This window comes from Psittacula echo (genome assembly GCF_963264785.1).
Source record: "Psittacula echo genome assembly, chromosome: 2".
In the NCBI taxonomy this organism is placed as follows: domain Eukaryota; kingdom Metazoa; phylum Chordata; class Aves; order Psittaciformes; family Psittacidae; genus Psittacula; species Psittacula echo.
Genome location: NC_137737.1, coordinates 142,668,292 through 142,956,649, shown reverse-complemented (window position 1 = coordinate 142,956,649; position 288,358 = coordinate 142,668,292). Strand labels below are relative to the sequence as shown.

Below are 288,358 nucleotides of genomic sequence, written 5' to 3'. Positions count from 1 at the left end.
GGGGAGGCCAAGCCATGGCTCACCCTGCCCATGGCAGCTGCTTTTCAGCTGAGGCTTTAATGCCTCAGCTACAGCCCCCATCGCACCATGGCCCCCATCACACTATGGCTCTGCCTTGCCCTAGCTGGGACCACCCCAGGGAGGTGCCTGACACCCACATCTGAAGCTGCCCAGTGCGCCTGGCTGCCCTGCTCTGGAGAGTACAAGCACCTTTCCAGGAAGGAGAGATGAGCTGCAGGGAGCTGCCATGGCCTACTACACCCACACCACTCACAGCAGTGTGTGAGTGTGAGTGTGAGTGTGAGTGTGTGTGTGAGTGTGTGAGTGTGAGTGTGTGAGTGTGTGTGTGAGTGTGAGTGTGAGTGTGTGTGAGAGTGTGTGTGTGTGTGTGTGTGTGTGTTAAAGCTCTGGGCCCTCTAACAAGGCCACTCCAGGTGATGAGCAGGGGTTTAAAAGCTGCTCTATTTGATTTTCACTTGCAATTCAGTGAGCCTGTGCCCAGGAGAGCTGCCAGACTGCTGCTGTTAGCTTCTTGCTAAGGCACTGTGTATTATTTCACACATACGCATTTTACATTGCACAGTGACATTAAATCTACATGGAGCCCCTATCTCCTCTCAAATTAAACAATGAAAAGAAGCACTTGTAACTAATCATGCATCTGCAACCACCAGCTGGAAAACTGATTTGCCAATTTCTTCCAAGACTTTTAGTGAGTGCCACAGCAGCGACGTTGCTCCGGGAACATGCTCTCAGTGTGCTCAGAGCTGAACAAAATAAAGCTCCAGCTCTGGTAGGGGCATTATCTGCCTCAAACAGTTCAGTGTGCTGGAGCAGGGGAAGATTTCTCAAAATTCTGGCTACCTAAAAGGAAGAGATGGTTATTTAGATTAAAATGAATAAAAGGAAATATCCTATGATAAGCTACATACTGCCTCAGGAAAGGGACTGCATCCTGACAAGTACCTTTAGTTGAGGTAATAATAAACAAAATTGAAAAATACAAAAAACAGAAAAAAAATCATTTGCTGTAATTATGCTCTTACTTGAGTGTCTACAATTCATACCTACAAATGTAGTTCTTTCAAAGATCAGCGTTATAAAAGCCAGAATGCTACTTTGAATCTTGACGTCATTAGACTGAGGTGTTTTAATGCTATTCTTTCAGTGCCAGCTGTCTTTCGAGTGTCATCTTCTTCCATTCGACATCAATGAAAAAATGTCCTTGTTTGCCATGGAGATCACATTGTGGCCACAAGGCAAATGAATCACTGTCTGAAACTATTGTTTGGCTCAAAGGTGAGGAAAATCTACTGGTCTATTAAATCCCTTCCCTGTAGTTTTGTGTTGTTCCTATCTGCCATCTTGTGGTAGTAAAAATTTAACTCACCTCTAGCTAAAACCATCATTCCATTCTGAGATGCAGAGAAGCACTAAGTCATTGTCCATCCCGCAGTTACCAGCTTACTCCCTCGCGATGTTTCTAGCACAGCATGTCATGTTAGGCAGACACATGATAACAGCAGCTCCTTCCTTTTCCAGAACTTGGGGACAAGTCTGAAACAAAATATTCCCATCAACAGATTGGAAGACATTCTGAGTGAGAAGGGCAGATGAGCTTTGATTAGAAATACATTAAATGGACAATTCACTGAACTAGAAATTAAGTCTTTCCCAGAATAGCTGAAAGCTTTTTTGTTTTGTCTACTGTAATTATTTGTAGAGTGAAGGATGTAACGGTGTAGGAAGGACAATACCTGGTAAGGAGGCACCAGAAGCAGCCACAGGCAAACTTTGGAACTCTGAACAAGAGTTATCAGTGGTAGAAAAGAGGGACATGGTGCAAGAAGTGAGCAGAGCCTACCCAAGACTTCATAGCAAGTAATAAAAAATTGGATTTGTTGCTCCAGATATGAGGAACAAGCCACAGTTGTCATGGGGAGCGAAGAGGGAGAAGGAAAGGGCTGAAGCAGCAACAAAGAGCTTTGTCTCAGTTTCAGAGGAGAGTCTTCAAAGTTTCACCAGACATTACTGTTGTGGCTGGAACTGTACAGTTACATCCTCAGCCATGCAGACAGGCTGCTGCTTCTCCAAGCACATCACAGCTACCATGCCATCAGTTGGCTTCTGCTCAGCCACAACAAGTATTGGGCATCAGCAGAAGCCATGGCTCTACAGACAGTTTATCACCTCCCTCAGTATGCTATCCTACCCACCAGTCTGCTTTATCCCAGCTAGAGACGTTTCAGGTGCCTGGAGAGACTTTGTCTTGCTTGTCACCGGTGTGAGCTTGCACTGTTCACATAGTTGAGTGTCAGCAAAGGTTACTGGAGAAATTCCTTTCCTTGGCAGGGCAGGCAGAGACTAAAAAGACTGTAGGACTAAAGGACTAAAGCAGCTGTAGGACTAAAGCCCCTACAGCTCATGACTGTAGGGGCTGGGTTCATGCAGACAGAGCACTGAGACCAAAAACCTCCAAGTCAAATGCTGTTACAATGAACAGTCTGGTGAGAAAAGGCAGGGAAGAGGAAATCCCTTAAGGTCTTTGCAGTGAATTTAATAGCTCCAACATTTACACACATCCTACGTGACAGCAGTTCTCTCAGAACAAAATATTGCTAATAGTATAAAATGAGGCACTTGGAAGTTAGGAAATGCTAACACTGAAGCATTATGACATAGTCATTAAGAACACGATTACACTTTCACTTCTGAGTGATACCCATGGCACCATCATTCAGGCCTTTTATGATAACAGGAAGATAAAGCTGTTGCTTTAGTTCAGTCTTCCCTTGCTTTTTCTGTAAGGCAAGGACTGTTCAATATTTTAGGAAAATCTCTGCAGACCAACAAACTCACAGAGCTTTAATTTATAAACATCTAAACTTCAGGCAAAGCAAAGAATGGTCATCAGATATTGTATTTTTACCCTTTTTTCTGTGGACAAATGTATTTTTTAAATGAATTCTCTTCATGGACTATGATCCAGTATTTTCTCATATTTTACAGCTTCACAAGCTTATTGAATTTCAGGTTAAAAGGTAGTTGTCTAGATTATTCTTGCCTTATGTTACAGAATAAGATAAAATTATGTGATGGCTTAAGTAGCTGAGTGTCTTCCTTTATCTTTGTCCCAAACTGGTGCTGAGCTAATCAATTAAATTAAGCTTTCCGCAAGTAGTCCCTACTCACATTCTCTTCATATCTTATAATATTGCTGCGTGAATTCCCTGATTACGCAGTCTCAGAATCACAGAGCATTTCAGGCTGGAAGTGACATCAGGAAGTCTCTAGTCTGATCTCTTGCTCAGAGCAGGCTCAGCTGTGAGAGAGGGAACATTGCTTGGGCCCATGTCCAGTCAAGTTTTGAATAACCCCAGGGACAAAGATTCCACAGCCTTGGTGGCCTTGATTTGAGGTGGAATGGGAAAATGTTTCATGTATAAGAAGGAGCATAGAAGCTGCAGCTGCTGCCTGTTAACATTTGTCATCTCCAAGAAATACAGACCTCTCAAGGATCCATGCCACCCTATTTAAAATAGATCCCTTCTAGTTTTGCTTCTTTTGTGCCTTTTTTTTCTTTTTTATTTGTTCTTTTATGCTAATATTTGCCTGTATCACAGGTATAAATAGGTAAACAGATTCCTTAGAAGCCATTCTTGAAGTTCCTTTTGTTATGCATTCAGTGTTCATATTTGCATGAGCCACTGTAAAGTATTACATTATCCTGCCTCTGGATGTCAGCATTTGCTCTCATTTGGAAACATTTATAAATTGTCCTTAGAATCACTTGTCTCTAACACAACATGAAGCCATGTAGATTTTAGTAGATTCCAGCTTTCATTCGGAAACATTCTGAGCAATTTGGTCTGGCTTATGAGCATAGAATAACCATTCTGAGTCAGAAAATTATATTCTCTGTGCAATTAAGAAGGGATTTTTTTTTTCCTTCAAAATTGTAGGGAGAAGGAAGTTAAATCATGGAGTCACCATTTTTCCAAACTTTTGGACTGAAAACCAAGAGCAAGAAACAAGAAATGGGAATAGGACAGATTCAAGCACCTGCTACACTAACTGATTGATGATATACTTTCAGACGAGCGAAAGCTATACACAGCTTTTTCTTCCAAGCTAAAGCTTACCTCTGAGGCAAGAGCTGTATGAGGCTGCATCTTTCCAGCTTGGCATGATGGTGGTGGCAAAGCTATAGAGAGGCAATCTTGTTCTTCATGAATGTTGTCAGAGTGATAAGCCATAATGTGGAGAGAGAGCAGGAGTGTAAAAAGAGAAGAGTGATTATTTAACTGAAGGACCATAATGCCTATCTAATCGAGCCTGCCTGCAGTCTTTCTTCTGGTGCACACTAGTAAGCTCCCAATTGCTCTTTGACTCTTGCAGGCTCTGTCATAGAGAGTTTTCCATAACACTCAAATCTCATTTTGAAGGAACTCTTAATTTCAAGGAACATGGCACTTCCTTGGACTGATTCTCTGCTTTTCTGTAGCTCCTAATATGTCAGCTCAAAGTTACTGCAAATAAATTTTTCTAGATCTCTGTAGCTGGGTATCAATCATGTCCTGTGGAAATATATCTGCCTAGAAGTCTTTGCTTCTTATTTTGACTCATAGAGTCATAGAAAATCTCAAGTTGGAAGGGAACCATAAGAATTATCAAGTTCAACATCCTGCTCCTTGCAGGACTACCTAAAATTAAACCATACGATGAAGAGCATTTCCCAGATGCTTCTTGAACTCTGACAGGCTTGGTGCTGTGAGCACTTCCCTGGGGAGCCTGTTCCAGTGACTGACTATGCTCTCAGTAGATGATGTCCAATCTGAACTTCCCCCAACACAGCTTCCTTCCATTTCCTCATGTCCTTTTGCTGGTCACCAGAGACAGGAGATCAGCACTTCCCTCTCTGCTAACCTCCTTCAGGAAGCTGTAGACTACAATGAGGTCACCCCTCAGCCTTCTCCTCTCCAAGCTAAACAGAGCAAGTGACCTCAGCTGCTCCTCATAAATCTTGCCCTTGAGGCCTTTCACCATCTTGGTTGCCCTCCTCTGCACACACTAATAGTTTGATGTCCTTCTTATATTGAGGCACCCAAAACTGCACTTGAGATGGGGCTGTACCAGTGCAGTATAGAGTGGGACAATCCTCTCCTTCAACCAGCTAGCAGTGCTATGCTTGAATCCAACAATAGTAAGATTGAATTTCTTGAGAAAATAGAAATGACAATTCATGGAGGCAAACCAGAACATTTTGTCCCATGTGGATTTATATTCATACCTTCATACATTAACAAGTTCAGCCTGACAAACACACTGTGTTGTCAGAATGCTGCCCGCTGAAGCATGACCTCTGGTTCTATGCTGGAATTCGTATAGCTTTCTTTTGTTTTTATTCATTGCACTGGGATGTGAGCTAAGACAAGAAATGACTGAGAAGCAGGGAACATTCAAGAGTCGCGATCATCTTCTGTACTGAAAGAGACTTGTTTTCTGATTGGATTTAATGCAGGTGAAATCCCCAATGACTGAAAAAAAAGGCTAATGTTGCACCCATCTTCACATGGCAAGAAAAAACAATGGGGAGCCAGTTCAGTTAGTATCTGTCCACATGAAAAGTAAAAGGCAATTCTTCCTGGAGGCACGTGAAGTATAACAATCTGACTGGGAGCAGGCAGCACAGATATACCAAGGATGCATCATGCCTGATAAGTCTGGTGGCTTTCTGTGCTAAGATGACTGGGTCATTGAATAGCTGGAGACCTGTAGATGCGGCTTTAGCAAGGCATAAATAGCCCATAATGCCCTCACAGCAAAACCAAAGAGGCAGACTGGAAGGGCCAAGGTTGCTCTGAATAGCTCTCAGAATCTGCCTGTATTCATGAGTTTATTCTATTTTTGGTTCAGTAGCAAAGAAGCATAAGTGCTTATTTCCAAAAAGCAGATCAAAGTGAATTACTACTATTACTTGATCAGTTCTGACACTTCTTGGTGCAGCAAAATGCATGAAAACACAACCTCTGCTGAAAAACAACCCCCATGACAAGCTCAAGGAAAACCAGAGACACTCTGAAAAATGGAAGGTGATCTAGTGATTGTGATCTTTGCTTACTTCACTGTCAGTTACCTCTTCTGCCTTTCATTGAGACTTCATGGATTATGGGGGGGGAGTTTTATAGATATATTTGTGGTCTGATAACTGCTATCTTATTTGTATCCTATTATTATCCTATAAACTTTGCATGTAAGAGCAGAAGTACTCAACAATGAATTTAGACAAACCTAATATCAAGGATGGCCACCACATTACCATTTAAAAAAAAGGCATATGATTTTTTTTTTTTTAAATATGATTTACTCTGAATGCAAAATATCTGGGAGTTACAATTCTGCAACGAGTCATAGAATCATAGAAAATACAATTGCAGATAATATACAGAGCTGGTAGTATGCTTAAGATTGCAAATGAAAGTGCTGCAGAAACAAGATGGCTATTGTTTCAACAAAAACAGCTCAGAAGAATCAGTAAGAGGACTATGTGAGTCAAGTTTGGATCTCTTTAGGTCAACTCATACAGCAAAACCCACATCAGGAGCTATCAGCATCACAGATCTCTTTGTTAAACAGCACCCAAACAAAAGGGATTAACATGGAGAATGTAGAGACGTTGTCCACATGCCTAATATTTTGTGATTCTTCAGTAATGATTACAATGGAGATTGCTTGAGGGTGGATCCAGAGTTCCTCAGCACAAAGCATAGACATTTTGTAGCATAATAAAAAGATTAAAAGTTTGAAGGGCTTCTGCTTCCTGTCACCAGAGAAGGGATGATGAAATCTTATGCAAACCCTGGAAAAGCCAAGAGGAAAATTCTATGCACTTTGTTTCCACTGTGGTGTTAGAAATGGTTTTGATTACTGAGATGAACTACAGTTTCTGTACAGAAATAACACCTGTATTCTAAAATGCAGTGGCTGACAGGTAGAAAGTCTGATCAGTTTTCAGTTTCCCTCGCCCTTTTCTCTCTCTTTTCTGATTCTTTGAAGTTAAATAAAATGAAGTTCAGCATGCTATTGCCATCACTTCTCATTAAAAGCCCAGGAATCTAGACTAGCAATGACAAATTATGCAAAATAAGCAATGGTTTCTCTCAAAGAGACTATAATTTGGGGTGAGGCGTATCTTTCCACCTGGCTGGAAAAAAAAGGTGTTTTTCTTCTGTTTTGTATTTTTCTTACTCATAAAATAGGAATGAAAATTTCTTTCCTCACTATACTCATGGAGTATCAGTAGGACTTCACAACTATATTTGGCATCAAAGGAAAACATGTACCACATTTCCCTTGATACTAAAGGGACTGGGAAAACATAAGGTTAAGTAAACATATTTATCTGAAGAAAAGAGATTTTTTTTCCACCACCTTTACACCTTTTTTCCACCTCTTACCTTTACGGAAAATACTTGCCTTCTTTGTATACCTGCACCTTTATTTAATTCATACAATATTGTCACATGGCCACTTTATCATTTGAGCTTTACAATCATTTACAACCTTTTATGTTTCCGTTTATCACATTTACAAGGTATGGTTACAGAAACACCAAAACACAGGTTGACTGATTCATAGAAGTGCACAACTCCAATATTTGATAACAAGAAGATTCTCAGGTTTCTCAACAGGCAAGTGACTGAAGTCCCCAGAAAATTAGTTTTTCTTTTTTTCTATAATGTGTGAACAGTATAATGCACTCTAATGCTGGAACTGACAGCTGGAAACTTCCTACCACCAACATCCAAGACACAACTCCAGTGTTTCTCAAATTCTCCAGATGATGGGCTTGTCAGGAGTGTCAGGGAAGGTTATGGAGCAGATCATCTTGAGTGCCATCAGTGGCACCTACAGGACAACCAGGTGATTTGGGCCAGTCAGCAGGGGTTTATGAAAGGCAGGTTCCGCTTGACTAACCTGATCTCCTTCTTATGACGGGGTGACCTGCTTAATGGATAAGGGAAAGGCTGTGGGTGTCTTCTCCCTAGAATTTAGTAAAGTACTTGACAGTATTTCCCATAGCACTCCCCAGGAGAAACTGGCTGCTCAGGGCTTGGCTGGGTGAACTCTTTACTGGGTAAAAACTGGCTGGATGACCAAACCTGAAGAGTGGTGGTGAATGGAGTTAAATCTAGTTGGCAGTTGGTCACAGTGGGTGCTCCCCAGAGCTCATCACTGGGGACAGTTCTGTTTATCAATGGTCTGGAAGAGGGGATCAAGTGCTCTCTCAGCAAGTTTGCAGACAACACCAAGTTGGATGGGAATGTTGATCTGCTGGAGGGTAGGAAGGCTTTGCAGGGGGATATGGACAGTGTGGATCAATGGGCTGTGGCCAGTGGTGTAAGATTCAACAAGGCAAAGTGCCAGGTCCTGCACTTGGGTCACAACAACCTCATGCAATGCTACAAGCTTAAGGAAGAGTGTCTAGAAAGCTGCTCAGTGGAAAAGGACCTGGGGGTGCTGATTGATGGCCACCAAATATAAGCCAGCTTGTGCTCAGGTGGCCAAGAAGGCCAATGGCATCCTGGCCTCTATCAGCAATAGTGTGGCCAGCAGGGCCAAGGAAGCAACTGTACCCTGTACTGGAGAGGCTGCACTTTAATACCATGTTTAGTTCTGGGCCCCTCACTGAAGAAAGAACATTGAGTTTCAGGAGTGCATCCAAAGAAAGGCAAAGAAGCCGTAAAGGGTCTAGAGCACAAGTCTTATGAGGAGCAGCTGAGGGAACTGGGGTTGTTTAGCCTGGAGAAAAGGAGGCTCAGGGGAGACCTTCTCAGTTTCTACATCTACCTGAAAGGAGGTTGTAGCGAGGTGGGTGTCAGGGTCTTCTCCCACGTAACAAGTTATAGAACAAGAGGAAATGGTCTCAAGTTGTTCTTGGGGAGGTTTAGGTTGGATATTAGCAAAAATTTCTTCACTGAAAGGGTTGTCAAGCATTGGAACAGACTGCCAAGGAAAGTGGTGGACTCACCACCCCTGGAGGTATTTAACAGATGTGCAGATGTGGCACTTCTGGACATGGTTTAGTGGTGGAATGGCAGGGCTTGGTTGATGGTTGAATTCAATGATTTTAAAGGTATTTCCAACCTAAACAATACTATGTCAAATGAAATGAGCTCACAGAGCAGAAGATAATTCAAAGATCTTACTCCATGGCAAGAATTTAAGCTGGGATCTGAGTCAAATTGGCACACGAGAGCTTTGCAGCGCTAATACCATCAAACGGGTATCAGATGCATGCCAGTGGATCTGAGACATTGTAATACATATCAGACTGACAGCTCTGGTTACTGAAATCCTCGATCTACAACTGAAATATAGAATAAGTCACAACCAAGCAAACTTCTCACAAGCGTGGTTCACTTATCATCACAAGCAAGTGGCTTTGGTGACAAGTGGCAGTTGTTTATATTATCATTTTATAATCACCTCTGATATTATTAGCAAGGGTGTCTTTGTTTTATCCTCTTTCCCTCTGCTGTAATACAAGGGCTTCTGGTACTGTATTAAGCATAGTTGATTAACTTGTGTCATTTACATGTTCCTTATCTTCTAGAAAGCTAAACGACCTTTTAGGCTCCTTGAACTCAAGTCTTTTAGAACTTTAAAAGCAAGAGACAAAGTTTTTGAAGTTGATCTATATTCTGTGGGAAGCCAGCACTGAGTTGAAATTGTTTTGATGTGTTTGCAGCAGCCATTGACATTGCAGCTGCCACTAATACTGTGATGGTATGTAACCACTGGAGCTTCCCAAGTTCCGGGGGCTTCAGATCCATAAATGGTCATGTAAAGCCAGCAGAAAAATGTGAAAAACCGAAGTCAGGTGGAAATGGTTGACACTTAATGCCAGTGAGGAATCCAGCACTGATCTCCATTAGGGGGCTGGATTAGGCAGTCATAGGTACACTGCTTCTAACAAAAAAGACAGCACCAAGACTGTCCAGAATTGCTCAGTTTCTACCTGTTCTTCATCCACTGGCAGACCGTATGGTAACACTTGCAATTTTTCTAACAGTCCACTTTCTCTGCCTCAAGTAGCTAGGGAGATAGGGCATGGCGACTGTAGTCAGGTCATAACTGATAACTTTGTCTCTGCTGCTCCTTCATCCTCATGCTCTTCCACTGCTCTAGTGGGGTGCGTCCCACAGGATACAGTTCTTCACAACCTCCTCCAATGTGGGTCCTTCCCACAGAGTGCAGTCCATTGGGAACAAACTGTTCCAGTGTGGGTCTTCCACAGCTCCTGCCAGAAAACCATCTCCTGCACGGGTCCTGTCCATAGGCCCCAGCTCCTGCCAGGAGCCTGGTCCAGTACAGGCTCTCCATGGGCTGCAGATTCCCTCAGGGCAATATTCCCTTTCTCCAGTCTAGGATCATAGAATCATAGGATCATAGAATCATAGAATCATAGAATAGTTAGGGTTGGAAAGGACCTTAAGATCATCTAGTTCCAACCCCCCTGCCATGGTCAGGGACACCTCACACTAAACCATGCCACCCAAGGCCTTGTCCAACCTGGCCTTGAACACTGCCAGGGATGGAGCATTCACAGCTTCCTTGGGCAACCCATTCCAGTGCCTCACCACCCTCACAGTAAAGAACTTCTTCCTTACATCTAATCTAAACTTCTCCTGTTTAAGTTTGAACCCGTTATCCCCTATGGGCTGCAGGAGCACAGCCTGCCTCACCATGGGCTGCACCACGGGCTGCAGGGGAATCTCTGCTCTGGCACCTAAAGCACCTCCTGCCCTCCTTCTGCACTGACCTCTGTGTCTGCAGAGCTGTTGCTCTCATATTTTCCCACTGATCTCTCACAGCCGCTGTGCAGTATTTTTTACTTTTTCCTAAGTATGCTACTACAGGCACTACCAACAAAGCTTAAGGGACTCAGTTTTGGCCAGTGGCAGGCACATTTTGGAGCTGGCTTGAACTGGCTTTCTCTAACATGGGGGCAGCTTATGGTGTCTTCTCACATAAGCCACCCCTGCAGCCTCCCTGTTACCAAAACCTTGCCATATAAGCCAATACACATACTAATGTTAATAATATCTGGGTTAGGGATTCATTCTCAAATGTCTTACTCATTGAATTCTCAGGGAAAATGGCTGCATATCTGTCCTGGCTAGACTCCAGCACAATGCTTTGAATAGTAGTAGTATTTCCCTTACAAGCTAAAGAAAAAAACAGCCCCCTTATTGTTATTTTTTACTGTTCCTTTAAAGTCATCAGAAGATGTGTTTGCTTCAGTGAGTGCTGTGATCTGTCTACATTTTGTATTTTATAAAAATAGCCTGCCCTCTTTTCCCGTTGCTGCACGGAGGCTGCTTGGAGATGAGACTGGCATAATAAGGTCAGTGCTGCTGGGTAGCGTAACAAACTTGTCAGTAAATGTTAATATCAAAAACAGCCTCTCAGAAACATTTTCTTTATTTTCTCACTTGCTTAAAACACACAGTTTCGTGTCTCACCACTTGCTTTTGCCACTAAAAAAGTGTGCATAGATTAAAAAAAGAAATGCAATTTAAAAATTTCACATAAAGCCAAGAAAATATTCAGAATTTAGTTATTAGAAGGCAGCTAAACATACTTGATTTCCCAGACATACTAGCAATAATGTCTTTTGGGGTGAATTTCTGACATGTTTACCATCATCGTATCTAGGAATCATGGGTTAAATCCTTCACCATGTATAATCTGCTTTTCAATGCTTCGGTGGAAGGGTCACCATTACAGGAAAAAGCTATGCAAATCAGATTGCACTTTACTGCCTTAGTGATTCCAGTCCTTCTGCCCGCTGACCATGCCAACATTCTCTATACAGACACAGTACAAAATACCAAAGAAAGAAGCAGTAAAAATAATAAACCAATTGAAATCTTGCAGTACAGGGAGAGAGAGAGGAGGTGAATTTTCTGGGAAAAGATATGAGAAAGGTGTCAATAGAAGACAAAATCTGGTTAAAAAAGAAAAGGGGGGGGGGGAGGAGAAAAACTAGTCACACTTTCCTATTTCCTGAATTTATAAGAGAAGAAAAAGGTCATGGTGCCAGCTGTAGGTCTTTGCATCACGTTCTACCCTTGGTGTATGCAAACCTGAATCTCAAGCATGTGTTAGATAACATGTGGTGCCTGCACCCAATCTACTGCCAAGGAACAGAATACATGAAAGTCTTTGTGGTATGTCAGCATGGCTGTCAGTGGTAGCACTGAGCTCTCCCTGCTTCTATCCCAGAAGCTGTGGTGTGCATGACAGTTAGTCTGTGCTGATAAGTATTGATAAGAGTTGTACAGTAGTATATCTTTACACTAATATAGTAATCTGGGTACCGGTTAGCTTGGAGGGAAGTGGAGAAATCGGGTATGTGGGTATAGCAGGCTCAGATCTACTGGCAAAGACCAACACAGATGTATCCACCAGTAACCAGGTTCCAAACTATTGAAGGCTTTTAGATATTGATTAGAAAATACCCTTTCTCCATTGATATTTTCAGGTAATTTAATTTTAATCCATTTTTGTTTTCCTATTTGGTGAAGAAATACAACATATTTGTCAAAGTGATTCACAGAGGTGGTTGTGGGTAACATACAGTCTAATCCACCTCCTTTCACTAAGCTGAGCTCCCTGAGTGGGGATGGAGCAGATGGAATCTAAATCATGTAATCTCAAGCATGTAATATCACTTAACTCTTTTTTCAATAAGTGTAGGATTTACTCCACAATTTCTTCAGCAATATGTTTATAGCTTTTACATTTGTGATGGCTGAACATTCTGACATAAAACTTTCCATTGCTTATTCAGGCTTTTCCAGCAGTACAGGATTGCTCTCCAATCTCTGTATTTTCAGATGTTTTAAGGTGAAAAGAAGGGTCTATGTGGAGACTGCACGTAAAAAATCCTGAGGCAAGAGGTTGCATAGCAATGGGAAGAGTGCATGTTTTGTACTGAATCATCAGCCTTGCCTTTCTGTTACTATGGAGATGGCATGGCTGTTTCACAGCATACTCTGCCACCTCCACAGCTGCAACAAGAGTTTTGGTAGGGTACCTGTGATGTCTTTGCTCCTCATACCTTCTCCATCCTTCACAAACACAACAGAAGAAACAGTATTTTTCAGTCTGTGCTTAGAACTGAGCTTGTTGAAATGCCACATCATTGCTGTGTTTAAGAATATCAGTGTCAGTGCATCCTGGGATTGTTTGAAGCTCAAGGGGTTGAGACTGATCCTTTAAACACACATATCTCTTAAAGTAGTATTGTGAATTATCACTTTTCTATCTAAAAGTCTATATATAGGATCATTTTTTTGAGAACTTCAGATATATATATTCAATTTAATATTGGAATGGGAAAATCGTTATAATTAATGTACAAGCACAATGTACATTTATCAAGTGTTTTGTATTCCAGGGCTACAGTGAGGGAGAAAGTGAGGGGAGCTGAGCAGCTGATGGCTTCAGGTATGAGAGAGACGCATATGGCAAGGACCCATCTTTCTCTAGTTGTTGTGCCAAAAACATTTTAGCTAACACATTGAACAGAGAAGCAGGTCATATGATGATTTCTTTTTATGAACAGCACTTGGCAGGCTGCACTAGTGCAGAAGTACATCTGATTATTTGAAAAGCATTTGTTCTTTCAAAATTAGAGAAGCAGCTACAACCCTATGTATTAAAGCCTATTTAACATGGATGTCAATACTACAATAATAAACCCAAATAGTTACATTAATTCTGTCAATTCAAGACCATTTCTTCATAACCATGCCTACCATATATTCAGATATATTTACACTTAAAAATCATGTATCGTAGTGTCGTGGTTTAAGCCCAGGCCGTAAATCAGAACCACGAAGTCCACTTCCCTCCCTCACCTTTCTTCCCTCCGCTTCTGGAGGGACGGGGAGGAGAATCAAAAGAATGCAGCTCCCACGGGTTGAGATAAGAACAGTTTAATAACTAAGGTATAACACAAATCACTACTGCTACCACTAATAGTAATAATGATAAAGGAAATAACAAGGAAGAGAATACAACCGCTCACCAACCGGTACCTCACCCCCACCCCGCAGCATTCTAGCCCTTCCGGGAACTCTCAGTTCTACATCCTGGGCATGACGTGCTGTGGTATGGAATACCTCTTTGGCTAGTTTGGGTCAGGTGTCCTGTCCCCGCTTCCTCCCGGCTTCTCCTCCTCCCTGGCAGAGCATGAGACTCACAAAGTCCTTGGTCAGTCTAAACATCTGTGTTATCAGCTCCGTTCCCAGGACGAAAGTCAAAAACACAGTGCTGCAGCAGCTACTAAGAAGAAGAAAAAATGACTGCTGCTGCTGAACCCAGGACATGTAGAATCATAGAATGGTTAGGGTTGGAAAGGACCTTAAACCCATCTAGTTCTAAGACCCCTGCCATAGTCAGGGACACCTTCCACTAGACGAGGTTGCTCAAAGCCGCATCCAACCGGGCCTTGAACCTTTTCCATTGAGCTGTCTTGCCCACATGCATTTTGAAGAACTGCCTTGTTGTTTGAACTTTTGCTGTATAATACTTTATTAGTGGTGGAAGGGCTCACACTGCTCTGCAAGTGCAGTATGACAGCGATGAATATGCGAGTTCAGATCTTCCATCAACAATCAAAATCTAGCAAGCAGGGAAATCATGAGATCTCCTCATGGGCATGCTCCATGACCAGAGGTATATTTGCAACAACAGCAAAGCTTTTGAGAAAACATCAGTCTTTTAACCCATCCACTAAGCAACAGAGCAGCACTGGAACCATCCAAGAAGATTCAAAAAGGTTGTCTGGTTTCATTAACTTGGTTGAATTGTGTTACTTATCATCAGAACAGTTGTCATTTGACTGACATAAGATGTAAATAATGTTTTATTTATATGTTTTCATTTTCTCAATTCATACCATCTACCTTTGAGCATAAGTTTTATGAAGCTAGCACACTCTGGCTCACCTAAGTGAAACATTCAGGTTATGCTGTAGATCAGATTTATCTAATGCAACGCTGAGTGGACAAATACCTCAGTATATTGTGCTAGTCTTCTACTGTTTCAACGCCTTCAGTCAAAGAGGTGCAAATGGCTCTCAGTTCTTCTATTTGGTATGTCTACCCGCGAGTCCATTTCCCATTAGCATCAATCATGCTCCTTCCATAAGCACAATTCCTGTAAGACTGGAGTCGGGTTTGCATCCCATTAAGACTAATGGCCGTTGCATGCATACATCATCCGCACTTCAGAGACGCAATGGATTTAATGAAGGCCGCTGGGCGTTGCCCGCCTCGGGTGAACTGCCTGCGCTCCCGCGGCCCTGCAGAGGGGCGCAGGTATCTGGGTGCTCGGGCCAGCGCCGCCGCCGAGCGCTGTCCGCGGTGCTGCAGCCGAAGCGGCAAGGCCACTGCTGCTACCACCACCAAAGCCGCGGTTCCCTGCAGGCAGCGCGGCAGAAGTGAGAGGGTTTTGGCGCAGCAAAAGCTAGAAGCTGCACTAACTGCATGAATGCAGGCAGATAAAAACAAAGCAAAGCAGTCTCACCTGCACTGACCAAGAAAATAACCCTAAGTCATTACTCTGTGAGTACATTGACAGGCTATGAAAGTTGGGGCTGCATAGCCTAGAGGCTGCGTGGAGACCTCATAGCAGCCTTCCAGTATATGAAGGGGGCCTATCAGGGTGCTAAAGAGGGACTCTTCATTAAGGACTGTAGTGATAGGACACGGGGTAATGGGTTCAGAATTAAATAGGGAGATCAGGTTAGATACAAGGAGGAAGTTCTTTACTGTGAGGGTGGTGAGGCACTGGAATGGTTTGCCCAAGGAATCTGTGAATGCTCCATCTCTGGCAGTGTTTATGGTCAGGTTGGACAAGGCTTCGAGCAACCTAGTGTAGTGATACATGTACCTGCCCATGGCAGGGGGGGAGTGTGGAATTAGATGGTTCTTTCCAACCCTAAACATTCTATCATTCTAACATTAATTCCTACAGAAGCATCTTTATATAATGTCAACTTCCATGGCAAGAGGGGTGGACTAGATGCACTTTTAAGGTCCTTTCCAAACCAAACCATTCTTCATTCTATGAATATTTAAGCAAATTAAAAAAGTGTTAATCCCTTTTCCTAACAGACATATTTTGATACTGATGTCACTAGAATAAACCATCTTTTTCCTATAGAAATGCAGCTATTCTTCTGCCATGATTTTTCACAGTGATTGCTTGAGAATCTGCTGTAGGTTTAAAACAAATAATTATATTTAAGTTATGGTTGGGTTCTTGTGATCAAGCATTAGTTAGCAGTTACCTGGTTTTAACAGTGCACTTTGAGAGATTCCACATTCTTTCTTGATAACAGGAGAACACTTATTCTGAATTTAAGAAGAAATCTGGATTTGGGGTGATATTATTTTCCTGCCAGAATTAATGAAATAGTTCAAAGACATAATGGGAGGACAAGTTCAAACGAATGAGTCAAGAATGCACTGAAGACAATAGCTACTTCCACAGGGGCCTAGTGAGATCTTCATACAGGGGCCCTAGGAGTTTTGAGAAGGAGGCTTATTAGGAAGATAAATGGGACATGGGAAGCTATTGTCTTGCTGGCGAGTAGCCAGAGAAAAGGACATGAATGAGAAGCATATAAACAAAGGTAATAAAGCAGTCAAACTCATAAGCAGTGCAGAAAAGCACTCCTGAGACAAAGAAAACAAGATGGAAACACCACAAAAGGGCTGTCTAGCTTGTAGGCATGGAAAATCCATGGGGGTCCTTTAGAAGTGTCTCTAGTGGGTAAGATAACAATTAACTTCATTGCTATCTTATGATTTGATTACTGCTACTTTTCACTCTTCGTTGTTTTGGGGTTTTTTTTCCCTTACTGGAAGTTCGTGAATGTTTATTAAATAGTGAAAAAAAGGGTCAAAATTAATTGATTTTAATGTCCAGGTAACCAATTTTCTTTCAACTTACAGTATTCAAAGCATGTGAGTAGATTCATTAAAAAGACGGATTTTTTCACAGTCCCAGCTGTGACACTTGCTGTGGAACAGATGGCACTGTCCAAACCAGATTCCACTGATTTATGCCACGTAGAATTAAATTACTCAAATCTTACCATGGACTTCATGGCAAGAAAGTGTTCTTAATTTTCCACTGTGTTTTCCTTGGCTACAGTCCATCCCCTTGCTCCTGTTTATGCATCTTTTTAATTTTAAACAATATACATCCTTCACAGAGGGTGTATAGTACCCCAGAACAGTACTGACATGTCTGATTCACACTGTCTTTGAAACAGGCTCACTGTAACTGATATGAGCATGTTAAGAAAGGGGTGGAATTAGTCAACACTCAGATTTTATTTTCCTTGCTTGAATATGCTTTGTACAAGAATTTCTTAGAAGGGCCACAAACGCTGCCATGGCCAAGGCTTTTACATCCTTCAGCTTCATTTATTCATGTCCTTAACTGTTGCTGGTTTTTGTCCACATTTGCTCTGAAACAGTGTAGCACAGCGGATCTGATTTTATTAATAGGATTTGGCTAGAAGCTCTTTGTCAGATCAAATTGTTGCTCAACAAAGTAACAGGAGCTGCGTGAAGTAGCAGGTTTTCCACTAGCATTCTGCCTAGAACAAAGGTGCAGTTCTGCAACTAAGGACTCGGTGCATGTCTCTTTGTTTTCTGGTTTGGAAAGGGCGCAACAACCGCATGCTAAGTGCATTTAAACCACTTTGTTCTTTGGATCTAGATCAAAAAGGAAGATATCTTTCACCAGTGTGTCCAAGACAGGGTTGTCTAAGAATAACACAGCTGTTGCTGTGTTATCTCATCTCTTCTACTCAAAAGGCAAGTCTTTTCTTGTTTGAAGTGTGAAGATTTATCATTCCTACTGTACTGACATTGCTGGCTTAAGCCCTGCCTGCCTTCCTGAATCAAATCAACAGGATATGTTCCACGAATCGGTATTAAAAAGATTAAGAAAATAATGTTTGTGGGAGGGAAATAATTTTGGAAATCCTTCATAGCTTCAAAATAATTCAGCAATCAAGAAATCAGTATGTTTCATTTCAGACAGTAACATAGAAACCTTAATCTTTGACTGCTACAATAACCTTTAAAATACTATTTTGAATACCTTTTGGCCTTTTAGAGAGCATTTCATATTAACTGATTTTAATAGTCTTGCTCAGTATAGGCAGCATTTCAATGTGAGTCAAGAACAGCCCAGATCTGCTCTACAATCCAGCTAGACAGTCTCTGATAGACAAACAGTAGTTATGAATCTGATTGCACTTCCCATATATATTTTTTAAGGATTATTATTTGGCTTATAACTTTGCAGGAAGATAAAACTTTACTGGAAAGGTCTGGCATATAAAAGTTTATCTTTTTAAATTTTGCTGATTTTTGAAGTGTATAAAGGAAACATTTCTTTACTGAGAAGGTGGTCAAATACTGGAACAGGCTTCGTACAAAGATGGTCGATGCCCCAAGGCTGTCAGTGTTTAAGAGGCATTTGGACAATACCCTTTAAAACATGCTTTAACTTTTGGTCAGCCCTGAACTGGTCAGACCAGTTGGACTAGATGATCACTCTAGGTTGCTTCCAACTCAACTAGTCTAGTCTAGTCTAGTCTAGCCTAGTCTGCTCTAGCTTATATACTTATTTGACATAAAATATTTTTACCCTTTTCTTTTATAAAATCTCAGTATTTAACATTAGTGTTGAAGTCAGAGTACCTTGAGAGATCAAAACGTGTAAATGGGAAAATTAAGTTTGTTTAACTTGTAACATTGCCTAATTGCCAAGGCAACATGTTTTTCTTTGGAGATGTGAGCTCACAAGCAGTGGCAAATCTTTTAAGTTTTGATTCAGAGGTCTTCATGGTGCTTAGTGTGCAGTTTAGAAGAGCAGTATGTGGTATATGCAGTTCTTCTAGCTGGAGGTCTGTGACTAGTGGAGTCCCTCAGCGGTCGGTGCTGGGACCAGTGCTGTTTAATATTTTCATCAACGACCTGGATGAGGGAACTGAATGTACCCTCAGCAAGTTTGCTGATGACACTAAACTGGGAGGAGTGGCTGACACACCAGAAGGCTGTGTTGCCATTCAGCAAGACCTGGATAGACTGGAGAGTTGGGCAGGGAGAAACTGGGCCCCTCAGTTCAAGAAAGACAGGGAATTGCTTGAAAGAGTCCAGCGCAGAGCCACAAAGATGCTTAAGGGAGTGGAACATCTCCCTGAGGAGAGGCTGAGGGAGCTGAGTCTCTTTAGCTTGGAGAAGAGGAGACTGAGGGGTGACCTCATCAATGTTTACAAATATGTAAAGGGTGAGTGTCAGGATGATGGAGCTAGGCTTTTCTCAGTGATGTCCAGTGATAGGACAAGGGGTAATGGGTGTAAACTGGAGCATAAGAGGTTCCATGTGAACATCAGGAAAAACTTCTTTACTGTGAGAGTGACAGAGCACTGGAACAGGTTGCCCAGGGGGGTTGTGGAGTCTCCTACGTTGGAGATATTCAACGCCCAGCTGGACAAGTTCCTGTGTGATGTACTCTAGGTTACCCTGCTCTTGCAGGGAGGTTGGACTAGATGATCCTTTGAGGTCCCTTCCAACCCTCGGGATTCTGTGATTCTGTGATTCTTTCTGACTTGATATGTTGTGAGTATATATTGACGTTCATTGCTCTTTCTTTCTTGATGTTAAGTGGTAAATACGCTACAGGGAGGAAAGGAAAAGCAGTGAATTTTTATGGGGAGAGCTTATGATTTTGAATAAAGTGTAGGAAACATCACAGACAGGTGCCCTAGTTTTTGCTGTCATAAGTTCACAATCAGAAATAACTGGTTTCCTTTTCTGTGCTATCTTCACAGGAAAATAAAAGCTGAAACTCTCATTTACATATTAAGTCCACTATACCAAGGATGCCCATGGCCATATGCATCCCTGAGCAACACTCAAATTCTGCTTTACTCCACAGTTAGCCCTGCTGAAGTCAGCATAAATAAAGGAAGTACATGACCTTGAATGAGAGCTTTTACTCTTGCATAGACACACACAGTCTCATTTGACATTTATTGGAATTAGCTGGCTCAAATAAACAGTTCATGTGGAATTTCTGTATGAACAGGTTTTTGGTTCTGTATTCATAAAGAATGGATAACAATGTACGTAGTGTCTGTGAAATCTGTGTCTCAAATATTCTCTCAGTTCTTCATTGTTTTCAACTTTGTTGCGAAACCACACATAATATCTTAGTTGTACAAAAGACTTAAGAAAAGTTTCTCTGTAGGTTCTCTTACCTACATTGAGATTATATGAAATAAGGTTTTTTCATCTTTATTTGATGAAACTTGTGATTTTCAGAATCCCTCAATAAAAAATACTTTTATCAATAATTAGGGATTAGGAAGGAAAAGGTGCTCAATTTGATCTGCCATGCTTACGTGCCTTATGTTCCCCTAATAATATACAGTAGTTTCCTCTTTTCCAGTCACTAATCCTCAGGGAAGTCTGTGATACTGCTCAGCTCTTCCATCAATTTCACACATGGAGTTTCAGTGCACAGAATATGTTACCACACATCATTTTTTCCACAATAATTGTCCATATGCCCTCTTATCCCCTAAAAAGTGTGAGGCAATTGGAGATAGTTTACCCTTTATAGATAGAAAAGCAATTCCTCATTCATTTGAGAGAAGAAAATTATTCCAAAGCCAATTGCTACAAAGCTGCTGATGTACAGTTGCTTGCTGATGTGTTAGTTCACCTTGGAACCATCTTCTGCGTGAGAAGACTCATGATCAGCTGTCAATCTGGTATACACTGAAACACTGGTCATGTTCTAGCAAATTTTATAAAGCTCATAATTTTGTGCCATCTTTATACACTCAAGATCATTATTAGATTTTAAATCTCTGCAGACATTAAGTAAATAAAGTATCTGTGTATAAGCATAAATTACCCTCACTCTTCAGAAAGGTTAAATTTAATACAGGACTTCTAAAGTACTTTGATTTATTCAAGGGAAATGCAAACAAAATACTCCATGCAAAAAGGCAACTGCCATCTATGGACTGAAACAAGTGATCAAATTTATCAGCTGAATTAGAGGCTGAACTTTCCTAGTCTGTCACAAGGGTGATGTAATTCAAGTCATTTTAGCCTGTATTGAAAAACAGTTAAATTAATACAAGGGACCACACGCTTCATAAAAATAAGCAGGTAGTTCATCAGTATAGCTTAATTAACTCAACGTAACTTACTGCATTATAGAAACTTTGTGCTTGAGTCCTTTCTTCTATTAGGATCATTTAAGGATCAATTTTAATGTACAGACAATTTGCTTCATTACCTGTGAAGAAGGAACATGGCAATAACTTTGTACAGCTATCAGCTGTGCAAACAGTTTTGACAGTAAGATGTTATTCCCTTGTTTCTCAGCCTATGCCGACTATGGAAATCAAAAAGATGTCAGGTTGAGAAATTGAAACTTTCCGTTGCACCTGGCACAGACTTAAAAATGTGTCTAGAACAGAACCATAGTGACTTCCATGGAGTGAGTCTTTTGTGCTTTTACAAGTAAATATAGCATTAGGATTGAGGTTTATGGAGTTTTTCAGAAATTCACTAGTTTGTGATCTGTCCACAAGGAGAGAAATTAACTTGCAATAGAAACAAATTATAAGTGATGTAAATAACTGTGAAGTATCTCATACTGAGAGACATAATTTCATTGATTTTATTAAAGTTTTTATATTGCAAAAAAATAAATTCACTTTATTTGTCATGTAAACTGTGTAAACTAACAGAGGAGAAATTTACCATAAACTTAATTAAATTGCTATGCATAATGTCAAAATCACTGGCAACATAATATATCCTTTTGGACCAAAGGTGTTTAAAAAGATAATTCACTGATGATAATGGGCTTTGAGATTATAAATGCTGGTTATTTACTTCAGAGCTAGCTATTTCTCATGGAATTATCATACTGAAGATACCTCTTTTATGAAAGAATTAATTATAATTGCTTTTCTCTAAGATGTGCTGAATACATATAAAGCTGAGCAATTAATAAATACCATGTGTCATTTGTGCATGCCATGGATTCAGAAAATGGCAAAAGAAATTATTTTCCTTCTATTTGTGTCTATGAAGATTTTGAGTATTCTCAATGAATGCAGCAAAATTGCTTCAATAAACATTAGCGTGGAAAATTGACTCAAACTGTTCCAACTACCCATCAGCAGACCCTAAGTGCCTTTGTGAAAAGTTGTTAGACTATGCGACAAATTTCTTCAGTTCTGTGATCAAGGAAAGAATCTGACCCTTAATTTTTCATCTTCTTCAAGAAAATAAATAGTTTGGAAAATAATATTGGAAATTAAAGTCTATTTCTTCAGACAGGCATGTTTTTCCCAGCTCTAATTAATACTTTGTAACTGATTGAATGGTTTTAGCAAATGGGCTTGGGAGACCTCCAGCTGAGAATTACCAAAGCCCTCAAGTGTTGTTCTTTCCGTGGCTGTGGGACAGTCCCTCAGCTGAGGTAATGAGGAGGTACCGATGCATCCTAGCCCATGTGCTCAATCATCTGAGCCATCAGCTCTATGTGAGGAGACAGGGGGAGGACACATTTTAGCAAGTCTGTCCTCAGTGCCAGTGATCTTTGCAACATGGGTTGCAAAACTGTCCTAGACATTGATTATCTGCATGCTATGAACTATCAGATGGCTGTGCACATGCCAGCCAAGAGAAATGAAGGATTTTTCTTATTGAAAGGATGCTTTCTTACAGAAAATTTAAGAAAATCTGGGAGAGAGATCATGTAGTTGAGTATCTGAGGAACTAGATTTTGGGCATCTCTCCTAAACACACAATCATTTATATAAGGTCAATTGCTGAGGTGAGTAGCTCAAGAGAGGACGCCTTCAACACCGCAGCAGGGAGGAGATCAGCGTCCAGGAGCGTTCAGAGCGGCCATGAGGGAGTTCAGAGCCACCGAGGGAGCCTCAGGTCCTCGGCAGGACTTGCCCAGGAGCCGGCAGCTCAGCTGACGCGAGCAGCTGACTCACAGGGGGCGGAGCCACGAGGAGCGGCACCAGCCCTGACTGGTTACAAACCTGCCCCAGGGAGCGCAGCAAACAGGGCAGGTGGAGGCAGTTTGTGCAGGCAGGCAAGCAGGATGGTGAATACTCGCCGTATGACCAGGGCCTGGTCTGGGAGCTCTGCTCTGGCTGTTCTGGCAGTGGCCAGAGTGGAGGGAAGAAAGGTGGGGGGGAAGTGGACTTCGTGGTTCTGATTTATGGCCTGGGCTTAAACCACGACACAGGTCTACTGGGGGCTGGTGCAGCTGGTCTGACAAAGAAGAGGAAGAGTGGTTTTGGTAGGAGGCTTGCCAGGCTGGTCAAGGTTTCTTTAAACTAGATGTGTTGGGGGAGGGGGGCATCATTCCATCCCAACACACCCAGTCAGTTGCCAGCACCTACAATAAATGCTCGGAGCAATGCAGAGATATTCCAGCTGCTCCAGCCAATGAGCCGGCTTCATTTGGGGCTCGGCTCAGATGCCTCTATACAAACGCCTGTAGCATGGGAAACAAACAAGAGGAATTAGAGATGTGTGCACGACTACGGGGGTATGATATAGTAGGCATCACAGAAACATGGTGGGATGGCTCCTATGGCTGGAGTGTTGGAATGAAAGGTTACAGGCTCCATAGAAAAGACAGGCCTGGCAGGCGGGGAGGGGGAGTTGCTATTTATGTCAGGGATAGGCTGGAGAGTATGGAACTCTGTCTGGGGATGGGTGAGCAGTCGACAGAGAGTTTGTGGGTCAGGGTTAAAGGGAGAGCAGCGATGGGGGACATTACTGTGGGGATCTGTTACAGACCGCCTGATCAAGAGGAATCTGTGGATGAAGTGCTCTATAGGCAGATAGGAACAGCCTCACACTCGCAGGCCCTTGTTCTCATGGGAGACTTCAACCACCCTGACATCTGTTGGAGTGAAGGTACAGCCTGGCACAAGCAATCCAGGAGGTTCCTCGATTGTGTGGAAGACAACTTCCTTCTGCAAGTAATATTGGAGCCGACAAGGAGAGGTGCCCTGCTTGACCTCGTGCTCACCAACAGGGAAGGGCTGGTTGGAAATGTGACGCTCCAGGGCAGCCTTGGTTGCAGTGACCACGAGATGGTTGAATTCGAGATCCTCGGGACAGTGAGAAAAGCGTGCAGCAAGCTCACTGCCCTGAACTTCAAGAGAGCAGACTTTGGCCTCTTCAGGAGCCTGCTTAGTAAGGTTCCATGGGATATAGCCCTAGAGGGCAGGCGGGCCCAAGACTCTTGGTTGTTATTCAAGGATCACCTGCTCCAAGCTCAGGAGTGTTGCATCCCAACTAGAAGGAAGTGCAGAAAGAGGGCCAGGAGACCTCCTTGGATGGATAAGGAGCTGCTCAGGAAAATTCAAAGGAAAAAAGAGGCTTATAGAAGGTGGAAGCAGGGACAGGCGGTCTGGGAAGAATACAGGGATGTTGTCCGGGAAGCTAGGGACCAGGTGAGGAAAGCTAAGGCCCAGTTAGAATTGAACTTGGCTATGGATGTTAAGGATAACAGGAAGGTATTCTATAGGTACGTAGCGAGTAAAAGACAGACTAGGGACAACGTAGGCCCCCTTCGGAAGCTATTGGGAGAACTGGCTACCCCGGATTTGGAGAAGGCTGAGGTTTTTAATGACTTCTTTGCCTCGGTCTTCACTGGCAAAGGCTCTGACCGCACCACCCAAGTCTTGGAAGGCGGAACCAGAGACTGTGAGAATGAAGACCCTAGGCCCACTGTAGGAGAGGATCTGGTTCGAAACCATCTTAAAAACCTAAATGTACACAAGTCCATGGGACCTGACAACATCCATCCAGGGGTCCTGAAGGAGCTGGCGAATGAAGTTGCTAAGCCACTGGCCATCATATTTGAAAAATCATGGCAGTCAGGTGAAGTTCCCGATGACTGGAAAAAGGGAAATATAACCCCCATTTTCAAGAAGGGGAAAATGGATGACTCGGGGAATTACAGACCACTCAGTCTCACCTCTGTGCCTGGCAAAATCTTGGAGCAGATTCTCCTGGAAGAAATGCTGAGGCACATGAAAAACAACGTGGTGGTTGGTGACAGCCAGCATGACTTCACTAAGGGGAAATCCTGCCTGACCAATTTGGTGGCCTTCTATGATGGGGATAGGAAACTGATGGACAGGGGTAGAGCAGTTGACGTCATCTACCTGGATTTGTGCAAAGCGTTCGACACTGTCCCACACGACATCCTTCTCTCTAAATTGGAGGGACATCAATTTGATGGGTGGACCACCCGGTGGATAAAGAACTGGCTGGATGGCTGCACGCAAAGAGTTGTGGTCAATGGCTCGATGTCCGGCTGGAGACCGGTAATGAGTGGTGTCCCTCAGGGATCGGTGTTGGGACCTGTCTTGTTCAACATCTTTGTTGGTGACATGGACAGTGGGATTGAGTGCGCCCTCAGCAAGTTTGCCGATGACACCGAGCTGTGTGGTTCGGTTGATACGCCGGAGGGAAGGGATGCCATCCAGTGGGACCTCGACACGCTTGTGAGGTGGGCTGATGCCAACCTTATGAAGTTTAACCCTGCCAAGTGCAAGGTCCTACACCTGGGTCGGAGCAATCCCAGGCACAGCTACAGGTTGGGCAGAGAAGAGATTCAGAGCAGCCCTGCAGAGAAGGACTTGGGGGTGTTGGTCAATGAGAAAATGAACATGAGCTGGCAGTGCGCGCTCGCAGCCCAGAAAGCCAACCGTATCCTGGGCTGCATCAAAAGGAGTGTGAGCAGCAGGTTGAAGGAGGTGATCCTGCCCCTCTACTCTGCTCTTGTGAGACCTCACTTGGAGTATTGTGTGCAGTTCTGGTGTCCTCAACATAAAAAGGACATGGAACTGTTGGAACAAGTCCAGAGGAGGGCCACGAGGATGATCAGGGGAGTGGAGCACCTCCCGTATGAAGAGAGGCTGAGAAAGTTGGGGCTGTTCAGCCTGGAGAAGAGAAGGCTGTGTGGAGACCTCATAGCAGCCTTCCAGTATCTGAAGGGGGCCTACGAGGGTGCTGGGGTGGGACTATTCATCAGGGACTGTAGTGACAGGACAAGGGGTAATGGGTTCAAACTTAAACAGGGGAAGTTTAGATTGGATCTAAGGAAGAAGTTCTTTACTGAGAGGGTGGTGAGGCACTGGAATGGGTTGCCCAGGGAGGTTGTGAATGCTCCATCCCTGGCGGTGTTCAAGGCCAGGTTGGATGAGGCCTCGGGTGTCATGGTTTAGTGTGGTGTGTCCCTGCCCATGGCAGGGGGGTTGGAACTAGATGATCTTACGGTCCTTTCCAACCCGTGATTCTATGATTCTATAAGGTGCTGTCATGATCGACATTATTCTCAGACTAAAGCCAAAACACAGCACTGTACTAGTTGCTAGTAGGAAAATTAACTCTATCCTAGCTGTAACCAGGACAGGTGCTCTCCATAACGGTGTAAGGAATACAGTTGTGTGAGAGAATTTTAATGTGAAGTATAGACAAAGAAGCAGGAGGACAAGGGGTAACGGTTTCAAACTTAAACAGGGGAGAATCAGGTTAGACATAAGGAGGAAGTTCTTTACTGTGATGGTGGTGAGGCATTGGCACAGGCTGCCCAAGGAAGCTGTGAATGTTCCATCCCTGGCAGTGTTCAAGGCCAGGTTGGACAGGGCTTCAAGCAACCTGGTAAGGGAGAACATGTCCCTGCGCATGGTAAGGGGGTTGGAATTAGATGATTTCAAGCTCCTTTCCAACTCAGACCATTCTATGAATCTATGACTATTTTCTACATCCATATGTCATTTTCTGTATTTCCACTGTCCCTTCCCCATTCATACACACAAGTCAAAAGGGTAGCCTATATGTCACACTAGGTACTGAAGAAGCATTCATTCAGACACATGGGTGGGTTTGAAATATCACTTACCAGATTTCCTCTTCCTAAATTAAATAATTTCATACATTTTGGATCAGGATCTCTCTTGGATTTTTTTTTATAAATACTACTTACGATTACAAACAATGTCCAAATCTAACCCACTATTGATTGTAAGCAGAGCAATGTTCCAAGTACATATTCACCAAAAAATTGTATGCTGTGCTTTACGCAGAAAGCAGTAAATTCCTCTGTATGCATTTCAAAGGTTTTTTGCCTCATGTTGCCTTCTTCTTTGCCTACAAGCAGAGCAGCTGATTTTAAATCCTTTAAAAATGATCTACGAAGTTAGAAAAAATTTGCGTTAATACAAGTAAGTTCTGTAGAATACTAAGATTTGGAAGATCATTTATCATTACATAAGAATAGAGCTGACAATGTTATTAATGAGATTAACTTCAAACCTAAATAATAATATTTAATTCAAGTTGTGTGTGCTATGGTGACTGGGTCACTCAAATAGTGCTACTTCAGTGAATTTCTTTCAAAACTGATAACCTGGAAACTCCTATAATGCCATTAATTTCTGTAAGATTGAGAGCAGTGCTGCATTTTTTTCTGACCTACATTTCTGCAGTATTCTGAAAGGCATTAGTGCAATTGGTATGAATACAGATGTGGGATTTAGAATCAAGGTGTAGCAGATCTGATTATTATTTTAAAAACCCTAAAACTTAAAATAAAACTTGATATCTAATGCTTTATATTAATGCAATGAAATCACTACAATTTTTGTATAAGTGTCTAATAGAATGGAAGTAATTACCCTCTTATCTCAGTACTGAAGCCTTTGGCAAAAAAATGTTAACTACTGCAGGAATTTTTGCAGCACTCCAGATTATCAGTTTAATTGCCACTAACAATACACTTTTCTTCATGTAGATGTAATTATTGCATTTATTCTGATCAGCAAAAATTTCTAGCACAATGCATAGGAAACATCAGAGACTATTGAAAGAATGAGCAGTGGGCTTGCCCACCAAGAATCATCAGCTCAGACAGGTCAGGATCACTGATGAAGCCCACAAAGACAGGTATGTTGGGCATCTCTGGTCAGAGCAAGGTTCATCCTGTTCTCCAAGCTATCCAGTTTATGAAACTGTCATGCTTCTTATAAAGCAGTTGTTACTACCAGCTTGGTCCCTTGAGACTGTTCTGTAATCAAAGCATTGGACATGCTAACATGTGAGTAAGTGAATCTTTAAGGGATTTTCTTTTCCCCAGCACAATTACAACAAAATGTGATTTTTCTAAAACCCTAAAAATACCTGACAAACTGAAAGACAGTTGATAAGTGAGTTACAAGGAAATTTTAGTCCTATTCACATAGTAACAGCTTCTCTAACTGTTGAAATAGATGTGCATTAGGAAAAAACTCTTATTTCCCATTGTTAATACAGCACAAGGGGCGTGATTTTGTGTCACATTAATGTGTATGGGGACATTGGTGTGTGACTATAATTACTCTGAATGGAGGACTGATTTAATGATTCTGAAAAAAGTTCATTTTCTTACACCAGCTTGAATTATCTTTGTATTTGATATGCATATAGAGAGGTTTACCTATAGGCATGAGTAAGAACATACGTGCTTACAAGACTTACTATTGATATTAAGATCTGACAAGTTACGCAGATCATTTCAGTTTCAATATTTCATGTTCAGCAGTTGCAACCAAAGCTACCACACCTGTTTCAAGACAAAATGATTGCAATACTGCCAAATAAAATGATAAAACTGCAATTACAGTTTACACACTGCTCATTAAAAAAAACAATTGTTTCTCAGAAACATAGGCCATCTGCTTTGCCCCTCTTCTCCCATAGCATCTAACGTACAAAGTTGTCCTGGGTTCAGCAGTGGCAGTCAGTTTTTCTCCTTCTTAGTAGCTGTTGCAGCACTGTGTTTTTGACTTTTGGCTTGGGAACAAAAAACTGATAACACTGATGTTTAGACTGACCAAGGACTTTGTGAGTCTCATGCTCTGCCAGGGAGGAGGAGGGGCCGGGAGGAAGCGGGGACAGGACACCTGACCCAGACTGGCCAAGGAGGTGTTCCATACCACAGCACGTCATGCCAGGGGATGTAACTGGGAGCTACCCGGAAGGGCACGTCCCTTTTTCGGCCGGGCTGTCTTTTCTGGCGGGCGGTATCGTGTTCTCTTCCCTTGTTATTTCTCTTGTCGTTGTTATTGTTGGTGGCGGCAGTGGTGATTTGTGTTATACCTTAGTTATTAAACTGTTCTTATCTCAACCCGTGGGAGCTGCATTCTTTTGATTCTCCTCCCCGTCCCTCCAGAAGCGGAGGGAAGAAAGGTGGCGGGGGGGAGGCAGTAGACTTCGTGGTTCTGATTTACAGCTTGGGCTTAAACCACGACAGTTCTATTTTGGCGCCCAACGTGGGGCTCGAAGGGTTGAGATAACGACAGATCTGACCGGAGTGTGTCTAATCATATTTGTGATAAGCATTCAGTGTTTTGGATTGATAGTCACTTGTCACAATGCTGATTTATTGGCTCTCAAAGTTGTTGTTTTTGATCTCACAGTCTCAATATGCCGTAGGTTACTTAGAGCCAGTATTTGCTGTGTTAGTGTTTTTCAAGTGTGGGGCTTGGGCTAAGGTTATTGTCTCATTGTATTTTATGGTAATGACTTGTAATACAATAGAAAAATTGATCATGAAACTGGTCTGGCTTATGTTCCCAGTGTGGTCACCACCTTTATACTTTGGGAGGTATATAATACAAATGCTTAGCAACTATACATCTTTTTTCTCCTTCCTGGGTGGTCAACCTATGAAGGAGACATTCTTTTACCCTCCCAGTGCCCCTTCCAGACCGTTTACAGCATCGTTTGAGAGTTTTGAAGTTTTTGAGTGGCCTTTTAATATTGTTGAGACCTGTTTGCTGATTGTGATGGGGGTCACCATGTTGGCACGCATACAGAGTGTGTTTTGTCCACAACCATTACGTCTGATCTCAAGAGTTAAGCAGAGTCGGGTTTGGGCCTTGTCTGGGGTTAGACGACAAAATAGGGGGACCGAGAGATTTTCCCCGAGGCTGGACAGCCATGAGTGGCAGGGTGTGTGGGATAGTATGGGCAAGTATCTAGGTCAGTGGGCCCCTCCAGTGTTTTGGAACTTCACCACCGAACAAGTGCAAAATCCAGAAGAATTAGTAAAACACTTAAATGAGGTGTGCTGTCATCCTGGTCATACCAGAGAGGGACAAATCATGTCAACGTGCTGGGGCTTGGCCTATGCTTACCGGGCCTTGTTCAACGCTATCCAGCACCTTCAAAAGGAAAGAAATGTCCCTGGATCTGAGGGCGAAGCAACAGACAGCGCAGCTACTCCAGCTCCGAGCACAGCAGCTGCACCAGCCCCAGCGACAAGTACAGCCACTACTCAAACTTCGACTGCAACAGACAGTGCAGCTACCCCAGCGACAAGTACAGCCACTACTCAAACTTCAACTGCAACAGACAGCGAAGCTACCCCAGCTCCAACCACAGCAGCTACACCACCCCCAGCGACAAGTACAGCCGCTACTCAAACTTCAACTGCAACAGATAGCGAAGCTACCCCAGCCCCAACCACAGCAGCTACACCACCCCCCCGCGACAAGTACTGTTGCTACTCAAAGCACAGTGATAATGACTGCAGCTAAACCAGAGGACCAATTCGTACCAATATCGATTGCCCCCATACGCAAGAGAAAAAGCAAAAAAGAGGCAAGAAGTGTGAAGCAAGATGAAGAAACAATGTATTCACCACCCGGGCCACCATCTGATCAGGAGTCATCATCCCATGACGAAGAAGAAGAAGAAGAGGTGACTTCTCGACCTCGGACCTCAACCGAGCTACGGAATATGCGAAAAGATTTTACCCGTCAACCAGGGGAGCACATCATCACCTGGTTGCTACGATGCTGGGACAATGGGGCCGATGGTCACGAACTAGGAGGTATGGAAGCCAAGCAGCTGGGATCACTTGCTAGAGAAGGGGGAATTGACAAAGCAATTGAAGAGAGAAAAAGTCCCTCAGTCTTTGGAGGCGGCTCTTGGCAGCTGTGAAAGAAAGGTTTCCATACAAGGATGATGTTACGAGTCGTTCGGCCAAGGGGACTACTTTAGACAAAGGCATCCAGTCTCTGAGGGAATCAGCCATCGTAGAGATGATCTATCACACCAAACCGAATAACGGAGATATACCCATAGACCCAGATGAAGTCGAATGTACACGACCCATGTGGCGAAAATTTACACGGAATGCACCGTCATCATATGCCCATTCATTGGCAACAGTAACCTGGGATGACGTAGTAACACCAACAGTGGATGAAATGATTCACAAACTCCGAGAGTTCGAAGACAATCTCACCCCTTCCATCATCTCAGCTGTGGACAAACTGTCCCAGGATGTCAAACAATTGAGGGACGATCTATCTGATTTATCCAGCTCCTCACGTGTACCAACACACGTCTCAGCTGTTAACAAAAGACGTCCTGTTGTTCAAGACAGAAGATATAGAAGGCAAACACCACGGGCCACCCTATGGTTTTACCTGCGGGATCATGGAGAAGACATGACGAAGTGGGATGGAAAACCTACTTCAGCTTTGGAGGAACGGGTGCATGAATTGAAAATAGGAACAAGGGTCAAGACTAATCATCCCATGAGAGCTGCGGCTTCAGTCTCTGGTGAGCAGGTTCCCAGATGGAGCAGAAGAGCTGATTTTACTCCAGCTCCTGTGATAACGAAGAATAATCCCTTTCAACACGACTTAGGTGTCCAACGTTGTGATGACTGTTAGAGGGACCCTGCCTCCAGCCAGGTGGAGGTAGGGGACAATCGGATTTACTGGACTGTGTGGGTCAGATGCCCTGGCACATCAGTCCCGCAGAAGTATAAAGCTCTCGTAGATACCGGTGCACAGTGTACCCTGATGCCGTCAAACTGTCAAGGGGTGGAACCCATCTATATCTCTGGAGTGACAGGAGGATCCCAAGAGTTGACTGTACTGGAGGCTGAGATCAGCGTGACTGGAAGGAAATGGCAAAAGCACCCCATTGTGACTGGTCCAGAGGCTCCATGCATCCTGGGCATAGATTACCTCAGGAGAGGGTACTTCAAAGACCCAAAAGGGTACCGATGGGCTTTTGGTATTGCTGCTTTGGAGACTGAGGAAAATGAACAGCTGTCCACCTTGCCTGGTCTCTCAGAGGATCCCTCTGTTGTGGGGTTGCTGAAGGTCGAAGAACAACAAGTGCCAATCGCAACCACAACAGTGCACCGGCGGCAGTATTGCACCAACCGAGACTCCCTGATTCCCATCCATAAACTGATCCGTAGTCTGGAGAGTCAGGGAGTGATCAGCAGGACCCGCTCACCCTTTAATAGCCCCATATGGCCAGTGCGAAAGTCTAATGGAGAGTGGAGACTAACAGTAGACTATCGTGGCCTGAATGAAGTCACACCACCATTGAGTGCTGCCGTACCGGACATGCTAGAACTTCAGTATGAACTGGAGTCAAAGGCAGCCAAGTGGTATGCCACGATTGATATTGCCAATGCACTCTTCTCAATTCCTTTGGCAGCAGAGTGCAGGCCACAGTTTGCTTTTACTTGGAGGGGCATCCAGTACACTTGGAACCGACTGCCCCAGGGGTGGAAACACAGCCCTACCATCTGCCATGGACTGATCCAGAATGCACTGGAACAGGAGCAAGCTCCAGAACACCTGCAGTACATTGATGACATTATTGTGTGGGGTGATACAGCGGAAGAAGTCTTTGAGAAAGGGAGGAAAATAATCCAAATCCTGCTGAAAGCTGGTTTTGCCATAAAACGGAGTAAGGTCAAGGGACCTGCACAGGAGATTCAATTTTTGGGAATAAAATGGCAAGATGGACGTCGCCAGATCCCTACAGATGTGATCAACAAAATAATAGCAATGTCTCCACCAACTAATAAGAAAGAAACACAAGCTTTCTTGGGTGCTGTGGGGTTCTGGAGAATGCACATCCCAAATTACAGTTCGATTGTAAGCCCTCTCTATCATGTGACCCGGAAGAAGAACGATTTTAAATGGGGCCCTGAGCAACAACAAGCCTTTGAGCAAATTAAACGTGAGATAGTTCATGCAGTAGCCCTTGGACCAGTCCGGACTGGGCCAGATGTAAAAAATGTACTGTACACCGCAGCTGGGGAGAATGGTCCTACCTGGAGCCTCTGGCAGAAAGCTCCAGGGGAGACTCGAGGTCGACCCCTTGGCTTTTGGAGTCGGGGATACAAAGGATCTGAGGCCAGCTATACCCCAACTGAGAAAGAGATACTGGCAGCCTATGAAGGGGTTCGAGCTGCTTCGGAGGTGATTGGCACTGAAGCACAGCTCCTCCTGGCACCCCGGTTGCCCGTGCTGGGCTGGATGTTCAAAGGCAGGGTCTCCTCTACACATCATGCAACCGATGCGACATGGAGTAAATGGGCTGCACTAATTACACAACAAGCTCGAATAGGAAATCCCAGTCGTCCAGGCATTCTAGAAGTCATCATGGACTGGCCAGAGGGCAAAGATTTTGGAATGTCACCAGAGGAGGAGGTGATGCGTGCTGAAGAGGCCCCACCATATAATAAACTATCAGAAAGTGAAAAGCAGTATGCCTTGTTTACTGATGGGTCCTGCCATATTGTGGGAAAACATCGGAGATGGAAGGCAGCCGTATGGAGTCCTCAACGACAAGTTGCAGAAACTGCTGAAGGAGAGGGTGAATCGAGTCAGTTTGCCGAGGTGAAAGCCATCCAGCTGGCCCTGGACATTGCTGAACGAGAAAAGTGGCCAGTACTTTATCTCTATACTGACTCATGGATGGTGGCAAATGCCCTGTGGGGGTGGTTGCAGCAATGGAAGCAGAGCAACTGGCAACACAGAGGTAAACCCATCTGGGCTGCTGCACTGTGGCAAGAGATCGCTGCCCGGGTGCAGAACCTGGTGGTGAAGGTACGCCATGTAGACGCCCATGTACCCAAGAGTCGGGCCACTGAGGAACACCAGAACAACCAACAAGTGGACAAAGCTGCTAAGATTGAAGTGGCTCAGATGGACTTAGATTGGCAACATAAAGGTGAATTATTTTTGGCTCGGTGGGCCCATGACACTTCAGGCCATCAGGGCAGAGATGCAACATATAGATGGGCCCGTGATCGAGGGGTGGACTTAACAATGGACACTATTGCCGGGGTTATTCATGAGTGTGAAACGTGCTGCAATTAAACAAGCCAAACGGTTAAAGCCTCTTTGTTATGGAGGACGATGGCTGAAGTATAAATATGGGGAGGCCTGGCAGATTGATTATATCACACTCCCACCAACCCGCCACGGCAAGCGCCATGTGCTTACCATGGTGGAAGCAACCACCGGATGGCTGGAAACATACGCTGTGCCCCATGCCACTGCCCGGAACACTATCCTGGGCCTTGAGAACCAGATTTTGTGGCGACATGGCACCCCAGAAAGAATTGAATCAGACAATGGGACTCATTTCCGGAATAACCTTATAGACACTTGGGCCAAAGAGCATGGCATTGAGTGGGTATATCACATCCCCTACCATGCACCAGCCTCTGGGAAAATCAAACGGTATAATGGGCTGTTAAAAACTACACTGAGAGCAATGGGTGGGGGAACTTTCAAGCATTGGGATACACACTTACCAAAGGCCACCTGGTTGGTCAACACCAGAGGATCTGCCAACAGGGCTGGCCCAGCACAGTCAGAACTTTTACATATTGTAGAGGGGGACAAAGTTCCTGTGGTGCACATGAAGAATTTGCTGGGGAAGACAGTCTGGGTTATTCCTGCTTCAGGTAAAGGCAAACCCACTCGTGGGATTGCTTTTGCTCAGGGACCTGGATATACTTGGTGGGTAATGCGGGAAGATGGGGAAGTCCGATGCGTACCTCAAGGGGATTTGATTTTAGGGGAAAACAGACAATGAACTCAATTGTACGCTGTTGCCTGCTATAGCCCATCAACTAGAAGTCTGCAGGGCACCAGCGACTGGCCCTGACTTCCCTCCGACCATCATCCCAACAGAGAATGAACTTTGATAGAACCGGATGAGTTCTACAGTAAAGGAATGATCAGCATCAGCAGGCAACGATCCAACACTGCACACAGCTTCTCCTGCCCTGAAAGACTGTTACAAGAGATGGAGCCCAACATCATGAACCGAATGGACTCAGTAGCTTTATAGGAATTGGTCCGTGCACTAAGATAACAGTGCACTGAGATGAGAGTGAGGGTATATGGAAAATGTGGGATCTGAGCATGACGTGAATGGTATGGAATAAGGGGTGGATACTGTCCTGGGTTCAGCAGCAGCAGTCAGTTTTTCTCCTTCTTAGTAGCTGTTGCAGCACTGTGTTTTTGACTTTCGGCCTGGGAACAAAAAACTGATAACACTGATGTTTAGACTGACCAAGGACTTTGTGAGTCTCATGCTCTGCCAGGGAGGAGGAGGGGCCGGGAGGAAGCGGGGACAGGACACCTGACCCAGACTGGCCAAGGAGGTGTTCCATACCACAGCACGTCATGCCAGGGGATGTAACTGGGAGCTACCCAGAAGGGCACGTCCCTTTTTCGGCCGGGCTGTCTTTTCTGGCGGGCGGTATCGTGTTCTCTTCCCTTGTTATTTCTCTTGTCGTTGTTATTGTTGGTGGCGGCAGTGGTGATTTGTGTTATACCTTAGTTATTAAACTGTTCTTATCTCAACCCGTGGGAGCTGCATTCTTTTGATTCTCCTCCCCGTCCCTCCAGAAGCGGAGGGAAGAAAGGTGGGGGGGGGAGGCAGTAGACTGCGTGGTTCTGATTTACAGCTTGGGCTTAAACCACGACAAAAGTAAAATCTATGTATCAGGAGCCATGTAAAGAACTGAGTTATATTTGTAAAAGAGTCACTTAAATTAATTTTCAATGTTGGTAGCTTGGAGCCAGGAGAAGATAGAGGAGAAGCTATACGTACAACCACAGCAGCCCGTCACCTGCTCTGATGATCACTGAGGGGCCTTTCCACTCAGATGATGACATGAAGCCCATTACCCTTGTTACTATTACATTCTTCCTGAAGCCGAGCAGAACTGAATTGACACCGGGCATTTTTCTTTTCCAAGCATCAATGGTACTTCACTGGAAATACCTCCCTGGCATTGGAGTGTGATTCTTCCTGGTGCAGCCATTCCCATGCCTGTAGCCTGGTTGTAGTCAGCAGGGCTGTGGAACAAATATAAGCATCATCATATGGAGTCAGCTGGGAAAGGTGTGACCTGCAATATCTGGCTGAAATTACCAGGTGTCATTTCAGTAACCAGAATGGTTGAATTTTTATGTGTTATTATTCAGACCAATATTCTAAGAATGCTACATACTCTCTTATCAAAGACAGCAAATTTCTTATAAACTAATGCCTTACCTTTTGCCTATTCCCACTTGTATGAGAAAATGGCTGTCAAAAGCCTTGAAAATCTCACTTCTTCATATTCATTTAAACCTTTTATTTCTTTTACGTACAATCTTTTACATATGGATTTAATTACATATTTAATATATATAAGATTAATCTTATGTATTACATACATCTTTAAGTATAAACATCCCTACAAAATACCTTCAAGTCATTAAAAACATTAAACTTTTATTTCTCTGATACATTTTTACAATGTAGAATTTGTCAACATTTTCTTAGAACAGCCTGATCTTAAGAGCTTTGCCTTTTATTTCATGACATCTTAGCATTCATATGCATCAAATGACATGGAAGACTAATACAGTTACTGCACTTTAGGAGTATACATGCAACTGAAGTCAGTAGTCACCTGTATAGAAAGTGTTCTTTCTCTCTCTGGTGTGCATACTTCAACATCAGTAGATGTAGAAATTATTCATGTAAGGAAAGAAACCACTTTTTGGCAGTACATGGGTTTTGTTTTACCATTTCCCTACTTCCACAATTACAGCTAAAAGCCCTGTGCTGTGTCCCCTGGGAAACATCGTGGTTAGTGACTGGAAGCCACAGCTTCACTGCTGGGGAAGGCACAGGGAGATGGACTCATCTGCACCCTCCAGATTGCTTTTTCCTTTGCAGCATCAGCACTGAGGCTTCACAGTATACTGCAGGTGGCTATTCTGGGCCTGTTTCCGAGCACATGATAATGCAATTGTATGATTCCATTTCCCGCATGGCCTTATCAACTGGCCATGAATAATAATTTATGACAATATTGACCCCTCTTGAATCCTGTAGGTGGGCTTAGGGTTTCTAGGAAAGAGGCAAATGATTTTGTTTCTCTCATCCATTTCATTCCCACTTTGCCTTTCCATTAAAAATGTAGTTGTAGCCCATCACCTTCGTCTTCCCCAAAAGGGGACACTTTTCAAGGCTGTAATGCCACTCTTGAGCCAGCCAGGAGAGGGTGCTGGAGAACACAGTCTGCCAGACAGCTCCTTGGGTACTTTCGTGTTACTCAAAATGCAAACCGAAGTCCATTAAAGTTATTCTGCTTTTCTGTTATCCCATCTCTTTACTTCATTCCCTTACTAATTCAGACTTCTTGCTGCCCACTGTATCCCTTTAAAACGGTGTATTACAAGTAAATAATATACCCAGGTAGATCTCTTCAGAGCTGGAATTTTGTTGAGGTTGATTCATCTGTTACTTGGAAAAGATTTCACATGCTCTCATCTTAAGCATGAATTTGTGTATCTGCCTCACCCATGTACCCTGCTTAAAGGTTCTGTAAAAAATCACAAAACCATAGAATGGTTTGGACTGAAAGGGTCCTTAAAGCTCCTCCAGTTCCAACCCCCTAACACAGGCAGGAACACCTTCCAGTACACCAGTTTGCTCCATGCCCCATCCAGTCTGGCCTTGAACGCTGCCGCAGATGGGGCATCAGCAAATTCTCAGGGCAACCTGGTCAAGTGTCTCACCACCCTCATCATAAAAAGTTCCTTTCTTATGTCAAACCTAAACCTCCCCTGTTTCAGTTCAAGTATCAGCTGCACCACTTATCTTTGTGTCACCCACAAACTTCCTGAGGGTGCACTCAATCCTGAATATATATATGTCATTAATAAAGATACTGAAGAGTACCAGTCCCAGTGTGGACCCTTAAGGGACAGCACTTGTCACTGAGCTCCATTTAGACATTGAGCCATTGACCACAACACTTTGGATGTGACCATCCAGCCAATTCCTTATCCGTCAAATAATCCATTCAAGTTCCAAACAACAAATTTACTGGTTTTCTTAGCCTGCAGCCTAGAATTTGGAAACAGAAGTTTTCTGAAAAAGGACATATTTCAATAAAGGAATTAACCATCTCACCTTTTAAATTAGAACATTTATATTTTTAGATGCACGAAAAGAAAAATGCTAGTACATTAGTATGTTGTTGCTACTTTTATAAATGCTGCTATGATCCTCTGACCTCAGAAAGTGAAAACCAGCAGTAATAATTAAATATAAAACCAGGAAAGATGGCATTTGCATTCAGGCATACAAAATATCCAGGCTAATAAGTATTTATGAAAACATACAGTGTATAACTCAGTGTTTATGAGCTCCCTTCTCCCATGCTTTCATTATTTCCAGGAGTTTCCACATGTACGTTCACCTGTGTTCTCCAATCTTAACAGCAGAAATACCTTCCTGTGACGATTCAAAGCAAATAAGGGAGGTCTTTGCCACACTGTTAAAATGAACTGGATAATGATTTGCGGTTTTTTTCACACATAATTAATTTATTCTATCACTTTTGGAAAACATTTTTCCCAAGTTGACTGGATTTATTTTCTTCATTGCTTAATTATTTTTAAATACATGTGAGTTTTCAAATGGAGGAACTTGACTCATCTGGTCTGTGCCAAGTTGCCAGAGCAAACTTTTAACTGGAGGCAATGTGTATAATTTATCAGGTCAACCACCTGAGGATGGAACAAGACAGCTGTTACTCAGCTCTGGGAATGGAATATCAGATACAACCTTCCTAGGGTTCCTTTTCCACCCATCATGCCTTGAGTCTGTAGGACATGCAGACATCCTTCCCCCAGGCTGCCCTGGCTGGAAGTGCTACAGCTGGCTTCGGTGGAGCAGCCAGGGAACATGCCAACAACATCTAATTTCCCATCTTTTCTGTGCTAGAGGTATGGGGGAAGCAGTAGGTAAGGGAAGGAAGGTATTAAGGATGGGAGAGTAGCCTCTTCCACCCCAAACGGATTTGTGCAATTGAGGAATGAGCAGCTGGTCACAGGTAAAAGCACAGGAAAAAAAGACCAGCAAGGAAAAATGCAATGAAAAGTGGTGATGTGCCCCTACATCTAATCAGCAATGGAATGCTGTTCTGCAGAAGGCGGAAGGTGGCGACTTTCAGAATCTAGAGATGGCTGCAGAAACCAACAGGGCCAATGAATGAATCAAACCTTCATCTCTGCTGTGGAAAGCCCTTGATCTACAGATTGCCACAGGCTGAGAGAATATTTGTAAACATATCACTGCATGCATAACCCTGCCCTTGTTTTCTTTCTCATGCGTGCAGTGCTTGCCAGTGGCAGGTGGGACACTGCCACACAGCCCTCGAGCCTCGGCTCCAGTGGCCTTCCTGAGGTTGTCATTAGCTTAAGTGTTCGCATTATAACAAACGTGAATTTGAAAAAGGAAAAAAATTTATTTACTCCCAAAATTTCCAAGTAAACATTGACAGTACAGCACCGCCTTTATACCTGTTTAATTCTGAAGGCCTTTTTCCAGTATGATATTTTAGCTTATAACTTTTTCCCTTATATTAAAGAAATGTATTCAGCTTTAGCATTATTTACTCCATTTCTCATGTAGGATGAGGATCTGCCAGAAGACATTCCTTCTAAAGACAGTATATTTCCTGGTTTTGATACAGAGGAAGGATTTCTATATAATTCCATAGAAAATTCTGTTTATATGGAGTAATATTAGTGGACATAATTTATATTACTATGCAGGAGACCACAGTTACAAATTATTTTGTCTTTTCAAATACTGCTATATATTTACCACCTAACACCAAAAACTAATTTTCTTTCTTTTAAGGGGTAAAATCAATTCTATAATTAGATAGCTTAATGAAATCAGTTTTGATTAATTTATTATTTAAAAAGAACACATACACATTTTATTGATAGATAAATACATTTATTATATAGAAATATACACATAGTATATATATAGGTTTATGGTATTTGTTCTCATCTTCAAGATGTCCACTTTCCGAAAAAAGTAATAGATCAGGCAGTATGTTTTAATATGTAGTGACATGAATATACATATTAAGCTGTCAAAAGTTTTAGTGAATATAAACACTTCAGCCAACACTTCAGTGGAAATTTGCTCTAAAAGGGCTACCAGAAGACAGATTTTAATTGCAAACTTATTACTTTAATACAAGTGAAAGCAAAAAAAAGTGACGCAACTAGCAAGGGACATTTGGAGTACTTCAATAATAAGAGAAAACCCAACTGTTACTCTGCCATTCAGTAGAATGAACAAATGATGATGCCAAGTTTCATTTCACTAAAAAGTTCCCTTGCCAATCAAGTGGTTACCACTGGTGACAACTGTGAAAGATCTCAGCCTTGAAAAGGGATGCAAGAGGTTAAGAAGACTGAAGCTGCCAACCAAAGAGTTGATGGAACATGCCAGGAATCAGTACCTGGCACAAGGGCTGACTGGCACAGATACAGCCTTGTTACTAACCTCTTAGGCAGCAATGGTCTCTGCTGTAGTCTGAAGGGTAACTGGGGTGTAGAGCCTACAGAGATAGATTTTATTCTGATAATATCCACCAACATTCATCTGGGAGCCAGCCACAGTGCTGGTCTCATCCCTATTTCTTCACAGTCCTAATCAAAACAATCATTTTTGTACATACTATCTGTAAGTATCTGGAGGAACAGGAGATGGCTAAAAGCCAATATGGATTACTTAAGAATAAATTATGCCAAGCCAATATAAATTCCTTTGTGATGGGATGACAGGCTTGTTGGTAAGACAGAAACAGCTGAAGTCATATATTTTGATTTTAGTACTCCTTCTGACACTGCACTGACACTGCATTCTCAAAGCAAGCTAGAACACATAATAGAGGTGAAAATATCACTGACTGGGTGCAAAACCAGTTACAAAATCACATTAGGAGGACAGTTATCAATGGTTCATTGTGAAAATGGAAGCATGTATTTCAATAGGGTCCTCAGGGATTAGCCCTGGGTCTGGCAAGCAGTTCCATTAAGGGCCTGCATGATGAAATAAGGAATACATTATTAATGTGCAGACAACTCCAAGCTGAATGGGACTGTCAGTGCCTTGAACAAATTATATTATCTTAGTATAATAGGTTGATTTTCTAAAAAGGATAAATGAAAATTAATGGAGAAATAATGAGATACACAGAATGAGGAAGAACTCGATAGGCAGCAGTTGTGCAGTAAAGGAGCAGGACTGCTCTGAAACACAAGCTAACTTCACCATCCTATGACCATTAAAAAACACAGAGCTGTTTATAGGTGTGATGGGACTATAAGTCAAGACCTTCAAACAAAAGCTTGCATAAAATACAAGCAGAGGGCACTATTCAAGTGCATAAAAAGTTGACACAAAGACAAAGAGGGACCTTTGTCCTTCATGGCTACAGCGGACATGGCTACGGTGACAGGGCAATGAGTTCAACACTTTTAGCACAGAAAGGTCACACCAAACACCTAGTAAAGATAATTAAGAGTGGAAGAATGATTTAGTTGGGGAGATTATGGAAAACATTGCTGGAGACTTCTAAGAGCAAGTTAGACATGTATCCTATGACAGAAACAAGACAGGTGTAGTCGAAGCACTCAGTACTGTCAGCAAGTTTGCTGATGACACTAAGCTGGGAGGAGTGGCTGACACGCCAGAAGGCTGTGCTGCCATCCAGCGAGACCTGGACAGGCTGGAGAGTTGGGCAGGGAGAAACTTGATGAAATATAACAAGGGAAAGTGTAGAGTCCTGCATCTGGGCAGGAACAACCCCAGGTTCCAATATAGGTTGGGGAACGACCTGTTAGAGAGCAGTGTAGGGGAGAGGGACCTGGGGGTCCTAGTGGATGGCAGGATGACCATGAGCCAACACTGTGCCCTTGTGGCCAAGAAGGCCAATGGCATCCTGGGGTGTATTAGAAGGGGGGTGGTCAGTAGGTCGAGAGAGGTCCTCCTTCCCCTCTACTCTGCCCTGGTGAGACCGCATCTGGAATATTGTGTCCAGTTCTGGGCCCCTCAGTTCAAGAAGGACAGGGACCTGCTGGAGAGAGTCCAGCGCAGGGCAACTAAGATGATTAAGGGAGTGGAGCATCTCCCTTATGAGGAAAGGCTGAGGGAGCTGGGTCTCTATAGTTTGGAGAAGAGGAGACTGCGGGGGGACCTTATTAGTGTATATAAATATATAAAGGGGGAGTGTCATGAGGATGGAGCCAGGCTCTTCTCAATGGCAAACAACGATAGGACAAGGGGTAATGGGTACAAACTGGAACACAAGAGGTTCCACTTAAACTTGAGAAGAAACTTCTTCTCAGTGAGGGTGACAGAACATTGGAACAGGCTGCCCAGGGAGGTTGTGGAGTCTCCTTCTCTGGAGACATTCAAAACCCGCCTGGACACATTCCTGTGTAACCTTATCTAGGTGTTCCTGCTCTGGCAGGGGGATTGGACTAGATGATCTTTTGAGGTCCCTTCCAATCTCTAACATACTGTGATACTGTGATACTAGAAAAAAATGTATTACTATTTACAAAGAACAGTATTATTTGCTATATTGACAAAGGAGAAAACCAACACAGACACACTGACTTTAGGAAGGAACCTGGTTTATTGTGTGCAGGGACAGAAAGTCTGAGTGTCTCCAGATAGGCATATGGCTTTACACAGCTGCAGGTTATGCACATGCACATCACTGCCTCCAGAATCAAGGCTTCTGACACACTGCTCCAATGTTCCTGTTAGAAGCAAAAGAATCTGTGCCACTTAGAACATTTCAAATGCATTTATGATTATTACAACGATATTTGCTAAGATCCAGAACCTGCAGGAAGATAATAAAAAGTCCTATTATTAGAGACATTACATCACCTCCTATGCAATCTTCCTGACTGCTCTACAGAAAAAGCTACCACTTAATTTCTTCATTCCCTAGAAAAAAGTGAGTTCAGATTTATCTAATATTGCCACTATTTTAAATATTAAATTAGGTCAGACTCTTTAACCTAAAAGCATTTTTTGAATGGGAAAAATTCCAAGTATGATTTTGTATTGTTCACATATTTTTTCTAGTCTTATCGGGAAGTGAATAGTGACTTCTAACAAGGAGCTGGAGAAAGCTCACAAGGGCTTCAATAAAAGCTGAAATAAATTATCATTTAGAAAAGCTAGAAATGGCGTCTCTAAGAACTGGGGAAAACACAGAGAGCATGAACAGCATTTGTGACACATTGCAATATGAATCCAGGAAGAGATGTAATTACTTTTGCTATGTCTACAGAACGTGACAGATTCTAACTGGAGAAGTAAGAAATAACGCCTCTGCTAATGCCGTTAGCTGCCTATCATTGAAAGTGGACCCTTGTCTACCCTATGAAGCACAAAAAACCTACTTACTTCTAAAATCCCTAAATGTTCTTACCTTAGATTAAAACAGACTTCAGATTTCTGAACTAATGTTTCTTACACACTGAAGTAGACAAGAGATGAGAAATTGTACAGTACTTGGGAGAAGATAAATGAGTGAATCCTGAAATGTAATGAATGATTTGCTATGTAAGGCAAAAATAAAAGCCACATTCAGTAACTTTTGGTGGGATTAGACTCTGGGATTAGTGACATATGGATATTTCTGACTCATCATAGACTGAAAAGTTTAGTGAGGTTCAGTGGAAAGATGCATTCCAATACATGATATTTGAGGCAACACATAAACCAATTTGCAAACTTTTGAAATACATATCTCTATAAAACCCTAGAGATATTTGTGCTCCTGATGAAGCATTGCTCAAACTGAGTATTTGTGAAGATTCCCAACTGGCAAAAACAAATGGTTCCTTACAGAAAAAGTTGAACTCAGCTCTGAAATCAAAACTGTTGGCACTGTGTTCTGACAAACTCCAAAGATAAATCCCCCTCGTGTTCAAGCTCTGTATTCTCCACTCAAGCCTAGTTTCATCCGCTGTGGTGGAGAAGGGAGTTTCTCTGGAGGCTGAGGTCAGGTTAGGGAAACAGTGTTTGAAAAAGCACTGGATCTGATAAGAAATTGCATCCAGGGCCCTGAGCCAGGAGAATGTCATCTCAGGCCAGCTGACAGCCTATTTTTTCTTAGACAAGCATACAAAACTTAGTATCTTTTGGCAAGACCACCTCAGAAATAGTAGGTTTTGACACATGTATCCCTCACCTGATGTTTTAAGTGTGTATAACCTCACCACTTCAGCAGTGTCCACAGAAATCCATTTATAGAGTTAAAAATATTACGATGTACTAGGCATGAACTAAACACTAATCCCTTTTTTACTGCTTTGTTGCAAATAGCAGATGCATTACACCACAGTGTTTCTAAATCAAAAGTAGAAAAAGAGTCTGTATGCATACAGGATCAGAGTAACCACCCAGTGTTTAAAATGTCATGAAAATGAAATTCTGAAATAACAACAGGGTTTATAAATATTCCTAAACAATATTAGGAAGCAAATGTGATATTCAGATCCATTTTTCCTTGTAAGAGAAACCAAGTCCCTAAAACTTCTGTCTGCATTGGATACTTGTACAGATTATGGTTTAATGACTTTTTAGCCAGATGCCTGCTTCTTCATGGAGGTACCATTTAAAAACAACGATGACAGAATATGCAAATCCTTTCTATTCAGTGTTATGTTTACAGTGAAACTAATATAATTGTTTGGCACAGATTGTGGTATTTGCTTACAGTAGGTTTCAGCAGGCTATCCTTCATTCTGTCACAAGCTCTCTCTGGAGCCTAGGCTACAAATAGGTTTCTTTTAACTCTACTGATGCCATTAAAATGAACACTGGATATTACCTGAGTATTGTTTATGCAGACTTTATCTTTCAGTTATCTTCCAGCAGTGATATAATTTTAATGCTGTATTGAGTCCAGAGCCTGCAGACTCGTCAATGCAGAGCTGCTGATGAACTGAATGGAAAGCCTTGCATCAGGCTCGTGCGTTTCTGGGATCACATGCTGATGTGGGTTAAACCTGCATTCCACGAAGATTTAATACCAATGCTTCACATGGGTTGAGTGGGTGCTCTTGACTACTATAAACTCAATTCAAGCCCACAGTAAACAGTAATGGTAGTTTCTCATACTTACAAAATATCTATACTATATATATCCAATAAAATGCCAAAAAATTAAGAGGCATATGGAATAAGAAAGGGACTCTACCATTTATTATAATTAAATGTACTTTTACAAAGGAAATTAACAATTTTGAACCTAAGAGGTTGAATCTGCATTGGTTACCTCCCACATCAGTTAAAAGGCCCACTGATCTTCCGATGTTTCAATTAATAAGCAACATATAAAGGAAGTCAGGAGAGCAAATGTGTAAAAAGCTATTTTTTAATAACAGATGTTTTTACTGATGAGGGGTTTGAGTCTTCTGAAGTTCCTATCACCAGTGTTTGCACAACACTTGTATCCATTTAAGTCACTCTTAGTATCCAGAAGAATTCCTCAGTAAATGATTTTCAAAGCTTAGCATTTACTTCAGGTAGGAACCGCAGGGCAGGATGCAACCTTTCAGCTATGCTGGTAGTTATGGATATAGAAGGACTATGGGATTAAATCATATTTCAAAAATATTTGATCCAATCCTATAGTCTTTCCTCAACTGAAGCTTGGCCAGTACCTGCTCTGTGCTGCAGCAGGGAATGCTGACATCCAACTGTGTCAGGTGGCACTGGACCCAGGTCACCTCCTGCAGGGAATGGGACATGGAATCAGTTCTGACAGGTTTCTTCTCCATCCCCTGACTTACACTGATCCCTACCCTGTCTGTGGGTTACAGTCTTACAATGGAGCTTTCTTTTTTGCAGTTCCCACTGCTAGTTTATTATGGGGTGGCTGGGGGGAAATGCCAGGGGATTCTGCCCTGCTGTGCCTCTGCTCCCCCTGCATTCTGGGAGGCACTTGGTGCAATTAGTGGTTAAATTGAGGCAGGGGACTGGGTGTCAGACGTGCAGCTGGGGACTGCTGGCTGAGTGCCTCCAGCAAGCTTGGAATAACACAGCATGAGCCAGCACACACCTCAGCAGGAGTTGTGCATCATGCCAGGCTACAGCTGAAGGGCCTTGTCCAGAAAGAAAGCAATGTCTGTGAAACACAGCTGAGTCTGAACAGAAAGGTAAGGTGAGGCATTGGAACTGGCTGCCCACGAAGTTGTGAATGCTTCATTCCTGGCGGTGTTCAAGGCTAGGTTGGATGAGGCCTTGGGTGGCATGGTTTAGTGCGAGGTGTCCCTGCCCATGACTGGGTGGTTGGAACTAGATGATCTTAAGGTCCTTTCCAACCCTAACTATTCTATGATTCTATGATTCTATGTAGTCTTTAACTGTTACTCATAATGTAAATCCATGGCTCAAACTGGACCCACTTCTTTCAGCTAAATAGCCGGACTATATAAATCAACAGCATATTTGACATGGTCGACAATTCAGTATCAGTAGAAAATATTTTCTTGTTTATCTTGTCTGCCTTTAGAGAAAAATAAAATAAATTACGAACTTAGGATATAAATAAAATTTTATGCTAATAAAATGTAAGTAATTTTATTTACATTCAGATATAAAATGAAGATTAAAAATCTCATTTTCTCTTGACATTTCTAAGCAAGTTTATCCAGCAGCCCTACAAACACACAGCTTCTGTGGAAGTGGAGCACTTCTGCCCTTTGCATATTCAGTGTTCTCAACTTCACAAGCCTTTATATCAAACCAGTATCAGTGTTATTTACTGACAGTTGTGGAAAATATGACACTACCATTGTCTGAAAGTAGATGCCTAGATAAAAAAGTGTCATTTGCCTTTTAATTGCCCCAGATAGCTCAACTATCTTATTGAGAGGGAATGAGAGGATGGTAACAACAGAAATAATTCATGTGGGGGATGTTATCAAGCAGAAATGTACCTGTGTTGTGGTTTAAGCCCCGGCTGTAAATTAGAACCACACAGTCTACTTTCCCCCCCCCCACTCCCCAGAGGGATGGGGAGGAGAATCGAAAGAATGTAACTCCCACAGGTTGAGATAAAAACAGTCCAGTAACTAAGGTATAACACAAATCACTACTGCTGCCACCACCAACAACAAGGATAAGAGAAATAACAAGGGAAGAGAATATGATACCGCTCGCCAGAAAAGAGAGCCCGATCGAAAAGAGAACGTGCCCTTCCGGGTAGCTCCCAGTTACATCCCCGGGCATGACGTGCTGTGGTATGGAATACCTCTTTGGCTAGTTTGGGTCAGGTGTCCTGTCCCTGCTTCCTCCCGGCCCCTCCTCCTCCCTGGCAGAGCATGAGACTCACAGAGTCCTTGGTCAGTCTAAACATCAGTGTTATCAGCTCTGTTCCCAGGCCGAAAGTCAAAAACACAGTGCTGCAACAGCTACTAAGAAGGAGAAAAACTGACTGCTGCTGCTGAACCCAGGACAGTATCCACCCCTTATTCCATACCATTCACGTCATGCTCAGATCCCACATTTTCCATATACCCTCACTCTCATCTCAGTGCACTGTTATCTTAGTGCACGGACCAATTCCTATAAAGCTACTGAGTCCATTCGGTTCATGATGTTGGGCTCCATCTCTTGTAACAGTCTTTCAGGGCAGGAGAAGCTGTGTGCAGTGTTGGATCGTTGCCTGCTGATGCTGATCATTCCTTTACTGTAGAACTCATCCGGTTCTATCAAAGTTCATTCTCTGTTGGGATGATGGTCGGAGGGAAGTCAGGGCCAGTCGCTGGTGCCCTGCAGACTTCTAGTTGATGGGCTATAGCAGGCAACAGCGTACAATTGAGTTCATTGTCTGTTTTCCCCTAAAATCAAATCCCCTTGAGGTACGCATCGGACTTCCCCATCTTCCCGCATTACCCACCAAGTATATCCAGGTCCCTGAGCAAAAGCAATCCCACGAGTGGGTTTGCCTTTACCTGAAGCAGGAATAACCCAGACTGTCTTCCCCAGCAAATTCTTCATGTGCACCACAGGAACTTTGTCCCCCTCTACAATATGTAAAAGTTCTGACTGTGCTGGGCCAGCCCTGTTGGCAGATCCTCTGGTGTTGACCAACCAGGTGGCCTTTGGTAAGTGTGTATCCCAATGCTTGAAAGTTCCCCCACCCATTGCTCTCAGTGTAGTTTTTAACAGCCCATTATACCGTTTGATTTTCCCAGAGGCTGGTGCATGGTAGGGGATGTGATATACCCACTCAATGCCATGCTCTTTGGCCCAAGTGTCTATAAGGTTATTCCGGAAATGAGTCCCATTGTCTGATTCAATTCTTTCTGGGGTGCCATGTCGCCACAAAATCTGGTTCTCAAGGCCCAGGATAGTGTTCCGGGCAGTGGCATGGGGCACAGCGTATGTTTCCAGCCATCCGGTGGTTGCTTCCACCATGGTAAGCACATGGCGCTTGCCGTGGCGGGTTGGTGGGAGTGTGATATAATCAATCTGCCAGGCCTCCCCATATTTATACTTCAGCCATCGTCCTCCATACCAAAGAGGCTTTAACCGTTTGGCTTGTTTAATTGCAGCACATGTTTCACACTCATGAATAACCCCGGCAATAGTGTCCATTGTTAAGTCCACCCCTCGATCACGGGCCCATCTATATGTTGCATCTCTGCCCTGATGGCCTGAAGTGTCATGGGCCCACCGAGCCAAAAATAATTCACCTTTATGTTGCCAATCTAAGTCCATCTGAGCCACTTCAATCTTAGCAGCTTTGTCCACTTGTTGGTTGTTCTGGTGTTCCTCAGTGGCCCGACTCTTGGGTACATGGGCGTCTACATGGCGTACCTTCACCACCAGGTTCTGCACCCGGGCAGCGATCTCTTGCCACAGTGCAGCAGCCCAGATGGGTTTACCTCTGTGTTGCCAGTTGCTCTGCTTCCATTGCTGCAACCACCCCCACAGGGCATTTGCCACCATCCATGAGTCAGTATAGAGATAAAGTACTGGCCACTTTTCTCGTTCAGCAATGTCCAGGGCCAGCTGGATGGCTTTCACCTCGGCAAACTGACTCGATTCACCCTCTCCTTCAGCAGTTTCTGCAACTTGTCGTTGAGGACTCCATACGGCTGCCTTCCATCTCCGATGTTTTCCCACAATATGGCAGGACCCATCAGTAAACAAGGCATACTGCTTTTCACTTTCTGATAGTTTATTATATGGTGGGGCCTCTTCAGCACGCATCACCTCCTCCTCTGGTGACATTCCAAAATCTTTGCCCTCTGGCCAGTCCATGATGACTTCTAGAATGCCTGGACGACTGGGATTTCCTATTCGAGCTTGTTGTGTAATTAGTGCAGCCCATTTACTCCATGTCGCATCGGTTGCATGATGTGTAGAGGAGACCCTGCCTTTGAACATCCAGCCCAGAACGGGCAACCGGGGTGCCAGGAGGAGCTGTGCTTCAGTGCCAATCACCTCCAAAGCAGCTCGAACCCCTTCATAGGCTGCCAGTATCTCTTTCTCAGTTGGGGTATAGCTGGCCTCAGATCCTTTGTATCCCCGACTCCAAAAGCCGAGGGGTCGACCTCGAGTCTCCCCTGGAGCTTTCTGCCAGAGGCTCCAGGTAGGACCATTCTCCCCAGCTGCGGTGTACAGTACATTTTTTACATCTGGCCCAGTCCGGACTGGTCCAAGGGCTACTGCATGAACTATCTCACGTTTAATTTGCTCAAAGGCTTGTTGTTGCTCAGGGCCCCATTTAAAATCGTTCTTCTTCCGGGTCACATGATAGAGAGGGCTTACAATCGAACTGTAATTTGGGATGTGCATTCTCCAGAACCCCACAGCACCCAAGAAAGCTTGTGTTTCTTTCTTATTAGTTGGTGGAGACATTGCTATTATTTTGTTGATCACATCTGTAGGGATCTGGCGACGTCCATCTTGCCATTTTATTCCCAAAAATTGAATCTCCTGTGCAGGTCCCTTGACCTTACTCCGTTTTATGGCAAAACCAGCTTTCAGCAGGATTTGGATTATTTCCCTCCCTTTCTCAAAGACTTCTTCCGCTGTATCACCCCACACAATAATGTCATCAATGTACTGCAGGTGTTCTGGAGCTTGCTCCTGTTCCAGTGCATTCTGGATCAGTCCATGGCAGATGGTAGGGCTGTGTTTCCACCCCTGGGGCAGTCGGTTCCAAGTGTACTGGATGCCCCTCCAAGTAAAAGCAAACTGTGGCCTGCACTCTGCTGCCAAAGGAATTGAGAAGAGTGCATTGGCAATATCAATCGTGGCATACCACTTGGCTGCCTTTGACTCCAGTTCATACTGAAGTTCTAGCATGTCCGGTACGGCAGCACTCAATGGTGGTGTGACTTCATTCAGGCCACGATAGTCTACTGTTAGTCTCCACTCTCCATTAGACTTTCGCACTGGCCATATGGGGCTATTAAAGGGTGAGCGGGTCCTGCTGATCACTCCCTGACTCTCCAGACTACGGATCAGTTTATGGATGGGAATCAGGGAGTCTCGGTTGGTGCAATACTGCCGCCGGTGCACTGTTGTGGTTGCGATTGGCACTTGTTGTTCTTCGACCTTCAGCAACCCCACAACAGAGGGATCCTCTGAGAGACCAGGCAAGGTGGACAGCTGTTCATTTTCCTCAGTCTCCAAAGCAGCAATACCAAAAGCCCATCGGTACCCTTTTGGGTCTTTGAAGTACCCTCTCCTGAGGTAATCTATGCCCAGGATGCATGGAGCCTCTGGACCAGTCACAATGGGGTGCTTTTGCCATTTCCTTCCAGTCACGCTGATCTCAGCCTCCAGTACAGTCAACTCTTGGGATCCTCCTGTCACTCCAGAGATATAGATGGGTTCCACCCCTTGACAGTTTGACGGCATCAGGGTACACTGTGCACCGGTATCTACGAGAGCTTTATACTTCTGTGGGACTGATGTGCCAGGGCATCTGACCCACACAGTCCAGTAAATCCGATTGTCCCCTACCTCCACCTGGCTGGAGGCAGGGTCCCTCTAACAGTCATCACAACGTTGGACACCTAAGTCGTGTTGAAAGGGATTATTCTTCGTTATCACAGGAGCTGGAGTAAAATCAGCTCTTCTGCTCCATCTGGGAACCTGCTCACCAGAGACTGAAGCCGCAGCTCTCATGGGATGATTAGTCTTGACCCTTGTTCCTATTTTCAATTCATGCACCCGTTCCTCCAAAGCTGAAGTAGGTTTTCCATCCCACTTCGTCATGTCTTCTCCATGATCCCGCAGGTAAAACCACAGGGTGGCCCGTGGTGTTTGCCTTCTATATCTTCTGTCTTGAACAACAGGACGTCTTTTGTTAACAGCTGAGACGTGTGTTGGTACACGTGAGGAGCTGGATAAATCAGATAGATCGTCCCTCAATTGTTTGACATCCTGGGACAGTTTGTCCACAGCTGAGATGATGGAAGGGGTGAGATTGTCTTCGAACTCTCGGAGTTTGTGAATCATTTCATCCACTGTTGGTGTTACTACGTCATCCCAGGTTACTGTTGCCAATGAATGGGCATATGATGACGGTGCATTCCGTGTAAATTTTCGCCACATGGGTCGTGTACATTCGACTTCATCTGGGTCTATGGGTATATCTCCGTTATTCGGTTTGGTGTGATAGATCATCTCTACGATGGCTGATTCCCTCAGAGACTGGATGCCTTTGTCTAAAGTAGTCCCCTTGGCCGAACGACTCGTAACATCATCCTTGTATGGAAACCTTTCTTTCACAGCTGCCAAGAGCCGCCTCCAAAGACTGAGGGACTTTTTCTCTCTTCAATTGCTTTGTCAATTCCCCCTTCTCTAGCAAGTGATCCCAGCTGCTTGGCTTCCATACCTCCTAGTTCGTGACCATCGGCCCCATTGTCCCAGCATCGTAGCAACCAGGTGATGATGTGCTCCCCTGGTTGACGGGTAAAATCTTTTCGCATATTCCGTAGCTCGGTTGAGGTCCGAGGTCGAGAAGTCACCTCTTCTTCTTCTTCTTCGTCATGGGATGATGACTCCTGATCAGATGGTGGCCCGGGTGGTGAATACATTGTTTCTTCATCTTGCTTCACACTTCTTGCCTCTTTTTTGCTTTTTCTCTTGCGTATGGGGGCAATCGATATTGGTACGAATTGGTCCTCTGGTTTAGCTGCAGTCATTATCACTGTGCTTTGAGTAGCAACAGTACTTGTCGCGGGGGGGTGGTGTAGCTGCTGTGGTTGGGGCTGGGGTAGCTTCGCTATCTGTTGCAGTTGAAGTTTGAGTAGCGGCTGTACTTGTCGCTGGGGGTGGTGTAGCTGCTGTGGTTGGAGCTGGGGTAGCTTCGCTGTCTGTTGCAGTTGAAGTTTGAGTAGTGGCTGTACTTGTCGCTGGGGTAGCTGCACTGTCTGTTGCAGTCGAAGTTTGAGTAGTGGCTGTACTTGTCGCTGGGGCTGGTGCAGCTGCTGTGCTCGGAGCTGGAGTAGCTGCGCTGTCTGTTGCTTCGCCCTCAGATCCAGGGACATTTCTTTCCTTTTGAAGGTGCTGGATAGCGTTGAACAAGGCCCGGTAAGCATAGGCCAAGCCCCAGCACGTTGACATGATTTGTCCCTCTCTGGTATGACCAGGATGACAGCACACCTCATTTAAGTGTTTTACTAATTCTTCTGGATTTTGCACTTGTTCGGTGGTGAAGTTCCAAAACACTGGAGGGGCCCACTGACCTAGATACTTGCCCATACTATCCCACACACCCTGCCACTCATGGCTGTCCAGCCTCGGGGAAAATCTCTCGGTCCCCCTATTTTGTCGTCTAACCCCAGACAAGGCCCAAACCCGACTCTGCTTAACTCTTGAGATCAGACGTAATGGTTGTGGACAAAACACACTCTGTATGCGTGCCAACATGGTGACCCCCATCACAATCAGCAAACAGGTCTCAACAATATTAAAAGGCCACTCAAAAACTTCAAAACTCTCAAACGATGCTGTAAACGGTCTGGAAGGGGCACTGGGAGGGTAAAAGAATGTCTCCTTCATAGGTTGACCACCCAGGAAGGAGAAAAAAGATGTATAGTTGCTAAGCATTTGTATTATATACCTCCCAAAGTATAAAGGTGGTGACCACACTGGGAACATAAGCCAGACCAGTTTCATGATCAATTTTTCTATTGTATTACAAGTCATTACCATAAAATACAATGAGACAATAACCTTAGCCCAAGCCCCACACTTGAAAAACACTAACACAGCAAATACCGGCTCTAAGTAACCTACGGCATATTGAGACTGTGAGATCAAAAACAACAACTTTGAGAGCCAATAAATCAGCATTGTGACAAGTGACTATTAATCTAAAACACTGAATGCTTATCACAAATACAATTAGACACACTCCGGTCAGATCTGTCGTTATCTCAACCCTTCGAGCCCCACGTTGGGCACCAAAAGAACTGTCGTGGTTTAAGCCCAGGCCGTAAATCAGAACCACGAAGTCCATTCCCCCCACACACACACCTTTCTTCCCTCCGCTTCTGGAGGGACGGGGAGGAGAATCAAAAGAATGCAGCTCCCACGGGTTGAGATAAGAACAGTTTAATAACTAAGGTATAACACAAATCACCACTGCCGCCACCAACAATAACAACGACAAGAGAAATAACAAGGGAAGAGAACACGATACCGCCCGCCAGAAAAGACAGCCCGGCCGAAAAAAAAAAACGTGCCCTTCTGGGTAGCTCCCAGTTACATCCCCTGGCATGACGTGCTGTGGTATGGAATACCTCCTTGGCCAGTCTGGGTCAGGTGTCCTGTCCCTGCTTCCTCCCGGCCCCTCCTCCTCCCTGGCAGAGCATGAGACTCACAAAGTCCTTGGTCAGTCTAAACATCAGTGTTATCAGTTTTTTTTGTTCCCAGGCCAAAAGTCAAAAACACAGTGCTGCAACAGCTACTAAGAAGGAGAAAAAAAACTGACTGCCACTGCTGAACCCAGGACACCAGTCCATGATGACTTCTAGAATGCCTGAATGACTGGGATTTCCTATTCGAGCTCGTTGTGTAATTAGTGCAGCCCATTTACTCCATGTCGCATCAGTTGCATGATGTGTAGAGGAGACCCTGCCTTTGAACATCCAGCCCAGAACGGGCAACCGGGGTGCCAGGAGGAGCTGTGCTTCAGTGCCAATCACCTCCGAAGCAGCTCGAACCCCTTCATAGGCTGCCAGTATCTCTTTCTCAGTTGGGGTATAGCTGGCCTCAGATCCTTTGTATCCCCGGCTCCAAAAGCCAAGGGGTCGACCTCGAGTCTCCCCTGGAGCTTTCTGCCAGAGGCTCCAGGTAGGACCATTCTCCCCAGCTGCGGTGTACAGTACATTTTTTACATCTGGCCCAGTCCGGACTGGTCCAAGGGCTACTGCATGAACTATCTCACGTTTAATTTGCTCAAAGGCTTGTTGTTGCTCAGGGCCCCATTTAAAATCGTTCTTCTTCCGGGTCACATGATAGAGAGGGCTTACAACCTGACAACCTGTCAGGAACCACACACATGAACCAAGTACACACTTCTCCAAAATCCTTATACCAGTGATTTAAAAGTCATCAAGGACTACACAATCTGTTGATTACTTGAAGATTTTATAGCTCAGCTGGCACCCTGACAATCTTTCTGATGTTGAAGGCATTAAGCTTTAGAATTTACTCCTACTATCATCTATTGTTCATATGGAGCAGCATTTCAAGGCTCTGTTCAAAACCACATTGCAATAGATACTGAAACAAAAACAGACCAAAAGGCCTTGTCCCTGCTTATGGTTCAGGCTCTGAATGTTCCCAGAGAAAGTCTATGTGGAGGGCACTGCTGCCTACATGTGTAGCCAAGAACATCAATAAAGCAGAAAGGAGAAAGGACAGGAGGATGACAGTAACTATGATGTGATCCTTGGCGTATATATATTAATACTGTGAACCTGACAGAAGAAAGACCAGTCTTGGAAGGACAAGACCAAAATATAAACACTGTATCATCTACTGAATAAATAAAAACCATGTTTCTGTTCCTCTTTGGTGCTATTCATATTTTCATGAACTGATTTATATATGAATACCCATATACAAATTTCTACTTACTCAACACAGAACCTCAGTACTGAATAAATCTATGCATATCCCAAATTTATTATTAAAGCAAGCCCAGAAGGACTGATACAGTACTTAATAAGTTGATTAAGATAAAAGACTTTTTAAGATTCTTTTGAAGTCTACTTTTGGGAGGGAATATTGTTCATATTTTTGTCCTTTAAAACGACACAAGGTAAAAACCCTCTGTGTTGACCATTCTTCATTGCTGTTACTTGTGAAATGCAGTTAAAATTGAATTCAGTTATCCTGAATTCAAATTATAATGCTCTGCTAACACAGTTTCTGCTCTCCCCTTGAGTTGAATAGCTACTGACACTGGCAATTGTATACCATTTATGCTGGTTTTCTTATTTCAGTGACAGTTCAGATGGATTCATGCTTCATATAGTGAGCATGGGAAATCATATTATTTTGGCCAGCAGTGTCTTGGATCACATCTGCACCCTAGATAACCTTTCCCCATTACCTTGTGTCTGCCTCCAGGGATCAGCAAATCTCAAAATATCAAATATCAAAAGGATATCAAATCTCACTTGGCTACAGCACACGCTATGCTCTCAGGCTCATACAACAGAGTCTGTACAGTCATTCTAGACATCATCTCCTTCTGCACCATGACAGTCTCTTATTCTGCCTTTTTCTCCTGTGCAAGTGTTCCCATAAATTGGTTAAATTTGTCCTCGTTCCAATCATTACATTTTGCCAGAAGCATGTGTGAATTGGCAATGCATCACTTTGATTCAAAGGGGAATGTTCATAAGAACCGTGTTAGATTCCAGGTCAGTGAGAGCTTATCCTCTTAACCATATTAAAGGTCATCAACCAATTTGAAGCTCACCTAAAGGCCTCTGCAAGAGTGTGCTTCAGTTCCTGGGAAACTTTCTGATACACAGGTGTCACTGCATCCTTTTTCTTTCCCACACTGAAGAGCATTTGAAATCAGACTCCTCTCTACCTGGTAAGAACAGAATAAAAGTACCTCAGAAATAAATCTTCTACTCCTCAGGAGGGACCCAACTAGGTACGCAAGATAAATGGGAAGACACTTCTCAGACACCCATTTTGGGGTCATAAAACTCCCTTCACAAGTGCTGTATTCATCAATAGTCACTTGTCTCCAGAAAAAGCTAAAAATGTCAGCTATCCCTCTCTGAGTGGCAGTTCAGTCCAGATTCCCAATAGAATGTTTTTTCTCCCTGCTCTGTGCTGCAAGCGCTATGTACCATGTAAACATGCACAAGGTACTGAGAAAAATAAGGAGAAAAAAAGATTATTTTCTTGAAAACCCAGGAGATGCAGCATTCAGAAATAGTTAACCACTGAATACCTCTGCTACTTTCTCACTCATTCTCATTTAATATGAAAAATCAAGTCTCTGTCAAATCCACCATATCTGTATCCTCCAATTTAAATGGTGGTTGGCTGATGGCCACTGAGCCAAGATAAAAGTGGAGAACACTTGCTCCAAAGGAAAGAATCTTTCAAAACTAGGTAGGAGTCATTAGGTATGAGCCCATATCTGAATAATCTGTCTTCCTTGAGTATTCATGTTTTGGCAATGTCACACTAAACCCTAAAGCAATCAGAGTTACAGACTACACCAGAGCTCAGCTAGGAGAAATAGCTGCATGCCATCAACTTTTTCAGGACCTCACCACAGCCACTTCCCAAGCCCTACTGCACATAGAGTTTACATTATGTAAAAAAAGCCACATGGTACAGTAAGCTACAGTTACTCAATTCAGATGGTTGAATTCCAGGACCCATAACAAGGCTGCTCCTAAACTTTTGCACTGGATCAAGTTAGAATCATAGAATCATAGAATAGTTAGAGTTGGAAAGGACCTTAAGTTCATCTAGTTCCAACCCCCCTGCCATGGGCAGGAACACCTTCCACTAGACCATGTCGCCTAAGGCTCTGTCCAACCTGGCCTTGAACACTGCCAGGGATGGAGCATTTACCACCTCTTTGGGCAGTCTTCTCAGAGATTACCAAAATATGTGTCCTGTTATATACAACCATTTTATGAATTTGATAAATTTGATCTATATAGGAATATCAGGTTTTGTTCTACTGGAGCTCAGGCATAGCTATAGTCTAAAACTCACAGGGTATATCTGTGCCACTCAGACTGCCCACTTACAAAACACTGGCCTTTGATGGGAGCACCTGTGATGGTCAGGGAGTTGAGTAATTGTTTAGGTAGATTTCTTTAATGTGTTTACACTGTGTTTTAAAAGCAGATCCAAGCTGCACTTAAACCCACATTTCCTACATTTCGCAAATTGGTTGGTTGCAGAGCTGGGTCATGGGTTTTGACAGAGCTCTGAGACCCCTCGGTGAGGAAAGCATAAATCCAGGCACAGGTCCTTCCTCACATCTCCATCTCCAGCAGAGGCACAGTCATGGATGTGCCTGCTTGCCATTACTCTGCCTCTGTATATCTCATAATTCCATGCAGTAACTTCAGATACCTGAAGTCAGTCTAGTCCTTTCTAAGCACATAGGCTGCTACACAAACATCTGAGGGTGTGCAGTGCTTCAGGTTGCTTTCTGGCTTGCATTTCACTGAGTAGTACTGACAGGGGTCTGTCCAGTACAAACCGATCACACAATTCTTATCAGAAGTCAGATTAAATAAATGCTTTGATGAAAATAACATCTCCCTTGAACTCTCCCCCAGTAGAACTGAACACACTGTTCCAGCAGACATCTTACACTGTGTACACAGGCAAGATCACTCCCCTATTTCAGCTAAACTTTCCACTTCTTCAGCATCAGTTCTCTTAACCACAGTCGTGGTTTAAGAACTCACATTGAAACATTCACTACTATGGGTCCTAAGTATTTTTTCTCATAACTGCTTTCCAAAACAGTTTCCCATCCTATTGGCAGAGCTTTATTATTTGTCCCAGATGTTTTTCTTTGAATTTGGCTGTATTTTTTTAATGTTACTGTTCGTTCAACCTAATGAGTCTTTCTCATAAGATATTCTTCCTATAAAGACAGCCTGATAGCTATTGGTTTTATTTTTAACCTCTGATTTGTGTTGCCAGAATCTCAAATTAATCATTCCCCTTTTTTGCCCAAGACCAACATGAAGCAATGCTTCCCTTTTGCTCTTTTATATATGTAATAATGATATTCATAGTCTTCTCATCTTTCTCTTGTTTTCCAGTATTTCATAAATATGGTATGAGAATTTTTCAGGTAATTCTCTGAAGACCTCTAATGTAAACTATTGCTATGAAAATGCTTAGCTCCAGCTGGTCTTCTTTTTAGCATTTGTGAAATGTTTCAGTGAGATCTGCTGATATGTTATACAACCCATCTGAATAGAAAAACAGGATCAACACATTTGACAAGCAAACTAGAGGGTGTTATTCTGTTTGGGGAATTAGAACTCATTTGAACTAAGGCCAGTCAGAATAATTGAATCAGAGATCATTGAATCATAGAACAGTTGGAAGGGACATTAAAGATCATCCAGTTCCAACCCCCTGTCATGGACAGGAACACCTTCTGCTAGAGCAGGTTGCTCCAAGCCCATCCAACCTGGCCTTGAACACTGCTAGGGATAGGGCAGCCACAGCTCTGGGCACCCTATGCCAGCGCCTCAGCACCCTCACAGGGATAAAGAGATCTGCATAAGATCTCATTTCAATCTCCCCTCTATCAGTTTAAAGCCATTCCCCCTTGTCCTGTCACTACAGGCCCTTGTAAAAAGCCCCTCTTCAGATTTCTTGTAGCCCCCTTTAGGTACTGGAATCTGCTCTAAGGTCTCCTCAGAGCCTTCTCTTCTCTAGGCTGAACAGCCCCAGCTCTCTCGGCCAGTCTCCAGAGCCGAGCTGCCCTGAGCATCTTCCTGGACTCCTCTGGACTCGTTCCAACAGTTCCACATCCCTCTTGTGTTGAGGGCATCAGAGCTGAACGCAGCGCTGCAGGTGGGGTCTCACAAAAGCAGAGTAGAGGGGCAGAATCACCTCCCATGACCTGCTGGCCACATTCCTTTTGATGCAGCCCAGAATATGGTTGGCTTTCTGGGCAACAAGTGCACAATGCCAGCTCTGGTCCAGTTTTTAATCCACCAATATTCTCAAGTCATTTGCAGGGCTTCTCTCAATCCATTCATCCCCCAGCATGTATTAATATTGGGGACTGACCCATGTGCAGGTCTGTATTTGCATTTGGATTTTAATGCTCCTGCACACCTGGTTTCTAAAGCAGAAAAATGTTAATTTTCCACCACCAATGAAAAATAAAAAACATACAAGTAGCACTCTTAAGTATAAAATCTAAGTATATGATATTCAATGAATATCTGTTTCATCTTTTTATTTTCTCTGATTTATGCTGATTTTTCATCTATAATCTTTATGCAAAAGCCTTTTGAGTCTGACATTTTAAATGTAGACTTGTAATCTTCTAATTCTCCACGTTCTATTTTTTTCCACCATTTCTATCTGTCCTATCCCTACTAATATACCGATACACACAATTGCAAATGAATGTATACTTGGCAACACTTTTCATTGTGCTCGCTCACCTACATATTAATCACTTGGTTACAAAGCAGATGTTTAAAGAAGATCTCCAAGTCAGTTTTTGTTAATATTGACAATTTGCAATGTTTCCTTCATTTTCCCCAGCTTAACATGCTTTCACAATCTTCCCAACATTTCCCCATCTCCAAACTCTGAAAACCTGATTCTCATGTTTTGGGTAGGAAAAAAAGGTCAAGGCATCGTGGGCCTCAGCTGGCAAAGTAGAGATGCTCTCTAGGTCACAGACAGAAGCATTATCAGCTATGTGCCTGCGTTAATGAGATCACACAGCATCAGGATTACAGGGCCCAGCTCTGCACTCTGCCCCTTTCAGCATTCCTGTGACCTCAGAGGGGGACACAATTCAAAACCCAAACCTGGCCTGGAGTCCTGAAGCAGTATAAGGCATTGTCTGCAAATTGTTAACCTGTGAAAACCCAGTGCCAAACCTAAAAGGAAAAATTCAGCCACCTGAAATTGAACTTAGACAGATGCAGGCACCAAAACTCTCCAAACCAAAATAACTTTGAAAGAAAGCCACCCAACCCTAACTGAACATAAGGTCACAAAACACCTCTTGGGTTTTCATCCCAGATGTCCACAAGTGCTTTCCGTGTTATAAAAACGTGAAAGCGTCCTGGTCTGTGCAACAAGCAGCCTGGTTTTGGACCAGGTGATAAACTGAGTGCAGAAGCACCCCACTGCCCACAAAGCCAAATTTTGCAAGTATACACAACACTACCAGATGATCACAGCATAAAGACAGGCGAGGTGCACGAGGTGGCTGTTTAGTAGGAATTTGCATTAGGCAGGAGTCGTTGTTCAGCCTTTTAGTTATTACACCAAGGGAAAAAGGAAACAAAAAGTACAGGTTGCACTACTTTTGCCACCTGGGGAGACTGCAGCCTCTGACTTCATAGAAGTGCTGCGTTCATCCATTGCCAGGAACTGGTCTAAAGTAAAGTGAGTAAGGACAGGAAGCGTTCCCGCTGAAGTGGAACTACTGCACAGAAAAGATGGAAAATTCAGAAAGGCCTTATATAAGGCTGTACCACGGAGAAGGTCGCAACTGAAACTTGGTCTCTTCTGTGCTGAAGGGTGCAAAGGTACCTCAGTATATACTACTGAGCTCTAAGCCATTCTCCTGGGTACAGTATTGGTTTTGTTTGTTCTTCTGAAGTGCCAATTCTGACCAGAGGTATTTGGGTACTTAACTGCAGTGCTGAGACGTTTACTGGACTGTTCCACTCTTGTTATTCTGACAGCTCATGAGCAAAAATACTAGACTGCAAGAAAGCAAACTGGAAAACAGCATTAGCAGGTGTCTAGAAACAACGTACCATCAGATGGAGCAAATCAACTTATGAAAACAAATTTCACAGAAAGCTTTGCAAAAACATCAGGTGAAGCTTTTCCTTTGGTAGGTCAGTTGCAGTAGGAAGCAACAATGCACTGAGTTCCTTGTGTCTCTGCTAAAGGACACCGCTAACTGCTGGCTAGCAACACTCTGTGAATGAGAACCCCATTCTGCCTCACACTGAGAAGGTTCAGAAGCAAAAGCAAAACAGGAGCAGAGGCAACAGCAAAATGTGCTCAATGACCAGCTGTAATTCACCCTGTCCCCCCTCCTTGCAACTGCTTCTGGAAAAGCGCTCCATCTGAGTGAGGACCAGAGTAGCAAAGCCTGGAATAAGAACTGCTTCACGTACCTTGCTCCCTGTTCAGGAAAGCAAAAGGTCTAACCCAAGGGCCTGGCCCAGAGCCCAGCTTTCCCTGGCAGCTCCCAGAGTCCAGCGCTTGTGCTGAATCTGCATCCTGCTGTGGCTTCCTGGAGAGCTGCTATTTGCGAGGAGGGAGCAGAGCAAGAAAAGCTTAGGAAGATACTGTGTTCTGTAGGTTTTCTGAGGCCCTTATCGATGTACAACATTTTTCCTTTCCACAGCAAACATAGGCATGGTCAGAGTTACAAACTGGTTATGAAAGTCAGCTTTATAGGTAATGCAGCAACAGTGCTGGTTTGTAAAAGGCATCAGCAGGAGTATCAGGAGCAGGATCATGGGATCATGTCAAGTATGTGTTCCTCCCTATACTGATGATTAACCAGGGCACAGTAAAAATATTTTAATAAGCTGAAAAGTAACTTAATTCCTCAATATTTATTTGATATACATGGACTGTAGGGAGGGAAAATGTTTGCCTGAAAGTTAATGATTGTTTCATGATTTATGATAAGGCTATAAATCTCTATGCAAAGAGGAGATCAAAGGGAATCACATCCCATTATGAATCCTGAGGCAGCCTGAAGCCTTCACTTTTCATATCTTGCCTCTGAACAAGGCAAAAATTTGAGCTTGAAATGGAAAAAAGATAAAGCAGGCTCCAGCAACTGAATCATCACCATCCGCTCCGGAGTGGAGTTACTATGGCAATAGCAGTGCTGCTGCACAGCTTGTCCTTACCCATTCTACAGGTATGACAGCAAACATACGTGAGAAATGTCCATCTCACACGTGCGGCTCGCAGGAGAGGCTCATGGGCTCCAGTGCCCAGTCCCTGCAGAGAGGAAGAGCAAATTCCTGTGATTAAAGTATGTGATTTGCAGTTTTCCATGGAAACAGCCTTGGAGCAGGACCCAGGATTCTTCCTGCTGTTCGGTGCCTCAGCAAGGTGTATTCCAGTGCTTAGAGGGTGTCTTATGAGCACAGAGAATCTTTAATGCAGGGATTCTATGCTATTTTTTTTCAGCTGTAACTACCTCACTTCTCTGAATTATAGATGTCTTGACACCACCAGGGAGGATGGTATCATCTTTTTGGCAGAGCATAGCTTGGAGCTCTACATAAGTAATGGACCTAGTCCTGATGCCAGCTTAATAAATTAGTAATTATATCTCTTTGTATGTGCAACAATCAGTGTGTCAGTACTCACCAGTGTCCTCTTTCTTCTTCAAGGACCAGATGAATGCATCACCTTTCCTATTACCGATGGTATGTTCTCTGTACTGCACATAAAGGACACATTTGCTCTTAATTATTTGTGAGACAGTATTTAATATTTACTCTCTAATAGCAAACAGAAGTTCCCCACAGGAATTGGGGCCCTTTGTAGGAAGCATACATGCAAAGGAAATCTCTGCCCCAAAATATTATCGCTGAAAGTACAGTTTCTGCAAGCTCATTAAGTCCTACAAGCAGACATTTATGTGGAACCTCAAATGAGCTTCATATTCAGAATTTCTTCATCATTTTTGTGGAAAAGAAGTCCTTTTCACCTATTGTGTGAATATGCACACAGCTCAGATCGCAGCCCTGATAATAAATGCATGCCTTTTAAGTAGAGCCACTCTGGGGAGCAGATGAAGGTGGTTAACACATGCGCATTAATCAATGGGAGGGTCAACAACAATTATCACAGTGAGAGGTAAAAGAGATGCTACAATAATTAAATACACTATGCCACGCACTGAGAAGCAAGTACAGTTTTACATCTCTACATTTTCCATCAAAAGGTGGTGTTGAATAATAAGGCGCAGAGAACATCTGACACATTTTGCTACGTATACAGCTATGCATCCATCATATTTGTACCGGTAACATTTACCCCGTTATGTGTCTGCTTCATGCCTCACCCTGAAACCTCCATCACAGCACTTCCCTGTGAACATGTTCATGCTCCCCACGCCCTCCTGCACCCAGGGCAGCGTCCCCCCCCGGCTCTGCCCGCTCTGGGAGGCTCCGAAGCGATGCTGCTGCCCACTGGGATACCCGCGGCTCCGCTCCCGCACCCCGGGGCGGGCGGCAGCGGCAGCACCACGTGTCGGGGCGGGGAGCGGTGGGGCCGGGCAGGGCTCCACCACCCGTCAGCGACGCAACGGCAGCGGCCCCGGCTGAGCGCATCCCTTCTCGCCCATGCCAGGTGCCCCTTCCCGGCTGCGACGTGACTGAGGAGCGATGGGGCCTCTGCGGGAGAGCAGCAAGGTGAGGAGACGGGGATGGCTGCGGGAACCGGGCGGCTGCGGGGACGGGCGAGCGGCAGGGGCAGGCAAACCCCGGCCCCCCCGCTCGTCCGGAGCCTGCCTGGATGGTGGAAGGAGGAGGGTGCATCCCAGAGTATCCCTTCCCAAGCAGGAGCAGAAGACGCAGCTGGAGAAGGAGGTGTCCCGCAGCCGCATCCCCCGCCTGGTCCTCCGCCCGCAGCAGAAGACATCCCCCGCTTCCGAGTCGCCCTTTTCGGAAGAGGAAAGCCGGGAATTCAACCCGCCCAGTTCCTCCGGGGGTTCTCGCAGGACCGTCAGCAGCAACAGCTTCTGCTCAGGTACCGCAGAGGGATCCTCCCCTACCCTCCCGGCCTCAGTGCCCACCCAGCACCCTGGCCCCCGAGGGTTGCTGTCACCCCTGGATGCAGCACCTGTGTGTCAGGCTTGTCCTGAGCCCCGATGAGCATCCTGCTCTGCAGATGTAGAAGGGCAACCATTGATTTTTCCAGTATCTGTTCTTTTAATACATGCCCATAAGCGACACCAGATGTTTCCATTTCGAGTTCTGCTATCTACTGCTAAAAAGTTGGCGGCTTTACTGCAGTAAAATAGTTGCTTTAAAGAGAAAGATTTGCCTTAAAAACTGCAGCATGGGGCTAAGGCATCTGAAAAGGCCCTAAGTCACTGTGTAAAATAGGGGAGTTGCTAATACAGGTGTCAGATATAGGTCAACTACTGTAATTCCTTTTTGTTTTGTGATAGTGATTGTGCATGAATCGGAACTAAATATGTAGGTGAAGTTTTCACTGTCAAAGTGAATTGCGTTTTGTTTATTTGAGCATTCAGGCTTCTCCTGGCAAGCCTGTCACCAGAGCTGGGCATGTCTTCTCTACAGAGAGGGAAATGTCTGGGTGATACATCAGAAGTAAATTACTATTTTCCAATTGTAGACCACAAAAGAGTCATTCTCTCTTCAACATAAGTATAACCCTTTATGTCAGGGACAGCTTGAAACCAGATATTTTATGTTACATATTTGTCCTGTGTAGAGTTCAGTACAATTCAAATGCCTTGACTAGCAGTGAATGACTCAGATTCCTACTAGTGGCGAGCAATCTTTTAACTGTTCACCATGTAGGACATTATGCATGTGGATAACAGCATGGAAGGTCACAGCATGAGCACCTTGGGTTCGATATGCATGTGGTAACTTTAAACATATTTTGGAGACTAAACATTTTGTTTTAATAGGTTTTTTTGGAGAGCCTAATATTTTCAGTCTAACTTAAAATCTGAATCAAAATTCTTAAGTATTTTTGTAATAGTTAATATCAGAGCAAGTTCCAAAACTTCCTTTTTTGCTTATTTGTAAGGTATTTCAGGTGTCAAAGGCTTTCCTGAGAACAGCCATAAACACTCGTATTTATCTTTGTCTTCACTACAGTGGATCAGATTATTGGTTTCAATTCCTTTAATGAAAAGCAGTGTATTTAACACTGTGTACAAGAACAGTCAGTTTTCCTAGATGAGAAACACACTATCCATGTTAGAGTCTAGCTTGGGCAGATTTTGCAATTCAGACTCAGTGGAATGATCTATTTGGTTATTGTTTAATGAACAATGCAAAATGTTAAGCAAACAACACAGTACTGTAGGACCAGTGAAGTCTTTTTCCCATGCCTTTGGAATCCCTCCACCTTACCTTGCAAGAGTTTGCTGTTACAAAGAAGTAAAATCTTTTGAGGCTTTCTAGAAATGCATTATTTTTATGATCTGTCCCAAATGACTGCTTCTTATCCTGACTTTCTTCCCCTGTGTGTTGACAAGCCTTTCATCCTGGTTACTGACATTCTTTTTCATGTCTTTTGGGTCTCTGTTGTGTTCTTCAGATCTCTTCAGCACAGAGCTGCCCAGGGGTACCCTTGCTGTCCCACTGCACTATGCATGTTGTCTGGGGGCCCAGGAGAGCTTTGTATTTGCTCTGGGTGTGGCTGATCTCATGGCTGGACAGTTTTAAGGCACCTTTCACAGAGGTTTCAGGAGTGCAGTGCTATTGCAAATGCCCCTGTTTATATTTCCTGTATTCATCTTCTATTCTTCCATGTATACATTGATACAGTTTGCTTTTCTTTCCCATGCTGAGTGCTCTGCTGCTTGCAGCACCCATACTACCCAGTTTGACTGCTGAGTCTTCAAACCTTTCACAGCCAAGGATCAGCCAAGGCCCTGTGCTCCATCCTAGTACATGGGGTCTTGTTGATCGATGGGTTTGATGGATTTTTCACTATAGTGTAGGTATGATGACAAAAGTCACTGACTTGGTCTCCTCTGTCTCTGATGTCCCTTCCCTATCTTCCTTATGAAAGTACTTCTTTATCATAATATGTATAGTTCAGATAGATTGAAATTCCCAGCAGCAGCAGGTGGCTGCTCGTTCCTGTTTCTGGGGAGGGGATGGCAAAATGCTGCATGGGGAGGGGAGTAAAGCAGCCTCTCACCTGCCTCTTGGTTCTTCATCTTAATGGAGAAGTGGCATGCGCAGCAAGTGTATTTAAAATTAGCAAGTAATACATTTGGAAGAGGGGAGCTGATGGATAATATGAATGACAGTGTGATGGCAGTATGAAAAAGCTCATGAGCATTTGGATAAATCTCTTTTTTGTAAGTTCTTTGGAGCATTAAACTTCAAAAGGTTCTTGAAAAGATTGTATGACTTGACACCTAGAAAAATTCCTTTTCTCTTTACCCTTCCCTTGACAAGTTGCTCTCTGCCTTTCTTCCTTTATCATTGACACTAAGTGGTTATGATCAGTAGATTTCTTTTTCCCCTCCTCCATTTAAACATGTATTTCCTGCTTGATTCTCTAGGGCTTACGAGGTTGTCCATTTTCCCTGTGTGCTTACATTGGTCACAATGCGTAAGTGAAGGCTTGGAGTTCTTTTTTTTTTTTTCTCTAAGTGAGAGCAGCAGGGCCTTCTAGGTATCATTAATGTTGGTTTACATAGAGGGAGCCTTTGGGAACTGTGGCAATGCAAAAATTATCACTTGGCAACAGACAAGAGACACTTGGGTTTAGTTCTTAGTTTCTTTTGAAGAAGTTAGTTCTGGCTGAAGTAATTCATGTGATCAGCTTTGTCTTGGGTGACTGGGTCAGAGGCTCACTTGACCCTGTCAGTCAGTTATTTGCAACTGATTGTGTCAGTTTTGCTTTGTAAGTCTGTATGAAACATGATGAGGCTGTTAATCTTACCTGATATTCTTGACAAAACGTGTTTTTAATATCCCTTTTTTCTGCCAAGTGAACATGGATGCGCTCTGGATGTTGTGTAGGCAAGCTGAGCCTTTGTATCAGTATTCACCATTTGCAATCCTTCCATAAAAGCCTAGTGCATCTGGGGTCCTGTTTGTCATTTGATATGGGAGCACTTCTCTTCCTGCAGCCACTGCCCTCCTTTGGCTTGGATGTCGGCCACAGAGCTTGTGTGATGTCAAACCATGAACAAACATTCTCAGCAGCTTCTGGCACGGCTGCTACTGAGCACTTGCCCGTGTCACGTGTGTTTTCCTCATCAGTTGCACTTGGCTCCAAGCAGCTCCGTGCACTTACCTACCTTCTCAGCTGGGTGGAGAGCACAATTTAAGCATCGAGAGCAAACCATCCGCTTGTGGGCCCGTGGCAGAGTGGCTCCTGGGCTGCCTTTGTCAAGTCCAGCTGCAGTATTTGACTCATAAGAAATAAGATACTTAGGGCAGGGCGTTATCCTTGATTTCTGTGTACACGTCCTTTTGATACCAAGCCAGCTGTGTATTGGATCAGAGGCAGCCTGGACATGCCAAGCTCAGGAACAGCCTGTTTAGCTTTTCATTGTAAAAGGAAGTTAGTTTGGGATCTGCTTTTTTCCTAGTTTCTGCTGCTGAATAGCTCAGCTTTTAAATTTCTCCTTATCAAGAAGACTTGTTACAAGCTACCTCCATAACGATGCCCAGGGTTTCCTCCAGCTTTTCTTCAGAAGCCAGCTGCCTGAATTTCTGTAGGTAATGCAGCAGTGCTTTGTGAACTGAGATGCAGCTTTGCAGGAAGCAGCTCTGCATTTAATAATCGTTTCAGCAAAAGACTTTGAGAACAAGGAAACCTGTTTTATACCCACAGCAAACGGTTCGTCTTACCTGCAAATCACCTCTTTAACTGGACTGCATAGTACTACAGGCTATTGAAAACCAGTAGTGTCTGTGCACATGGATGATTGTGACTCAGTACAGCAGTTTTCCAAAATAGGAGTTGAAGGTTCCGTTTTGCTTTTCCTTTCAAATTTCAAGATCTAGGTTCAGTGCTTATTGCATATCTTGTTCTTTTCTGGTGCAATGACTTTTTAAAAATCTTGTTCTTCTATGTGGCACAGTAACTGTGCTCCTGTACCAAGGCTGCACTGTAAGCCTTGGGGTGCAGGCACTGCAACAGGAAACTCAGCATTACCATTCCCTGATCCTGTGCACAGTCCCCTTGAACTCAGAGACTATTTGCCCGTTGGCCCAGCTGGTGATGGATGCTGGGGCTGAGTTCACACTCCCTATGTCAAAAAAAGCATGTGGGCTTTCGGCAGGTTTACTGAAGTCCATGTGAATGCATGACTCATATTCGTAGTCACAGACAAGAAGAGAAGGGTTGTATGGGTGTTAATGGACAAAAAGCTGTATATTCTGGAACTGTGGTAAATAATTTCTTTGCTAAAGCATTGAAGCAGGTTGCACTGTAACCATCTAGCCTTGGAGGCTACACTATTAAAGTGTGTGTACTTAAACATGTATTTCTGAATAGAAAAACAGAGAGGAAAACAAATTTTCAGTATTTCATCAAGTCAACAGAATGAGGCCAGAGAGTTAGTATAGATTACTGAAAATAATTAGTCCTATTACTTGTGTGTATTTATAAGTATGTATAATGTATGTATTACTATACAGAAACCATGGGTTCTCCCATTCTTGTTGCTTGTTATAAGAAAAAATATTTCATTTAAATAGCTCCTTTGGGGTTTATTTGTTGCTCTTTTTCGGTCTGAGTTACTGAATCAGAGATAGGCTTAAAAGTGCTCAAGTATGTGATACTGAAAGTTAGCTTCTCTTTCCTGCAGTCCTTTATGCTGTGCTTTTATGAGGTATTTTTGCCATTATTTCAAAGGTACGAAGTGGAGGTGTTCTCCAGCACATCTGCTTGCAGCACTCTGTTTAATGCAGCTCAGGATCACCGCGATACTAATTTACAAAAGCATTGAAACAAAATCTGCTTGCAAAAATGCACGGATGGCCTTTGCATAGGGGCCACACTGTGACATGCTTCCTTTTCTCACTGCTGCTTCCCTGGAGAATTTCCTGCTGGGCTGGTGTAAATGCAGTAATTTATTATTGCTTCATATTGTTAACCACTAGTTCTGTTTCTGTGGCTCAAGATTGGTTCCAAAATGGAAATGAGCAAAGTGCCTAGGTACTAGAGAGCGAAGCCTGCTGGTTACTACGCTTTTGGCCTTTCCCTGCTTCCTTTTCAACTTCACTATTTATTCCCTCTTACTAAGTAACAGTCTTTTTGTTTCTGTGCCACACAACAACATCTGGAAGCCAAAATATTTGACCTTTTGAATGCTTGTTGTCACCTTTTTATTTATCTGTCAGCACAGTGAACCTTTAAAGCCTGACCTGAGCCTCTGGAGCCAGTAGAAGAGTTCTGTTCTCTCTGGCACATTTTGGGTGTTGTCCTGAGAACACTCAGTACCTCACCCTTTCTACCCTCTTTGTCACAGCTTGCTGTGTGATGCGGCCTGAATTCTAAACTGCAATGTGTATTTTCTTTGCCACCAATGTGTAATCTAATGGTTTTGTTATAAAGTGCTTTTCATACAGTTTTCTATTCTCATGCATGTTGAAGAACATCACAACTTGTAGCAGGACTGAAACTTCAATTACAAGTCTTTGGTTTATTTTGTACTAAAAGAGAATCTTGATGCTTTAAAAGAAATTCTACATGATGTTTTAACCCTACACTTACAGGGTTAATATATGTCCTTGAAATTCTGGAACAGTGTTTTGATGTGTACATACCACCAGATACAGTGGCTGGGTTCTGTGTGTGTTAATGCTGAGTGCCAGTCTGGGCCTGGGGGAAGTTAACAAAAACAGAAAATAGGAGTACAACAGCAATGGCTAGAATATATGTGGTTTCCTTCCATTAAAAGGTAAACAGTGCAACATGGTGATTTCGAAGCTGTGAAAGTCACAGTCATGCTGCCAGCCATGGAGGCAGAGCTGTGTGAGAGCAAGGGGCTGTAATATGTTGTACCATTTGAGGAACAGGTACAAATTTCTATGTGGTCTTCTGAAGATTTTTATTTCCAAAAATGCTGCCTTTAAAATTGGATAATGTATAATTTCTTCCTTTAATGCATAATGGAATTAAACGTATAAAAACACACACGTAGAAATCCATCTGTATATACACATGTATTTCACATAGAGTTAATATTAAATGGGTAATCTTTCTTAGACTGGATGCAGTCAAGGCTTTCCCACCAGAGGCAGCAGCAGTGGTTCCACTTCCAGCTACTGTCCTCAGAAAAGGTTAGTGAGGTCTACTAAAGTGCTTAAAAAACCCTATCAAACATCCAAGACTCTTCTTTGTCTCTTTTTCAGACCCTTTCCTGTCCTCACCTTTAGTTAAAAATTTTCTTTATAATTTTCAAATAGATTTTCAGCCCTCTGTCATCTTAAAACCCTTGTCCAAATGTTACCTGTGATGTGATGTGATATCAAAGCTCTAGGAGCTGTTTTATTGGTGACCACAGCTCTCTCCTAGTAACAGTACTATTTTTATTGATGTTTTTACTAGTAAGCCTTTATGCTTTTGTTCTGTAATACTTCTACTATTAGTGGTGCTATAAATGTAATGACAAGGCCAGTAAGCCACAATACAGTCATTTTTTCAGATGCTTTCTCAGAACTCACATCAGTTCTGCCTGTTAGTGAAATGTGAAAATAGAGGGAAGATTAGTAGATTTACTGCCAAAGTCCATTAAAATTTGCTGCTTCAGTGTAACTTATCTGTTGTATAGTCAAGATGTCAAGAGCAGATACCTTTAAGGACATGTTTATGGGAAATAAGGAACAAGGAATAAGACATTTTCCCAAGGAAGTGGTGAATGCCCCATCCCTGGCAGCATTCAAGGTCAGGCTGGATAGGGCTTGGAGGAACCTGGTCTACTGGAAGGTGTCTCTGACCATGGGGTTAGAACTAGATGATCTCAAGGTCCTTTCCAACTCAAACCATTCTATGATTCTGTGATTAACTACTTGCCCAAGCTGTAGGAGCAGGTCAGTCCATCTTCTCTCACCTTCCTCTCCCCTCTTATACATAATTCGAGCCTGTCACCATTTATGCCATGCTGTGAGTGATCAGTGAGCAGTTTCCATGCTAAATTTTCAGTAGTGACCATTAGTGTTCAGCCTGTGGGTGTTACGGAAGCAAGGTCAAAGTGGCTGGTGAAGGAACAGGTGTAAAAGTTACCCGTATATTAATGATAGGAGCCACAGCAACAGTCAAAAGGAGTTGAAGATGTTTAATTTTACCTGCTTCTGTTATCCCACTGCTCACTTTGGAAATAGATCCCTTATTTCGGCCCATTTCTGGGCAAGTGAAGAGGTCTTCACCTCCTCCCATCAGAGTTGTCAGCAGGGTTTTGGAGGAGCCTGCAGGTCTGTGGGAAATACTTATGTCATTACTGGGTTAGATTTTATAACTAGAACATTAAAATCAATAGTTCCAGCTTGAACAGGGAAAACCAGAGTGGTTCCCAGCTGTGGAGTATCTAAAAAATGTCAAGGAAAAGAATGATCCTATGCATGGAGGTTGTACAGGATCCCTGGAGATCACTTCATCCAGCCACCTTTGCACAGGACTGTCTCCAGTACTACATCATATCAGCCTATCATATCTTTGTCTATCCGAGTCTAGAAAACCTTCAAGGACAAGAGTTGGCAAAGCCTCTCAAGGTGACTTCAAGAAGCGATGGAGCTGCTAGCCTGCCTTCTTTCTTAGGCAAAATGGAGCATACTTAATTCAAGTTCTGTCTGCAGAGACACAGAGATTAAATGTGGAATTAATTTGCTTAGCAGAATTTCATGTAAGTAAGCCTCCTCTATTCTTCCTGTCAGGGCTATAGTTTTGGTGGCTTTCCTACTCTGCTTTAATGTGCTTGACTTTTGGTAAGACACGTGCCTCACAACCACATGATATTCTGATGAATTTTATTAAATACTAACACCAACAGTTTCTTAAAAATAGCTGTAAAATGAGTTTAGAATTGATCAGATGGACCAAAACCAGTAGCATTTTAGGGCTCTGCTTTTAGTGAAGTCGTTAACTATTTTTTGTCAACAGCCTGTGTGACCTTGCAGGTTTGCAGCTGACAGATTTTTAGTAGCAAATGACTAATTTTGTAGTTATTTGTAGGTGGCAAAATGATGTGGGCAAGTGAGGGTGCCTCTAGAGAACCATTCCATATTGTGATGAGATAGGTGTTAGACTCCTACCTGTTGAGAGCCTCATGGTGTCGATCTGAATATGCTCCACCTCTGTCTTTCTGTATGTACTATTCATTTTATACTACTGTGTTTTATCCTGCTGCTTTTACTGTGTTGTCCAGGTGTTTCAGAATGAGGCTCTGAGTCTCCTCTTAGCACTGTTTTCTGACTGGATGGTGAGCCTTTACACCAACACTGGTTCAGCTGCCAGTCAGAGGAGTGGTTGCACTAGTCAATGGAGAGAGATGAGATCCTCCAGACAGTGATTCAGGGTAGTGGGATGAGTAAGCCTGAATTAGACTCTCCTCCTCCAGAGGAGCCTCTTTCTCTCCAGTTAATACAGAATGAACTTTACAGGTGGAAGCTAGGTGATACATTCCCTTTGGTGTCTGTTAGGAATCACAGAATCCCGAGGGTTGGAAGGGACCTCAAAAGATCATCTAGTCCAAACTCCCTGCAGGAACAGGGTAACCTAGAGGAACTCTCATTAATGCATAAAACACTCCTGTGCTAAAAGACAAAAGAAGAGCAAAGCATGTAGGGTGTCAAAAAATGTGGAGCAGACAAACGGATTGGGAGATTAACCTAAAAAATTCTGAAATACCCTTAGTGGTACCCTCACCATCAACAGCCAGCTCACAGTGTGACATGCTTGCAGAGCCGTGGTTACCCAGACTAACAGATCTGGGGATGAATTGGAGTCAGGTAGAAGTCAGAAGACTATTTTTGCCCAGGTACACTGAGTATTTACTTACTCTTGGGCCTTCATTAGAGGCCCATGTTTAATTCTAGAATCCACATTTCTTAGTGGAAATTCAAAATACGTACAGCCTGAACACTGGTCAAGGGAACCTTAAGAGGAGATGAAAGTGGGACAGTGAAGTGAAGATAAATAGGGGATGGACAGTTCAGACTCATAGAAGTGCATAACTAGATCTGGCAGTTAGGAGTGAAAGTAGAAATAAGTCAGTGGCTCCTCAGAGAGAGCATCATTAATTATTTGGTGCATTACATAAGGTGGTTATATATACAATATCCCTTGAAACCTTTAGGAAAAGGCAGCGTTTTTCCAAAGAAGGTTCTAAGACATATTCCAGTGAAATTTCTTAACTCCTAAAGTGCCCAAAAAAACAGAGAAAATCACGTCACAATGTATGGCCTCAAAGTCTAGAACACTATTTTTGTCAGTTGTTAGAGTATTATTATCTTTAATTAATATCTAATTTAATATCTTTATTATACTTTGATTTTACTATTTGAAAGTTAGTGCATGCAAATGTCAGAGTACTCTGAGCAACCTCGCTGATTGTTTGTTAGAGAAGACACTATATCCCATGCTTGGCTTTGAAACTTGTCAGGCATGCCTGATCTGGGAGAAGGGTTGGACATGGAGTTTCAGTGATGAAATCCAGCTGATGTTCAAAGGGAAAGTACTACCAGAGCACTCTGAGGAGGCCACTGTGAAAAAAGATAGTATGAATATTGCTAAAGTAAACAATGAAAGTCTTATGTTATAAATTTGGTTTTTCCCTCTTGTGCAACTAAATAATATAGGCAATATCAGAAGTGATCTTGTGCTGTGAAATACTTTCACAGCAGTATTTGCCAGCTTTCTCTCTTCTGTCTTCCTTATGCTCATGTGCCTGAGAAGGTAAATCAGGTTTCTCTGTATTCCTGAGGAGTCTAGACCTGAAATCCTTACTGGGGCAAAAGTCTTGCCAAGTAATAGGACTCAATCCATAACTGACCTTGCTGAAAACTACATTGCTATCATGTCTCTATATATTCATATCAGCAGAAAGTGAATACCATTGTGGGCTTATCTGCTCCTATTACCTTCCTCCTTTGGAGATAGATCCATTATCTCTGCCCATTTCTGGGCAGGTGGAGATCCTCACCTCCTTCCATCAGAGTTGTCAGTAGGGGTTTTGGAGGAGCCTGCAGGTCTGTGGGTAATACTGAAACCACACTGCACTCTTCCTCTTGTGGATGAGTAGCAGAGGTGTTCACTGCAGCAGTGAGCGGAATGTATGGTCAGGCTGTCTGCAGGGCAGAGGGAGCATCAGTTTGGTATGCGGTTAGGGTCCATAAGGAAGTTTGTTGCTCTCCTGTGGGGAGTTCACCTACAGTGTTAAATACAATTAAATAGCCTGTTAACGCTTTGGTAGCAGGGAAGAATGAAGGTAAGTGCATGCAATTTGGCTCTCACTGAGCTGCTGGATACCACCTCAGGACTTTTTCTTGTGCTAGAATGGTGGGTTGCAGGTCAGATGGGAGGTGGATCCCCTAGACTATAGCAGAACTTTGCTTGCCTTTGGTGAGGAGCACCAGCACTTATATGCAGCTGTTCCTGTCTGTGGTTGTGAACACTCTGACACAGAAAACTGTCCCTCTGCACCTTGGCCTAGATTTGAACAGTTCTAATTTTGTTTACGTTTCTGGCTAATACTAGGTCGAAGGAGTAGAAGTTACACATTACACAGAAAATATAACAAACTATCAGAGGAGAGGGAGTACAATAAAATCACCAATTTACTTCATTTGGAGAGGGAATGCTCACCTGCTTATTTGTGTATTTAAAGATCACAAGGGGTATAAGTAAAGAGCTATTCTTCTTTGTGCAAGGCTCATTTCTTCCTTTAATAAATGCCCCATTGCAATGAAAGCTGATGTCCTTAAGGGTAAAATGAGAATGTGTAGACATAATATATGTGATCATAGTGTCAACAGGGTGATATCAGAGGTAATGGTGGCAGTATGGTAATTAGAATATTTAAATTTTAATGCTTTCTTTAGCTACCTCGTTTCCTTAGTGCAGTCAGCTTTAAGTATTTGAGTTTTTTACTGCCCTAATTCTTAACACTGAAGTTTAGTTCTTTCGTTATTTAAAGGTTTTATCAGCTCCTGATGCTCCTCTGGTAGCATATCTAGCTTTGGGTGTTATTTTTATATAAAGCGTCCCATATAAAACACGTCTATAAGGGCTGCAGAACCTGTGCAGGTGTTGCAGTGGTTTTACTGGTGTAAAGATGAAGTAAACAGTTTTGGGTTGTTTTTTTTTAATGCAAAGTTTTGAAAATAATGTCATATAGAGAAAGAACTAAATGGAATGGTCACAATTAAAAATAAACTGCATGAAGCTTCACTTTTCAGAATATATTTATAATTATAAATGTGTGCTTCTGAAGAGCAGATGAGTTGGACAAAGCTAAAGGAGCTGCTTAAATGCAGTTCAGAAGCTCACTCAGCATGCTGATCCATTGCCCTGTAGGTGGCATTCATTCAGCCTGCAGAAGAGACTGAAACCTTGAAAAAAGGAAATGGATGCTGATCTGGGAGGAAACTGCTGCCTTCTCTTTTCTTTGTATTCATTTATACAGTGATGTTGATGGGAATGGAAAGGATAAAAAGTAAAATAAAATCATGTGGACAGCAATCCTGCTTTAGTCAGGAAGAATGTGGGGATAGGCTGAAAACCTTATTAGCCATCTTCACTTTCATTTTCCTGGAGACCAATTCTGAAGGCAGCAGCAATATGGCAAAAGGAGATGCTTGTAGGTTTAATTGAGCTGATGTGAAGGAATGAAATACAATGAAGTTGTATTAGGTGCTTTACGCCATTACTGCCCTTTGTGCTTGGGAGATAATCCTGGCAGTAGGCAGGGCTGCCCCACAGCTTGGCATCATGGCTGGCACTTTGCAGGGGCCTGAACAGCAACACCTTGGGCTGCTGTCTGCTGATACATGCTAAGGCATAGAACATGAATTGAGCGGTCAGCACCTACAGGTACCTTGCTCAATATTGGAGGCAGAATGCGGAGAAATAAGAAGCAGAACATCAGAGCAAATAGCTGGCCAGGAAAACTGGTTCCCATAAAAGGATGCGGTTGTTTTACTGTACTGAGGAACCAGTACTTAACAGCTGCTTTTCCCTGAGAAGGAGAGGTGGGCGGGGAGGGAGTTAGGTAGTTACAGGGTGTCCCTTTTGTCTCATAAATGCACAGTCATATACTGGCTTTTTGAGCAATCTGTCCATGCAAAGCTCATTGCAAGATCAGGCTTGACCTGAATTATGAACAGGGTGGAAGTGAGAAGTGCAATATGGTCATGCAAATCTTTTGGCTCAGTTGCTGGTACTTCTTTGAGTTTCATGTTAGGTAAAGAGACTGCACTAAGAGCAAGCAGGGTGCAGTTGCATAATTAAGATGGCAGGTTTCATTTTGTATTGGGAAAGATCAATCAATTACGGTTCTCCAGGGGAGTAAATATTCAAGGCTTCCTTGTGTCAGAGTAGCCTGTTTTTGTCGTGTATCTCTAAAACCACCATGACTTTTAGGGGAGCTGTGATTACAGGAGATGTGATTAGATGAAGGGGGTGTTTGATATGTGGATTTCGTCTGGACTCAGACTTCTTACTTTGCATTTTATTGTTAAGAGCTGGAGTGTTTGTATTCCTGGAGGTCAGGAACGTGAGTCTGTTCTTGAGGTGGCTGCTGATGCTACAGACAGCTGGTATGCCCACAGAGAAATTTGGTCTTAAACAAAAGCAGTCTGTGTATAACACAACCTCTTCAGAACTAGGTGCCTCACAGCCACTTGTCAAGAAGGAAGAGCTCTGTGATCACAATAGCTTTAAGAGGAAAAACAATTTTCAGAAACATTTATTAATTCCAGTTAAATTAAAATCCTGACTTTGTGCATATGGACTCTAGGTTGTTCTCTTGCTCACACAGGAACAGATTTTGAAGGACAGTCTATGGCCTCCATGGGCCGTGTTAGCTCTTCATCCAGTGGATACTACACAAGCCATTCTCGTGTCTTATGTGCATTTCCTCATTTCATAATACTCCCTAACCTAGCTATGTCAACAGAATTTATCTTAGATCTGAGGTTTTATTATGTAGCCCCTGATTTTGTATTTTGTCAGACTTTCTGCCATAAGGTGTTCAAGACTTCTTCACAAAATGGGAGAAATTAATAGCTCCTCACCAGTTTTCAGAAACAAGGTTGTACATATCAGGTAAATGGCTGCAAACAGTTGTAGCGCAAACACTTTTTTTGTTTGTTTCATTTTCTGCTAACATTCACATACTTACTAGTTAGAAATGTTGATGTTTTCCCTTTTCCCTTCAGATGACACTGGCTGTCCCAGTAGCCAGTCAGTATCTCCAGTGAAGACTCCTTCTGATGCTGGGAACAGTCCTATCAGTTTTTGCACTGGTAGTGATGGAGACTTCTGCAAGAAGAAATTCAGTCCAGGGACAACAAGCGAAGGGAACCCACAGCTGAGTCGGTCTAAGAAGGAGACAAAGACAAGCCTTGTAAAGCCTGGTGAGTACAATATAGTGCCTTTCATTTCTTTAATTACACTTTCTACTTTCCTAGTACATCTGCAGGTGTCTGCATACATGGTGTTGTGCTGCCTGTGATACCACTAATGCTGATAGTAAATAAAAAAAAAAAGTTGGGTTCTTTCCATGGAGCCACCTGCAAGGTTTGGAAACAGTGTTGGTATTAGCTTTTTCATGAAAATATAATTAATTGACATCTTTACTTTCTTTTATGAGGCTCAATGGTGATGCCAAGTAACTGAAATGGAGTTTATCCTGTTTCATGGTAATTGCACACATACTTCACTGGCCAAAGATAAATGACTCTTACCATCAAAGCAAAGATTTACAGTCTTCTGATGTTGTTAGATTTATTGTTGGATCCTGCCTAAAGCTTATGCTGCCAGGCTGTGATAGCTCTGGGAATACAACATGTCAGACCAAGGCAAGACTAAGTGAATATGGACGTAGCTTAGCAAAATGTGGATTATGGATTTTGAAAGTTTTTTTTATACTGAAGACTCCTATACACATGGAAAAGTTATGCACATTTCAATAAATTATTTGGTTTAATTATTACACTTAAATTGACCTATAATATCAAGTTATTAGCCTTTTGCAGTAATAGTCAGAAAGTTGTCTTCATTTAGTTGACAGTATTATTTCAAGTCTTTGAATGGACCTAGTTTAGGTATTTAGGTATTCTTCTAAGTGGGCCGTCCAGTAACTGTTGGTACCTCTACATCGATTGACCTTTAAGGTTGGAAAAACTGTTTCTTGATTTCAAGCCTATTGCTCTTGAGATCCATCAAAACTCTCAGAGCAGGAACCAGATCTAATTTACAGAGTACTTCTAAGTTCCTCCTGCTAAATATCTCATAACGTTTTTAGTGGAAAGTTGTCAAAAACTGCATCATAGTGTAAGCACCGACACGTGTAAGGGACATTCCTGAAATGGGAAGCATGCCAGGGGACAGCCGGGGTTCATTTTCCTCACTGTTGGCCACAGTGTAACTCCCATTGCCATCTCTTGGCTTCAGGTGGATCCAGTGTCTTCCCCATGACCTACATGCACATGAATTTCAGGTGACTCAGTCAGGAATATCTAGCCTTGTGAAAAGAGGAGGCAGCGTCATGTGGCAAAACACACAGGGGAGCAGTAGAAGGGAAGTGGGACATGGGAGGAGAGTAGCAGCAACGTGTCCTTGTATATAACCTAGTTCTGCATATAACTGGATACTTCAAACTCTAGCACAAAAGGGGTGGTGCATAGTATCTTTATACCAAAAGCCCTTACTGATTTATGGAGATAATCTCTACTTCATATTTATCTGAAACAACTTCTTATAATGACTACATGGCAGGAGTATATGATATGATATGAGATATGAGAGACAGAAATGCAGCTGTCTTTTACAGACCATGTCCTGCACTGCATTTTTGCAAGCAAGTACATCAATCAGCGTACACCTTCAAAACGCTTGCCATTTTGCTGAAATAAATTTATCTCTTTCCAGGATTGTTTTCCTGGAACAATCTGAATCTCAGAAGTAACACTCACACAAATATTTAGATAATTCAGGAAATGTCAAAGGGGGATAGCACTGGGAATGAACCCTAGGACATTTTTGGGCTGTTTACAAGTTCCAGTACTTTTCTGCTACTTATGCAAGATCACTTCATCTTTCTTTTCTATACTTCAAAATATGAAATCCAGCATAGCTCTTTTTTTCTCTAACTGTTGCGGTTTAAGCCCACAGTAACTCAGAACCACGCAGCCGCTTGCTCACTCCTGTGCTTCTTTCATGCTTAGGTACATGAGCGTCTACATGGCATACTTTAACCACCAGGTTCTGCACTAGGCCAGCAATATCTTGCCACAGTGCAGCAGCTCAGATGGGTTTACCTCTGTGTTGCCAGTTGCTCTGCTTCCATTGCTGCAACCACCCCCACAGGGCATTTGCCACCATCCATGAGTCAGTATAGAGATAAAGTACTGGCCACTTTTCTCGTTCAGCAATGTCCAAGGCCAGCTGGATGGCTTTCACCTCGGCAAACTGACTCGATTCACCCTCTCCTTCAGCAGTTTCTGCAGCTTGTCATCAGGGATTCCATACAGCTGCCTTCCATCTCTCATGCCTTCCCACAATACGACAGGACCCATTAGTAAACAAGGCATATTGCTTTTCACTTTCTGACAGTTTATTATATGGTGGGGCCTCTTCAGCAAGCATCACCTCCTCCTCTGGTGGCATTCCATTCTTTGCCCTCTGGCCAGTCCATGATGACTTCTAGAATGCCTGAATGACTGGGATTTCCTATTCGAGCTCGTTGTGTAATTAGTGCAGCCCACTTACTCCATGTAGCATCAGTTGCATGATGTGTAGAGGAGACCCTGCCTTTGAACATCCAGCCCAACATGGGCAACCGGGGTGCCAGGAGGAGCTGTGCTTCAGTGCCAGTCACTTCTGAAGCAGCTTGAACCCCTTCATAGGCTGCCAGTATCTCTTTCTCAGTTGGGGTATAGCTGGCCTCAGATCCTCTGTACCCCGACTCCAAAAGCTGAGGGTTTGACCTCGAGTCTCCCCTGGAGCTTTCTGCCAGAGGCTCCAGGTAGGACCATTCTCCCTCACTGCGGTGTAAAGCACATTTTTCACATCAAGGGCTACTGCATGAACTCGAGGGGCCCACTGGCCTAGGTAGTTGCCCATACTGTCCCACACACCCTGCCACTCATGACTGTCCAGCCTCAGGAAAAATCTCTTGGTGGTCTTCTTAGATCATTTTTTAACCCTAGACAAGACCCGAGCACGACCCTGCTTAACTTATGATATGAGACAAAATCGGGCGTTCTCAAGGTGGTATGGCTGGGGGTAAAACACATGCAGTATTTGCGGCAACATGCTGATCCCCAGCAAAAGCAGCAGGCAGGTTTCAAGGGTTGCCAAAGGCCATGCAAAACCTTTAGAATTCTCAAATGCTGCTGTAAATAGCCTGGTGGGGGAGCGGAGGGTATGAGGAAATGTCTCCTTCATAGGTTCACCCTCCGAGGAGGAAAAAAAAGATCTATAATTGCTAAAAATGCCCGTTATATGCCTCCCAAAGTATAGAGGTGATGAAAACGCTGAGAACGTATGCCAGACCAATTTCATGATCAATGATTCTATGGTATAACAAGTCATTACCATGAAATACAGTGAAACAAGAACCTTAGCCCAGGCCCCACAGCTGATCAACACTAAAACAGCAAATATTGGCTGCAAGTAATGTATGACATGCTGAAACTCTGAGACCAAGTGCAACAACTCTGAGAGCAAATATATCAGCTTTGTGACGAGTGACTGTTAATCAGAAACAATGAATGCTTATCACAAATACGATTAGACACACTTTGGTCAGATCTGTTGTTATCTCAACCCTTCGTGCCCCATGTTGGGCGCCACAAAGAACTGTTGTGGTTTAAGCCCAGCTAGTAACTCAGAACCACACAGCCACTTGCTCACTCCCCCCCTTATTCCCCCCACTACCAGAGGGGTGGGAGGAGAATTGAAAGAATGTAATTGAGGGGGTTGAGATAAGAACAGTCCAGTAACTAAGGTATAACACAAAACCACTACTGCTACCATCACTAATAATAATAAGGGAAATAACAAGGGAAGAGAATATAGCTGCTCACCACCCGCCAACTGATACCCAGCCCAACCTGAGCAGCAGTCTGGGCCTTCTGGGTGACTCTCCCCAGTTTATATACTGGGCATGATGTGCTGTGGTATGGAATACCCATTTGGCTAGTTTGGGTAAGGTGTCCTGTCTCTGCTTCCTCCAAGTTTCCCATGCCCCCCCTCACTGGCAAAGCATGAGACTGAAAAGTCCTTGATCAGAGTAAACATTATTTAGCAACAACTAAAAACACCGGTGTTATCAGTGTTGTTGTCAGATTAAAGCCAAAACATAGCACTGCACCAGCTACTAAGGAAAAGAAAAATAACTGTTACAGCTGAACACAGGACACTAACAGCCTTAGGCATTGCTTTATGGATCTAAGTATTAACAAACTAGATTTGGGTATCACTAATAATTTATGTTGTCTGCTTAACGAACCATACTTAATCCTGGAATGAATTATCACTGCATCTTGCTAAGCTTCTGAAAGATTTAACCATGAAGAAATTATTCATTTGGGACAGTTGGTAATGGCTTTTATTGTGCATTAAGTCTGAATCACAGCAGTGTTATAGGTGAATTTGGCTTAAAATCTGTGCCTGCTTTCCCATGAAGGGATGGAGAGGACAGGAACATTAAGGAAGATCTGTAACATCCTCTCCAGAAGAAAGTTACAAGCCTTTTAAATTCAGGGCTGTAGAAGTTGTTCCTTCTTTGGATGTGATTCATTCATGCAATATTAAAAGCAATTGAAAATGTGTTGCAGAAAATGCCCACGCAAAAAGGCACAGACAGCTTTGTTAAAACTAGTCTTACTGAATTCTAGTTTCTGTAATTGAATAAACAGGAGCATAAACGCTTCTACATGTTCATATTCTTAGTGTACTCCTCCTGCAAAGATCCATCCTGAATTTCTGCAGCTCATGACCACATCTTGTTGAGAATAGTGGGAACTGCTTTCTTTGACAGTCTTTGTCATCTCATTATTTTTTAGACTTCCTTTAGAATGCTTAGCACTAGAATTCAAAATCTGGATCTGCAAGCTAAAAAGTACTGATAAACTTCCAAAGACATGTGGTTAAAGAAGGGAATCTTGGGCAAGAGTTATGTCAGTAACTTTTAAAAGGCTTGCATGTTTAAAGTAACGCAGAGATGTATTTAAATGTCTGTGAGCATCATTTGAGAAGGCCACCTGATCAGCTGACTGTGTTCAGCATTTCTGGCAGAAGTTCTAATCTTTGCTTTCTTGCTTTTGGTGTCATGGGCATACATGGAACAGTTGAGGTTGCTGTCAAACTGCCTCTTAGAGCCTGTGGAATTGCTGAAGTTCCACATGAAATTGTTAAGACTTAAGGTAAAACATTAAGACTGTCCCAGACTTGTCCCTTTTGCACCTTCAGAAGGCTGCAGAGTAGAGGTGTAAGCACCACTGCATTAAAGGAGACCTAGGTGAGCCATAATTAGGGTCAACTCCCAAGCCTTGTCTAGACTGACTGGCTGTCATTCACAGCTCAGTTCAGGAATAACCATTCCAGATAGGAGCAGACACTGGCACAGGTTGTCTGGAGAAGTTGTGGAGTTACTATCCATGGAGACATTCAAAACTCACCTGGGCATGGTCCTGGACAGCCCGCATCAGCTAGACTTGCTTGAGCTGGGAGTTGAACCAGGTGATCTCAAGAGGTCCCTTCCACCCCCAGCAGTTCTGTGATTGTGTTGTTGGACTTTTTTTACTTTAAATAGTGCATCACCCAGATCTGTAGTTAAGTAGCTGTAAGGTAAAATTTGTGCTTTTTCTGCCCTATCTTTCATGTCCATGTACTGACATTTCACTTAGAATAAGGTTATCAAAATAGAAGTATAAAAAAAGAGTAGCTTTTAACAATCACCATTCAATTTAAAATGTCATCTAACTTTAAGCCATAGTAACATTGTACTCAGCATATGTGGCCAGTATGATCTTTTCTACTTCTTCCTGGTGAATTTGTTAAGTCACAAGCAAGTAACCCTCAGGGTAGGATGGCCAAGTCTGCACAGATTAATCATAGAATCATAGAATCGTAGAATAGTTAGGGTTGGAAAGGACCGTAAGATCATCTAGTTCCAACCCCCCTGCCATGGGCAGGGACACCGCACAATAAACCATGTCACCCAAGGCTTCATCCAACCTGGCCTTGAACACCGCCAAGGATGGAGCATTCACAACCTCCCTGGGCAACCCATTCCAGTGCCTCACCACCCTCTCAGTAAAGAATTTCTTCCTTAGATCCAATCTAAACTTCCCCTGTTTAAGTTTGAACCCGTTACCCCTTGTCCTGTCACTACAGTCCCTGATGAATAGTACCTCCCCAGCATCCTTGTAGATCTTGAAATCTTGGAAAGTTTTAAGATTATCAGGAGTTTTAGGAGAGACAGGTGGGGCAGACTGTAATTGGCCTTAAATTGCTTATGAGTACTCAATAGATGCTGGTGTTTTTGTAATCAGTGTTGGAACTAATGATAATGAACAAAAATGAGGCAAGGGAAATAACCCTGGGTAATTGGGAATATTACAGTTAGAGCTAAATAAGCAAACTGATCAGAGAAGAAATACAAGCATTAGCTGCAAATTATGTCTAGCTGTTAAAACATAATGCTATTCCTGCTTTTTTGTGCTGTCCACTGTGTAAGGATTAGATTCGCAGGATACGAGATATCCAGGAACTTATTCTTGGGGTCACCCTGTGCAAACAAGAGTAGTGGCTACTTGATCCGTTAGTATAAAATTAGCAGGTAAGTTTATCCATATTGCTGCCTTCCTTCCATATGCGCCTGTATGCTAAAGGCAGGCACTTTGGTTATTTTAAATGAAAGCTCTGATTTAGGTTGTCTTACTGACATCTGGCTTTATGATTTTATAGCTCTTCTGTCAGCTCGCTCCCTTTCTTTAGTATGACACTGTGGAAATAATAGTGTCTGACTCTGAAATGTATGTGTATATGTATGTGTTTCACTTGAAAAGCAGATGAATCTGTGTGCAAATAGTGAGAGAGGATTGTCTTAGAGGTAATTCTGGAAGTATACTTCGCCTTTCTGAATGCAGAAAGATGCAATGATTGGACTTGTTTTATCTTGGGAAGTCTGGTAAAATATTGGAAAGACATGTTTTACTGGTAGATTTATCCAAGAAGATTGTATCTTGTATTTGCATGGCTTATGTTCATTCTTTGCACCAACTTTCTGCAAGCAGTGGGGAAAAATAATAGAACTGTTGTCCCCATTGTTCAGGAACAATGGTACAGGGTACAAAAACCAAGTTACAAAATGTACTAATTTGAATAGATCCTATGGTATGCAAAGGTTCATTGTTTTGTGTAACTACTCATTAGTACTTCTACCTCTTACGCTGAAATACGTTTTAAAATGCTGCTGGTGTACTTTGTATACTAACACATAGTCACACTGTTGGATTGTTTTGAAGAAAGACAACAGAAAACCTGTATTTAGACATAGCAATCTGACTTGACTGATCCCTAAAATAAATGAGTGTGCGTCAGTTTAAAAGCAGAAATCACACAAAGGTGAGAGTGATGAGAAGACTGGTGACCTCAGTGCAATGTGTCTGTCTTTCTGATGTCCCTTATTTAGCAGTACTTTGTAACCCACATTCCAAGACTGCACCTTCTCTGGGGGAGGGGTAATTAAGAACAAGGGTATGTCAAAGAACATTTAACCTGGTGTCACAGAACCAATAAATTGAGGCCTCTTGCCTGCAAAGTTAAAAGAGAGCACAGCCTCGGTGAGTCTTAATGCTCGCTGTGGATCATTAGTTCTCAATTATTTTACTGATCTTGTCATTGCACACTTAATAAAACATCTCATAGTATAAACTTTGGAATGTGAAGACAACAGTCATCTATCAACTCTTTCAGAATTCCACATACACCCTTTCTTTAGAGTTGAGGCTTCCTGCCACACCTCCCACTGGCTTCCTGGGGTGCAGTCCCACCACTTGTTGGCACAGACTGTCCTTGAAAATGACCAATTCCACCCCGTGTTACTGTGAGGAAGGGTGTAAAAAGGTGAAATTACACCTTGTATACCATACTAAGCTGGCTTTCACATATCTGATGACCGGGTCCTGGTGGTTGTTGCAGGCCAGTACTCCTGTTGCATCAGGTTGATCCACATCTTCATGTCCTCCTCTGTAAGGAAACAAAACTAGGCCTTCGACCTTTGAGACTGGGCTTTAGGGTTAAAGTCAGAGATTATCCATCAGGCAGTAATTTAGAGGGTCTTCCAGCTCCTGTCCAGGGCTTGCCAGGCATATATAGGCCTCTGGGTTTTGCCGGGGTCATGGGCACAATGCCAATACAGGGCAATTTCACCATGACTAGTTGTCCCACATGGGTTCCCAATGGGAATTGACTCCTCTGATCATCAGGTATGGGGGTGTCACCCATCAATGTCCCAGGAGGACGAAACACTTGAGGTTTTGGGTTCCTGTAATTTCTGCAGCAGTTACTGACAATGAAGACTGCTTGCAGCAGTCATACATCCCAAATCACTTCAAGAGGTGGCCTGTTTGGCAGTAGATACTGAGACACAGGTTGTTCTGTGGTAGGGCAGGGGCAGTCTGCAGGAGCCTCACTTAGAGGGGTTCTGGCGCTCTGCATCCAGGACTCAACACTCTGCCATTGGGCAGACCATTACCTGCCTGCCAATATGTCAAACCCTCGTGTTTTCCTTGTGAGGACTTAGAGCCACTTCGGCAGGAGCAGGTGCCCCAAGCTCCAAAGGTGCGGGTCTGTTCCAGATCCCAGCGGGATGGCCAGGCCGGGGTCTATGACAGACCGGCCGGATTGTCCTGCGCCCGCCCGCCCGCCCCGCCCTCCGGATCAGCCCAGCCCATCTCTCGCCTCGGGGGTAATAATATCGTGTCACGTCTCCGCTCGAACTAAAACGCGCAGGGAGGTGGTGGGGATGCTGCCGGCTGTGCGCCATGTCGCCGGGATTCTCCCCACAAGAGACTGAACCAACACTTTCAGGGCGTCCTGTGACCCTCTGAGGAGCGGTCTGAGGTGGTTGGGGTCTCCCGGAGCGGCCATCGGTGCTCCCTGCAGCCCTCTCTTACACTGCTTAGATGAAAGCAGCCGTTTGTCCCCCCTCCGGTAGCTGGAACAGGCCCTTCACTTCCACAGCGACCAGCTCCCCTCGCTCCTGGCCTCCACCACCCAGCCCAAGAAGCCACTCGATCCTCTGCTCAAAAACGCTCCTGGATGCCAAAACCTGCTATTCCGTGCCTCTGTAACAAGCCCTGTATGGACGTCCTGCTGAGTACACCAATTTAAATGCCACAGAAGCAATAAATTGAGGCTAAATGAACGTTACTGTTCAAGGTCAGTCAAAGTTCCACCACCATCAGCTATGACAGCTTCGGGATGTCACACGGATTTGTCACTACAGTGCTGATTCTTAAAGTTCATGACAAACAATCCAAAATGTGCAGTCACTCACCTAAAAGGGAGGGCTCTCAACCTCGAAGAGTTACTTCTTTCTACTCAAAGGCAGACCTGCTGCTCTGAGAGAGACTGACAGAGAGTGGCTGCCCAGGGTCTCCATTGCTGCCCTGGTCCGAGCTGCGTCAGACATGGTCACGCAGCCCTCATGGGCTCAGGACCCTCCTTCCTGCCTCTGCACCTGCCACCATGTGAAAGTTTGGTAAATATGATTAGCATAGCACTGGGGTTTTTTTTATCTTGAATTTATATGTATTTTAGATTTAAACTTCCAATTTAAACAAATATGCTTAAATTGATGTGGAAAACGTGTTCGAATCACCAAATATTTCTTTTGAACAAGAATAAGCAAAATAGCTACAAAGAATATTTCAGCTTTGAAGTGTTTCATATATTATTAAAACCAAATCTACAAGTTCCTATTAAAGTGACCTGGAAATACAGTCTTTTAATTCTGTGTCACTAAATTTATAATACATGCCCTTCTAAAGATTATTTTAGATGTTGCTTAGAAGAGCTGTAAGCAATTAGTAGTTGGGCTGTGGCCTCTTGAGACACATACCACTTTTTGTTCCAAAGATTTCAGGCTGCAGCAAGCACCCAGATATCACAGGAAAAATGGAGCATCCAAAACTGAAGCCAGGAAGTTGCAAAGGAGGGACTGGCAAATAAAAGGCAAAAGCCTGAGTCGTACCTGTCCTGGATAATGACCTCTCCAGGTGTGTGTTGGTGGCACAGGCTACCTGCAGTTCAGGGCCTTGGGCACAAATCTCGTGCAGTTAGGTACTTATTTCCTTAGGAAATTAATAAAAATATACAGTAAAAGGAGATCCCTGTTACTTAGTTCAGTAAAGGAAAAATAAATCAGATCTGATTGTGCCTCTTTTGGAGGATGGACTTGAGCATAAAGGAGAAGAGTGCCCTAATCCAGGTCTGGGCAGGCTGAGGGGATGCAGAGAGTCTGCTCCCAGAGGAGCTGTTCCACTTTGGTTAATTTAGTAACTGCTTTATTGGGGGTTGAAGCAGAGTTCCCAGCAGGCACACCATTAACTCCTTTCTCTCTCTCTCTGGCCTGTTAATTGTCCCAATACCGCTCCAGATGTGCAGAAAGTGGGAAACTCATCAAAAAAGTGAGATTCATGCTTGATAACAGCAACACGCCAGCAACCTCAAGTGTAGAGTTGTACTCATTCGTGACAGAGCCACAGCTCTAACTGCAATTCAGAGTCAGTAGTGGATACGGATATGGGACTTTGGCAGGGAGTGCCCGGGCCGCTGGACAGGGGGAGACCTGTGCCAGCCAATTCATCTTTTAGCTCCAAATGCCTCTGAATAGAGAGGAAGATCTGCTGGGGATTGTGGGGATGTGCTCCTGCATCTGGAAGAGATGGCTGAGTGCCTGGCCTAAGAAGGGAACTGGGGTTTAGAAGTCAGAGTTGAGGTAGGTATGGAAGATGGCAATAGCTGTAATCATTAGTTAAAAGTAAAATTGTATGCCCCATCCCTGACAGAGTTCAAGGCCAGGTTGGATGGGGCTTTGAGCAACCTGGGCTAGTGGAAGGTGTCCCTGCCATGACAGGGCAGTTGGAACTTTAAGGCCCCTTCCAACCCAAACATTCTATGGTTCTATGATTTAAGTTGGTTTTTTCTGTCCTCTGTTAATCCAGAGTGGAATGAGAGCCAAAATGAGAAACAGGCGCTATACACACTGAACACTTAAATATTTGTTTTAAAACGTGTGTGAGGTCAAGCTAGAACATGCTTTGCAATTTGTGTTTTACTGCAGCTATTTTTCCGCTCCTTCTGGCTGTTTTCTGTGGGTTTCAGCTCACTTCACCTCCACAGAAAGAAATACTGTGCATACGAAAGAGGCCATTATGAATCTTCCCTTAGGAGATTTTGTGTGTGTGTGTGCTCTGCTTTTAAATTACAATCTGATTATTTATGCCAATGTTTAAAATAGCTTTCTGATTCCCTGATTAAAGTATTCTGAACCTACTCCAGCTACATTTTACTACGCAGAACTCCCACCAACCATCAGTTTTTATTTCAAGTCATTTTTCATAAAATAACATGAATCACAGCTAGAATCCTGTGTTGCTGTTACGTGATTTTCTTTACAGTTTTCCAGCTGTATTCCTCCTCTCCATGATAAACAATGTTGCCAGTATTCATTTTTATCTTAGAATACACAAATTGCATTCCCTTAATCTGCCTTCATAAACAGTGCCCTGTAATCCTGTTATCATTATTGTTGACCTTTTTTGGAATTCCTCCGGGTTATTAATGTCTTTTTAATGAGAATCTTGGGATTTAAACTGTTTTCTGAGCAATGTTTACTGAAGAATTGATAGATTATTTCTTTTTCTATTTTCCTTTACATCCCTTATTTCTTTCTTCCCTGACATCTCGCAATGTTCAAAGTGGAGCTATGCAAATAACTGATTTGGGGGTTTGCTGCCAAATCAAAACATTAAAGAAAACCTTTGTTCCAGACTGAACAAAGACAATATTGAATCTAAAATATTTAGAATGTCTGGGGAGGTTTTTTTGGTGGGTTTACCTTTTTTTTGAAAGAAGAAAGAAATTTGTCAGTTTTCAAAATTATAGCATCATTACAAACAGAAAGCAGACAATTTTCTGTTTGACTTTAATCATAAATAGCTTCAGTATTCTCTGAACTTGGTTTTTCTGGTGACCAAATTACTACCTAAAAGTTTTTGTTACCCTCAGAGTGAGTACTTTAAATACTTTTTGATCAGTATTGAGCAGGTATGTCTATATGTTCCTTGTCTTTATATATCTGTATTTATATTTAAGCATAGAAAGCTAAGGGAATGTACTTTAGTCATGCAAATCTCAGTCATCTCATTTCACAGTGCTATAAAGACATCAGGTATGTTGATGGTTCCTGGGCTCAGAAATGAAAGCTCAAGCATAAACAACTAAGCAGGCCTTTACAGGTAGTGGTGACATTTTGAACATTTGGCCTATTTAAGTAATGGTATGTTACTTGCTTTTATGTACCTAGATATCGAAATCCTGATGAAGCTGTGTTTGAGATGCCTTCACTTTGTTTTGGTTCCCACTTGAGTTTACAATTCTGAGCTCAGAAAGACCATAGGAGAAATGCACATCCAGTCCCTGTTCCAATAAGGAAACCACAATTAAAAATCATAAAATAAACCCTAGCATCTGGAAGAGCAACTAGATAGAGGTTGCCCAACTTGTCCCAAAACTTCAGATTGTAGAGCTTAGTTTTCTCAGGTGTATTGGGTGCTGGAATTGGATAGAGTCTCCTGATAGAGGTGGGAGCTGTGGGAAATGCAGCAGGAGGTAATGAAGACAGGCATCCCAGGTGTCGTGGTTTAAGCCCCGGCTGTAAATTAGAACCACGCAGTCTACTTCCCCCCCCCCACTCCCCAGAGGGATGGGGAGGAGAATCGAAAGAATGTAACTCCCACGGGTTGAGATAAGAACAGTCCAGTAACTCAGGTATAACACAAATCACTACTGCCGCCACCAATAACAACAATGATAAGAGAAATAACAAGGGAAGAAAATATGATACCGCTCGCCGGAAAAGAGCCCGACCGAAAAGAGGACGTGCCCTTCCGGGTAGCTCCCAGTTACATCCCCGGGCATGACGTGCTGTGGTATGGAATACCTCTTTGGCTAGTTTGGGTCAGGCGTCCTGTCCCTGCTTCCTCCCGGCCCCTCCTCCTCCCTGGCAGAGCATGAGACTCACAAAGTCTTTGGTCAGTCTAAACATCACTGTTATCAGCTTTGTTCCGAGGCTGAAAGTCAAAAACACAGTGCTGCAACAGCTACTAAAAAGGAGAAAAACTGACTGCTACTGCTGAACCCAGGACAGTATCCACCCCTTATTCCATACCATTCACGTCATGCTCAGATCCCACATTTTCCATATACCCTCACTCTCATTTCAGTGCAGTGTTATCTTAGTGCACGGACCAATTCCTATAAAGCTACTGAGTCCGTTCGGTTCATGATGTTGGGCTCCATCTCTTGTAACAGTCTTTCAGGGCAGGAGAGGCTGTGTGCAGTGTTGGATCGTTGTCTGCTGATGCTGATCGTTCCTTCACTGTAGAACTCATCCGGTTCTATCAAAGTTCATTCTCTGTTGGGATGATGGTCGGAGGGAAGTCAGGGCCAGTCGCTGGTGCCCTGCAGACTTCTAGTTGATGGCTATAGCAGGCAACAGCGTACAATTGAGTTCATTGTCTGTTTTCCCCTAAAATCAAATCCCCTTGAGGTACGCATCGGACTTCCCCATCTTCCTGCATTACCCACCAAGTATATCCAGGTCCCTGAGCAAAAGCAATCCCACGAGTGGGTTTGCCTTTACCTGAAGCAGGAATAACCCAGACTGTCTTCCCCAGCAAATTCTTCATGTGCACCACAGGAACTTTGTCCCCCTCTACAATATGTAAAAGTTCCGACTGGGCTGGGCCAGCCCTGTTGGCAGATCCTCTGGTGTTGACCAACCAGGTGGCCTTTGGTAAGTGTGTATCCCAATGCTTGAAAGTTCCCCCACCCATTGCTCTCAGTGTAGTTTTTAACAGCCCATTTTACCGTTCGATTTTCCCAGAGGCTGGTGCATGGTAGGGGATGTGATATACCCACTCAATGCCATGCTCTTTGGCCCAAGTGTCTATAAGGTTATTCCGGAAATGAGTCCCATTGTCTGATTCAATTCTTTCTGGGGTGCCATGTCGCCACAAAATCTGGTTCTCAAGGCCCAGGATAGTGTTCCGGGCAGTGGCATGGGGCACAGCGTATGTTTCCAGCCATCCGGTGGTTGCTTCCACCATGGTAAGCACATGGCGCTTGCCGTGGCGGGTTGGTGGGAGTGTGATATAATCAATCTGCCAGGCCTCCCCATATTTGTACTTCAGCCATCGTCCTCCATACCAAAGAGGCTTTAACCGTTTGGCTTGTTTAATTGCAGCACATGTTTCACACTCATGAATAACCTGGGCAATAGTGTCCATTGTTAAGTCCACCCCTCGATCACGGGCCCATCTGTATGTTGCATCTCTGCCCTGATGGCCTGAAGTGTCATGGGCCCACCGAGCCAAAAATAATTCACCTTTATGTTGCCAATCTAAGTCCATCTGAGCCACTTCAATCTTAGCAGCTTTGTCCACTTGTTGGTTGTTCTGGTGTTCCTCAGTGGCCCGACTCTTGGGTACATGGGCGTCTACATGGCGTACCTTCACCACCAGGTTCTGCACCCGGGCAGCGATATCTTGCCACAGTGCAGCAGCCCAGATGGGTTTACCTCTGCGTTGCCAGTTGCTCTGCTTCCATTGCTGCAACCACCCCCACAGGGCATTTGCCACCATCCATGAGTCAGTATAGAGATAAAGTACTGGCCACTTTTCTCGTTCAGCAATGTCCAAGGCCAGCTGGATGGCTTTCACCTCGGCAAACTGACTCGATTCACCCTTCCCTTCAGCAGTTTCTGCAACTTGTCTTTGAGGACTCCATACAGCTGCCTTCCATCTCCGATGTTTTCCCACAATACGGCAGGACCCATCAGTAAACAAGGCATACTGCTTTTCACTTTCTGACAGTTTATTATATGGTGGGGCCTCTTCAGCACGCATCACCTCCTCCTCTGGTGACATTCCAAAATCTTTGCCCTCTGGCCAGTCCATGATGACTTCTAGAATGCCTGGACGACTGGGATTTCCTATTCGAGCTCGTTGTGTAATTAGTGCAGCCCATTTACTCCATGTCGCATCGGTTGCATGATGTGTAGAGGAGACCCTGCCTTTGAACATCCAGCCCAGAACGGGCAACCGAGGTGCCAGGAGGAGCTGTGCTTCAGTGCCAATCACCTCCGAAGCAGCTCGAACCCCTTCATAGGCTGCCAGTATCTCTTTCTCAGTTGGGGTATAGCTGGCCTCAGATCCTTTGTATCCCCGACTCCAAAAGCCGAGGGGTCGACCTCGAGTCTCCCCTGGAGCTTTCTGCCAGAGGCTCCAGGTAGGACCATTCTCCCCAGCTGCGGTGTACAGTACATTTTTTACATCTGGCCCGTTCCGGACTGGTCCAAGGGCTACTGCATGAACTATCTCACGTTTAATTTGCTCAAAGGCTTGTTGTTGCTCAGGGCCCCATTTAAAATCGTTCTTCTTCCGGGTCACATGATAGAGAGGGCTTACAATCGAACTGTAATTTGGGATGTGCATTCTCCAGAACCCCACAGCACCCAAGAAAGCTTGTGTTTCTTTCTTATTAGTTGGTGGAGACATTGCTGTTATTTTGTTGATCACATCTGTAGGGATCTGGCGACGTCCATCTTGCCATTTTATTCCCAAAAACTGAATCTCCTGTGCAGGTCCCTTGACCTTACTCCGTTTTATGGCAAAACCAGCTTTCAGCAGGATTTGGATTATTTCCCTCCCTTTCTCAAAGACTTCTTCCGCTGTATCACCCCACACAATAATGTCATCAATGTATTGCAAGTGTTCTGGAGCTTGCCCCTGTTCCAGTGCATTCTGGATCAGTCCATGGCAAATGGTAGGGCTGTGTTTCCACCCCTGGGGCAGTCGGTTCCAAGTGTACTGGACGCCCCTCCAAGTAAAAGCAAACTGTGGCCTACACTCTGCTGCCAAAGGAATTGAGAAGAATGCATTGGCAATATCAATCGTGGCATACCACTTGGCTGCCTTTGACTCCAGTTCATACTGAAGTTCTAGCATGTCCGGTACGGCAGCACTCAATGGTGGTGTGACTTCATTCAGGCCACGATAGTCTACTGTTAGTCTCCACTCTCCGTTAGACTTTCGCACTGGCCATATGGGGCTATTAAAGGGTGAGCGGGTCCTGCTGATCACTCCCTGACTCTCCAGACTACGGATCAGTTTATGGATGGGAATCAGGGAGTCTCGGTTGGTGCGATACTGCCGTCGGTGCACTGTTGCGGTCGCGATTGGCACTTGTTGTTCTTCGACCTTCAGCAACCCCACAACAGAAGGATCCTCTGAGAGACCAGGCAAGGTGGACAGCTGCTCATTTTCCTCAGTCTCCAAAGCAGCAATACCAAAAGCCCATCGGTACCCTTTTGGGTCTATGGGTATATCTCCGTTATTCGGTTTGATGTGATAAATCATCTCTACGATGGCTGATTCCCTCAGAGACTGGATGCCTTTGTCTAAAGTAGTCCACTTGGCCGAACGACTCGTAACATCATCCTTGTATGGAAACCTTTCTTTCACAGCTGCCAAGAGCCGCCTCCAAAGACTGAGGGACTTTTTCTCTCTTGCAATTGCTTTGTCAATTCCCCCTTCTCTAGCAAGTGATCCCAGCTGCTTGGCTTCCGTACCTCCTAGTTCGTGACCATCGGCCCCATTGTCCCAGCATCGCAGCAACCAGGTGATGATGTGCTCCCCTGGTTGACGGGTAAAATCTTTTCGCATATTCCGTAGCTCGGTTGAGGTCCGAGGTCGAGAAGTCACCTCTTCTTCTTCTTCGTCATGTGATGATGACTCCTGACCAGATGCTGTCCTGAGTGGTGAATACATTGTTTCTTCATCTCGCTTCACCCTTCTTGCCTCTTTTTTGCTTTTTCTCTTGCGTAGAGGGGCAATCGATATTGGTACGAATTGGTCCTCTGGTTTAGCTGCAGTCATCACTGTGGTTTGAGTAGCAACAGTACTTGTTGCTGGGGGTGGTGTAGCTGCTGTGGTTGGAGCTGGGGTAGCTTCGCTGTCTGTTGCAGTTGAAGTTTGAGTAGTGGCTGTACTTGTCGCTGGCGGTGGTGTAGCTGCTGTGCTCGGAGCTGGAGTAGCTGCGCTGTCTGTTGCTTCGCCCTCAGATCCAGGGACATTTTTTCCCTTTTGAAGGTGCTGGATAGCGTTGAACAAGGCCCGGTAGGCATAGGCCAAGCCCCAGCACGTTGACATGATTTGTCCCTCTCTGGTATGACCAGGATGACAGCACACCTCATTTAAGTGTTTTACTAATTCTTCTGGATTTTGCAGTTGTTCGGTGGTGAAATTCCAAAACACTGGAGGGGCCCACTGACCTAGGTACTTGCCCATACTATCCCACACACCTTGCCACTCATGGCTGTCCAGCCTCGGGGAAAATCTCTCGGTCCCCCTATTTTGTCGTCTAACCCCAGACAAGACCCAAACCCGACTCTGCTTAACTCTTGAGATCAGACGTAATGGTTGTGAACAAAACACACTCTGTATGCGTGCCAACATGGTGACCCCCATCACAATCAGCAAACAGGTCTCAACAATATTAAAAGGCCACTCAAAAATTTCAAAACTCTCAAACGATGCTGTAAACGGTCTGGAAGGGGCACTGGGAGGGTAAAAGAATGTCTCCTTCAGAGGTTGACCACCCAGGAAGGAGAAAAAAGATGTATAGTTGCTAAGCATTTGTATTATATACCTCCCAAAGTATAAAGGTGGTGACCACACTGGGAACACAAGCCAGATCAGTTTCATGATCAATCCTTCTATTGTATTACAAGTCATTGCTACAAAATACAACGAGACAACAACCTTAGCCCAAGCCCCACACTTGAAAAACACCAACACAGCAAATACCGGCTCTAAGTAACCTACGGCATATTGAGACTGTGAGATCAAAAACAACAACTTTGAGAGCCAATAAATCAGCATTGTGACGAGTGACTATTAATCTAAAACACTGAATGCTTATCACAAATACGATTAGACACACTCCGGTCAGATCTGTCGTTATCTCAACCCTTCGTGCCCCACGTTGGGCGCCAAAAAGAACTGTCGTGGTTTAAGCCCCGGCTGTAAATTAGAACCACGCAGTCTACTTCCCCCCCCCCACTCCCCAGAGGGATGGGGAGGAGAATCGAAAGAATGTAACTCCCACGGGTTGAGATAAGAACAGTCCAGTAACTCAGGTATAACACAAATCACTACTGCCACCACCAATAACAACAATGATAAGAGAAATAACAAGGGAAGAAAATATGATACCGCTCGCCGGAAAAGAGCCCGACCGAAAAGAGGACGTGCCCTTCCGGGTAGCTCCCAGTTACATCCCCGGGCATGACGTGCTGTGGTATGGAATACCTCTTTGGCTAGTTTGGGTCAGGCGTCCTGTCCCTGCTTCCTCCCGGCCCCTCCTCCTCCCTGGCAGAGCATGAGACTCACAAAGTCTTTGGTCAGTCTAAACATCACTGTTATCAGCTTTGTTCCGAGGCTGAAAGTCAAAAACACAGTGCTGCAACAGCTACTAAAAAGGAGAAAAACTGACTGCTACTGCTGAACCCAGGACACCAGGCTAGGTGGATTTATAGAGAAACTGGAGAGAGGCATGATAAGCTGAGAGTATGGGAACCCCGTCTCTTCACCCATTTCTTACTGCTGGATGTGGTGCATGTTGGTGTGATGGGGAAATCTTGTGCAGCCTCTTCCCTGTTCAAAGCTAAGTCTGGCCCTGTGGATTCTTTCTTTTCCCAGTAAAGCAGTTAGGAGAAGAGAGCTTTCTTTGGGCTGCTTTTGTGTAGATCCTGGTGTATTTAGCGTAGTGTGAAACACTCACCCTGGTCTTTAGACAGCAGCCAAGCACTGCACTGTTCACCACTTTTAAAGCTGACCTGCTCCTAGGCATGCCCAGAAACAAGAGTGTCACACAGATGAGAAGCTTTGCTGATTGAGGCTGATGGGAGGTACTTCCTCAGTGAGGTGGCAGATGAGGAGATGGCCACTTCCAAAATCCCTCCCCCATCCTGACCTGAATGTGGGGGACCTGGCATCCTTTCATAAATCCAGCCTCCAGGGTGACATTACTTCCCTAAGGAGCTTAAAATGTACTGCCTTTAGTGTGACATAGCAAAAGAGTAAACCTGCTTTATAATAGTGTATCTTATATGTACCATTACATAAGGAAATGAAAATTCTGCCGAGTTTGTTTTATTAGTGTTACAAGCCTTGTCTTGCTTCCACACTGAGGCACTTTATTACAGGTCTGTCTTCCCCCTTCTGAAATTCTGTAACTAATAGGAAGCTGTTGACTTTCCAAATCCAGGCAGGCTGTGACTGTTTGCTGGAGCTGGCAGAATACAGTGTGACCACAAACCTGCAAGGATTAATAAACTGAAAAAGCACAGGCTTCTCATCTGTCATTTGTGCTTCTTAATGAGAAGAGTGCTATTGAGAAAAAGAAGGAGCAAATGACAGCAATCACGACCTGAAATGACACTTGAACTCTTCCTGCATTTTGTAATCATTTCAAGGTGTATGATACAGTAAATGTTTTCTTAGCTTATGACAAATTTTGCTTCTTACCTGGGTCTGCTGGGTTGTTTAGTTAGTTGCCTCCCAGATATGCTGCTTCTTCCAGTGTTTCCTCTTGCCTGCTGAAAACATTTCAAGCTGATTTAAAATTTTATGCGCATTATAATGAAAACCATATGTCTTAGATTAAGGGTGACTGTGCACAAGCTTTCAGCTGAATCAGGTTTAGCGTGTGATTTCACGCATTTGCATATATGGTGTGAACGTTTCCCTGCACAGTTAGTTGCGGTGCCCAGTTAGTTGTGTTCCGTGTATATGGGAACCAGATTTAGATGTGTTGGAGAGGCTTCTGAAAGCCCTTTGTTAAACTTCTGCCACCAACGTGACAGGAGGGCTGGGATGTTTTCCCAGTCTCTGATGGAGTTTGCTCCTTTTTTTGTGTACTGCTAAGTCATCCTTGCCAAAGATGACATTTTGCAGCTCCTAAAAATACTTCTGACCAGCCTATCCATTTCCCTTCAAACAGACCAAATAGCACTGCCAGGTACTTTTAAAAATCTCCTGAGGTGACCCTACATGCTTCATTATAAAAGGTACTTGTCCATAGGTGGACTTACATTTGCATTTACTGTCAAATGCAAATTGAGTATCATGTTATACAACTTTCAGTGTATTATTTGAACCTCCCTGAGGTTGGTGTAGCAAAGCAGCATCCTTCCACCTCTGCTCCAAAGAGCCTTTTTGTTTGAACAGGAAGGTAAGTTCCCCAGACTGCCTCCTTCTGCTCCATGAACATATGTTCCCCCTGATAAAGGTCATTTCAGGCTGAGAAAAGAAAATTCATGAGAGCCATTTCTAAGGTGTCAGAACAACCCAAACTGTGTGCAGAAGCACAAAAAATAATTAGTTCAAGCTGATTTCTGTATGAAGAATCTTCTTAAAATACTTAAAGCAAAAAAACCCCAACTTGCAGTGCTCATTGTTCCAACAGCCACTTGTGGCTGTGCTACAAATCCATGAATTAAAATGTAAAGAAAAACACAGGCCCAGATCATAGTGATATGCAGAATATACATGATTGCTCTCAGCCAATAGCAGTAATTAGTTTGTAGTGACTGTGATCTTAGAGAAGAGCTGGATTGATTGTGGTTTCACAGCATACACAGGTCACATTCAGTATTCATTTTGAGATCTGCAGTGCTTATAATTTGCATTAATGGAGTTCATATTACTACCAAAACTACAGTACTTAGATGAGCTTAGAAGACTGCTTAATGAGATAAATTTTAATTATTTGATAACAACTCTTCTTCCGAAGTAAGAAGAGTAAGCAAGCAAAATCCAAGACAAATAATGAGGTTAGATCACAAAGCCAGCACTCTGAATTGAGGAGATCATTTGTAAAATCAAATTTAGGTCCAAATGTGGGGAAGCTGGATCTGTGTTGCCATTCTCCCCCAAAGTCTTCTGTCTGGTTTTGAGCTGGAGGTCTCCTCACCCAGCAGGTTTGAACAGTTTATGAAGGGTCACACTCCACATCCCCTTGGACTGCAGCTTTGACAGCCGCCCAGGTTACCAGTTATTCCTGAATCATAGAGTCATAGAATAGTTAGGATTGGAAAGGACCTTAACATCACCTAGTTCCAACCCCCCTGCCATGGCCAGGGACACCTCACACTAAACCATGTCACCCAAGGCTCTGTCCAACCTGGCCTTGAACACCGAAAGGGGTGGAGCATTCACAGCTTCCTTGGGCAACCCATTCCAGCTCCTCACCACCTTCACAGTAAAGAACTTCCTCCTTACATCCAATCTAAACTTCTCCTGTTTAAGTTTGAACCCATTACCCCTTGTCCTATCACTACAGTTCCTAGTGGAGAGTCCCTCCCCAGCATCCTTATAGACCCCCTTCAGATACTGGAAGGCTGCTATGAGGTCTCCATGCAGCCCTCTCTTCTCCAGGCTGAAATATGATTAACAGACCTGTCTGATGAGGAAGCACTGGCAAGCAGTCGGGTGGATGTGCACTGAAGAGTGGGGAGTGATGGCTTCAGCAGCCAGTGCAATGGGATAGGGGAGGGATGCCTGTTGGTAGCCTTAGGATTGACCATGCCAGGCATTGCTGTGCCCAGCTCCTCACAATCGTTCTGGGAGCACAACTCACAAATCTGAGCTCAGTGACTAAGCTGTGTATAAAATCAAAGGGGATGGTCAGGTACTAAAATCCAAGATTCACAGCAGAGCATGACAGGCAGGAGCACACCTCCACCAGTACACGGAAGTCAGAGAGAATGCCTGTCAGAGAGAGAGACAGACTTGGTCACCTACTTGTTGTCCTGAGTGTGCCCACATGCATTACTTAGATTCACTCTGAACCTCCATGCTGGAGCTAGACCAACTCTGTGAGGGCAGGCAGCCCGCTCATTTCATTCCTTTTGAAACAGGGCAGTGCTACTGCTACCTCTGTGTTCTGGGTCACAGCTGAGGAGTTAGAGCTTGAGGAAAAGATCAGTTCAGTGCCCTCCTTAGACCAAAGGACTTCAAATCCACACTTCTCATCAGAGTTCCTGAGCCACTGCGACCTACTGGGCATCCTCAGCTTCAGGAGAGGCTGAACCATGGGCAGAGAAAGTGGGAGCAGCTTGTGTCATTCAAATATTAGAGCTGTCCACATGGAGGAGATCTCTGTGTCCTTTTCCTTTGTTCCAGGATTATGTCTTCTTTTATGCAGTTACTGTTTGTTGTGAATAGAATAGTAAGTCCAAGATAAGTAATAGTAAATCAAATAATAAGTCAAAGGACAGAGACTGGAACCAAAACCTGCTGTCAGCTATAGCTTGAATCTGTGAATTGAGTACATTTCCCACTAGGAGACTTTACCCTTGAAATGGATAATTTTTAAGGGTGTTACCTGAAGAAAGGCCTGAAATGCTAAAGAGAGCTAAGCTCCTTTGCAGCTTCTTTTTCTTAATTTTTTCAGTGCATGTGAGCAGTGTGGTTTTCTTTCCTAGATTGCTTGTGCTGTACAAAAACAACCTTGCAGGAGCAACCTCATATTAAGTAGAAAAGAAGCCACATTAGTGTTTCCTGGAAATACACTGCTTATGCTGTTAAAGATTGGAGCAATAGATGTAGCTGTGAGTTAAAGGTTTCAAAAGAAATGAAACCAAATCTCTTTAAAATACAGGCCCTTTCAATAGTGGGTATTGCAACTGAATTCTTTCTACTTTTCTAACTGCTTCTAATGGCTTTGTTAGATTTTTTTACACAGTTAGGCCCTGTCTTTTCCCCTGGGGTCTCTAAATTAAACTATCTACAGAGACAGTGTGCCCCTTACTCCTCTAGTTGCTGCCTCCAAGTGGTGAACATGTATGCGTATAGTGGGCTTTCCTGTGGAACAGGATACTTTTCAAGGTGAGGAAGCTCAGCAAACATAAGTGCTTTACATTTGAGAACAAGTTGTATCTGTCAGCCTGTTTTATTTACAACTCTATTTCACTGGTTGACAATATGCAAAACTTAGCATCAAAACTGATATATAGAAAGAGGTCATGTTATGGAGTCAGAAGATAAAATAAGCTCTGTGGTTTATATGCTTTGGCAGCTATGAAACAGTGGTGAAGTTACAAATAGGAAACACTTACAGAGAAAGACTAAACATTGATAAGCTTGTATGCATCCTGAGTTTTGGGAATCCAGTTATGCTGCTCAGTTGTCAGTGTTTCTGTCACAGGTATTACTTGATTTTTTTTTTTTTATCTCCATACTTTAGCCTTACTATTTAGATAGCAAATGGATAATAAAATGCACACAGGAAAGTTGGAGCTTTCTTCTTATAGAAGATTAAATGCTAGATTTTAGTATTGAGGCCAGAAGACCTTGTCTGTAATAGCTACGAATAGCAGACTGGAATGCCATACTCCAGGCATTTGTGTGGCATTATTGTGTGACTCTATGTAAGCAATGTTTTTACTGCCCCTATATGCATACATACATAGGTATATATCCATGGTGTGGTATTTCTGTGCTTGTATACTGCCCTGGTAGGGCTAATATACTGACTTTTTTCTACTTGTAAAAGTTGTGAATGCAGCCTGTGGTCTGGTGTCGTGGTTTAAACCCAGCCACACAGCTCGTTCACTCACTCCCCTCCCCCTTCTTCCCTCCCCCCCTGTTCCCGGAGGGATGGGGAGGAGAATCGGAAGAATGTAACTCCCACTGGTTGAGATAAGAACAGTCCAGTAACTAAGGTATAACACAAATCACTACTGCTACCACCAATAATAATAATGATGAGGGAAACAACAAGGGAGGAGAATACAATACCACCTGCCGACCGATAATATCGAGCCTGACCAAGCAGTGAGTCAGCCCTTCCGAGTAACTCCCAGTTACCTCCTGGGCATGATGTGCTGTGGTATGGAATACCTCTTTGGCTAGTTTGGGTCAGGTGTCCTGTCTCTGCGTCCTCCCGGCTTCCCCTCTTCCCTGGCAGAGCATGAGACTCACAAAGTCCTTGGTCAGACTAAACATTTGATCAGCAACTAAAAACATCGGTGTTATCAGCACTGTTCCCAGGCCAAAAGTCAAAAACACAGCACTGCACCAGCTACTAAGAAGGAGAAAAAATGACTGCTACTGCTGAACCCAGGACATCTGGTCACCATACTGTGTCATTACCCTTGTGCTATAACTGAAGCCGTGCAAACAGCGGAGTTAAAGGTGGGGCTTCTCTGCACCCAGAATGTAGGCGTGATGGCTGTGCTGCCCAAGTGCAGTAAACACACATCAGTGCCAGCTGTCCTTGCACAGGCAGCTCCCTCAATCCCACCTTGAAATTCAGTGGCATCACATGCAGGATGGGAAATGTGAGTCATCAGCAGGAGGAGGTTCCCCATCTGACTCCCATGCTGCAGCAGGACGGCGTTAGCACCCTGAGCTGTGCTCCCTGACCCCGGGCTCAGGTGAGCACACATCTGCCAGAGCCTCACTGTCCCCCCTGCCTCTGCCTGGTTTGTTCCCGCCCGTGCTGCCTGCAGCCCTTGTCACGGAGTAGCACAGCTCCCTTCTCCTCCCCTCTGTGTCAACTGCAGCTGACTGTCTGTCTGTCGCAGTGCTGTCAAGAGCAGCAAGCAGAGTAAAAGGCAGCACAGAGCGTGATGCTGTCTGCAGCAAGCTCTTAGCTTGGAGCAGTTGTCCATCAAGCAGTAAAGTGCAGAGACAGCACCAGATGCTACATGTTTTCACTCCTGCTTCTCAGATACCAATTCCAGGCAAGGAGCAGTTCTGGAAAATGTTACAGTACTTTGTTGGCTGTTCTCGACTTGTGCCTCCCATTGCACACAGCAGTGCACAGCTCCACTCCAGGGGGTGAGGGCATGCTGCTGTACTGATCCCACTGTGAGATGGGAGGCCAGGTCAACCAGCTTCCCGAGGCCGAATACCTTATATGCAGGACAAGCATCTCCATCACAGCATATGCCTAGGTCAGGTCACCCTGGCAGGCTGTTGGTGCTGTGACACTGAGTGCCTGGAGCATGGAAGAATATGAATGAATGAATTTCAAATCAGATACTGCTGAATCCAGTGGCTCAACATGTAGCATCATGGGCAGGAAAGGGTGGGTAAGACAGTCATGTTAACAGGAGAGTCTGAGATCAGAGCTGAGCAAGTGTCACGGCCAGTTAGGACAAACTAACGGCTTTGAGAAATGTCAACCTCCTTCATGGTTAACACAGAATATGGTTAAAATAACATATAAGCCCAGCACAGGCTCTGCTGGACTTACATGTGTGAGCTTTTGAAATCACATTGTCACAGCAACAAAAACAGCCTACAGGCGTCCTTGGGGCACCATCAGCCTGGAGAATGGCATTAGGAGAGATGAGAGGCTCCTGCCTGCACTGCTGCTAGGCAAAGAGTTCCACCTCTTTGTTAAGACAGAAGTCCCAGTTACCCAGGAGGATGTGTTTCATCATGTGATATTTTATGGATACATGCCACGTTCCTTTGCTTAGAGAGTCTGCCAAATGGGAGGAAGCATTTTAAAAGTCTCCTGGTAACACTGCTGTTGAGCTCCACCACATGCAAAGCTGGCTTGAACATCACAAACACACTTGGAACCATTGCTAGCAGTGACCCCTTTAATTCAAAAGATGTTCTCGAAGAGCCTATAAATAGCCTCACACCTAATTTTAAACATAAGTAATCTCCTGTGCTCAGTGTGAAGTTTGTGTGTCGCTGTTATCAGAGCCATGGCCAGAAAGTGAGTTGGTGCTGGGCAGGCGCGTTTCCTGTCTCAAACGCAGCTCACGTTCAGGAAGCTTGGTGATGGAGGTGGCTGTTTCCAGGCTCTGCTGACCCAGACAGCAGTGCCAGCTCTGCAGCTCGCCCCGACAATGTGCTGTGATGCAGGCAGGTCAGCGAGAGGTGACTGCTAAGCCTCGCTTCCTTGAATGCTTCCGGCAGCCAGGGCTGATTATGGTGTGGTCTGTCTACCCAGAGATAAGCCTCAGCAAGTGCTCCTGCTGTCTGTGCTGCAGGCAGGACCTGGCTCTGGAAAGCTTCTGGCATCTTGCATGGGCAGGAATGTTGAGAGGTCTGAACACCAGAGGTATGACATCTGTGTAACGAGTTTGCCTGTTCGGGTCTTGCTTGGAAAAGTAGGTTTGGGAGTAGCGTGGTACCGAGACGGTATTCAGAATGTGTTTCAGTCTTGTAGATCAGAATGTTCTGTTTACCAGGAAAATTCTGTTGCAGTTTTGAACACTATGTCCATGGTCATTTTGCTTCCCTAAGGAGAGGGTCACTGACATCTACATCTGTAGACATGACATAAATACTCTGTGACACAAAGTGGCTTTGCTGCTTTCCCTCCCTCCCCTTGCAGACTTGCGTGTGTTTTTGATCTCGTTACAGTTCTGTGCCTTGTGTCTGATTATCAGGGGTGTTTTCCTGAGTACAGAGTTTGTTAAGAGATGATAAAGCCAGGTCCCTGGGATACCTTTCCCTTTTGAAGCGCTAAGCTTTGCATTTGTGCACTTTGAAATTGGGCTAAGGAATATTCTGGGCTGGGCTGAACCAGAGGTACAGAGAAATGGGGCTGGTCTCAGACCTGGTGAGATTGGGAAAATGCTGAGTTAAATCCAAACACGTCTGACCCTATGACCAGTTGCTAAGAGTTACCAGATAGTAAGGATAGTTGCTGGATGTCTCATCCTCTTTAAGGCTGTGAAGATGGTGCACTTTGAGGTTTATCTGTCTTGGACGGGATGACGATATCTGCAGCTGTATCTCCCCCTCGTGGAAAAAAGAGCGAAACTGAGATTTGTGGTAAGTCTGCAGCGCTGGTCAGGGGTGTGTGTGCATGGGACAGCTCCCAGAAATACCCAGGTCAGAGATGCTCCCTCTGACCTGCTGTGTGAAGGAGGTTGGAGAGGTGTTTCCATCCCCTCAAATAAAGTCACCATCCGTTATTGTGGCTCTGCAGCAGGAGCCCTGGATAAGGCTTGAGGCATATGCCATTTGAGTGACAGACTGAAAAAACTCCTAACCTTATGGTGGGTTTTGTCCAGGGGACAAGACTTTCTTAGTACATCTATTTAGTACTGACCTTAGCAAAATGAGAGCATTTTTCCTTGTATATGCCAGAGCTTGGGAAATAAAATCTGTGATCCATAGAAAGTCAGTAATCAGATAGATGACTTAGCACCGAGGAAGCACTTGAGAGCCACACATGATTACTGGATTATTTCAAGCCTATTGGTACTACATTACTATGCTTCTGTGACACATGAAAACCTGCACAGGTGTGCGTACATATGTACATGTACCCTATTAGTCTCTATACGTATATACATATATAAATGTGTGTGTACATCATCTCAGAAACAGAACAGAAGCAGCTTTCCTCACAACAAGTAGTATTTGCATATGATTTAAAGCAAGAGAAATCTGCAGTTAGAATTGTGTGCTCCTAATGACTGTGCTCCCAAAGGAGCCACGTGAGTGGCCTCATTCACCTCTTGATGGCTGCGAGAAAGCGAACAGGTTGTCACAACAAGTGTTCCTAGCCAAAGTCCTGAAATGGCTTCTGTAGCATGAGGGGCACATATCCAAAAGTTTTTTCAGCTCTTGTGGAAGTGACAGTTCTGAGGAAATGATGAAAATCTGGAACAAATCCAGTGCTTGCCCTCAGGGATGTTTGGAAATCCAGGCAACTTCTGAAATTCACCTGGGACGGACGAAGGAAGGATGCTTGTGCTTCACTGTTGCTTTGAAAACAGTCTTTGAGTTATAATTTCCATCATGTTTTCACTCTTCCCCTTTCCTTTCCAGGCAGTGAAGCTGATTTTAGCTCTTCAGGCAGCACGGGCAGTATTTCAGCGCCTGAAGTCCATCTGTCTGCTGCTGGAAGCAAGAAATCTTCTTTCTCTCGCAAGTAAGTAAAGCAGTTTTTCCTGAACATTGCAAGGGTGCATTAGAAAGGGTGTGGTTAGTAGGTCAAGAGAGGTTCTCCTCCCCCTCTACTCTGCCTTGGTGAGGCCGCATCTGGAATATTGTGTCCAGTTCTGGGCCCCTCAGTTCAAGAAGGACAGGGAATTGCTTGAAAGAGTCCAGCGCAGAGCCACAAAGATGATTAAAGGAGTGGAACATCTCCCTGAGGAGAGGCTGAGGGAGCTGAGTCTCTTTAGCTTGGAGAAGAGGAGACTGAGGGGTGACCTCATCAATGTTTACAAATATGTAAAGGGTGAGTGTCAGGATGATGGAGCTAGGCTTTTCTCAGTGATGTCCAGTGATAGGGCAAGGGGTAATGGATGTAAACTGGAGCATAAGAGGTTCCATGTGAACGTCAGGAAAAACTTCTTTACTGTGAGAGTGACAGAGCACTGGAACAGGTTGCCCAGGGAGGTTGTGGAGTCTCCTATGTTGGAGATATTCAAGGCCCGGCTGGACAAGTTCCTGTGTGATGTACTCTAGGTTACCCTGCTCTTGCAGGGGGGTTGGACTAGATGATCTTTTGAGGTCCCTTCCAACCCTTGGGATTCTGTGATTCTGTGATTCTGTGAAGTGCTGCTTGTGCAAAGATAGACTGCTGTGTAAGGTCTTGCAGTTAATGCATACAATACCTGTGTTGTGAGATTTAAAACAATTTGGGTAACACTGTGTCCTCGGGCAGCACCCACACTCATGAGAACTGTGATATGAGAAAGAAAAAATGATGCTGTATTTCGAGCACACAAATTGCCAGCATGTCAGATCAGCCAAATGGTATTTATGTATGTTGTTTATTCATGAGAGGTATGGAGAGATAATCAGGTAAGGCATAAAAGGCATTGGCTGGAGTGGAGGTGGAAACAACTGGGTGTATGTCAGTTAACAGCAGTTAACCTTTTGGTTTTATTACTTTATTTCTTCTTTGTAATAAATTGTCAGCTCGACTTCTACCTTTCCAGATCATGATCTTATTTCTGTAGGAAATAAGTAGACAATATTGCCTTTGATGCTTTTTTCTTAAACACCCTGGAACCTTTACATAACTCAAACTAAATGCAAGCTTTAAAACATATCATGCTCATCTGTCTGACCGAATCTTTCATAAAGATTTTGGTGGGGTTTCTCCCCATCATGTGTAGAGTGCAAATTCAGGCAGCTTGTGAATGGGGGGTGGTGGGATTGGGGTGTGCACAGTGCACTCTGCCCACATGATCCCTGTTGGACACTGGTTTTGGAGTAGGTGGAAAGAGCTCAGGTTGACAGAGCTGGTTTCCTGCCCTCCGTGGCAGAGCTGGCAGGCAGGGACCGGCAGCAGGGTACCTGTATGTTTGAGTTACACAGAAGACTACAGGGTCGCAGTGTGCCCCAGTGTACAGGCATCAGCTGAATGATGCTTTGTGAGTGGTTTCTTATCTGCGTTGTGAGACTGTTAGAAAAATAAGCTTACTTAAACTCTCGCTAGATTAAATTTAACAAGTAAAGTTACTGGCTGTGGGAAGAAACAGTACTAAGCATAATACAAAGCCCTAAGATCACCTTACTTCCAGTAAGATTATGTAAAATTTCATATATTATTGCGCATTTAAATACAACTTTAAATTAGAGCATACTGACCTACTGGACAGAAGTCATCTGTCATAAGACTCCTTCAAATGTATTGCTGTGTTATGCACAGTCCATACAAGTTCTGCCTCACGCCAGGGTTGATGCTGTACTGTACAAAGTGGAAGGAGATGTCTCCTTTGCAATAGGTTCTTTTTTAACTGTTTGCCTTAACTCACTACAAAACATTCCAGTGTTTCACAAACCACTGCCCTGTGCTTCATTGTAAAATAACTGTAAAATCGCCCAAACCGCAGCAGTGTCACAAAGGTTTGCAGCAGCCACTCAACCATCTGTTCCTTATAAGCTATTACACTTTCAGAGAAGGGAGAAAACCAAATCAAACAATTTTAAGAAGAGACTTTGCTTCATAATTCTGTGGTATTTAAATTCTTATGTCCCAGCTTTCTCTTTTGCTGTCTGGATTTACCTTTTTCCAATCTTGTTATAAACCTGCCCTTTCATTAAAGTTTAGAACAACCTCCATGGGAGAAAGAAGGCAGCAGCATAGCAGTGCAGGAAGGCAAAGCAAGTAGGCTGTCCTCAGGGTTCCCCAGCCCTTCTGCAGCTGTTGGGCAGTGCAGATACCCATTGCTTTCAAGCACACACAGTTGACAGTCAGAATAGTAATAAAGAGTGAGAAAAGAAAGGTAGGTGTGTATGAGGGAAACTGGAAGGAAGGAAGAAAGGAAGGAAGAAAGGAAGGAAGAAAGGAAGAAAAGGCTGTGCTTTCCTTTGTCTATTTTAATACTATTCCAGCCTACTTCCAGTGGGGTTTAACTATATCTAAGCAAATGAATAGCTGACAATGACAGCTGAAACACCCAGGATGCCAAAGGCAGAAAAGAACAGTGGCTCAAACAAAACCTGTTTTCACTGCACGCTGTGATCCCTCAGGCTGCTTGCTGAGGAGCATGAAAGCAGCCTTACAGCAAACCTCCACATACAGGCATCTCTCTGCAGGCCTGGCAAGGGAAATCTGCAGCTTGGTTCTTGTGGTACTAATCCAGGCTGCAGGCCTCTCATTACTTAATGGAGCCGGAAGTTCAGGGAATGTGGATGATGGAGTCACTGGGAACTGTGCTATCCACAGACAAATGTGAAGGTGGCCGAGGTTTCCCTAGATCACGTGGTTCAGACTGAGGGCCTTGCAGTCAGGGAAAGGACATGCAGTGGCTGATGGCTTCAGGACTTTCTTCTCAGCCAGTCACAGTTACCTGTCTGGTTTAGTGGTTAGACAACTTCATGTGTAAAATAAGGGTTGTGTGGTGAGGATAATCCAACATACTTGTCCTGGTTTTTGCTGGGATAGAGTTAATTCTCTCTCTAGTAGCTGGTACAATGCTGTGTTTTGGCTTCAGCCTGAAAACAATGCTGATAACAGACTGATGTGTCAGTTGTTGCTCAGTAGCACTTACTCTGAACAAGGACTTTTCAGTCTCTCATGTTCTGCTAGTGAGGAGGGGCACAAGAAGCTGTAAGGAAGCAGAGCCAGGACACCTGACCCAAACTAGCCAAAGGGGTATTCCATACCACAGCACGTCATGCCCAGTATGTAAACGGGGGGGGAGTCACCTGGAAGGGACTGATCGTTGCTCAGGTTGGGCTGGGTATCGGTCAGCAGGTGCTGAGCAACTGTATTGAGCATCACTTGTGTTTATTGGTTTTTATTCAGCTGTCTCTTTTTGTCTCCATTTTCATTAGAATTGGTGTTATCATTGTTATGATATTTTACTTCATTTTATTTCAGTTATTAGACTGTTCCTATCTCAACCCATGGGTTTCACGTTTTTGTCTGGTTCTCCTCTCCATCCCTCCAGGGGCGGGGGGAGCGGGCAGCTTTGTGAAACTTAGTTTCTGGCTGGGGTTAAACCACGATAATCCTCTGACTATTTGGTTCCCCTCCAGTCGTGGCCCTTATGGTCGGAATAATGGATCCTTATCCTACAAGCCTGGAGCCAGCCCACTTGCTTCCCGTGAAAAGGACCCTTTGCCAACACTGTGCAAAAACCAGCTGAGTCCTCCTAATATCCATCAGAGTTACAGGGCTTCTTCAGTCAGCAGCAGCAACTCAGGCTCATACAAAGGAAGCGACAGCAGCCCAGTGATGAGGCAAGTGTTTATTTCAGCATCCCGGTGTTCAGTGCATGACTTATCTTCTCTGCCCTGTAACGTGGGATCAGCTGTACCAGTTGCAGAACAGGTCACCTTGCTCCTCAGCATAGGTGTGACTCCTCATGATGGTGGCTTGACAGTCAACAGGGTGCTCCATCCCTTGTTAAAGCTTTATTGTTTCAGCACTGTAAAATTCAAGGTTACTTTTAGTCAAAGCCCTTTGGAGTTTGTTTTCACTCCAAGGCAGGCTCCTTCATGGGGTTTCATGCCTTCAGTTCTCGTGGTTCTTTTGTTGAAGGGTCCTTTCACTTTGGATACAACTGGATAGGGTAGTATAGAAAATATTATGCACTTGAGTGAAAATTCACACTGCCCAGCCTTGGGCACCCTCCTGAGGATTGCAGTTTCCTGTACAGGAAGGAAAACAGATGTCTGCCAGAGAATGCAGCACATAGTGCAGAGAAGAAATTGCCACCACACTGCTGCTGTTTCCCTCCCTCTCCCTCTCTCAGGCAATTCAACAGCCAAGCATGTCAGACACACACCTAAAGCTAAATAGGATGAGTCGAAGTTTCAGCGTGCTGGGCTTCATAACTCCCATGTGGAGCTGAACTCAGCAGCTTTGCCTGTTCGTGTCCACAGCTGGGGACCCTTGCCAGGTCCCGGCTGCCTGCTTCTGGGCACACCATCCATTTTGGGTGAGGGCATGGCTGGGTGGTTTAGCCTTAAATGTCTCATTTGATGTCATGGCACTGAAACCAAGTACGATAAATAGCAGATTTTGCACATAGCCACAAATCAGCTGTTCCCTCAAGTACTCTGATTTGCCAGAGAGAGTCACTTGTGTGGACACTGAGGAGCCCCAGAGTAGTCAAATGTTGTATCAGTCAATGGGATGCTTTTCTTTTGGCCGGGATGGAAGAACTGTAGGAATGATGTTATGTGATGGTTTGTGTGTTTTCTTTGCAGGCGGTCAGGAAGGTACAATTCTTGTGACAATCACAACATTAAGCCACAAAGTCCAGAGCAGTATTTGACACCTCTGCAGCAGAAAGAAGTCACAGTACGGCATTTGAAAACCAAGCTGAAGGAATCTGAGAGCAAACTCAAAGAAAGGTAAATTTCACTCTTCAGAGCAAGAAAGATTTATTCAGGAACATTTAGGGGTGGGAATCCCAAATGCTTTTACTCATTTCTTGACCGCATAAAGTTTGCATTAAGAAATTTGAAACCTGATCAGTCTGATGAGGTTGTTTTCAGGTATTTCAGGTCTCATAGTGTTCTCAGGGAATACGTACCACGCAGTTTAATATGAATATAGCTGTCTCTTTCCCCTTTTTTGACCTTTCACTATAGAATATTTTTTAAAGGACTATATTTTACCAGTCTGATTTAGCATTGAGAGGCCTTTATACATAAGGCAGTTTTTCCCTGCCAGCATGGGACCTTCGTCTCTTGTTCTGCCTCTCCCAGTGAAATACGACTACAAATGTCCCCCTGCTCCCCTAATGAAAGAAAAGCTCTTACACAAACCAGTGTGCCCACCTGTGGTTACTGGCTGTGTGGTGAGGTTGGTGACTCTGGCTGGCAGCTGGCTGCATCTCTGCCAGCTCTCTCAGGGATGGCAGCAAATGGGGCATGGAGGAGTTTGCTTCCTTGTTGGAGCATCTCTGCAGCAGAGCCATTCCAGCATGGGGGAGACTCATGTTGATTCGTTAACTGGCCAATCAGCAGTAGTGTCACAACACTTTTATTCTGCTACAGGGAAAAAGAAATAGAAGAGCTCAAAGCTCAGCTGGGACGGATGAGGGAAGACTGGATTGAAGAAGAGTGTAATCGTGTGGAGGCAGAGCTGGCCTTAAAGGAAGCAAAAAGTGAAATTAAACAACTTAAGGTTGTTATTGAAACCATGAAAAACAGCATGGCTGAGAAAGACAAAAAAATGCAGAAATATTTCCTAGACATAAACATTCAAAACAAGAAACTGGAATCTTTGCTGCAGAGCATGGAGGTGGCTCAGCACAGCTTTGTGCAGGATGAGCAGTGCCTGGAGTACACGTCTGACTTGGAAGGGAAGCCATTAGCCATGATACCAGACAGCCTCATCACTGAGGGGCAAGCTCTGGAGGAGGTGGCAGATAGTGGACTGCTTCTTAATGAGGCCACAGCTAATGAGACTGATTCATGTGAAGAGAATTTAAGCACCAGAACCTCTGCACTGAGTGATCCAATTCCCTCCAATCCTGCTGTGAATAAAGAGATGCTTGAAAATGCTCTGGATGAAAAACTAGCTTCCCTCCAGGAAGAGGAGAAAAGCATCAGTGTGATGGTGGAAAAGGCCATCCAGACTGACGTGGTGCCATATAGCCTGGATGTGGAGCAGTTCTTCCAAAGCATCTTCAGTGCTCAAGATACCTATCCTCTAAGCCCACCTTCTTCACTGAAGGAGCTGGATGAGTTTTCTCTTGGAAGCTTCACCGATTCTGCTATCGCAGTGGACTTAACTCCGAGTGATCCAAACTCTGTCATCCTTTTGTCTCCCATGGAGTCTCCATGCCGATTGGTGCAGTGCGGAGTTAATGAAAACCGTTTCATGAACGAACTTGATTTCATAGACCCTCCTGATGATGAAGCCTTTAGGTATGCCCATACTTCCTCTCAGATAGACGCCAAGAGGAGCTACTGGAGCAGCAGTCTCCTCACAGATGTTCTGGCTCTAGCAGTCCCTGTTATACCAACTGTCATGTGGGCTTTCAGTACCCATAGAGGAGGCACAGAACCCATTTACAATATTGGCACTTTGCTTCGTGGCTGCTGCCTGGTGGCCCTGTGCTCTTTACGCCGTACACCCTTCAGTACCAAAATTAAAAGTCCACTCTGTCCCTGGTGCTAAGACAGAGACAGAGGGGAATAGGGACAAGATAGGTCCTTAAAGTATCGTAGATTCTTTAAGAGTTCATAAGTTTGCTTTTCACTATTTGATTTGCACTATAAATTGTTTCAGAAACATGTTCCTTGTTCAAAAAAACAAAATAGCCGAATCCTGTACTTCCACAAGATATCTTTTAACTGGTGTTTTTAACAGTGCTGCTGCCTACAGAGATGGTCCTCTTGCTCCCAGGCACTGTGTCCTTCCCCTGTGCTGGTGTCTTTCTGGTGTCAGTGCATCTGCACAGTGAACATGACCAGGGAAATCAAGGAGACTTACAGCTCATGTCTGTGTTTGTCTGCTGAGCTAGCCTTGAGCTCGATCACTTCCCTCATTGGTTCACTGAGCAGACTCACTGGCTCAAGGGTAGCACGAGACACACACAGAGAAAGGAAGGGTATTTCTTAAAGCAGCACTCACCTCAAATGGTTGTGAAACTACGGTGTTAAGTAAGTTACATAGAGACTTGAGCTCAACAAGGGTATCACCCATGTGCTCCAGAAAGCATGCTAGCGCTTTCCGTCTGTTGTCCAGTGTCAATTCAGTTTAGAGGTTAACACACATATTCCACGGGCAGCTTCCTCCCAGCACATCCTTCATCCCTGTCTTGTGTAGTGCTATTCTCAATGGTGCAGTTGCTCGAGCATTTCACTGGTCCTCTGCGTATACTTGGACTGTAACCAAAAATGTACATTGTTGGGAGTCTTGAAATTTGTTATAAGTTTAGAATCATAGAATCATAGAATAGTTAGGGTTGGAAAGGACCTTAAGATCATCTAGTTCCAACCCCCCTGCCATGGGCAGGGACACCCAACACTAAACCATGCCACCCAAGGCTCTGTCCAACCTGGCCTTGAACACCGCCAAGGATGGAGCATTCACAACCTCCCTGGGCAACCCATTCCAGTGCCTCACCACCCTCACAGTAAAGAATTTCTTCCTTATATCCAATCTAAACTTCCCCTGTTTAAATTTGATCCCGTTACCCCTTGTCCTGTCACTACAGTCCCTGATGAACAGTCCCTCCCCAGCATCCTCGTAGGCCCCCTTCAGATACTGGAAGGCTGCTATGAGGTCTCCATGCAGCCTTCTCTTCTCCAGGCTGAACAGCCCCAACTTTCTCAGCCTCTCTTCATACGGGAGGTGCTCCAGTCTCCTGATCATCCTCGTGGCCCTCCTCTGGACTTTTTCCAACAGTTCCATGTCCTTTTATGTTGAGGACACCAGAACTGCACACAATGCTCCAAGTGAGGTCTCACAAGAGCAGAGTAGAGGGGCAGGATCACCTCCTTCGACCTGCTGGTCACACTCCTTTTGATGCAGCCCAGGATACGGTTGGCTTTCTGGGCTGCGAGCGCACACTGAAGCCGGCTCATGTTCATTTTTTCATCGACCAACACCCCCAAGTCCTTCTCTGGCCAACCTGCTCTGAATCTCTTCTCTGGCCAACCTGTAGCTGTGCCTGGGATTGCTCCGACCCAGGTGTAGGACCTTGCACTTGGCATGGTTAAACTTCATCAGGTTGGCATCTGCCCACCTCACAAGCGTGTTGAGGTCCCTCTGGATGGCATCCCTTCCCTCCAGCGTATCAACCGAACCACACAGCTTGGTGTCATCGGCAAACTTGCTGAGGGCGCACTCAATCCCACTGTCCATGTCACCGACAAAGATGTTGAACAAGACCGGTCCCAACACCGATCCCTGAGGGACACCACTCGTTACTGGTCTCCAGCTGGACACAGATAGATGCACTTTGAATCTTAATTTTGGTTTTTTAAGTCTTAGTGTATTGGAACAGTCTTCCAAGCCCTTTAAAATACTATGGATAAATGTATTGTGTTTTAACTTATTGTTTATTTATTTGTTTTCGTGTAAGTTACCTTATTATCACAAGTTCAATAAAGCATGTTGGAAATGTCAAATGTGTGTTTTATTGTAGAAAACCTATAAAAACCACCCCATTTTAGCTGAGCTCTCTGGCACAGGCCGAGCAGGAGGAGGCACAGTGATAGGGCATAAGGTTGGTTGTGAGATCAAGAGCAACAACTTTGAGAGCCAATAAATCAGCATTGTGACAAGTGACTATTAATCCAAAACAATGAATGCTTAATTGCAGCACGTTTCACAGTCGTGAATAACCTGGGCAATAGTGTCCATTGTTAAGTCCACCCCTCGATCACGGGCCCATCTGTATGTTGCATCTCTGCCCTGATGACCTGAAGTGTCATGGGCCCACTGGGCCAAAAATAATTCACCTTTATGTTGCCAATCTAAGTCCATCTGAGCCACTTCAATCTTAGCAGCTTTATCCACTTGTTGGTTGTTCTGGTGTTCCTCAGTGGCCTGACTCTTGGGTACATGGGCACCTACATGGCGTACCTTCACCACCAGGTTCTGCACCCGGGCAGCGATCTCTTGCCACAGTGCAGCAGCCCAGATGGGTTTACCTCTGTGTTGCCAGTTGCTCTGCTTCCGTTGCTGCAACCACCCCCACAGGGCATTTGCCACCATCCATGAGTCAGTATAGAGATAAAGTACTGGCCACTTTTCTCGTTCAGCAATGTGGTTACAGGACACAGAGCACAGAGTTAGACTGAGGAAACTGAAGTACAGCTCCAAGCACAAGTACTCAGCCAGAGGAAAAGGCAGCAGTGGGTCTGTGGCCACGGGCGCCCGCTCTGCTGCAGACACACTGCATCACAGACATACCCGACCTGCTCTGAGACCCAGTGCAGCCCTCTGGAACCTTGCAACTTCCCATTTTTGTGCTCTCAGAAGAGTATCAGTTTCCTGACACCCGACAGAGGTCCAGGAGGCCCAGCTGAACTCAGCCAACAGTCTCTGTGGGCACACTGAGATGCAGCTGTGACCATCAAACCATGTCCAAACCATGAGATCTGTGCATAGATCAGAGGAGGGCAACATCACCCAACAGATGAACAGTGGGGCTTGTCTGGCTCCACCCCAGCTTCCAGCAACACCTCTGGTCATTTAAACCTCACCAGCCTCCTGTTTTCCAATTTGCGGAGTGAGTGGAGCGTTTCTCTGTGCAGCTCAGGGCAGAGGAGGCCTGGTGAAGCCTGACAATGCCATGCGTTGCTCAGCAGCTTTGGGAGGAAGCGAACTGTTAGTAAGCCAGAGGGAGGAAGAGGAATTGGCCAGCGTGTGGGAGCATTTGCAACACTCAAGGGTGATGCGCACTGGTGCTTGCAGAGGCAACTCGGGGTCCCTTCACATCCCTGTGATGCCTGGGTTCTGCATTACTTGTGTTTGCAACAAAGATTCAAGAGGGTTTTGATTCAAGCATTATTTCAAGGAAAAGAATTAACAGTTCAATGCGACACAGTCCCCTGGAGCTCACAAAGATGCTATGGGAGCATCCTGCTTTCTTTGCCAAGTCACTTGCTCTCCAATGCTCTCCCAGCTCCCTGGGCTCCCGCAGGCCTGGCATGCCCTGAGAAGCTGCTGCAGTACACATTGCTCAGAGGTTGCTTTCAGAAGCTTTGTCATTACATGGGCACCAGGGCCAGTGTGTGGGGTTAATGCACATGTTACAGGTGCAATTTCATTATTTATAGGTGTCCTCTCTTGGGACTAGAAGACATGTCAGAAAATGCTGTGTTCCTGCTTCAGAGCATGTCTGCTCAAGGCCAAGAGAGCAGTATTTTATACCATAAGATGTTACCAACTTGATTACAATTTCAGATTTCTCTACTGCAGCAAGAGGCAGCAAAGAACAAAACCCACCCTTGGGTTTAAAATTACAGTAGGACAAACACATTTTATAGAATCACAGACTGGTTTGGGTTGGAGGGGACCATAAAGCTTATCCAGTTCCACCCCCCTGTCGCGAGCAGAGACACTTTACATTAGACCAGGTTGCTCCAAGCCCCTGTGTCCAACCTGGCCTTGAACACTGCCAAGGATGAGGCAGCCACAGCTTCTCTGGGCAACCTGTGCCAGTGCTTCAGCACCCTCACAGGGAAGAACTCTTTCCCAATATCTAATCTCAGTCTCCCCTTTGTCAAGTTAACGCCATTCCCCCTTGCCCTATCACATGCGCTTGTAAAAAGTCCCCCTCCAGATTTCCAGGCACAGAACTTGCTGTTTTCACTCATCTGTCCCAGGTAAGAAATCCAGACAACCCCCAAACGCAGGGATAACAGCATCCACACAACAGAAGATGAAGGCGGCATTCACTGTATCTGTGAGCTAGGTCTGAGAGCCATACTGACTCCCCTCCAACTGTACACTTTCCCTTCCAGCAGCTGTGAAACTTCCCTTCAGCACAGCTGTTTTTTACTGTGTATCTACCCCACACACTTTACTAGAGGAATTCCAGTAGAAATACATACAGTAAGTAAAAATGTAATTTGAGAAGTGCTGTGAACTGAGAATTTTCACACTAGCTTTATTAACAGGACACAATTTTTGTTCAATTATACTACCTATGCAAAAACTATAAGGTGTGAGGGTTTTTTTTCATAACTGTAGGAAGAATTTCTGCTCTAAATACAAATTTACCACTACATGTAAGTGATGAAATGGCTCCCCTGTGTTCACGTCTGCCTGCATAAGAAAGCAGGAGCATGCACGGCTGTTGTGTGGTGATGCCACTGCAGTGTTACGTGTAAATGGGCAAGGCAGCACAGGAAGCTGCAAGTGACAAAGAGACAATAGTGCCACTTCAGTGTTCAGCTTTGACTTGTGCTGTACCATAGCATAACCTACCAGGAGTACATTTAGAGTCGCAGATCATCTATAACAAGCACTTCTCTTCTGCACATGTCAAAATATGATCACCCATGGAAAATGCTGAAGTATTTATAAATACCTTTATAAAAAGGCAAAAGCAGACATTCTTTACCAGGCAGCAAGAAAAGGGTTCTTTAAAACTGTTTAATTACATGTTTCAGGTAAGCACAGACAATACAATAGATTTCCCACCACTGAGTATTTACATTCTTTTCTGTAGGCTTCAGCTGTTCATTAAGAGTGTCTTTCAATCAACATCCCTGCTCAATCACTTCTGCTGCAACGAACGGTGCTGGAATAGAACAATTGCAGGAATCATGATTCCATCAAGGCATGATTTTCTCTGGGCTTTTTCTCCTTTAAGAGAACCAACTAGTAGTTCAAGGTATTTTTGGAGAATCCTGGATTCCAAGATGACCTGAAGAATGCACTGAAACCAAGCAGCATGTTGAAGTCCTAGAAATACTTAAAATCAATACCAGTATGTATGTTGCAGAGCTGAAATTCTCTTCTTCACTGGCACTACCATTGATGCCTGGTTTCTGTTAGGACAGTTTTACACCAATTTTTGTTTGTTCCTTTTTCATTAGCCTCTGGGCCTCTTTCTCCATTTTCTTCCGCTGCTGCTCTGCTGCTCTTTTTTCCCTTTCTGCTATCTTCTGTTGTCTGTAATTAAAGAAAAAGTGAATTGCTAAATAACAGGAAACCAATTTTTAGCATAGTCATACCTTAATCATTAACTGATGTCATTACATCAATAAATAGGTTGTTACACCTAATCAAACAGAGCTGCAGTTCACTGTATCTAGGTTCAAAACAGTTATTCTTTTATTGTGCTAAAGTCCTGTTTTTTTCCAGACTAATCTAGTCTTGGGCAGTAATAATTGTTCTATTATTTTACAATCTAAAAGCCACTTAATTCTCAAAGACTGAGATTAAGAGAATCAGTGAGAGTGTATGGCTATTATATGGCTATTGTAAGGCCTAAAGCTATTTAGAGAAAGAATAAATAACTATCTAATGCTTTGACTATTAAGATTACCTGTTTCTTCAAATTCAGACCAAAACAGTTTGACTTGTCTAGAACACCAACTTATGTCTCCCTTTCCCTCAGCAGAAGCATCAGTAGTTATCTTCTTGGTAATGTAAGTACTACAAACTTGCCCCCATGATCAGATGAGATGATGACTTCTAACACTCCCTTTCCCATGCTCAGGATCTATGTTGTACTCTTGTGTTCAGTACAAGCATAAGCATTAGTCTTTAAGAAAATGAAGTAGGAGTCTTCAGCTGTGCATCCTTTTGGCATTATTTCTCATCATTGCTATAAAGCCTTGGACATCACTATTAGCTAGCTCAAAGAATTTGTCTACAGAAAAAGGTTTCCAATTTCCACAAATACAGAGCTGACTAGAGCAAAGGGCAAAACCAACACAAAGTTCCACTCCTTTTGTTCCCCGCTACAGCTACAACACATCACCAAGTGGCGCAGGCTCAACAACTGGATCCATACCCTGAGTGGCACATTGTAGCTCTCTCCCCTGTATTGCATTAGTAGTATTAGAATGGAATAAGGAAGTTACGTTTTGGATTCAGTTTATCAGATATTTAAACTTTACTAAGTAGCCTGCAAGAGGACTGTAAAAACAAACATGAAGCTTCATTAACTTGAAAAGGTGAAATTCAACACAGGTTCAGTAAGGATAAAGACTTGCTTATTAAAAAAGAATAAATGTAATTGACAGGGCAGTAAAGCATTAACTTTCAACGTATCTAAATTACCTGTGCATATCCACTTAATGATGCAGAAGGGGAAAAGCTGTATGTACACCAGCCAGCATGTTAAAGAATTCCAAAAGCTACATGAGGTGCTAAGCAATGCTATTCATTTGCCATTCTGAAGTGACGGAAGTCGTACCTGGTGATGTTTCTTCTCCCTACTAAAAACTGCATACTGCTGAACTCCTCTGAACAGAGAAGTGGTTTCCATGCCCTCTACTGGCTAAGTAGTTTTACTGGACTTCAGTTACACCCAAATGAGAGAGACCTTCACATCACCTCAAACAGAGCAACTAAAGTAATCAAATAAACATAAACAAGCAGCTTGCTGCAAAGTGATTTCCTTTTCACTGCTCTTTTACCTGGTCAACATTCAAAATATTGAGCCCTATTCCAAACTTCCTTTCTTAGTGGAAGAAAAGCACAAGACAAACCGCAGCCATATGAGACTCACTTTTTCTGAGTTCCAAAGCAAGGACTTCAGCAGGCTTTGGATGGAATAATACAAGTTGTTTAAACCAGGAAAGTATTCATGCCTTCCGTTTGGTCTTTTACTTCAACACAACTAAAAATGCACCAGCACTTAGCTTAACTGTTCCCAATGGGAAAAAACAACTTCATTGGTATTAGAAAGTCTAAAGGTACAGAAAGGCATCTACAACTTGCAGAAGAAACCAAGTTCTAGCTAACTTCAGTTAACTGAATATCCAGTTTATCATCTTCTACACTGATTCAAGACTGACTGGAAAATTTCAGTGTATCCCAGCCCAGAACGTGCTGGGAAGTGAGGAGAATGCCCCAAAAGCAGACTACAAGACCAAGATGCAGTCTTCTAGTATTAAGAAGAAACTCCAGATCACTTCCTTACTACAGTCTGTTGGAAGCAGAGCCAGTCCTGTCAAGTACTATACGTAAGTGTTATGTTAAATGTCAGATGTTAATTACACCACAGATGTCTACTGCAAGAGAAACTATAAGTCCTGAAGGTATCTCCTATCAATCTTGCTAGAAATCAGCCAGCACTTTCCTCAATGACAAAAAAACATTGTAATTTAGTGTGTCATGAACAAAATAAAATTTTACTTCACATAGCTGGGATACAGCTTACGCAAGGATCGGTTGTATCGAGGCTGCCATTCATAGCTGGCCAAGCACTACGTAATACAGACAGTTACAGTTCTCACCATGTTTGTTCCATGAATTTGAAGTATTTGGACACATACACATCTCTTCTGAAACTAGTAAAGTTTGATATTTTTAGTGGGGCCACAAAAGAATTCTATGAAAATTAACCATTTGAGCTGAAAACTCTTAATAGTAAAGATGGCAGGCTGGAATTGTTAGGACAGCTTGAATCAAAAAGGATGACACTTGGAAAAATGGAGCTTGTGAGAAAACTACTTTCTACTCTATGTAAGACAAGTCCCTGCTTTGGAAAGTTTGAATACTTCTTTTCAGTCCTGAAAATGTCTGTAATTGAATGTGGCAAGGGTTAAGCAAAGTACAACACAGCTTCTGCAGTCAGCAAAAGTAGCTGGTTTGTTTCTCAGTTTAAGATAAAAAAAAAAAAAAAAAAAAAAATCAAAACAAACAGCATTTTTCACTCTTTCATTTTCTTTGTCTGATGCACCATAGATTAAGTCTCAACAGATTGCACTTCAGAGATTAAAGCTCTTACTGAGTCTGCTGGTACTCTTTATGGGAAAAGGTATTATCTTTAGAACAAAACCAGCCCCAAGCCACATCATTCACATCGCAAAGCTCGTACTCCTGTGATCCATTAGTAAAATACAAGAGGTGGAAGAGCTTTGGCACTGAAGTTCAAAAAAGAAATCAAACCCAAGCTGTTGACCAGAGTGTCCACCTACAGGTATCTGATTAAGTTCACAAAAATATCTGCCCGATATCAAAAATATTAAGTTCACAAAAATATCTGAAAATATTCTCACATGTGAAGCTGCTGCAGAGGAAGACTGACGCTATTAGAATTGCTTGAATTTATTGTCTATCAATGCATCAAAAGGGTGCTGGTGACTTCCCCCTTATTCTACTTGTTGAGAAAAGTAAACTTTCCCAATTGTTACAATAACTAGTCGACCAGAACGCTTTTTTCCAATTTCCCCTGCTATCTCATCTACTAAATTAATTAGATCCAAAATGCATTCTGCCCAGTACCGGTTACACAGAGCTCAGATGCATAAAAATCATTTGTATTAAGAACTGATTAACAATTCTTAGCCCTTATCAGAAAGGTTACAACAAACCAACCTCCATTTGATTCTTTCACATCTGATTATGACACCGCTGACAGAGAACCAAGAAAGCACACTTGAAAATGTAAATACGTTGTTATGACGCCTTGTGAACTGTACAGGATGAAGTTGTTTGTGTGATGGTTTTTATTAAAAGGATAAAATTCCCACTTTTATTTGGTATGGGAGTTGGCTTAGTTCATTGTGAGGGTAGTGAGGCACTGGAACAGGTTGCCCAAAGAAGTGGTAAATGCTCCATCCCTGGCAGTGTTGAAGGCCAGGCTGGACAGAGATGAGGCATCCCTGCCCATGGCAGGGGGGTTGGAATTAGATGATCTTAAGGTCCTTTCCAACCCTAACTATTCTATGATTCTATGTGAAAAGTTTACATGGTTTCAGTTACCTAAGAACTTCTTCCGCCTGCCAGGCAGCATCTTCCTCTTCTTCCCAGGCATTAGTATTTTCTTGCCAAGTATCCAAGTCTCCCAGTTCAGGCTGAAACAAAAGAAAACATGAAAAAAATGAGATAAAACACTTATTTTTACCTTTGATGCCTCAGACTTCCAGAAATATTTGAGATATGATGATACTTCTCAGCTAATAAGTTGAGCAACTGAAATGACTAGAAAGTAGATTTCTGGAAGCTGCATGGACAAACCAACATGTATATTCACGTGTTGGTGTGTCCACTGTCGCCTGAGTGCTGCTTTTCTTCACTAGAATCCCTTTCCTGAATTATTTGCATTATAGACTGTCTAAGGCTCTAAGCTTCTGTACTGCTTTCTGACGAGACCCTTCTGTGCACTACGTTAAATAAAGCAGAAGCACCATTAAAGAAGGCAGAGGGGAAGGGAGGGAGAGCATCTTCCTCTAAATAGCCAGGCTGTTGGGTAACCAGTCTATTTTGAAAAAGGCTGAAGAACAAAAAAATCAGGAGACTGTTAGAATACAATCTCTACAGAAAGGAAGGGATTTCCCTACAGAAAGTTAAAAATGGGTCCAAGGTAACCCAGAGGCTTTCAAAAAGAAAAAGAAACAGAAAAGCTTTCTACCTTTCTGTTAGGAACTTACTGTGTAGAATCAAGAAAACCCCAAATGTATAGTCCATTGCTTTAGAAGATTATACAAGTGTTTGGAAGCTTCTTACCTTTTCATCACTGATCTGTTAAGTTTCACAGTAGAATACACTAGTTAAAATTAGATTAACTACTTCATTGCTTTGAACCAAATACTCAATTTTAAAACAATTTACATTATTCCACAATTATTCCTCTTGCTTCCCACAACGTAGACCTTAGGCAGACTATTCATTCTCCTACACACAGTCATTTAACTGTCAAGTATAAGATCAATACTTAGAACATACTTACAGACTGGTGAATAAAAGGAATATCCTGTGTAGCTGCTAATCTGCTAGAGAATCCCGTGTTTCCCTCTGGTATCCCAAAATTTAGGGGCTCTCGTTTTTTAATAACTATCTGAAAATATTGAAAAAAGAAAAAAAAAATTAATGGAAAAGTGGTGAGTCAAAGCACTGCACAGGTTCCTTGGTTATCATCTAACTCTGTGCCTGTAAGGATACAGATCTACAACACCACACAGTGCCTCAAACTTGTTCAGGATCTGGGAGCTGTAAAGCCAAAGGAACTGGTGAGAGAAGCTAAATGCAAAAGACACAAATACTCCCTCCTTCCCCCACCAGCTTTTACTTGATGACTTAATGTGACTCAATCTGTGATTACAGACCTAACAGACACATCTCTCAGTACACATTACATGACATATCGCTTGGATAAACGCTGTTTCCATGAAGGGTCCTTGTGTAATACTGCTCTTGAGGACAGTGCTGTCTGCACAGCTATACTGCTTTGGAACATATAGCTCTCTTAGCTACTTCAGTAGCATACCTGTGCAGAAGTTTCAATACCTGCAATGCAATTCACTATCACATTAACTGGTAAAGCTCTGTACTGATTTGGCTCAAAAACACGCACTAATGCTTCCCCAAAAAGGCTTATTAGCAAATTCAAGACAGTGGCTAAAATCACATATCCCTTTCGTGTCTGGAACTCAAGATATGAACTTATTTACTTCATTCAGCCTAGTTTATGCCTCTGCCAATTCCAAAAGAGGCAGATTCCCAGATCCACTGACTGTACAAATGCTAATACTAATGCAAGAAAGGAAACAGACTAAACCATCTTATTTAGCAATGAGAGACGTTATTTGACTGAGGTTCCATTTTCATACATTGTAGACAGGAGTGGTACCACCAGTAGATTCCACCTCCGATCCTGGGGTTTATTTTGAGCTCAGATTTGATGGAAACAAACACCAATTCCTATCTGAGGGTGGCAACAAGGTGAAGCTAGCAGGAATGTTTTTTACAGTGCTTGCAGTCACCCCTAAAGGTACATTTAAACTAAAGCCAGTATATAGTACTCAAGCAGCGTGAACTCTTCCTGAGGAGAAATCCATCTCTGCAGAGGTAGCTCTGCCCCCAGATTTTGAGAATCAAAATCCTTAGCAGAATTTGTTCCACAGAATGCAGCAGATCCTGAATGCACAGAAAATTGACCCTAGTATCATCTCCAGTACATAGGACCACAGGAAGATTCAGGTTGAAAAGAGCCTCAGGAGGTCTGAAATACAACTTCCACCTCAAAGCACTGTCAGTTCAGAGGCTGATGAAGGTACTCAGGACTAATCCACCTGGATCTTGAAAACTTCCAGAGATGGGAGCCTGCACAGCCTCTCTGGTAATCTGTTTCAGTATTTGACTGCCTTTGTTGCGAAAAAGGTTTTCCAGTTGGCTCAAAGTGCTGTAAGTACCCAGCTGGAAGACTTCCACATACAAACAAATCTTGCAATTACCAGAAGCTTATTCAGTATTTATTTACAGTGTCCAAGCTCTTGTGGATATGCCCCTCTGTCGTCTCCATAATAAAAATGGATATCTGAAGAGCAAGCTATTCTGAAATATCAGCTTCCTAATTCCAGCCCCTCCCCAATATAACTTGGTGAATTGTTTCCTGAAACAGCAGTGCTGCTACCTCAGACTTCATTCAGTACAGTAGGACATGGAATGTCTCTGTTCAAATAACGGAAGAGAATAAGCACAAGTACCTTAGTGCAGTAGTTCCATTTTCAGAACTTGACTTGAGAGTTCTCACATTATATTTCCCAGAGCCCTCAGACTATGAATCATGTTTTCTATAACACTAAAGGTGTAAATGTGAACTAGCATCACATTCACCACGATCTCAGAGTCAGTATTTTTAATTAGACATGTTAGACTACATATCAGCACATGATCTCACTTCAATAAGACACCTTAATTTTGCCAGCAGCACCTTGTCTATGTTTCCAATTTATTTACAGCCTAATTTAAAGGAAGGTAAACCGTCAGTAAGCACAGTTGAAAGTGCAATACTTACTTTTTGAGTTTTTCTTATAGTTGGCGTCATATCTTTGAAATAATCAGGTTCCATTTGTTCCAAAGGATTCTGCTGAGCAGCCACATTACCATTACCACCTTCGATCTTCACACTGGTAGGTGCATCTTCATCCCATGATGACCAGTCTTCTACTTCAGGCTGAAGAGGAAGTATATGGTACAAGTTAATATTATCTGCGAGTAAAAACTTGTCTTTATCTTGCTAAGATATATTCTTCATATAATATAGCATATATAATAAAAATATAATAATAGCATATCTAATATATAACAGCATGTATAATAATAATATTATAAGCATATATAATAATAATATAATAAGATATATACTGATCACATTCTAGGACTGGTATAAACACTGTGTTAGGTGATTACTTATAAAGTGATCTACCGCTTAAGCAATTACCTGTTTAGGAACAGATGAATAATCCACTGTGGTTGGTAAAGTTATTTGGTCTCCACTTAACTTTCGCCCTCTTCCAGACCTGAAAGAAAAATGTAGGATTCCTCCAAGCTCTGAAAACATGAGCACTAAGTTTAAAAAGAACAAAAAGGAAGTCTGAGAACAGCACTACTGAAAACAGTCATGGCTAAAACATTCAGTCCTTAAGCTACTTTAGTATTAACTACTGCCAGTAAAAGTTTGCTAAACAAAGGAATTTCATCATGAATTGGAAGTGGTGTTTACAAGAATTTCCAATTTACTTTTCAAACTGCAGTGGAAATGGAGGAGAAGCAATTTTAAACTATGAAAATGGATAAATGAATTCCATTACTTGAATATAGACAGTTCCCATTTTTAGATTGTCAGTGCTTATAAAGCAAGCACTGTTGATCTACACCTGTTTAATGATAACCATTTCTATTGTAAACTGAGAAGCATTTCTACTTGTCTTAGATGCTGTGTCTAGCAAACCACTTTCTATGCTGCTTGATTTGAAATCCCCTCTAAAGCACTTCCCTTCAAAGTCTAAACAGAGGTATTATGAGATTATGCGAGTCAACAGCTTCTGTTCAATACATGCTGCTACTTACTTAAACAACAGTTTTAATTAAAGCATGTCAGCAGCTGCATCAAATAATTTTCACTGAACACTAATGCAAATAAAGCACCTAGATGTTTACTTAATGACACCATTCAAAGATCAATAATAATTAAAGTATTCTTAGCTGACATTCACTGTATTTTAAAACCTTACAACACAAGAGAATGAAATTCAAGGTCACACCCATTTTTTACCCCAAGTTATGCAATTTCCTATAGCAAGGCAGTCATGTAACTGACTTTATACAGCTTAGAAAACTTAACTTTTTATTACTACTGATGAGAATAAAACTGGGAAATTACAATTTTGAGTTCACATCCATTATTTTTACTATTATAGAACATTCTACCATTAACTCAGAATTGCCAAATTGCTTGTAATACCACCTCTGCCCCATGCTGGTGAGTGATTATAGATATATTTTCTTACTTTAAGCCCAACAGATTCTTCCTTAAGATCAGGTGCTATCATCAAATATTCAAGTTTTATATAAGTAACTCTAGCCCCCTTAAAAATTGTTCCTTTAAAGCGAAAAGCAAGTCTAGGGGTAAAGTGAAAATGCTGTTTCTTCAGACACATTAGAGACTTCTGGTTCTGGCTGACTAGATTTAGTTGACGTCTCTAAAGGAAACCCAAGCTTGGAAACATCCTTCAGACCTGTACAACATAGGTATCTTTAATACTATGCTAAGCCATCACTTCTGCAATTATTTCACTATGTATTTCCCTATTTATAAGATGTAGAAGACTCCAGCAAATGGTTTATAGCAAACATTCATCTAGCCAAAATGATTACACTGACAACAGCTTCTGTCATACATGGGAAACATAGGAGAGAACGTGCTACACAGGGCAGCACTGAGGAAGGCTATGTATCTCCACTTCTTTTTCTATAATGGGAATAAGATGCTGCTCTTGGGTTTTGTTTCTCTTTACTAATTAGCAGTATCCAGTATTAGCAGATTTCTCAGCAGGAGAAGCTACCTAGAGATTTTAAACAGAATAAAGTTTCATTTCTTTTTATATCTTTTATTTCCTGGAAACAGTGGATTCAGGCAGGCTTTTATTAAAAGTTTTAACAAAGAGATGACTAGTACCACATGTAGGCTTTATGGTACCAGAAAGATACATGATCTCTACAGGCACTTGTTTAAAAGAAAACCTAATGTAAACTAAATAATCTAAATAAGCACAAATTCATAACCGCTGAATCAAAATGCATGTTTAATTAAATTATGTTTGCTGGTTATTGGGCACACTCATATGCAGGGGAGCATTACAGGAAAAAAATGTCCAAGTTATGCTTTGCAGCTAACATTAAACAGGAGAAACATCTGTAGTCAACGGACTGAACTAATTTCATCCACCGACTTGCTTATGTGAAATATTTTAAATTTTCATTCTCTCAACTAACTGCTATTCACAGAAGAAAAGTTCCTTTTACTCTTAAACAGTTCTCTGGCTGTTAATTTCAAGGATTTGTTTCATTCAGAAGTTGAAAAACTGAGGAAAATACTGTCATTACACCTACTAAACAATTATCTGCTTATAAAAACTATCTTAATGCTTAGAGAGATGAAGGGTCTACATAACACAGAAGCTATCATCAGCTCGGTGTTTTGATTTCTTTTAGAACTTATACAACAAGTATTCTTAATTTAATTTGGAATTGAAATCACAGAACTAAGGCTGACATCTATACAGTTGTATGCAGCATTAAAATATATCTTTTTAAAGTTTCACTATATCTGTAGGGAACCAACCAGTTGAGAGCTGCCTCTTATTCTTGGGATAAGTAAGGTGAACAGAAAATAAACATTTAATTTGTGTCTACCACATATTCTGCATATGATTTAACCTCACTGGCAAAGTAGTAGCCATCATACACAAAACAATACATTTCTCTAAACAGCTATTTGTTTATGTAAAACAACATTCTGCAAGAGTGGCAAGAAGCAGCAGTACTTCCTACAACAGCAGTGCTGAGAGGTACCTCAGGTAATCTGCTCCTCTTCTATTGAACTCTACTAATACACAACCATAATTCTTGCGAGATTTTTGAATGCTTCCAGGTACTACACCACTATGTTCATGGGTCTACAACTCAAAAGAACACTATGTATGACTTACAAGAGTAAACAAAAAATAAGTTCTGTTCATTAAAAAACAAAGAAAAAAGTTTCCATGAACTTTAGTCACTCTCCTCCAAACTTCTGAAAGAACCTTCAACAGGCAGAAGAATCTGAAGTCTCAGGCAACTGTTTCTTGAAAAAGCAGGATTAGAATCACACATTTATAATGAAAGCTTACTAACTGATGACTTGATGGGTGCTGCCGTTAATCAAGTCTCTTAAAAAACAAATTATCACTTGTCAAGTACTTATAAAAAATGCAAAGAACAATTTTGCTTTGACACGGGATATTTTTAAAAGACATTTTTAAAACCCTGTCATAGTTGTTTAGAAAACACTCATTAGAGCTATCATACCACAAAGTACACTCACAACTGCACAACATAAACTTTTGAATTCTGAAGGAATATGAAGATTAAAGCATGAATGTTGACTTAGTTTTTATCTGTCTTGTTTTGCAATTAGTAAAATCAGAACTGGGAAAAGTGGTAGGTGGGTGTTGGGAGAAGGAAAGAAGTGCAAGAACCTGTAATTAAAAAAGACAAGGTAACCAAATTAAATCACACTTGTTTACCTGCATATTAACTTTTTAATGAAAGAAAGCACTGCTGCCAGGCAAGTACAGATTTTAAAGAGTCGAAACTGTGTTATGGCCATGGTGAGAAACCCTCCCTGCAAAAGAAAAGAAGTTAGATATAGAGGATTATATGTATTTACATGGTTCTTAAAGTCAACTTCTTAGCTGCTGATAAGCAATGAGCATTCTATGAAACTATATTAATGCAAGAAGAGAGAGGAGGTACCTGGAGCACAGACACTACCTACCTACTATCAGGACATTTCAGTGATGTAAATAATGCAAGTACTGTATATATACAGCCTTTACTTATGATTATGTGCTGTTTCTTTAAAGTCACAGTTAGAGATACTTTAAAAGGGGAAGTACGGGCAATCAAATGCAGTGACTGTACAGCTGCTGGTTTATGCACTAACAATGGCACTGAACACTAGGAATGCAAGAATAACAGAATAATCATCAGAAAGAAGCTCACATTTGCATGAGCAAGTCTTGCACATACAAATTATAAATTTAGTCATTAAATCAAAACCAAAAATTGGCTGTTTAAGTCTAGCTTCCATTTTGATGGAAATGTATGGCAAGAACAAACATTGTTTATTTTAGAACCAGCATCACTGAAAAATCATCAGCAAAGAAAGACTCTGTTCAACCTGGGTGCACTATCGCAGCAGTTAACCTCTGGATCTATTGGTATTCCTGTTCAAGACTGGATCATGCTGTCAAACCCAGCCAAGAAAAAATAATCATCTTTGGCTGAAGCCATTTAGGCTTGTTTCAGTGTCACTTTGATAATCTAGAGAATTCATACTCAGTATTTCACACTATTCCAACAGATTCCCTTATACAGGTCCAGACTGAATCAGAATAATCTGCTGTAATTCAAGGATCATTCTCTCTTCTAGAGGTGAACATTTCAGAATAAAGAATAAGAGGTCAGGTTTCACAAATAGCTTTTCATTATATACATCTACACGTGTAACAACATTTTCTGTTGCAAGTTTAACATACCTCCTGGTGAGAAGAGAAGGCAGCCCTGTGACATTTTCCTCAGGCCATGAGTACTCCACGGAAGGACAGCTTGATTTCAAATATGCTATGGCATTTAAATCACTTTCTATATTCCAGGCTTTAAGTTAGGAAGAGTCAGGAAGGTGGATCATTAGGTAGGCTGCTCCAATACTGCCCTGAGGATTTTATTAAAAAGTACATAATGGGATTTGTGAGCTTCATGGAGCTTTTTTTTTTTTTTTTTTTTTTTAATCAGTGCTCATTTGTTAGCTAATGTAACTAGTATTAAACACTATATAAATATAGTCCTGGAAATATTGCTTCACATACAGACTAGATCCAGAATTTCTACTGAGAAATCATTATTAAACAAACAGGCTCTTTTACTGCAAAAGGGAAGGCTTAAGTCAACGAGTAAACACCAAAATACAGACCACACTCCCAAGCTCTAGCGCAAGAGAAAGGCCTCATAGGACACATTTCACCTCTACTTCAACACTAGTATTGTCTTAGTCTCCTTTCATGGAAGACTTAAAAAATTTAGAGAACCTTATACAAGAGTGGGCATTAAATGGGCTCTTGATCTAACAGGAAACAGTCAAACTTCCCACAAAGAAGCAAGAACAGCAGACACTGTACAACACATTTAGGTTTTAGTTTTAAAAGTAAGACTAGCATTTCGCATTGTGCTCAAGCACTTCCTTACCTTTTGGAATAAGCAATTTTGACAATATCTAGGTGACAGGAGAATGCGTTAGCCAAGAGTTTGGAATTGAGAGGACTGGGAAGTTTACTATCTAAGTGCAAAACTAAAACCAAACCAATACTCATTTATTAGTTACATATATTGTAAATCAGTTTATATATAACCTCAGTTTTTCAATTCATCCTCATTTTTTATATACCAAATTGTATACTTTATTGGCTCAATATAAACAACGACAAAAAAGCCCCAAGAGAATCCACAAGAAGTCTGTTTTGCAAGCTTGCGAAGTCCACTGCTGACAAAAGTTAGCCACCAGAACTTAATCCTTTTGTCCCACGTCATTCCTATACATGAGTGACTACTCTTCCAGTATCACCTGTATGCCTGTTTGGCAAGGTTAAATAGCTATTAGGCAACTTATCCCTTTTCACTTTCTATGTGTCACACAAAAGTTTCTGAGATCAGACACGCAATCACATCATGTATTTGTGTTAGAGCTGCATTTCACTTCAACTCGGGCAGCACTAGGCCCTTTAAGACAGTAAGTACTGTCTGGCCTGCCTCTTCACTGCAGTTTTCCCAATTAAGTTAAGCTCTGGACATTACAGATAGTAAGTATGATGCACAACCAGAGTTTTGGCAACAATATGCAGTCAGCTAGCCATAGTAGTACTAGCAATCATCTACCTTTAAAGAGTACTTCCTTCAGTGTAACCAGTTTTTATACTGCTAATTAAGACATGAAGCAGTATATATGCATTAATTTTTGCAATATGCTAAAAGTTGTTTAAAAAAGGATTGTGAATAAATTATTGGCTCAATATTAAGACAAGTCAAGCATTCTCCCCAGTGTCTGAAGTAGCACTTGAAGCACTGTTGCTCTAAGGACAGCACTACCCAAAAAGAAAAGTTAAAGGTTAGCTAAAGGTTTTGAGGGGTTTTTTTGTGCCTTTGGGGTTATGTTTGGTTAGTTTGGGTTTGTGGCTTTGGTTTGGCTTTGTTTTGGTTTTAAATTCAATTAATTTTCTCAAAGGTAAATAATTTTATATTCTGAAGCACTAACATAAATAAATATGCACACATTCAACCTTAGTATTTCTTGAGTTTACTGCAAACTTAATTCCCCTGATACCATTACACTAAACTTGTGTAATGGTAAACAACTGCATAAACTTTAAGTGAAACAAAGTGTTCATCCTCCTCTTGTCCATCTTTCTCAAACACTGTCAAGAAGCACAGCCATGTGCTCCTTATCTCATGAATGGGAAATAATACCAGACAGCATAATGCTTAATGGCAGGACCACATCCTTCTTTCCTTTCTTCTCTTAAGCCTTTCCTTGATAATCAATCCCAAAAGGAACTACAATAACATCAGAAGCCAACTATGATACAGGCTGGCACAGAAACATATACAGTCCCATAACATTTCTTAACAGAAGGCAAAGGTGAAACACTAGACTAGAATTCAGGAAATCTGTTAAGATTGTCTGTCAGCCTGATATGCTGTTGTGCATAAAACGCCTCATGCCTCATCTTCTCATTTGTAAAATGAGATGGAACTTTCCTTCTCCCATTATTGAGATTGCTTCTAATGTATTACATTTATCAGACTTCCTGTCAACTGAACTTTTAAGTTCCATTACAACAGAAAGCAAATAAATCAGGACAGGTATCCTAATTAATTTGATTCTATCAGTCAAGGCAACAGTTTTGTAACAGACACTAAATTTAGCTGGAGTTTGACTCGTGCAGCTCATACTGCTTTTATTGGTAAAAAAATCACAGCAGCAGCTTACATGGAAAATGAGCACAGAAAGGATTAAAGCACAGCAGCAGTAAGATGTGAAACACATTAGACCCAGATCAGAAAAATGAGGCAACTCATCCCTGAAAACATTTTATAGATCCATAAAAGAAATACAGTGAAGAGAGGGAAAGTTCAGAAGTTTACTGAACTGAAGCATTTTTCAATTGCTTTCAGCTTGCAGCAGTGGCCTCATTAGAACTTTGGCACCTCTGACTTCACTGATACAAAACCCTCAAATCACCCATGGCACACGTAGTCCATCTGAGCCAGTTAACTGTGGTTCAATAAGCAAGACTCGTACTGACCATCACTGTACAATGAGCATGTTGTCATGTGGGGAAGCACTTCCTCTTTCATACCTAACTGCACATACCTAAATGTGTCACTTAAAACACTATTTCATGAGACCGAGCCAATTCTAAAATAAAGTCACTTTGTGACACTAAAATTGCTTTAGAGGCTTGTTCCTTCTTACAGAGCTCAGCTCCTACTGTCAGTGAAAAAGATGCTAAAACACTCACAGAGCACCTATCCTTCTCTCCTCTGTTCCTCTACAATGAGGACTGATTGTTACTGCATAGTTTTCTTTAGGGGTCACCATCTTCAAAATTCTGCCTTAAATTACCAGTGCTTTCTGAATTGATTACATTCTTTAACATCAGCTCATCTGTAACTCTGCAATGAATACATGAAGACACCTTGGTAACAGTGACTTTAACCTGCACTAAACACAGCTAGCTAAATAGCCAAACGATGGCGTCTAAACTGAGACTAAAAATAATGTGTCTGAAACTGAAAGGTTCCCTGTCAACTACATATTTACATAAGTAGCCACAGAAAAAGCCTCACCCTTCTAAAGCAAAATGAGAATTTCACTTCCTAGTACAAAAGACTAACATAGCCTTAAGTGCTTACATATGTCAACACCAAAACTCCACAAAAGCACAGCTGAACCAGTGTGTTTTCACTGGCAAGTACCACAAGACTAGTCCAAAGTTTCACTGGTAAGGACAGGATTTCTAGGAAGTTCATTTTGTATGAAATTTTACAAAAGTAGAGTGGCCACATCTATCTGCAAATGCCCAACTAGGTTTATAGGGAGATGGAATTCTAAGAAGGTTACTAGACAGAGCTAAAAAACCTATTTATTTTTAAGCACACAAATCCTCGTCCAAATCATGTACATGACAGGATGTAGAAAGACTTTCTGTATTTTAAAAAGGTCAACATAATGATTCAGGAACAGCATTCAGTCAGGTACTGAAAGACACAATCAGCACCTACTGCATTTCAAGGTGAGTAACCATGAGTCTTGTAGCCTAATGAGAAGGTTCCATTCCCTTCTTCCTGACTGATTTCTGTGTTTGTTTGGGGTTTTGTTTGCTTGTTTGTTTATCCCTTTATATGGAGACATAATATTTAGAACACAAAGGCAGAAGGAAAGAACTTGTCAATGTCTCCAACACCTAGTTGATAAACAGGTTAAATGGCAACATGACTGAACCCTGAAGCCATGCTACTGTGGTATGAGACAAAGGAGAAGAATCCAAAGGAAAGATTAGGAGGCACCTCCTGTCTACCTGCAAGTAGGTAGTTGGTGGATGTCCGTAATATATACTGTAGTTCCAACACTAATGCTCCAGGTAGCTGGGAAAAGACTACTCTACCTGTGAACTGAGTGATCCAAGGTGCTCAGATCCAGCAAGAGATTTCAAAACTATCAGGAGCTGCAGAAGATCTCAAAAGTCAAGACGGAATGTGTGCTTCTTTAATTAAAGGCAGTAAAAACTGGTGCATGCTGGTGATTACCAAGTTATTCCTGGACACTCAACACTCCATCACACGAAATAGGGAGTTTCAACTTCTAAAGCGTGCTACTCCCAAACCCACAAAACTTCTATAGTAATACCACCTCATCTCACCCCTTCCTCTGCAAGAAATTGAACAGAGTTCCAATCTTGTTCACATGAACTCATGAAGCTCTCTGTTCTGAGTAAGAAATTCTAACTTCTATTTTTACAAGGTAATGTTAGTTAAAATAAAAAGTCTATGTCCACTGACTTATCACAGACATTCTTTGACAATCCTTATCTACATAAACCACGGCCTTCTGAAAACCAGCATACAGAACACAAGGATTGACATCATGCAATCCCATGACACTCACTTCAGCTTTGTTCACATTTGCAAAGAATCTTTGATATAATGCACTAAATCACAACACTGAGAAGTTCTCAGGCACAGAACCACAGTTCACAAGACCCCAGTTCTGTTCCACTCATTATTAGTCATCCCGGACTTTAGTTATCTGCAGCTACATGGAAAGCCAGAGATGAAAAATTAACACAACCTCATTGTCAGCACCATAAAATCATCTTGCAACATCAGCTGTCTCGACAAGCACCTGCTATTTACAATCAAGATACACTACAAGACATGCTGTGCAAGAGGGCTTAAAGAAATCTCTACAAAGCATGTCAGTACTTCCAGAAGGACTACAAAGCAGCAAGCTATGCTGTTTACATTACATGTGCAACGCAGACACATTGAGAATTCATGACCATTAAATAGCGCCCCACCATTCTACAGAACAGCCCGGGCTCAAGTGTTTTATCACAGGCAGCACCGAGGCCAGACGGCAGCACCTAAGTTTTCTGTGACCTGTTAGAGATTCTTAAGTCTTTAAAACCGTACTAAGCAACTTTCACGTTAACTTTCACGCCATCTGTCAGCAGAAACAAAGGAAAACCTCACACCAGGTAACCCCAAGAAGCGCGGTCCCGCAGAGCCCCGAGAAACACCAGAAATGCTTAAATCCACCAGCTCCGACAGGACGTGCTCCCATCCCCTTTCCCCAGCGGGTGCCAAGCCCTCCGGTCCCCAAACGCTGCCGATCTACTCGTTAGTCGCTTTGCCCAGCCCGTGAGGTGCCCCCGCCCCGCCATGCCGCGCACCGAGCAGACACGGGTTGGCCGCGGGCTCCGTGCTCCCGGGCAGGCCTGCCGGCGGGCGAGGCCCGCTGGGTGCAGGTGAGCCGGCTGCCACGCGGCGTCCTGAGCACGGAGGGGAACAGGGTGGAGCGCTTCTGGGAAAGAACAACGACCTAACGCCTGCCTCATAACAGGCCTGCCCTAAGGCGGGAAAGGGCCGAGACCGTGCCCCCTGCCCAGCCGCGCCGCAGAAAGGCGAAGCGAGGCGGAAGCGGGCACCTGCAGGAGAACGACGGGGGCCGCCACTCACCTGCCCGTCGCGGAAGGGCGCGGAGCGCCAAAGGCCGCTCCCGCAGCCTGCGCCCTGGCCGGCCGCCCCTCATTCAAAGCCGGGTGCGCGCCACCACCTCTCGCGCCGCCATGTCGGCCTCCGGTCACCCGGGAGATGAGCCCGCCTCTTCCGGCCGCGCCCCTTCCCAGCGCGCCACTGAGCCGCTCTCCCTCTCACGCCCATGTCTTCCGCAGTGAAGTTGCTACGCCTACAGTGGCTGAGCGGGAGGCTGCTGAGGAGGCGGCGAAGCCTCTGCAAAGGGACGGACCCAACGGCAGCCTGCGCCCTCTGCGCCAGCCCCCTCGCTCCGCAGGAGTTCGAGAGGAGTCTTTGTCACCTCTGGGAGCTGTAATGAAAAGCATTGGTCTTTAATAAATCAGGGTGCTACATCAGTGGTTGTAAAGGTAATAGCCCTGTTGTGGTTGGCTAGATGCTGAGCTGTACATTTGGAAACTGCTAAAAAGTACTGTCTGAAGTAGCTTCTGACAGGGTGTAGCCTCAGCTGGCAGCGGGTCCTAGGGCCTTGCCAGTGTCTCCATTTGTTCATGCAGACGCCTCAAGAAGGGCTTGTGTGTGTGTGAACTGGCTGGCCTCCAGGCACAGTTATTCATTCCCTGACGATGTGCAGAAAAGAGAAGGAGGGAGATGTTCAGTAATGTGTGATTTTTCCAGAGCTCTGTGCGTGCCTCCAGCCGTGTCGCATTTGGCAGTCCAATCCCTGCTCACTGGGAGGCCTAGTCAACTTGCAAGGCAGCTCTGATACAAAGCCCTTTCAAATCATACCGCCCAATTCTTTCTCTGCTCAGTTCTGCTCTCCTTAGGTGCCTTCCCCTACAGACTTCCTGCTGTGTAGCTAACCTAACTGCTGTCTCCTGTACTGTTGGCTCAGGCAGTGAGGAGATGGGTGCTCGGAGAGTGGTTCTTCCTGGGAGGATGGAACAGGATTCCTTTGTTTCCCTCTTCTCATGTCCCAGCAGCCACTGTAACTGCATTCTGCAACTCTTCATCCGGAAGCAGAGGCCAGAGAGACAAGGAGCCAAGCATGACATGGCTGGTGGCAGGGCAGGGGCCTCTCCAGCCAGGATCTCAGCAAGGCAGGCTGGCTGCAGCTCAGGATCCAGACCAACAGGCAGTGTTCTGGTGATAAGGCAGGTCTGAGGACAAGCCAGGGAGTCAATCTTCTGGTCCAGGATCAATAGAGTCCATAGCAGTCAGGGCACAGCAGTGGCTGAGCTGAAGGGCAGCTCTCCTGCAGTGTTGCTCAGGTGGGACTGATGTACTTGTGCCTGCAAAACCTGCATTCAGTAAGAGAAACTCAATATATGCAATGCTGGTTTTAATTTTAAGCATCGTTTCAAAGCCATTTGTGTAATAAAGAGTTAAACCTTTCAGGACAGCTGTCTAAAGCAAAAACTGGAAAATAATCTTCATCTGCATTCACACAAAAAAGTGTGGCACAGTGGGAGAGGTCAGATTATGAAGATAACCAGAGACATTTCCTTTAAGAACACACTCGCTTTGGCATTACGGTCTATATACTCAATAGGGAATATGCCACAGTGAGAATGAAATGTTTTAAAATATGTATATAAACACCCACACTTAATACAAAACCTGCCAGAGTGGCTCCCCTGCCCTATCGCCCTAACTGCACAGCAGACCTGTGTGTGTCTGATGCATTAATGGGAAAAAACCCTGAAAATTGGCAGATCACAAATGGAGAATAGCTGTTTTCATAGAAAACATAATTATGCAACTTCAAATTTGGGAATAATATAAACATTATTTCAAAATAAATGTTTGCAGGGATAAATACTTCCCTGTTCAAAAATGTCATCAAATCTTAGCACTTAAGTTTTTAACCTGATTTATGCCGAAGAGATGGTCTTAATCCTAGATATTTCGTTGCCACAGCAGGTGTAGTACTGCTACAGTAAACTAATAAAATTTGTAAGGGAATTACATTTTTTTTTAATTGCTGCTTTTCTTTTACAGATATTAAAGATTAAACATACATGTGGCATCACCTGACAATTTGCAAGTTTGCTAGTGTCAGTTCTTTACATACAAAACAGTTTCCATCACTTCACAGTTCCACAGCCACTGGATAGATGCCAACATTTGTGTTTCTATTTAGTATCTCCATTTCCAAACATAAAAGGGATACAGTCTCTCTTTAATATGAATTCTTCCTCCAGTATCTGTGCTTCATTTGCTTGTATGCTCTCTCACTGTTCAGTCATTTGTTAAAGCTACAAATAACTTTTTTATTTAAGGGTGCCTTTCCTGAGTTACAGTCCTGTTGAATTGTGCAGTAACTGGAGTTTTACATTTGCAGAAGAGATTTTACCCTGAACAAGTGTTTGATTCTGGCCAAAGTAAAGAGTTTTCACAGTTTCAACCCCAGAAAAATTGCAGGCTTTTACTATAAAATTCGCAAGTAGGTTTCTGTACAAATTCATATTCTGCTTTTTGAAATTGCGTTATTAATGGTCTTGAAATCCTAGATGAGAGACATATTTTCTATTCCTTTGTAGCATTACTGAGCACTTGGTTTTGGTAAAGTCTAAGTATTGTCCAAAGAGTTTGCCTAAGTTTAGGCAAATGTGTATCCTAGCGTGTATGAAAATCTGCCCCTTTCCCAAGTAAGTAGGCAAGTAGTCATGACAGCCTCTTTTCTCTCTAAAAGGCTTCCAGGCTGAAGCTCTACTCTCCACCGCCTCTGCCAGTGTACCTTAGATTCTTTCCCTCATGCACATTAAGGCCTGAAATGCCTTGTAGAGGGAATTTCCAGACTGGTGATCCTGGTGAGAGACCTTTGTAGAAAAAATAAAAAACCTGACTTTTAGCAAGCGTATAATACATAAAAAATCTATTTGAAATTGTGAAAAGGTGCACATCCCGCACATCCCAAGTAATCTTTTTGGAAGCTCTAAGTTCAAGTTATTAGAAGACAGATCCTAGGCATAGTGTTAGAATTTTTGAGTTCAAAATACTTGAGTATTTAGCATGTTGCTTTACAAAAATAGTTATCGACATGGATATGCTTGCATGTGTGTGTGTATGGTTTGCATTTAGAGAAATAGGAGAGAGAGTGCATAGCATGGAAATAAATAGTCATGAAGTTTTGTTTGGAAATGCGTTTAGGAAAGCAAAGGATTTTCTATCTGGAGTTCACTGGAGGAGGAAGGGGAATCATAACATTATGTTTCTTCATGCTTCATCATTTGTTAGAAGAATTTCTGTCTATTGGTAAAATGTGTATTTCGTTTCTTTTTTCCATGCCCTTTGCCAAATCTAATCATCTCATTTCTAGAAGAATTTTCTATAAGAATTATTCCAAAGTTGGGAAAATAATAGAAAAAAAAATTAAATTAATCGTGACTCCTTCTTTTCTCCATTTTAAAACAAATCAATGCAGCAGCAAAGACCTATGTTATAGCTCAAAAACTTCAAAACTCAAGTTCTTGTCTGAGCACCTGTGTGCCAAACCCAAGTGGCTGTTGGAAGTGTTGAGCTCCCAAAATCTGACTAAAATCAATCCCAGCTTCAGATTAACTTTATTGTCTCAGTAAAATTTGGATTGGGACATCTAGATCCCAGTTTTGGTGGGGGGAAAAATCAACAGCTGGTTTTGAATATAACTGCATAATCTCATATATATAGTCTAGAGGAGACAGCAGTCAAAGAAGGGAAATGAGGAAGTGAAATAAATAAATTTTTAAATTTGTTATCCAGTTTTCCTCTTTACCTCATGGTAGCAAGGAAACATTTTAAGTCATCTTTATCATTGCAGCAGTCAGTAGGCAGAAACCAAGCACAGATAATAGTCTTTCTGATCTTCACTCAGCAGAGGAAGAACAGTCCTCTTCTCCCCATTGACTATTTGATGAAACACTTCCTTGCAAAAAATATGTCAATGGGTATTTTGAAACTTAATCTGAACTACTCAGATATTACCAAATGGATCTGGGATTTGGGCAGAAACTTATCTCAGTGAAATGCACATGAAAAGTTAACAAACAGATTAGCTAGACAGGCACATTTTTCAGTGCAAGTTACAAAAAAAAGATTTTGTCATTCTTAACTGCTGCTGTGACTACTGTCATCCATTCTAAGGAACTGCATTCCAGCCAGTTACACCTGTACTGGGGCTAACAGCTACTGCTTGAAGCAGCATTTCTCTTTATGGCAAGTTCACTAGAAGGTTCACCTTGGAAAGTGTTAGAAAATACATTTGAGATGCTGCTGAGCTTTTCTGGAACAGGAGTTAGCAGGGGACATTTACAAATCAGTGAGCTGCTCTGGACCTTATGTCTGTGAGATGCCTCTCTTTCTTTCTCAAGAGAGCCAGAAGTATAAACATGGAGTATTTATTATGGTTTATCTTTCTCAGCTGGAAGAAACTGAGCTGCTGCTGCCAGCTCTAGGGAACACTCATAGGCAAATAATGCATTTCCACAAAGCCTGAATAACTCTCAACTAAAGCAGCTCTTCCAGAAAGGCATCTTGTACTCAGGAAAGTGTTGAAAAATGAAGGATCTACCATATTTCTTCATAGCTTGTTCCAGTGATTAAGCAGCTGTGCTTTTACAAGTGTCATCTTGTTTTAAATTTGAATTTGTCTGACTTCTATTTCCATCTGCTCTTTATGTCCCTTGTCCCCTTGCAGCTTTTTTTTTTTCAGTGCCAGGTTGAACAGAGCTTTGAGCAACCTGGTCTAGTGGAAGATGTCCCTGCATTTGGCAGGGGGTTGGAACTGGATGAGCTTTAAGGTGCTTTCCAGCCCCAATCATTCTATGATTCTGTGCCTTTCCCTGTTAAAGTGCCCTATGTTTCCTGTTTTCTCCCTGAGGAGGTTCTGACGCATCACAACCATATTTTCTGTCAACTTTCCTTTTAGTAAGTGTCATTGCTTCCAGGAAATTAAGTATTGTTTTTGCCCTCTGCACCAGATGTAAAAACTCAATGCTGTGCTGACTTTGTACCCAGGCTGTTGTTGGGAGCCAGCCAACAGGAGAGGCCAAGTTGTTCTGCCCTTGTCAGTGTTCACCCACAGGCTGCCAGATGCAGATTTTAGCAGCAGCAACTCAATACGTTAGCTCAGGATCAATGACTGAAAGAATGGATAACTGCTTTCCTAGCAACTCTAACTAACAGAAATCAGCAGGCATTTCTGAGAGGGGTATTTTTTATGCTCTACTTCTAAATTACTTCACCAGTTTTAAGGTAAGCATTTAAGAACAATACTGTTCAGGTGGAAAGCATAATCATAAATGGGAAATACACTAAAGTGGGATTAGGCTTTTTCTCATTCCAAACAGAATGCTAATTAACTAATTCATTACACTAAAGTGGTTAAGTATAAATTATTTATGAGGAATTCATTTTTCCTCATTTTGGGCTCCAGCCATTACAAATTTGGCTCTGCAGTCACAGCTGTTTCTTTTAAAAATGAATAGCTTGAGACAAACAGGCCAAGTAGAATACAATTCTGATTTCAATTGCAAATATTTAGAAATTTAAAGAAAGCCAGTGAGTAAAAGCATTGGATATTTTCCATTGCTCCAATAAAAGGCTCAATCACTAAGTAAGTTAAAGCCAAACTATCAAGGTGCCACAATCAAGTAAAATCAAACCTATTCCATTATGTGAACTAAAAGATGAGGGCATGGGCTAGGTAGTGCAGAGCTGTCACCCCAAAGGACCCTCCAGACAGAAGATCTGAGAGGTGTCAGTAACTTTTTAATATCACTGATGGACTCTTGCTGGATTACAGCAGACTTCAGACACTTGTTCTCCAAGTGAGAACTGTTCTGAAATACTGTGGCAGTAAACAAGGATGAAGAAGAATGGGGAAAAAAATGGAATAGAAGAAAAAACCCAACCCAACCAACCAACAAACAAACAAAACACCAACCACCCCCACCTCCCCAAAAAAAACCCCAAACAATTGAAAAACTATCTAAAATGTGAGTGTAAGTTTGACATCCCGGCAGAATTTCTTGATGATGTTACTGGTTTATAACATTTTTTGACCGGACTGTGTCGATGTGGAGAAATATTCGTGGGGAAATAGTTATCAAACAAACTAGAATCTAACCAGTTCCAGTTCATTGTGTATTTCAGACCCCTCACTGCCTGACTAAAGGGAGAGGCTAAGCTAACTTTTTTCTATTGGTCTTTCATTGACAACAGTAGGACCATTCTATTCACTGTCACATACAATTAGGATTAGTGCACATCCAGAACTATACCAATTTACCCTAACTGTTATCTGACCCAGTATTTTAATATCAATTTACAAACAGATTCTATTTTTTACAGGCTTGTTTACAAAAAGAAAAAGCTGAATCAGCTGCTAGAGTGTGTATGTAGGGCTACCATCTAAAAGTAGATGCCCACAGCTGAGGTAATTCATATCAGTCCTAAACTGTCTCTTCTTGGCTATCTAGTTCTGAGTGCTGTCTGCTTTTGTGAGGAATGGGTGCATTTCATGATGTTGAAAATGCTGAAATTTTGAAGAAGTAGTTAATGCATCTATCTGTGTCTGTACATGCTGTAGCTATGGAACCTTTAACAGCACAGATAATCATATATTTCAGTGTGTGAAAAGAATCTCAACAGGACAATAATGTGCTGGCTGAATCCTGAATGTTAATGACTGTTTTCAATACTCAACCAAATGTTAGAAACTGATCTTGTTCAGAGAACGGTTTGCAAAACAATGCTACCCTGTCCATCTGAGAATAAAACCTGCAACTGAAACAAAAATATGAAGCACTAAGGGGGCTTACTTATTCCTCTAGAAACCATCTCCCATTTCTGATATCACCCAAGTCTAACTTTAGTCTTAGAAGATCCATCAGGATGCCTCTGACCAGTCCACTCCAGTGTAATTTGGATCTGCACGTTGTCAAACATTCTTTTTGCCTAGCTTCTGAGTGGGGGCTGCACTGGTGTGGTTAACTGTGGGAACGTGGTGTTGGGATGTTCACATCAGTGAGCAGCCTGTGTTACCCTAGGAGAGGAGCTGCTGCTGTGTGTCTGGAACGCAGTCACTCTGCTGTTCCTTCTGGGTCTCTTTATGCTTTTGCATTTTAAGCCAGTCTGGGCATAACTTTACAACTTATTTTTGGAAGCATGTGAAAGAGCTATTTGTCAAACCTTTAACTTCAGACTGGTCAGCACAACTTTCTGCAAATTCATACAGTATTCAGTCTTTATTCTGCGACAAGCATGAGCTGCCCACAGGGGAGAACTACACTTCACTTACAGCAACTGCACTTCATCTGTCATGTTCTACATGGAATCTCAAATGTTTACTAATCAGACAACAAGCCTTCCACATTTCTGTGTCTGAATACCTCAAGTCTGGCCCTCTCCCACCACACTGAAGGAAATCAAGTGTAAACTCTGGAGCAATTTACTGCATGCCCATGTCACTCTGCAGCCATTCATCAAGCAAAGACTTTTAGTCATGTACAAGATATTGAAGAACATCAGCAAAGACCATTACGACTAAAAGTAAGGATACAGAAGATATTTTACAGCCTTGCCAAATATTAAGCATACGCTCAGCTAGCGTATATTCTGCTACATTGTGTGAAGAAACATTCTGTATTCAGAATTCTGTATTCTGCATTCATCAGTTACTAGTGTTGGATAAATTGATTATAGAATGAAGAGCTAAGAATAAATATACATATATGCAATTCAAACAGAACACACTCATTGCAAATGAAGTTGCAGAAGTCAGACTTTGAATTAACATACTGTCCTGATATTGACTGGGGTATGGTTGGCTTTATCCACAGAAGCTAGTATGTTTTAGATTTGTGCTGAGAACAGTGTTGATAACACAGGGATGCTTTACTTACTGCTGAGCAGTGCTTAACGCAGAGTCAAGGCCTTTTCTGCTCCTCACCCCACCAGTGAGTAGGTTGTGGGTGCACACAGAGTTGGGAGAGGACACAGCCGGGACAGCTGACCCCAGCAGACCCAGGGGATATCCCACACCATACTGCATCATGCTCAGCATGAAAAGCTGGGGGAAGAAGGAGGGGGGGAATGTTCAGAATGATGGCTTCCCAAGTAACTGTTATGCGTGATGAAGCCCTGCTTTCCTGGAGATGGCTGAACACCTCCCTGCCCATGGAAGTGGTGAGTGAATTCCTTGCTTTGCTTTGCTTGCATGTAGGGCTTGTGCTTTACCTGTTAAACTGTCTGTATCTCAACCCATGAGTTTTCTCACTTTCAACTTCCTGGTTCTCTCCCACATCTCACTGGTGGGGAGCGAGTGAGTGGCTGTGTGGGGCTCAGTTGCTGGCTGGGATTAATGCAAATAAGTGTTTTAAAAGTAGGATGGACTTTTAAGTGGAAGAATTTTCTGCTTTCTGACATCCACCTTTATTTAGCAAAGACATACAGCAAGTGTGCTCAACCTGGCAGGAAGATAGTTTTTAAACAGCACAGCACAGGCTCTCAGAAGGGGCATCTGTCCTGCAACAGACCCCAGTTCTTGCTCCTGCCATGCTCCAGTCTCAGCAGGAACTTGGTCTTGTGTAGACAAAAGGTGTTCATGACTCACTGTCAGTCAGTATTGCTCAGTTTGGACCGACTTTTGTCTAGTGTCAGAGGAACAATAACCACCTTCGGCTGTTGTTGGACTCTTCTCTCGCATCTGTTGCCCAGCTCAGACTGAGCAGACACAGTAACTGAACACTTGCAGCCTGGCACCAACAGCCCTGCACTGCCGTTCTGCCCCATCCCTGTGCAGGGGGGAGCTCAGCCCATCCACAGCCTGCCTTTCAGTGAGCACCCAGAACTTGCTATGAACCAGAGCACATTATTTTTCTCATCCACAGACAAGGAACCAGAAGGCGCAGGCACTGTACACCCCATGCATGAAGTACTGGTTACCCCGGGAGGATCCTTGGGGCAGTGCTCACAGCAACAACGGGAATGAAATCCACAAATCCATGGGAGCAGGCACGGCTTCCTGAGCCTCACTCTAAGTGACAATTTTTAGAGTATTCTTGTAATTAGGAGCACAGAGATTTACATTAAGTCAATTAACTTTTCACAGTGGCCGAGTCACGACAGTGTATAATTGCTCAATCAGTTTTTGCTCATGCTTCTCCTCCACTTCATCATCTGTTAGAGGCCTCAAATTGAAGCTAGCAAAAATTGAATGTTCTCACTTCAAAGCCCCTTTCCCAATTCTCTATTCATCAGCTTTATTTTTGCAGCCATTTATAGACCTGGCTGATGTTGCAGATACCAATAAAAGAATTTAAAGAGACTTATGTTGGCAAATGATTGTATTACACTTAGATTTCAAAAGGCCCTAAAGATCAACATAATTTTTAATTACCAATAACACAGGCAAAGCTAGAAAACAGTAGTTGTTGTGGATCAGAATAGTGACTCTCTAATTGAAGTAAATGTGAAGAGATACTACTGCCTTTGTTTGAAAAATTCAACCTCTTATGAATTACTGCGTGAATACTTACAACACAAATCACGGACTTCAAACCACTCACTCTAAAGCAAACAAGTACTGGGAGGAATGCCACCAACTGTTTCATGAAGTCTTATCTTCTTCATGCCATCCAGCTACTTACTCAGGGAAAATTTGAAAGGATATGATCAGTAGTATGTCATATCCCATTTTCCACAGACTTCTTTCTCCCTTCTGTATTTCTACGTCATATGCTTATTAACCTCTCTTCTTTTTTTGAAAATTTGAGCAATTCTGCACAACCACATAAAATTATGGCTTATTAAAACCAGGAACAGGTGATGCCATATCACAGTGCACTGACACAGAGAAGAACCTTAGAACCACAAATCCACAAGATTTTTTATTAAAATAACACCAAGTTTAAGAAATCAATGCAGTGCAAAGGAACTTCAACTCATCATCCTTAAGTATGTAAACTGCATTCCAATCCTGACACGACTGACATAATACAGAAACACTATCACAGGTGAATGTCAAAGTTAAAGACTGGCATGCTGGGCAAGGAAGGTTCTTATTCTTTGCAAGAGTTCTTTCTTTACGCTGTCTGGTACCAAGGCTGAAATACAAATAAGAAAGCAAGAAGTAAAAAATCAGGACAACACGGAATAAACGCTAATACTGACCTTTCACAACAGCTATTCTTTTTTCGTTCTTGCAATTCTGTTAATACCTGAAAGTAACTGAAGCTACTTGATTCTCATATAACACATCTATGTTTTTCCCATTTAAAATGGTATATTTATATGTCCTAACACATCCATGTTTACATTTTCTTACCTCTGCCTTTGGGAGTGATTTCTGCCACCAAATCGTCAACAGTAACATGCTCTAATCCTTTTTCTTTAATAACATCTGGGGAAGACCAAGAATGATATTTTTAAGTTTTTTAGCACATTAATTAGAAGACAAAACCTATGTCAATGATTAAGAGACAAAACCTGCAAATGTAGGTCATCAGAGGATATAAAGTAGCATGTGACCTAAATGTAACTCGGTGCCTACTGCACTGCACAGTGGATTTAGCCTCTCATTCATACCATGGGTTTAACGATAGGAACTTGGAACTACTGATGCATCTTGATCAGCTCATATTTTAGAATCCAACATAACACAGTTTAAGCTTATATGAGCATTACCAGGTGTCTGTATTGCTTGAATGTTGTAGTGCTTATCTCTTCAAACACGTTATTTACATGATAGGGAGAAAGAGATGCAGTTGGAAAAAGACTTTGGAACATACAGCAAGGGAGAACATACAGACAGTAAATGCTCACTATTCCTCCTAATTGGTTTAAATAACACCTCTATATTTCAGCAAAGTAAAAAAGCATATCTGAAAGAAGATATGCATCTACAGCAAAAGCTAGATTAAGACATGCTGTATGATTAATGTATACCAGCATTTAAACAACTGCCTACTTATAGTACCTTGAAGACCTAAAAATGCAAAGTCAATGCTGAGAAGAAACTTCCAATCAGCAGCATAAACCTGATTTTTTTTGTGGAAATGTGAATGTTTTTAACTGTATCCATAGGACTGATTGTTCAAGACACTAAATCCATTTTCTGAACTGACATCACATGAACTATTACTAAACTGTTTTTCTTGGTTGAATTTCTTGTTGAAGATAATCCTGGATTCCTCAATTATTGGCTGTAACCCACAATGGTAAGAAGCTCTAGAACAAACTACCAAAAACCACCCCAAAACCCCAAGCCCAACAATAACAACAACAGACACCCCCCCTACCCCCTCCAAATTCCTCTCTGTCCTTTCCTTTGGAGGCTGTTAGGCCCTTAACAGGGACAAATGAACTTCTGCTTGCATTTACAGTTCAAAGTACTAATATAAACCAAACATTTTACATAACTTTCCTACAGCAGAGTATATAAAGTTGAGTAGGCAGATTAACATCCCTTCCACTACCTGTACTACTGAAATGGGGAACCTCTGGCAGTGGTATCAGGCAGACAACTGCCAGCATGGATCATTTCAGCCTTTTCTGCAAATCCACCTATGAAAACAATTTAACACACTCAGCCCTATAAGAAGAAAAGCTTTGTGATGGAATATTCAGTAGCTGGGCACAATAGACCAAATCAGAACTAAAGCAAAAGCTCCAGGGATTTGTTATTTGCTTTAAGGAAATTTCATTATGTGGCAGTATTCCTGTTTGCTGAAATAATATTTGTAAATCTCATATAATTTACAAGTCAGTAAATTGTAGCAATGCTCAATACTTAACTCAGAACATTTGGGTATCTAGAGGTCCATCAGCTTCTTTTCTCTCATCTAAGTAGATGATCTTACTTTCAAGAACTGTACTTGGAAAATGTACAAATGTACTTTGTTTCCCATGTGCAAACAGAGTTCTTTCAAGCTGTTAAGTTGCACCCCACTGTATTTGCTCCATCTTCCTCTATCTTGTTTTTTATTCTCCTGTGGTAAGGAAGTCATCTCTCTCAAAACAAAAAGCTGTATCATCATGAATACGTAGGGAATCAATTTCAAGTCTTTTCCTCCTGAACTTAAAGACGGTTCAGATCAGAAAAGAAGTGTCCAAGACAGCAAGCTGCTTTCTTGCATTCAAAACCAATTGCCAGGGATACCTTCCTCTTGCCCATGTCTTGTTTAAACTGAGTGTTACACAGTAAAGCCTTCATCTGGGACTTTTACTTGGCAAGAACCTCAGTTGATTACAAAGGATATTAGTTATTTGACCACTGTTACCTTTGCAATGTGCCTTCAGCTGATCCTTCCAGCCGCATTCAATTAATTTGGCTCTCAGCAACTCTTTAAGGCTGTTAAGACAATATACAAACTTGTTAGGAACAGCAAACAATTCCTGACAGCTTAACTATGCTTCAGGATGACAGTTAAGTCTACAATTCCTATCCACAACAGAACTCCCAGACCAGCAGCAGAAATGGCTGAACAGCATGTGAACCCTAACCTGAATGAGTACTCATTTCAGTTTACCATGTTGGACTGAGAGGAGTTGGCAGCTAAGAAGCTAATTTCACAGTATTTCTTTCAGGCAGCATTGATGCTGCAGTCACAGAAGAGAGGTAGAAGCCCTTGAGTCACCTGAACTGCTCAGGTCTGCTCTGTTAGCATATGTATGCTAACTTTAGAAGTTAAAATATTTCATCTGAAAACAGGCCTTCAAAAGAAAACCTTCCCTCTTCCCTTCTAAAAGAAGAATTCCATACAACTGTTTTCAACTGCAGGTTTCTCTTCCCAGTTACGTTTTACCTCATGTTGGGTGAAGACAAAGGGATCATGTATCTTATCTTCCTAATGTGGTTAGCAATTACAAGCATAAGCAAAAAGGATTCATGTGTTAAAATGGACAAGACTCACAACAATCTGCTGCAATGATACATCTACTCTATATATCAACAGAGAATATTGAAAGCTAGCTAAGAAAGTGAAAATTAGTACTGATCATAGAAAGGCTCTGATAAAACTTTTTTATAATACAGCTTTTGATATCCTGACAAAACTCTTCTGTTAGAATAAAATAGTTCTCAATGCCATTTCAAGAAATTGCTTGCTCTGCTGAAGCTCTGTGCAATCTCCAATGGGAGGGTCACAACCAGGAAAGAAGCACAGTGTAGACACCATGTCTACGAAAGGTTACACTGGGCACAGGGCTATGCGATAACCTAGATAGAAGACTCCTTCTCATAGAGGCCTTGAGAAATAAAGGAAATGGAGCTTTTGGTGCATGGTGTTATGAGTATAGTGAAATGATGATGAGGATGCATGGCTAGCAGGTCAAGGAAGATGATTCTCCCCCTTCTACACTGTTGAGACACCACTCAGAGTACTGTGTGCAACTCTGTAGTTCTCAGTACAGGAAAGACATGAACCTGTTGGAGAGGGTCCAGAGAAAGTCCACAAAAATGTTCAGAGGGACGGAGCACCTCTCCTATGAGGAAAGGCTGAGAGGGTTGGGGTTGTTCAGCCTGGAGAAGCTCCAGGGAGACCCTATTGTGGCCTTTCAGTTCTTTAAAGGGGCCTATAGGAAAGCTGGGGAGAGACTTTTTAACAGGACCCGTTGTGACAGGATGAGGGGTGATGGTTTTAAACTAAAAGAGGGAGATTCAGATTGGATGTGAGAAAGAAGTTTTTACAGTGAAGGTGGTAAAATACTGGCACAGGTTTCCCAGAGAGGTGGTGGATGTGCCATCCATGGAGACATTCAAGGCCAGGCTGGATGTGGTTCTGGACAACCTGATTATTTAAAGATGTTCCTGCTCATTGCAGGAGGGTTGGACTGGATGAGCTTTGAAGGTCCCTTCCAACCCGAACTATTTATAAGTCTGCTAATGACATGTAACTACATTGCAAATAAAACAGACTTAAAAGACAAGAAAAGGCCAAAACCAAGCTGCCACACCACACTGCATAATTCACTTGTTTGCCTTTATTGGGATCTCTAGAATGACTTGCACAAGTGCTGTTTTATGTGTTCCATTGCATATTTATTTCCCTAACAAGAGACAAGTACACAGGAGAAAATCAAATAGGGAAGCTTTGTCTCATTCTCTTTGTCAGGAAATAACAAGATTTAACTGCAACAAGTGATTAATGGTGATTTTTATAAGAACCAAGAGCTTTCCAACAAAAAATGCCAGAATAAGAAAAAGCTAAGAATAACAGTTTAAGAATAAGTCTAAGAATAAAAGTTCATAAGCCAACCACCCCCTCCTTTATTTTCCTATCTCCCCTTTTCAAGTGAAAAACTAACATAAAACTGCTCAAAAGGCAAAAATAAGAGATTTTTAATACAGCTTTACATAGTACATAAGGCTTTCACATGCAGGTATCGGCAGAATTTAGTGTCAAATTTACTTAATCTTTATTCTAGGAGTGGCTCATGTTCGATGGTATTTTTAGCTTCATGGTGGCACGGAATCAGAAGCCTGCTTACCGTTCTCGCTCTCCTGTTTCTATTAGCTTTTGGTTAATAGTTGCTCTCATCTGGGCATCTTTGTTCATGTTGGAAGTCCCGTTTTTTCACAAACGACGCGGAGCAGAAGAGGGGCTGACCACCATCCGTGTCACTAACACAGCAAAAGGAAAGTCACCCGCACACTTACAGGCAGCACCACGCCCGCTGCCAACGACCCATCCCCACTTGCTAACGACCGGAGGGAGCTCCGGAATCAGCACCACCAGAACAGTACCCGCCGGACCGGGCCGCCCCACTCCGGGGCGCCGGTAGCTCACCGAGCCGCTGAAGCGGGCGCGGCCTTCCCGCAGCCCGCCTTTCCTTTCCCCACTCCACTCCACGCCTCGCTCGCCCGCCCGCCCGCCCGAGCAGCGGGCACAGGGCAAGGCCCCAGCAGGCCGTAATCCGTCGCTACCAGCTCACCCCGCCACGGCACGGCACGGCCAGGCCCCGGCGGCAGGAGGTGGAGCTACCTCGCACTCCGGCGCCGACAGGAAGTGCGGCTGGGGACTACAGCTCCCGGCATGCCCCGCGGTCCCGGCCCCGTGATGCTGCGCGGTGGCGCCCGCCTGTTCGTCGAGTTGCTCCCGGCGTTGCGGCATGGCGGCTCACTGCTCTTTGCAGGCCAAGCGCCTGCTCCTGGACCCCAAGTTCGAAGGTTACAAGCTGTCCCTGGAGCCGCTAGCCTGCTACCAGCTGGAGCTCGACGCAGGTGAGGAGTGGGGCGGTGCGGCACGGTGCAGTGGGGCGGGTGAGCCCACCGGCCTTCCCTTCGCCCTGTGGCCTGGGGGTTCCTCTTGCGGTGCTCCGCTGTCAGACCCAGGGGCCCTCGTTGCAGGCGTGCCCCGAGCTGGGGACAGCCCGGCCCGCTGTGCCGGGAGGCCTGCGCGTCTGTCCGGGGTCGGAACGGCAGGCGGCTGGTATACCTGGCATTTCCTCTTGGTTGCTCTCGTTACAATTGACTGCAGCGTTGTCTTTGGTGTTCCCGTGTCAGACTGGTCTCAGACTGGTGTCCCATCGCTGCATTACAATGGCTTGCCCCTGTGAGTTTGAACTCTGTTTCTAAATGAGTAAGGAAATCTGTGTGATAAATCCGGCTTTGCCTTGTACACATGCAGTAGTGTTCACAGTGGCAGGGTACATGTGAGTGTGATGGAGTGCTGGTGATTTATAGAAGTATGTATAAAATCAGTATCTCCTATAGACCTTAGCAGTTAGCGTTTTTTCTTTCTTGCTCTGCCTACAGTTCAAATGAGGATCTAAGGGTTGTTTATTCCGTGCTCTGCTTTTTCTTCTAAGTGTTATGAGTAACATTTGAGGTACTGGTCCATTAATGGGCTAATTTGCTGAGAAGAATGTTAGCACAAAGTGATGTTGGAGATGTGCTTACAACCTTAGCCATGCCCCTGAAATCTCTCATCCACCTACAGAAAGACCTAAATAAAGGTATGGGCTTTGTAGGTGGATGAATTACTTTTTTTTTTTTTCATTCTTTTTAAAGAATCTGAGACAGTAATATACAATTTGGGTGGACTGATCTCTGCCTCTGTATGTCTGCTGATTTATGTGCCTGTCTACAGAGCTAGCTGTTACTTTTTACTTTAGTTTGTGTTAAATACATGGTATTAGTAGCGGGTCAGAAAGGTGTGTTTGCCATGATGAATTGTGGGCAGAATGTGAAGCTGTATGTGAACTGTGTATTGCGGGAGTGAATGAAGTTGAGGTGATACTGTATGTGCATCTGTCATAGGACTGGAAAATTCAAAAAGAGTAACATTTTTGTTATGTATTTTGACATTTTTTACTGTAAGACTAATTTAGGTGTCCCCTTTCAAAAGACAGTTTAAATATAAGTTAGTGAATGTATGTTAGGAGCGTATTACAGCTGTGTCAAGGATGGCAGCAGTTAGTGTGGCGTAGGTACAGCCTCTTAGTTTGCCCTTTGGTGCGCTGCCTGAGGTCAGATAAGCTCTGTGGTTCTTGGGTAGTCAGTTGTGCACCTGTTCTCAGTAGGTGAGGTTTACGGATTCTTATTAAAGTTCTTGAATGATGGAGTTACTAATGGAGAGATGGATCTAGCCACTTCTTGTCTATTCAGATATTTTATGTAATAGCTTCAGTAACCTGTGTGACAGAAGATTTATATGTGTGCCTGTGTTATTTTCTTTCTGCAATTCCCACAGCAGAGAGGCTCAGATACCTGTTTTCTAGATGTTTTGTTTATCTATATTTCAACCTGTTCTTAGGCCATACAGCTGGCGCTCTCTCCTTGCTGGTTTTTTCTTACTTCAAGGCAGATTTTTCATAATACAGGGATGTTCTGTACCTGAACTTTGTGTTTCCTGTCTAATATGTATGCATGAAACTGAGGGCATCCTTTCACAACTTGAGTTTTATGTTATTCAGGAATAATGGGTTGAGTTGTAGAAGCAGTGGGTGGTGTGTAGGCCATGGCTTTTTCAAATTACTACAAGAGAGAAGAAGTTAATACTGTGTGAGAAGGCCAAGGACTTCTGCTTGCCAGCACATTGTGAGCAGATTAGAAGTCTGAGGAACATAATGAAGAACTTGGTAGTTTGTGTGTCATTAAATTAATATTTGTCACTGAGTGAAGAGTTTCAATTTCCTCAAAGTGAGAGTGAGCAGAGTACAGTAGCTGAAATAAATGTCAAATGTTCAGGAACACTGTCAGCATGACTAATTTCTGATTTTATTCACAACTGTGTGCAAAATGCAGTGATAGAATCTGGAAGATTAATGTAAAAAGGCTATTGAATTTTTTGTTTGTTTTCCAGGAAACAATTTCAGGAGTCTTTGTCTCAAATGACCTGAGATTTGGAGTTCTGCCTGTGTGGCATCCCAAATTTTATGGCAGTAAGATGAGCATGTGAGCTTTAAAGTACTTTGAATATATGATAATAAATAGAAATAGGTACTTATTCTTAAGTAGAACTGAATTAACTCAGTTGAAGTATTTATGTGGTGTTAATACAAACTTGCATATTAAGCATTAGAGTATTAATCTTCGATATTTCATCTATGTTTTTATATTTAACCATTTTTATGAATTTCACTGCTAGCTGTAAACTAAAATGACTAAAAGAAATTGGCACATGGAGTTGATGCAGGCTTCTACTACTGGAGCAGGTGGACGGCAACACATGGTCCTGCGGGACAACTTGTGTTGGTTGTCATGCTCCTGGGGGCTACAGTGAGCTTCATTTTCTGACCATTGTGTAAAAGTTAGTATTCAGTTCCAGTTTGCCTTTAACTGTCAAACTGTAGTTGCCAGGAATTTGCTGTGGTCAGATGTGCAGCAGGAAGAATTTTAAAACATTCATTTAATATATTTATTTTATTAGATCTGTGCTAGAGGGGAATTTTTTTAGTGAATATCTTAAATATAAGGTCACAGTGACGAATGGTGAAATTCTGGGATCTTATTTTCCCTTTTAAATACTATGATGTGCATGTTCATCTTTTATTTCTTCCTTACTCCTACCTATTCTGGCCTAGTTAATCTAAACTTTCACAGTCATTACTCCTTTCTCATCTCTCATCCTGGGAACATGTTTTAACTAGTAATGAGCCCCGCACTGTAATATGTTTAATTCCTAACTCTTCATCTTAAGTTTTGTGTATTTTTATTTTCCTTAATTTATTTTCATAACTTATTTCCTAGTGATTCCTTTGCACTAAGCTTTGTATGGCCTTTCTTTTAAACCACTGAACCTTTGGGAGGGAAGAAAGAACGTCTTGTTTACAGTCATCTCTTCTGCTCTGATCTGAACTCAGCAGAGCCCAGAGCAGTCAGTGGCTGTGGGGCAGATTCTTGTCTCCAACAAGGACCATGTCTAAGATGCATGTAGTTTTTAAAGGAATGAAAACCTCACTCTTGACTTCCACTGATCAGATGTAACTTGATTCCTTTCTTTTTTTCAGAGGCTTAGAAGTTACTCAGTTGTGGGTTTCCCTCTTGCCCTTCCTCTCTATTTTTGTCTATTTGGCAGAACTGTTATTCATATCAAAAAACATACACTGTGCCTCACCTGCAGTACTGCATTCAGCTCTGGACTTCTCAGTACAGGAAAAACACAGACTTGTTGGAGAGGGTCCAGAGAAGGGCCACAAAAATTGTCAGAGGGATGGAGCACCTCCTTTGAAAGTCACTTCTAACCCAAACTATTCTATGATCATACCATGGCAGCTGAAAGGCATAGTAAACATTCACTCAAATGTGGAGATGCTGTTGCAAGCCAGGAGAACATGCAGAGAGTACATTCCTTTGATTACATGCATTAACAGGTTTTTGTCACTTTTAAAAATAAAAAAATGGTGTTCACGAATGTCTGCTCTGCTTGCAGCCTGTTAGGACCAAAAGGTCTCTGCTTCTGTGAAACGTAGTTGCCCATTCACTCTGCTTGAGTGAAAAGTAGTTGTCTTACTAATACTACATGAATATAATTTGTGTCTTTTTATGGAGCCAAGGGTACTGATATGCTTCAGACATTTATAGTAGTTTCCATTTGTGTTTTCAATTTCCATTTGAAAAAATAATTATAGAATAAAAGTCTTCTATATATGAGAAATACTAATAAACTGTGAGCCATAGCTGTAGTTCACTATACTATCAGCTATACTGATCCTTTCACAAATGTCTTGCAAGTTTTTGGATCTTGTTCAATTTATTTGTTCCATGTTTTGCGTGATATATCATATTTACTTCTAATACTTGTGTAAGTAATATGATTAGGGAAAAATACTTCATTACAGAGTATCTGTCAGCCCGTACTTGTTTTCAGCAAGCTAGGTGTTTATTAAAACAGGAACATTTTGTGTTTGTTTTGTTATGTCAGGTACTGCAGTAGAATAAACAAGCCTTGTACGTTTACTCAGCAGCAACAATGAGATGATGCTGCCATTAACAATAAAAGGATATTTGTTGATATTAAAAGAAAAAGAATTAATGCAGGGTTAAAAAGATCTTTGGATGCTGATACTAGAAAATAAAGCTCTTCTGCAAGGATGTAAATTTATATGAAATACTGAATTACTGCCACTGGGTGGCATTGCAGATCAAACTATGACGTACAAGCATATAACATTCGATGCACCAAAATAATATGTTGATATAATTATTTTACATATTTTCCAGTATTGTAAAGTTGTTTTGATGTGTTCAGTAAAACATCTAAAAATGGGGGATAGAGGGGGTGTTCCTCACCAGTTTTCCTTTTTTTTTTTTTTTTTTACAGTTCTGCTATATCATGTTCGATGGCAGATATAAGACTTCTCTATTTATTTAAAGTATAGTCCCTTGATAGTGTTCTTTATTCAAAGGAGCTTTTTTTTCTCAGTGCAGAGTAATAATTATAATAAGATCCACTTAGGTCAGAGATGTCTCACTCCTTCTGTTGATTCTTATGAGTTCCTTTGCATTTAGTGCTTTTTCTTTTAGGTAAAGGTGACTTGTGTGAAACTCTTTGCTTAATTATCTTTGAACTATTTTGAGTCAAATTAGTTTTTTCAAGCATGAGACTGGAGATAAATACAATTCTAGAAAAGTGGCATCATTTTCTTTGTACTAGTCTGAAATATCCCACCTAACCAGGGTTATTGAGAAATAATATTGAAAGATGGGATATAGTATATTTGGTCTCTTTTTGGGTATGACAGAGTATGAATCAATGTTCCTGGGTTTTAGTAGTGCAGATTTATCAAACTTGAAGGAGACCATGCATCATTCTGTTGAATAGGTGTCATTAACTGCTGCTTGTTAATTGAGCCTCCAAAAAATGAAGAGTCCAGTGCTAGGCTCTTAAACAAACAACCCCTCCCCCGCAAAACCACACCAAAACACCCCAAACAAAGCACACAGAACAACCCATACAGCAAACCCTACCATAAACCTAACAACAGCAAAAATCAGCAAAAAAATCCTGACCAAACAAAACCAGGCAAAACTGTGTGACTGAATTGGGTGGTGATCTGATTGAAGTATTTCTTCTTTTCCATTTATATTAACTTCTCTTTTTCCTGAATTTGCTTTATTAAAAGTCTCTATTTTTTTCTCTCTTTTGTCCTTCATTATTCTGCACTCAGCTCTGTTGGTTTTCTCGTCATTTTTCCAAGGACCATCAAGAAAACTTGAACCTGGAAGGCTGTAGGAAGGAAGGAATGAACTTCATCCTAGTGTAAAATCTCCTATAAACTATCTGAGCACATGGTATGTGATAGCAGATGGCATTTGTGCACACATTTCACTTGATCACAGAATGGATTTCAATTAATTGAGGATGAAATAGTTACTCTAATTATTTCTCCTTGGCAGAGAGCTGTATATACAGGATACATTCTGCAAGCAATTGATAACCATATTTAAAGTGTTTTATGGCAGTACAGTACAGTTTTGTTTGAGTTCCTGGTTTAAAATTGCCTATATATTGTACAGTTTCTGACTCCTGTTTCTGAAGAATTAATTCAATTTTGCAATTGTGCAATATTCCTGATCCCTTGTTATTCAGGGTGTGTCAGCACTATAGGCTGAAAAACTTAAGGCCAAAAACTTTATTCATGGTTATAAAGTTCATCACATTACAATCAGCTAACCAGTAGTGTATTGTTCCAATAATTTTCTTGACAGGTTGTACATTTGCTTCAGGAAGCATCTAATTTGGACTGTTAACTATGTGTTTCAGTTACAGTTCTGACAGTAGCAGCATCTCTAGGGGAGTGAGGAGGGAGAAGTGAAGAAGAAAAGCCTTCTGAAGTAAGACAGTTTTAGGTTTTCTGTGTTAAAAAAGCTTTACATGCTTCCTCATGTGTGTTTAATTTCAAAAGATCAGTTAATGTAACTATACAGGAAGTAGATGACATGTACTTGGTTTCACTGGAAACAATTATCCTGGATTGTATTTGATTTTGTCTTTAATTGTTTGCAGAATATTCACATCATCTCGTGTCATGTTGGAAAAAATATCTCTGTGATAAAGCTTGATTGTCTGAACAGCTTTAAAAACATTTTCACAACAAACGTGTCCTTCTAATCTCTTTTACTGTAATGTGAATTTCTTTTAGTTTAATTTACTGTAAAATATTCTAATTATTTAAAGTAGAAATTGGAATGGGTAGCAGTCTTTCCCACTATGAAAGGTGAATTTTCTTCTGGCTCCTTTGTGGATATTCTAACTTGTTCTGAAGCGCCTTGGCTCTTCAAGGGAACAGTAATTTCTTGATTGGAGGGGTACAGAAATCCCTCCTGTGTGCTGCATGTGAATTATGATTTGAGCTGAGTGGAATTAGTACTGTTGGCTTGCAAATATCCACAGTGATTAGGAGACTAATTGCTAATTATACTCTCATTTTGCATAGTGTAACTGGGTGTTTTTATTAATCAGACAGTATAATCTTGCACAGTTTCCTGTAGTCACTTTTATGTTAATAGCCCATGTCTCTGATGGGGTTCGTTTTCACTGAGCCATCTAGTGACTGTCTGATGGATGGTTTTGTGACAGCTATGCAGTGACACTGATTGCACTGCAAAATGATCTGCTGTTGCTGTAATTGGTGTTCTGGCAGAGCAGAGGAAACTACTGGCTCTTCAGTAGGTTTTAAGTAGATGCTAAAGAGCGTAAAGAGCGTACGAGGTCTAAGATGGGGACTGCTACATAGAGTTGTGAATGGCCCCTGATGTGTGGATGGAAGCGAAATACTGGAAATAGCTTTGCTCTGGTTTTGAGCAGAAAAGAGAAGAAAGTGAAAGCTAAAATAGTAGGAATTAAAATAACTTGCTGTGAGAAGGATTAGCCTTGAGGTGCTTTCCCCATACTCTGGTTTTAAAAGCTAATCGTCATGGGCTGACAGAGTTTACTTAGAACTGTCTAAAGGATTTTACTTGTGTGAAGTTCAAGATAAACTTTCTGCAAGGAAGCTAAGGATCCTGGGATGACTCTACTGGCGAGTGAACTGGAGTTCCAGTATGTCCGAGACTATTTGCAGAAGGATGGACTACACTTCTACTGATGTCTTGGCTGAAATTTGATGGTTTTCTATATTTTTAGATGTTGAAACTACAGCTGCTTGATCTCTAGGTATGGAATAGGAAGAAAAAGCTGCAGAATTTAGATAAAAACTTGGCTTGTCTTAGGTAAGACCAGTTCTGATTACTGGCAGCTGAGGAGAGGTTTTCTATTTGGAAAAATCTCCTTCAAGTGGATGAGCACAGGTAGCATGCTTCTTGCCTTGAAGAAGGTACTGTAATAGTGAACAGCCAGTGTTTCAGCTTCTTTCAGTTAGAAAAAGCTTAGTTGGAAACTTTGATGGCACTTTGGCTGTTTCTGGGGTGGCTTCTGTGAGAAGCTGCCAGAAGCTTCCCCCATGTCCAGTAGATCCAATGCCATTTGGCTCCAAGACAGACTCAGCCCTGACCAAGGCCGAGCCCATCAGTGATGGTGGTAGTGTCTCTGGGATAATACTTTTAAGAAGGGAAGATGTTACTGCACAGGAGCAATTGCAGCTGGAGAAAGGAGTGAGAGTATGTGTGAGAAACAGCTCTGCAGACAGCAAGGTCAGTGAAGGAGGAGGGCAGGAGGTGCTCCAGGCACCAGAGGAGAGATTCCCCTGCAGCCCATAGTGCAGATCATGGTGAGGCAGGCTGTGCCTCTGCAGCCCATGGAGGTCCCAAACCTGCCCTGGGACCGGCTCCTGGTAGGACCTGCAGCCCCTTGGAGAGAGGAGCCTGGGCTGGAGCAGGTTTCTGGCAAGAGCTGTGACCACATGGGGACCCACTCTGGAGCAGTTTGTGCCTGAAGGAGTGCACCCATGGAAGGGACGCACGCTGGAGCAGTTCATGAAGAACTGCAGCTTTTGGGAAGGACTGCATTTGGAGAAGTTAATGAAGAACTTAAGGTCCTTTCCAACCCTAACTGTTTTATGATTCTGTGATTCTAACTGTTTCGTGCGGGAGAGACTCCATGCTGGAGCAGGTGAAGAGTGTGAGAAGTCCTCCCCTGGGAAAGAAGGAGCAGCAGAAATGACATGTGGTGAACTGATCACAGCCCCCATTCCCTATCCCCCTGTGCCACTGGTGGGGGAAGGGGGTAGAGTAAATCAGGAGTGAAGTTGAGCCTGGGCAGAAGGGAGGAGTTTGGGAAAGTGTTTGTAAAATTTGGTTTTACTTCTCTTTATCCTACTCTGGTTTGATTGGTAATAAACTAAACTAATTTCCCCAAGTTGAGTCTGTTTTGCCCATGACGGTAATTGGTGGGTGATCTCTCTCTGTCCTTTTCTTGACCCATGAACCTTTTGTTATATTTTCTCCTCCTTGTCTAGCTGAGGAAGGCAGTGACAGAGCGGCTTTGGTGGACATCTGGTGTCCAGCCAGGGTGAGCCCACCACCATGGGCCACTAATGGTTATAGTTACTGCATGGTCTCAGTGAATGGCTGCACTGGCCTTCAGTGAGGATGACCTGCTTTCGAAGTTTATGATGAAATTTTAAACTATGTGTGCATAATGTATTTTTATTCAAATAAGCCAGACCTATAGACAAAGGATGGAAGAATTATTCTTAAGTTATTTTTGAACTGTCAATTATTGCATGATAAATAAATGTTTAAATAGTCTTTTTCTTTTTTTTTTTTCTTGTTTTTATTTTTACCGCCACCAGCTGTAGCAGAAGTGAAGCTTCGTGATGATCAGTATACCCTTGACCACATGCGTGCTTTTGGCATGTATAATTATCTTCATCTTGATTCCTGGTACCAGGATAATGTCTACTATGTTGATCAGTTTGGAAGGATTATGAATCTGTCAGTGACTCTGGTAAGAATAAACTTTATTAAAAAATTACTGAATTTGAAAAGGTGGGGGATAGACAGGATAGAAAATATAGCAGGTAGGAGCTGAATGCAAAAACTGGGGGAAGCTACTGCCAGGAACATGGGTAGATTAACACAAGTGCTGTTCACCAGAAAGGATGAAAGGGTTTAAAGTGAGGTGTCTGACATACTTTCATTAATAGTATTGCATTAGTATTGCAGTAGTGCTTCCAGTTATCTGCTTCCTATCTGGGGAAGATAGACATGGTGACAAGCAGAAGAAGGAGTAGACACTTCTTTCCTAGTTGCTGCGACTTCTTTTCTCCCCTATGCTACTTGATGTTTGTTTGCTAATGTGAAAATCCTGACATTGTAGATACAAGGAAAGGAAGAAGCTGTATGGATTAGAATTAGAAATGCAGGCCTTTATGGGCTAATAGCTTACTCTTGGCATCACTTGTTGGAGGCAAAAAGATGCTGGTGGCCTTGAGCAAACTTGAAGTAGTGCAAGCAAGCTAGCCACGTTTGGAAAAAGTTGGCAGTTCTCTGCTTTTATACTCATGTTCTTAAGAGTAAAACTTTGTTTCTTTTGAGCCATTTTAATGCATTGATGCACTAGTTTGCAGTACAGAGCTATTCTTCATTCTGGAGGTGAAAGGACACATTCTGGAGGTGATAGGCACCATGTTTCTTGTACATGCAATTGTAGTACTTGGTCATTAAGGAATAAAAGACTGGGAAGGAAAACATCTACTGTCATGCTACCAAAAAATTTGACTTGTAACCTTGCAGGACAAAAAACACAGGGAGATCTGTGATAGTTTGAGGGAGCATGGCTTACTCTGTAAAGGGTTCTGGGGTGAAAACTACTAGTCCAAGGCCAAGCTGAGAAAAATACAGAAGCGGTAGTTCTGGATTTTTCAGAAAGTAGAGGTTTCCAAAGGACAGTAGGTGGAAAACTGAAGCTGCAGAACAGTTCCTTTACTTTTCATAGAATGTAGAAGCAGTTGGAGCCTTTGGCAGACTCTTGCCAAGACAGAATAATCTTCTGGAATTTCTTCCAAATCTTTTGAGATACCTGGTTTCCCAGTAGGCACGTCTAAAAGAAAGAAGCTTGTAAAGGAAAGCCTCCTGTCAAGAGTGGCTTGTCACAGCATCATTATTTGTGCTTTTTTTTTGTGCTTGGTTAACCCTGCCTCACAACTAGACATGCACCCTGACACTCTCTGTGGTCCCTCTTCAACAACACAATGAGAAAATAAAACAGAAAAAACTTGTGGATTGAGATAAAAGCAGTAAGCTCACTTACCAGTTGCCATCACAGGCAAAACAGACTATACTTTGGGGAAATTAATTTATTGCCAAAAAAACCTGGAGTAGGATGATGGGAAACAAAGTCACACAAAGCTCCTACCAGGAGCTGGGCTTGGGCTTTCCATGGGATGCAGGGGGATATCTGCTGCCCCACTGTGGTCCTCTTGGGGTTGGAAGCAGCCGTGTGCTGCACAGGGCAGCCCTAGTCTCTTCTCACAGAGGTCACCTCTACAGCTCGCCACTGCCACCACAACACAGACAACCAATTCATTCCATTACTATGGAGGGCACTAAAGTGTGCAGATTTCTTTCTTAGCAGGTAAAGGATTTTACTAGATAAAGGATTTTAAAACAGGCAGTAATTTGCATTTTTATGTGCAGTAAATTGAAATAATAAATATTCTTCCCTAAGACTAGTGAGGCTGTGGTAGTCTTCAGGAAAGTGGCACTTGGTTAATATCTACTCACAAGTTTCAGTTCCACCCAACTGTGAAATAAATAGCTGCTATCTTGTGTCCTAATGCACGATGCAGCCTGTTTTGCAAGGAGATGTGTTTGCATATGTATGAAAAGGAGTGTGTTTTCAGAAACATCAACAAGGTGTCTCATTACAAATGTGCCTGGTCATATATTAGGCAAAAGTGTATTACAAATAATAATACTGTTTTCAGCCAAGAATAACTTACGAGTTAGCAATAGCCACAGTTAAAATTAATGTCACTCGTCTTTAAAACAGAAGATGTAACAGTTTAACATGCTTATCCTAAATTTAAAGTGAAAGAACACATAGGCTTTTTAACACATACTTATTTCTAGTTCTGCTTCCTCTTTTGGTTGCAACTTTGATTCTAATATGGCAGTGTGTTAGTTGTCCATAAATCATGACTTATCCCTGCAACCTAGGTATTTCAAAAGATGTTTTCTGTGAAGGCAAAAAGCATAGGTAATACCTTGTCACTTGGGAGTGAAAAATAGTTAAACAAAGGAAGAATCTCAGTGGAGAAGTGAAGGGAGTTGGAGAACTGGATTGACAAGAAGCTGCATCTAGTCTCTTAAAGAAACTGTTTCTCTCATTTAAACATAATTACAGTGAGGAAACCTGACTTCTGGTAAAATGACTGCAGTTCTTTTAGCCAGTTCTTGCTAATGTAATACATGACTGTAGTATCTCAACATCCCCTCATACAGTAAGGGGTTACTACTGACCGTTGTTAACCAGCTGGTGAACAGAGAAACAGTAAGTCAAAAAGCAAATTTGATACAGAAGGGTTTTGAGGGCAGGTTGTGCTCCAGCTTCAAGCCAGTCCATCCTTTTTGTTGTCAAAGTGAGGTGAGAGACTGTTCTAATAAGTGCCTGAAGTGAAATTAGTGATCAGAAGCATTGTAAAAAGAGCATTTCCTTTCTTGCTTATTGAGAGGGAGACTTTATAATGTGTATTGAAGATTATTTTTCACTTTTTTTCAGGAGATATATTGAGTCTTGACATTCCTGCGTAGTACTGATAAATCTGATGTGGGCTTTAGAAGAGTAAATGATTGATGCTTGATTTTTAATTACATCCAAAGCTATTTGAAGCTTACTGTTAAGATTCACTTCAAAGCTGATAGAAGTGTGTTCTTCTCTAATGTTACAGAGTATAGCCCTGAAGATCATTGTTAAGAGGGATGATGGTGCTTCTTTCTATGATCAGATGCATGAGATTTGTTATTATTTATTTCCCTAGGCACCAAAGTCATTGCTAGTTACAGTGGAGCACTTACTGTATAGAACACTTCCTTTCGATGAAACCTTAATTGTGGGATTTTTGTTTGTTTTGTTTGTGTTGAGGGCTTGTTGTTGGGTTGGGGTTTTTTTGATTGATTGGTTTGTTGGGGTGTGTTTGTTCAGTTCTTTTATTCTGCCTTCCTGTATGTGCTATAAATTAGTGGAATAGTTCAAGGAGCACAGTGATTCAACCGAATCTACAGAGTGACCCTGAATGTTTTCAATAATTAAAAATCAAATCTGCATCTTTTCCATTGCAGGTTTCATAACAGCCCTTGTTCCTTTTTGGAGTATACAGTAATCTCTAATACGAATTTCAAGTAGGCCCAAATGGCAAGCAGGCTATCTGCTTGTCATCTGCTCGTTCTTGCTCTTGGTTATTAAAATGGTACTTAGTCAAATCCAATTCCTCTTGCTTACATTTGAACATGTTTTTAAAATCATATGCATTTAAAACATCTGGAAAATACAAAGGATTTGAAATCCACTCAAATACAGGATTCTCAACAAATGAGGTCCTGGCATGCTCTGCAATCACAAGTGTGCTCTTTTTGCAAAGCATACATGTGCTGAAGTGCAAAGAACTCTTTTAAAGATGGTGTTTTATATGTATATTTTTGCTTTATTTCATAAATCAGAATGAGTGAGTTTCTTTTCTGGAAGTAGATAGAATCATAGAATAGTTAGGGTTGGAAAGGACCTTAAGATCATCTAGTTCCAACCCCCCTGCCATGGACACGGACACACCACACTAAACCATGTCACCCACGGCCTCATCCAACCTGGCCTTGAACACCGCCAAGGATGGAGCATTCACAGCCTCCCTGGGCAACACATTCCAGTGCCTCACCACCCCCTCAGTAAAGAATTTCTTCCTTATATCCAATCTAAACTTCCCCTGTTGAAGTTTGAACCCGTTACCCCTTATCCTGTCACTACAGTCCCTGATGAATAGTCCCTCTCCAGCATCCTTGTAGGCCCCCTTCAGATACTGGAAGGCTGCTATGAGGTCTCCATGCAGCCTTCTCCAGGCTGAACAGCCCCAACTTTCTCAGCCTGTCTCCATACGGGAGGTGCTCCAGTCATCCTCGTGGCCCTCCTCTGGACTTGTTCCAACAGTTCCATGTCCTTTTTATGTTGAGGACACCAGAACTGCACACAATACTCCAAGTGAGGTCTCACGAGAGCAGAGTAAACAGGCAGGATCACCTCCTTTGACCTGCTGGTCACGCTCCTTTTGATGCAGCCCAGGATACGGTTGGCTTTCTGGGCTGCGAGCGCACACTGAAGCCGGCTCATGTTCATTTTTTCATTGACCAACACCCCCAAGTCCTCCTCTGCAGGGCTGCTCTGAATCTCTTCTCTGCCCAACCTGTAGCTGTGCCTGGGATTGCTCCGACCCAGGTGTAGGACCTTGCACTTGGCATGGTTAAACTTCATAAGGTTGGCATCAGCCCACCTCACAAGCGTGTTGAGGTCCCTCTGGATGGCATCCCTTCCCTCCGGCGTATCAACCGAACCACACAGATTGGTGTCATCGGCAAACTTGCTGAGGGCGCACTCAATCCCACTGTCCATGTCACCAACAAAGATGTTGAACATGACAGGTCCCAACACCGATCCCTGAGGGACACCACTCGTTACCGGTCTCCAGCTGGACATCGAGGCATTGACCACAACTCTTTGCATGCAGCCATCCAGCCAGTTCTTTATCCACCAAGCGGTCCACCCATCAAATTGATGTCTCTCCAATTTAGAGACAAGGATGTCGTGTGGGACAGTGTCGAATGCTTTGCACAAGTCCAGGTAGATGACGTCAACTGCTCTGCCCCTGTCCATCAGTTTCGTAGCCCCATCATAGAAGGCCACCAAATTGGTCAGGCAGGATTTCCCCTTAGTGAAGCCATGCTGGCTGTCACCAACCACCTCCTTGTTTTTCATGTGCCTTAGCGTGCCTTAGCATGCCTTCCAGGAGAATCTGCTCCAAGAGTTTGCCAGGCACAGAGGTGAGACTGACTGGTCTGTAATTCCCCGGATCATCCATTTTCCCCTTCTTGAAAATGGGGGTTATATTTCCCTTTTTCCAGTCATCGGGAACTTCACCTGACTGCCATGACTTTTCAAATATGATGGCCAGTGGCTTAGCAACTTCATTTGCCAGCTCCTTCAGGACTCGTGGATGGATGTTGTCAGGTCCCATGGACTTGTGTACGTTTAGGTTTTTAAGATGGTCTCGAACCAGATCCTCTCCTACAGTGGGCCTAGGGTCCTCATTCTCACAGTCCCTGCGTTCGCCTTCCAAGACTTGGGTGGTGCGGTCAGAGATTTTGCCAGTGAAGACCGAGGCAAAGAAGTCATTAAGAACCTCAGCCTTCTCCAAATCCTGGTCAGCCAGTTCTCCCGATATCTTCCGAAGGAGGCCTACGTTGTCCCTAGTGTGTCTTTTATTCGCTACGCACCTATAGAATCCCTTCCTATTATCCTTAACATCCATAGCCAAGTTCAATTCTAACTGGGCCTTAGCTTTCCTCACCTGGTCCCTAGCTTCCCGGACAACATCCCTGTATTCTTCCCAGGCTGCCTGTCCCTGCTTCCACCTTCTATAAGCCTCTTTTTTCCTTTGAATTTTCCTGAGCAGCTCCTTATCCATCCAAGGAGGTCTCCTGGCTCTCCTGCTGCACTTCCTTCTAGTTGGGATGCAACACTCCTGAGCTTGGAGCATGTGATCCTTGAATAACAACCAGCAATCTTTGGCCCCCCTGCCCTCTAGGGCTGTGTCCCATGGAACCTTACTAAGCAGGCTCCTGAAGAGGCCAAAGTCTGCTCTGTTGAAGTCCAGGGCAGTGAGCTTGCTGCACGCTCTTCTCACTGTCCCGAGGATTTCGAATTCAACCATCTCGTGGTCACTGCAACCAAGGCTGTCCTGGAGTGTCACATTTCCAACCAGCCCTTCCCTGTTGGTGAGCACGAGGTCAAGCAGGGCACCTCTCCTTGTCGGCTCCAATATTACTTGCAGAAGGAAGTTGTCTTCCACACAATCGAGGAACCTCCTGGATTGCTTGTGCCGGGCCGTACCTTCACTCCAACAGATGTCAGGGTGGTTGAAGTCTCTCATGAGAACAAGGGCCTGTGAGCTTGAGGCTGTTCCTATCTGCCTATAGAGCACTTCATCCACAGATTCCTCTTGATCAGGCGGTCTGTAACAGATCCCCACAATAATGTCCCCCATCGCTGCTCTCCCTTTAACCTTGTCCCACAAACTCTCTGTCGACTGCTCACCCATCCCCAGACAGAGTTCCATACTCTCCAGCCTATCCCTAACATAAATAGCAACTCCCCCTCCCCACCTGCCAGGCCTGTCTTTTCTATGGAGCCTGTAACCTTCCATTCCAACACTCCAGTCGTAAGAGCCAGCCCACCATGTTTCTGTGATGCCTATTATATCATACCCCCGTAGTCGTGCACACATCTCTAATTCCTCTTGTTTGTTTCCCATGCTACAGGCGTTTGTATAGAGGCATCTGAGCCGAGCTCCAAATGAAGCCGGCTCATTGGCTGGAGCGGCTGGAATATCTCTGCATCGCTCCGAGCATTTATTGTAGGTGCTGGCAACTGACTGGGTGTGTTGGGATGGAATGATGTCCCCCTCCCCCAACACATCTAGTTTAAAGAAACCCTGACCAGCCTGGCAAGCCTCCTACCAAAACCTCTCTTCCTCTTCTTTGTCAGACCAGCTGCACCAGCCCCCAGTAGACCTGGCCTACTAACTTGGGTCCCATATTCAAAACACCCAAACCCCTGACTATGGCACCATCCTTTTAGGGCTTTATTAACTTGGCCAATCCTCCTAGCTTTTTTACGGTCTCCCGCTGTATACTGGAGAATTGATGAAAAGACAATCTGAGCTCCAGAGCCCCTAACCACCTCTCCCAGGGCTCTGTAGTCCTTCTTTATGTTCTCCAGGCTACTACTATCGCCATCACTAGCACCCACATGGATCACCAGAAGTGGGTAATAATCCGTGGGTCTCACTAGAGCAGGGAGCCTCTCTGCAACATCCCTGATCCGTGCCCCAGGTAGGCAACACACGTCCCTCGAGACCGGGTCAGGCCGACAGATGAGTGCCTCTGTGCCTTTCAAAGTAGAGTCCTCTACGACTATGACCCATCTCTTTTTCCTGGCAGCACCAGTAGTGATCTTCTTTAGCAGTGCACCAGCCAGTTGTTTCAGGTGCATGTGCCCTTCCTTCTTAGCCCCCTGCAGAACAGCAAAGAGGTTCTGGGTGGGGACAACAGCTTTAGGAGGAAGTCCCTTGTTTTTAATTTTCCTCTTCCTCTTTTTTTTGTTGTTACTAATTCCCAGTTTCCTGGGTTGGCAGCCTCCTCCACTCCTCCATGAGCTTCACGGGATGCCTGAGGCCCCTGCACAGTTTGGGCCTGGAGGAGGCAGTCCTGTTTCCTCTCAGCTTCCCTGATACCTTGCAGCCTATTAACAGCATCCTGCAGCTCAGCCACCTGCTGCAGGAGGACCTCCACCAGGGAGCACTGAGTGCAGCCCTGCCCATTTGGCACCGTTCCCTCAGAAGACCAGTGCAGGCACTCTCTACACTCTGAGCATTGCACTGCAGCCTCCCCTCTCATCGGCTTTGTCTGGGTGCCTACGCTGGCTACTGCGTAGATATGTGTAGAGATGATGTGTAGAGATGATTTCCCACCCCCAACCTGTCCATTGAACAAGTGAAAATGGAAGGACAGGAGATGCTTAGAAAATACTATAATTATTTGCAGCTGAAATTTCAGGGCCTGCGATGAGTTGCTGGTTTAATCTGGTATTTTTTCATTGCTATTTCTTAGTCTCATGCCCACCCTTACTGCAGTAAGGGAGTGCATTTTGTGTGGCACAGAATAGATGAATTCATGTCTCTCCCACGCCAGTTTTCAATACAATAATGTGCTTCTGTTAGTGCTTCTTTTTACACATTTGTAAATATCTTCCTTCAAATCTGTCCCTGTAATATTTTTCCTTCACATGCTGTTTTTTCTATTTTAGAGATCTATTTCAACTTAAATATCTTTCAATTTTAGTGACACTAATGCTGATTTTTAGTAACAAGGGAAGAATTTCCTCATTTTTAAGCAAGAGTTTTCTGGTTTGTGGGCCTTTAAAATAATTGTAGATCAACTGAGTGGAAATAAACCTAGTAAAATAAAACTAAAACCAGTTTGGCTTTATGACCATTAGTTATGTTCTCAACATAGTCTATTAAGAAGGTAGATTAGGTTTAAAAAGGGAAATGTTGATCTGTAAAGGCCAGTCAGGCACTTTTTTTTCCAGATATGACTGTTTATTTGTTCAAATATATGGAGGTATGCTAGTCTGCAAAATATCTGCTAAAACCTGTTGAAGCTAGTTTTGTTTCATTTATTATGTATATAAATAAAACTGTGTGCAAGATGAGTGGAAAGGACCATGACATCAGGAGACATGTTTCTTTAAGATACTGTCCTGGGTTTAGCAGTAGCAGTCATTTTTTCTCTTTCTTAGTAGCTGGTGCAGCGCTGTGTTTTTGACTTTCGACCTGGGGACAGTACTGATAAAACCGATGTTTTCAGTTGCTGGTCAGAATGTTTAGTCTGACCAGGGACTTTGTGACTCTCATGCTCTGCCAGGGAGGAGGGGAAGCAGGGAGGACACCTGGCCCAAACTAGCCAAAGAGGTATTCCATCCACAGCATGTCATGCCCAGGATGTAACTGAGAGTTGCCCACAAGGGGTAGTTCACTGCTGGGTGGGGGTGAGGTGTCAGTCGACGGGTCGTGAGGTGTTGTATTCTCTTCCCTTGTTATTTCCCTTATCATTATTATTATTGTTGGTAGCAGTAGTGATTTGTGTTATACCTTAGTTATTAAACTGTTCTTATCTCAACCCGTGGGAGTTGCATTCTTTCGATTCTCCCCGTCCCTCCAGGAGCAGGGGGAAGAAAGGGTGGGGGGGGGGGGAAGTAGACTGCGTGGTTCTAATTTACGGCCTGGGCTTAAACCATGACAGATACAGAACAGAAACAGAATTAGTTTTGTTTGTTATTACTGGAAGACCTTTTTGGAGACCTGAGATCAGATTCTGAAGTCTATGAATCAGTATAAAGGGCAAGATAGTGAATTTTTTTTGTTTGAATTGTGTTGTTAGTGTCCACTATTTTTTTTAGTGTCATTGAACAGCCCAGGTTCAAAGGAACCACAAAAGAGAATAGGTTACAACCTTTCATAGTAAGTCTGGATGAGATTGTCTAGTGCCTTAGGCCTCCAGTGATGGGGACTCTGCCATGTACTTGGAGAGGCTGTTCCAGTCATTCATTGGTGGTTCTCACTCTAAAAATTCTGCTATGTTGAGTTGAAACCTCTCCTGCTGCAACTTTTACCCATTAACCCTTGTCTTCTCTGTGACTTGTGAAGGGAATGCCTCAGTCCTCTTTGTAGCCACTGTTTAAGTACTGAACTAGTGTCATGAAGTCGCCCCTGAGCCTTCTCCAGGGAGACAATACCTAAGTCCTCTGGTCTTGCCTCATAGGGCAGGTTCTCCAGCCCTTTGACTATCTTCATGGCCTTTCTTTACATGCTTTCTAGTCTGTGTCTGTTTTCGGTTGTGGGGACCCGAACTGGACACTGTACTCCAGGTGTGGCCTGACAAGCACTGACCAGAGTGGGGTGATCATGTTTCTGTCTCTGCTAGTAATGCCCCTGCGGATGCAGCTTCGGACTCGATTTGCCCATGTTGCTGCACTAGTGCACTGCTGGCTCATGTTCAGGTTGCTGTCCACCAGGACACCCCAGTCGCTTTTGGCAAGGCTGCTCCCCAGCCACACAGATCCTGGTTGGCACTGGACTCTTTGGTTATTCTGTACCAGGTGCAGGACCTTGCCTTTGTTTATCTTCACAATGTTCTTGCTACTCCACTCTTCCAGGCTACCTGTGTCTCTGTGCAAGACATGTCTGTCCACCTTGTCACCTGGTTTGCTGTCATCAGCAAATATGGTGAGGGTGCTTTCAATCTCCTCATCCAGGTAATTTGTGAGGATGTTGAACAGGATGGGGCTTGGAATGAATCTGTGGGGGACCCCTCTTGTGACAGACTGCGAGCCCATTTTATTTAGCAGCTGCTTAGTTCAGTTGAAAAACTTCAAGCAATTAAGTTCTATTTCAGCTATTTGAAAGATTATAGAGATGCGACTGATGTTGCTGAATCTGCAGTCTGCGTCTTGTGTTTTTCTGTAAGAATATTTTGTTTGTGCTCTTAATACTGCAGCCTGATCTACTTTATAAGTAAATCAAGCTGAATTGCTGATAAAGCATGTCCTGACCGTTTTTTAAACTGCAGTGCCGAGTTCTTTTCAAATCATAAATATTTGTTCATGGTTTTTTTCTAACAAACCTTTTGGACATTCAGAGATTAACTCACAAAAGGCAGGTAAATTGTAGTCCTGTGCAGGCAGTGGCATTGCTGGCATTCTGGAAGCCAGATAATAAGCAGAGAGTTACAAAGCCTTAAGCGACAAAGAAGGGATGTGAGAGTGAAGGCAGAAGATAAAGAATAATCCTTAAAATATGTCCTGGGAGACATGCCTTTGTACTTAATGACAACAGTTGGAAATCCAGTTTACAGCACAAAAGCAGTTTCTTCTGTTAGAATTAGCAGGAAATGAAGAAGGCAACACAGAACTAAAGCAGGACTTCTGAGAACAATTACTGGTGATATAGATGAAATCAGTAATTTTGCACTATTATGCAATCAGGCTGATTTGTGTAAAGTTTATACTGCAGGAAATACTGGATTTATTTTTATGTTTTGTTGGGGGCTTTTTTCCCTTTATGAAAAGAAAAAAAATCAGTGTTACGTAGTATTTTTTGTCATCTGTGCAGTTTGTTTGCTTCATGCTAAAAAAAAAATCCATGCTTGTAGTTTAGCTTAAAAAATAAGATTGCAGTGTGCCACTGATAGAGCATGATAAATTTATCTTGGTGCTTAGTAGAATCACAGAATTTTTTAGGTTGAAAAAGACCTTTAAAGTTGAGTCCAACCGTTACCCAAGCACTGCCAAGTCCACCACTAAACCGTGTCCTGAAGCAGCACATCTACATGTCTTTCAAATACCCCCAAGGATGGTGACTCTACCGCTTCCTTGGCAGCCTGTTCCAATGCTCAGTAACCCTTTTGGTGAAGAAAATTTTCCTAACATCCAGTCTAAAACTCCCCCTGTGCAACTTGAGGCCTTTTCCTCTTGTACTATTGCTTGTCACTTGAGAGAAAAGACTGACACCCACCTTGCTACAATCTTCTTCCACGTAGAGAGCAAGAAGGTCTCCCCTGAGCCTCCTTTACTCCAGGCTATACAACCCCAGTTCCCTCAGTTGCTCCCCCTTAAGACTTTTGCTCCAGACCCTTCACCAGCTCAGTTGCCCTTTTCTGGACCCACTCCAACACCTCAATGTCTCTTTTGTAGTGAGGGGCCCAAAACTTAACACTATACCAGGTGTGGCCTCACCAGTGCCAAGTACAGGAGGATGATTACTTCCCTGGCCCTGCTATTTCTGATACAAGCCAGGATGCCTTTGGTCTTCTTGGCCACCTGGACACAAGCTGGCTCATGTTCCGCTCTGTCAGTCAGCACCCCCAGGTCCTTTTCTGCCAAACAGCTTTGCAGCCGCTCTTCCCCAGGCCTGTAGCATTGCATGGGTTGTTGTGACACAAATGCAGAACCTGGCACTGATCATTGTTGAACCTCATACTGTTGGCACAGTCCATCAATCCAGCCTGTCCAGATGCATCTCTAGAGCCTTCCTACCCTCCAGGAGATCAACGCTTCCACCCAACTTGGTGTTGTCTGCAAACTTACAGAGAGTGCACTTGATCCCCTCATCCACATCATCAATAAAGATATTAAACAGACCTGTCCCCAATACTGTTCCCTGGAGAATACCCCTTGTGACCAGCTGCTGAGTGTATTTAACTCCATAGGATAATCATAATGTGATGGAAAAATTATTTGCAAATATGATATGAATTAGTCCAGCTTTATTAGCTAATCACAGTTAATAAAATGACTTAATAAAATGACCACTTTAGGAAACCTGAGAAATGATATATCAGCTTGATATTCTGCATAACAGAATAGGCTAAAATTCTTTTTAATTCAGAAGTGAGTTTTTATGAACTAGTTTGGATACAATTCTGTGGCTTTCGTTTCTTTTGAAGTCTCCCCATTTTTACTGGGACAAGAATTATTTGAGGTAGGTGATTGTATGTAATGCTAGCAGAAAAGTAGTGAAAATCCTTTTTTAAGTAACTAGTGCTGTAAAATTGAGAGAAAAAAATTGAATGCTGAAGTATCAGTTATAGCTCACTTGTGTTTTCAGTAAATAGAAATCAATAATGAAATCCCACCACCTTTCCCACATATGTGGGAATGATGCTTGCTACCCCCTTTTTCCAAATATGCTTAACTGCATAAAGAAACTGGTGAACTGCTACTGAGATTTATTATTCTCAATTTGACTGTAATAGTTACTGGAATTGATAAATGCTTCAAAAAGTCTTAGCAGGTGACTGTTCCCTTACAGGACACTGCTCTACAAAAACCAAGAGAAGTTTTCCGACTACCTACAGATTTGACAGCTTATGATAATCGCCTTTGTGCCTCAATACACTTCTCATCTTCCACATGGGTTACCCTTTCTGATGGTACAGGAAGACTGTATTTAATTAAATCAGGCAAGCGTGGAAACAGTACATCTGAAAAGTGGGAGGTAAGTCTTGCAATAACGTATTTGAGAATGGTACATCTACCAAATCATTCTTATTCTTGCATTTCTGATGAGAATTGCATGTATGTAATGTGAAGAATTAAGCTTTAAATCATGACTCTATCACTGATACAGGATTGTGTTCAGTGAATAATGACAGAATGATTTTTTTATGCACAAAGTAGCTAAAATGCAAGTGTTGGAAAGGGAACATGTTGCCTGAATGAAAAACCTAACTAAAAGTGTTTCTACATAGGTGGCTAAGTGATCGTCTCGTTGGAACTTCTAAACACCATTTCCTCTTTCCCTTACCCATTTATATGCCTGTTTAGGATTCTAACCCCCCCTATTTTTTATTGTTTGATATTTCAACTGGCCTGTAGAATAATATATAATATTTTTAAAGTCTGAAATTACTATCAACCAAGCAAAAAGTGATGCTCATTTTTAAGTTAGGAGATTTCTGGTTTATGCACTCAGCTCTGGAAAATTATTGGTACTTAATATTTTTACTTAAAATTGTTTTTCAAGTTGTTAAAATTGCATCTGAAGTATGGGTTTTGTACTTCTTATGATTAAATTCTTTACATAATTAATTATTTGAAAGAATCTTGAGAAGAGGTGATTTTGTGATCTTCCTACACTGATAATGGTATTGGTTATTCTGCCTGAACACAGCAAATGTAAATTAAGTTACATTTCTATCTGAGCTACTATGACTCTCGTGGTCTGTGATTAGTTCCTCTTTATTCATGAAAGATGAACCTGGTATAAATCTGACACATTTCACATCTATTTTCTCTGTTAGAGGGCAGCTTCTGAAATAGTCAAGGAGGTTGTAATACTGGCAGGAACTCAGATATATGTCCTGAAGTGGAAGATTTCAGCATGATGTATTAGTTCCTTCTCCTACGCTTTTTGAGAGCTGAGTAACTAAGAAATTAGTCATCCTGTTCTTTAGATGGTTGGTAATAAATACCAACTGTTTTTTATTCTGTTCTATGAGAATGCTGGTGCATAAATAAATGACATTGGACTTACCAGTGTTAACAAAAACATGAGATTTATATGTTGAGGTTCTGTCACCCTTGAAATTAACTTTTTGAGTATGTATAGCAACCAGTGGTTTAGAGTGATGTTAGCATCCCAACCCCATAAATCCTCAAACCTTACCTGGTTTCAGTAACAACAGCTGGATTGAGCCTATAATTGTTCAGCCACTGCAGTTTGAGTTCAGAGAATCATAGAATCAACTAGGTTGATTCCTTGTCATTTTTTTGTTTCGTGTGCCAGTGTTTTGTTCCTTCTTCTTTGCTGTTTGGATTCATTTCATTTTTATGTTCGTGGGGGTTTTGATGAATAAGTACTGATTTTGAGAAAGGCTGAAATACATAGTTTCTAGAATTAAAACTTCCAGCTAGAGATACCAATTGCTAAATGTCTCAAACTACAAGATGTGCAGTCCTCTTCTGTGGTTTTTTTTTTAATGTTTACAGTGGTGTTTATTAACCTTTCAATATGACATATTTATGTACTCTGCCCACCTAGTCCCATCCAAATACTGGATGGACTTTTTCAAATGGTACGCATAAAAAATTAAAAATTTACAACCCGAGCTTCTCCTGTGCATGAATATTATACTCCTTGATTTCATTATAGGTTTTTGTTTCTTACTCCCTTTCAACTTTATAGTAAAGGAAAACTGAATCTGTTTGTAAAGATAGTAGCCAAATAAAGAGAACCCTTGTCCCCTCAGTAGTGGTTGATGGTTAAACACTGGCAGCCAATGCACTGGACTTTTTTATCTTCTAGCTTGCACTTGTCAAGTTCTACAGAGATTTTCAGGATGTTGGGGCTGTTCAGCCTGGAGAAGAGAAGACTGCGTGGAGACCTCATAGCAGTCTTCCAGTATCTGAAGGGGGCCTACAAGGATGCTGGAGAGGGACTATTCATCAGGGACTGTAGTGACAGGACAAGGGGTAATGGGTTCAAACTTAAACAGGGGAAGTTTAGATTGGATCTAAGGAAGAAATTCTTTACTGTGAGGGTGGTGAGGCACTGGAATGGGTTGCCCAGGGATGTTGTGAATGCTCCATCCCTGGCGGTGTTCAAGGCCAGGTTGGATGAGGCCTTGGGTGTCATGGTTTAGTGTGGGGTGTCCCTGCCCATGGCAGTGGGGTTGGAACTAGATGATCTTAAAGTCCTTTCCAACCCTAACTATTCTATGATTCTATGTTGGGGTGCCTAGAGAAGGGGTGAGGACCTTGGTGAAATGCCTACATCTTGAATGTGAGACTGTTTCCCCCAATTGATATGCTGTGTTTATGGATCCTGTTCTGTTTGTCAGTTGTACCTCTACTTATTGTAGTAAACAGCCATAATGCAGGAGTTTTCTTTATGCTTTGTTTAATTGCCTATATAATGATTTTATAATATAAGCAATAATAACCTCTCTGCCAGTGTGGTTTGTGGGAAGCAAGGTTTAACTGGTTTCACATTCACTGGAGCCTTTCACTGCTTTCTGAGAAAGAGCAAGACTTCCAGTTTTAACCGACTATACTATACTTTTGTCTTCCAGATTGTGTTTAATGAAGAACTAGGAAGTCCATTTACTATAGCACACAGTGTTTCATTTGTAAAATCTGATACTCATTCAGTAGCTGTGCTCCTGCTTAGGGTAGAAAAAGATGAATTGGACACAAAAGGAAGTGGATTTCATATTACCCTGGAATGGGTTACAATTGCAGAAATAAGCAAAGAGGGTAAGTCTTTTACATTTATATTAGAGGCAACTAATGTTTTTAAAAGCAATAAATCATGCTTTTAGTTTTTGTCTTAGAAGTCTAAGAAGAAACAGAAAAAGCTAAATGCTTAGCTTCCTTCTGACCTTCTTTACAGGAAAAATCATGTACTATGAACTTGCTCAAAAGATGACAAAGACTTACTTGAAAAAATTGGAAGTGTTGGAGTTTTTTTGAAAATACTCTACAAGAGGTTTGGTCACACAATGGCAAGTTGAGAGGTTGTGATGCCTTTTAACAAGTGAGCATGTGCTGTAAGAGAGACACAAACAATTTTGATGGCTTTCAGTGCACAGTTAAATTCAGTCAAATAACCGCTCGTACAATGAGTGGCTAACTTCCCACTACAACAAAGACATGCTCTCCTTCGTCATGTACCTAAGACAAAATAATTTGTTAATCTTTTAAAGCAGGTTACTCTGTTGCTTGGAGTCTCCTGGTTGTATAGATCTCTTCCTAATTGGATGGTTGAATCTCTTCAATTAATACGCCCGCCCTGCCCTAACTTTTTAGGAGAAGGAGGGGGGCTCTAACACCATTAAGTACCAGAATTACGTTATAGTCTGGTTGTTACTCTGTACCCCACTTGCTTAGCAAACAAGATAACCAACTGAGAAGACATAAGCTACACTTGGCTCATCCATTATTATCTGTATTCTCCTACTACTTCCATGTTTCTCTTCATTGAGGTCAAACAGGAACATATTTTTGAGCGCTAGAGTGTCATAGATGGTTTTTATCATCGTAATCTGGTCTTGTCTAATGTCTTTGGTTGTGAGTTACAAGTTCAAGTAAAACTGTATTTACAAGTGCAGTGATTTTTTTTTTAATGAAGAGATGAAGCATAAATATGAAAAAATAAATAATTCCTAGGGATAATTTTATCACTTGTGAGAATTTAATGAAGTTGGTTTTTGCTAAAAATCTATTTGTGTCGTCTGGTTATTATTCAGAAGTTGATCAATTACTGAGGACTCTGTGGGTAGTAGGATTCTAATGGAAAAAGAACAAACATTATGCTGGAACCTGCCCTCTTCATGATGTTTTGAGTCATCAGTACTCATGAGTTTTGGTGCACAGCAGGTAATGGCATGGTCCTTGATGCTGGTAGCTAACATCTGGGACCTTTTAAAGGGCGGTGTTTTCCTAAAATTGAAAAAGAATGGGCATGGGCATTTTCTGTTATGAATAAAGTGTTATCACTAGCTGTTTCACTGCTGTTCAGGTTCTGACAGCAGCTGAGAAAGTATCATTGAATGGTTTGGGTTGGAAGGAGTCTTAAGGCTCATCTAGTTCCAACACCCTGCCACAAGCGGGAACACTTTCCAGTAGAGCAGGTTGCTCAAGGCCCTGTCCAGCCTGGCCTTGAACACTGCCAGGGATAAGGCAGCCACAGCTTGTCTGGGTAACCTGTGCCCACAGCGAAGAATGGAACAAAACAAGTATTTGGAAAACTTGTTTTTACAGAGGCTGTGAGTGGTTTTGTTAATTGCTGGTTTTAGCTGTGATCAACAAAGACCTCATAAGAAAAAGGGGCAATGTTTTGTTCTTTTAGATTAGTTAGATTAATTTTAGGGTCTACATATTTAACAAACTCATTGGAAAACAGAAGAGAAATTTATTTTTAAAATACAGTACTGTGATTTAACTGGTAGGTTTGGTTGGTATATTTCAGTGTAATGAGATTCTTGTATAATAATTTGCCATCTAGGAAAATATTACCACTAAGATATTTTTTTAATTTATAGGTGATCACAGATACGAAATCTTAAAAACGAGAGTTTTGCAAGGAAAATCAGTCCCCCATTATGCAGCAATAGAGCCAAGTGGGAATGGTTTAATGATTGTTTCCTACAAACCATTCAAATTTATGCAAGGTGAAGACAACAAATCAGAAGAAAATGATGATGCAGAAGCAACAAAGGAAAAGAAAGGTAAGACTTACCTGGTAGATTGTGATAGGCTGCTCTCTCTCGGGTCAGATTCCTTTCCCCCCTAAAAAAAACCAACAAAAGCTAAGCAAACAAACAGAAAACCTGAAACAAAACAAAAGAAAAACTCAAACCTTTTTCTTTTTAAAGAATGAGAATCTTGTAAAAGATTATTTTCTCCAGTGAAAAAGCAGTTCAGGAAAAAATAATAAACTTCAACAAAAAGTATCCGTACTTTTTCTCCTTTAAGATCAAAGCAAAATGAAATAAAACCTTATTAATAAAGTTGGTTTATCATAATTAGCACTGAGCTCTGTAATATGTATATTTATGTAGCTCTGTCATTTCAGATTTGATTTTGCTTCTGAATATGAGGCATTAGTTAATGAGCCTATCCTAACTGAATGATACTGGCACAATCTTTGTCCATGGTGCAAAAATCTGTTTGGAAACAATATAAAAAGATCAATTTTCTGGAATGTATAAATGTTGCACAGTGTGACAACTGTGACATTGTACATGTAATAGGAACAGTCTGTAGCTATAAATCTTAAGGCAAAGGAGTTCTTCAGTGCACTGAGGACCATAATGCAGTGTCTCTGCAGTTGTCACCTGAATTACTCTGTTCAATGTTTTCAGGACTTTCAGAGCTTGAGTTGTGTACTAGGTGTGATTAAAGAAGCACAGTGAAGAGCTCTGTATGGCTCTTACACATGCATGAAATGAGCTGTGCTGTGCACATACAGTGTTGCTAAAGCCCAGGTATCTGTAACATGTGGAATACTGCTTGCAACAATACCTATAGAAAATTTCTTGTGGCACAGAAATCTAATGGTACAGGAAATACTGAAACCTGAACTCCTAGTTCAGGGAGAAGTTTTAATACCTATTTAAGAGAGATGAGAAGTCTAAGCTACTTTTTAGGTGCAATTCAGTTGTCTCATAAATCAAAGCTTTTAGTATTTAATGTAATCTGTGTCAAAGTTTAGAATTTTGAAGGTTATCTCAGATACTAATTGTTTCTGGGAAGTATACTTGTAGCACCAGTGGCTGATCCATTGCAAACAGGAAATTTGTGATAAGGGTCAGCAGTGTAAGAATCCTTCCGAGGTCAGAGTTGCTGATGCAGATCAGTGAAATCTTGTCTTGTGATAACTTGAGAGCAAAGGGTCTATCCATACTTTAATTTTCTTCTAAATAGGAAGGTAACATGTCCAACATTGCTTTTTAGAAAATGAATGCATCTTGTGTTTTCTGTGACCAACTGTGCACTACCCAGTTAATGCTGTCATCGCTTTCCTATTTTATAAATGTTTCTCTTAAAAGTCTTCTTCTTGTAGCAGTTTAATAACCAAGATAGACATCAGGCGGATTCTAGACTCAGGAGCAGAAGTCAGTTGTTACCTCTGGGCAGGCAGTTTTATGTCATCAACTGAGGCATATGAAGACTATTTGGTTTTCCAAAGTTATTTCTGTTGAATAGTCAGTGTAGCTTCTGGCAAAATAGGTAAGAAAATATGTTCACATTTTTGAACGGCATATACTTCTGAGTGTGCAGTAGCTTGTCAGTACTGCTGCACCTGGTGTCTCTTCAGATTATTAATCATTAATGTTTCAGTGTATTTCGAGTACATTTTGGTTATCAATTTTGTAATGCTACAATAAACTTAGAGTAATAGCTTATTGTATAACATGTCAGCATGTTTGAGTATAGACATGAATATAAAATGCTCTCCAGAAAAGGGACAGAAATTAACTTGATTGCTAAAAACTGTTTCTCTATTTTATAATAAGAATATATTTTGTGTAAGTTGTTGTCGTGGTTTATACTCAGCCATGCAGCCGCTCTCTCACTCCCTGCCCTTCCTCCTCCCCGCTCCTGGAGGGATGGGGAGGAGAATCGAAAGAATGTAACTCCCACAGATTGAGATAAGAACAGTCCAGTAACTAAGGTATAATACAAACCACTGCTGCTACCACCAATAATAATGATAAGGGAAATAACAAGGGAAGAGAATACAACCGCTCACCAACCGCTGACTGATACCCAGCCCAACAGAGCAGTGATCTAACCCTTCCAGGTAACTGCCCCTAGTTTATATACTGGGCATGACGTGCTGTGGCATGGAATACCTCTTTGGTTAGTTTGGGTCAGGTGTCCTGTCTCTGCTTCCTTCCGGATTCCCCTCCTCCCTGGCAAAGCATGAGACTCAGAAAGTCCTTGGTCAGGGTAAACATTACTGAGCAGCAACTAAAAACATCGGTGTTATCAGCGCTGTTCTCAGGCTGAAAGTCAAAACCATAGCACTGCACCAGCTACTAAGAAGGAGAAAAATGACTGCTACTGCTAAACCCTGGGCAGTTGTTCAGAGTAAAAGTTAATTTCCACTCTTTCACAAACTTCTATTTTGTATCTCCTACTATTGCACACTGGAATTCAGGACAGCATTTGTAATCTAGTTTGTATTCTGCATCTTTCCAATTGCAGACCCTCTCTATTACTGGCAGCAGACTGAAGATGATGTGACAATAACAGTTCACATTCCTGAAGACATCACTAAGGATGCCATAAAAGTACGCTTTTCCCCTGATAACATATGTGTTATACTGAAAGATCAGCCTCCCTTGATGGAAGGAAAACTGTATTCATCTGTGGACCATGAAAGCTGCACATGGATAATTAGAGAAAACAAAAGGTGTTGTATATGGGGTTTAGTCTTCCTACTGATAGCAAATGTCCAAAAGAATTAGAGGGATTAATATTAGTATATAGCTTATACTAATACTGTATACTAAAATATGACTTTTCAGTTGTTGAGTATTAGTTATCATAGTGAAAAATAACTCAGCTGAGTAACTCAAGTTTTTTATTACTTAGTCAATTGAGCAATATTGCATGAATATCAGGCTTCTGTTTTAATGGAAAACAGTAATTACACATTTCAGTGTAATAAACTGCATTTGCTTCTTAATGTTGGTACTGCAGTACCACTTTAAATCCATTGATTAAAAGAATAAAACTTGCTCCAAGTATCTTCTGTAGAAGTATGCTGCTTCTAATACCAGTGTAACTGCCTCAGAAACTTGATTCAGTGTTCACTGAATAGTTATTGCTGTGATGTAGTAATTAATAACTTAGAAGGTTTTCCTTTTCTATCAGGTAACAGCCTGTCATTGTAGGCCCTATGAGTATATCTAAAAAGTGAATATAATAAAACTAACTCTCATTTTATTGTTATCTCCATCTGTTGGTCTAATGCAGTAATTAAATGGAATTGCTGTATTGGTGCATTGGGCTCTGTCTCTTGTTTTCTGTTTGTTTAGTTAGTTACTCCTAACATTCATACCAAGTTCTCCTAAGTTTGTTGTTGGCTTGTTTTGCAGGTTACAGAAATTGTATCTTCTGAGATATGATTTTAGATACACAATGTAGATAATAAATTATTGTAGTATTTGATGCCTATAAAATACAAGTGTTTTTGTCCTAGATGTTATATGAAAGTGGTGCACACTTAAGTAGCCCTATTAAATAGTACTTAGGTTTCAAATAAACTGTCACTCTTTGAATAGATTTCTTTACATGGCATCTCCCTTTAATATTTAAAATATTTTAATAAGACTGCTTCAGGGAAAACTACATTTGCATCGAAAACTCTTAAGGACACTTGCATGAATACAGTGTCTTTATTCTTAGGCTTTTAGAAATCACATGTCCTTGGTCTGTTTTTCTTCAGAATATTTTCCATTAGAATAGTTTGTTTTATAAAGTGAATACTAATTATTTTGTTATATGATTTTCATTATTAATTCAGTTTGGAGTGCTCAAGTCTGTATTTAGAGCTTTTTGATTATTAGTCTGAGAAATGAATGCAGTGTTTTCATTAGTACTCTTTGTCTTCTATTTGAATTTTAGTTTGGAGATTTCTCTAATTAAGAAAAATGAGGGACCCCGGTGGCCAGAGCTAATTGTTGGTGACACAAGAGGGGAATTCATTATGGACTCTTCCCAATGCTCTGAAATATCTGAAAGCCTGATGCATCTTACCTCTGAAGTAATGGTAAGGAGTTGAAAATAAAACACTTGTAATTCTTGTACATTTGCATGTTGTCTTTTCTTGATATCGTTATTTGCACTTCATTATCATAGCTCATCGGTTCAGTTACTATTCAGAATCCTAACTGCATTAATTTTTAACTGAAGTTGTTAATTTAATGACACTTGAGTTGTGAATATACTTTGAACAGTTAATATGTTCATGGGGGACTGAATTTAGCTTCCGTGATAGTGTCTGTGCACCAAAACAAGAGACTTGATTTAGTATTGAAAATAAATTTTGTTCCCATCACTTACGGTGTGGCAGCTTTTTTTAAAATAGTTGATTTAAGTGATTTTAAAGGATGTCTGTTTCTTGTTTCTCAATAGGTTAGCAACACTTATACTGTCTTCCTAGGGATACTGTATTTGACTAATAGACTGTGAAGGCAAATGACATTTTTGAAAGGAAAACGTATGAAGGCAGAAGTATGATTCATGAACTTTCTGACATTATTGTTATACAGGGAGACTTAAAATAAAATGTAATTTTTAACTGCTGCTTGCTTGATACTTTCACTTTGGGTTTAAATAGAAAATGGCATCTCATCTAAAACTTGTGAAGTGTGACTCCCTGTGGGCCTTGATATATTGGTTCTGGATTATTACTTTTTTTTAATAAGGCTGAAAAGTGTTATTAAATTCTGTTGAGTGCTCTAAATTGATTTCTCTCTCTCCGTCACTATTTGTGGGCAAGATTCTGTAGTACATCTTTAGACCAGAGACTTACTGGGAACTTCACATTTGTTTTCTTTTGTGACTCATACTGAGCTTAAAGTGATGATAATTATTTTTTTGTCACAACTTTTCAGCTTGTTTGCAGTAATGATCATGTAAAAAAATAGCTTAGGTTCATTTAAATAAATGTTATATATTTTCTGCAACTTTAGCTACACACGTATGATAAAGGCATAGATTCTTTTTGGACATCTCAAATTGCTTATGGTAATAATATTTACCTGGAAGGTTTTTGAAAAGCCACCCAATGAAACAGAAAACCAGGGGCCATCAAGAATGTTGATAGAGAAGAGCTGACCCCTGAAATCTAGCCTCCAAAGAGACAGATTCCCTGTTTTAAGTCTTGTACGTTAGCCTGCTGTATATGACATTTAATTTTTCTGGTTTCTGCCATTTAAGGACATTTCTTAAGTAACTATCTCTTCATGTTTGTTTTCTTTGGATTTAAATTGTTTAGCAATTAAAAAAAAAATTGTGCTGATCTCCCTCACCTTTTGAACTGAACCAAAATAAAAAGTTAAAAATCAGCTGAAGTGGAGTAAGAAATGAGCATAGGAACTCAAGAACTCCCTGTCAGATGAATTGAGTCAGTGCCCTCTCTAATCATCCCTTACACATTCTGTTAGGCTTCAGATTTCAGTTTATATTAATTGTCTAGATGGTGACTTTTTCCTGGACAAGAAGTAACATGAACTCGTACTTGATGAGGAAGTGTGTATTTTTGCGTTCTGTTAAATAAAGGTCCCTTTCTGTTATCATGAAATTAGTTCTTGAAATAGATCACAAAGGTAACGTAGTTCGGTTGTTTTGAAAATTATCCAAGATGTTATTAGCAGAAGTAGGCTGTTTCTCTATGTAGTTGTGTTCTGTCTTACTCTTTAATTAGTAGTAAAAGTCAAGGGTTTTCCTTTCTTCAGCTTGTGCGATGTGAAAAAATACATGTGATTCTTTCTTGGTTTGGGTGCATTAGAAATATGCATAAAAAGGTATTCATTTTAAATAATTATTAGCAAAGCTAAAAAGAGGTATGTATTTAGAGGTACCTACAACATAACTTTTTTAATAGCATTTCCAATGGCAAGCTGAAAGAAGCTTACACTGACGTAAACTTAATAAACCTGTGTAGGTTTTCAGGATTGTATACTTTTGCTACTTACAGAAGGGAATTCATTGTCCATGTTTTAGTGGCATATGCGCCTTTCCTTGAACTGAAATTGATTTTGTGTTACCTACTACTCATGCTATCCTTCATAACAGAAATGGTTCTATTCGTTTGGATTAAGTACGTAATAGCCTGATCTTTAAGTATATGCAAATAATTCTTCGTGTCTACTGAACTTTTTTGGTATGAAAAGGGATTTTTATATACATATTCAGTAGCTTGGATTTTCAGTGTATATTGTTGTCTTTTTGTTTCAGAATCCAAACCCTGAGAAGGAAAACCCACCTTGTAATGCTCAAGAATTAGAAGAATGCGATGCATTTCTTGAAGATAGTGCAAGCTTGTGCAGATTTGATGGTGATACCTTGAAAGTCACTCATGTAGTAAGTGCTGCAAATTATTACAGAAATACTTTAAAATATTTTTTAATGATAAGCAAGTTGAATTCTGTTATCAGAACAATATCTGTGAAACTCTTGAAACCACATAGTTTCCTTCCATAATGTAAAATCAAAGTAGCAACAGAAATTATGAAGCAATATGTGTTCTTCACTGTCATTTTAATGGAAAAACAAGGCTGTCTTTATTCTGTTTCAAAAATATATTTGCTTTCACAAGTGAACCATTCGAAAAAGCAAAGCTATGTCAGAATAATTAAAAGGAAGGGGTCTTTTTCAGTGGCATAAAATTGTTATAGATTACTTAGCTTACATTTTTCTCAATAACTTTGCAGCTAGCCTGGTAGAAAGTTGACCCTTTTCACTAAGGAGGTACAGTACAGATCACTTCATGATACTTCTTTGTCAATCACTGCAAATAACAGATTGTAGGAAAAATGTTTCAATAGGAGGCTTAATCTGGGTTGTAAGCAACCTGCACTAACAGTAAGTTAGGACTTGATCTGGTCCATTGGCTAAATCAGGAAACAAAATAGTGATATGAAATCATCACAGGTTAAGTTGTCATCTTGGGGTTGTTGGGGGATTTTTTCAAGATGTCTCTGCTAAGCTTGTAATGAACATTGGTGTTACAGCTCATCACTACTTTGTGTCACACAAATTGTAGGATAACGTCTTGTACAGAAAATGTCTTAGTTAAGGGATAAGATATTGAATTGGTTCAGAATTTCCTGTTTCCTCTGAAAAGCTCTGGAAGAAGTCTAAAGTTGGTGTCTTACAGATCTTGGTTTGTTCTTTTCCTTAAAAAATATAAATATATCTTTTATTTTTTTTTGTTTTGGCATTATGGATAAATATGTATATTTCTCTGTGTGTGTGTATGTGTGTATATATGTATGTGTATATATGCCTGCACGTGCATCTGTGCTGCTAGAGAAATAAAGATTAATTTTAAAGGCCAGCATGCTCCGCCAAGGAAGTAGTGTGTTTTGTGGATACAGTGTCATAGGTAACATATGTCATAAAATAAAATCTGTAATTGGTAGGAGGACATTTTAAAGCAACTCTCTTCAAATGGATTTTATCTGTTCGGTGATGCGTGGTAAGAAAACAAAACGCGGCAATCATGAGTAGGAACAAGAGGTTCAAACTGGATAGAAGGAAGAACTTTTACACTATTAATTGTAGCATGGATCGGGGTGCTTGGTAAGATTGTGCAGCCTCTATCCTTGAGGTTTTCAAGACCAGACTGAATAAAGTTCTGAATAACTTAGCTTGAACTACTGCATTTCCTTCCCTGGTGGCACTGCTGAAAATCAGGCATGATTACTTTGAGTATTTTCTTAACAGTAGAAGTCAAGATCCTCTATCCTAAGAAGCCATTTCTACACAGAACACATTCTAATTTGTCTATGTAGTGGACATAATGTTTCCCTAAATAATACCCCAAGAAACTTAATTGTGTCTGCTTGAAATATATTAGCTACCTGTAGTGTATTGAGCTGTTGATCAGTGTGATGCACATAATGTATTCAAACATTTTGTCAAGTAACAAACATGAAGCTGCTGATCATCTTACTTGGGCAGTATGTGAGAAAGAATTTGCTGTTTATCCGTTTAGTCAGTGTTTTGTATTTCTTTGTTTTGTTTCAGATTAATCTTGGAAGCAACCAGTATCTTTTCTCAGTTGTTGTGGATCCCAAAGAAATGCCGTGCTTCTGCCTGAGGCATGATGTGGATGCTCTTCTCTGGCAGCCCCACTCTGACCAACCAGAGAACATGTGGGAACACATTGCAACTTTTAATGCTTTGGGTAGGAAATAAACTTCTGTATCACACTCCTGTATCTGAAACTTTTCTACCTCACTACTGTTAGTATGGCTTCTGTTGATATTTCACTCACGTTTGAATGAAAGGTAATTTAATTCTGTTGATAGTAGCATAGTAACTTCATTTTAAAATACTAGAACATAAGAAATAAAATGTTTATGCCTTGGGAGGAAAATAAGCCTTTTCAGACCATATACAGGATGCAAGCATGGTACTGCAAAGTAAAATGGAATGTTCCTTGGATAAGTGAACTTGAGTTAAAGACTTCAAAGCACAATCATCATCTTAAATCTCACACAAAAGTCATCAGGGAAGCAGCTGCAGTTCATTCATGACATGTCTAGATGGTAGTGCTTATGCTTATGGTAATAAGATGTTTAAATAAGTGACCTTTAGATTTTTCCTATCTCCTTGTCCCGGGTGACAAATCTGAAGACTTGGACATGATTGCTCACTGTTTCTTCTGTTGTAAGAGCTAGGAGCATCAAATGTTGCTGGTACATAGTACGTTCAAAACAAGCTCGAAGAAATACTTAACATGTGCATTTAATTTATGGAACTCTGACAGGGAAAGTAGACATAGAAAGTTTTCATGAATTTTAGGGAAATAAAAAAGTGATTGTGACAGGAAGAATCATTCAAGAGTGTAACTGTGCTAGCTGTGGCTCAAGAAGCGCCTAGCTCTTCTGAAATCACAGACTGCCAGAAAAGCAGAAAATGTGATTGTGAAGAATTGTTCATGTATTCTTGCACTCCGGACTAAGAATTTGTTTTCACCCACTGTTAGAGGCAGAATCCTAAAGGTCAGAAGCAGAAAGTACTTTGCAAAATACAGATGCAGAAGTAGGAATTGATCAAATAGAATGGTCCATGTAGATCAGTATTGTACCTATCGAGTAAGAAACAGATGAATCAGTTTTCATGAACCAGTTTTCATCTGGTCCACAATTTACTTCTGCTGTGGTAATTACAGTCTTCATGTTCTCTAAAGTGTTCCGTATACCTATCCCTTCAATAATGCAATGAGTGTGACAGTTTATTCCCTGCCTTCCCTAGATGCATTTGTTTGACCACACCACAGTCAGTCTGGGTCCAAAATGAAAGGGAAGATACTGGTTGTTTTATAGAGCTCACAGAGGTTACCATAACACATAATTGATTTTGTTCTGAGGCTTTGCAAGTTATTTAAGTGGAAGTCACGTTTGACTAACCTTATAGCCTTCTATGAGGAGGTAACTAGGTGGATGGATGATGGTAGAGCGGTAGATGTGGTTTTTCTTGTTTTCAGTAAGGCATTTGATACTGTCTCCCACAGCATCCTCATAGATAAGCTAAGGAAGTGTGGGCTTGATGATCAGGTAGTGAGGTGTATCGAGAACTGGTTGAAAGGAAGAAGGCAGAGAGTTGTGGTCAATGGGGCAGAATCTAGCTGGAGGTCTGTGACTAGTGGAGTCCCTCAGGGGTCAGTGCTGGGACCAGTGCTGTTTAATATTTTCATCAACGACCTGGATGAGGGAACTGAATGTACCCTCAGCAAGTTCGCTGATGACACTAAACTGGGAGGAGTGGCTGACACACCAGAAGGCTGTGTTGCCATTCAGCGAGACCTGGACAGGCTGGAGAGTTGGGTGGGGAGAAACTTGATGAAATTCAATAAGGGCAAGTGTAGAGTCTTGCACCTGGGGAGGAACAACCCCATGTACCAGTACAGGTTGGGGGTTGACCTGCTGGAAAGTAGTGAAGGGGAAAGGGACCTGGGGGTCCTGGTGGATAGGAGGATGACCATGAGCCAGCAATGTGCCCTTGTGGCCAAGAAGGCCAATGGCATCCTGGGGTGTATTAGAAGGGGGGTGGTCAGTAGGTCAAGAGAGGTTCTCCTCCCCCTCTACTCTGCCTTGGTGAGGCCGCATCTGGAATATTGTGTCCAGTTCTGGGCCCCTCAGTTCAAGAAGGGCAGGGAATTGCTTGAAAGAGTCCAGCGCAGAGCCACAAAGATGATTAAGGGAGTGGAATATCTCCCTTATGAGGAGAGGCTGAGGGAGCTGGGTCTCTTTAGCTTGGAGAAGAGGAGACTGAGGGGTGACCTCATCAATGTTTACAAATATGTAAAGGGTGAGTGTCAGGATGATGGAGCTAGGCTTTTCTCAGTGATGCCCAGTGATAGGACAAGGGGTAATGGGTGTAAACTGGAGCATAAAAGGTTCCATGTGAACATCAGGAAAAACTTCTTTACTGTGAGAGTGACAGAGCACTGGAACAGGTTGCCCAGGGGGGTTGTGGAGTCTCCTACGTTGGAGATATTCAAGGCCCAGCTGGACAAGTTCCTGTGTGATGTACTCTAGGTTACCCTGCTCTTGCAGTGGGGTTGGACTAGATGATCTTTTGAGGTCCTTTCCAACCCTTGGGATTCTGTGATTCAATTTTGTAATATGATTTATTCTTAATAGCCTGTTATTTTAACTTAAAATCAAATTAAGCTGTAGGCATTTTAACAGATCCTCTAACAAGAGAGATTAATTTCACAATTTGTTCTTTGTGTACTCATTTCAGGTTTCATTATGGGGGGAAAAGAACGGATGACAAAGATTAAGATTTATTTTTTTTTTTCCAGTTACTATTAGTTTCAGGTTCCTGGGCGACTCCATCATACTGTTTCAAGAATGTGTTTCTACTGTTTTGAAAATGACAGGAAGGAAATTATGGTATCTTTGAGCTTCTTGTAACTAAGGTCGCAAAAACCAACATTGCCCTCTACTTTTTTCTCCGTATTGTACTATCATTTTACAGTATTATATAGAAGTTTACACTTCTGTGCTAATCTAGTTCACCTTTTAAGTGCCAGAGGTGATGTGGGTCATCAGCTTGTTTCTCTACAGCCAAATTCAGAAGTAGTTTGAAAAAGCTATTAGTAAAATTAGTATTTTCTAGATTAAAAAGTGAGTTTGCTAGTTTTTGAAAACTTACCATATCCACTATATTGATCAAAGCAATGGTAGTAGCCCTGTTTCCTCCTCCTTCTGCTTGAACCTTTGGAATTAGCTTTAACAAGCTGTGCAAAGATGAGTGAAAAATTAATATTTTAAATATTATTAATGAACATAAATCAAGAGCCTACCATTTTCTTTCTGTCAAATTCCATTTAAATACAAGTCCCCTGGCTCAAAAGCTTCTTTTACCTGCAATCCTACTTTAAATCCTGCTCTTATTTTTATTGCCAATGTTTAAATACAAGTTAAATTAATGAACTCTATACTTGGAAAGATTTCTGGCTGTCCTAATATTTCCCACTACAGCAATCATGTCAATTGATAGTCTAGCTTATATATTTACTAGTTGTTTTGTTGTGAAAACTCTCAAGCTGGCTTTGAACAGAGATGGTGCTTTGAGGACAGTAGCAAGCATTTGTAAATTTAGAAGTCAGGTTAACATTAAAGAAAATAAACAACCCAACCACAAAACAAGCAAAAAAACTTCAAACCAAACAACAACAAAAGAACAACCATAATAACCTCAAGGCATGAAATGCATGTTGAAGTGTGATGGTCCTGTTGTGGGTTAGCCCAGGTGGACACCTAAGCACCACAGAGCTGCTTGCTCTTCCTGTTCTCTTCTCCACCCACAGTGAGACACGAGAGAGAACAGGAAGAGCAAAAGCAAGAAACTCTTGGGTTGAGCTGTTTGGGTCAGCTGTCCTGGCTGTGTCCCCTCCCAGCTTCTTGTGCATCCCCAAACTACTTGGGGGGCAGGCAGAGCTTCAAAAATAGCAAGGGTGACAATGTGCAGGCGCTGCTCAGCAACAGCCAAAAAATCCTGTTGGATCAAAGTTGTGTTTTATTCACAAATTCAAAACACAGTATCTTGAGGTCTGCTGTGAAGAAAGTTAACCGTATCCCTGCCAACTCCAGTACAAGTACTTTCACCTTTACCTTCTGATAGTAAGTGAAGAGGGAAAGCCAAAAAAAAGTAAGCTTTGGCATGCATGCTGTTCTCAGAAATGCTGTCTTTCAGTGATAACCATTGCCATGCATTGTTCAATGGAAGTTAAGCAGATAACCTTTCAGGAAGATTATCTTACCTGATCTACTGTGGTCAGGTAGACTGCTTTACGAAGATTGTGTCTCAAGTCTCTTTACAAAGCGTGAAAGGAAATTGGTCTGAAATACATCTGTTTACTGAGTTGTGTAATGGCAGTCAAGGAAAGATTTTCTTCTTAGTGAACATTAACAAAGGTGACTGTGTTGAAAAGTACGCAGTTCTAAATTGAGGGCAAGTTCCAAGTGCCTGTTCAAGATTTAGGTAGGCTCAGAAATCTTAAACTGTAAATGTAATTACAACTGGGAGATGACGGGAGAGAAGAGGGTTATTCTGCTTACGCTAGTAATATTGGGTCACGTTGTGTATCCATGCTTTATGATCTTGCTGAGAAAATCAAAGACCTTGTGAGGTGGAGACGGGCTAGATGTGGGAGCAGTATCTAGCTGTACACACACATGCATTAGAAACATCTGTTGGGAAGATGTATTGGTATTATATTGGCCACTGCAGACCTCCAAAACCTATTGGCTTATTAAATAACAACATAGATCTCTCTCCTTTTTTTGTTACTAACTGCATTATTATTCTTTAAGCTAAGCTTGATTTTGTCTTAGCCAGTTAAAATGCTGGTGAAACTAATATATTAGTGATCTTTTCTACTTCTTTTTGGGCTATGCAGGTTACGTCCAAGCATCAAAGCAAGACAAGAAGTTCATGGCTTGTGCTCCAGATTATTCCTACGCTGCTCTCTGTGAGTGCTTGCGACGAGTTTTCATCTATCGCCAGCCGACTCCTCTGGCCACAGTTCTGTACAACAGGAAGGAAGGAAGACAAGTTGGACAGGTTGCTAAGCAGCTAGTAACAACCCTGGAAGCCAATGATCCTATCTTAGGCTTTCAGGCTACAAGTGAGAGATTATTTGTTCTCACAACAAAAACCTTGTTTTTAATAAAGGTGAACTCTGGAAATTAATTATTCAATATATTCTGCTGCAGTTTGTGTTAACGATTTGTTAAAGAGCTGGAAAGGTAAAAATGCTCTGAGAAGTTCCGAACTATCTGCTGAAGTTTAAAAAGGGATATTTTACAGGGGAATCAAAATTTTTCATTAAAATTTATCCGTAAGGTGAAAGTTTTTCAACTTGGCTGTCTCTGAAGTAAGTTTTTTCAGATCTATAGGAAAATGTCTTCTGCACTAACAGCTTTCTCAAAGCAGTTTTCAGAAGCTGCTACTGCATAGGTGGATAGATTTATGCATTATTTTTTCCAACTGTTTCCCATACTTGTGAATTTTGAGAATTCATTTCTGTTTTTAAATGGCACTATTTACCTATGAAAAAAGTAGTCAGATAAAAAAAGATAAAGCCTTGAGTTGCAAGCATACAATGTTCAAAGAAGTGTGTATCGTAAGGAAAAAAAATCCCAAATTCAAATGCTGCTGGCCACAAAAAATTATTTAGTATTTTGATATTCAGTAGCATCAAGTGAAATGTGAATGGAATGAATGGAGTATTATGTTTCTTATACAGGTAATTAATTCAAATGGAATAATTTAATTGCATATGCAGATTTAGATTATTGACTTGGGACTTAACGCTTGCAGTGAAATTTGTTCGTATTTCAGGAGACACTAGAATAGCTTTTAGTAGGTTTTTCCTGAAGCAAAGTAAGGGTCAGTGTGATTACCTGTTGGGTGGTACTAGTTTTATTTTAAATTGACATTGTCAATACAGTTAAACCAAAACCAGGTCAGTTGTGACAGCTCCACCCTGGGGTGTTTGGTTGGTGTTTGCATTCTTTCATTCATGTTTTGCTTACAAACCCATAGCAAAGAATGTCTCATATGTTGTGTACTGGCAGGAAAGCTGTTGTGATCTGTGGTACGAAAGCACTGAGACAGCCACAGATTACTGAGACAGACACAGTTGTAACAAGTGGCCTAACTGTGTATCTCCTCCAATATTATTTCAGACCTCTGTAAGAATCTACTTGCGAGGAAAATAAGCATTCCTTTTTTATGGACTAACAGTTTCTTAGTTGTGATTGTTTTGACTCTCCTGTAAATTCTGCAGACTTGTATCAGTGAAATGATTAAATCATGTAGTGAGAATTGAAGAGGGAGAGGCAGTTTTGGCTTGCAAAAATGCCTCCAAATGCAGGAGCTTTTCAAGGAACCTGATTTTCCCTCCTCCATGCAGCAGTATTGTGTATCCAATATTGACAAGTTTTTCCTTACTCTTACCTGCATAAGTAAAAACAGACTTTGATTTCAGACCTTCCCTTCTCATTCTGTTGTTTGGTTGTTGTTTTGGTTTGTTTAGGGTTTGTTTTTTTTTTAACTGACTTGAAAATGTTTTTTAAAAAGGCTCAGTGAATGTATTACTGTTTCATGTCTGGTTTGCATCTACATTGTCATTGTTGGGCAGTAATGTCAAACAAGGTGGTAGAGTTCATGCAGTGCTCTATCAAAAAAGGCTTTATATAGATGATTACTTTGCAACATAAAGTGCTTATTGATTTATATGAATAGTACTTAGTAACCTGACATTTAATCATTGGGTAGACAGAGTTAGGAACACTATGTGATCTTTGGGGAATGTAGGAATAAAGAAGGAGAAGGATTTTTGTCACCTCAGGTCTGTTGCAGGCAGCTTCAGTATAGATGAAGAATTTCAGCAGTTCTTTCTCAAAATCTCCTTGCTCTGGGTGGTATCTGGAAACTTCTGCTGTGTCCTGCAACAGAAAAAACAAAGTCAAGTAAAATGGTTACCTCTTCAGAGGCTGAATTATGATATGGAATGACTAAATGAGTTTCAAGGGAGTTCTTATTTGCTCCTGGGAACAGCTGAACATGGGGAAGAAGTTCAGCCTTTTATCCCATGTGACTAATCTATTGCAATCATGGTGTTGTTGGAAAGGGAATGTCAGATAGTCTCTCTTCTATTTTGCTTTCTGTAAGAGTTAAGGTTATTGTATTATTTAAAAGATTTGTTGCCTTGAGGAACCTTGCATGTTGTTGCAAAGCAAGCTACCGTAACTACATGGCTGCAAGCCACAGGGAGGCGTTTCCTATCAGCATTTCCATTTCTGTGTACACTTAATTTTAAACCTTATTTGTTTAGTATATTAATGTAGGTGGTTTTCTGAGAACCATACTTCAATTTTTCTAGGATTTTATTTCTTGAAATCTTACATTTTAAGACCCAGTACTTCCTGAGAGGTTTCAATCACAGTCTGTTTACAGAATTTCTATGAAAACATTTGGCCTTTATAGACTTGCATTATTTATTTCTAATATTCTTTTTCAGTGTTTTCCTTGGTTGTGTATTTGGAATGTATCATGTATTCTTTAGTAGTTTAAATAAACAGAAAAAAATGTTAGATTTGTTAATAAAGGGGTTTTTTAATTATTTTAAAGGATATCTGTTAATTTCATATATGCATCATTCCTATGCTACTGAAACAAAATAGAAAAATAAAAATGAATTCCTTAAAATAAGACTTGTTACGTGGAGGAGCTTTCTGTTAGGATGAAATCTGCACTGCAAGGTGCACTGTTGCACTCCCTGTTCATTTCTGTGAGAACCCCCATGCAGTCTTTTTCATGGCCCAGATCTGCCAACACCAAATTTACAGAGGTAATAAAGAGGGAGTTGGAAAGTATTGAGGTGTATTCCTGTGTTACAGTGCACGCTGCATCCTCTTATCCTGTGTCGTTGTTGTGTACAAGATCCAAATGATCTGGACATACCCTTGCAGATGGAAGAAGGTGAGAGATCTGCACTTCCTTCTCCTCCCTCTCCCTCGACCCAGGGGTGCTTTTTGCAGGAGAGTGAAGGAAAAGAGGAAGGATTTGGTCTGTACATATATCCTGTGTCAAAAGTAGCTCCTCATTAATGGAAGAGCAGACCCTGTGAAAGTAACAAATAAGGTTGATGCTTATATTTTATTCAGTTTACTGTGCTTTGTTTCTGTAATGGACATTATTACCACTATAACTTCTGAATTTCCTTGCCTTCTGTCAATTTATAGTTTCTGTTCTCATTATGCAGATTAGATGAACTTGAAGCCTGTGGTCAATCACCCATTAGCATGTAATAACTATTTGTATTGTAAGTCAACATTTTGTGCTGCCAGTCCTATGTGCCATTCATAACAGCTTTCTGGAGATGTGGTGAGATTTGTTTCCCCTCCTCCCCATGCAATCCATGTGCATTTCAATTTGGATAAAGGTCAACAAGGTCAAAAGGCAACTTAGCTGCAGTATTTGAGGGAGAAGAACCAAGGATCAACTAAGGCTTTTGGTTGATAAATTCAAACTCAAGGTTTAGTGTTATTTTGTTGGGAGAAGCATTTGCTGAAGTCTTTTATTTTTCTTCCCCTTTTAAAAAAGGTTTAAGTTACTTCTGAGAAATTACTTTCTTTTAACAAAGATGTTTGTTGTGACGTGGTAGCTGGATATCGATTAAAATGTGATGATAGATATAATTAACATGTTCAGATGTAGACCTGGATAATATTTAGCCATAATCTTTACTGATCTAATGCTCTAGGCAAAATATACTTTACAAACCATTACAGTGTTAAATTGGCACTTGCAAGGAATTGTCAAGAACGATACAAGAAACTCAACTTTAAAAAATCAAATAATTTTAGAGTGTCACTTTTATTATGCTATGATGAATATAGATGATCCACTAGTTTTTCTTAATGTATTAGTTGTATTCTTAGTGTGCAAGAGTTGCATGTGTACATTTGTGTTTTCATTTACACATATGTATGCACACACCTGTATGCATTCATACTGCCTTAAATTGTTGGGGAAGATGGGTGAATTCTAGAGAGTAATTTTTTACACACAGCAAAGCATAGATTCTTCGTTAACCTCATTAACCTGCTCACTAGTCTGTCTGTTGAGAAGCCAGCAGTCTGACCTTAGGCATAAGTATTTTGCTGTATGCTAAAACACATATTTACACTTGGGAACAAGTTCTTGAATGTGAAGAAATCCTGATTATTAATTCAAGGGCTTTTTTGAATCTGTATGATAGTTTTTGTTTGTTGTCTTTGTTGTGTAAGTTTTCCTGTGCATGATGTCCCACATCAAAAAGCAAACACCTCTAAGTCTGGCATAGATGTGTTGTAATGTCATGAAAACTGCTTTGTGTGAAAACATCAGTTATGAATCCTGTGGAATTTTTTCCTCTGCTGAGGATTAAATATCTGATGCCTCAGTATCGCATTATACTGGAAGTTAAACAGCTCAGAGGTCAAGTATTGAGCAGATGCCTCAAGTTGGAAGAAATGATGCAGGAGTAATGTGTGTTTATTTTTATCAAAACTAATGAGGTTTTGTAGGAAAAGAAGAAAGATCCACCGAATACTAATTCAGTCACTTTATCACGGAAATTGCTGCTTATTGACCTATAATGATTTTTCTCTTTGAAGCTGTTCATTCTCCCTGTTGCATGTGTCCTTTCTAATAGAGTACCCTATGGTAATTTGAGGTTGAACAACTTACTGAAACTTTCTGAATAACTGAATTAGACTTGCACATGAGGTATCTAAAATATGGGCATGAAGTACAAGAGGGGTATGTCTAGTTGTAAACAGACCAGGAACACTGGCTTTTGATTTGATCAAAAGCTGACGACCATCTAAATGGAAATAAAACCTGATGCTCTTGAGTTCGAATGTCAGATTCCAAAAAGAGTAAAAACATTGGAACTGTGCAGAATAAGCTTGCTTAGGCAAGGTAAAATATGCACAGGTTACCTTTTAAGATCTAAAAACATATGCAATATTCCATTCAAAGCTGGGTTGATCAGAAAGAGAACATGGGTGTGATCAAGACTTCCTCTGTTCCCATTTTAGATGCATTTGGCATAGGTGTGATCGGCATTACTCTTATTGTGCTGTTTTTTGCTGATGTAGCTCCAGGTGCTTGGTGCTTCCTGAAAAACGCCCAAGTATAATAGATAACAAGATGAAGTTCTGAGCCTCTTTGGATTCAATGTGACATCTGATAAAATTTGACTTTACCCATGAAACCAAAAATCATAGAATCGTAGAATCATAGAATAGTTAGGGTTGGAAAGGACCTTAAGATCATCTAGTTCCAACCCCCCTGCCATGAGCAGGGACGCCCCACACTAAACCATGACACCCAAGGCCTCATCCAACCTGGCCTTGAACACTGCCAAGGATGGAGCATTCACAAACTCCCTGGGCAACCCATTCCAGTGCCTCACCACCCTCTCAGTTGAAACAAAGGGGGGCATAAAATCATAAAATGGAACATATAAACTTTTAGAATTAGTTTTAACTAATGCTAAGTTTAATGGCTTTGCAACAGTAGCAGTGGAAAATTACTGAGGGGTATGATACGTAGAAGGAAAAATAGAGTACAGCTAGAGAACATACTGAGAATTCTTGTGCAAGGTAAGTAGTTATAGTTGACACAGTTTTAAGAAAAATAGTCTAGAATAATGAGACATAGGGATAAGGAGTATCCGGGAATGGCAGGTGTCCAGGATGGGCTACAGTTAAACTAACTGATAAGTAGGAATCATAGAATCATAGAATAGTTAAAGTTGGAAAAGACTTTAAGATCATCTAGTTCCAACCCCACTGCCATGGGCAGGGACACCCCACACTAAACCGTGCCAGCCAAGGCTTCATCCAACCTGACCTTGAACACCACCAAGGATGGAGCATTCACAACCTCCCTGGGCAACCCATTCCAGTGCCTCACCACCCTCTCAGTAAAGAATTTCTTCCTTATATCCAATCTAAACTTCCCCTGTTTAAGTTTGAACCCGTTACCCCTTGTCCTGTCACTACAGTCCCTGAGGAAGCTAGAAGGATTATTATGTTTTGGTGTTAACGAACCAATTAAGCTGGTATGAGCATCTACTGCGCGCGCGTCAAATTCAGCCAGAAGTGATGAAGATTGCTGGAAGAAGTAAACAAACGACCCTCACAGACCCCTACAACAATTTTGTATGCATGCGGGGAACTTTCTGGAAAATTATGTAATCCATACGTAACCTCATGAATATGCATGTATGCCCAACATCTATATAAGGCAGTATATGGAGCAATAGGAGGAGACACATGTTAGGAGGAGCTATCCCCCGTGTCTCCCGGCGATGCAATAAAGAATACCTGCTTGTCAGCTTGAAAACTTTGTTGGCAAGTTTGTTCCTGGAGTTTTCTCCAAATCACAAGAATTTCTTCCTTAGATCCAATCTAAACTTCCCCTGTTGAAGTTTGAACCCGTTACCCCTTGTCCTGTCACTACAGTCCCTAATGAATAGTCGCTCTCCAGCACCCTTATAGGCTCCCTCCAGATATTGGAAGGCTGCTATGAGGTCTCCACGCAGCCTTCTCTTCTCCAGGCTGAACAGCCCCAACTTTCTCAGCCTATCTTCATACAGGAGCTGCTCCAGTCCTCTGATCATCCTCGTGGCCCTCCTCTGGACTTGCTCCAACAGTTCCATGTCCTTTTTATGTTGAGGACACCAGAACTGCACACAATACTCCAAGTGAGGTCTCACGAGAGCAGAGTAGAGGGGCAGGATCACCTCCTTCGACCTGCTGGTCACGCTCCTCTTGATGCAGCCCAGGATATGGTTGGCTTTCTGGGCTGCGAGCGCACACTGAAGCCAGCTCATGTTCATTTTTTCATCGACCAACACCCCCAAGTCCTTCTCTGCAGGGCTGCTCTGAATCTCTTCTCTGCCCAACCTGTAGCTGTGCCTGGGATTGCTCCGACCCAGGTGTAGGACCTTGCACTTGGCATGGTTAAACTTCATCAGATTGGCATCAGCCCACCTCACAAGCATGTTGAGGTCCCTCTGGATGGCATCCCTTCCCTCCGGTGTATCAACCGAACCACACAGCTTGGTGTCATCGGCAAACTTGCTGAGGGCGCACTCAATCCCACTGTCCATGTCACCGACAAAGATGTTGAACAAGACCAGTCCCAACACCGATCCCTGAGGGACACCACTCGTTACCGGTCTCCAGCCGGACATCGAGCCATTGACCACAACTCTTTGCGTGCAGCCATCCAGCCAGTTCTTTATCCACCGAGTGGTCCACCCATCAAATTGATGTCTCTCCAATTTAGAGACAAGGATGTCGTGTGGGACAGTGTCGAAGGCTTTGCACAAATCCAGGTAGATGACGTCAACTGCTCTGCCCCTGTCCATCAGTTTCGTAGCCCCATCATAGAAGGCCACCAAATTGGTCAGGCAGGATTTCCCCTTAGTGAAGCCATGCTGGCTGTCACCAACCACCTCCTTGTTTTTCATGTGCCTTAGCATGCCTTCCAGGAGAATCTGCTCCAAGAGTTTGCCAGGCACAGAGGTGAGACTGACTGGTCTGTAATTCCCCGGATCATCCATTTTCCCCTTCTTGAAAATGGGGGTTATATTTCCCTTTTTCCAGTCATCGGGAACTTCACCTGACTGCCATGACTTTTCAAATATGATGGCCAGTGGCTTAGCAACTTCATTTGCCAGCTCCTTCAGGACCCCTGGATGGATTTCGTCAGGTCCCATGGACTTGTGTACGTTTAGGTTTTTAAGATGGTCTCGAACCAGATCCTCTCCTACAGTGGGCCTAGGGTCTTCATTCTCACAGTCCCTGCGTTCGCCTTCCAAGACTTGGGTGGTGCAATCAGAGCCTTTGCCAGTGAAGACCGAGGCAAAGAAGTCATTAAGAACCTCAGCCTTCTCCAAATCCTGGTCAGCCAGTTCTCCCGATAGCTTCCAGAGGGGGCCTATGTTGTCCCTAGTGTGTCTTTTATTCGCTACGCACCTATAGAATCCCTTCCTATTATCCTTAACATCCATAGCCAAGTTCAATTCTAACTGGGCCTTAGCCTTCCTCACCTGGTCCCTAGCTTCCCGGACAACATCCCTGTATTCTTCCCAGGCCGCCTGTCCCTGCTTCCACCTTCTATAAGCCTCTTTTTTCCCTCCAAGTTTCCTGAGCAGCTCCTTATCCATCCAAGGAGGTCTCCTGGCCCTCTTGCTGCACTTTCTTCTGGTTGGGATGCAACACTCCTGAGCTTGGAGCAGGCGATCTTTGAATAACAACCAAGAGTCTTAGGCCCCCCTGCCCTCTAGGGCTGTGTCCCATGGAACCTTACTAAGCAGGCTCCTGAAGAGGCCAAAGTCTGCTCTGTTGAAGTCCAGGGCAGTGAGCTTGCTGCACGCTCTTCTCACTGTCCCAAGGATCTCAAATTCGACCATCTCGTGGTCACTGCAACCAAGGCTGCCCTGGAGCATCACATTTCCAACCAGCCCTTCCCTGTTGGTGAGCACGAGGTCAAGCACGGCATCTCTCCTTGTCGGCTCCTCTATTACTTGCAGAAGGAAGTTGTCTTCCACACAATCGAGGAACCTCCTGGATTGCTTGTGCCGGGCCGTACCTTCACTCCAACAGATGTCAGGGTGGTTGAAGTCCCCCATGAGAACAAGGGCCTGTGAGCATGAGGCTGTTCCTATCTGCCTATAGAGCACTTCATCCACAGATTCCTCTTGATCAGGCGGTCTGTAACAGATCCCCACAGTAACCTCCCCCATCGCTGCTCTCCCTTTAACCCTGACCCATAAACTGTCTGTCGACTGCTCACCCATCCCCAGACAGAGTTCCATACTCTCCAGCCTATCCCTAACATAAATAGCAACTCCCCCTCCCCACCTGCCAGGCCTGTCTTTTCTATGGAGCCTGTAACCTTCCATTCCAACACTCCAGTCGTAAGAGCCAGCCCACCATGTTTCTGTGATGCCTATTATATCATACCCCCGTAGTCGTGCACACATCTCTAATTCCTCTTGTTTGTTTCCCATGCTACAGGCGTTTGTATAGAGGCATCTGAGCCGAGCTCCAAATGAAGCCGGCTCATTGGCTGGAGCGGCTGGAATATCTCTGCATCGCTCCGAGCATTTATTGTAGGTGCTGGCAACTGACTGGGTGTGTTGGGATGGAATGATGCCCCCCTCCCCCAACACATCTAGTTTAAAGAAACCTTGACCAGCCTGGCAAGCCTCCTACCAAAACCACTCTTCCTCTTCTTTGTCAGACCAGCTGCACCAGCCCCCAGTAGACCTGGCCTACTAACTTGGGTCCCATATTCAAAACACCCAAACCCCTGACTACGGCACCATCCTTTTAACCATTTATTAACCTGGCCAATCCTCCCAGCTTTTCTAAGGTCCCAAAACCTTAAAAAAATTAAAAAATCCCTAAAACTCAGGCTGCTTTATGTTGGTTTCACTGTTTTTAATGTGAAGCACATCAAAGCCTTATTCTCTCTTGTTTTTAGAAATCTTTATCTTGTGCTTTAAAAAAAATGGTGATGCCCTCAAAGTTTGAACCTGTTGTGTCTTAATGCCATGGGGATATCACTGTATCTGTCACTGACTCGGTCTGTGTTCCAGAGTCAAATTAGCATACAAGTTGCATGAACTGCTAACTACTCCATTGGGAAGTGGATAAAAAGTGAAGTCAGCTTATTTTTAGTAGGGTCACTGTGTCTGCTTACATGGCTACATGCTTTGGCTACAGCTTTGTGTAATTCAACATGCTAGAAGGTCTCAGGTGCCCAAGCAAGGATGGCTGTGAGGTGGTTAGTATACCACCTCACTGTGCGAACACTTCTGCTGTGTCTGCACAGATTTTGGTGCTCTTACTCAGTTACAAGTCTCTGTTTTCTGTGACTGCAGAAATAAACTAACTTGCTAACAGAATCTACTTCAACAGAAAGAGCACAAATTATGTTCTTGGAGATGCATTTCTGTATCAAATGCGATTTATACCATGACAAATCATTTATGTGTTTTCCACTTGGAGTTGATTAATGTTTACCATTAAGGAATCCCCACGGCTCAAATTATCTAGTGGAATTATTCACAGACCCGTAGGTAAACATATGAGAACATTGTGTCAGAACTGGAGATAATTAGCACTTCTCATTAGTATTTAATTTTCAGTTGGTTACTCAGTCTTTATTACATGAACTAAATTTCTTGAAACCTATAAAAGCTAGTTCACTTTGCAACTCCTGACTGTTACTGATTAAGAAAGTGAAGGTTTGCCTCTAAGTACTGGCAGTGGTCAAAGCCAACATGGCTAGACAGCACTAGTGAGTATTTCACGGGGCTTTAAAAGCAACCTGCAAAGTCAGCTCAGCTGCTTAAATCCTACCACTTAGGGATGTTTCTTGAGCTTAGCATTCCTAACAATGATTATAGCCTAGGAAGAAGCAGCTTGGAGAATCCAGCCCATGCTGCCTTACAGCTCTGCAGGGACCCTGACTGATGTTAAAGCACTAATGTACTTGCAGCAGTGATACCCAGCTGTGCCCGTATGCGCAGGACTGTCCTCTGCAGTGCCAGGTATGTGTGTGGTTGGGTTTGAAATGTAAAGTATATAATAAAGTGGCCAGGCTAAATCTCAATCTGCCAGTCTCCCGTGTCCCTTAACCAACTGCTTTTGGGTATACTATTCCTCACACTGTTAGGAGCAAACAGGCAGGAGCACTCTGTTCTCTTCAGCCTCAAGCCCCTCAGCCTTTAATCAGGTATGGTACTGGTACAGAATGCCACAGCTCCAGTTTTCCTGCTCATTTGCTAGCTCTTGGTGCCTCTGCCATTCAGGTAGAGGAAACTCTCATGTGCTGGGTTAAAACCACACTCCTCAACCACTACTTGCTGTAGTCCTCTCCCTTGTGTGGTTTATGGCTGTTTGAGTTTAACCCAGGAAGTAGTTAAACACTATACAGCTGCTTGCTCATTCCCCTCCCACAGCGGGATGGGGAGAGAATTGGAAAAAAAACAGAAGTAAAATTCATGGGGTGAAATAAAGACAGTTTAACAGGACAGAAATGGAAGGGAAAATAATAATGGTGATGATAAAAGAATTTGAATATACAGAACAAGTGATGCACAATGCAATCGCTCACCATCCGCAAACTAATGCCGAGCCTGCACCCAAGCAGCAGCCCCCAGCCAGCTTTCCCCCAGCTTTATATGCTGAGCATGGTGCCATATGGCATGGAATATGGTATGGAATATCCATGTGGTCAGCTGGGGTCAGCTGTCCTGGCTGTGTCTTCTCCCAACAACTTGAGCGCCTCCAGGTTACTTGCTGATGGGGTGGGCTGAGATACTGAAAAGGGCTTGAACAGCCCAAAGGGGACTGGTCCAGACTGCCCGCTGGAGGATTTCCCCATCCGCATACACAGGTAAACTCTAAACATGTTTCCAGAGCTAGAGGGGCAAAGATTATATTGTGTTGAGAATGGGTTTGAGTAGCTCTTAGAAGATGAGTTTGAGGGTAGCATGATAGGTAATCAGCAGGTCTGGCCCTAAGGGCTCCTGGGAGACAATGAGTTTCTGAACCACGGTGTGTTGCTTTCACATCCTTTCTGGGCCATCTCTTTCTTCCTTCTCTATTTTAATGGAGGCAACTTTTGTGCCTTTAGCTGTGATGTGGGTTAGCGTTCCTGTGATGACAGCACAGAGCCCACATTCACAGAAATGCTTCAAAAGCCAGGCCAGGGAAGATGTGCTGCTTTGTAAGCTGTTTTGATTTTTTTCCCATTAAGATACCTGAGAGGAAACAGGATGTATGGTTGTTGTCAGGTAAGGAAAACATTCAGAGAAAGCTGAGGGAATTTTTAAATAAATTGATTATCATATGTGTTTATATGTATGAAAACGTGCACAGAAGACAGAAGATGAGGAGAGAAGCGAGCCATATGGCAGCGGGTTGCAAATGGCTGTACTGCTTAGGGAAATTAGTAACTCTAAGCATTGATATATATGAGCCTGCTGGGGTTCAGACATTCACGTGCTGATGCTTCGAGAAACTAGCTGAATCAATAAACAAACATTTGAAAACCAAAAAAGGCCAAGCCGGCATCCAGCTTAAAATCCAGAGAAGAAGCCCTTAAAAAGGACTTTAAAAGAAGAAAAAAAAGTCTGGACTTCTGCTAAGACTTGAAATACAGGTAAGATTAAAAGGGGCTTGTTTATTTTTATAAATTTGTAGATAGAAAGTATCTGTTTCCTGATGTTTTTAGGATTTTTTGTCTTAAACTCTAAAATTATTCTATTAACATCAACATCAGTAACTTCTTGAATTACTGAAGCAGAGCCATTCCAAATTCCTTTAGAACCATCAATCATGCTTACTCAATGACTTCAAAATACATTCTTTCTCCTTTTAGAGAAAGGTTTTTATATGAGAGTCCTTCCTTTCTTCTGGGTCTTTTCTTTGGCAGAAAACCCAAACTTTTATCAGAAAAGGAAACTGCACAGAGGTAATTTCAAAGCAAAGATGTCTAGAACTGTCTTTTCAGGGCATATATCCATGGCAACAGGGCATGTCAGAAGATCACTGACATGGGATTTATGAGTTCTTGTAGCAATATTTTTGTTTTGTCTTTGAGACAGAAAAATAAAAATAGGTTGAAAACCTGATTCTTCCTTTTGCCTACCGTGGCCTGTGGTGGTTCCTCTCTCTAAAATCCCATGAGCAGTTAGCCTCTCTGAACACCTCATGAGGGATATGTTTGACGTTGCTGTTGGGGCTCATGTTCATGACCGCTTTTTTACACATGTCCATCATCTGGCATTTTATTTTCAGGGGGTTTGGTTTTCTCTTGGGAAGCAGGTACAGGGCGCATTTATCTGCAGGTGAAATAGCTGCACACATCCATCATGATGTGTGTGTGTATTCCCTCTCTATCTGTATGCTTTTACACAAAGTTCTTAGTTGTCCTGTCTGCAAAATACTCTGTGGTCACCCTGTGCAAATGCCATCTCCTGGTCAAGACTTGGCCAGCAGACAGCTGCTTGGTAGCATGCATGGCCTGCTGAGGAGTTACCAGTTAGGATGAGGTCACAGCCTGGTTGTATGCCGATTTCTGAATTTTACTGTAATCAAGAGAGGGATTCACGTCCGGCTCTACCTCAAAGGCAGCCACTTCTTGTGTCATCAAATAGGGACTGCAGCAAGTCAGGGATAAGGCAGACATGACTTAAGATGTGATGCCTTCAGTATAGGAGAAGCTTTGGTCAGACAATAAGAATCTAGATGGTAGTAAGGATGCTGAAAGATGTTCTTTGTTGCTGCAACCTTATTTTTTATGCCTATGACATTACCAGCCAGCTTAATGTTTAGAGCTGCTTTGTTGACCCTGAAGCCCAGGAACTTAATAACCCAGTGATCTCCACAGCAAACTGTAATGACTCCAATCCCATTAGAAAACTTCAGGTTAGCAGTGTGAAAACCATAAGTCAAGATACAATATGGGCAGAAAGCTATTTCTGGTAAGGATATGACATAAATCATCAACTACTTGATTCAGTTCATACTATCCATATGGATCTCACTTCTTTTGCTGATAAGGCTTTTGTCTGGTTTTCACTTGCGAGTAAATATTGGCAAGTTCAGGACTTCACATGGTCAGGTGTTTGGGATCAGGGTTTTTGTGAACTACTCTGTACACTTAGTTCTATATACAAATAGAAATTACTTATCTACCACTTACTGAGGTTTAACATGTAGGATTAATTACAGCTTTACACTACTTTCCATTTTTGCCAATTGGCTGTTTAAACTAGAGGATTCATTGGTTCCTATTTATGCAGAACCATTAATTATGGTGCTTGCTGATAAATGAGAAATGGTGTCTTACTTGTCAGAGCTTTTTTTTTATTTCTCTTGCTTTTATGTTTTTAACAGTGGTATGTGGAACCATGACACGTTTGCTGGCAAGGGTGGCACCTCTTTGGCCATACATCTCATGCTAAATTGTATTGGGCTGGATTTTCTTCTGGGCTGAAATGCTATTGACACAGGATGACACGAAGATCCCAAAGGGAAATAATAAAGTTTGCTGGTTTTCAGGCTGCATTGGTGTTGCTGGAGATGAGCAATGTCTAGGTGATAGTGAGTCAGATGGAGAAATGGAGGTATGGGTTGCCTTTGCCCTCTCATATGCTGGCTCAGACACACCTGGAACAGAGCTTTATGCCAGATTAAGGTGCTTTGAAGCAGCTAAGATTTCTCCTCCTGGAAAGGATTCGGACTTACTAATTTACAGTCAGGCTTAGTCTTTCTAGGATGCAGCAAAAAGAAAGCTGAGGAACTGGCTATAGGCCAGCATCATTAAGAGATGAGCCCTGGAGTTCATCACTGCAGCCACACATGAAAGAAAGAGGAAAGGCTGTTTGCCAAATGCCATGGGAAGTAAATTAGTTGTTTGCTTTCTCAGTAAATTACATTTAAAAAGGTATTTTATTTACAGTATGAAACATTTCTTAGTGAAGCTGTTGTTCTAATGGAGAATACCGAACTCCACTGTAACTGAAGATGTACTAAAATCTGTGCCATGAATGGGGGCTGGAGAATCTCCATCAACCATCCCTGTTGTACAGCACTTTTAAAACTTCTTTACATTCACTTTGAAAGCTGAAAGTGCAGCTGTTACGGAAAGCTCTCTTCTTCAGTGTGTTGGGCACCATGCATGGACCTGCACTGTCCCTGCTGCCATTGCTGTGGAGCCAGAGGCATCCCTCACGGCTCTGTCCTGCCCCTGAGACCCTCACCCAGACCTGCAGGTGTGGATTCGTTCAAAGGGGTAGTTCCGGTGGGAGAAAATTTTCCTTCTCTGAGCTCAGAGCAGGAGAAATACTGAAGACAGTCAAATCTGAGACATGATGGTTGTGGTTTTCATGTGCCTTTACTGACAGCAAACCAGCTCATGAGAGCTCTCTTCAGCCCAGTGTTCATCCAAATAGCTTTGCCTGCCTGGGGAGGTCTGCACCTGCGATGGAGCACTAGAAAGACCTGAGGGGAGAGGAAAGAAAAGACCAATCCTATCTGAGAAGCAGCACAAAAAGGGAGATCTTTTACATCCTAGAAGTATCACATCTGCAGGAAAAAAGCCTATTACCCCTCTTTCTGTGACCCTGGGAATGGCTCAAGTTGACAAGCTTTTTCTATTGCTACATCAAAAAAGATGGATCTCAGCTACCTGGTTTATTCTCCCTCTCCTTTTTATATCTTTTTATCCCCAAAAGAAAACTGACATGTTTTCTGTGGTATGCTCAGTGACATAGAGACTATACCCAGCATGTTGTACACTAGCCATTCACTCTCCACAAGAGAAGTCTTTGATTCTTTAACGTGACATGGCTTTCAAGTACCATTTGCAGTTGTTGCTCACTGAATTTTTGGGAAAGAAATACATTTCAAGAAATGTAAATCTCAGCTTGATCATGTTCTCAGAAAGGTACTTTCTTACTGAATGAGAAGTTAGTTTAATTTTGCCTGGTTTCCTGTGTTGACTGATTTCAGTTCAACAGAGATACGAACAACCCCACAAAATAGGTTTTCTACAAGTTTTATTAAAATAAACTGATGGGAAAAGAAAAGAACCCCTAAAAATACCGCAGCTGAGGCAAAGGCATCAGGCAGAGCTACCTTTCTTTCACATCAGTATCAGGAATTCCCTCACAGAAATTTCTGGAGAACAAGACTGATTTCCTTATTCTTAATGTGTGGAACGTGTTTCCAAGAGTGTGTGTATCACTAAATCCTTAACAATGAGGCACCGTCTGTTTCCAGTCCTGAGCGTGACTGAATTGCAGATACAGTGTGGCAGTGATGAGGATGGAAAGGACTGCTGAACAATATGGATTTGTACTGGAGAGGAGTTTTAAAAAGGGTGATGATGCAGATTACTGGCTGATAATTCAAGCCAGTTACAGCTAATGTGGAAATCTTAGCAACCCCTCATTTGACAAGATATCCTGAGGCCCAATCCAGCTCAGGAGATGAATCTCCCTGCATGAAACTCACCCTTTGTGCCCATGTGTTGGCACACATATGGGAGCTGATTCAGCTGGGCAGGAACTCACACATGTTGTGTAACACTGAGAACAAAAGGGAATAACTCACATGGGCATACACTTGTAACTCCATCCCCCTGTTGTATATGCTGGCACATCTGAAATGCAACAGGATTTTCAGTCAACAGTTCCTATGCTTTGATTAGTGCTTGACTAAACATAATGAATTAAAAATGCACACTGAAGTGCCCAAGCACTCTTTGTTCATTTAGGTGGCTTGCCTTTATTTACTGGGTGTGAGAGTGGGTTTGTTCAGCCTTGTTTCAGCAGGGATGTCAGGAAGGCATCACAAATTATACTCCAAATTATCATGGCTAAAAATCTAGCTAATTATTTAGGTCTGAAATTAATCAATCCTCTGCCTATTCAGGTCCTGACTCAGTTGCCTACTGGGGGGTTGTTGTGTTTTTTTTTTTTCTTACCTCCCACTTATATCTGTTTTCTGTCTGCTTAGTTCTGGATATTGTCTGCTTTTCCCTACAGGTCTTGGATGATGCATCGAACTACTTTAAATCTGGCCTTTCCTGGAGGTCCCCTTCCCCGTGCATCTCCAGCCTGCCTGGCAAGCCTGTTTTGGGTCTGAAGTGCCTAAGAGTCACAGGCCAATTGCACATCACAAAGCTGACTTAGCATGTTCAGAGATGATGGGAGATTTTTCAGGACTATTTACAAGGTTGGTCACCATGACTAACAAAACTTGCACTATGGCTTGCAATGTTAACCTCACATCACTGCTGTGTGTTTGTTGTGACCCATGAAGGAGTGCTGTGACCATCAGTTTCATACTGAAGCAATAGTGTTGCAGACTGTGGGATCAAGCTCCACTGACAGAGCTTTCTACTGTCAGAGAGTGAAGATGCATGGTCCCACATGCCTGCCACAGCCACCACCAAGGGTCCTATGCTTCAGTGGTGGGTGAAGCAACTGATGTGCAGTGCAATATATGAGTCATAGAGCAATGGAGAGGTGGTGTAGCTCAAGGGATCTAAGGTTGAAGAGTAGTCATGAAACATCAGTTCTAAAGTTGAGCTTCCAGTTTGTATTAGATATTCCCATCCTTATTATAAAGAGAAGAAAGATACTGTTTTTCTTTTCTGCAGTGATTATACAAAGTCCACCCAGTTATCACTGTTTGTGATGAAGCATGAAAATAGGATGCTGTGTTAGAAGAATGGAGAGCTGTTGATGGACCCTAGCTGGGAAGCTGAAGGTCACTGAATGATACCTGCTTAAATGAAACTTGCAGACTCTCTTGTGGAGATCATTGGTAACAGCAAGAGAGGGAGAATCACTGAGAAGTTTTAAAGTTCAGAAACTTCTAGAATTCTTTAAAGCCTCTGACAGTTGCTAATTGTTTGATCACAGTTGATGAGAACATGCTACCACAGATCCCTTGCCTTCTTTTTTGAGGAAAAGCCCATGGTTTTGGACAAGTACCTTCTCCCATTCTTCTAGGTCACTTACCATGTCTTCTGGTGCACAGGAGCACAGTATAAGCACCATTGTTGGAACAATGATAGGGGGTTTATTGGTATAAGTTGAATTTGCAGTATAGTCTGTATAATATTAATTTTTTATATAAACGAAAGTGGTCCACTGGCAGAGAAATGGAAATAATAAAGGCACTGTGGTGCATTCTTGCTATTGTAGTGATGCAGGTGATTTCTCTTTGGGAGAAATGTCAGGCATAGCACAGCACTTTCCCATAGAACACTGGGTTACAGTGTGTAAGTGCATGGAAGATCATATACAATTAACACAAGAGTTGTTGCACAGTTTTGGTATACCTCCAGGAATTTCTGTATTTGTAAAGTCTGTGTCAGAGAATTGGGCTCTAGGCCAGACTAAGGCAACAACTTCATTACCTAAATGTAGTGTTTGAGAAAATTCATATATATTTATGACTTTCAAAAGCTGTCCTGTATAAATGAGCTCAACTTCTGGTTGGAGCCTTCCATTGTGTTACCAAACATTTTCTTACTTCGTCCTTTTTTTTTGTTCTTTACCCTCAAGCTCATCATATTTTAAGCACGTGGCAGTGGTAGTTAAACAGAACACCTCAGGAGCAGGCTTGAAGACAAAATTGCAAGCATCTATGGTTTATTGTTCAATTAAAAGGCAAATGGGCAGAGAAGCACCAGAGAGCTAATATTGTTTAATTTCCTGTTGTGAATGACTGCTGAGACTGAGAAGAACATGATTTACAATAAAGATACCATTATAAAATACATTACAAGGTCATAGTATATATAGAATGGTGAATTTCATGATATTGCTATATTACACTAGATATCGCCTGGTCGAGCAGAAGTGTCATAAACCATCATCCCAACAATTTGTTTCTGCACTGTGATAAGAGTTGAGCCCTAAACCCCTAGGGTTCCAAATATAATTGCCATCATCTGTTTCACAGGTTCCTGTTGCACTGTGCTACAAGGATGCTTTCATCCAGAAGCAGCTGCTCAGTTAACAGGACACCAGCTGTGTTTTATTCCTGCATGTTCTATCCACAGTACATTTCAATGAGCACTGCAGCAAGTACAGTACAGGGATCTGATGTACCAAGCAGGTGTATGTGACTCAAGTAATAAAGGACTTTATAGAGTGAGCTTCCTGTTAAAGCAGCAACTGAAACAGTAAAAGTCTGTGCAGATTAGGCAGATCTAAATGAGATCTTCAGAAGTGCTATTTTGGGATTATTTATACTAATGTTTGAAGTTCTTTCAGTATTGAAAGACAAAAGACCCATCTGGACCTGAATAAACAAACAGATAAAAGCATATTAATTTATTTCTAATTTTCTTTTGGACTAGTGTTCTTGGCAGCCTTGGATCAGCCCAGTGGTGGTTGCAGTTAGTTAAGATCGCTATTGGAGGGGTTTCTGGGTTACGTTTACCAAAAGTGTTCTAGATTGCATAGTACAAAACTTCCAGGGTGCAAACCATTGTGAAGACCATTGGGAGATTAACCTCTAACTTGTGATCCAAATTAAAATTCTTTTAGGTTCTCTATTTGTTTTTTTAAGTGCCTGAGTTAACATCTGTATTTGAGTTAAGTACCCGTGGTTTCTTCTTTTTACAGTGTAACTGAAATGTAACTGAAAATTCATTTATATTCTCTTTCATTTATATTTACGTTTTGTCTAAAGAGATCAAATACTTGTTAAACAATGGCATTTTGAACTCAAAGGAATAAGTCTGATCTTGCCAGATTTATTAATAGTTTGAGGGTTTTTTTTCTGTCTTTATGATGCTAAATCTTTTTTGAAAAAAAAAAAGTTATCAACAGAGGTGAAATACAGCAGCACTCCTTCTTGGTTATAGTTGGTAAATTTTGGTGTCCAGCTGAGTAAAAATGACTTCTACTTTTAATTGAGCTATTGTGGTCATACTTATGGTCATGGTGCTAATGAAAGTGACCTGGGGAATAACCTGAATGTCAAATATGTCAAATACATGCATCAATCCCACGTGGAGCAGTTTCAAAGCTTGCAGATCTCATGAATCTTTACTGAGGTCTGTACAATATAGAGATTCACTAGAGCCAGCCTGAATTAATAAATCATAGAATAGTCAGGGCTGGAAAGGACCTTAAGATCATCTAGTTTCAACCCCCCTGCCATGGGCAGGGACACTCACACTAAACCATGACACCCAAGGTTCTGTCCAACTTGGCCTTGAACACCGCCAAGGATGGAGCATTCACAACTTCCCTGGGCAACCCATTCCAGTGCCTCACCACCCCCTCAGTAAAGAATTTCTTCCTTATATCCAATCTAAACTTCCCCTGTTCAAGTTTGAACCCGTTACCCCTTGTCCTGTCACTACAGTCCCTGATGAAGAGTCCCTCTCCAGCATCCTTGTAGGCCCCCTTCAGATACTAGAAGGCTGCTATGAGGTCTCCACGCAGCCTTCTCTTCTCCAGGCTGAACAGCCCCAACTGTCTTAGCCTGCCTTAAAATGGGAGGTGCTCCAGCCCCCTGACCATCCTTGTGCAACTATGTTAATGTTTTGTGTCTTCTGAAGTGAATGTCTTGGTTATCCCCATTTACTGCAGTCTGGTTCGCACCATAGAGTGAACTTGGAAAGGGCTGGGTTATTTTGGATATGTAGCACAGCTGTGCTACAGGAGCTCATGTGGTGTGCTTGAAGTGCTGTTGGGCATCCAGTCCATGGGACCAGACTAGACCTAGTCCTGAAGAAGCTCTCATGTAGTATGAACATCAGGTCCTCAGGAGTTCCTGTTACATCACAGGCACAAAATTAGCTCAGTGCATTATAGCTGGATGGATTCCCAAGTCAAATAAGGCTGCTTGGTGCAACGCATGAAGGAACAAAAATGGCTGTGAAAAAACCATAAATGCAAACAGCCTTCCATCAGAGTAACTTAGCCTATTTTAATAAACTCTCTAGAGCCTGTAGCTGAAGATCCCAGTACAACTACTCCTGAATATATGTACAGTCTCCTGCAAATGTATATTCAACCTCTGGTGCAGGAGATTTAAAATCCTCCTTGCGGGTATGTTACAGTGTTTTGTAACTTAAAAATTATGCTCCAAAATAGCTCACTTAGAGCATCTCTGATGGAAATGAGGATAATTTTTGTCATGTTCAGCACACTCTAATGCTAGTACTCCTGCAGATGATAGATAGGAAGATAATTATCTTGTCATATTTCAATCTAACTTTTTCTACATCATCTTGTCATATTTCAATCTAACTTTTTCTACATCAAATCTCAATTTCTTCCACCTGTCTTTATGGGTCCCTGGTTTTTAAGCTCTTGTCATTGCCAACAATCTACTCAGATTCTTGATTTGTCTACATCTTTCTTAAAGTTCAGGATCCAAAAGCAGACAGTGTTTTAGCTGAGGCATTCCTAATGTCACTGGGACACTGGAGGTTGCTCACAAGGGAAGATGCTTTTCAATTAATTTTGTATTACATTATGTTGTTCCTTCTAGAACAAATTCCTTGGCTGGTTGTTGAGGACATCATTCTAGGCAGTGTCAAAAACACTTCTGAATTTCAGACATAAATGTAGCTCTTTTTGCTTCTCCTAATTGACTTTTTACAGAAGCATTTTGGCTCCTGTTTTGTTATCTGGTGAGATCTATAATTTCCAGTGCCACCTTCTTCCCTTCTAGTAAAAGATAGGCATCGTATCTAGTTTCCCTTGTTCCTCATGGGTCTTTATACATTAAAATATCCGAATCAACAAAGGTTGAAACAGAGAGGAAGCAGTAAAAAAAGCTGTCTTTTTAAAGTGCTAAACTGTTTCATAGTAACCAGCCACAGTTATCTATACAGGGATCCTTATAATGGCATTTGATCAAAATTGTGTTCATAGTTATGAATTCAATTCTACTACCTATTCACTCATAAACCCACAGAGCCTCTTGCTCTCACTCCAGTGAAAGTTGAATGCCACTACCATGGGAAAAATCCTTGTCTCATCAACATCTGTGGAGATTCTGCCACATACGTGAGTGCTTTACTCCCTCTGTTTAATGAAGATACATCCAGCATCTACATTTCTTCTTGTGCCTAAAGCTCATGTATTTTATTTTGACAATGTCTAGCCTGAAGTTAACTTTTCCTGCCTTTCAGAAATGATAATTGGCAACATGATTTTCTCTCAAAGATGGGAATTTGAGGGGGAAGTGTCTTAATTTATCTTGGTCCAGCAGACTAACCTGGAAATTGTTTGAACCTCAGCATGCTTCACACAGCAGGGAAAAAGGGGTTAGCACTGCAGCAGGGTAAGAATATGCAGTTCATCTCCTATAATCCTGAGAAAAAGGGGTTTTTATTTGAATGACTGTGTTTATGTCAACACAGAGACAAGTGCCAGGCACAGATAGCCAAGCTAACTTAAAAAAAACAAGCTCTAGAACAGAAGGTACCACAGATATATCCATGGTGTGCATCCATGTTAGTCTACATGTGATTCTGCATAAAGAACCTACCTGAAACTACCGTATGTATTTGCATGACATTTGCCACCAATCTGAGTATTTTAGCACTGCACCCTAGTATGATTTGACTCCATGCAGCTTATTAAGTTGTTTAGATTATAGGAAAATGTTAAGTGGTAGCTGTATAAATTTCCCTGTGTAGTCATGAGAGTCAGACATTTTGGATATCTACTTTTGCTTTAAATCTCACTTAATTTTTGGATCTGAACATGTCAGTCAAAATTCCTGTACTTGAAGCTGGAGGATCAGAGGGAGATCACTCTGGAGTCATATATGCTCAGACTCTATAAGGAAGCCACTTTCAGAGCCCAGTTCACGGAACAACCTTAATACCTGCTGCCCAGTGATGATAAATTAGTCTTGTAAAAGACTCAGAATTGAAAAGCAATCCACAAGTACCAGGCATCGCTGATAAAAACTAGCAAGTCCACCATTACTCTGCTATTTACTATGACTGAAGCAGGTGCACCTGGATCATATGGATTTATTTGTAATCCTTCCTGGCTGAAACAGATGGGGCCTCTGGAAGCACAGACACTGTTCAAGAGACATCTTCCCCCAGCTTTGATTTTCTTGTAGAGCTAAACTTCTGATGAGGGAAACCAAATCCTAACTCAAAGCCTAGATACTTACTGGCTCTTCAGTCCTTCCTCTTGTTGTGGTTTAAGCCCAGGCTGTAAATCAGAACCACAAAGTCCACTTCCCCCCCCACCTTTCTTCCCTCCGCTTCTGGAGGGACGGGGAGGAGAATCAAAAGAATGCAACTCCCATGGGTTGAGATAAGAACAGTTTAATAACTAAGGTATAACACAAATCACTACTGCTACCACCAATAATAATAATGATAAAGGAAATAACAAGGGAAGAGAATACAACCGCTCACCAACCGGTACCTCACCCCCACCCCGCAGTGATCTCGCCCTTCTGGGAACTCTCAGTTCTACATCCTGGGCATGACGTGCTGTGGTATGGAATACCTCTTTGGCTAGTTTGGGTCAGGTGTCCTGTCCCTGCTTCCTCCCACCTTCTCCTCCTCCCTGGCAGAGCATGAGACTCACAAAGTCCTTGGTCAGTCTAAACATCGGTGTTATCAGCCCTGTTCCTAGGCTGAAAGTCAAAAACACAGTGCTGCAACAGCTACTAAGAAGGAGAAAAACTGACTGCTACTGCTGAACCCAGGACAGTATCCACCCCTTATTCCATACCATTCACGTCATGCTCAGATCCCACATTTTCAATATACCATCACTTTCATCTCAGTGCACTCTTATCTTAGTGCACGGACCAATCCCTATAAAGCTGCTGAGTCCATTCGGTCCATGATGGTGGGCTCCATCTCTTGTAACAGTCTTTCAGAGCAGGAGAGGGCCATTGCAAAATCCACCCTTTGATCATGAGTCCATCTCTATGTTGCATCTCTGCCTTGATGGCCTGAAGTGCCATGGGCCCATCAGGCTCAAAATAATACACCCTCCCCTGCAGCAGTCTCTGCAGCTTGTCGTCGGGGACTCCACACAGCTGCCTTCCATCTCCGACGCTTCCAAAGCACTGGAGGGGCCCAGTGGATTGGATACTTGCCCATACTGTCCCACACACCCTGACACTCATGACTGTCCAGCCTTGGGGAAAACCTCTCGGTCCCCCTGTATTGTCTAAACCCAGACAAGACCCAAACCTGACTCTGCTTAACTCTTGGGATCAGACAAAATGGCCGTGGGTAAAACACACTTTGTGTGTGTGCCAACATGGTGATCCCCATCACAATCAGCAGGCAGGTTCCAAGGGTACCCAAAGGCCATTCAAAACCTTCAGAACTCTCAAATGCTGCTGCTGTACTTGTCACTGGGGCTGTAGCTGCTGTGCTTGCCGGCTCTCTCACCACCAGCTTCTCTTTTTCTGAGTCCAGATCTTCCTCCTCTGCCTTGCTGGGAAATGCTGCGTGGTCTCCTGCATCCTCCTGCGGCTCAGGCTCACGGGGCTCAGCAGACGGCTGCTGGGGAATGCTCTCGGCCGCCACGGGGCTGGGCTCGGCCGTGGGGCTCGGCTCCTCCGCCGCCTCCTCCCGCTGCTCGGCAGCCGCCTCCTTCCTGGCCTCCGGCCCCGCTCCCGCCGCCGCTTGGTCCCCGGGGCCCCTCTCCCGGGCCGCTTCGGCCGCCGCCGGCTCCCGGGGCCGCTCCCCCTCAGCTCCCCGCAGCCTCACAAAGACGGACGCGAGGACGAGGGCCAGGACGGTGAAGAGCAGCGGGACGGCCAGGTACAAGTCCACGGCCACGTCCATCCCGCCCTGCTGCCAGAGCCCGCCCGCATTACAAGCCATTACCATAAAATACAATGAAACAAGAACCTTAGCCCAAGGCCCACACTTGATAAACACTAACACAGCAAATACCAGCTCTAAGTAAGCTACAGCATACAGAAACTGTGACATCAAGAGAAACAACTTTGAGAGCCAATAAATCAGCATTGTGCCTTGGTCAGATCTGTTGTTATCTCAACCCTTCAAGCCCCACGTTGGGCGCCAAAAAGAACTGTCGTGGTTTAAGCCCAGGCTGTAAATCAGAACCACAAAGTCCACTTCCCCCCCCACCTTTCTTCCCTCCGCTTCTGGAGGGACGGGGAGGAGAATCAAAAGAATGCAACTCCCACGGGTTGAGATAAGAACAGTTTAATAACTAAGGTATAACACAAATCACTACTGCTACCACTAATAGTAATAATGATAAAGGAAATAACAAGGGAAGAGAATACAACCGCTCACCAACTGGTACCTCGCCCCCACCCCGCAGTGATCTCGCCCTTCTGGGAACTCTCAGTTCTACATCCTGGGCATGACGTGCTATGGTATGGAATACCTCTTTGGCTAGTTTGGGTCAGGTGTCCTGTCCCTGCTTCCTCCCACCTTCTCCTCCTCCCTGGCAGAGCATGAGACTCACAAAGTCCTTGGTCAGTCTAAACATCGGTGTTATCAGCCCTGTTCCCAGGCTGAAAGTCAAAAACACAGTGCTGCAACAGCTACTAAGAAGGAGAAAAACTGACTGCCACTGCTGAACTCAGGACACCTCTCTAGCTTGATAGAGTCTTCAAGCTGATAATACTTATACATTTTGCAAATTAGGCCCTGAGTATCTTGTTTTCCGCAGGAGAACATTCAGTTTTAATTTTTCAGCTGAACATGAACGCATGCCTAGTTCTAAGCAACCAGATAGTCTGCAGTTCTGATTAGCCACCCAAGCAGAACCATTCTGCAGCTTTTGATTCTCTTTGAACTCACCCAGTTAGGAAGAGTTTCTAGTTCTAATGCAGAAAGATTACATTTGCAGTAAAATTAGGGCAAATCCTCGATTTGAAAATGCCAGACATGAAGGCCTACTTCCTCTTCTCAAGAGACCGGATGTGCTCTGGCACATTTGATGCTACATCATGGAGACTTAAATATGTTGGCTGTGTTGTAGAGAAAGCTACAGTAGTTTTTGCTGTAGGAGATTAATCTGTTGAGGTTGAATTTGTTATAGGCAATCACACCATAATTCTAAATGTTCTAGAAATGACACTAGAAATTCCAGTTGGCGTTTAGTGTTGCTGAGGCCTCCATTATGAATGGAGGCATTCAGTGCTGCCTCCATTAAGGGTCTACAAAAGTTCAGATTTAGAGATTTTTGTTTTGAAAACAAGTTGGACTCTGTCTATGGAACACAGGCTTCTACTTTTCTATGGGAGGATGTGGGATCTGATCTCTTGAGCACTTTTACTGCTCACGTTTTAGCATCTCAAAAATGTAAATGATGAAAAGAAGGGTAGGTGTTTGAAGCTGCTGGTTCTTTCTGTCTGAAAAATCAGATAAATACTGATGCCTTTACAGTTAAGGAACATGTTCCTCAAAACTAGAAAAGTCAAGGCTTATTTTTTTCTCTATAGAACCTCACATGTCAGAAAGAAATTGAGATGTGTCCAAGACTCCTTGTTAGCTCTCCACATTACCACTAGAGCATGCTCCTCTACCACAGGGAAGGTCCTGTCATAGTTGACAGCTTCCATCACTTCTAATTTTAAATTGATTAAACATCAGAAATCCTTTGCAATTTCCAGAAGTCAGTCCTTCTTCATGAAGTTCTGTTGGGCCTGCTTGAACATCTCAGCTTCTCCATCCTTGGATATAGCAGGGAAATGTGTATAATTACCCTTGCCCAACATAAACATGCAAGTGAGCCCCAGGATGTCCCACCTGAGTCTCCATCAGGAGTAGGGTTCATACCATTAGACTATGTCTTCTTCGGTAGCACAGCCTCTCTGAGATCCTTCTTGTTGGAAGGCAAGCCTCATAGTCAGGTGGCACTTCAGTGCCTCTGCTGCTTGGCTCCATATACTGGAGCAAACTCGTCACCTGTAGATGACTGTAAATCATCACAACTGGGCAAAGTTCAAGTACCTTGAGAGGAGGAGATAGGCAAGAAAGATGAACTAAACAAATTTCATACACAATATGTAAGACTTAATACAGCTTTATTGCATCCTCAGGTCTTGCAGTACTGGCAGGGGACTCTTTCAAATGGGTGATATGCTCTTTATATTCATCATCTTTCTTTTTCATTCTATTTAAAAGCAAAATACTTAGCAAGGCACTAACTTTAACTTACAGGACAGAGCAACTCCCAGATCTTTATCCACAACAGCTTTCAGTGATCACTGAAACTGCCACATAGAATCAGATCTGAAATAAAACACCTTTTTCTAAATGTAACCATGAGTTTTAACTAATATACAAAGTCTAGTGTGAAGCATACAATATCCGCTTCCTCAGTATTGTCACGAAAGACAGAACTACTGCAAATACTTGATGGATTTCCCCACTCATGTACTCTTTATTCTATTACTCACTGGGAGTTATTCTCTAGAAGTGAGTAACGCTTTTAAGTCCTGAGGCTAAACCCACCTCCTATCAGGTCTAATGCTCACTCTGTTGCTACATCCATTTAGTTGTCTGGGAGAATTCACCACTGCTCTGCACTTGAAGGCAAGTACAGTGTCTGACACTGTAGATGGTACTAACAACTCTAAATTTTCAGTTTATCTTAATACTTCACATTTTTGAGATACTAAAACGTGTTACCTGAAGAATGCAATTTCTGAACTTTCCAGATGTTTTGCTCAGAGTGCATCTGCTGTTCATCTGTTGTGAACGAGCCTGCAACAGAAGCAGCCTGTGTATAATCCAGGATGCTCCTGGACATGCTGTGCTATTGAAGAATTGGTAGCAGCTGAAGGGAGGGAAAAGGAGCTCAAAGTGCTCAAAGACAGACTCTGGTATCATTAAGGCTTTGGGGAGCTAGGTCCAGAGACTCTTATTTCCTCAGAGTAAGTTTGCAAGTTCTGAACCATGTTCTTGATATAAAAAATAGATTAAAACATATTTCTTATCAAGCTTTATCCTCTGATTTTATGTGGCATTATTAAAGGAGACACAGTGCAGTGCAAGCTTATTTCCTTTGCTCCAGCCCTTGAAACTTCTCATCCTGAAAGGCAAATGCTACACTACACAAACCTTTCACTTTCTTTCACTTCTACTACCAGCTGGATCAACTGTAGGAATAATTGCTGTATGCAAAAGTAAGTAATACTGTATCTTTCAACCAAGTTCTGAAAATCTCAAGTCAGTTTTTGATCTATTTCTGTTGTTTGATGGAATCGATGGTAACAGATGTAGAAGCAGAAGGTGTTTTTGCCTTACATTTCCATTCCTGACCAGTAAAATGTGACTGTAGTTTTCAATTAATTTCAATTAATTTTCAATTAATTTTCTCAAATGAGGGACTCTGAAAATGGCATTCTGAAGGTGGTAGCAATGATTGATGTGATTGGTACAGATCTTAGTCATGCTGCCAGGGAATGATTCATGTGACATTCTCCATGTCACAAAAATTAGGTTTTAAATCCCTTAGTCATTGTATGAAAGATGACGCAGTAACACCCTGCTTTGAACTTTACAGTGGTTTATAGTTTAATTAGAGAGAACATTCACCCCAATTCTTGTTTCTCTTTTATAGACTTGCTACCTGGGGAAAATAAGCAGCAGCAGTAGCTGTACCAATGATCAGCACTTCTATTACTTCTTTCCCAAAGAAGCTTTGAGATTTTCAGTACTGAAACCTCATAAAGACACAGTTCCTGTCAACGCAAAGCACCTGTAGATTAGCCATACACATTGCAATTCATACTCCAGCATGTTCCAGCCACATTACCTGGGGAAACAGCAAATAAAGAACTCTGGGAAATATGTGAAATAGAACCCAGGTTATACACAAATAGTCTGGATAGCCTCTTTAGGTATTGGAAACTTTACTGAACATGAATGTACATACAGGGAGACATTTTCTGCTGGACATAATCCAAAGGCACCAAGGAGACTGAAAACTTTAACTACAAGAATAACCTGTGTGCAAATACAACTGCTCCACCTGACACCAGGGAAGTCCCTATAGCAGCTGATTTCTGTAATATCACAGCACAGACAGGGCTTCCCCCACCCTGGAGACCTGTGGCGATGCCTCAGAGGAGGACCCTACCCTGTAGTGTGGGGCACAGGGACACGGGCAGCCAGGTCACTGCAGCCCTCCTAGTGCCAGCACCTCCAGTTTGGGGTCGAGGGTGGATGCAGAAGCTGCCTGCGTGTCTGGTTATAAATGTGTTGTGTGCCTTCATCATAGGCACAGCCTCAGTCTTGCTCTGCCTGTGCTGTGTCACTAAGTGCAGTCAAGATGAGGAGCAGCTTAAGTTATGGGATAATAAATGGCCTAGAGCAAAAGGGAATGGGTGCATTAGACACCATCCTCAGGGGGGAAAGGGGAGGGGAAGAAATAGAAATTAAAATCTTTCTGACAAGGGACTAAAGAAAAACCATCTTCACTCAGAAGTCTGGAGATTTAATCTGCTGCAGAGATCAGAGGTTACCTGTTGTTCATTTCTCTCATGGATGTCAATGTACACGAATTAAACATAAATCTGCATTTAGCAACCTTAATGGTACAGGTCTCCTACATATCCAGTCTTTTCACTTGGGTTTACTGAGGGATATCACTTCAAAGAATGTCTTTTGAGTACTGAAATAGAAGGAATTAACTAATTTTCCCATTTGAGATATTTTTCTATTTAGTCTTTTATTCCCCACTGTGTATTCGTGTTGACTTGCTGCTTCTGGCACAGTCTTAGAGATTAGATTCCTGAAAACTGACAGAAGTTCAGCTTTTTCGCTAAAACCATAATCAGAAAGATGTGACTTCAGACAGCCTTCATTAAGTGGGAAGAGGGAATTCATCCTCATGTCTTCTCTTAGTGTGATAGTTATCTGCAGAAGAAGACTAGTGTTTAGAACTAACATCCCACCAGGCTTCAAAAGTCTGTGATGTCTTACTACTGGGGTAAGAGCAATAAATAGCCCCTATTCCAGATTTCACCTTACATTTTATCAAAGGACAGAGTTGTTGTTGTTTTTTGCTTTAGGCATCTGATGAGTGGTGCTACCATTCCTGGTAGCATCACGACTCCTCTTTCATCTCCTCTCCTATGCCCATGGCACCTGGCACAGGGGAACGGGAGGGAGGAAACATTCTAGACACAGGTGCTGTCTTCATGTAGGTGGTGGTGATGCCCTCCCTGCAATGAGATGTGGATAATCTTCTGGCAAAGAACAGCCACATACCCAGATCAGCAAGTGCCTACGTGGAGTTCGACATGAACCAAGGGACAAATAAAGGTGAAGGAGGATGGGAATGAGGCACTGGGAGTGAGAATCCCAGCAAGATAAGAAGGAGCTGGAATTTACTGAGTTGATAAATTGTGGACTGTTGGAAAACTTTGAAGGTCAGGTTCTCATGCCTGTGCTTAACCAATTACATGCTAGTTGTTAAGGGCCTTAAAGATATGTATCTAACCACAATGTACCACATTACTGTAAACAGTTTTAAGCTACAGTATATAAGGAGCTGATACTTTGTATTAATGGCTTTTGTCTGATCACATTGATCTTTGACTGAGTCCATTCCGCAACAGTGAGGGATCACAGCCTTGGGAGCTGATGTGCATGGTCAGGGTGGGGTTGTGCTGTGGGCTCCTTGGCAGAAAACAGGACACCAGTGGTAAGATTTTTGTGCCAGAGGCAGGAATTGGAGGAGTTGTGAGCTTGACCTATGCGGTGCAAAGTGAAGGGGATTCATCTCACTGAAATGAGAGTATATATGTACACTTCCTTATTTAAAGAGAAAGTTCTAATTAATTAGCCAGTGCTGCTCTGCAAAGCTATTAAGCACAAGAGGTCACCAAGCATATGCTTGTGTTTGATGAATTTGGTGGTAGGAAGAATTTCAATAGCACTTCAGCACAAGCTGGGAAACTTTGAGAAAGGCACTTTCAAAACTGTAATTAGTTGCTGGGACAATTACATGGCATTTCCCCCTTCTATAGTGTTTTTTTTAACCATGTTCAGTTGGTCTTCTTCCTTTGCATTGTACTACTTGTTTCTCTTGTCCTTTTATTAGCTTCTGGTGAACAGCACAATCTACAAACAATATTAAAACACTCGTTTTCTGAAAAATATAAATCTGTATATAGTATTTTCCTCTTCTTTATAATAGCAGAAGGACATTTTCTAGGGAGAAGTAGTATCTTTCATTAGTCTGTGTGTTATCATTCAAGAAAACAGACCATCTTTCTATTACACAAGTCCAGTTTCAGATCTATATGTGAAGGATCAGACTACAGGCAGAAAACCACTGCTATGAGTTTAACTTCATTGTGGGGATTGGGTAGAAAGGTGAATTACTACCTTTGGCCAAGAGGAGTCACAAATAGAAGATAGTAAAGTTATTTAGTTCCCGTGAGGTAAAGTGGCTGTGTCTGTCTAGCACTCAAACTAGACCACCATCTGCTTGCCAGCTTCAGACCCAACAGGCACTGCATGGTCTGTGTCCATACTGTGTAAATTCTCTTACCCTCACAAAGGTGGCAACACCCAAAGTTCCTACTGGGAATATTGCCAGGCCAGGCTGACTCCTGCCCTTTCCCTGCAAACATGCTACTTGCCATGGGGGACTGTAGGCGTGCCATGGGGGACTGTACAACTGCATAACAGTGTCAATGGCAGCACAACAGTGCCCATGCTGAGCTGCTGCTTACCTACTACTATTCACTACATGAAATTATCAGCTGCAGAACAGTTTTCCTTAACACCAAAATATTTCATTTGAGAAGTCAAAATAAGAAGTGCCCTTTTAATTTCAATCTGACACTGCAGAATGTCAGATCAGTGGGGAAATTATACTGGAGTTTGCAATTTAGAAAAATGTAATCTTACTATCTGAGCTCACTCCATGCTCCCTTATGTTTTTTACTGCAACAGACATGGTAGCCTACGTCAAGCGTCTTGTTGCATCCTATTTCAGTGTAACAGCAACAGATTTTGAAGTTTCTTTGATGTGCAACCGAACATTACATCTAAAAACTAGTCTAACCCATTCTCACTGCAGTAGAGACATTGCCATCCGTCTATTGTATCCTGCTTGCTCTTTTAATTGTTCATCTGCGTAAACAGGGTAGGCTCCAGTATTGCCTTAAAAAATGTAATGTTTACATTATAAAGAGTCAATTTTTGAAGAGGCTTCTTCACAACAGAGCCATCTTTCCCCTTTTCATTTCTAAGCATGAATTTTATGTGCTGAATAACTCACTGATCCCTTGTAATTATTCAACCGTATCCTGGGCTGCATTAAAAGGAGTGTTAACCAGCAGGTCAAAGGAGGTGATCCTGCCCCTCTACTCTGCTCTTGTGAGACTTCACTTGGAGTATTCATCAGGGACTGTAGTGACAGGACAAGGGGTAATGGGTTCAAACTTAAACAGGGGAAGTTTAGATTGGATCTAAGGAAGAAATTCTTTACTGAGAGGGTGGTGAGGCACTGGAATGGGTTGCCCAGGGAAGTTGTGAATGCTCCATCCCTGACGGTGTTCAAGGCCAGGTTGGACAGAGCCTTGGGTGGCATGGTTTAGTGCGAGGTGTCCCTGACCATGGCAGGGAGGTTGGAACTAGATGATCTTAAGGTCCTTTCCAACCCTAACTATTCTATGATTTTATTCTATGATTCTGTGATTCTAATTTCTGCTCATTGTACTCCTGAATGACAGTGTCTGCTCAAACACAGTATAGTTGCCTTTCAAGAAATTATAAATCTTTCCATAATTTCCTTCCAAATGTGCTTTGCTGTATTTCAAATATAAATCAGTGTCATCTTGATCTGGATCCAAAATGTGTGTAGAGCAGGAATACCTCACTGTCTGGTGGAATACCATGCACTCAGGGTACATATCTGTCAACACAGATACAACTTTGCTTTCCCTTAATTTTTCCCCACTGAAATCAAGCACTGAAAGAGACTCCAAATGGCAGCTTAAGCCCTAGAGCGATCTGGGCAGGAGAAGACTCAGTTCTGCACAGAATAGGAACTCTCCATCAGCAGGTTTAATCTGTGTAGGTTAGCACTGTTTTAGTGCATTTCTGTAGTGTCTTATATCACAGTGTTGCTTCTGGAAACAACATCCAATAGTGAGTGTAAGTACATGCATTTCAGGAAGGAAACTCAGTAAGGTATAGGCTAAGACTTGGGGTCCCATGTGGCTGTAAAAGGTCCTCAGGACTCCATATGGGGCCAGTGCCCTGCCCACACAGCTGAGCGCTTCCTCCTTATCAGCAGCCCAGCACCCTCAGCTGAGACCAGGACGTGCTGGCATGTCTGTGCTGTCACCAGGTGATGACCACCATGGACAACTTAGTTTGAAGCATCAATAGCTATTGGTGGCTTTGATCAATCAATGGTCAAAGTGGAATAGCCTCCAAAGTCCATGTATTTACTTATCCTACTAATTTATGTTATCATCTGACGTTAAACTTTGCAAGTACTTGAATTCTCAAAAGGATTAATTTTACAGGGCTTTTGTCTTCTTCCAGTTAAGTGCAACAGAAATTCGCTAAATTGAACTACAATGCAATTTCAGTTTTAATCAGATTTTGCTATGAATTATTAACACCTAACTTTACTGGATGCCTACCTAAAAATTGTCTTCCTCTCATAAAGAAAGAAGAAGATATGATTGCATATCAGGTCAATAAAACCAGTTTAAATTTTGAATGTAGGTGGTTCATAAAAAAAAAACCCCAAAATAAACTATAAATGAAAAATCTGTTTTTCTTGTCTTTATTACATTTCACAACAGAATTTGCTCAAACTCTTCCTTTATGTCTTTAACTAATCATTCTCTGTTTATTCTGGTGTCTATTTGCATGGTAAGTTATTAAATCCTTATTAATAGCTATCATTATTAGAAAAGCATGCCATAAATGTAAAGATTTTGATGCTCTGTTTCCTTTTACATAGGAGAAATTGTTACATTTCTACCAGAAGCGAGACTGCGTCTTTATCTTGTGTTTTTTCTCCTTCTTTATATCTAATGTAATTCTGATGTTTTTGACAGTTCATTTCTAACAGTAAAAAGGAATACTGAATTGCTCTTATACTGAATGTCTAAATGAATTGATTTTTCTACTGAATAACTAATGGTGTGTCTGGAAATTAAATCTACTCTTGCTCTTTCCCTCTGGTCTTCTCACAGGATTGAAAAGGATTTGTTCTTCATTTCCCAATCAAAAAAAAAAATCTCAAAATCCTTAGGTTTTACCATGGTAATTACATGTCCACAGGCATCCAGTAATAGAGCAGTAGACTTATTTGAGAGGAAGATATGGTTTCATATTAAGCTGTAGTAGACACCCACATATATGTATGTGTGTATAAATATATATACATGTGTGTATGAATACAATCAAGAATAACAATCTAAATGACCTCTTCGATTTCTTTAATCCTAAAAAAGGGATATCTTACATTTGTGTTTAAATATTTGAATTTTAAGCTTTTATTTCCTGAAATAACACCACTGCAAGAGTTGCCATATTTAGTCAGAGTTGTTATTTGAGAAACTCATACCAACATTTATTCTTCATATCGGACTCATAACATGAATTATACTTGCATAGGCCAGCAGGTAGTTTCTGTAAGCACATCCCTTTTCTTAGAGCTATCATGTTTATTTGGTTTGGGTTTGTTGGTTTTTGTTTGTTGGTTGGTTTTTAATATTTTTTAAAAATTATTATTTATTCTTTCTGCAGAGGTCTATTGCTTTACTTCATATGCTTTTATTAAGCCATGACAAAATCCAGCTGGCTAGCTGTCATCAGCCTGTTAAGATCTATCTGATTATCCCTCAGGAGACTTATCCAGCCGTTATAAAACAGCGCAAGCAAGGAATCAATTTCTTGTTCTTTCTTGGATGCTGGCTTTAAAATGAGAGCTCAACCCCCCCCCCCCCATGTTCATGCAAATAAGTGCAATAACTGCAGATTTGAGAAGAGATTATCTGACAAATGCCAATAATTCCCGGTGGCAGCGCTTTCTATTTCAGAAGATTTGGCATCAACACCACTGGTCTGAGAGACTTCAGTGTTGATGCTTTCAGCCTCCTCACTTCAGTGAAAGTGGTAATAGCTTCATTACCATGAATCTCAGCAGCCACAGTCTGGCAGCAGTGTGTGTGTCGTCAGGCCTGTATGCTTCACCATGGCACACTGGCAAAGCAGTGTGCTACAGTCAGACAGTGCTCCACTAGTTCTTCTTTCCAAGCACTTGTTTTTAGCATGGGGGAAGATCCCCTCTCAGCTGTCATTTCCCTACCCAGAGGAGAAAATCTCCATAACTTCTGAAGTCTCAGAGCCATGTAGACATGTTCTCTTGAAACAAAAGCATACAAAACCAAGCCATGATGTCAAATGTTGTGATATTTACCTCTTACTCAAAATTGTGGCAACATCTACTACTGAAATAAAACTGAAGCAGCTCTCAGAAAAAAATATTTCATAGATTTATATGCAAAAGTGACAATAAAAGGAAACTTGCATGTTCTGAAGTAGCACAAATCATTATGCATTCAATATTAACAAAATGTACCAAATGCCTTTTTCCTCACTGTTAAGCTCTATACATCAAATCATTAGTAAAGCGCATGTGTGCTAAACTTCACAAAAACTCTCAAAACATTTAAAAAATTACCTTGTGCATTTGCAATAAAAGAAAGCAAAATCCAATACACTGCTGAGGAATAGCACAATTATGCATCTTCACCAAATAACAAACTTCACCTGAATGGGAGCAAATAAACCTCAGCTGATGCAATCTAGAGCTGTTAGGGAAAGCTCTGGGGGTGAAGTTTGTAGAAGGGAAATTAAACTTGACTTGCTAACCTGTCTGGGAAATCTGCTCCTGTGTTTGACCACCCTCACAGTAAAAAGGTTTTTAACCAATGTTTAAGTGGAATTTGCTTTTTTTCTGTTTGTGCCCATTGCCTCTTGCCCTGTCACTGAGCACCACTGCGAAGAGCCTGCTTTTATCTTACAGAATAGAATCATAGAATCATAGAATTGTTAGGGCTGGGAGGGACCTTAAGATCATCTAGCTCCAACCCCCCTGCCATAGGCAGGGACATCTCACACTAAACCATGACACCCAAGGCTCTGTCCAACCTGGCCTTGAACACTGCCAGGGATGGAGCATTCACAACTTCCCTGGGCAACCCATTCCAGTGCCTCACCACCCTCTCAGTAAAGAATTTCTTCCTTATATCCAATCTAAACTTCCCCTGTTGAAGTTTGAACCCGTTACCCCTTGTCCTATCACTACAGTCCCTAATGAATAGTCCCCCCAGCATCTTTATAAGCCCCCTTCAGATACTGGAAGGCTGCTATGAGGTCTCCACGCAGCCTTCTCTTCTCCAGGCTGAACAGCCCCAACTGTCTTAGCCTGCCTTAAAATGGGAGGTGCTCCAGCCCCCTGACCATCCTTGTGCAACTATGTTAATGTTTTGTGTCTGAATCTCTTCTCTGCCCAACCTGTAGCTGTGCCTGGGATTGCTCTGACCCAGGTGTAGGACCTTGCACTTGGCATGGTTAAACTTCATCAGATTGGCATCAGCCCACCTCACAAGTGTGTTGAGGTCCCTCTGAATGGCATCCCTTCCCTCCAGCGTATCAACCGAACCACACAGCTTGGTGTCATCGGCAAACTTGCTGAGGGCGCACTCAATCCCACTGTCCATGTCACCGACAAAGATGTTGAACAAGACCGGTCCCAACACCGATCCCTGAGGGACACCACTCGTTACCGGTCTCCAGCTGGACATTGAGCCATTGACCACAACTTGTTGCGTGCAGCCATCCAGCCAGTTCTTTATCCACCGAGTGGTCCACCCATCAAATTGATGTCTCTCCAATTTAGAGACAAGGATGTCATGTGGGACAGTGTTGAATTCTTTGCACAAGTCCAGGTAGATGACATCAACTGCTTTACCCCTGCACGGCATCTCTCCTTGTCGGCTCCTCTATTACTTGCAGAAGGAAGTTGTCTTCCACACAATCGAGGAACCTCCTGGATTGCTTGTGCCGGGCCGTACCTTCACTCCAACAGATGTCAGGGTGGTTGAAGTCCCCCATGAGAACAAGGGCCTGTGAGCATGAGGCTGTTCCTATCTGCCTATAGAGCACTTCATCCACAGATTCCTCTTGATCAGGTGGTCTGTAACAGATCCCCACAGTAATGTCTCCCATTGCTGTTCTCCCTTTAACCCTGACCCACAAACTGTCTGTCGACTGCTCACCCATCCCCAGAGTTCCATACTCTCCAGCCTATCCCTAACATAAATAGCAACTCCGCCTCCCTGCCTGCCAGGCCTGTCTTTTCTAAAGAGCCTGTAACCTTCCATTCCAACACTCCAGTCACAGGAGTCATGTCACCACGTTTCTGTGGTGCCTATTATATCATACCCCCGTAGATGTGCACACATCTCTAATTCCTCTTGTTTGTTCCCCATGCTATGAGTGTTTGTACAGAGGTATCTGAGCTGAGCTCCAAATGAAGCCGGCTCATTGGCTGGAGCAGCTGGAATAGCTCTACATTGCTCCAAGCATTTATTATAGGTGCTGGCAACTGATTGGGTGTGTTGTTGTCCCTTTATCCTGGAGAATTGATGGAAAGACAATCTGAGCTCCAGAGCCCCTAGCCACCTCTCCCAGGGCTCTGTAGTCCTTCTTTATGTTCTCCAGGCTACTGCTATCAACATCACTAGCACCCATATGGATCACTAGAAGTGGGTAATAGTCAGTGGGACTTACTAGAGCAGACAGCTTCTCTCCAACATCTCTGATCTGAGCCCCTGGTAGGCAACAGACCTCCCTTAAGACTGGGTCAGGGTGACACATGGGTGCCTCTGTGCCTTTCAAAGGAGAGTCCCCTACTGCTACGACCTGCCGCTTTTTCCTGGCAGCACTAGTTGTGATCTTCTTTAGCAGTGTATCAGCCAGTTGTTCACGATGTGAGTGTGTTTCCTCATTAGCCTCCTGAAGGACAGCAAAGTGGTTCTGGGTGGGGACAACAGATTTAGGAAGAAGCCCCTTGCTGTTAATTGTCCTCTTCCTCTTTTTTTCATTTCGGGTTTTTTTTTTGTTTTGTTTTGTTTTTATTTTTTGTTTGTTTTTTGTGTTTTTTTTTTTGTTTTTGTTTTTGTTTTTGGTTTTTGTTGCTGTTTCCCAGCTTCCTGGGTTAATGGCCTCCTTCTTTATGAGCTACAGGGGATGCTTGAGGCCCCTGCACAGTTTGGGCCTGGAGCAAGCAGTCCTGTTTCCTCTCAGCTTCCCTGACATCTTGCAGCCTATTAACAGCATCCTGCAGCTCAGCCACCTGCTGCAGGAGGACCTGCACCAGGGAGCACCGAGTGCAGCCCTGCCCATTGGGCACCCTTCCCTCACAAGACCAGTGCAGGCACTCTCTACACTCCGAGCTCTGCACTGCAGCCACCCCTCTCATTGGCTCTGTCTCGGTGCCTACACTGGCTACTGCCGAGGCAGCCAGAGCAGAGCTCCCAGACCGGGCCCTGGTCATACGGTGAGTACTCACCATCCCACTCAAACTGCCATGCAAACTGCATCACTGCACTCCTGATCACTCGAGCTCCCTGGGGCAGGTTTTTAACCAGTCAGAGCTGGTGCTGTTACTCCTGGCTCCGCCCCCTGTGAGTCAGCTGCTCGAGTCAGCTGAGCTGCCAGCTCCTGGGCAAGTCCTGCCGAGGACTTGAGGCTCCCTCGGTGGCTGAGTTGAGGCTCCTGGACGCTGAGCTTCCCACCGCTCAGGTGTTGAAGGCGTCCCTTTCTCAAGCTACTCACCTCAGCAATTCACCTTCTCTCCCATCAGATGTTTTTATACGCTGGTAATATCCCCCTGAGCCTCATGTTCTCCAGGTTGAACAACCTCAGCTCTCTCAGCCTCTCCTCATATATCAGATGCTTCAGCTCCTTCATCTCTGTGGACCTTCACTGGATTCACCTCAGTATGTCCATATCTCTCTCATACTGAGGAGCCTAACACTGGGCACAGAACCCTACATTTGTCTTGCCAGTGCTGAACAGAGAGGAAGGATCATCTTTCTTTACCTACTGGCCATGGTCTAGTGTATCGCAGGAGATTAGTGGCCTTCTTTGCTACAACGTCTTGTCGCTGCTCCGTGGTCAACTTGTTCACCAGGATCCACAGTGCCTCATCTCTGCATCATCTCCGGCAGGTTAGCCTGTACTAATATATGGGGTTATTCATCTCCATGCAGGCAACTTGGGTTGGGTACTGTGAAATACAAACTCACTCCTCTAAATGAGATAACAAGGTTTTATTGAGGGACAAAGTCAATAAAGCAAAAGCGACAGCGCCGGGCGCATGATCATAGCCAGAGGTGCGAGTGATTAGTATTTGTTACAGGTTTATATACTTTCACTATTGCATTAGTCACATACATATTCATAATTCCCGTGTATAGGCGGGGAATATTATAACTAGCTCCAGTAACTTATTATCATAAGTCTCCTCTTCTTGGCATCTGCGCACTGCTCTCCGGTGATTGTGGGCAGGGGTCTTGAGGATGAAGTAAGCAGCCTTCCTCTTGTGAGTAGGGGTCTTCAAGATGAAGTAAGCAGGCTTCCTCACAGTGTACTTTTCACCTTTGGCACAGTTGGACGCCCCAGTAGTCACACAAATAGCTGAAACCAGCCATATCTGTAATTCTTCTGATGACTAGCAAAGGTTTGAAACAGTGTGACCTTCCTGCAAAATTTATTGCAGGAGGGGCAAACAAGGAGTATACCAAGCTAGCAGATGTTTGGGAGGCTCTGTCTGTAAACTAACTCATAAGTAGAAGGATGGTGTGAAATAACTTATTCAGGTTTAGTGAGGCCACTAAATCCTGTTATCTCACCACAGACCTACAACACAAACATTGCTCTTTAAAGCTAAAAATCCTTTAGAAGACTAGTGTGAAACAATTAACTTATGTTTACTGGGGCCACTAAATTCCACAGACAACATAAACATTGTTCTCTTTCTACAACCTAAGTTAAGCTAAAAAGTACTTTAACTATATTTTCCAGGCACTAGCTTTTCTTATATCAAGCCCTGCCCCCCCTTCTTTCTTTCACCTTTACAATTTCTTTTGCTATGTGACTCTGTTTTGCTCAAGAGTTCCGGCCCTTCTTTAACTTGTTGTCTAATCTTGTGTCTTTAGCGAGCTTTGTTTCTGTTATTGTAAATTCGTGCAGTTATATCCACATAACCATACCTATGATTTGTGAAAGCCAATACATTTATGTGTTTATCACAGGTACTGAGTGAAACGTTTAAGAAACCTACTACCTGGGATCCACAAATGTCAGCAAGATCTGATGTGAGAATGAGCCATCTGTCTTTAGTACTAGTGATAGAGCATTTACCCAAGAAATGAGAGACGTACACTTGGCTTTAGTCTGGCCTCTAGGGAATTCAGCCTTTGTGTATATCCTGCTCCCCAGGAGAGTGAGTTTCCTATATGTTACCTGCAGGAAAATCAGAGCAGACCAAGTGCTTCCACTCCTTTACTTGAGACTGAGCCCAAGCACAAGTAGCTGACATCATGAGAAAAGCAAGGCAGTACCCATTGAGTAAGGGAACCAACTAAGTTGATTGTGGGGCCCAAAGACCAAAGTGAATTCTGGTCTCTGCCCAAGATTTTTTTTTTCTTTTTTTTTTTTTTTTAATTTGAGCTTGGTTTTGTGTTTGTTTAATGCTGTCCAATGCAAAATGCATAAGTAATCACTGTAGTAAATTCATGTGAATCCTCTCCTGTTTAAGCACTGCAACTGCTAGACTACTGTCAAACTGCTCTTTCTTCAGGAAACAAAGCTTGTTTTTTTGGAATGTTCATTCCCTTACAGATGACAAAGGATGTTGTTACATTATCTGTCCATTACCAGGGACAGGAAGGCAAGAGGTATGTATTCAAGTGGTTGTTGAAAAATTAAAGTTTCAGTATGATTATCCTGTCAATGTTTATTTAGAGTAGCAACAAAATTCCATCACATGAATCTCCACAGTGGCATGCATCAAAGAGTTACAAAATGCTTCTTTTGAACAAAAATTGTTCTTAATTTTTAGAAGAGTTACATTTATGAGCAGTACATTTCTCTGAACAATTTCACAATCATATTAATAAACAAATTTATAAACCACATGCAGTGACAAAATGAAGTCAGAATTACTCTGGGTAAGACCAAAAGAAATTTCTGCTAAACCAGCTGCTCTTGAGTGAATTTAAATTTCCAGCATTCAGCTCCCATATTAAGGAATTCTGGAGTCCCAATCAGTTTGAACCAATTTCATGCCTGTATTCCTGTACCCCAGTAGTAATGAAAGAATCAGGGGAAAATAATTCCTTATTGAAAAGAACAAAACTGCAAAGAAACAATTCTGAAGAAGAGATAACAAAGTACTGAAAGATCACTTTGAAATTTCACTGCAGTTTGTAACAACTAAAACTCTACACGGTAGAACTCAAACAATAGTGGGGAAGTAAATAAGCATTTGCAGCATTGTTGAAAAAACAATTTAGCTTTGCACATTCTTGAAGTAATCCTTTTTTCCATGGTGACAATGATCAGATCTGTATGTTTTTATTTTTATTTTTTTAGAGTAGCTTTTGAAAGAGCAACCAAGAAGTATTTGTTTACTTCCAAAGGCCAAGACATTGATCTGAGTGTTCACTGTGTACTGGAGGAGCAAAGGTGGCAGCTCCTGAAGTAGAATCAGCCCTTCAGTCTGTTGTATTGGGTAGCTGGTTTTGAGGGAAGCTAGTGAGAGCTTTACCATTTGACTTGTGCCACTCACTTCTATGGGAGCATCATAAACCCCTTCACACTACATTGGAGCTGCTTTTGTATATCTTTAATTTCGCCCTCAAAGAAATCATGAACTAATTTGAACCAAAGTGTGTTTTAAATACACTTTTAAATAAGCTTTCTTATCTATCTCCATGATTTACCAATGCTTAAAAGTTCCAGCATCTCAGTATTTCACATGGAAATCAGTGTAGCTCCAAAACCCACATGCTACACCAGCATCTCTTTTGCTACATGCTGGAGAAAGTTGCATATAAAAATGCAGAAAGAATGCAATCTCTTACATCAAAGCCATTAAAGGAGGATATACACACAAATTTTAGTATTGCTGCCTATCAGATAATTCTTTCAACCTAAATGTTGCACAGGCACTTGTTATGCACAAAATAAGTATAGACAGATAAATAGTTAGATTACTACAGTCAGTAACTGACATCCAGTCACTTTCGTTTCTAGCAAAAAAGTTTTATATTATTACTAATAAACTTAAAATCACACTTTTTTTTTTTTTTTAAATAAATACATGCCCTCAAATCTAATCTACAACATCCAGGCACAAGAAAAAAGGTTGGTTGCTGTTACAAACAGAAGGGCAAGCGCAGAAATAGATCTAAAATCACATTAACAAGATATCTAACAAAGTTTCATAGTGTTAGCTGTATGAATCTGTACAAAATTAGCATAGATTTCATGAATGTTAGCTATGAAGATATAATCACAGCACATTTTTAATTAAAATCACACTCTAACTTGAATCTGCAATTTTAGATATTGCATTGGTGCACACAATTTTCATTTCAATAGTTTTTATTAGAGCACATAAATATCACAATGAAATAATACCTTTTGTTTTTATTCTAAGTGATGGTGCATGCACAATCACCTACACAGATTTTAGCCCTTGATGAAATCTCATGAAGAATATGGGCTTACATACCTCACCTGAGCACCGGGGAAAAAAAAAACTATGGAGACAAAGGCTGAGAAAGCAGAAAATTACTTTTTAAGCAAAAGGCAAATAAAGGAGAGAATTTATGTCTGATAGTGTCAGTCTATAATTTCAGTCTGTATTCTGAAAAGGGCCAAGATAAAAGTGTAAGTTTGTTTTGCTGTCATTACATGAATACTTAGCTCAGTTCTTCACCCAGCCAGTTGTGTTCTTTATAGTGTAGACAGGTTTCTGTGGCATGCATTGTCTTTGCCTGCTGCTTGTCCTGGAGGTCTCCTCAAAAGGACCCAGTTGTGGCACCCCTTTAGAAAGTCTGGGAAGTAGGGCCTGGTCTGAAAGCATTGGATAGATGTCTAACTGACAACAGCATTTGAAGAGTGAAAGGATTTCCACATGCCAGTTCCACCAGCAGCCATATCTGCATGCTCCTCTTTCAGTATCAACCCAGATATCCACTTTGATCAGCTGTGAGAGGTGCTGGCTGACTGTGCACAAAGGCTTTGCTAAGGCAGATAGAAGAACCTGCTTTTACTTTGAATATGTCTCTTGGCTAAGTAGATGTAAATGCCTGTGCAAGGTTTCCCAGATAATTTCATTTTACTGTGACAGTTGCATTGGAGGAAACATTACACAGGTTGTGGTACCTCTCCTTGACTTCTCCTTACAATGGCAATCTAGCTTTAAGCAAGTGTGAGCAGTAAAATGCTGTAGAACTCTGTAATTTCACTTTAGGCTCTGTTAAGGAAAGGTTTGTTCAAAGAGTACGTCACTGCAGTGGTATTGTATGTATGAGACAGAATTGCTATAAATTCTAACTCTGGAACAGCATCGTATTCTTTTGACTCTTGAACACTGGTCAGCTTTGCCCAGCTTTCATGTGGCTTACTCTGTCATTTTGTTTTTATTCATAGAATCATAGAATCATAGAATAGTTAGGGTTGGAAAGGACCTTAAGATCATCTAGTTCTAACCCCCCTGCCATAGGCAGGGACACCTCACACTAAACCATGCCACCCAAGGCTCTGTCCAACCTGGCCTTGAACACCATCAGGGATGGAGCATTCACAGCTTCCCTGGGCAACCTATTCCAGTGCCTCACTACCCTTACAGAAAAGAGCTCTTCCTTATTCAAAAGCAGCACAGAGTCTGGACCCCCCTTGCAGATGTGTGCATGTTCAGATGCCAAGGTGATGGAACATCTGAGCAGAAACAGATCCCGTGCATGTGTCTGGTGGCCTGTGCTGCTCAGGCACACAAGCTGGCAAGCCTCAGCCCCAGTAAACAAAGTAAAAAGAGCCCCAATGCAGAGGATATGCAAAACATTGCAACACAGTCTACATGGGTTCAGCTGCTGGCTCTGCTCCAGCCAAAGCTCTGCCAGCACCTGTGCTTCCTGGGATAGGCTCCAGTATACAGCCTGCCCTTGATGAATGCCCACACGTGAGGTGTTCTTTTTCCTCCCATAATTTCAGGTCAAATCTCAAAAAGGACGATACCCCTGTGGTCTCGCTCCCTCTGCTCGCCAAAATGCAAAGGCAAGGGCTGATGGAAATAAAATATGATAGAAAGTCCTTTCTGGAGGAAGTTTGTCATATCTGTATTGCTGGTTGAAAACCTCCTGCTGTTGGTCCCTTCCATGCCCTGCCATCATTCAGTCGACCTAGAAAGTACCTGTGGAGCTCTGCAAGTTTAAAACAGAAGTTAAGGCAAGGATGCAGATGGAGCGGGATACAGACTGTTCGCTTCTTCCTTGCCATCCAGATGGCATTGAATAGGGGCTTTTGGATGCAGCAGTCAAGGATTCACATCGAAATCTAAATGTGAGGCCTATCAATATTTTCTGTTCTCTTTAATTTTGCAAACATGGACATGAAAGTGGTTTGAATTGGGAAGCAGTTGTATATGCAAAGGAAAACTGGATGGGAAAGCCTTACAATGCTAGTGCGGCTATCCCTCACATCCACACCAGATAGTTTTTTTTTACTGGAACATTTAGGAGTTTACAGCTTTTTAAAATGTCATGTAAAAGAGCTATGCAAAATGTTCATAGCAAACAAGAATACGCAGGCATCTTCCAGAGTTTCTGTTACTGCTGAACAGGAATGAGTAAATGAAGTTCTAGCAAGACCATGAGCTGGTCTAGAGCAAAGCCAGTCATATGGTATGTTTTGACTGCACCTACAGTGGGGAGATTGTGGTCCCAGGCTGCTTGAAATGGGCCCATGAGGGAAGAACATTCCATCAGCTCTACCAACAAGTGAGAAGCCATTGTGACTTCTCTTCTGATAACGTCTTTTATGTCATGAAGTATTTTAATTGGTAATTTTTGAGACAAAAAATGAAAAAAGAGTCACTTTTCACTGACTTTTCCTCTTTTCCCCAGACACTATCTATGCAAAATTTATGAACCTCCTGTAGCAGTCTGACGCACAACTATTATTGAACCAAGATAATATTAACTAGTGAAAGTTTGTCCAATAATCTTTAGTACCTGTCAAGTTCCAACAGGCTTCTGTATTAGCTGAAATTTACATTAAATGTGGTACATATATATATATAATCATAGAATAATAAAATCACAGAATGGTTTGGGTTGGAAGGGCCCTTAAAAATCATCCAGTTCCAACCCCTCTGCCATGGGCAGGGACACTTTCCACTAGACCAGGTTGATCAAAGTCCCACCCAGCCTGGGCTTGAACACTGCCAGGGATGGCGCAGGCACAGCTTCTCTGGAAAACTTGTTCCAGTGTCTCAGCACCTTTATAGCAAAGAACTTCTTCCTAATGTCTAATCTAAATCTACCTTCTTTCAATTTAAAAGTATTCCCCCTTGTGCTACCCTTACATGCCCTTGTAAAAAGTCCAGATTGCCAAAAAATAAAGATTTTTTTAAAGCTTCTTATTGAGTTTTTGTTTATTCCCTGCTGCAAACTGGTTCATTGAATGGTCTTTCTATTTCATGCAGTTAAAAGTAAAAAAAAAAAAAAAAACCAAACAAAATAATTGTGCTCTTTTACATCAGTTATCTGCTCATTGAGGTGTGTTATAATGCTTGCAATAAGATTTGCAGTGCTGTGGGATGGGGGAGTCAAATTCAGGTGATCACTGCAGTTGACAACAGTTCTGGCTGTTATGGGATGGGCATTGCTGGTTCTTTGTGATGCAGACACACAGCAGGGCAGCTCCTCTCTGTCACTCAGCCTCATGGGGAGCATCATCTGCTGCCCTGTTCTGCTTCTGAGGAGATGTCCTGGGCAGCCTTGCTCTTTCTGAGAACGCAGACCACTCTTTCGCTGATACATGAGACGAAGGACTTGGGTATTCCACTGTAGCCAACTCATCTGCTTAAAACTGTGTTAAGTACTCCATTGAGTCAGACTCAGTAGTATATTGTTTTTGCTCCCCAGGATGCAGCTTTTCCTTCTAGGACACAGACAGGTGTGTAGAGATATATGGTAACTCCTGCAATTGTGTGACCAGAAATGCCTTTATGTTTCATACAGGTTGGTGGGAACACAGCATCCAAAGGTTTTATTTGGCTGTGTTCTCCAAAGAAGGTGGGCCTCAGGCCTGAAAATAAGGAGAGAAAAATCAAACTGAGAAAGAAATATTTTTCATTTTCATATCATCTGCAAAAGGAAATGAAAAGCTAAGCCTTTCTCTGGATATTTTATATGGTAAGAGCTAAGGTGTACAGGTTTACAAGCATTTAAGTAGCATTGTGTAAAAAAAGAGTATTATGAAAACAGTAACATGCATCATCATGTGTACAGTTCTGGTGTCCTCAACATAAAAGGATATGGAACTGTTGGAACCAGTCCAGAGGAGGGCCACGAGGATGATCAGGGGACTGGAGCACCTCCCGTATGAAGAGAGGCTGAGAAAGTTGGGGCTGTTCAGCCTGGAGAAGAGAAGGCTGCGTGGAGACCTCATAGCAGCCTTCCAGTATCTGAAGGGGGCCTACAAGGATGCTGGGGAGGGACTCTTCATCAGGGACTGTAGTGACAGGACAAGGGGTAACACGTTCAAACTGAAACAGGGGAAGTTTAGATTGGATCTAAGGAAGAAATTGTTTACTGTGAGGGTGGTGAGGCACTGGAATGGGTTGCCCAGGGAGGTTGTGAATGCTCCATCCTTGGCAGTGTTCAAGGCCAGGTTGGACAGAGCCTTGGGTGACATGGTTTAGTGTGAGGTGTCCCTGCCCATGGCAGGGGGGTTGGAACTAGATGATCTTAAGGTCCTTTCCAACCCTAACTATTCTATGATTCTATGATATAGATTCTATGTGATTCTATCACATAGAAGAGAGCTGGGTTAGAGAGATGTGCTGCACACAGGGATGGGGCAGGTAGAATGGAGATGGATGTGACTTTCAGCATTCTCAAGACCAGAATGCTGGTGTGGAGGAGGTCTGTGTCTTCTCTTAACACCAGCTGCATGGTGGCACTGGGCTACTTAACCTCAAGCAGGAGCCAGGGTGTGAGGCACAAGAAAACTCCCTTTTGCCTTCCTGTGGGCAGCCAGAGCAGACGAGGAGGAATCACTGAGCTCAGACATCAATGCCCACCCTCCTTCCAGACATGTGCATGAGGCACCATGCCCAAGCACTACTCTGATACTCCACCACTGCCCTCTGTTCATCAGGGAGTAAAGCTTAATCTGCATGCTTCTTATCATCCTTCCCCATACCCAGATCCTCCCAGTCATGTCATGCTTGGCACAAGGCACTTTGAAAGCATCTCTTTCCAGAGCTGGGCAGTTCTCCGTCCCCACCATGCCCTGTTTGGTGGTGCATCATCTGTCATGGACAGCCTGCCGTGATCCCAGCTGAGAGCTAGCCCAGCACAGCTCCGTGCACATAAACGTGCTCTGGTTCATAAGAATTCTACACCAAAATTAAAAAACATGAGCGGTTACCTCAGATGATAAACATGTGTCGCCAAGGGACAGTTTTGCAGAGGACAGATAGGTATTGGTGACAGTAATATCTTCTAGCTCAGTGCTGAAGTGATCAGACTCTTTGGCGACATTATAATTTAGGGCCATGTTGTAATTGTCCGGTTTCTTTTCCCGTTTCTGCTGGTAGTTGCAGAGTTTCCTGAAGGCTGCTCTGAATTTCTGGGACATGAGGTTGTAAATTACAGGATTGATGGCACTATTTAAATAGATACAGATTCTGCAAAATAGCAGGAACCAGTTTTCTTGGAAGGGGCTGGAGAGAAAGGAATTGACCACAACCAGCGTGCGGTAGGGCATCCATAGAAATGCAAATAGGATCACAACCACGGCCAACATCTTGGTAACCTGGGGGAACACAGAGGAAGACAGAAGAGGGATGGGTTAGAACTCATCTTGGAAGGAACACGTGCATTCCTACATCTCTAGAGCCAACGCAAAACTATAGACAGGCTCTCCAGCTGGGAATTCCTCATCAATGTTTGATGAAGAAAGGCTTTCTACAGTAACAAGGACAAAAATACCTGATTCCAGATTCTTCCTAGTTTTAGTTAAATGACTCTTTCCAGGTGACATTCCAATAAACTAATTGTTGTAGACCTTGGACTTTGCAACTTCTCAAGCTGGAAGGAGCTTTTAATTCAAATGGAAAAAAAGGGGTCTAAAGCCATTTGTTTCAACCACGTTAAATCTCCTGCTCCAGACTAGTATAGTCTGTAGAGTAACTGAACCTGAAACCTGTTTAGAATATCTGCTTTAACAGCCACCCTAAAAATATTTCCAAAAGCCAAAAATAATGCAAATAAAAATTAGATATATTTCTATTCCTCAAATTCTTGGTATTTAATTAGATGTTCATTATTTCATATTTACTCTGAGATGTCATTTAAAGTTTACATTGCCAGGAAAAAAAATTATCAATAATATTTCATCATTATGAGAACTTTGATCTATTGTGTGAATTTGGTTTGAATAAATAGAAAAACAGCCTTTGGGGATACCCAGGATAGCTGAAATGAAGTGAACAAGAAATAATAAAAATATAAGGAAAAAAAAACTGTAAAAGGACTTTTTCTTTTATAGTTTAATTCTTAATTCTAGTATATATGGTATTTTCTAGTATCTACATTAAAGGAAATCTGAAAGATATTAATAAATAAGGTAGAAAGTACAGTGAGATGTGACAGTGGGATAGTACAGTGGCATGGCCTCCTCAAAGTCATGAGATGACTTGGCTAACTCTGTGTGCATGAACTAGAAATCATTTGCATTGGTTTTGGTGAGCTACAACTGCTTCTTTTGACTGTGAGGTGTTTTACTGTTTCTCTTTCTTCTTGACATAAAACTGTTGCTGCCTATTGACAGGCTAAAGAACTTCCTTTTACCTTCACTTTAGTTCTTCTTACTGGGTATGTCAAGTTACACTTCAATGAAACAGCAACTCCTGTAACCACAGGATACATTCTGGTTGTATAGGTTATAATTTCATTGCTTGCAGAAAAGATAGATGTTGATAATCATGAGTTTCAATTGCTTGCATGGGTACAGTCAGCTCCACTAAAATCACTCATACATTCCACTTAAACATGATTAAAAGGCTTTGAACAAATCCATATTAATCCATATTTCAAGTGTACTTGGAATACTAGGAAGTGCTTGAGATTGAATGTTTTCCTGGCTGCACACAACAATTCTTCAAGCCCTGTCTTTTGGTTTCTTAACCAATTCTGAGAAACATTTAAAATGTTTTTGTCTAAACAGATTTCCACCATTTTGAATCTGAACTAGTATTCTCTGCTTCCTTCCAGCTCCAAAACCTTGTCATTCTAGGGAAATGCTTTTATAAGACATTTTCATCCATGGTACTAACAGTTCAGTAGTTGCTTCCTTCTCCTTTGAATACTAATCTTTCTTAGATTGACAGTTAAAAGTAATAGTCGCACTTACTAGGTTAGTGTGCTATAGAGTCACTCTGGTGTTTTAAAGGCATGTAATAGTATCGTTCCTATTATTCTTTCTTGTTCTTATAGAATCATAGAATAGTTAGGGTTGGAAAGGACCTCAAGATCATCTAGTTCCAACCCCCCTGCCATGGCCAGGGACACCTCACACTAAACCATGTCACCCAAGGCTCTGTCCAACCTGGCCTTGAACACTGCCAAGGATGGAGCATTCACAACCTCCCTGGGCAACCCATTCCAGTGCCTCACCACCCTCTCAGTAAAGAATTTCTTCCTTAGATCCAATCTAAACTTCCCCTGTTTCAGTTTGAACGCGTTACCCCTTGTCCTGTCACTACAGTCCCTGATGAATAGTCCCTCCCCAGCATCCTTGTAGGCCCTCTTCAGATACTGGAAGGCTGCTATGAGGTCTCCACGCAGCCTTCTCTTCTCCAGGCTGAACAGCCCCAACTTTCTCAGCCTCTCTTCATATGGGAGGTGCTCCAGTTCCCTGATCATCCTCGTGGCCCTCCTCTGGACTTGTTCCAACAGTTCCATGTCCTTTTTATGTTGAGGACACCAGAACTGCACACAATACTCCAAGTGAGGTCTCACGAGAGCAGAGTAGAGGGGCAGGATCACCTCCTTCGACCTGCTGGTCACGCTCCTCTTGATGCAGCCCAGGATATGGTTGGCTTTATGGGCTGTGAGTGTACACTGCTGGCTCATGTTCATTTTTTCATCAACCAACACCCCCAAGTCCTTCTCCGCAGGGCTGCTCTGAATCTCTTCTCTGCCCAATCTTTAGCTGTGCCTGGAATTGCTCCGACCCAGGTGTAGGATCTTGCACTTGGCAGGGTTAAACTTCATAAGGTTGGCATCAGCCCACCTCACAAGTGGGTTGAGGTCCCTCTGGATGGCATCCCTTCCCTCCAGCGTATCAACCGAACCACACAGCTTGGTGTCATCGGCAAACTTGCTGAGGGCGCACTCAATCCCACTGTCCATGTCACCGACAAAGATGTTGAACAAGACCGGTCCCAACACCGATCCCTGAGGGACACCACTCGTTACCGGTCTCCAGCCGGACATCGAGCCATTGACCACAACTCTTTGCATGCAGCCATCCAGCCAGTTCTTTATCTACCGAGTGGTCCACCCATCAAATTGATGTCTCTCCAATTTAGAGACAAGGATGTCATGTGGGACAGTGTCCATTGCAATACAGAGATATAGCAATTGCCAGTCTGTGATTTTGCAATCCAAAAGAAGTTGTACAATAAGGAAGATTAAATAAATAAAAAGTTATGGTCTGTATATAATATCACTGCAAGTGAAACCAAGTGACATGATTGAGTATTCCATGTAAGCCATACAAAACATGTTGCATTGCAAGCTGGAATCTGTGCTTGCTCTACTGTGAAAGAACAGAGGGGTTTCTATGAGGGGCAGGTAATCACGTACTACATCAGCGTCTAAGAGAGGACTTTCTCTAGAGGGTAACCCACCTGTTTTAATCTACTGTGGAGAGGTCTTAGATAATTTGATTGAACTAAGCAACTAAATTTGTGAGATATACATAATGTAATCCTCCCTCTCTACTCGGCCCTGGTGAGGCCTCACCTGTACTTGTGTCCAGTTCTGGGCTCCCCAGTATAAGAGAGACATGGAGCTTCTGAAGCAACTGCAGCCAAGGGCTACTGGAATGATTAAGGGTCTGGATCATCTCTCATATGAGGAAAGGTTGAGGAAGCTGGACCTGTTCAGCCTAGAGGAGGCTCAGGTAGGATCTGATCAAAGTGCATAATTATCTGAAGGGAGGGTGTTAACAGGATAGGCCAGATTCTTCTTGGTGGTGCCAGGTGATAGGACAAGAGGCAATGTGCATACACTAAAACACAAGAAGTTCCACCTGAACATGAGGAAGAACTTTACTGTGAGGGTGATAGAGCATTGGAATAGGATCCTAAAAAGGTTGTGGAGTCTCCTTCACTGGAGATAAAGAGCTGTTTGGACACAATCCTGAGCAATAAGTGTGCCCTAAGTGACCCTGCTTGAGTGGAGAGGTTGAACGAGATGACCCCTGGTGGTTCCTTCCAACCTCAACCCTCCTGTGATTCTGTGATTTTTGTGATTCTGTGAATATTAAATGAGATGTATCCCATCTCAAGTATAAGCAAACATGTTTGCTGTCTAAGGTTGTATTTGTTTTTCATAGTCCTTGATGCCTGAGGAAACTAGGAATTCCTTTGGAGAAAGTATGAAATCTACCTGCAAATATTTAATTCGGTGTTCACGTTATGAATGGCCAAGAAAAAAATTTGGGATATGTTGACTGAACTAGGTGGGATAAAATGGAAATATGGGAGAGATCAACACAGCTAGAACCAGCATCTGATCTGGCAAACTGGACAGGGGAGTAGCATATGGGAAAGAGAAAAGGAAGCGAAGAGAAAAGGAAGCACATAGCTCAAATTATGATTCCGTGAGCACGTTAGCCAGACAATGCCTGGGCTCGTAGCTGCTATAAGGATGGTGCTGTATATGAAAAAGCAAAGAAAAAGAAGTGTAGAGATTTATTTTTTATATTTATGGTACTTTATGGTGTAAAGATTGTGAAAGGAAGACTGTGAGTAAAGACTAAAGACTTATTTCAGGCACATGTTAAGTTGAAGCTATAATGTATGTGAATGTAAGTTAAGTATGAACTGCTGCTTGATAGAGGCAATGAGCTGATTATATTGAATTTGGTTTTCTGCAATTTTTGGTAATGGATAATCTGGCCAAACCTTTGATACAGGCACTTGTGGTTTTGTTCAGATTGAATTTACGGACACACATTACTATTTATGTGCCATAAATGCCTGTAACTGCAGTTAATGTTTGCTCAATTGCTATTCATTTTGATTAGGATACAGTCAGTGAATGTGTTTTCAGGAAACAACAATATGGATGGCTTGCAAGCACCAATAAGAGGCCATTTTGGAATAGCAAAGACACAAATTAGTAGGCTAATGTAATTATATGCGTACCTGAAAAATAAAATATCCAATTGTTGCATCTCCCTTTGCAACTGAAATGGAGAAACTAAAGTGGCAGAAGAACAGCTACCTAGTAGGCTAGTAAGCCAGATGTCTTCAGTCTACCACAGGACCACTGAAAGTAGGGTTGGGTTGGACTGCATGATCTGCAGAGGTGCCTGCCAGCCCCACTGATTCTGTGAGTTGTAACAAAGTATTGGAGGGAAATTTCATTAATCTAAGGTCCTGAGCAATCTGGAATGAAGTCCCTTCTTAGCTCACGATCCTTTGGGTCATATTCAATCTTTCTTGCCACTACATGCAGTTTTTACCCTAGTTCCATGACAACAATTAGAGTTTCCCAGTGCTTCATGAGGTCCAGGATTCCTTACATGTTCAAATTATGTTTTTAATTGGACTGCTCCGAATTCAGTCTGTATTTTCTGGTGAGTGAGTTGAAATCAACTTCAGTTCACTTCCTTGAGACCTGTGATCATCTGTGTCGTGTTTTAAGCCCAGGCCGTAAATTAGAACCACACAGTCTACTCCCCCCCCCACCTTTCTTCCCTCCGCTTCTGGAGGGACGGGGAGGAGAATCGAAAGAATGCAACTCCCATGGGTTGAGATAAGAACAGTTTAATAACTAAGGTATAACACAAATCACTACTGCTACCACTAATAGTAATAATGATAAAGGAAATAACAAGGGAAGAGAATACAACTGCTCACCAACTGATATCTTGCCCCCACCCCACTGTGATCCAGCCCTTCCGGGAACTCTCAGTTCTACATCCTGGGCATGACGTGCTGTGGTATGGAATACCTCTTTGGCCAGCTTGGGTCAGGTGTCCTGTCCCTGCTTTCTCCTGGCTTCCCCTCCTCCCTGGCAGAACATGAGACTCACAAAGTCCTTGGTCAGGGTAAACATTCTGACCAGCAACCAAAAGCATCGGCTTTATCAGTATTATTCCCAGGCCGAAAGTCAAAACCACAGTGATGCACTAGCTACTAAGAAGGAGAAAAAACGACTGCTGCTGCTGAACCCAGGACAGTCTGTACAAATGATCACATAGTTGTTAAATAAATCTTAGCATTGAATTTGCATTGAAGTTCTTTCTTTGTCTCTGAATCACGTAAATGGGACTTTGAACTGTCTGGCCTTAAGAGAGGCTCTTTGTCATTATGTCATCTTCTAATCTTATTGATCTTTCCTCCTTTGAGCTTTGAAGTTTCAGCTACTGTGACCTGGGTTCAACAGAAGGGTGCTGGAAAACTGTACTTTCTCAACTTCCCTCCTGTTTAACTTGAGGAAATGTGTACACCAGAACTCTATCATTCTGTTTTCTCAGTGCTATATATGAACTTCAGTCTAGCAAGGTTATTTTTTATGCAAAGCACAGATGAAAGCCCATCCAATGCAGTCATCATCAGCTCCATCAGACCTAATAGATGTTTAAGATTTTAATTTAGTCACAAACTAAACACATGCTTGAAGGTTTAACTGCCTGTTTCAATACTACAAAGAACTGTAACACTGTTAGATTCCTCAGGGCCTAATTGCATGGAGTCTTGAGCACAAACTGATGCCTCTGAAGATGGAGCATACCACTATCTTGCTTTCTTCTGGCAGAGATCTTCCCTCAGAACAAACTCAGGTGTGACCTACTGACTTGTAGTGGCTGATCAAAAGCTCTGCAAAGGAAATAAATGACTCTTATTGCTTTCCATAAAGAGTGAATTTAGTTTCTGACAAAGAAGAGGCAGAATGAACTGGTTTCTATGCCTTCTGGGACACCAGGAGCCTGACGGAAATTACAAAGTGAATTGGAAATGTACTCCCATGTATAAAGGAGTGCCTGGCTGTCAATAAAACTAGTTTGTTTGGGTATTTTTAGTAAATCCAAACTTTTAATACATCTATCACACCCTGCTATCCAGTACAGCTCTGTAAAACAGAAAATATTGCAAGAGTTACATTGATTTAGCTCTTCAGAGGTTGATGTAAGAATGGAGTTTGGCACCTCCTATGGGCATCTATTGGTGCTTCTTTCCTTGGTAGAGCTGTAGTTTGCAGTGTAAACTAATATCTTATAATTTCAGTAGTTGTCCAATATCAGCAGTAACAGATGTCCAGTGAAGCAAAAATGTGTTGGAAATGGAAATATTTTATGCGAAAAGAAAGCTTTCTTTGTGCCTTTCCCTCTCTTTCAACATTTAAAAAAAGACTGATTTTTATACCTGGGTTGTTTGGGGTTTTTAGGTTTTGGTGGGTTGTTTTTCTCTTTTTTTTTTTTTTTTAGTGTCTTTTTTTTTTTTAATTTGTTTTTGAATTTTTTCTTAGCTTGTCTTCCCTGTTCAGTTTTGTTTTGCACTGCTTTGAATAAAAACTTCAGGGCCTGAAGAGTACTTTGAAGGCTTTGTCCATTGGTGGCTCTTGATATGTGGGCATTGATTCTTTAGTAAACAGATTTTGTTCCTCTTAGCTTCCCAAACACTATAATGAAATAAATATTTCCTGGAACTAGTTCAGTGGCGTTTAAATCCTATGGGTGGAAGGGTGCAGGCAGGGAATGGAACAAATAAGTAGAGGACTACTTTCTACCTGGAGGAGCTGATTTCTGTTCATTGGAGATGTGCTATAGCTTCATTCAGAACTCGTGCCTAGGCATCTCACATCAAAAATATGCTAAAACAGGCTTGACTCACCATTATAAAATATATCCCAGGCCTTCTTTCTAAATCATAGAATGCTCTAAATTGCCATTCTGTTTTGAAAACAAAAGTCCTCTGACGACTATTTTTTTGCTTTTCAATGCTGGTGTTATATCTGTTTACATCAGAGACTGAAAATACCTGTTCTAATGAAGCTGAACATGGTTCATCTATTCTCCTTCAGCAATAGCCACCTCCCCCCGTTTATCTCACTGCTGAGCTTCCCACCCAGACCCCACCCCCCCAGCTTAAGTAGATGTCCTCCATAGTTGTAAGGAAATGGTTATTTTATTCTGTATTTGCTTCCTCCCCTAGCAGAGAGCTATTCTGCATGGAGAAATCAATTCACATACTGCCATGTTGGATTAATCCTCTTCAGAAGTGGTTATGAAATTCCCTAAGTTAAACCTTCATGAAAGTTGAAAAAACCTATCTAACTTACTTTTGCAGTCTGGTGTATTATATAAATGTGAGTTCTTAGTAGGTTAGGTACAATAATAATTAATCAGAATCACTCAGTGGGACTGTATTGAATTTTCATGTCCGAGCTGGGAAGTTGCACGGGTGGCCTCCCTGAGTAGGTTCCATCCAGTTTCAGCAAACCCACCACAGGACACAGCTAAGCCCATTAGCCAAGCTGGTGGTGCCTCTGTGAAAACATATTTAAAAAAAGGCAAAAATGTTGCAGAGAGAGAGGGGAGAAGAGAACAAAAGAATGAGAGACAGGAGAGGTAGCAGCAAAGTCAGAGATGAGGCACTCCTTGGCAAAGCTGGCACCACCTGAAGGGATTGCAGCCCATGGAGGACCCACAGAGGGAAAGAGTGAGAAGAGTGACAGAGACAAGTCTCTGCAACCTGACCACAACATTCCCTGGCCCCATGCTGCCAGTTGCCTCGTGGAAGCAACTGAGTATAACTCGTGCCTATAGCAAGGGGCAATAAATTGGCAATAAATTAAGTTTCCCCAAGTTGAGTCGGCATTGCTTATGAAAACTACTGATTCCTTATCTTGACTCATGAGCTTTCTTGCTCCTTTTCTTCCCATTTTCATGGGGTTGAAGAATGAGCACACGGCTGGGTGGATGTTTGAATGCTAGCCAGAGCCATCCCACCACAGGAACATGCACAGATCTAGTTCTGTAGGATGTTCTTGGGTAAATATGAGAACTGCCACAGAAATAGGAAGAGTACACCACATTTTCAGCCACTTTTTCTGCAGATCACATGCTGGACGTTGTATGCAACTCCATCATTGTAGTGCAAGCACAATTCAAAGAAGGCAATTGAATCCTCAATTGTCCACAACTGCAATCTACATTGCAATGTATCACATTGCAATCCTCATATTTAGGTTTCATAATATAATAGTATCCACATTCAGCAATGCTCAATGTGAAAGATCTTTTTTTCAAGTACATGTAATCAAGCATGTATACTAAAGTGATATTGAGAACTTGAAAAGCAGATTATCTTGTTCTTCTACAAATTAATGGACAAAGAAAAAAAAGATTAAACACATCTACTCTGGCTAACAGCTATAATTGGAGACACATAATTAAATATAACCTAGCCCACATGTTTCAGTTATGCATGTCAAAGCATAGTTGTGCTCTGGGAGGGCTCCATGCTATAGCAGGCAGCTCAGTTAACTTTTGAGGTCAACGCCATCTCTGTAACAAGGGAAAATGATCCCCCTCATTAAACCATAGCAATCTATATATAATAAGAAGGAATATAATGTTCAACCTGTCACCCAAGGAGGGCACTCAGCTGGTTTGAAAGGGTGCACAGCTCAGCTTTGCTTCCTGAGGGAACTGCACAGTTCAAGGAAGTAGAAGCATCCTGTGTGGCAAATGGACTGCTGAGGGCTGTGAACCAAACCACTCGCATCAAGCTGCCTGACCCACTGAATCCTGCTCCCGAGATCCTGCTGGGAAGCGATGTGCCATGCATTTCTCAGCACTGTGCCCGGCAGTGCTACCTGCTGCCTACTGTGTGACTGTGAGGCAGTCTGATTTATTGAAAATAGCCATAAATTGACCTACTAACTATAGTATACTTGTATAATTACTCATTGCAGCATGCATATTTAACAATATTAAAAGAAGATAGTCAAACCTATGCCTCAGGTTTGAGGCATCAATACAGAAAGCTATTTTACGAGACACAGAATAACAAAGATACTTAGCATTTACAAAGCAGTTTTATATACAGACTTGCTTAAGTAGACTTTCCCCAGCAGAGTTACAGACAGGAAAAGTAATTACTTAACTGTGTTTGCAGAGTGATGCAGTGCCTGAGCTGGGGCAAACCCCCCAGTCTCCTAAATTCCAGGATTAGTTCTTTGCCTCCAGGTCTCAAAACTAACTTGGGTCACTCTGTATATTTGTCAGGATTACTAACAGGCTTAAAATAAAGAAACTATGGTTAAAAATGCTTCATTCTTTATTGATACTTCCTAATTGATTTTTGAGATAGGAAATAAAATAGTATTTGTTTTTCAGTTCTTGCAGTAGATAATAATGAATAGGCAAGAAAACTACATATTTTATGTATGTATATATGTATCACAGAATTTCATATTGACTATTTAGCAAAAAGGAAGAATATATATATATACATACATGCAATGCACCCCCTTCCACAGGTTTAGACTGGTGATCTCTGAAACGAGTGGAGTTTAGGTCTCAGAAAACCATTTCAAACTGCTGTTCCTACCTGCCTTCGAGAAGCAACAGTGCTATTGAAATTCCTGTTAGTCATTTTGGAATTCACAGGCTTGCTTTGGTGAGCAATGTCATTCCTCCATGTCTTAGAGTTCTCTTTTGGGTCCGAAGGGATGGGGTTCAGGAACAGTATTCTAGCAATCAGGCCATAGAGGACAGTAGCCAATACCATTGGCAAAACATAAAATATGCCAAAGTCCATCATGTAGATAGGAGAGTAATAGCTCCTAGACACTTTATAGCCACAGGACACAACAGTAATGTCTTTGTAGACTACTGTGTTAAGGTCTAGCAAGAAAAACCAGAGCATACAATATATGGAGGTGAAAGCCCAGACAAAAATAATGATCCTTTTGGCTCTTGAAAAAGTACATAGGAACTGAGCTTTGATTGGGTGGCAGATGGCTATGTATCTCTCAATGGTGAAGGCAGTGATGGAAAAAGAAGAAGCATTGATCCCTAGGTACTGGAGGTAAGTGATGCAGAGACATCCCACATAGCCATACACCCAAGATCTATACAGGCTTTCTGTGATATTGGGCAGTCCTGCAGCCACAAGCACCATGAGGTCTGCCACAGCCAGACTCACCAGGTAGCAGTTAGTGGGAGTTCTCATGTGTTTGGTTCTGAGGACCACCAGAACCACCATGATGTTGCCCACGATGCCCAGTCCGCAGATAAGGAGGACCAAGAGGACGGTAACCACTTGGTATTCAGCTGTAACGATCTCCTGACTCGATGGCAGCCCAGTTTGGTTCTGCTCATTCCCTGTGCCATTCTCCATCTTCACCAGCCCGCTGCTGCTTCTGCCCAGCACTCGGTCTCAGCATATGTTCTCCATGATCCTCTGCGAAAGGGTGAGTAGAGCAGACCGTGGGTGAGACATAGCCCCAGAGCACATTCTCCATGTAGTCACAGTCCCATTCCTGCACTGTTCTCCACTCCCCTGAAAGCACCTGGGCTTTCGGTCTTTGCAAATTCAATTGCCAGACAAGTTAAACCCTTTGACACTCCAGCTCATCTGCACAGGTTAAAAAAGCCGTTTTGTCATTGCTGGCTTGAGGCATTCATGAAAACACAGGGACGGGAGCTTTCCCCCCCGCGGAGGAAGAGGTGGCCGCAGCAGGGGGAGCAGAGCCCTCCTGCACTGCCAGCTGCCTAAAGCGCTGCATGGGACTGAGCTGATCCAGCCCAGGCAGACTTCAGCATCACTGTTTTCCAGGAGGAGTCAGAGCATACTGAGGGTGGAGACAGCAGCGGGAGGTGAAAGGAGGGTGATTTGTAAAGCCCCACAGGTTTTCTACTTCACGCTGCTTTCCCTCTCTGTCTCATACAGCTATCGCATGTATTGAGCACATTGATCCACCCACGGACAAAGGGGAGATTGACTGGCAGCAAAAATACATCATTTTCTAAAATTCCACCTTTCCCTGTGACCCTGTCCTTGTGAAAGTGATGGCAATTTACACTTGCCTCCTGCTTTTCAGGGAGCCGTAAGAGTTCCGTCGAAGCTTACAGAAAGAAACATACCCCAGCCTTTGAAAACAGTAGGAAAAATTGTGTTTCTCTTTAAACCATTTTCTTCAAAACCTTTATTGCTATTGCTGTCATCACTCCTGAGCCCTTTCAGCTCCTTTCTGAACTGTAGCACAGCAACAATAAAACTATCAGAGCACAAATTGATGCTCAATGAAATCAGTCACACTCACACGTACACACACACATACAAGCACACACAGATCATTCCTAATCTACCACCATTTCCTCAATGAAGACTCTCCTCCATTTGAATAAACTCCTCCTTGTTCAGCCAGGTTGTGTAAAATCACAGATCAGAGACTGGTAGAAATAACTGCTTTGAGATGCGTGGATGAAAGCACTACTTCCTGTATCACTCGCTGGCAGCCTCAATGCCTCAGTGGGAGAAACAACAGCAGGCCCTTCTGCGAGACTCTTCGAAAGCGCCCTTGTCAACTCTGACCACAGCTTTTCAACCGACTGATTCTCCTTATACTATTGTGTTAAAAAGTTGAAGGTGAAATCTGCCTTAAAATCCCTGTTTTTCTGCATTTAGGGAAATGGTTTTGCTCTTTGCTCAGGAAGGGTTCAAAAAAAGAAAATGTTGCACAACTGGGTGTCCTGGGTTCAGCAGTAGCAGTCATTTTTCCTCCTTCTTAGTAGCTGTTGTAGCACTGTGTTTTTGACTTTCAGCCTGGGAACAGAGCTGATAACACTGATGTTTAGACTGACCAAGGACTTTGTGAGTCTCATGCTCTGCCAGGGAGGGGGAGAAGCTGGGAGGAAGCAGGGACAGGACACCTGACCCAAACTAGCCAAAGAGGTATTCCATACCACAGCACATCATGCCCAGGAGGTAGAACTGAGAGTTCCCGGAAGGGCTAGATGACTGTGGGGTGGGGGCGAGATACCGGTTGGTGAGAGTTGTATTCTCTTGCTTGTTATTTCCTTTATCATTATTATTATTGGTGGTAGCAGTAGTGATTTGTGTTATACCTTAGTTATTAAACTGTTCTTATCTCAACCAGTGGGAGCTGCATTCTTTTGATTCTCCTCCCTGTCCCTCCAGAAGCGGAGGGAAGAAAGGTGTGTGTGTGGGGGGAAGTGGACTTTGTGGTTCTGATTTACGGCCTGGGCTTAAACCACAACACTGGGGAAAGGCAACTTGGATTTCAAAACAGATTTTAGTGTTGAGAGAGAAGGATTAACACAGGCACATGGTGTGATGTTTGCAAAACTAGAAGTTTCAATAGGCTGAAACTACAAGTGGTGACAAAAAGAGAATACCACCTGAGTCAGAGCTGGGTATCAGACCCAAACAACTGCAGAGGTTTGAAGCAACTTGGTTCAGTTTTCCAGTCATTTTTTACATTTGTCTGTTCACACTTCAATTGTGATCAGATGTTTTTCATCTATAGACCCCAAAGTACATAATGAAGTAAAGCAAATATCATTATTGCTAACTAACAGACGAAGAAAAAATGGTGAAATCAGAATCAGAATCAGAATTACCAGGTTGGAAGGGACCTTCAAGATCATCGAGTCCAACCCATGCCCTACACCTTGACTAAACCATGTCACTAAGTGCCACATCCAATCTCTTTTTAAACACATCCAGGGATGGTGACTCCACCACCACCCTGGGCAGACCGTTCCAATATTTTATTATTCTTCCTGTGAAAAATTTCTTCCTAATATCCAACCTGTACCTTCCTTGGCACAGTTTGAGACTGTGTCCTCTCGTTCTGTCAGTTGCTGCCTGGTGAAAGAGACCAACCCCCACCTGTCTACAACCTCCTTTCAGGAGGTTGTAGAGAGTGATAAGGTCACCTCTGAGTCTCCTTTTCTTCAGGATAAACAACTCCAACTGTCTCAATCGCTCCTTGTAGGGCTTGTGGTCCAAGCCTCGTTGCCCTCCTTTGGAAGCGCTCAATCATTTCCACGTCCTTCTTAAACTGAGGAGCCCAGAACTGGACACAGTACTCAAGGTGCGGCCTCACCAGTGCTGAGTACAGGAGAAGAATAACCTCTCTGTTTCTGCTGGCCACACCATTCCTAATGCAGGCTAGGATGCCATTGGCCTTCTTGGCCACCAGGGCACACTGCCAGCTCATATTCAGCTGGCCATCCACCAATACCCCCAGATCCCTTTCTACCTGGACACTATCCAGCCACACTGTCCCCAGCTTGTAACATTGCAAGGGGATTTTATGGCCAAAATGTAGGACTCGGCACTTAGACTTATTAAATTTCATCTTACTGGATTCTGCCCATCTATCCAACCTATCCAGGTCTCTCTGCAGAGCCCTCCTTCCTTCCAGAAGATCGACACAAGCTCCCAGCTTAGTGTCATCTGCAAACTTACTGATGAAGGACTCAGTACCCTCATCCATGTCATCAATAAAAATATTGAACAACACCGGTCCCAGCACAGATCCCTGAGGGACACCACTGGTGACTGGTTGCCAGCTGAATGCAACACCGTTCACCATCACCCTCTGAGCCCGGCCATCCAGCCAGTTACTGACCCAGCAAAGAGTGCTCCTGTCCAAGCCGTGAGCTGCTAGCTTTTCCAGGAGTATGTTATGGGGGACAGTATCAAAAGCCTTGCTGAAATCCAAATAGACAACATCCACAGCCCTTCCCACATCCACCAGGCGGGTCACCTGATCATAAAAGGAAATCAGGTTGGTCAAGCATGACCTGCCCTTCATAAACCCATGCTGGCTGGGTCTAATACCCTGGCCATTTCTTAAGTGCTGCTTAATAGCACTCAGTATGAACTTTTCCATTAACTTTCCTGGCACTGAGGTCAGACTAACTGGCCTGTAATTACCAGGATCCTCCCTCCTACCCTTTTTATAAATGGGCATCACATTGGCCAGCTTCCAGTCATCTGGAACCTCACCAGTGAGCCACGACTGTTGGTAAATGATGGAGAGTGGCTTTGCAAGCTCATCCGCCATCTCCCTCATCACCCTGGGATGGATCCCATCTGGTCCCATTGATTTGTAAATGTTCAGGTGCCTTAACAATTCTCTAACTTCCTCTTCTTGAATAACAAGAGGACCATTCTGCTCCCTAACACCACCTACCAACCCCAAAGTACAGTTATCTTGAGGGCAAGGTGTCTTCCTACTGAAAACTGAGGCAAAAAAGGCATTAAGCACTTCTGCTTTCTTCTCATCTTTAGTTACTAAGTTTCCTGCCTCATCCAATAAGTAGCAAAGATCAGTCTTACCCTTCCTTTTACCACTGATATATTTATAAAAACTTTTTTTATTATTCTTTACAGAAGTTGCCAATTTAAGTTCAAACTGAGCTTTGGCCTCCCTAATTTTCTTTCTACATGCCCCAGCAGCCTCCTTAAACACTCCCTGAGAAACCCTACCCTCCTTCCAAAGATAATACACCTTCTTTTTATTTCTAAGTTCCTTCATAACATCAGCACCCATCCAGGCTGGATGCTTGCCTCGTCGGCTCATCTTTTGGCACACAGGAACAGACTTTTCCTGCGCCCTCAAGATCTCTGTTTTGAGGCACACCCATCTTTCCTGAACTCCTTTGTTTTCAAGGGCAGTTTCCCAAGGAACTCTCCGAATGAGTCTCTTAAACAGGCCAAAATCTGCCCTCCAGAAGTCCAAAGTATAGGTCTTATTGATGCTCCTCCTGATTTCCCTGAGTATTGAGAGTTCTACAATTTCATGATCACTGTGCCCCAGGCAACCTCCAACCTTCACCTCACCCACCAGTCCATCTCTATTAGTGAACAACAGGTCTAACATAGACCCTCCCCTGGTAGTCTTGCTCACCAGGTGTGACAGAAAGTTATCCTCCACACACACTAAAAACTTTCTGGACTGCCTTTTTTGAGGTGTATGAAATTCCCAACATATATCTGGTAGGTTGAAGTCGCTTACGAGAACAAGGGCTGAAGATCCAGAAACATTCTCCAGTTGCTTATAAAACAAGTTGTCCACTTCTTCTTTCTGATTGGGTGGACGATAACAGACCCCCAATAGGATATCAGCCTTACCGGCCTTCCCCTTGATTCTTACTCATAAACATTCAACTTCATCATCATTAATTTCAATACCTATAACATCCAAGACCTCCCTAATATAAAGGGTCACCCCTCCACCCCTCCTCCCTTTTCTGTCTCTTCTGAAGAGCTTGTAGCCATCCAATACGATGTTCCAGCTATTAGACTCGTCCCACCACGTTTCTGTGATGGCAACTACATCATAGCTATATTGTTGCACCATGGCTTCCAGCTCTTCTTGTTTATTCCTCATACTACATGCATTAGTATACATGCACCTCAGCTGATTCACCGATTTCACCACCGACCCAGTCAGCCCAGCTGCATCCCCTTCCCCCTTCAAACCTAGTTTAAAGCCCTTTCAATGAGTTCTGCCAATTCATGAGCAAAAATTCTTCTACCCTTAACAGAGAGATGCAACCCATCTGTGTCCAGTAGGCCAGGTGCTGTAAAGGTTGTCCCATGGTCAAAGAACCCAATGTTCTGCCGATGACACCAACCCTTGAGCCACTTGTTAATAATGTGGGCTCTCCTGTTCCTTTCATTAAATTTTTCTGCCACCAAAGGGATCAAGGAAAATATCACTTGGGCTCCTGCCATATCAACCACCTGACTCAGTGCCCTAAAGTCCCTTTTAATTGCCTTAACACTCCTTCTTTCAATCTCGTCGCTGCCAGCCTGGAGTATCAGCAGTGGATAATAATCAGAGGGCCTAATCAACCCAGGAAGTCTCTCGGTGATCTCCCGTATCCGGGCCCCAGGGAGGCAGCATACCTCCCTGTGGATTGGGTCCTGTTGGCATACAGTTCCCCTTAGAAGTGAGTCCCCCACTACGACTACCCTTCTTTTCTTTTTGATGTTAGAAGTGGTAATTCGTCCTACAGATAAAGCATAAATGAACCAGATTTGTTGCCAGTGGCCTAGCAGTGGCCTGTGAGAAAATTCAGGTTAGTGGCAACTTGACCAACAGTATATCAACAGAATTGTTTCACAGGTGTCATTGAGATTCTGATCTGTACAATCTGCAGCTCCCGTTATTCTAGACACAGCTGAGAGATGAAGGTCAGCACTAGTGTAATGCCTGGGTGTCATAAAAGGATTCCTTACAGTCCCCTTACAGTCTACAACATTTCGCCCTTCAAACTGGGTAGATTCCCACTTAGTAATCTGTGCTTTTAAAGCTATATGGCTATAGTGGGAGTAGCCCCAAATACTCAACCCCACAGCATAAATAGGAGTCAATTATCACAGATTTGGTGTCAGTAATTAGGGACCCAGCAAGGATCAAGCCCAGCAGGATGCTGAAACAGAGTTCAAACCAGGAAACTGAGTTAGTTGAGAGCCTTGATAATGCACTTCATCCTCCAGCTGAATTGGAAGTTTTTAGCACCTCCACAGACTGATTTCTCTTTCAGAGCTGACTGATGCTTTTCTGCCACACTGTCCCACCATGAAGTCTTGTTCCTTGTGTTTCCATTTATTCTGCTAGTGTATGTAGGTGGTGTAGATGGTCTGAATTAGGGCTGAGGAACTAGTGCATCTAAAAGTATGCAAGTGCTTGTATTGCTGGAAGAAATGGCTGAAGACATGGGATACAGAGAAGCTGGAGATTATTTAAAAGCCCACATGACTTCGAAGTGAATATGGGAAGTCCAGAAGATGCGTAAGAAATGTATTATCTGATGTTTGCCTCATTCCTCTGCATCTGCTACTGGTCTGTATCAAAGATGGGATAGACCATCCTGTCTCAGCCAGTAGCTAACTTTTAATGGCTTTTTGCCAAATGCTTCATTCTGGTAAAGAAAAAGGTATAGAGTTGTCACTGTATGGCTATAGGGAAGTATATCTACATGAGCCATTCAGAGGATTTTGACAGTATTGATTAACATCCTCTGTGAAGCACTTCCCTTTTCTTTCCATACAGTAATTCCCCAACCTATAATGTTTATGTAAAACCTGCAGTAATTGCAAAAGAGATTTCAAGACTGTAAATGTATGTCCTCTGTAATTAAAGCATCTGGTGTCATGGATTTGTCTCAAGCATTGCATGATGCACATTGCCTGGTACATTCAAATTATACTTTTAACATGATCATCAGTCAGTGATCAGATACTGAATTTAAGAATCAGTAAAAGACCAACTTTTGCTCCCAGTTAATGCTGTGTTAATGCAATCATCAAAATATACTGGTTTCACAACAGCTCAGCATTAATACATGCAAGCCCAGCAGCTGTGCCAGAGAAATTTTGACAGCAGATGGACCAGAGATCAGTGTGAAACTTTTACTGCATATCTGTTACTCCAGTTTACACACATACCTGTTGGTCCAGGCATCAATTGACATTACATGTACAAATGAGGACAGATGCAGTTAGCAAGTCAACAGCAGCAGGTAGAAAAACAAGATCCTGAAATGTGCTGGCTTTTGCTAATACATTTCTGTTGGTACAACCCTTTGGGTAGGAGAGAGAGGGAAACATCATGTTGATACACCCTGTGCTATACACTGATTAGTCAACGATATTCTTGTACATTTTTTCCCCCATTTCTCTCAATTAAAATGTATCTCTGCTCACTTGAGGCACAACAAACCCATAAACTGTCTCATAACAATGAATCAGTAAAAACACTTTGCCCCACTAGTTATAAATTATTCTTGATTCTGTTTCTCCAACTCAACTCTCTTCCCCAGCTGGCCTTTTCTGTTCTGAAATATGGCTCCACAGAAATGGCAATTTCATACCCTATTACCTGCCTGTACTTTGGCTTCATAAATATTGTAACTAACTTGGATTCTCTACTCTGTGCCCACCTCTGATGAAGTGCAGAGCACTTAGTACTGTACAAATGTCTCTAAGGCTGCAGTTTGTAGAGAACAAAGGTCACCATCAACGATGTAACTTCAGTACCAAGGCTGGCTTGTTTGCAACTAGCTATTGGCATGATCTGGATTTACACTCAACATGGTTAAATATTGAATTTATTGTGGATGACTGGAATTTATTCCCCTACATTTGCCGTACCACATAGCTGTGGTTTTGTGATAACGTAGTGAGCCTGTGGCAAAGTGTTTGGTTTGTGAGACAAACCTGCACCTAGAAAAACCTTCTATGAGTAAAGATTGTGAGGGGACCTAAAACCTTTTCGGTGAGATAAACCTCATTACCCAAGGCAGTGATCCTCCTTTCTAACTCATTTTTCACTGCCTGTCACTGGAGAACACCTCCACTGAAATGCTACTGAAATCCTGGACTTAGGATGACTTGGGGTTTCTACATGTATCTGACAAATTCTATTTGATTTAGGGTCTTTTAATCTCTATGAGAATGCAAATCCTGTTTCAGAGGTGAGGGGTTTTTGTATCATCTTTATTTTCTTTTAATCTTCATGTTAGAGTGGTGAGAAAGGCAAGTGATAATCAATTTTTAACCTAATTTGTTCAGAAAAAACAGTTATCACAAAAAGTAAGAAAACTGGATTTAAGCAATCAGTTGGCTCACATGGGAAATTTGGTTTATCTCTTGCCTGTCGTCAAGGTCACTGGATACTGAGGTTTGTTAAGACAGATTTGGGATCACATGGCAAAGGAGACAAGAAGGACTTTAAGAGATCTAATCTTTTCTTCACTAATTTCTACCAACTCAGGCAGAGATACAAGAGCCTGATGAAGCAGGGAACTTTTCCAGAACAAATATAGAAACATAACCCCCCAAAAAATGGGTGAGGAAGACTGTTTTGATGAGCTGGAAAGCATCCAAAAAGGTAAGGTTGGTCAGGTCTCTGACAAGGATTGTGAGGCCTCTACTGAGCTCTCTGCTCTGCCATGGCACGATGGGATGCACATATACATTTCACTGGCACAGATATAAACCAGAGCAGGTGTAGAAAAGTAGCAAAGAGCCATGGTACGGTAAATTCACCACCATCTTAAGGGATTAGTGTTTTCCAGATGTTCCTGCAAAGCTCTATGCCCAGTCACGTTGACTGCAAGTAACCAATAAAAATTAAGACCACAAATAATTGATTTTTTGTAGATCACATTTGGTATCCTGCTTTTTCCAGCCCAAGTCTGTTGTCTGAGTATAGTCATTAAAAGACTTGCTATCTAAGGAAGCAGTCAATAGAACAATCAATCAAAAGTACTTTTGCCACTTTCTTGAGTACTGACCACTCAGCTCCAGGGCAAAATCTGAAGGAGAGGTCATCCATCAGTCAATTTTAATAGAGCTATGTTCATTTGAACAGTCTAAGATTTAAACCTGTCTGTCTTCCTCTTTTATAAAGTGTTTCTTGTCTGCAAAGAAAAAAAGACATTAGATGTCAAAATGATATTGTGATTCCCAATAACGAGTGCATTAGGAACATAAAGAAACTGGCATTTTAATGACAGTGAAAAGGAAAAAAAAAGAAAATCTGCCCTGGGATATCAATCATATAAACGACAATACCTTAAAATGTAAGAGAAAATATTTCCATTTAATATTTTTAATACACCGTGTACTGTATAGTTCAAAATTCTTTATACTGGGAAAAAAAGTTAAAGGTGTTTGATAGCATTTCTGTAAGTGTGTTCAGTTGTGCTTTGCACGGAAATAATGCTGCAAGCTCCAATGGTCGTTTAAGACTACTTAGACTAAAGAGGATGCCTCAAATTTCACTAATATACTCACGTTTGCCAAGTGTGTTTAAAAGAGGCATTTAGCTATGTAGGGTCCGCTATACCTGATCAGATAAATGTTTCAAGTCATTATGGCAAGTGTTGAAGGGAAAAGGATGAGTCAATTTACCAAAATTACACTTGAACACAGAAAGCAGCTAGGCAACTGGGTTAATATTATCCAAAGTTAGTCAAGCATTGGAGATTCCTCAGGAACAGCATAAGGAATGCAAGAATTTCTGGGCATGTCATCATCCCCCTTGTTCTAAACACAGTTACCTAAAGATAGAGGCCCAATACCTTTAACAATGGAGGAACAGTCACAGAATCACAGAATCACAGAATATCAGGAATTGGAAGGGGCCTCATCTAGTCCAATCATCTAGTCCAATCCCCCTGCTGGAGCAGGAACACCTAGATAAGGTTACACAGGAAGGCGTCCAGGCGGGTTTTGAATGTCTCCAGAGAAGGAGACTCCACAACCTCCCTGGGCAGCCTGTTCCAGTGTTCCGTCACCCTCACTGAGAAGAAGTTTCTTCTCAAGTTTAAGTGGAACCTCTTGTGTTCCAGTTTGAGCCCACTACCCCTTGTCTTACCATTGTTTGCCATTGAGAAGAGCCTGGCTCCATCCTCGTGACACTCCCCTTTTATATATTTATAAACGTTTAATGAGGTCACCCCTCAGTCTCCTCTTCTCCAAACTATAGAGACCCAGCTCCCTCAGCCTTTCCTCATAAGGGACATGCTCCACTCCCTTAATCATCTTAGTTGCCCTGCGCTGGACTCTCTCCAGCAGGTCCCTGTCCTTCTTGAACTGAGGGGCCCAGAACTGGACACAATATTCTAGGTGTGGTCTCACCAGGGCAGAGTAGAGGGGAAGGAGGACCTCTCTCGACCTACTGACCACCCCCCTTCTAATACACCCCAGGATGCCATTGGCCTTCTTGGCCACAAGGGCACAGTGTTGGCTCATGGTCATCCTGCCATCCACTAGGACCCCCAGGTCCCTCTCACCTACACTGCTCTCTAACAGGTCGTTCCCCAACCTATATTGGAACCTGGGGTTGTTCCTGCCCAGATGCAGGACTCTACACTTTCCCTTGTTATATTTCATCAAGTTACTCCCTGCCCAACTCTCCAGCCAGTCCAGGTCTCACTGGATGGCAGCACAGCCTTCTGGCGTGTCAGCCACTCCTCCCAGCTTAGTGTCATCAGCAAACTTGCTGACAGTACACTCAATTCCCTCATCTAAATCATTGATGAATATATTAAATAATACTGGTCCCAGTACTGACCCTTGAGGCACTCCACTAGATACCAGCCTCCAACAGGACTCCACCCCGTTGACCACAACTCTCTGGCTTCTCTCCTTCAGCCAGTTCGCAGTCCACCTCACCACCGGACCATCCAGACCACACTTCCTCAGTTTAGCTGTGAGGATGCTGTGGGAGACTGTGTCAGACGCTTTACTGAAGTCAAGGTAGACCACATCCACTGCTCTGCCATAATCCAACCACCTTGTTATGTCTTCATAAAAGGCTATGTAATGTAAGTCCCGTACATTTATTTGATTTGCAAACCATGTGTGAAAACACTGGTCTATTTTATTATTTCCTCTGTTTTCTTTATAAATCTTGTGCATAAAAATGATGAGAGAAAGAGGAAGTGAAACAAATGGGAGCAGGGAAGCAGTATCTATGGCAAAGTGATTTCCCTCTCCGAGCATGTACGATGCCCATATTGGAAATACTGTGTTCTGTTTAAAGCCTCTACTACAAAAGAGGTGTTGATAAGCAGAACATAAGCAGAGAATAAAAAAATCACCTACTTCTCCCACTGTCAAAATCTGCTTTATTTCATATTAGGATAAAAAATTGTTGCCAATATTTTGAAAAACACAATGGAAATCCTTTTGTGTTTATGGGCAAAATGTAGATTGTACTCCAAAATTCTAAATAAAAATAAAACTATTTTAAAATTATGCTGGAACCTCATCCTATAAGATTTAGATTCTGTGAGTACACATGTACATTATAGGCATTAAAATTACTTACCTATAAAATAAATATTTGAAACAAACCAACCTGCCTGAAAGATCAAAGCAGAAATCTTATCTTTGGTGGTTATGAGTTTTAGATCTTGCATATCCCATAGTTTTATTTCAAAGCCTGAACTTCCTAGTTTCTGTGTAAAACCAATTATCTATCATCTGCTTTGTGTCTCTAGAGAATTGCAAGTCAGGAGTATAAATACTAATTCCACCATGAGTATGCATAGAGCTTTGTCATAAAGACTATGGTTGCTTGTCTTTTATTCTGGAGAATAAAGTAATGCATGATCAGACAGAATTTCAGGAAATTCATTTAATTTTGTTTATAGTAGAAAGACATGTCATAATTCAGCACACTACCTGCTTCTTATGCTCAGAAGAAATGCTGAGGATATTAAATCACTTATTAAGATACTGTATGTTGATAATGTTTAATGCAAATTCTTCCTTGCTGTGAAAAATTACTCATCTCACCTGAGTACTTTCATTACCAACAGGCAGTTTGCACATCCCTAGTGAGATGCTCAGCAGGCTAGAAATGCTAATCTAGTAGCTGGGAAGGAGGTTGACTCATTTGGCCTTGCAAAGCAGTTGACAGCTAAGCAGTTTTTCCCTTGCTGAATAATTAGATCAACAAAATCCTAGAAAAAGGCACTAGAAAAAGAGCATCTGACAGCAGCTCTCAGCTGCGTGGCATCACGTTGGGTCCAGGTGAAGCACACTGTGTCAGCTGCCCAAGGATGGAGGAAGAGCAGCAGATTGGTTTGAAGCTTAATGGGGCCAAATCTCTAACTGATGCAAAGCTTGGTAACTTCTTCCTAATTAGCAGTCAAAAACTGAATTATACCAAAAAACAGGTAAGCATCTGGTGTCTGACTAACCAGGTATGCTCAGCTATTTGCTACTGATCAGTTAACACTGTAGAACAGACCACATAGAAGATGGGAGTTTGTGATCCTGGTGGTGTCTTTACTAGAACATGGTAAAAAAGTCCTGCTGAAAAGATTTCTGGCAGTCACCTGAGATGGTTGGTTGTGGGTGTTTGGTTGTCCAGCTGCAACATGGAGCAGACTGAAAGCTGTTAGTACACACATGAAAACAATGTGCTGTTTTACATCCTTGGCTTCGTGTTGCATGCTCTGCTATGCAAAGGCAGTGGAAAACTGATTTACACCATAACTTCTTGCACATGACAGTGAGTAATGATGGGGGCATTGCTGGAAGAACACAGGCCTACTGCTATGGCTGAGTGGAAGGATCTCTAAAAAATGTTTTGTACCCCAAGGATGACTGGAACAACTTTCAGATTCGTTTCAGACCTAGTAAAATACTTTTGTTGGGGAGAAAAATTAGCAATTGCATTTTTTATTTCAAAATTTTTAAGTCTAATAATTCAAAAAAGGAATCATATTCCTATAACTCCATTTCTTCATGACTTCTAAGCTCCATGAAAATTTTGAAAACAACTGTTGTGATTTCACTTCAGTTAATCTCTCTGAGCATGTTGGCTCTTTAATGCAAACAGTAAATCATGCAATCACTTACTCATTTATATTTAATAAGTAGAACAAACAGTAGATTTGGAAATGCAGTAAAGCAGAGCCAGAGAGTGGTGGTTGTTAGAATTAGGGTGAGTCCATGGCAAAAGAAGCAAGCAATGGCAGTATGATGCTTTCTTTTCCTTCTCTTGGGTTCATACTAAATTAGGCCAGCTCAGAACCTATCCCACTGATTTTCATTCTGGTATGAGAAAGGACAGAATCTTGTGCCTCTTGATCTGTTTGCTTGTTCAACCCGAGTAATTCTTAGGAGCTATAACAAACTTCAAATACATTTGACAGAAAGGTTAGCAGCCTCTGACACATTAAGGCTGACAAGTATTTAAACAAGTGGGTACATACAGAACAGAAGCTTCAGGTAACAGATGTGTCTGGAATGGAGGAAGTTTTGAACAATCAGAAAACCCATGCAGGAGGGAGCCTTTATACAGACCATAGCATAGGGGAGAAACTTGAATTGGAATTTGTGCCTTGTTAGAGACTAGAGGATTTAACTGAAAGATGTAGCTCTGCAAAGAACTAGCGACTTTATTTCTACTGTTCAGAGAACTGCTCACTTGATTTCCTAAGTGTGGATTTGATAAATACAATGAGACATGCAATCTTAAGAACATTGTAGTGACTCAGACATGTGAAACAGCTAATTAAAAAAACCCCACAATGATAACAGACAATCAGAGGAACAAATCACTTATGTTGTTAATTAGAGATGAGCAAATAGGTCTGAATTAAATAAAATCTACTCAAGCAGTAATCCTGTGAGATAAAGCTGAGTAAATGTTGTTTACTTCCTGGAGATTTGGTTCTGTTTTCCTTTATTCTTTAATTGCTCTAGTATGCAGAGGTGCAAAAAGTGGTAAGTTTGTTCCTTTTGAGCTTCATTCATTTGTGCTGGAGTTGTGTTGTGAATGAGCAGTGAGTATGTAGCTAAAATCTGCAAATAGCTTTATTTCATTGTATAAAAAATAGCTTTAAGTTACTGTGTAACACCACATCTGTATTAATATTCTTTATCCAAAGTAAATATCTTCATTAGGAGATACACAAGACCTCATTTTTCAGATTTATTAGGTGCATTTATATGCATTATTATAGAACTAATAATTAAGACTTGGTGCATTATTTTACCAGACTTAAGAATATGCTTTTGGTAATGTGTAGCATGACTTGAAAGACAGTTTTACAGTATACAAAGCCTTTTCCCTCTGCTCCCCTCTCTCATCCTTCGTCTACCATAAATGCCTCTATGGCTGCACATAGTACAACCTACACCCTTCCACATAGTTTTCCTCCTTGCCCTTCGCTTTAAAGGCCTGTTCCATTTTGTGGACATTTTTCATAAGAGGGAAGATCAGAGGCTATATTGTCAAAGACAGGTTCACAGTGTGCACATCCAGCTGGAGATGCTCCTCTGCTGCTTCCTCTGCTCTGGCTGCTCTCAGCACAGCAGGTCAGAGCTGGGAGGGGAGAGGGCTGTCATGTTCCCTCCACGATGTGACAAGGTCGAAGCTGTAAGAGGCACAACGCTTGTTGCCCATTCAGTTGCAAAGCTTAACACACTTAAAACAGCGGGACTGCAGCCTGGAAGCACCCCCTGCGGAGCTGATCATAGTGTTCTACCTGTTTTTTCAAAGTGAGCAGTAGCACAGTGGGGTGTTGGTGCCTCAGATGTAGTTTCCTCTTAACCTACCAACAGGGAAGTTAAGTACAAGGCATTAAAACATTTTAAATTGGGCAGAAAGTGAAGTAGGGCTGCATGATTCCAAGCTCAGTCACAGAAACCCATGGGCAGCACTGCAGTCCCTAGTAGCCATTATGGTAATTTAATAATGTATGTGGATTTAAGAGTATAGTGAAGCTGTTCCTCATTTGTTATCTTTTGGTTTTACCTTCAAGGTGAACTGCCAGAGTCAGTTGTCATATGTTAGCAATGAGTTGTGACCAGAAAAGTTTGTGAGCACTACTGTCTAAAATCAACTCTCCATAAATACCAAGAGAGCCATTAACAGGCAACAGCAGGCTCTGTCTCTCTGATGTGGCTTTGTACTTGCATACCCCATGTGTATGATTAATGAGGTCATATGCTGGCATATGTAACTGCATGAAACAAAACCAAGTCAAGCCTGGGTTTTCAGGACCAAATTCTATGCCAGTCTCAATTCATTGAATTAGATCTGTTGGCATCAAATTTGGTACTCACTGTAAGCAGGAGGCATCAAAACCAAACCAGTCATTACTGCTTTTGAAAAACCTCCCCAAAAAGCTTGGTTAGGTGATGTCTGTGTGAAATGAAAGCCAGATCTTAATGGACATATTCCTTCTAAGAATCTTATTAAAAAAACCTGATGCTATTTGGCCATTTTGACAGTTTCAGCATCCTCTCTAATGTGGCCATACCTACCAATGAAACTAGGTAGTGTTCAGGGCCACGAGCTGCATATTAGAGGTTGTTATGATTTTATGGTGCATCAGATCTTTTAATTTCTTTGTGTGGGTGATGTGTGTATAAACAAAAGTGGTTGTGTATTGAAGGAAGCAGAACAGCCTAAGGAGCCAAAAGCTGGTTGAGCCTTTCTGCAACCAAAAGGATGGGTACAAGGGTTATTTACTTGATGCTGATCCTGATTTATGGTGCTTGCTTATGCTATGATGCCAAAGACAGTACAGGGAGGAGCAGTACATGCAGCAGGTCTTCCAGGAGAGCTGCTCAATCCATAGCCCTAAGAAAACTTCCTGGAAGAAAATGTTATGGTTTCAAGCAAGTCAGGCAACTCAAAGCATCATGAAACTTGAATGTAGAGAGAGAAACATTGCTGCTCACTGGTATGCTTTGCTTTGAACAAGAGGAAAAAAACCTGAACAACTCTTGCTTTATGTTTTAGTCTGTCCTTTTATCTCTTCAATAAAACAACGTGAGAAACCACCACACCAAAAGTCACTATTTACTGTCTTTTGAGAAAGCAAGTACTAATAGTTGATTACAAAAAGCATTACTCTGCCATTAATCATGTTAGTAATGTAAAGAACATTTATCCATGCTGTATTCATGTGGGTATTCAAGGTAGCATTTCTGCATACACTACCATAAACTGGCATGATTATACTTTGTCCTTGAACTGCTCACACCTCTCCAGCTGCAGTTTACTACTCCCCACACCAATGTTCTGTATAGGTATGAGCACTGGGGCTCAGATCGTGTCCCTCCTCCATGGGAATTCTATATTTTCCTCCCCTAGCTGTGATCCTGCACATAAACTTGCATATCTTTTTTTCTGGTTATCCTGTCTATGCACATTACCAATAGAGTTATAAAGGAGGCAGTAAAAAAACCTACAAGTTCAAAAGAGAGCTTTTGTTTTGTCCTATTAAATCTGACTGCTGTTGCATCTTCGAAAATTTGTTATATATAATCTTTTTCCTAATGTATTGTTACTCTGGAAACCTACAGTGGATTTCAATTTAGCAAAACTCACATGAAAATAAAGCAGCGACTTTCCTGTAAGCTATAGAGTGGTTTTAGTATTTGCAAATGTACAACGTGTTATATTGGTTCTGTCCTTTCAACACAGCTTCCAGAGAAGTGTTCTCTTCAGGGAACTAGGTTGTTTTCTTCTGAATTTTTGAAATTCTTATTAAGCTTTCATGGTGCCTATGGAGGTGACTTGGGAAATCCCTTAGTACCAATACATGTACCATTTAATTATTTCTTGCTTGTCCTTTGATAGCTTGTGTGTGGTGAAAACTGTACTCTATGTGATTACTGATGAAACAGCACTTGTTTTCACAGTGTGCCAGCCAGAAGATCTGCTGTTCTGAGAGAATGCTTGTAGGCTTGTCATGTCAAAAGATATCTCTCTAGTCATTGAGCTAAGTGTGTGGAGCCCACTTGTCTGGTCCAGCTCCCTTGTAGACTAAATTTTCTATCGACTCTTCTTGTTGTGCTCTGACTGTACTCTTAAAACTATGCTTTAAAGATAGGGGATTTGTAGACCATGTCATGTTTTAATTAATTTAGAGACATCCAATGTGTCTATAACTTTGGTACATTGTTGGGACTAAAAAAGATCAAGCAACGGTGACAGAGCTGTGGTAATGGATCATACATACACTCAGCAAGGTAGACAGGCGTTAGGAGCCCACTTTCAACTAGAATCTGATAAAAACATCAGTAAAAGAGTCAAAAGCAGGCCATAATGGCATCACTTGTTCTAAAGTTCACATTTTATTTGCTTTGGCCAAGTAGCCAAGCTGGCAGAAGAGGCAGGATGATGCATTAAAACTGATCAAAGTTGCAAATCCTTCTTGTTAGACTCAAAAGTCATGTAGCTCTGGGAAATTCATTTCCTTGCACTAAAAGTAAGTCCAACTGATGGACTGTCCTTTGCCGTAAGCACTTTGGGGTCTCAGGAGTCAGGTCTCCTCTTCCAGGAGCTGGGTCTTACAGACATCTGTGGAAAGAGCAACCTGTATCTCAGAACTGTTTTTACATTTCCTTATGCATCAGCTGAAGCAAGCAGCAGATAACCATGCCAAAACACTGGCTGACATAGGGCAGAGATGAGATACATTCAGGCAGCTTTACCTGAGGTGTTAACAACCTCCTGCCCTCTTGCCATGGCAGGTCAAAACTTGGAGGGGTCCCACATGTCCCGCATAGACAGCAGGGCAGGCATGGGCACTCCTGCACACAGTTTCTGCTGGAAGATGCAAACTCCCACCAAGACCAGGGGAGGACACTTGGTTTCAGTGTTGCTCGAGGCAAGGCAAAGGTGACTTTGCTTCTTCTTTCCCTGTTCTCACCCCTCAGGGTCACACAGTCTGTCAGTCTTGAAACAACTCTGAAATAAATGAAATGGGTTACTATTTCTATCACTGCTACATTTTTGGTTTTACTTCTAGAGTAAGCATTAGGGGTTTTAAGAGGGTTTACTCAGAATTAAGGGTCATCATAAGGAATAGGTTGAGAAGTGCCAGCATAATGGCTACGTCATAGAATCATAGAATCATTTAGGTTGGAAAAGACCTTTAAGATCATAAAGTCCAACTGTTGACTAAGAAAACAGGAAAAAAAGGACAAAATCCCCTGGCAACAGGTGATAAATGACAGCTTTTCACAGTAGGGCCATGTTGATGCATCTTGTTTTGTGTGAGCAGATCTCCACTGTGAGGCACACAGTTTTACTTGGCCAGCCCCTCAGTGCACAGGGATCCAGGCAATGGACCCGCACATTTAGAAGCCAGGAAAACTGACTGGTGCCAAGATTACCCCACCTTCTTTCAGCTTCTTTGCAAAAGAGCTCCAACCATCCAAAATGACTCCGGTCAATGTTCCAATTTTTTTCCAAAGGTCCTTTCCAAAACTTGGTATAAAACCTCAAAATGGACAAGTGCTAAGAGCGTGCACAGCCTGTTGGTTTTACAGATATAAAAGACATTCCTTCACAGCAGGCTCTTTATTATTTTTCTTTTTCGTTATGATCTTCTTTCTGGAAGATTATATAGAAAAAGAAAAAATATATTCTGTATATTATATATACAGACTGGACCCAAAATGCAAAGCAAAAGGGAGTTTTACCCATTGATTTCAGCAAACATCAAATCAGATCCTGACTGCGAGAAGAGGTACAAGAAACATTTCCTATCCTGTTATTATTAGGCATCAGAAATATTTTCTTTCTAGCTGGACTGCACTTATTACACATCATTCTTATGAGCTGACCTCTGCTCTTGCCACTGCAGTAATATGCAGTTAAAATTGCTTCCCCATCTTTTGCACTCTGACAGCCATAAATAACCGAGAACATTTTGTTACATCTTCTCTGGGAGTTCAGGCCCCATCCAGTTTAAGCACTGGAAAAAGCACCGACCAGGATAACTGATTTTCATGAAGGCAGAAACAATTAATTAATGTACTCCGCTTTTTGTGCAGTATCAGTCATTATGCGTGGGCGCTCTTTTAAAATGAATTGTTATCCCAAGCTTTTTGCTTTCCACATAGTGAACTCCCTCTGAGAAAGGCCAAATAATCTCCTTGACAACACAGCATTAATGGTCAGATCATTTTATCACAGATGGATTATATTAAGTAGTGAAATACATATAGCTAAGGCTCATGGAGGCTGTGGGGATTTTTTTAAGTACCTGCAAACCATTGCAATCCTCTGCAATTTGTATGGGCATCGAGGCAGCAGGTTCCAGGAGCTTGAATCTTGCTTCACAAGACAGTTTCAAAGAGGCAGACCCACCAAACTTGGGGGGCTCTGAAGCAACATGTTCAAGACTGAGGCAGAAATGGGTGTGAACAGAGATACAATGGTTTTAGAATCATAGAATCATAGAATAGTTAGGGTTGGAAAGGACCGTAAGATCATCTAGTTCCAACCCCCCTGCCATGGGCAGGGACACCCCACACTAAACCATGTCACTCAAGGCCTCATCCAACCTGGCCTTGAACACCGTCAGGGATGGAGCATTCACAACCTCCCTGGGCAACCCATTCCAGTGCCTCACCACCCTCTCAGTAAAGAATTTCTTCCTTAGATCCAATCTAAACTTCCCCTGTTGAAGTTTGAACGCGTTACCCCTTGTCCTGTCACTACAGTCCCTGATGAATAGTCCCTCCCCAGCATCCTCGTAGGCCCCCTTCAGATACTGGAAGGCTGCTATGAGGTCTCCATGCAGCCTTCTCTTCTCCAGGCTGAACAGCCCCAACTTTCTCAGCCTATCTTCATACAGGAGGTGCTCCAGTACCCTGATCATCCTCGTGGCCCTCCTCGACTTGTTCCAACAGTTCCATGTCCTTTTTATGTTGAGGACACCAGAACTGCACACAATACTCCAAGTGAGGTCTCACGAGAGCAGAGTAGAGGGGCAGGATCACCTCCTTCGACCTGCTGGTCACGCTCCTCTTGATGCAGCCCAGGATACGGTTGGCTTTCTGGGCTGCGAGCGCACACTGAAGCCAGCTCATGTTCATTTTTTCATCGACCAACACCCCCAAGTCCTTCTCCGCAGGGCTGCTCTGAATCTCTTCTCTGCCCAACCTGTAGCTGTGCCTGGGATTGCTCTGACCCAGGTGTAGGACCTTGCACTTGGCATGGTTAAACTTCATAAGGTTGGCATCAGCCCACCTCACAAGCGTGTCGAGGTCCCTCTGGATGGCATTCCTTCCCTCCGGCGTATCAACTGAACCACACAGCTTGGTGTCATCGGCAAACTTGCTGAGGGCGCACTCAATCCTGTCCATGTCCTGTCCATGTCACCGACAAAGATGTTGAACAAGACCGGTCCCAACACCGATCCCTGAGGGACACCACTCGTTACCGGTCTCCAGCCGAACATCGAGCCATTGACCACAACTCTTTGCGTGCAGCCATCCAGCCAGTTCTTTATCCACCGAGTGGTCCACCCATCAAATTGATGTCTCTCCAATTTAGAGACAAGGATGTCGTGTGGGACAGTGTCGAACGCTTTGTACAAGTCCAGGTAGATGACGTCAACTGCTCTACCCCTGTCCATCAGTTTCGTAGCCCCATCATAGAAGGCCACCAAATTGGTCAGGCAGGATTTCCCCTTAGTGAAGCCATGCTGGCTGTCACCAACCACCTCCTTGTTTTTCATGTGCCTTAGCATGCCTTCCAGGAGAATCTGCTCCAAGAGTTTGCCAGGCACAGAGGTGAGACTGACTGGTCTGTAATTCCCCGGGTCATCCGTTTTATCCTTCTTGAAAATGGGGGTTATATTTCCCTTTTTCCAGTCATCGGGAACTTCACCTGACTGCCATGATTTTTCAAATATGATGGCCAGTGGCTTGGCAACTTCATTCGCCAGCTCCTTCAGGACCCGCAGATGGATTTCATCAGGTCCCATGGACTTGTGTACGTTTAGGTTTTTAAGATGGTCTCGAACCAGATCCTCTCGATGGTCTCGAACCAGATCCTCTCCTACAGTGGGCCTAGGGTCCTCATTCTCACAGTCCCTGCGTTCGCCTTCCAAGACTTGGGTGGTGCGGTCAGAGACTTTGCAGTGAAGACCGAGGCAAAGAAGTCATTAAGAACCTCAGCCTTGTCCAAATCCTGGGCAGCCAGTTCTCCCGATATCTTCCGAAGGAGGCCTACGTTGTCCCTAGTCTGTCTTTCACTCGCTACGCACCTATAGAATCCCTTCCTATTATCTTTAACATCCATAGCCAAGTTCAATTCTAACTGGGCCTTAGCTTTCCTCACCTGGTCCCTAGCTTCCCGGACAACATCCTTGTAATTTTCCCAGGCCGCCTGTCCATTCTTCCACCTTCTATAAGCCTCTTTTTTCCCTCCAAGTTTCCTGAGCAGCTCCTTATCCATCCAAGGAGGTCTCCTGGCCCTCTTGCTGCACTTTCTTCTGGTTGGGATGCAACACTCCTGAGCTTGGAGCAGGTGATCCTTGAATAACAACCAGCAGTCTTGGGCCCCCCTGCCCTGTAGGGCTGTGTCCCATGGAACCTTACTAAGCAGGCTCCTGAAGAGGCCAAAGTCTGCTCTCTTGAAGTCCAGGGCAGTGAGCTTGCTGCACGCTCTTCTCACTGTCCCGAGGATCTCGAATTCGACCATCTCGTGATCACTGCAACCAAGGCTGCCCTGGAGTGTCACATTTCCAACCAGCCCTTCCCTGTTGTTGAGCACGAGGTCAAGCACGGCACCTCTCCTTGTCGGCTCCTCTATTACTTGCAGAAGGAAGTTGTCTTCCACACAATTGAGGAACCTCCTGGATTGCTTGTGCCGGGCCGTACCTTCACTCCAACAGATGTCAGGGTGGTTGAAGTCTCTCATGAGAACAAGGGCCTGTGAGCGTAAGGCTGTTCCTATCTGCCTGTAGAGCACTTTATCCACAGATTCTTCTTGATCAGGCGGTCTGTAACAGATCCCCACAGTAATGTCCCCCATCGCTGCTCTCCCTTTAACCTTGACCCACAAACTCTCTGTTGACTGCTCACCCATCCCCAGACAGAGTTCCATACTCTCCAGCCTATCCCTAACATAAACAGCAACACTCCCTCCCCGCCTGCCAGGCCTGTCTTTAGGCATCACATCTCTCATCTTTCAGAAATAAAAGTGCAGCAGCTATCTGTCAGACTTCCCCTCTCCCTGCTGATGGTGATGCAGATTGAGGACACCAGTTGGGAAAAGGCTCTGTCTTTCTCAGGAAGCGTCAGTCAGTTTTCTGAGTCTCTGGACAAAAGAAACAGCCATTTTCCTTTACATCAGGGTTTTATTATGTTTGAAGTTATAGGAAATAGTGCGAGCATTCCTATTTATCTGTTGTTTGAACACCAGTCAAACGACAATAAAACCTAGGGGAGCTACCAAGAGGATTTGAAAGCTCAGGATCAAAGTTCTTAAAATGAAGATGCAGCTATATGTGGATGGGTAACTGGGCACAGTGTTGCTGTGCTATGACTTTTTGAAAAGCTGTGCAGAGCTGGAGCAGAGCTGGTGACCTTCACACATCTGAATTTCAGTGAACCTTTACCGTTGCTTGGAGTTTGTGGGGATGAAGTAGCAAAGAGCTTGGGCTTTATTCATTGTCATATCACCCTGGTGTCAGATCACCGTATTTCATTACAGCTACGGTGTCTGCAGAGCTGTTTCTTGCACATATTCTTGCTCCTCTCTGGCTGCAATTGCTCCTGTGCCGTAACTTTTCTCCTTACCTGTGTTATCCCAGAGGCGCTGCCACCATCACTGATGGACTCAGCCCTGGCCATGGGTTGGTACTGGTTCCATCGGACACAGGGGAAACTTCTGGCAGCTTCTCACAGCTCTCCTACTACTAAAACCTTGCCATGTGAACCCAGTACATTAACTCAGAACTGTGAATACCACTGCTTGCATGGGAAAAGGGATAAACCACGATGAAGGTCTCTCAGCAAGACATGGACATGGATGTGACATGGATACATCAAAGGTGTATCCAGAATGCTCCAGAAATTGACCCATGACATATCTGAGATCCTTGCCTAGACTGCAGCTTCATTTTGCTGGCGAGAATAAACACTTTAATCATAGGGGACTCAACTTATTTAGCAAGCCAGTTAGAGTACACATATCATTAACTTTACAGAATAAATTATCTGAGAAGGGTAATTTCAGTGAGTAATGATCACATTGTTTCAGAGGAATTTCACCTGCTGCTAAATATCTTCAGCAAAGTCTATTTCATGCTGCTTATCATGCAACAATAAGTGGATTAGGATAATGCTTTGTTTAGAAACAAACAGGAGGTATTAGATAAATTGAAAGTAACTCCAGAGAAGTCTCCAGAATATCACTTGCAGATTTTCTCTTGTCTTTCTGCACCAACATCTCTTACCCAGGAAGTGCAGGTGCCTGTGATTCACTCAAAGCAAATAAAAAAAGGACAAAAATCAGGGCCAAGGCAAAGTGAAGGATCTACAGCAGATATCCTTCAAGGCTTTGCACTCAGGATTTTAGTCCAAAATGCAGGAGAGGAAAGAGGCAAAGTTATTGAACAGACAGCAGTTACCACATCAAGGCAAGAAAACCCAAACAACAAAACTGAGTCTCAGGGTATTACAGAAAAAAACATGTTCAGAAACGGCAGAAAGCCCTGGAGTCAAATTCAGGAGCTATGCAATTACAGGAAAGGAAAACAGAAATGTTTTATCAGCCTCACGTCAAGGAAGATACTACTGTGCAGAATGAATCATAGCTGAAGAGATGCCCTCTAAAATGCTTCTTCTACAGGAGAAGCACAGCCTGCCAGAAAAATAAGAAACCTGAGAAAAATCTGAAAAAATCAACAGCTGTTATGACTTTCTTGCTATGTATTAGAGGTGTTTGGAAACACTTAAGTGACACTTCCATTAGTCAAAACCGGTAAGTTCTTTTAAACAAAAAATTATGTGAAAACATACTGAAAGATAGTGGACACCAGTCATGTTGGAGCGCGGGACTCAGCCTTCTCACAGAGACAGTTTTCCCCACGTGCCCCCTCTTCAGGTGGGCTGCAGCAGTTCATATTAACAGCCTTACCAGTTTTCTTCTTACTGCCTCTTCTTAGTTGTTCAACTCTAACACTAGGTCCTGCTGTTTCCCTAAAATCTAAAGATCTTAGTCCCTGCTCTGCTGACCTTGGGGGTTGCCAGCGGTCTGCTTATGTGGTAGAATGGAAATAACAAGAGGAATCTCTAAATTTTTAACTGGAGATAAAAAATGTTTTTCATGCAGATCTATCACGTATTACCCCTCGAAAAGGGAAATGGCTGCTTCTTGCTCTACTGGAAGCTATCATTTCTATATCCAAACCTAATGGTATCCAGCTGTCACCAGGTGTCGATGAAATACATTGATCCTGATCTCATAAAGACCACGAGACCTTTACGTAGAGTCAGTGGTGACAGTTTTAGTTTTTTATTTTCCTAAAATAGAATAAAGTTCTTTCGGGCTAAAATTGCAACATTATCATACTCGTTGTTTGTGTACCCATAAACTTCAGATAAATATAATATCCCTCAAAGAAAAATGTGAATGACACAATCTTCAAAGGAGAGTAAGGAATAATACATGATTTTAAGCTACTATAGATATTTTTCCACGTGACAGATCATCTTGATCTGAGAATTGAAGCAATAAGTTTCTCAAGCCCTTGTGGAAAACAAAACAGTTTTACACAAAGGTTCTGCACTCTAATTTCCTTCAGGGAGGAAACATCTTGTAGAAAATTAGAAATTTACTCAAATAACATGAGGTAGATGTCTTTTTTTTTTTTTTTTTTTTTTTTTTTAGAAAAAAGAACTAAACTATTTCTTTATAAATTGAAGTGTATTTTAGTATTTTAAAAATCACATGTAGGAGAGATCTGAAAGAAGTGGAAGAACAGTTTCCCTTCGCAGCGGTCCCTATAACAAGGGAAATCACTCATGCTATGTGAGAAATTATCAAAGGGATCCAGCATTCATGGTTGTAAAGTTATTGTTACCATTGCAACTTCATATTTTCCTGGAAATAATAGTATAGTTGTGGGTACTATTTCCATCTTTATCAGCAATTTGTCATGTGGTCTTGGGTAGTCTCTCATGTACTTTTGCTTCTAAATATCCATTCAACTGAAGTCTTTCCAATGGTCATTCAAACCACTGAGTGTGCTTAGCTTCATGTCCCTATCTTGTCTTATGGAGGCAATGAGTACTGTTCTTATAAAAAGAAAGATAAAAAAAATATGTAAGAGCCAGGAGAATAAGTCCTTGGTACGAAACATTTCAGTCTCAGTTGGTTTTGATCTATTTGCTCTGAATTTGACTGCTGACCATTGCTTTTTGTTTGTGACTTATCAAAGTCTCATGACAAACTTTTTGCTTCTTGATAAGGTGACAGAAATTGAGCAAACACACGATAGTGGAGTAGGATGCATTGGAAATGACTGTTCATATTGTCTGTAGAAGAACCTTTATACAGACAGATTTATATGAGCAATCACAAGATTTTTCTTTTCGCAGTCCCTGAAAATGTCATTTGTCAAAGGAATCACATGCATGAACGTTTAGGGAAATAAAAGATAAAGCTCATTATGAATACTTTACAGATGCACAGTTTCTGATTTTGTGTTCTGGGGTTTTTTTGGTGTGTGTGTTGTATTTTTCAGTTCCAAGCATGAAGCTGAATAACTGAGACTGAAGCCTGGACCACTCACTATAAAAGAAGCAGAGATGGGGAAAAAGGCCTGAAAGAATGGGGATTTTTTGCAGCATATCTTCAGAATCTCTGCATCTCTGGAATTATTGAAGAGTTAAGAGGAGAGTTTTTCAGTTGAACTTCAGGACTTGAGGGATATCATTATGTATGGGAATTCTGCAAAGAAATTGAAAAGGAAGGGTATCTTAAGGATGCTTTTGTTTGCAAGCACCATTAGTTGAAGGAACTTTGAGTGGGCTCCAAATTTACTAGAGGTAATGTTTGCATGAGTTCTCAGCAGAACATAATTGTTGACATAGTAACAAAGTTGTCCAATTAGAAGAAAATATTAACCCAAGTAGCATTTAATATCCAAGTCTGTCTGAAAAAACTTGTCTTGTAAACAACTCATTTTCAGCACACTAGCTGGCTTGGACCAGATGAAATTGTCATTACTGAGCTAACAAGAATAATGCAGACCAATTTTCCAGCCAAGACAGAGGCTACAAAATTAAAACTGAAGCCACTTTATGCTGTGAGCAGAGCGGCAAGATTTAAATGGTAATCTGCACAGCTCTTACAAACTAAATAATATCTTCATTGACTTCTGGGAACAGTAGATAATGACGATTTTATTATTCCAGTAATTATTTTTTTACTTGCTAATGAAATTTTAACAATAAGAATTTGCAAACTACTTCTGATTGTATGGGTGCACTTCATAGGCCTGATTAAGCAAAATTTTAACATCTTTTCAGAAATACTTATGATTATGGCTCTCTTCTGACTTTAGATCTCTCATAATACACCTTGACAGTGTGTGAACAGTATTGATTCTCTCATGTTTGCCCAGATCCAACAGAAGTGTTGAGTTTCAGCTTGCTAATCATTATAATACAAAGGATGTTAGTTCCAGTACATACGTGTGCTTGGGGGGCAGGAGAGGAGTAATCTATAGTGATAAGATAATGATATGAATCCAACATGTGAGAATGGGATCACTGAATCGAACCACCAAACTTGTATTCCTTTCCTGCTAATTTGATAATATGCATGTTTGAGAAGAGCCTGAAAGAACCTATGATTTTTTTCTTTCTTGTGACAGAGATACAATACTCAGTTATTTAATGACCCATGCATGAGAACAAGCTCATGTCTACACCCATTGATCCACCATTTGTTTAGTTGTCTACAACAGAAGTAAAAAGAAAATTTGACATTAAATAAGTCAGAACTCATTTAATGAATTTATTTCACTGGTTGTGGCTCCACTGGCTCTACTGGTCGTGGCTTTATAGACATATTTTTTCTGTTTGTAAATTTTTTTGGGGGTTGGGTTTTCTTAACCTGTGAATATGCAAGAAAGTCCGAAAAAGAACAAAGCATTTGATTCGTTCCCAGTCCTCATTTCTTCTAAAGTGACTACACAAAGAACAGTAAAATGCATAAAACAGACCTTTGTTAATCAGGTTGCTTGCTGTTGAAAGATATTACTGTTTTTTTGCTTAAATAGGCAAGTTTTAAGTAGAATGTGTCACTTAAAGTTATAATAATGTGTGCTTTTCCTGTTTGCTTAGCTTTACTTGCTTAGAATGAGCAGCTAGATTTGCTGAAGCCTTGGGCCATAAACTGAGGGCTTTCAAATAGATACGCTTCAGGCTGGAATAGAGTTAATATTATTAGTAATTTTCCTAATAGCTGTTGCAGTGCTGCATTTTGTCTTTAGTATGGGAATAACATTGATAACACACTGATATATTAGTTGTTGCTAAGCGAAGTTTATCCTGGGTCTAGGACTTTGTCCCATGATCTGCCCATGAACAGGTGCACAGGAAGCACAAACCAGAAGACAAGGAGTGTACAATCATCAGCAGAAGCTGCAATTCAGCAGGGTAAGAGCATTTAATGGCCTGGCTCTATGGAGTCAGAGAAAGAATCTAATTAGATGTTAGAAGACCCCAGACCAAAAATCACTATTGGACTGAAAAGGTATCTGAAGAGCATGTGAGAGGCAGGTACATAAATCATAAGGGTATAATTGCCCAGGGATTTCTTTGCTCAGCATCCTTCTCCAGAGGCACCCATCTTGAGCTGCCTCTATTGCTGTGCCACTCAATTATTAAAGTATTTTTTTCCTGGAATTAACCATCTGAGACTGCTGCAGGAAACCTGGGGTTGAGCCTCCAGGAAGAGGAAACACGCCTGAGAGTGAGCGAGTGTGTGAGTGAGGGGCCAAAAGGAGCACCTGTCAGCTCACTGGAGCTGCCCGCTGCAAAAGGACTCCTGTCCAGCAGTTAAAGATTCAGGTTGTGTGTGGATGCACAGGCAACAGCTTCTCCCCTGTCATACACTTCAGCCGCTTTATCATTCACTCTGCATCACACAGCTCATGCCACATGGCTGTGACATGGGACAATTTTTCCTAAGGATTAAATGATCATAAAGAAATGGACTTTTTGCCATCTGTTGCCTGCCTTGATGCTCTTCCTAAGGTAAAAATATTATCAACATTGATCTCCTGCTAAAGAAGACTTTGCACCTCTGATAGAAATATGACACTGTGCTATTTGGTAGTGATGGCAAAAAAGCGATGCCTTCCTGTTCAATCAGGGGATAAAACTCTGCCACCTCCTTGGCTCATGGTGATGGAAAGGGCCGTCCTTGTCTGCTGCTGCTGCATTCCCAGCCCCAGCCCACTCTGCCTGCACAGCCTGGCGCAGTGCGGCTGCTGCTTGACACTTGCATGGTCTCTGAATAAGCTGCACTGCTCCAAGTAAAGTTTTGTTTGTTATTTTAATCTGAATTAGTTTACTTCTAGGTGAGTCAAACTGCTGATCCAGTGAAAGAAGGGCAGATGGATAGTGAAAGAGGAAGTTGGAGCACAGGATCAGGGACAGAGGGATGCTGTGGGCTCAGCTATAGCGGTTAACTGCTCCTGAGGGAACATCAGACTTTGGTGAAGTGGTGACTAAAAAGAGGCCAAAAAAACCCCACCACTCCCTAAACCCAGGAGAAAATTCTTACTTTTACCTGGTTCCTCTGAGCTCAGGCAAACAAGGCTTTCTTTGCACTCTATGTGCACAGGCGGCATCATACTGAAGGTGAACTAGGCTCCAGAATCGGTTTCTTCCTCTGACAGAATAAAACTTGAGGATCCCAAATGCTGGCTGGCCTCTTGGTCTAATGGGGAATTAAAAATCACTCTCTGCAGTCTGACTGGAAAGGAGCTATCTTATACTGCTCTTTCACAGAGCATAGCTTAAATCACTTGAGTTTTCAGATTTTATAGCAATATGAATGCAGGATAAAAACAGAGTGGTTCAGAAAACAAGTTATCAGTACCTCAAGGGCAGTAGTTCTCTGATTTAGCAAATAGGAAGTAGGCCTAAAAATCCCCCAAGCCCCACAATAAATTGCATCCTGCTTCCTTTTATTTCTATTTCTTTTTCATCAGTGTTTAATGTTTAGCGTCAGTCCAGATGCCCTGAGGTTACTCTAGTTCTTTGCAAAATTAAATGATTCTGGGTTTGGTGTTAAAGGAGGTGAGTTACCCTAATAACAGCTCCTGTTCAGGAGATTTACTGACTTAGGGATGTGCATATGTGCATGTTATGGGGAGAAAATATTAATAGGTGGTTCCTAGTGCTCTAGGATAGTTCACTTTCACCTCAGAGACCCTGAGCTGAGTGACAGGGTTGTAACAAAGCCCAGCATCTTCCTCAGCCCTGTCTGCTAGGACTACTAGAAAATCAAGAATACAAAAGTTGCAGAGAGGGGGAAATTGGCAGTGAAAATAGGATAGAAAAAAGACTTCAGAGCACAAGGGTATATCAAGACTGTGCTTGTTTCTGGGTCCCTGAAGACGAGATCTAACACTGCTGTGGCCCTTCTCAGCCTGGAGTTTGGCTGACTTACTTCTCAGTAGAGCAGGGCCCTTCAGCCCCAGAAGGGTCAGTTCATCTGGTCGTCCCTCTGCACATGAGCCAGGGCAGTGTGGCACAGAGGTTTGGTGTGGGTTAGTCACTTACTCCCTTTTAAAATACAGCACTTGAATGCAATACTCAATACTCACTACCTGGTTTGACTGCCAATGCTTCAGAGTTTATGAAGTCTCCCACGCCTTTACTGAGGGTTATCACATTCTCACATCTGTAATTTCCTCCTTTTATTTAAAAAATCGGATCTTTTTATTAAAATAAAAAAAAATAATTAAATATCACTAAAAATTTATTCATCCAGTGAAATTTCACCAAATGAGGAATGTTACTCCTTCACTGGCTGTTTTTATAACCCCAGGCCTTGCTGAACTTCTGAGCTTCCAGCCAGAAAAGTCAGAGGTATCCTGTGGTGACAAATTTCAAGTCCCTCAGCTGAGTCATATATATTTGCCTCAAGTATTGACTCATCAGCATTCAACTTAGCATCACAGAAAGCACTGAAGAAGACATTGGAGAAAAATATGGCAAAAAGAGAAAATATTTTCTCAAGTAAATTGTGCTTTCCTTCCTCTCTTGCTGTGCTCTCTCACATGACTCAAAAGAGTCTGTGAGCACTGGTTTTGAACATTTAAATAGCTGTAGCTACTTTAATTTTATTTTGCCATAGTAAGACACTTCCGAAAATCCAGCAAAGTAATAGCTTTTTCTTTTTCTATCGAGCACAGCTTTTCATAGGTACTGCAAATACTTGTTTCATATAGTACTGATTTTTCTCAGGAGGACAAGACATACATATTCATTATCATTGTCTACTTCTCAGAACATAATAGCTGTGGCTGAAATTCTGCTTCTTGCTTTAAGGGGAGAATGGTGTTAATCACAAAAACAGTATTTCTGATAGTGTCTGAAAAATGTATGACTTCCCAGGACTATATCCCATTATGCAATGCCAACAGGAAAATGAGCTGGTAATAATGGTACTTCTTGTCCAAACCCTTATAATTTTATCTCAATCATTGTACTGAATTATTAGTCTAAAAAGAGCATTTATGATAATTTGTACATAAAGCTAATGTATAAGGAAGGCACTGGAATAAGAGTTGAACTGGATCAAGAAGTATTTATCCATTTCATCCATGACCCAAATAAATGATTTAGCTGTTCTGAGCCTTGGTCCCCAGCTGTAATTAAGGATATCATGTCCTACTTTTGGTCTGTGTTGTCTCTTTAGACCACTGTCAGGCAGAGATTTACTTTACCATATAGCACCAAGAACTACATGGTGTTGCTCTAAGATTTAGTCTTCTGAATGTACGATAAAAGTGCAAAAAATTCAAGTATGTTACTGCATTTTGCATTTCCTAATTGAATTAACTATATGTTGGTTCATCTTTTAGGAGAAGAAAGGAACACATCTTTTTCTCCAACTTAAAAAAGCAAAAATGTTGACTAAAGCTACTCTGGTCCCCTCACTTGAAGGAGCAATCACTTCTTTCTATCTCCAAGACCTGACATTTATTAATGTAAGTAATTTGCCTAGTAGCTATTGTGATCTAGACTATCTTTTATATACCAGCTCAATAAAGCTATTGTCAGCTCTCAGCTTCATTTGCAATGAAAGGATTTTTTGTGAGGTAAAGGCAGAGACTCATACCAGGTTTTGCACCTTCTATGGATGGGTACCTGCACTGTAGTCATTGTGTTGCCAGTTTTGAATGCTTCAGTGAATTTTCTCTCCTTTAAGCTACAGCTGCATGCAACTGATAACAAAACCTTCTTCTACAATAATTTTATGCTGCTGGTTTGTTTGGCAAGCAAATGCAAAAAAAACCAAAAACAACGAAACATTTGTGCATTGCAGATGGAGCAAATCCTTGCTTATTGGTTTGACTGCAAAATTATTGGTGTCTTTGAGTCTCACCTTCATTCCAGTGGCCCTTTAGGGTTCAGAAAACCAGGCAGATATGGTACATACTGGGCACTCCAGGCACGGTGAGCTGCAGCCTAAGCAGCCTGCTATACCCACTGTGTGCAGAGAAGCAGGCTGGGTGGGTTTGGAAGTTGCTTTCCCTACTATTCTTCTCCATGCAGAAGGGCACATCTGCTCCCACCCTGTGCCCCTCATCATGCCTTTGTCTCTCAGGCATGGCAAGCAAGGTGTTCAGGTGCCTCTCAGTGCTGGATCTACCTGCTGTAAAGCAGGGCCAGCAATGAAAGGTGACCTCCAGGCCAGGGAGAAGTCCACCCACTCCTCCTTTGCACTGGACTGCTAATGATGATGGAGCATGGGTGGCCTTCTCTTGGTGAAGACCATATTCAGGTTTATTCCACACCTATAGGCATATTTGTCAGGCTGCTCTGAGCAGTGGCAGAATTTAGGAGAATTGGAGTGGATGACGAGCTTTGCAGCCTGCCTGAATCCTGGGATGCCAGAGTCCAGCTCCCATCGCAGATACAACGCTGAAGTAACCACTCACCGAAATAGCCACTGCTACCAAGCAACTTACTGAGGCTCTTACTCATCATTCTCTCGAGTGAAGAGGCCAGAAAAGGTGTACACAGGTGCACCATAGGTCAGAAGCATCTCATTATGGTTCCAAGTTCCCATGAAAAGCAGCAGTATTTGCCCTTAAATATCAGATTATTCTTTCAATAAACTCAGTTTCAGGCCATCAACAATGGCCATTATACTTCAGAGAAAGTATAATAGAATAATCACTAATATGTTGGGCAGTTTTCTACCTGGGGAGAACTATATTGCTTTTTGGCTTCTAATACATCCATGCAGTACCTAAAAATATAATGACAGATTACTCTTCTTTTACTAATTTGTCTGTAGAGCTACCAGGAGTGGAAATTATTCTGCCCTTTTCAAAGTACACCTGTAGTGTTTGTAATACTCTCCTCCACAGGTAAAGTTAGAGGTTAATCATGCGCAACATAAGATGTTCCCTTTCATTTCTCTAAATGAGCAGGTCATCAATTTCCACATTTTGGGGAGTGCAGGGGAGGCAAGTAGGCACAGAGAAACAAATCCATCATTTGGGACACAAGAAAAGTATTAAACTGCATCGAGATTTAGGAAATTCAGTGTTCTGTAACCTTGCTGCCTTGGTTCAGAAAACAAATGCAATACTTTCAGGCCAAATGTGGCAATAGCAGGTGTTTGCATGGGCTGTGAGGGATGACAGACACAGAGGTTGCCTAAGTGTGCTGCACAGTACTTACACGCTGGACTCTGAGCTGCCCTGTGAAAAACACACACTTCCACGCTTGCCTGCTAAAGCAAGTCCTAGCAAAGCCTTTGTCCAAACAACAGTTAGAGAGCATTGCAAACAGCTGAGAGCAGAGAGCAAGAACAAATACAACTTCTGATCATCTGACATGGATTTGATCTGAGTAAGCAGCCTGGCCAGTCTGCCTGCAGCCTGGGGACAACTGAAAGCCCTTGTTAAAGAGAATGACACATTTTATTTGCAGAACTTCAACACGATCTAGAAATACCCTCTTCCCTTCCCCTATTCTCTATTATATATTTAGTCAGTACATGATCAAAGCCTCCACCCCTTTTCAGTGTGCTCCGAGTGAGATACTGCATGACCTGCCAAAACCCCTCTGTCTAACGCTCAGCTCACCTGGGAGTTAGCTTGCACATGGTGGAGTCTGCCTGCTTCAAAGTAAGGAAAATCTGTAGAGATTTTAAAACTCCAAAATATTAATGATTCATTTCACTAAGTGCCAGGTTTGCCTGTGGCATGAAACTACAATAATTAATTTATTGCATGAAAATGGGATAAGGTGACATACTGGTTATTACAAAAGCACATAAAGTATTGGGGGGGGCTACAGTAGTCAGTCACAGGTGACAATGGCTCAGTAAGGGATTGCCATGTCTTGCAGCCATTGTGTGTCGCTTCATATTCTCCTCCTTACCATTTGGGACTTGAATGATCTGTAATTAAAAATAGGACTGCTTTTACATTAAGAATAATAGATAAAATTCTAATAAATCACAATACTAATCTAGTCTACTTAGGAGGCCACAATGACATCATTGCTCATTTTGCTAGCAAAACATGGGTGGGATAGGTGCACATGACAAAGCTGTGCTAGTTGAGGCAGCTCAGTACTCTGCTTTTCAATACTCCTCTGCCAAAGGTCATTGTGCCCTTTGGCTGGGTGGGATATCCATGTGATGGTAATGTACTCAGCTGAGGGCACATCTGCACCAGCTGCTCTGCTGGGTGAACCACCAACACTCTCCTTCTTCCTCTGTCACAAATTTTCATGTCCTTTTCACATCTTTTCTCCAGGTGAAAGAAGAAATTTCCCTTGTGTCAAAAGTCCTGCATAATTCCCTAGTTGGTGCTTGATCTGGCTGATGGTCATCTTCCACTTCAACACCATCACCTTAGGGGCTGATGGTATAATCCTCTTCAATGGGATCAATTCTGGGCAAACGTCTTTGAGGCAGTGGTGTGCATTTGTTGCTCACATACAAAGCATGCGCTAACATCCATATCCTAACATGTGGTGCTAGCTAGGCCATTGCTGAGGAGGGACCATGGCGCATCCCCCAATAAGGCACAATACAAAGGGGAAATGAACACAGGGGAACACTTCTAAAGAAAATATAGGTATAGCACTGCCACAAAAGCAACAGGGAGCAATGCACCCTTGCAGACAACACTGCATCTAGAGTCAGAAAATAAAATGTATTTCACTGTGGCACACTGCAGTGCTGCTGCAGGATTTCATCTTCCCCTTTCTATTCCAAAATCTGAAAAGTCAAGTTAGAGTATTCACAGTATTTCACTGGAAAAAGGAAAAGCAATGGAAATTAAACCAGGAGGGCCAAACTCTGACCACCTGGTCTCCAGGCATCCAGTTCCCTGAATGTTTCAAAAGGGCTTCTCCCAAGCTAGAACAGCCAGCAGAGAGGTCCCAGCCTCCCTGCCATTGAGTTCAGGGCACTGACTGCAAGAGCCATTGATAATACACCAGGATTTACACCAACAATTTCTCAGGAAGAGTCCTCAGGTCTACCTTGGGAGCAGGTGCATTTCCGGTTAGGCTGAAATCCACCAATGCCCCACCTGCGTTTCACCAGAAATTTTGGCAAACAGGTGTTTCCATGAAATGTTTCATCTTGGAACTATCTCCCACCCAAAAGAACACTTTCCAACAAAATCCAGTGTTTCAATCCAGTGCAGCGCGGCTCCTGATGAGCTTCAGCAATTTGTGTGACAATCTTGTGTTTAAGACTAAAAGGAGACAGAGCAAAGTCATGATCAACCCCCCTAATGAGCTTGATCTGTTTGCTGGTTTGTTTTCTATTTTTTACATTGACAGACTCCCACAGCATCCTTCCTGGAGGAAAACCCAGCATGTGTTTTTAATTTGTTCGTGAAACAGTTTGTCTATAAGATGAGCCTGCTCTAACCCGAGGTTCTGCTGCCTCCAGCATCCTGCCTCTCTGGCTTCCATGGGTTCACAGTAGCTGCAGAGATCCCTTGTTTATGCTCAGAGACATGGGGTAACATCTATCCCTCAGGCTTCAGATTTCAAGAATGGTTTTTGCACTGTTTATCAATGCGATAAGATCAGAGGGAGAAGAGATATCAGAGGTAAGAGTCCCATCTATTGGCCAGAAGAGGAATATTATAACCAAATGCTTCCTGAATCTTGAGAATATTCTATCTACTATGAAAAATTATAGACAAAGAAAAATGACCAGGAGCCAGAAATCATCTAAATGCAAATAACTGTTATTAGCAAAGGCAGAAAAATAAATTGGGTTTTTATCGGAGAAGAAAGAAAAGAAAAATAATCTATTGTTTGGGATAACTAAAAGGTAAAGAAAAAATAATTAAAAAGTAGCTAAAATGCAGGATAGGTCAAGAAAAAAATGATGAACTCTTTTCTTTTGAACTGCAGTAGTTAGGTGGCTTTGCCTACAAATCAGCAGGTCCCAGACCTGACCGAAAGAGACTTTTACTCTTGCTTTCCAAAGAGCAGTTTTTTTGCCCTGAAGTGGGACTGCTTTGTCCACAGCCTGTCATTTCTGCAGCAGGCGGCACTCACTGATCACTAGCTGAAGAGCCACCCTCGTGTTAAACTTTAGTCTTTCCATGTACACAAAAGGTTCCAGATTCTGCCCCTGAAAGTGAAAGACCACTCAAAGCCAAGCCTCAGGTTCAGGGACTTAAAAGCTGCCTCACAAAGAAGCAGTTGCAAGAGGGATCAACTCAAAGCTTTGTGAGCTTTTCAACACACTGTGTCTTTGCTTCTGTGCGCCCTGCCGCAGCCTGCAGCTCCCTGCCCTGCTTTCCTGGTACCCAAAACTCTTTCCACAGAGGCAACTAACTGTCTTTTAAGCATCACTAGTACAGAATCTGATCTTGTCACTGAAATGATTTAGGACCTCAGGATATACTTTTTAGTACATGAGTCTCAAAATGATCTGCTACTGTGCCCCATTTCTCTTTTTGTTACCCTAGAAGTGAGATTCATCTTTGCTTGTAGACATGTATGTGCTTAAATATAAGATGCACGTGAGCCAGGCATTCAACTCCCACTCTATTCAGTGAATGCATGCCATGCATGGATGCCTTATGCCACTTGGGATCTCATTGGGTCCCAGAAAAGCATGAGGCTTCCTGCAGGTCCTGCACTGCTCTCTCACCTGCCTCATGCTGAAGTCTTCAGCAGCCCAGACCATCTCAAATAGCACTAAACATCCTTTCTTGGATAATGCCAGCAGCCCGTAGCTCATAGGCAGACACAACCAGAGATCTGGAGTTGGGAGTGTCTGGTCCAGAGCTGAATCCATCCTGGATGATCCCTAAAAACTGAAGAGCAGCTCTGGGGCACGGCTGAGTTGCCATGGTCCCAGTAGGTGTTAGAGGTGCAGAGTTTCACTCTGGATATTTTCACTCCACATCCTACACTGGCTCAACTCAGATCCAGAATTCCTCTGTTAGCTCCATTAGCATTATATTTAGATTGCAGTACGTATTCACTGTTAGGAGACACTATTTACAGTAACTGGGGATATGGTCTCCTGAAATGTAGATTTCTCTAACTGTGCACTAAGAGCTGTAGCAAGAGCAGGGTGAAAGGGATGCCTCTTTCAGGCAGCCTCTGGGGGGGGGTCAGGATCTCCAAATGGGGGTCATTCCTCTGCACCCTTCTGCCAGCAGCTGCAGAAAAAAGAGGGGCTGTGAGTCAGTAACTGCCAAGCCAGGGGGGTGGGAGTTTAATGGAGACCTTACCAGCACTGGGGTGATGGATGAGGGTGACCCCAGTACCTGAGTGCATCACTTCACCTTGCTGTATACCACTGGAAGTTCATGTTTTAGTAACAGCAACAGTCCTGCTCAGCCCTGACAGCATGCAGCTGCTGAGAAATCACAATGAGTCTATGACTTCTTCTCTCAAGTAACAAGCGATAAAACAAGAGGTAATGGCCTCAAGCTGCACCAGGGGAGTTTCGGATTGGATATTAGGAAAAATTTCTCCACTAAAAAGATGAGCAGGCATTGGAACAGGCTGCCAGGGAAGTGGTGGAGTCACCGGTCCTTGGAGGTGTTCAAATAACATGTAGATGAGGCCCTCAGTGACATGGTTTAGTGGTGGATTTGGCAGCCCTGGGGTAAAAGTTGGACTTGATGATCTTAAAGGTCTTTTCCAACTTAGTTGATTCTATAATTCTATAGCTAACCTTGCTTCTCCAGTGCAGCACTGATTAGGAGGATCTTACTTATCCAGTGATCCTAATGGGTAAACCCAACAAAGAAAATAGGCATATTTTCTTTTTCAATTGAAAGAAACAATTATATTGATCCAGAATAGTAATTGCTGAATTCAGCTATTTTTCAGAATTATATTTTCAAAGTTAAAAAGCAAAAGCAAAGCTAAAGTAAGATGGAGGGGATCTTTGTTGCCATTACTTTGGTTATACGTGCAGTTGGGATTGTTTTTACATTAAACTCTTTCTAGAAGAAAGGAACTTCTTACTAAATACTGTTGTTTTCCTCAAGTTTCAGTTCAGGAAATTTTATTGAAAGCAGAGCCATAGTGTGCTGTTTACGAATTCTAGCACCCTCTCATCACTCTAACACTTGAGAGTTGCTTTCAATAGCTTTCTGTGACACAACCGAAATCTATCAATCCATGTTTTCTGAAGCTTGCCTCAGAGATAAATACTTGTTTTCCATGCAAATGCCTTAATTTGGAAATGCACAAAATTGTTTTGTTTGAGCAGGCTGCTGCAGGCTTTGGATATCTGTATATATTTTCTCTTTTGTGTATGCGCTGGGCACCACCACCAGCAACACAGGTGAGAGCAGGTTCCTAATTCTGAGCCAAACCACACTGCCTGGAAACCAGGACTTGTTCAAAGCATTCGATACTGTCCCACACAGCATCTTTGTCTCTAAAATGGAAAGGCACGGGTTTGGTGGGTGGACCATCCAGTGGATAAGCAATTTGGCTGGATGATCACACTCAGAGTTTTGCAGTCAACGGCTCTATGTCTGAGTGGAGACCTCATGGGGCCCATGATGGGACCAGTACCATTTAACATCTTTGTCAGGGATAAAGACAATTTGAGTGCACCCACAGCAAGTGTGAATGACACTAAGCTGAATGGTGCGGCTGATACTCTGGAGGTAAGCGATGCCACCCAGTGGGACCTTGACAGGAGTGAGAGGTGGGCCAGTGAAAACCTCATGAAGTTCAGCAAGGCCAAGTGCATTATCCTGTGGCTGATGCAAGACCTGTATTCTAGACTAGCTTTGATATTATACTAAAAAATCAGAGCAATGGAAAAGGTGCTTAACTTTAAGAAAGTTGGGGGGGTTTATTTTGCTTTATGAAATGAGACTCTACTAATGGAAGTAGTTTAGCACACAATGGTTTGCACATAAAAACTACTGTAGTGAAAGTGCTGAGAGTGAGTTGCAGTGCTCCAGTAAAGACAATTCACTGCAATTACGAAGCTGCACTCTGGCATCCCCTTCCTGGCCAAAAAAAAAATTCACAAAAAAAGCATATATAGATCGAATAAAACAAATAAACTGGGGCAGTTGTGTGTATCATGTGAGAGAATGGAAGTAGGGGGAGAAAACCAACGTCGCTGAAGCTGCCTGCTCAGGCTGACTGTTGGGAAGCTGTATGCCTATAGAGGACAGTGATAATAAAGTAAAACCTGTGGACAAGCATACTGCATAAATATCACTGTGTGCTGTAACCTGGCCACCTTTCACAGACCACGTCTTGTCTTGCTGTCAGGCATGGCTGAGAGGAGCACTTGTTACCACCAGCTGCAGAAAGCATTTGAAACTCCTGACTTACACAAGTGCTCTGTACCCCACAGAGCCTGAACATGTGATGTGGAGGAAAGTTAAAAAAAACCGTTGTTCTTTTCTATTCATGAGCATCAGAGCAGGAAAACACAGCGACTAACACCCACCTGAGCAACAGACTTGGTCACAGAAATGCAGCTTAGCATTTATTAACGCGTTTTAGCAGCTGCTGATTCATGAAGATCAGAACATTTCATTTTGATGATAAAAAAAGCTCCCAAACTCTAAAATACTTTATTTTTGAAATATTATAAAACAGAGATAGCAGCAGCCTGTTTAGTACCATTTAGTACAGCTGTGCTTAGAACAGGAGGTCCTGCATTATGGATCTCTGACATCTTCCAAAGCAGGAAGGAACAAAGTGTTTTCAAAGGTAATGTAACAAATGTGTATGCAAAAGAATCCTTTTAAAGGATATAAATATGTATGTAAATGGAGGGTTGACCTCTAGTTTTCCATGAAAATTGCCACAGCTGTTTTCTCCAGAAGGCTTATTAAAATTGCATCTTTCTTGGAGAAAGATTATGTTTGCTTTTATCC

At 42.4% G+C, this 288,358-nt stretch overlaps 5 protein-coding genes across 10 annotated transcripts; 2 read left to right on the top strand and 3 right to left on the bottom strand.

The window, feature by feature from the left end:
- Nucleotides 1–64,024: 64,024 nt before the first annotated feature.
- SYBU (syntabulin) lies at nucleotides 64,025–112,478 on the top strand (the record flags this gene model as incomplete). Its single annotated transcript, XM_080609730.1, has 7 exons — nucleotides 64,025–64,051; nucleotides 64,202–64,388; nucleotides 77,750–77,951; nucleotides 105,714–105,812; nucleotides 109,379–109,582; nucleotides 110,555–110,701; nucleotides 111,350–112,478. 7 exons carry the CDS (start codon nucleotides 64,025–64,027, stop codon nucleotides 112,476–112,478), a joined length of 1,995 nt encoding a protein of 664 aa, XP_080465856.1.
- A 4,921-nt stretch (nucleotides 112,479–117,399) lies between these two features.
- Nucleotides 117,400–135,565, bottom strand: EBAG9 (estrogen receptor binding site associated antigen 9). 2 transcript variants are annotated; one of them, XM_080610250.1, is made up of 8 exons: nucleotides 135,279–135,565; nucleotides 129,524–129,699; nucleotides 128,510–128,607; nucleotides 125,164–125,242; nucleotides 124,738–124,896; nucleotides 122,671–122,778; nucleotides 121,704–121,795; nucleotides 117,400–117,935 (listed from the first exon to the last, which is right to left on the bottom strand). In XM_080610250.1, the coding sequence occupies exons 3-8, from the start codon at nucleotides 128,590–128,592 to the stop codon at nucleotides 117,815–117,817; spliced, it is 642 nt and encodes a 213-aa protein (XP_080466376.1). In that variant the 5' UTR covers nucleotides 128,593–128,607; nucleotides 129,524–129,699; nucleotides 135,279–135,565; the 3' UTR covers nucleotides 117,400–117,814. The 2 variants fall into 2 exon arrangements, with proteins under 2 accessions (XP_080466376.1, XP_080466377.1); XM_080610251.1 differs by lacking the exon at nucleotides 129,524–129,699.
- A 9,516-nt stretch (nucleotides 135,566–145,081) lies between these two features.
- On the bottom strand, nucleotides 145,082–150,310 carry ENY2 (ENY2 transcription and export complex 2 subunit). 2 transcript variants are annotated; one of them, XM_080610884.1, is made up of 5 exons: nucleotides 150,210–150,310; nucleotides 149,766–149,898; nucleotides 147,557–147,627; nucleotides 145,603–145,677; nucleotides 145,082–145,381 (listed from the first exon to the last, which is right to left on the bottom strand). In XM_080610884.1, the coding sequence occupies exons 2-5, from the start codon at nucleotides 149,831–149,833 to the stop codon at nucleotides 145,305–145,307; spliced, it is 291 nt and encodes a 96-aa protein (XP_080467010.1). In that variant the 5' UTR covers nucleotides 149,834–149,898; nucleotides 150,210–150,310; the 3' UTR covers nucleotides 145,082–145,304. The 2 variants fall into 2 exon arrangements, with proteins under 2 accessions (XP_080467010.1, XP_080467009.1); XM_080610883.1 differs by having other exon boundaries at nucleotides 145,084–145,381; nucleotides 150,065–150,258.
- Nucleotides 150,311–150,366: 56 nt separating this feature from the next.
- Nucleotides 150,367–192,901, top strand: NUDCD1 (NudC domain containing 1). Of its 4 annotated transcripts, XM_080610224.1 has the most exons (12): nucleotides 150,478–150,498; nucleotides 155,889–156,012; nucleotides 156,485–156,555; nucleotides 159,453–159,607; nucleotides 172,296–172,481; nucleotides 175,057–175,240; nucleotides 177,028–177,213; nucleotides 179,699–179,906; nucleotides 181,124–181,268; nucleotides 183,461–183,586; nucleotides 185,255–185,414; nucleotides 190,146–192,901. In XM_080610224.1, the coding sequence occupies exons 4-12, from the start codon at nucleotides 159,500–159,502 to the stop codon at nucleotides 190,436–190,438; spliced, it is 1,596 nt and encodes a 531-aa protein (XP_080466350.1). In that variant the 5' UTR covers nucleotides 150,478–150,498; nucleotides 155,889–156,012; nucleotides 156,485–156,555; nucleotides 159,453–159,499; the 3' UTR covers nucleotides 190,439–192,901. The 4 variants fall into 4 exon arrangements, with proteins under 4 accessions (XP_080466348.1, XP_080466351.1, XP_080466350.1 ...); XM_080610225.1 differs by lacking the exons at nucleotides 155,889–156,012; nucleotides 156,485–156,555 and adding an exon at nucleotides 152,582–152,673 and having other exon boundaries at nucleotides 150,370–150,498; XM_080610223.1 differs by lacking the exon at nucleotides 156,485–156,555.
- Nucleotides 192,902–236,227: 43,326 nt separating this feature from the next.
- TRHR (thyrotropin releasing hormone receptor) lies at nucleotides 236,228–248,822 on the bottom strand (the record flags this gene model as incomplete). The annotated part of the gene is made up of 3 exons (XM_080609729.1): nucleotides 248,010–248,822; nucleotides 237,581–237,967; nucleotides 236,228–236,233 (listed from the first exon to the last, which is right to left on the bottom strand). The coding sequence occupies exons 1-3, from the start codon at nucleotides 248,799–248,801 to the stop codon at nucleotides 236,228–236,230; spliced, it is 1,185 nt and encodes a 394-aa protein (XP_080465855.1). The 5' UTR covers nucleotides 248,802–248,822.
- Between the last annotated feature and the right edge of the window lie 39,536 nt (nucleotides 248,823–288,358).

Coding starts and splice junctions, on each gene's coding strand:
- EBAG9 (XM_080610250.1), bottom strand. CDS start 128,592: ATGGCCATAACACAGTTTCGACTCTTTAAAATCTGTACTTGCCTGGCA. Junction 121,796..122,670: donor TTCCTTTTATTCACCAGTCT/GTAAGTATGTTC, acceptor CTTTTGTTTCAG/CCTGAACTGGGAGACTTGGA. Junction 117,936..121,703: donor CAGGCGGAAGAAGTTCTTAG/GTAACTGAAACC, acceptor CTTTAATTACAG/ACAACAGAAGATAGCAGAAA.
- ENY2 (XM_080610884.1), bottom strand. CDS start 149,833: ATGAACAAAGATGCCCAGATGAGAGCAACTATTAACCAAAAGCTAATA. Junction 147,628..149,765: donor GAAACAGGAGAGCGAGAACG/GTAAGCAGGCTT, acceptor TTGTCTTAACAG/CCTTAAAGAGTTGCTGAGAG. Junction 145,382..145,602: donor AATCACTCCCAAAGGCAGAG/GTAAGAAAATGT, acceptor TTTGTATTTCAG/CCTTGGTACCAGACAGCGTA.
- NUDCD1 (XM_080610222.1), top strand. CDS start 150,387: ATGGCGGCTCACTGCTCTTTGCAGGCCAAGCGCCTGCTCCTGGACCCC. Junction 159,608..172,295: donor TGAATCTGTCAGTGACTCTG/GTAAGAATAAAC, acceptor GTTCCCTTACAG/GACACTGCTCTACAAAAACC. Junction 183,587..185,254: donor CCTTGAAAGTCACTCATGTA/GTAAGTGCTGCA, acceptor GTTTTGTTTCAG/ATTAATCTTGGAAGCAACCA.